The sequence below is a fragment of the Diabrotica virgifera genome, chromosome 10, assembly GCF_917563875.1.
Source record: "Diabrotica virgifera virgifera chromosome 10, PGI_DIABVI_V3a".
NCBI lineage: Eukaryota > Metazoa > Arthropoda > Insecta > Coleoptera > Chrysomelidae > Diabrotica > Diabrotica virgifera.
The window spans coordinates 12,636,440-12,838,716 of record NC_065452.1 but is presented as its reverse complement, the minus strand read 5'-3'; the positions used below and the strand labels follow the sequence as shown (position 1 = coordinate 12,838,716).

Genomic DNA, 202,277 nt, shown 5'->3' with positions numbered 1-202,277 from the left:
GAAGATATATTTGTTAGTTTACGAGTTATGTTAAATGTTTATCCCAGACATCGAATCTTTAAACAGTCATTGTTGCCCTAGGAGTATTTTCAGAGCTTTTTGGCAAAGTGCAATGAGTTCCTAAAGACTAAAAGTACTAATAAAGTTAAAAAAAGGATATATTTGTTTTTTAAATGTTGTTAAACAAGTCGCTAAAAAATGGTGAGTTTTTTCCTCATAAACAATTAGAATATCTTTGTTATTTTTTCTGATAAATAATTATAATTGACTGTATCAAAAAGCTGGTAAAAAACACACGTTAAAAAAGAAAAACCAACTTTCTAGGACCAATGATAGTCAAGTTATACTTTTTTTTTTGAAATATCACAACTCTATTGTTTATAAATATTAAGAGTTGAAATTTTTACAGAATGATAATAAATATCTATATTTTATATTTTAATTGATAAGTACGGAATATCTTTTATTTAAAACGAGTAATAACCGTTTCAAGTGAAGTTACACACGCTTACTGAGCTGGGACCGTGTGATGGGGAAGATTGTCGGAGTCCAGTTTCGCGCGTCGAGATGTTGCTATAAATAGTTCAAATTGGAGCGCTTGAAAATTTTTACAATATCTCATCTTCCAGAGAACGTAGAGCCTTCATTTTTTTTTAATTAGAGTAACTAGACGAAAGAATAGCAACTAGCTCATTTTCATTTACCGGAAAATTCTGGAAAATGCAATTTTTTATTCAACATGCATTTACAACGTTAACACATAATTTCATAAATATTGTCATGAAATATTATAAACTTGTGAATAAATATTAAAATAAAATTATAGTATATACCTATTTATATACAGGGTGGTTCATTTTATTCGCCTCGGTGTCTATATGGAAAACGACTTGATTTAAAAAAAAATTTCTTCATAAAAAATATACCGGGCCATTAACACTGCAATCTAAAAATAATGTGAATTATACAGGGTGCTTCAAAAAAGAGTGGTGTATCAAAGATATATTTTTTTATGGAACACCCTACACCTGATGATTTTTTTAAATTGCCCTTAAAAAATAGCTAGACTATACCTAAGCAGTTACAGGGTGTTTTGATTTATTTCAATTTTTAGAAAAATGTAAACATTTAGAAAAAAAATAAATATTTACAAATCTAAGAATCAATGACAATTTTTTTCTTGGATCTTCATAATAGACTCTTCAGCATATTTAAACAGATGTTTATTGTAACAAAATTTATAATTACTTAATCATACATTTTTAGATTTAAAAATTAATTAAAAACAAAAACGTTCTCAAATTTAAAAAAACATGTATAGATTATAATTATTCATCTTCATTAATTCTACACAGTTTTTGTACAGGTTCATTAATTTCTTCCACATTATCCATAATTTCTTGAAATAAATCAATTGTACTGAGCTTTGCATAAATTGCAAAGATGACACTGGCGAAAAAAGATGCTACAACCTTTTGACAGTTATAGATGATGAAAGTGGAAGTTGAAGAAAATTTGTTTCAAAAAATTAGGGATAATGTTGAAGAAATAAGAAATTAATGAACCTGTACATAAACTGTGTAGAATTAACGAAGATCAATAATTATAATCTATAGACACTTTTTTTTTCAATTTGAGAAGGTTTTCGTTTTCAATTAGTTTTTAAATCTAAAAAAGAATTTGTCACCGACTCTTAGATTTGTAAATATTTATTTTTTTTCTAAAATTTTATATTTTTGTAAAAATTTAAATGAATCAAAATACCGTGTACTTAGATATAGTCTAGCTTATTTTTCAAGGGCAATTTAAAAATTTCATCAGTTGTAGGATGTTCCATAAAAAATATATCTTTGATATACCACTCTTTCTTGTAACACCCTGTATAATTCACATTATTTTTAGATTGTAGTATTAATTGCCCTGTATATGTCTATGAGGAAATTTTTTTAAATCAAGTAGTTTTCCGTACAGACACCGAGGCGAATAAAATGAACCACCCTGTATAAATAGATATATACTATAATTATATTTTAATATTTATTTACAAATTTATAATATTTTATGAAAATATTTATCAAAATATATTAGTGTTAACATTGTAAATGGATGTTGAATAAAAAAGTCCATTTTCCAGAATTTTCCGGTAAATGAAAATTAGCTAGTTGTTATTCTTTCGTCGAGTTAGCCGAATTTAAAAAAAAAATGAAGGCTCTACGTTCTCTGGAAGCTGAGATATTATAAAATTTTTCAAGCGCTCAAAATTGAACTTTCTATCGCAAAATCTCGACGCGCGGAACTGGACTCCGACAATCTTCCCCATCACATGGTCCCAGCTCAGTCAGCGTGAGTAACTTCACTTTAAAGGGTTATTACTCGTTTTAAATAGAAGATATTCCGTACTTATCAATTGAAATATAAAATATAGATATTTATTATCATTCTTTTCAACTCTTATTTATAAACAATCGAGATGTGATTTTTCAAAAAAAAGTATAACTTGGCTATTATTGGTCCCAAAGAGTTGTTTTTTCTTTTTTAATGTGTGTTTTTTACCAGCTTTTTGATACAACCAATTATAATTATTTATCAGAAAAAATAACAAAGATATTCTAATTGTTTATAAGGAAAAAACTCACCATTTTTTATCGACCTGTTCAACAACAATTAAGAAACAAATATATTCTTTTTTTAACTTTATTAGTACTTTTAGTCTTTAGGAACTCATTGCACTTTGCCAAAAAGCTCTGAAAATACTCGTAGGGCAACAATTATTGTTTAAACATTCGATGTCTGGGATAAACATTTAACACAACTCGTAAACTGACAAACAGATCTTCTTGAAATTTTGTTCACTGATAAAGGCACTTAATTGCCTCATGATCAAGGTATAATAAATTCCTTACGACCTATGTGGTAAAAGTTATTAACATTTACAAAATAGTGCAAAAAACGTGGTTTTTTGCAGTTATCTCGGTTAATTCTTTATGGATTTTACTTGTAAAAATTCAAAATAATCGCTTTTTTATGATACACAACTTTCATAAAACAACTTTTGCTGTAAATATGATACTAAAAATGCTATAGGCAAAAAACAATATTTTCTGACTTTGGCCTTTGTTTATAAAAAAATGAGGTCGATTTACGAGTACCTCTGTATGTATTTTTAATTAACTATGTCCCCCATACGATTTAGCTCCTTCAAATACCTGCATTGATTTTTCCCGTTTTTATTTTTCGGCCCTGGACTATTACTTGTATTATACAAATTGGTTATACAGGGTGTAACAAAAATACAGGTCATAAATTAAATCACATTCTGGGACCAAAAATAGTTCGAATGAACCTAACTTATCTTAGTACAAATATGCACATAAAAAAAGTTATAGCCCTGGTGAGGCAGTGGACTGTCAAATGGATGGTTCCCTTGAACAACTTCGTCGACGGAAGGATGGGTGCACTGGTAGGGTGTATTATTACCAAAATCCGGATGCAAACACTATTTATTTTAAGCACAAACTTGGTTACATTTTTAGCGGTTACAAGTACATACAATTTTCTAATGGATATTATTAAGGTCTACATTCCCATATCACGCCTGCGCGCGACGCTACCATGCAGATCCCTACACAGGTCGATAATAATGATTTCTGCAATCAATCAAGTAGCAGCTCGCTGCGTACACACACATTTCTACCTTTTTATACGGGATGGCGCAAACATGGCCCCCACGTTGATATGTCGTACATTTTTCAGAAAAAATAAAACTAGACAAAGCGTAACTAACAATGTGCGCATATCAATAAAATACAAAAAACTTGGGCATTATACAGCAAAATTGTCACATTAGCCAAAAATTAGAAAAAATTAAATTAGATTTATACCCCTGAATAAAAATCAAAATTAACATTAAATTATCATTAAAAGTACATTCAGAGACGCTTGTAAGTATTAGTCCTTTATAAGCGCCTCACTTGGAAACGCTTTACACCTTATTATCGCCAAGAGGCAAAACACTTAACTTCACCACAGGTCTTTTGAATAAGGTGCCACTGGAGTCCTTGACGGTGGCAGCACGAATTATGCCGTCCCTTCCAGGATGGACAGCTTTAATACGGCCTAGATGCCATAATCGGGACGGTACGTTGTCTTCATGGATCAAGACTAAATCATCGACGGCCACAGGTTGGCCTTTGGATGTTCGCCATTTAGGACGAACTTGTAGCTGAGTCAGGTAATGTTTGCTCCAGGTTGACCACAATTCATGTTGCAGCCTTTGAACTCGGCGCCAACGAATGGTGATCGATTCCTTTGGCTCATTATAGCTTGTACAAGGTACTGACCTTAACTCAGTGAATGCAAGAAAATGACCCGGGGTCAAATACTGTAGGTCATTAGGATCAGAGGAGAGGGAGCACAAAGGTCGGGAGTTTAGGATAGCTTCAGCATCTATTAATATATTTGTTAATTCCATAAATGTCAAATTGGCAGTACCAGTTTTTCTGTTAAGAATATTTTTAAAGCCCTTTACGGCGGCTTCCCAAATTCCGCCGAAATGGGGGGCTCGGGGAGGAATGAACTGCCAGTCTATACGAAGTCGTGATACTTCCGACCTTAAAAGCGTTAAAGTATCTAATAGGAATCGGTAGGCTTCATTCAAAATGCGGCGAGCACCTACAAAATTAGTCGCATTATCAGTGAATATACACGAGGGCAACCCACGTCGAGAGGAAAACCTTCCGAGGGCCGCTAAAAACGAGTCCGAGGACAAACTGTCCACCACTTCACAGTGTACAGCCTTCGTACTTAAGCAAACGAAGACACAGCCATAAACTTTATAAATTCGCTTAGATTTAGGATAATCCTTTACATTAAAGGGACCAAAGAAGTCGATACCAATATTAGTAAAGGGTTTGGTGAGACTGACACGTTCAAGCGGCAATTGTCCCATTATAGGATATGTGAAACGAGGACGAAAACGGATACAGGAGATACAGTTTCTTAATACGTTCCGAGTAGAACTACGCCCGTTCAATATCCAAAAACGGTTTCTCACTAGAGCTAAGGTGGTTTGAGCACCGACATGACCATTCAAAGTATGAACACTGCGAATAATCAGCTCAGAAAAATGACCTTTCGGTAACAATATAGGATGTTTTTGGAATTCGGTCAGATTAGACAAAGCAAGACGACCTCCTACGCGTAAAATACCCGCAGAGTCGACAAACGGATTCAGGGATAATAAAGATGAACTCTTTGATAGATCTCGGGATTTCATTAAGTCATCCATTTCGGATTGGAATGCACAACCTTGAACTAACTTAACTAAGGTAAGTTCAGCACTTCTTAGTTCTGGGACAGAGAGTATACCGAATAGGGGAGGTTTAACACGACAGTTGTGAGAAAATTTTAAGCACCAGGCAGTTACTCGTATGAGTTTCTCTAGGTTTGAAATTCTCTCGATGAAAGAAGAATCTATTGACTTGGTAGCCACGGTTAGAACCCGCAGTTCAGGTAATTCCTGCGGAATCTGGACGGGATTATCGGGGAATTCATCGGGACCGTTCCACCAAATTTCGGAATCCTGTAACATCGAAACCGAGCATCCACGAGAGATTAGATCTGCTGGATTCAACCGACCGGGAACAAAAAACCAATCATCTGGGTTGGATAAATCAATAATATGGCTTACTCTATGAGCAACGAAAGTTTTCCAACGACTTGGACAAGAGCGAATCCAAGAAAGTGTGACTGATGAGTCCGAAAAATAACGTTTTCTCGATATTTTTAAGGGTAAGGCGTTAGAGACTACATTCATGAGGTCAGCTAGCAGTACTGCCGCGCAGAGCTCTAACCGGGGGACGGAGATAGTTTTAAGTGGGGCTACGCGCGATTTGCCGCATATAAGGCTATGAGTGACGTCGTCACCGATACAGGAAACAAGATAAATGCAGCAACCGTAAGCCTTTTCACTGGCGTCACAGTACCCCCTTAAATCATAGGTACTGGAGCAACAAGATATGCATCGAGGGATCGTGATTTCACTTACTGAAGACCAATCTAGACTTAGATCTGACCATTCGGATAATAAATCTTCAGGCAATACCTCATCCCATGAGTAATTAGATTTCCAAAGTTTCTGCATGAATAACTTGGCACGAACAATGACTGGGCCGATTAACCCAAGAGGGTCAAACAGTCGGGATATTTCGGCCAACATGCATCGCTTTGTACGAGCAGATCTGGAATTTATGTCACAATGGTATTTTAGATGATCACCACGATTCGACCAATATACCCCCAAGACTTTCGGTAATTCATTTTCCGACGCATCCAACATTTTTTCGGTAGCTAGATCGCTGGAGGGTATGGCTTCACCAAATTTGGTGGAATTGGTACACCATTTACTCAATTCTAAACCAGCTGTGGAGAATAAACTTACCAAACGGTTACACAAAGAGATTAATTCCTCTTCGGAATCAGAGCCGGTTAAAGCATCATCCATATAGAAATCATTACAGACTAATCTAGCTAGATCAGCGTCAGAATGAAGAACAGATTCACCCAAGACCTTTAAGCACCTTGTGGCAAGAAATGAAGCGGGCTTGGTACCATAAGTTACGGTATTCAATCGATATACTGAGATTGGTTGGTCAGTATTAAATCGATATAAAATATTTTGGAAAACTCGGTCGCCTTCTCTTATTAAAAATTGTCGATACATTTTGCGAATGTCTACGGTCACAGCCCACTTGTAGCAACGAAAACGTAATAATAATACAAATAGATTATCTTGGATTACAGGACCTTTCAACAATATGTCGTTTAAACTGACACCATTGGAGGTTTTAAACGAAGCATCAAAAACAACTCGGATTTTGGATTCAATACCGTCTTTCAAGACAGCATGATGTGGAATATAATAACCAGAATCACTCGCACACGAAATGTCATATAAAAGGGACATGTGACCAAGTTTTAAATATTCCAGGATAAATTCGTCATAGTGCAACTTAAGACTCGGATTACGCTCTAATTTGTTTTCGAGATTCAGAAATCTCTTCTTACAACCAGTAAGAGAATCTCCTAACCTTTCGGGGGATTCGACAAAGGGCAGCGCAACTACAAACCGACCGGAATCATCGCGATGAGTATGTGAGGAAAAATGACTTTCAGCAATCTTGTCTTCAACGGCTAAGATAGGGCTTGCGTTAACGAAATGTTCTATTTCCCAAAATCTGGATATGGATTTCTCTACTTGAGATAAATTTAGTAAGTGACACTTAGAATGGGATTGGGAAATTTCAGTGTTCACAGCACCATTAATTAACCAGCCAAAAACACTGTTTTGAAGTAATAAATTTGGGTCGATAACGAGTCTATCTTGTTTGAGGCATCTCCAAAATAACTGAGCACCTATCAATAAGTCAATTTCATTGGATAAATTATATTGAGGATCTGCTAGCCTTATTTCAGCGGGAATATTGAATACACTGCGATCCACTGGTTTAGCAGGAATACAATCTGTGATGTGATCTAATATATAACAATTCAAGGAGGCAGAGAAATTTTCAGAAAAGGATGAAACTTCAACGCTGATGATTTGGGCAGCAGTAACAGCTTTACCTCCAACACCCTGTATGGACAGCTTCGCAGGATGGCGACATAAGTTTAAGCGATTTGCTAATCTGGAAGTGACCACGTTTACCTGTGAACCGGAATCCAAGAGACCGCGCGCAGCGTGAATTTGACCGGTGTGGTCCCTTAGCCCGACTATGCAAGTGGTGAGGAGTATATTTTGATTTGGTACACCAAGACTGGATAAAACATTACTTACGGGGGTTGGTGTAGTACTATTCACATCATTATTGGCCGTATTGGAATTAACCGTGTTCGAATTAACCGGCGGAGTTCTGTCTACGTGCAGTACCGTGTTATGTCGACCACTGCATATAGTACATTTTGACTTTCTGCAGTTTTTACTAAAATGTCCTGCATTAAAACAATTTAGGCAAACACGCTTGCTTATAATTAAAGCAACTCTTTCTTTTGGATTTAATTTCAACAAATCAGGACATAAACGCGTGAAATGAGGAGACATGCATACGGCACATTTAATTTTCCCACTGGGAGGATCGGAATTTATACATGCTAAAGACTTGCAATTTTTAGTACTATTGTCACGAGTGTGGGTTGGAGTGGTCTCAAGGAGCTGACATTTTTTCACTAAAAAGGATCTCAACTGTTCAAAGGTAGGAAACTCATTACCCTTCAAGGTGGCGTCCCATTCATTCTGCATTGAACGAGGAAATTTTTCATGGATAATTTGGATAATAAAATCATCACAATGCTCTACTGGGCGCTTTAAATTTTTAAGAGATCTATGGCTTTGAACTAAAGTATCTAACAAATATCTGATGGCGTCATATGACTCCTTTTGGATAGGTGGGATATGACATATTGCCTTTACGTGACCGTACACTGTGACCCTGGCATTGTCAAAACGTTCAATCAAAGACTGCATCGCAATCTTGTAACTACCAGGAGTAACGTCTAAACCACGAACTACGTCTAGCGCGACATCGGAAAGGGAGGATAGCAAATATTGCAACTTGTCAATCTCGGACAAACTACCACGACAATCTACTAGTGTGTCAAATCTGGATTTAAAGGAAGCCCACTCGGTTATTTTTCCCGAAAATTTAGGCAAGGATAGAACTGGCAATCCAATTCCGGAACCCGTATACCCCGTCTCGCGGGAGGATGAAGAATACCCATCTTTAATTTTAAGAATTTTATTGTCTAGTTCGGCATGACTTTCAAAGTAAGGAGCGTATTCCTTATCAAATTCTTCAACATAATTACTCTCAATTGCCAGAAAAAATGAATTTAAAGCTCGTTCGGCATTTTTAATTGAATTTAAAATTATATGCACATTCTGTGGATCTTTCTCAATGGTATTACTTAAAATAGTGAAAAACCTTCTGGCAGAACCTCTTTTATTATTTAATTCGGATAAATTAACATTACTTTGTTCTGCTTCAGCCATAATTGCAAATAAATCAAAAAATAATACTGCAATACTACGAAACTTTTATTAAAAATTAAATTATTAAAAAAGGAATTTTTGGTGGAATCAACTCGAGCTTAAACAAGAATTTCTATGCATTTATCAAAATTGTTGTTGGAATATTAAAATTGCTGTAATAAATTTTTGGTGGAATGAACTAGGACAAAATCTGGTATTAAAATGGCGGGAATAAAATAAATAAATTGGAAAAAAGGTTGGTTGGGTATTAAATACGGTTACAGTGGATATCAACAAGCAAAGGATATTATGGATATGGTAATAAAACACTCGGATCATTTAATAACATTAGCTGAGACAAGTACTCACCTATTTACAAACGTGAATTCCACAATGGCGAAAGCTTGCCGGCGATGCGTTCAAAAGATACGGCTTCGAATGACCAAATGGTGAGGCAGTGGACTGTCAAATGGATGGTTCCCTTGAACAACTTCGTCGACGGAAGGATGGGTGCACTGGTAGGGTGTATTATTACCAAAATCCGGATGCAAACACTATTTATTTTAAGCACAAACTTGGTTACATTTTTAGCGGTTACAAGTACATACAATTTTCTAATGGATATTATTAAGGTCTACATTCCCATATCACGCCTGCGCGCGACGCTACCATGCAGATCCCTACACAGGTCGATAATAATGATTTCTGCAATCAATCAAGTAGCAGCTCGCTGCGTACACACACATTTCTACCTTTTTATACGGGATGGCGCAAACAAGCCCTTTGGAGTGACAAAATGAAAATCGATTTTTTCAAATATATCGAAAACTATTAGAGATTTTTTATTGAAAATGGACATGTGGCATTCTTATGGCAGGAATATCTTAAAGAAAAATTATAATAAAATTTGTGCACCCCATAAAAATTTTATGGGGGTTTTGTTCCCTTAAACCCCCCCAAACTTTTGTGTACATTTCAATTAAATTATTTTTGTGGTGCCATTAGTTAAATTCAATATTTTTAAAACTTTTTTGGCTCTTAGTATTTTTTCGATAAGACAGTTTTTATCGACTTGCGGCTTCTTTTTTAATATGTTTACATAAAAATTTTATGGGATTTTGTTCCTTTAAATCGCCCAAATGGTTGTGTACGTTCCAATTAAACTATTACTGCGATACCATTAGTTAAACACGGTGTTTTAAAAACTTTTGCTTGTTTGTAACTTTTCGAGAAGGCACCTTTTATCGAGATGTGGCTTCTATTTATGATTCAAAATACATATACCTAAAAATGTAAATCATAAATAAATTTTCCTATTACTACAAAGTCTCCATAATCGTACCTAATCTCAGTGGCGGCTGGTCAGAGGAGGCATGGGAGGCTTAGCCTCCCCATATTTTTTTTACACATGCCACCTAAACTGTTTTGTTTACTTTTAGTCCAGAAAGCCATCGCGCATCCGCTAGGAAAAATATTCTGATTCGGATTTTTTGCACAATCTTACTCAAAAAGGACTCCTTTTAACAAATTTGCATGTTGCCAGGACCAAAAGGTGGTCAAAAATTTTTTATACGTTTTTTTTTTGTTTTTTTCCTAAAATAATTTTTTTTTGCATGGAAAAAAGTTTTTTTAGGTTTTTCGGATCATTCCAAACAGAAAAGGTCTTTAGTGACTTTTCTCTAAAAATGATAGTTTTTGAAATATAAGCGATTAAAAATTGAAAAATTGTGAAATCGGCCATTTTTAACCCTCAAAAACTATGTAGAAAACTGAAAATTTGAATGTTGCCAAAGTAGGTAGATATTCTTTAAACATCGATTGATGAAATCTCGAAGAGTTTTTTGCAATACAGTATTCAAAACTCCTTTGTTTTTTAATTGCTAATCAAGCGTGCGCGACTCTATTTTCCACCGACCGACAGTATGGTGCAAATGAAAGGAATAAATTCGTTATTTCGTAAACCGGCGACTTTAAGGAAAATCCCGAAACAGGTCGATTTTTATTTTTAAGTTATGATATTGTGGCATATATGGTATACTAGTGACGTCATCCTTCTGGACGTGATGACGTAATCGATGATTTTTTAAATGAGAATAGGGGTCGTGTGCTAGCTCATTTGAAAGGTTCTTCAATTCTCTATTCAGTAATATAAACATTTACATAATTATTTATACAGGGTGTCCAAAAATTTCTTATTAAATTAAATTATTTGACAAAAAAAGAAGTAGAAGGACACCCTGTATACATAATTATGTAAATGTTTACATTACTGAATAGAGAATTGAAGAACATTTCAAATGAGCTACCACACGACCCCTATTCTCATTTAAAAAAATCATCGATTATGTCATCAGGCCCAGAAGGATTACGTCACTTGTATACCATATATGCGACAATATCATGACTTAAAAATAAAAATCGACCTGTTTCGGGATTTTTCCTTAAAGTCGCCGGTTTACGAAATAACGAATTTATTCCTTTAATTTGCACCATACTGTCGGTGGAAAATAGTGTCGCGCACGCTTGATTAGCAATTAAAAAACAAAGGAGTTTTGAATATTGTATTGCAAAAAACTCTTCGGGATTTCATCAATCGATGTTTAAAGAATATCTACCTACCTTAGCAACATTCAAATTTTCAGTGTTTCACATAGGTTTTGAGGGTTAAAATGGCCGATTTCGCAATTTTTCAATTTTTAATCGCTTATATGTCAAAAACTATTATTTTTAGAGAAAAGTCACTAAAGACCTTTTCTGTTTGGAATGATCCAAAAAACCTAAAAAAAACTTTTTTCCATGCAAAAAAAATTATTTTAGGAAAAAAACAAAAAAAAACGTATAAAAAAGTTTTGACCACCTTTTGGTTCTGGCAACATGCAAATTTGTTAAAAGGAGTCCTTTTTGAGTAAGATTGTGCAAAAAATCCGAATCAGAATATTTTTACTAGCGGATGCGCAGTGGCTTTCTGGATTGTTTGCTATTTTGCTTCGCGTTAGAGATATCGGAAAAAGTTATTTGAACAAGTTGTTCCAAATAATGTTCTAACCCCATATACCAAATTTCATCACAAAATTCGCACTTTTAGTTTTTTCATTATTTGTAGTCAAGATCCTAAAATTGGAGCGGAGGCTGCTGGCCGGAAAGTTTCACTTGCTAATACTTCGCGCAGCCCAGCAGCATTTAAGGAGACCAGGGCCTGGATTCCGTGCACTGTAGATATCTACAGTCGCCTTCTATCGATGTCAATTGTCATGAAAATATTTGAATTTTTAGCTTTAATTCCCACATAACAATGATGTTCGTATCATGTTCTAAGCATATACTACCAACATTCGTCAGAGTATATTCTTTTTAGTATATGCGTAGTACAAGCATAGCATGTACCTTAAAAAACATTCTAAATTTCATGTTCTTTGCACATACTTTAAAGTATATTCTCGTACCGAATATACTGAGTACATTCGTGTACGTAGTAACTCGGAATATTCGTAAAAGTTTATTCTTAGAATGTACCTTTACCGAATATTCTTAGCACATACTTATAAGTACATTCTTAACACATACTTATAAGTAGATACTATTCTCAGAATATACTTTTACCGAATATTCTTAGCACATACTTATAAGTACATACTTAACACATACTTATAAGTAGATACTTTTAAAATATCTTAAAAATAATATATATGTATGTATAGGAAGAATAATGTTAGCCTATAGATTATCAACTTCGTTAAGAATAATTAATGAAATTTAAAAATTTATGTATGTAGGTACTATTAATTAAACTACCGAATTCATTATTTAAAATTGTTTTAATTGTATGGTAAAAATGTTTAAGAATTAATTGTATTAACGAAAAAGGAGAAATTGTCGTTTCGCTTTCATAACTGAAATGCATTTACTATTTTGATTAAGTTTATTGAGTATTCTTATGAAGAATTTTATTTTTACATGGAATTGACATTCAGGTAAGCTGTGTGGCTGAGCCAAAACCCACAACCGGCACAAACAAAGCGGAAACGACCGCTGCATACCTGCATAGGGGTTAGCGGGTAGGGGGTTGGGAACAAAGGAAAAATACAAAATATGAAAATAGTTACTGAATAGGCATTTGGCATTTGTGTCTACACTTAACACTAACAATGTCTATGCTGTGTTGTGAGGAAGACCAAGTATTTCAACCAGGAATAGGAACATGCATAATTAAACGTTTTATTTTGTTTGCGGTCAACTTACAAATAAAAAATTCATTTTGGTACTTCAATATTACTTAAATAGTAAGTATGTATATAGGTACATATAAGCAACATATAAATTTTAGTTATTTACATACATATGTTACATAATATTTATTTGGGTACGATAGGTATATGAATATGAATATATAAATTTATATATTCAGCATTTTTATTTTTATATGCACATAATAACTAAATATATATACCTACTTACCTATATAATATTGATATAACTAACTAAAATTTATATAATATTTTATATTTACTTTTTAAGTAATATTGTAGAATGTACTAACTACATTCTCATATGTAATATGTAAATTTAGTAGAAAGTAGAACCTAGGATGAGATTCGGTGATGCTGAAAACATGCTTCTGAGCAATATAGCACTTCCTTGTAATATTCTTCCCATATACTAAAAAGTACATTCTTCCTATATACTAAAAGATGTGAGGTAGTACATTCTAAGTATATAAATAGAAGGTTTATAGCACCTTCTTAGAATATCCTAAAAAGTATATTCTTGGTATATACTGAGAAGAAGTGCGGTAGTACATTCTAAGTATATACATAGAACGTTTAAGTACTGTAATGTAGTATATACTCAGTATGTGCTCTGCACATTCGCAATGGTAATTACGCATATTCTTAGTATATACTTTTTCTGAAAAGTATGTTCTATGAATCTACTAAGAACATGAAATTGTTATGTGGGAATTGAATTATTTTCTAGTTTTGCTAGGTTATACTCTAATTGATGTTGAAGTGACACTTAGTAAAACAAGAAAATATTTGATTTAAAACTAAAAATTCAAATATTTTCATGACAATTGCCATCGACAGAAAGCGACTGTAGATATCTACAGTGCACGGAATCTAGGCCCCGGTCTCTTTAGCGCTGCATTATCGCTTAACGCACACGCTGCCCGGAGATTAAGCAAGGGCGGCTAATCGGCCAGCAGCCTCCGCTCCGATTTTAGGATCCTGACTACAAATAATGAAAAAACTAAAAGTGCGAATTTTGTGATGAAATTTGGTATGTAGGGTTAGAATAATATTTGAAACAACTTGTTCAAATAACTTTTTCCGATATCTGTAATGCAAAGCAAAATTTCGACAAAAAACGACACAAACTTTGGTAATACACTTTTACAATTAGACTAACTGTTTTTAAAATTATATGATATTATGAAATTATGAATTATGATGTAAATATATTATAAAATGTAAATAAAAAATGGTCAAAAAAATGGGGCATTAAATTAGATTTTTTTTGCGGATTTTTTTTGCTAGTGCAAATTTGTCTAGATATTATACAGTTAGGTATAGCCTCCCCTGTTGTAAAAATCACGAGCCGCCACTGCTTAACCATATACAAATATGTGGTGGATTTGACAAATATTCAAAATATCTTGATAAAAATTGACTTTTGACTGACAAAACATTTGTGTTGAACTAATGGTACTACAATAATAATTAAATTGGAACCTATTTCCAATTTTACGTGGAATTGGAAGTTTGGAGGGTTTAAAGGAACAAAACCCCCATGAAATTTTTATGGGGTGTGTAAATTTCGCTATAATTTTTTTTAAAGATACTGCTGCCATAAGAATGCCACATGTCCATTTTCAATAAAAAATCTCATATAGTTTTCGATATATTGGAAAAAATCGATTTTCATTTTGTAACTTCAAAGGGCTGTAACTTTTTTTATGTGCATATTTGTACTAAGGTAAGTTAGGTTCAGTCAAACTATGTTTGGTCCCAGAACATGTGATTAAATTTATGACCTGTTTTTTCGTTACTGTATATTATCATTAAAATATGGTCATATTGTCTTTCAACCAATTATGGGATATATCAGATTTCTATTAACGTCCTGAGGCTCTAAACTTTGTTGCAAACACACGCTAAACACAGTTGCTCGAAATGACATTATTAAAATTAATCACACAAACGATTAATCCAAAGAAATCAAAGTTCGAATAGAGAAAGCAAGAACAAATTTCAATAAAATGAGAAAGGTACTTTGTGCAAGAGAACTGAAATTAGACTTGAGAGTTAGGCTGGCAAGGTGTTATATTTTCTCGACTCTGCTTTACGGGATAGAAGAATGGACACTTAACGCATCGACTACTAAAAAGTTGGAAGCATTTGAACCGTGGGTGTATAGAAGAATCCTGAAGATATCGTGGACCGAGCATATAACAAACAACGAAGTCATGAGAAGAGTCAACAAAAGACTGGAAATATTGGAAACCATCAAGACACGAAAGCTGCAGTACCTGGGGCATGTTATGCGTAATGAGAGATACAACATACTTCAGTTGATTATACAGGGTGTTTCATTGGGAAACGGAAATACTTTAATGGTGAAGAGAGGTCACCGAGCCGGTTCTAGATATAGTGCATTTTTTGCCCTACTGACTTTTATAACCGAGTTACAGGGTGTTTTATCGATTTTGCCCATTTCTTTCCTAAGTCATAACTTTAGAACCACCCTGTATATTTTTTTGATATTTGGTACACATATGTCTCATTCAAAACCCAAACGACCGACTTACTAACCATAAGAAAAATCCAGGTCCGGATTAACAAAAAGTTATAAAGTAATTGTGACCTTAAAACAACACCCTGTGTATATTGAAATTTTGAAAATCTGTTTGCATATTTGAAAAGAGCACAAAAAAGTAAGTTTAATGGCGCTCTTCAATTTTTCGGTCAGACAATTTTATGACTTTAATTTTGAAATTATATTGAATTTTTTAAGAACTTTGTCATTAAAAAGCAGATATTATTAACTTTTAGTTATAAATTATTAAAGTTAATGAATAAATACTCATTTTAAAAATAATCAATACTCATTTACCACATTGGAACGACCCAATTACTAATGACAAGAAAAATCCAGGTCAATATTTAAATTTAGTTTATTGTCACAACACCACCTGAAAAAACTATCAAGATTCTCTTGTATTAGAAGACAGTCATTTACATCTTTAACTACCCTAAATATCTTTAAATCTTCAGCATACAGTAATATTTTACAATCGGAAAAACAGTTTAAAACATCGTTGACAAAACAATTAAAAAGCATTGGAGAGAGATGACTTCCTTGAGGAACTCCTGATAAGAGATGTTTGCGATCCTGGTATATGCTCAGGAGATAAAAGATAGGGCTTGCTCAGGCAAGACCATCTCCCTCTGCTTTGACAGTCAAGCAGCGCTAAGGGCTTTGGAAACACCCCAAGTCAGCTCTAAGCTGGTTCTTGGGTACAGGAGTGCACTGGCTGATGTTGCGCTGACCAATGGGTTAACTTGGAATGGATACCGGGACACATAGGTGTGGAAGAGAACGAACCGGCTGACGTAGTGGCAAGACGGGGCTCGTACACTCTGCCTGTGATACCCAAACTTGTGATTGGGGCGCCCTTCAGTACTGATCAGAGAAGTCTCTAGGAGCTTCTTTTGCAGATGCTCTAGGACTCCTGCGCCAGCTGTGGAGGTATGAAACAGGCTAAGGCTCCACATGGTGGGGCCATCCAAAAGTCTTAGAACCCAACTTCTTCTAGACTGTAGAAGATGCTATCTGGTGGTCAATATGCCTATCGGACAATGTAGACTCAGGCGACACCTTCTTCTACTTGGATTGGCGGATGGCCCACGGTGCTGTCTATGTGATGAAGAGAAGGAAACTTCCTAACATGTCGTCTGGAAGTGCTCGGGCCCGGCCTATCAGATTTGGCAGATCATGGGTTCGGCCTTTATGCAACCAAACCAAGTGAGGGAGTTACCACTAAAGACTCTGGTAGCATTTCTACGAGACAATAAGATTGCTAAAGGATTAGACGTTTGGAACGGCAGAAGCAGCTAAAATTTGCAGCCCTTGCTGATTCTAGCAGTTATGGGAGCCCGGAGCAACCTAGGCCCCATAGAAATGCCAAAGACCAGGTGCTTATGGACCTTGTCCGTATGATAGGGATAATGATTGTATATACAATAGACCCGCTGTAGGAAGTCTAAATGTCTCATTTACATTGGCCACAAGTGGGAGCCCTGATGTACCATAACCATAACCAAATTCTTTCAGCCAAACAGCGAGAAATGGAGCAATATGTTAACAGATTTGTTCTAGAGACGTGAAATATATATCGGCTTAATAATATATTTAAAACAAAATTAATAAAAACGTTTAAAATAACCAGAATTTCCAAAAAACAATAGACATAGATGAAGAAACCTGCAAACAAAAGAATCGACATCATCCCAATTCGTAATAGACAAGCCATCCCAAATATATGTACAGAGTGTACAGCAACTTTCAGTAAAATAGCCCCTGTAAGTACACCACATACATAACGTGTTTATGAAAAATGTCCCCCAAACGAACGAGAATTTGTTTATTTTTAATCATTGTAAATTTGTGAAACTTTTTAATGCTGTATTCTGTTTTTATTGCAATAATTTATACCGCATAAATTTTCGCTAATGCGCAGAAAAAATATAGATAAAAATAAAAGAAAAACTATAGAACCTGAAAATAGCTTAGAAAACTCCAACTGAAATTGATAAAAATATTTTTAATAAACTGTATAGCAACTCATTATTTTAATAATAAAACCTATTTTTGATCTTATAATAAAAAATTACACAGTATAATCTTCCAATAATATTCAGTACATCAAAGAATCTAATTTAATAACAACATTTTATACCATTTACAGTAAATAAGATGCAAAAGTATTGATACAAGATGTATTTAAATTAGATGCAGTGAGAAACCAGTTTTTCTCTCTTTACTTTTAACATATCCATAATGGATCATTGACCTTAAATTAAAATTTTTGGCCTACTTTTGATAATATGAATTGCTAAAAAATGACTCTGTGATTCTGTGAAATGTCATTTGTGTTCTAAGGTTGACATACTCGAACGCAACTATTTTCATGTCATGTGATCTCTAAGGTCTTTGTCCGATTGGCGTAGGATTGAAAGACATTAGTCTTCCATTTCTTTTTATTTGCGAGTTGAAGTTAAATCTCTGATGTGATTGGTAGTGTAAGTCAGAAATGTTCCAGGTCGAAAGTTCATTTTGATTTCAATTTCAAACTAAACAGAATTAACCGTCTTATAATCAGAAAGGTTTTGTCTTTACAAGTTGGTGGACGTAAAAATTCAAGGCGGTTAAACGTTATAATTTGCATAAAAATATAGTGATTCAAGTTTCAAGTATTGTTATACTAATATAGTTCCTTGGCGTTGGCGTGTGTTACATTTTAGTCCACTCTCCCTTTTGTAGAAGAAATCTAGACGGTTGTGAGTCATCCGGCATTCAGACAATAGCTAAAGGCCACATTGAGATTTTTTTAAAAATCGACAAGAACATATATTAAGGTAAGGAAAACTATTTACTATATAGAATAAGCTATCACTTATGTTATATTTTGTTATAGAATGACTTCCACAAGTTTTAATATTGGTTTAGCTGAAGCTAAAAATTCGAGCCGGGTTCTTAAACCACCAGGTGGTGGACACACCGATATTTTTGGCATTACTGGAGGCAGTGAAATAACTACACCAAGCAAAAAGAAAAATGTACCTCCAACGACAATCAGTAGCTGCTTTTTCCAGGAGGATGAAAAACCCAGAGCTATAGATCAACTTGATAATCTAGACAATGAATCTAATGGCCAGACAAATGGCAATGGAAATATAATTGATGAAAATACAGCACCTGCCCAGGAAATTAAAGAAGATGAAAAGAAAAATGAAGCAGAGCCTCCAAGAAGAGTAAGAGTTCCTCCAGGTGGCTTTTCTTCTGGTTTGTGGTAAATTTTCTCAGTATGTATCATATATTGTATTCTTCTATTTTTAAACGTTTTAACTAGGATATAGATATTAACAGAGGCAGTTTATACCTATTCATCTTCAATGCTTGGGGACTATCTTATTCCAGATTATTCAAATTAAGTACACTTTTTCATAAATTTTTAATGAGTATGCTATGATAATTATATATTACAGTGGAACCTCAATTATCCGTCAGGGCACCGGACCAAGGGTATGACGGATAATCGAAAAGACAGTTAACAGAACATTAAAAAAATTGAAAATTGATAGTACAACTCTCAAATTGTATTTACATGCTTTGTTTTATAAGATAAGAGGAATTTTTGTTCATACAAACGAATCAATTTGGTTTAAAATATTCTGAAATCTTTGTTTGTTTTACTGATGCTTCACATTTTTCTTAATCCGTGTAAGATCATGCAATCTACTTTATTGGCTTCTTGTCAAGAATACCACTCGATGAATTGTTGCATGTGCAATGCAGCTTCTTTACCCAAATCTTGGTCAGTTCAATCAGTTGCAATAACATCAACATCGTCACCATTAAATTCCGAGTCTATGTCAGCTTGTGAATCTGTTTCGTCCGCCTCTTTTGCCATTTCAATTATTTCATCATCTGTCAGCCATCGTCCTTGTCACAAATTAACGATTTGTTTATGTCCTCTTAGTCAACAAAAAAAACCAGTTGATTCAGCCCTAACTTCATTTGTTAGCTCAATGCTCAAACAAAATGAATTGATGACCCAATTTTTGCTTATGTAGTCAATACAATTTACGTACAGACCCTGACGGTTAACAGAGGTGACTGTTAATAGAGAGACGGATAATCGAGGTTCCACTGTATATGGTATATATATGGATGAGTACTGAACCTATAGTGGAATGTGAAAGCAAATATGTGGATACAAAGATACCGAATTAAATAAATGTAAGTATTTATCCATTTATGTAGGATATTAAATTAAGACTGTTTTTCGCCAAATGTATGTTTTGTGATAAAGTCAACTGAATTTTGAATCTGTTCACAAGCTTAACAATGCTCTGAACCAAATATTTCAATTTAATGATAATTATAAAATTTTTAACAGCAATTTTTCATTATGTATTCTTGTAATAATTTTCTGTTTTGAATATTAAAAAATATTTTTGTAATAGGAACTGTGCCATTGTTTAACAAACCTGAACATAAAAAAAATACCTTTGAAATGAATTGACCTATACTAAAATTACAATAAAGATGCACTAGAAATAAACAAACCAAGACACATTGAATGTTACAAGGAGCACTCTCGAATCATGATTTACAATGTATAAACTTTGTAAATCATGATTTGGGAGTGCTCCTTGTAACATTCAACGTGTCTTGGGTTGTTTATTTCTAGTGCATTTTTTTTATAATTTTAGTATGGGCTATTCCACGAATATACGACTATCTTGGATTATCGCCACAACGAATATTTTAGTGTGCAACATAAGAAGTGCGAAAGTAAATGGCTCTACTAATTGTTCCAATAAACAACAATGTATTTTGCAATTTACTTTCATTCTTTATAATTTACACAGTAAAATATTCGTTGTCGAGATAATCCACAACAGTCGTATGTTCGTGGAATAGGGTATATAAATCTTTATCTTTAATATCTAATTTATTATCAAAATACAAAATATTTAGTATCAAAATACAAAATATTTAATAATACATTTAAAAATACAAATTGATTATGCTGTTTTGTTAAAATTATCAACATTAGACATGTTAATTACAGGTAAAACATAATGCAGTGGTTATATAACTCATAATTGTGTGGTGGCAGACAACTCAATTTTTGAGAAACATTTTTATTTATGAAACCTCCAGTGGACAGCAGCCATATGGAAATACAATGTAATTTTATTTCGCCTGTCCGCTGCAGGGTTAAAAACACCTAAAACAATAATCTACTGCTGAAATAGATGACAGTTCAAAATGTTAAATGTCTAGTTTCATATATGAAATAGTGATCTTTTTCACACTCACGATTTTAGCTTTAATTGAATGGGTCCGCCGAATAACATTGTAAGTATCCCATTGTTCGTTTTTGAGAAGTTGAAGAAAAAGTTTTAAAATTGTGATAATGGTGAGTTTATACATTTTAAGGGTGAGTACAACCTTTAAATGTATAAGTTTGCCATTGTTATAATTTTAACACTTTTTTTCTATTTCTTAAAAACAAGTGATTAGGCACTTACATTATTCAGTGGACCCGTCAAATTAATTTTAACTATAAAACTGAAAAGTTGACTTGTCTGCTTGTGTCCCCTAACCACACAGTTATCTATGTGATCTGTTTTTATTAAATAGTTAATTTTCCCGTAAATTTACTTGAAAATATCACCAAATCATTGACTCAGTAAACATACAAACATCTGCCAGACAGATTAAATGAATATTATGACAGGTCTTTATAAAAAAAAATACAATGTACTTGTAGACAACTCGATATACTGATGTGTATGCAAGTTACAGCGTTACTGTAACAGATACAGGTAAACCTAGTTTTGTATAAGCTTATACATTATGCTGGTACAACACTTCGCTATGTGCTATTTGTTACGTGGCTACTCTGTATGCACCCAAATATTTGTCTTTTGAAGTGTGTAAAAACTGACAACTGGATGGATAGGCATATTTGCCATGTATGCTTATGTGCTATGTGTGCACATAAAGCGAATTTTGATGAATGAACCCTCCACACTTAGTCCTATGTGGCTGAATAAGGTGCATAACAAATAACACACAGTGAAGTGTGTTGCGGCAACATTAGATAAACCACATTCAAAAGTGACCTCATGCTGTTGAATACTTCTGTACCTTGGCATTTTGTTAGCCCAGAGTTATACTGTTGTATGTTCTAGTTTTGAGAAAAGGGAAAAACAAAAAAGATTTTAGTTTTATTAATCATTTTTTGTTTTTTCCCTTGGCATTTTGTTGATATTCATTAAAATGAAATAAATTTTTGTTTTTCGCTTTTTTCAAAACATACAACAATATAACTGAGCTAACGAAATGCCAAGGGAAGGAAGTTTTTAACAGCATGAGGTCACCTTTCAATGTGGTTTGTCTAATGTGTAAGCTTTCCTTTGTCATTGGGTTGTATGGATAAAAGTTTATGAGGACAAGCCAAATATAGTTTCAATTGATTTCTACAACTGGGTAATTCTATTCAGGGTCAGAATAACTGGTAAAACAGGTGAATTATAAAAATAACAGGAATTATAAATTAGTGATGAAGACAGAATTTTTATTTGATTTTAAACTTACATTTTCACAATGGTATCAAAATGTTCTCAAATAAGAGCTGCTCTGTATTTAAATCAGTGTAAACAAAAATTTTGTTAGTCATGGCAACCCTTTTTGCGGAAAACTGAAAAGAACTATAAATCCACAAACTATAACCAAAAAATGATATATTTCAGCTCATTTCACCAAAAATGTAAAAGAACGATTTCAGACGTTTTGGTTTACACTGATTCATCTGTTCTGCAAATGTTTCACGGTACTGTTTAACATTTAATATAGTTTATTGTTAGCAAGTAGTAAATAGAAAGCAAAACAAGGAAGCAATAAGCACATATGGATTTTTTCACAAAAGACTCATACTCCTTGTTGTATTTTCTATGGCCTTTGTATTCCACTATTTATTCCACATTTTGTGTTAGCAAAGACAACTGCCTCTGAAAAGTAATTTGTTTTTGATACATGACTATTTTTGTGTTTTTTAGTTTTTTTTTGTAAGTTATCCTTGCATTAAATTTGTTTATTTAAGTAAACAATTTAAAATTTTGTAAATTTTTCAATGTGCTTTGTCATTAATACTCTAAGCATTTGTTATTTTTCTAAAAGGCTGATAATTTTATAATAAAAATAATTAAATATTTTTGTGTTTTTTCTAATTTTTTATTCCCAATTTTTTTCAGGTTTATACTGTCTTATTTATCAATTTACTATTTTAATTGGGAATAAGCTATAATTTTACTTTGAAATTAAGTTTTTTTGACATTTCGATTCCACTTCGTAAATCGTTACCAATATACAGGGTGTAACAAAAATACAGGTCATAAATTAAATCACATATTCTGGGAACAAAAATAGTTCGAATGAACCTAACTTACCTTAGTACTAATATGCACATTAAAAAAGTTACAGCCCTTTGAAGTTACAAAATAAAAATCGATTTTTTCAAATATATCGAAAACTATTGGAGATTTTTTAACAAAAATGGACATGTGGCAATCTTATATCAGGAACATCTTAAAGAAAAATTATAGTGAAATTTGTGCACTCCACAAAAATTTTGTGTACGTTCCAGTTAAATTATTATTGTGGTACCATTAGTTAAATTCAATATTTTTAAAACTTTTTTGGCTCCTAGTATTTTTTCGATCAGGCAGTTTTTATCGAGTTGCGGCTTCTTTTTTAATATGTTTACATAAAAATTTTTTGGGGGTTTTGTTCCTTTAAACCCCCCAAATGTTTGTTATTACTGCGATACCATTAGCTAAACACAGTGTTTTTAAAACTTTTTTGCCTCTTTGTATTTTTACGATAAGGCACCTTTTATCGAGATGTGGCTTCTTTTGTAATATGGTTCAAAATATACCTAAAAATGTAAATCATAAATAAATTTTCATATTATTACTAAGTCTTCATGATCGTACTTAACCATATACAAATATGTGGTGGATTTGACAAATATTCAAAATATCTCGATAAAAACTTGACTTTTCGAAAAAGTACTAATAGGCAAAAAAGTTTTTAAAACATTGTGTTTAACTAATGGTACTACAATAATAATTATATTGGAACGTACACAAAAGTTTGGGGGGGTTAAAAGGAGCAAAACCCCCATAAATCTTTTATGGGGTATCTAAAATTCACTATAATTTTTTCTTAAGATACTACTGCCATAAGAATGCCACATGTCCATTTTCAATAAAATATCATAAATAGTTTTCGATATATTGGAAAAAATCTATTTTTATTTTGTAACTTCAAAGGGCTGTAACTTTTTTTATGTGCACATTTGTACTAAGGTGAGTTAGGTTCAATCGAACTATTTTTGGTCCCAGAATATGTGATTAAATTTATGACCTGTATTTTTGTTACACCCTGTATAAAACAACTTGATTTCAAAGTAAAATTTTAGCTTATTCCTAATAGTAAATTGCATTAAGATGCCATAAGGAAATAGCTTCAGAATATTATTTTTCAAATTATGTGTCCTATAACACAAATATTACTTACAGTCTATTTACAAGGATCTTTTTGTTGGGTACTGGTTTTACTACATTTAGTTTTTGTAGAAAATATTTTTCTACATTTTCCTCTATTTGATTAATTACTCTGTGCCAATAGCAAATTTTTTCCACATTCAATAATTATTGGTCTGAAGCTATTTCCTTGTGGCATCTTATGTAATTTACTGTTTTATTTGGGAATAGGTAAAGCTACAATTCGACTTCTGAAGTGGAAGTTGAAACGTCAATAAATTAATTTTAATCTAAAAGTGTGGCTTTATTCCAAATAAAACAGTAAAATTCATTAATATCTTTTCTATTTTTAAAGTTTAAATATGGCTAATTTATTCCCTTCATAGTCTGATGATCTCAGCATATTTGACCAATAATTCCTTTGATAAATTTCAGTCATAACTCAGTGATAATATTTCCCTAATCTTATCTCAATATAACCATAACACCATGCAATTATAAAAATAAACCTTGCACTTCTGAATCATCTTCAAGGAACATTGCTCTCAAAACTTTTCATTATCAATAGTTCAAGGCCAGGCTTTAGAATCGTGTAAATTTATTCTTATTAGCTAGGTCACCTTTATAAAACTGGTACATACATAAATATCAACAAACGAATAAGTTCATTACCATATATGTCATTTATACAGGGTGTTTCAAAAAAAGCTAACACCGTCACTAGGATAGGAAGAAACTGAAAAATAATTGGGGTTTGCTTAGTAAAAAATTTTTGCAGCGCCATGCGTTTTCAAAATATAGGGCGTTGAAGAAGAAAACATTTACACATTTTTTCCGATTTGGTGGGTTTTAAGAGGTAGTTATTGTCCATTTTTGACATACAATTAAATTTTTTTTATATTTATCATAGGCGCGTATACGGGTAATGGTCTGAATTTTGAAGGAAAAAAAAAATAGTACGCCACTGAGATATTTCAAATTAAAAATAATTTTTGAATTACTCGTTCAATTTGTGACAAAAAATCTATTTTCCTTTTTTCATACGACGCACCGTTTTTATGTAAAAAATAAAACATCTTAATTCTTACAAAGTTTTCGAAATAAATTTCTATCCATTCATTACAGAAACTTAATTCAAATACTTTGGAAGCGTTCAGATATTTTATTTTTTGCATGAAAGCAGCGCTTTTTATGAATAAAAGGAAAGACAGATTTTTTTGTCACAAATTGAACGAGGAATTGAAAAATAATTTTAGACCAGGCTGTATCGTCGTCCCCGTTAGGTAAATTATTCCGATTCTTTTTTTTTGCACAAACTTACTCAAAAAGAGGTCCTTATAACAAATCCACAGGGTGCCGCGGTCGGAAAATTGTAACAATTTTTTTAAACAAATTCAAAAAATCAGTATTTTCACTTTGGACAATTTTTTTTAGATTCTTTGAGTCATTCTGAGCGAAAAAGGTCTTGTGATTTTTCTCTATGCACGTATTAGGCGGCCGTCAATGGTGAGTGTGAAAGAGATGCACCATTCCGGCAGCCCAGTGGTGCATCTTACTCGCACTGACATGGACGGCCGCCTCAATACGCTCTTAGGGCTCATTGATAATTATTAAAAATAACAGCTTAGTGTCTAATAAATTAATGACACAAATTTCTTCAGGATCATGTAGGGGGGTCTTTAAACTTTGATTTAGTCAGTTTCTGACTTTCATAATAATTATTTTTAACCAAGTTATTAACACATTGCGTGCCACGTCGCTCATATATGAGAGACACAGATATTTTGCCAGGGTCCACGTCGCTCATTTTTGATATACACGTGTGACTGACTTTCATTGCCGTGGATATCAGTGGCCCCCGAGAATATTATCCCGATTAAGGCGTGGCACGCAATGTGTTAAGCCTTGAAAATGGTTATTTTCTCGTTTTTCAAATTTTAAATCACATATAACTCGACAACAATCAATTTTAGAGAAAAATCACAAAGAGACCTTTTTTGCTCAGAATGACTCAAAGAATCTAAAAAAATGTGCCAAGTGAAAAAATTAATTTTTTGAATTTGTTTAAAAAAACTGTTTAAACAATTTTCCGACCGTGGCACCTCCTAATACCCTGTGGATTTGTTATAAGGACCTCTTTTTGAGTACGTTTGTGCTAAAAAAGCGAATCAGAATAATTTACCTAACGGGGACGATCTATTTTCAATTTGAAATAATATCTCTGTGGTATACTATTTTTTTTTTCTTTAAAAAATTCAGACCATTAATATCCCTATGCGCGCCAATGATGAATATAAAGTTATCTATTAATTGTATGTCAGAAAAATGCACAATAACTAGATAACTACCTCTTAAAACCCATCAAATTTCATTACAATGTTGCCAATAGTTTCGCCAAAATCGTAAAAATGTGTAATTTTTTTTCTTCGACGCCCGATTATTAAATTTCATGTCAATCCAAGCGGTTCTTTAAAATTCGGAGGTTTTGCAATATTCGGCTGTGGGTGAATGTACTATGAATATTACTTCTAAAAGTTAAATTTTTTGCTTTATCTTAAGCATTTACCTACCTACCTTTCGTCAAAAAGATTAATAAAAAAAGTGATCCAAAATAACTTGAGGGGCGCCAAAATCTTTTTTTCACACAGGCGCCTGTAACTCTTACGGAGGCCCTGGATGTCCACGTCCACCTCTTGCAGCAACGACAGCTGCTAATCTTTTTAGCATCGAATAAAAAAGATGTGTTATCCTTACCTGGGGAATAGCCCGATATTTCTTTACCAAAGCCATAGCCACCTTTACTTTACAAGCCATGAAGAGAAAAAGGCAACGTCGCAATTGATGACGTCCGTAGTCCGACTTTCGGACTACCGCTTTCGAAACTACGATTTTAAAGTACAAATTCTGGTAAAATTTATAGTATTTTTTGAGTCGAATAAGAAAATATTATTAATTAGAAGTTTGTACAAAATAATATTAAAAGTAATTCCTTGTAAGTAACGTTTATTATACAAAAAAAAGCAATAACAAGAATATAAACGGGATTCATTTTTTTCGAATCCTTAGAAAACTAATAAGTATTTTTGAAGAATTTAAACGCAGAATGAAAGATTACGTTAGGACCGAGGGCTGAAAGTCCCTGAAAACTTCTATGTTTATTTTAATAAGTTACAGGGGTGAAAAATTAAGAAAATTTAATGTGATTTTTAGTTTCAAATATGTCATTAAAAAAACATTTTATTCATTCTAAGGGACTTTCTGCCCTCGGCAATAAAGTAATATTTCATTCTGCGTTTAAATTTTTCAAAAATCCTTATTAGTTTTCTCAGGATTCGAAAAAAATGATTACATTTAAAATACAAGCGTCAAAATTTTACATTTTGTTCCTTTCCACTAAGTTTGTCGCACTTATTTAGAAACACCCTGAATTAATAAAGAACAAATCTAGTTGTTAAAGAGAAGCGAATTAATCAAAAAAACAGAATGTTAAGAAATCCGGAGTCTATATAGTTGGGTTTTAATTTCAGTATTTTATAAATGCCCGGTACACCATAAAAATTTAACTGGTTAGCAACAATATTATTACAGCGGTATTGTAAAAGAATTAGGCTATAACATATTAAAAAATCACTTAAATCTGCCAACAGATTTAGGAAATATAAGACATTAAAAATGACAAAATTTTTAAGTGGACGGATTTCTATATGCACGCAAGTTTATATAAAAATATATTATATTGAACTAAAATCATCTTAATAACATACTTTTAAATGTTCTTTATAATTTGGAGCACGAAATATTGTAAAATATTTCAGTTTCTCTGTAAATACAGTGAAAATTATTTAAAAACAAATGAGAACTGTCAGAATTAATCGGTCTACCAATAGATGTTGCCAAATTTCAACTTCATGGCTTGTTAAGTAAAGGTGGCTATGCCAAAGCCATAACTGTACCAAATTTTCTGGAGGCCTAGGATGACGGCGAATAGCTTTTTTAATTCATCTCATAATTGCTCAATAGGATTGACATGTGGGCCATTCTAATCTTATCAATCCAACTCTATTTTATGAGTCAATCAGTGTTTTTATTTACAAAAAATGGTACAGCTCTTACAAGAAAAGAGATATTCGGATAATTCAAAAAACAAAATTTTAGTGATGCCTCCGGGATAATATGACAGGACTATGAAACAAAATGAGCTATTCCATTTTTCCACAGAATTTTTTAAAGTTAGGAGAAAATACAACACTTCCATTCACCCCTGTGTATAATACCATGCAAGCAAAACTTTTTTGTTACCGGAATAATACTAAACGATACCAATACATGTGTACCTATAAAAACTGGTGCAAGAATCTTGAAAATCGGAGTACCAATAATAATAAAGTTATAAATTGTCAAACTTAATCAAAAATTTTGTGTGGCGGAATTTTGTGCCGGTGAGTGTATTATCTACTCTATAGGTACAATAGAAAAATAAAAAATAGCTGTTAATGATAATTGTAGTAGCGATATTTTCCGAGACTTTGCTGTTGACAATTCATTAATTATATCGCTAAAATTTATACCATCAAAAATTTATTATTCAATTGTTAATATTGCTAGCCCAGGCAATTTTTCTTGAAGCATTGATCTTGAAGCATGCAGATACAGGCAACATGAAAAGAATTCTTAGTGAAAAGCATACGTTTGAAAAGGTGGAGATTCAATTGATTTCAAATATATATTGTAAAATATTTAAGGGGTCTTAGTACTTACTTTTCAACGCTTCTCATTTGTTTCGAGCTTCTGTCATATGTCGCATAATCCGTGTGTAATATTAATATACGACATATGATAGAGGCACGAAACAAATGAGAAGCGTTGAAAAGCCCCTATTTCAAAACAAATGATTGAAGTCTATATCCTTATTATCCTGCTCTGTCAGTTGTTCTTGAAGAACAAAACAACGTTTTAAAAGATCGCTGTCGCTTAATTAAATATGTTTCGTGTGTATTTATACCTAATCCTATTTGATTTCTTAACTTTTGTTTTAAAATTAATTTTTGAAGTTATAGTTCTTTAGGCGCCATTGAGAGTAAAATTTCATAATACTGCGCGCATGCGCACACAGACAGTATGGCGTTTAGTTGCTAAATCTTTTTAGTTATGTACAGTCCGTCTAATTTACTTACCGTTGCACGTCATTATCTACGCCAGAGATCTAAGTTGACATTGTTGCCAAAGTATAAAAAAATCCTGAATCCATTTTAAATCAGATAGATCACATTAATTATTGTAAACGTGGATTATACAACAAAACAAATTAATATTCAATGTAAATAAATAAAAACTTAAGAAATAGAGAACAAGAATTAAGTTATAATCATTTAAGATGTGCAGTGCAAGCGTTTTTGCACTGCATTGTTAATAATTATTAAAAAACGGCTCCGAACTCTTGGAAGAAGCCGATAGGTTTCTTTGTAGATTATGTCTACAATAACAACTAAAAAAGTTGTCAGATACCTCGATTATTCCAAGTCGTGATAAAATTAGGTGAACTTTATATTTTTATAGTAGAGGATCTTTTTATAGTAAATAAAATAATAAAAACAGTAAATATAATAGAACAAATACTTATAGTAAAGAATATAAACAAATATGAAGTGTCATCACCGCAACTGTCAAATAAATGTTACCAATTTATTCTAAAATGTCACCTTCGTTCGATTACAGTTACAGTGTGTTCCGAACAAATTACGTGCTTCATAAAAACGCTTTATAATCCATTTATACAAATTAAATGAAACATATTATTGTGTATTTCTTTAGGTTACCGTTAACAGAAATCTTCAAATATTATTTCTAGGCGTATATAATAAAATATGTCTAGTGGCTGTAATTCCAGTGTACTCAGCAAAATAATTCTAAAAAAGAACACACCTACCGCCAAATATTTCGTGTTGGTATCATGCGACGTCACAGGCTATGACGCGGATGACGTGTAACGGTTAGTAAATTAGACGAAGTATATAAATATATCAGTGCAAGAAAAGGTGTGAAAAGAATATATTAGTGTTTTTAGTAAATATATTTATTATAATTTTTGTGTCTTTGGATTTGTCTTCCTCAGGAGTAAGATGAGTATTATTAAAACATTTTATTGTATATTTATTATACTTCACCTTGTCTGTTTGTTACCGTGCATTGTCATTAGGTACGTCCGAACCGATACAGACACAGTCCTCGTAGCGTATTTGGTATAGCATTCGGCCAGAGATCGAGAGGTCTTGAGTTCGAATCCGAAACAATTCTATACTTTTTTTTATATTGTTGAAAGCGGTAAGCACAAAATTAGTTTGGTGTTTAAAAAAAAATTAAAACAAACTGTTTAAAGTATATTAATTTCGTTGAAATCATATAATAGAAGTATAACTTCTTACGTGCGTACAAAATACACACACATTCTTTTTTTTTTTATTTTTGACGCTGAATTTTGGCTCCCCCAAAGGATGGCGCCCGTGTGCATTGCACACTTTGCACATATTGTAGCGGGGGCCCTGGATACTCCATACTTTATTAAATAATAAACAATTTTGCGATTTAACCTAATAAAGATATCTGAAAACAGCGTCATGGTCAGAGACAAATATTAATATATTTATTGCATATTTTATCGTGAAAATAAATATTGATACAAGGGTATGGTATTTATTTTATATTCATATCAAGTCCATTGTTCTGTGCAAAAGTTGTATCTACCTTTTATCATAGATTAATAAATTAATGTTGAAAAAACCCGTACAATAGTATTCCATCATTTCTAGAGAATTGTTAGTTTATCACTATCTGTAGTGCGGTGGCTGAATTGGTAAGCGCTTTTCAAATTCCTAGAAATCAAAAATTATTTATATACATACTTAGTATTTTAAGTGAATCTTGACAAGTGAGTTCATTTAGTCCAGACTGTATCGCCGACCCCGTTAGGTCAATTATTCCAATTCGATTTTTTTGCACAAACTTACTCAAAAAGGGGTCCTTATAACACATCCACAGGGTGCCGGGCGGTACCGTGGTCCAAAAATTGTTTAAACAATTTTTTTAAAACAAATGCACAAAATAATTTTTCCCTTCGAACAAATGTTTTTAGATCATTTGGGTCATTCTAAGCAAAAAAAGTCTCTTATGATTTTTCTCTAAAATTGATTGTTGTCGAGCTATACGCGACTTAAAATTTGAAAAACGCGAAAATGGCCATTTTCAAGGCTTAATAACTCGGTTAAAAATTATCATTATGAAAGTCAGGAAGTAACCAAATCAAAGTTTAAAGTCCCGCCTATACAAGATCCTGAATAAATTTGTGTCATTATTTTATTACTAAGTTATTTTTAATTATAGTCGGTTCGCTAAACTCAGACACAACTGGCTAGAGATTTTAGTCGGTAATTTTTTTGTTTTTGCCAATTTTGCAAAAATTGGCACAATTACTAACTATTTAGTAATTATTAACTAATTAGTTTTTATTTTTTTTCCAAATTACTTACTAAAATCGCTAGCCAGTTGTGTCTGAGTTTAGCGAACGGACTATATAAACAATGATCGCTAAGCATTCCGGCCGTCCAACGGTGCATCTCACTTGCACTCACATTCACGGCCGCCTCAATACGCGCTTAGCGCTCATTGTTAATAATTAAAAATGACAGCTTAGTAATAAAATAATGACAAAAATTTCTTCAGGGTCTTGTAGGGGGGCTTTAAACTTTGAGTTGGCGACTTCATGACTTTCATAATAATAATTTTTAACCGAGTTATTAAGCCTTGAAAATTGTCATTTTCGCATTTTTCAAATTTTAAATCGCGCAGAACTCGACAACAATCAATTTTAGAGAAACATCACAAGAGACCTTTATTGTTTTGAATAACCCAAATGATCTAAAAAAAAATTGTTCGAGGTGAAAAAATTGTTTTTGTGAATTTGTTTAAAAAAAAATTGTTTAAACAATTTTTCGACCACGGTACCGCCTGGCACCCTGTGGATTTGTTATAAGGACCTCTTTTTGAGTAAGTTTGTGCAAACAAATCGAATCGTAATAATTTACCTTACGGGGGCGACGACACAGCCCGGACTAATTTTGATGTACCACAGATGCCGAATAATGCCATAAACAAAACAGTGCACAATTATCTGAAGTATTTTAAAATTAGAGATTATCTTAAAGTGCCTTCTTATCTATATGTATACTATGTTAGTTATGGGTAGAGACAGTTTCTGTATTTCCTGTTTTGTTTCAAAACATTGAGTGTATTGACCCAAGAGGTTTAGTCATTTAAAATCATTGTTTTGTTTATGAACCTTAATCAAGGCCAGAGACAAACCGCACAATAAGAATAATTTTTCTAATCGAGGTTTTTTTCTGTCTGTATTATTCAGACTCTTTAACGGTTCGTTCACTAGTAAGTCAGTCAATTATTCAAAATTTATAGTACGATTCATACTCCAGGGAAATACGCAAGAAATAGACCATGCTAGGACACTGAAATATCCAGATAACTGGCAACTTTTTTAGTTATTTTAGACCTATAGGATGAAAACCTATCTGTTTCCTGCCTAGAGTTCGCGTCTGTTTTTTAATTATTAACAATTTAGTGCAAAAATCGCGATTTTTTCGATTTTTTGCACCCCATTAAAAGGCTAAATATTTGACATAAAATTACAAAATTTAATTTTTTAGAACATGGAAAAACCTCCAAAATGCCGATTTTTGAAAGTTAGTCAATTTGTTGCTTCGCAAACTGCAAAATAAGTGAAAATCGTTATTTGTTAATAACTTTTACTAAATTTAACTTAGAATTTTAAGATTTCACCCGAAGTTGGGTATTGGGGTACATAACAAACCCTCAAATTTTGAGACCGATCCATTAATTAGTTTAAAAGTTATTCTATTTGTTTATCCCAGAGACCTTTGTTTTCCAATATCATAAGTCAGAAAATAATGAAGATAGAGCAATTCTGCGTATGTCAAACGAAAGTAGAAGAGTGATATGTACTACCAAAATGTATTAAAAAACGATAAAGAAATTAAAACTTTAAAAAGAATAAACCCTGTAGTTGGCTGTATACCTTCGATAAGACGACATAGAATGAAGTAAACACTTCTGTTGTACACACACCCAAACTTATATGGAATCATCTGATATTTCTTACTATTCCGTGCGAATTTAAAAAAAAAAGAATGTGTGTACTTTTGTACGCACGTAAGAAGTTATACTTCTATTATATGATTTCAACGAAATCAATATACTTTAAACAGTTTCTCTACTACTTTCCAAAAATTTTTATTAAAACAATACCAAAAATTAAAAAATAAAAGAATAAAACACACACAAACACATTGAAAAACGCCACAAATGATTTCTGAACAATAATTGTTGCCAAAAATTTTAATTAAATACGTATTTTCTGAAAAAAATTATATAATAATATACTACAATCATAAAATCTTAAAAAATAAAAAAATAACAACTTGCTTGGGGCTTGAACCCACTTCACGTCTATCGCGCCGTACGAGAGTCGATTGATTTCCCACTAGACCACCTTAGCGTATACGTCATGTGGGAATATACACAAACTAAACGTTTACACCATAAACTTTTTGACATTTTGTTTATAATCAAATTATTAGTTTGATTTTTGTCGAATTAAAATACAATAAAATATAGAGTAAGAAAACGATATATTAGATGAAGATTTGTAGAAAGTTTGTTCGTAATCAGATTATGTAAATTAAAGCATTGCCTACGAATAGGTAACTACATTATTTTTTTAACATTTTTCAAATAGATAGGTATGAAGATAATTTTTTATTGGAATACAACTGAAACATTTAGAATTACGTACCTGCGGCTTTTCAAAACTATTTAAAAAGTCACTATAATTATAAATTTGATTTTATTTCTGTCCTCACAACAATAAAAACTAATAGGTATATACAATTTTTGTTTTCCGATAACCTCCATATTGAACAATTATTGACAGATCATTTTAACGCCCAATCAGAACCCGTATAACGACTAATACCATACTGTCGGTGTGCGCATGCGCTCGGATCAATATAAATTCACCCTCAATCTCAATCGCGCCTAAAGAAGTATAACTTCAAAAACGAACACATGAAATTAAACAATATTTATTTTAAATGTTGTTCTGAAGCTATTTTCTTGTGGCATTTTTACAATTTTAACTATTTAGAATGGGAAATAAGCCACAATATTATTAAAAAATGATATTTATTAACGTTTCGACGCCCAAATCGGGTGCCGTTGTCAAAATACAAAATACTATTAATATAAATAAAAATGTTGTTGCTTAGTAAAAAAATTCTTCTAATAATTTATTTAATTTGACTCATTTATATCGGCAATTCAGATACATATGATACATTTTAAAGTAGAAGACTTTAAAATGATATTGCCAATATTTATGAGTTGCGTTCCTGGGACGACTTTACTGAAAGATAGTTCATTCGATTACATGAAATCAACCCCAACTCAAGAATATCCGTCACAAAAAAATCATAGCATGTGATCTGTCTTTAAAAAGACAACCACATGCAACGGTGACATTAAAATTCTCGCGTTAGAGATCTCATGATAAATCACGAGGGAAAACCAGGAAAAACCTCGTGATACTATCCGGACATCGTAAGTATTTGGTCTTACATTTAATTTACTCTCAAAATTAATACCAAATTCTGACTTAACTATAATTTTGTTTAAATTATAAATAATATCAATAATACATGGGTATATAAGTAATACTAAAATATAAAATATGTACTAACTCGACTATTGACTTACTAATTGTGGTATTTTCTTTCTATTGACTTCCTCTTTCAGTATGGGTATCCACATCCTACTGCATTCCACCGAGGAATTTGCGACACAATTGGTTTCGTTTAGCATAATTAGAGCCGCTTCTTTGATTTTTCTCTTTTTACTATTTGTTTCTTTCAGGACTATACTTGAATCTCTCCACTGAACTCTATGTTCATTATCCCATGCGTGTTGACATATTTGAGATCTATCAAATTCTCTATTTTTAATATAAGATTGATGTTCACTTATTCTAACGTTTAATGGTCTTGATGTTTCACCTATATAAAACTGTTCGCATTCACAAGGTATTTTATAAATACAATTATTTGTCCTTTCCTGTTCATTGTTAGGTTTAGTTTTAGATAGAATAGATCTCAATGTGTTGGTTGTTTTGAATGTTGTTGAAATGTTGAATTTATTTCCTATTATTTTAAGTTTCTCGGATAGTCCTTTTATGTATGGTATTGATATTTTCCTCGTATTATTTCTTGTGAATGTTGTAGGATCCCGTTCTATGTTGTTCTGTTCCATTCGATCCAATCTTGACAATTCCTTATTTATAAACGATAAAGGATAATCATTTTTTAATAAAACAGATGTTAAGAATTGTTTTTCTTCTAAAAAGGAATTTTCGTTAGAACAAGTAATTTTGGCTCTATCATATAAGGATTTTATGATTCCCTTTTTAACGTTGATGTTGTGATTTGATTTGTAATTGAGATATCTGTTGGTATGTGTTGGTTTTCTATACACTTGAGTCTCATATCCAGTATCCTTCTTTAAGACTAAAACATCGAGGAAAGGCAGGGTGTTATTATATTCCTTTTCCATTGTAAATTTTATTGTCTCTTCTTGATCGTTTATAATATTCAGGAATGTATCCAACAATTCTGATCTATGAGGCCATATTGAAAACACATCATCTACATATCTCCACCATACAGTGGGTTTTAAATTTTGTTTAGAAATGATATTAGTTTCGAAATCCTCCATAAATATATTAGCCAATAATGGAGATAAAGAGGAGCCCATTGCTAGACCAAAATTTTGTTTATAAAATTCATTATTTAGTTGAAAATAGGTATTATTAGTACATAATGTCAATAACTCCATTATAGCTGATACATTTAGTTTTGTCCTAGTTGTCAATGTATCATCATTCTCTAATTTCGTTTTGATTATGTTTAAAGTTTTATCTAATGGCACATTTGTAAATAAACTGTTTATGTCAAAACTTACTAAAATATTATTTGGATTAAACTCAATAGTTGATAATTTGTTTACAAAATGTTTTGTATTTTTTATAAATGTGTCATCATTATTAGCAAATGGTTTTATAATGTTTAATAAAAATTTTGATAGTTCACTACAAGGAGAACTGATGGTACTACAAATGGGTCTAAGTGGTATGTTCGCTTTATGAATTTTCGGTACTCCATAAAAATGTGGTGACTTACTGTAATGAGGTGTAATTAATTTTCTTTGATAGTATGTTAGATCATTTTTAAATTTGAATAAAGTTCTATAGATTTTGTTTTCCAGTGTTTTCGTTGGATCCTTCGTTAATTTGGTATAAGGTCCATTTGTAATTAGATCTGTAATTTTGTCCTCGTATTGTATTTTATCCATTATTACAGTTGCATTTCCTTTATCCGCTGGTAGGATCGTTATGGAGTCATCATTTTTTAAAGTTTTTAAAGCTTTAATTTCCTCTTTACTGATGTTCTGTTCAATTTGATTTGTCTTTTCCAATTCAAGTTTACATAGTACCCTATACTGTTCTTTTTCATGAGTTGGTAAACACTGTGATATTTTTTCCACTGAACTAATTATGTCTAATTTTGGAATAGATGGATGAGTAACAGCATAGTTTAAACCCTTTGACAATACCAAATTCTCCGTTGCATTTAACTGTCTATTTGATAGATTGACAACTGTCGCTAATATGTCATTATTTCTATTTAGGTTATCAAAAGTATGTGTACTATTTTGTTCTAAAAGAATATTAAATTTATTTAAATGTATATTTCTTTGTTTCTGATATGAATTTTGATAAATTATGTGTAAACTAAAAATAATTCGATCAAAATCAGAATTTGATATCATTCCGAAAAGCAAATCTTTAATACTTACGATGTCTTGTTCAATAAAAAATAAATTTGACCTGTGAAATTGTAACCTTTCCCGGATCATTGATAAATGATAATAAATCATCATAAAGTCTTCTACTTTAAAATGTATCATATGTATCTGAATTGCCGATATAAATGAGTCAAATTAAATAAATTATTAGAATAATTTTTTTACTAAGCAACAACATTTTTGTTTATATTAATAGTATTTTGTATTTTGACAACGGCACCCGATTTGGGCGTCGAAACGTTAATAAAAATCATTTTTTAATAATATTGTGGCTTATTTCCCATTCTAAATAGTTAAAATTTATTTTAAAGCAATTTAATAACAAATACATAACAATTAAATAGAACAATAAAGTATTTAACAAACAAATTGAAAGTAGTTGTTTTAAAATCAATATAGCATACAAAATTTCAATGTAAAACAAATAATGTTTAACTTGTTTTTATTTATTTTTTTTGTATTTTGTGGTAGTCAGTGTTATCACCTCTAGTCCTTATGCAAGCTTCAGTTTGCGTGGGCACGCTCCTAATCAAATTATCATCATTTTGTTGTGGTAGGTTGCTCCATCATTTAAAAGCAGCTTGTATTAGCCGTGCGGTGTTTTGTGGATTATCCCGTCGAGCTCTAATTTTTCTTTTAAGCATATCCCACAAATACTCTATAGGATTAAGCTCGGGTGAGCAAGCAGGCCACTCCAAACAAGGGATACCTTCTGCTTCAATGATGTCTGTATTCACTCTAATGGTATGTAGAGGTCCATTATCATGCAATAAAATTAAAATTTCTCCTGTTGCACCTCTCCAGAGCCTGACTACAGGTTATCAACATACCTGTGAGCAGTTAAAGTTGATTGGATGAAAATTAAAGAAGTTTTTTTTACGGATCACAATTCCTCTCCAGAACATTACACTTCCCCTTGTATATTTGTAAACAGATCTGACAGTTTTCGTTCTTGCTTGTCTTCCTCGACCTCTAAGTACACGATTTCGTGGGTCATCTGATTTTCCATCTGATTACATTAAATCCTGACTGTTTTTGAAAATAGCACATTTTGTCAATTCCCAATGTTCCAGTTTTGGTGGTGAAGACACCAATTTAGGCCATCAATCTTGTGCTGCCTGGATAACTCGGGGACCCATAACTGTCTCCTGCTGTATACTTCTTGGTACGAGCTCTTCTTCTTATCGTTTCAACTGAAACAGTTACACCTGTAGCTTCCAAAATCTGCCTTTGGAGCTGCAGGTGAGAAATGGTTGGGTGTCTTCCAGATGATTGGACAACTAAATGGTCGTGGAGATCCGTTATTACTTTTGGCGACTTTTCCTTGCCTTATTTTTGAGATTTCCTAGTTCCTCTTACCTAGCATATGTGTTGGACAGAACGCCCTGTATTACGCCTAGCTCTGCAGCTATGTCCATCTGAGAACATTACTTTCTCCACAAGACCAATAATCTTTGCTCGTTGTAAGTTCTATAACCCCACATCAGTCATATTTTCGTTTTGGACGCAAAAATTAGTTTATTTATTTTCGTTCAATTTGCAACTCAAGCAAATAACCTATACCGTACCGAGCTGTACTATCCGATTGTCTTATATATTTGTTTATTTTCAATAAAAACCTTTATTCTTCGCAACAATAACAAGTTTTTTCAAAAGAAATAAATATTACTTTGAAATACATGGTGATTCCATATAAGTTTGGGTGTGTATATGTAGGTATATGAATTTATTTAAAAAAATCCTTAAAACTTACCAACAAGGTAGTGGGAAATTACAAAGCACAAAACGTTTTCGGTCAAAACTGACCATCATCAGTGTGAACGTCCAGTTTACAAGTATTTGAAACTAGCCACTTCATTAGGTGTAAAAACCTCTAAATTACATTATTGATATATTTGACATTGCAAAGTAGTCGACATTAAGTCGATGTTTTAAAATTAATGGAATACCATGTGGATGTACTTCATCCTTGCTCGAAATTGCACATAGTGCTCAAGTGAGAGGTTAACCTACATGGTTAGTACATCCCAGTGGCGGCTCGTGATTTTTACAATAGGGGAGGCTATACCTAACTGTAAAATATCTAGACAAATTTGCACTAGCAAAAAAATGCGCCAAAAATGTAATTTAAGGCTCCATTTTTTGACCATTTTTTATTTACATTTCATAATATCATCCTAATTCATAATTTCATGATATCATATCATTTTAAAAATAGTTAGTCTAATTGTAAAAGTTTAATACCAAAGTTTGTGTCGTTTATTTGTTAACAATTCCATCTATTTGTAAATAGATACCTATGCATATCAAAATAAATACAGATTTAAAGTTTTGCAGTCCATACATAATGAAGCTTCAAATTTTTTAAGATACTCAACTGAATTTTTTTAATTCTAAACGCGGCCTACTGCGAATTCAAAAACACGATAAATTACCGATATTTTGCTTTGAGTTAGAGATATCGGAAAAAGTTATTTGAGCAAGTTGTTCCAAATATTATTATAACCCCACATACCAAATTTCATAACAAAATTCGCACTTTTAGATTTTTCATTATTTTTAGTCAGGACCCTAAAATTCGTTGTCCCGAGACGCACGCAACCACTCAACGGAGCCGAGAAGCTACTCAGCCTCCCTTGGTATATCTCCGGGCAGCGTGTGATGGCGCCGTAGATGCCACTGTTAGGAGACCGGGTCTCCTTAAACGCCTGTTGCGCTGCACGGAGCATTAGCAACGGAGACTGCTGGGCTTCTCGGCTCCGTCCATGCATCTCGGGATAACCCAGGGTCCTGCCTACAATAATATTTAATAATACTGAGACGCGATCATGCGTTCTAATGCTAATGCTCCGGACGTATGGATAATTAGCGATAATATGGAATTTACACGTTGTATAATAGTGAGAGTGCTTATTGTTTTCGCGATTCATGATAAACAAAACAGTGTAGAGTGTGTAAAAAATTTATGGGGAGGCTGAGCCTCCCTTGCCTCCTCTGACGAGCCGCCATTGGTACATCCACATGGTATTCCATTAAACTTAAAACATCGCCTTAATGTCGACTACTTTACAATGCCAAATATATTAATAATGTAACTTAGAGGTTTTTACACCTAATGAAGTAGCTAGTTTCAAATACTTGTGCACTGGACGTTCACACTGATGATGGTCAGTTTTGACCGAAAACGTTTTGTGCATTATAATTTTCCACTACCTTGTGGATAAATTTTTTTAATAAATTTATATACCTACATGCAACAGAAGTGTTTACTTCATTCTGCGTTGATAAAGAAGTTATTTAATATGGTCAGAAATCCTAATGCCAAATTTTTGAAATTTTGTAGTTTATAAACATTTAGAATAACTTTAAAAATATTGTCCGTAGAAAAAATATTTTTACATATTCGAAATGCTGGTATTTTACACGAATTTTTAAAAATGTAGATCAAATGGTGACTAGTCTTGGTAAGTGAAGGGGGAGCTGGGAGACGACAAATGCACGAGTTCAAAAACTAAATAAGCAATTACTACAACTACATACATACTATCATTTTCTATATCTCGGGATCTACTAAATGGATTTCGATCTTTCTTTTTTTAATTTGTATGCACTTTTTGTGCACATTAAAAATATGCAATTTGCCTAGACATTTGTTAAGGTATACTTTAATAAATAAATTTTATTTAATAAATAATTATTTATTAAAAATCATTTATTTATTAGAGTGTATCTACTTTTAACTTTTTCTATTATTTATTTATGATAGTATGATTAAAAAAATATATTTTTGGAAAAAAATTATTTTTTCAATAATTGTTTAAACAAATTAGACTCTTTCTTAATTAATAAATTTATAAACAAATTGCATATTTGTAAGGTACGTAGAAATTACATACAAATTAAAAAAAGAAATATCAAAATCCATTGAGTAGATCCGGAGATATAGAAAATTTTATTATGTAGTTTGAAATTGCTTTACCGGTATTTGAAGCAATGGATTTGAACCGATGGATTTGTAGGTTCCCCATAGTAACCATTTGAACTACATTTTTGAGAATGCCTAGGGGGTCCTGTGAAGATACAATATTTGTACAAATTTAAAAAAATATATATAAATCCCATTATTTAAAATGGCATAAATGAGGTTCCTTAATTGTTATAAACAAATTAGCTGGAAAAAATCCATGGCTAACTTTGGCCCAAATTGACCTAGGCCACATTTTTTATTTGAAAATTCGTGTTAAAGACAGCTTTTCGAATGTATAAAACGATTTTTTCTACGGACAATATTTTTAGTTATTCTAAATGTTTCTAAACTACAAAATTTCAATAATTTGGCATTAGGATTTTTAACTGCAATAAATAATTTTTTATCCTTTTTTTAATACATATTGATAGTACAAGTCTCTTAGTTTAATTTGGCACTAGTAGACTTACCCTATCTTTATTATTTTCTGTGGAATGTTATTGCAAAAAAGGTCTCTGGGATAAACAAATAAAATAACTTTAAAATAATTAATGGATCGGTCTCAAATTTTGAGGGTTTGTTAAGTACCCCAATACCCAACTTTGGGTGAAACACTAAAGCTTTAAAGGAGTTTTAGTAAAAGTTATTAAAAAATGTCGATTTTCACTTATTTTGCAATTTGCAAAGCAACAAATTGGCTTTTTAACTTTAAAAAATCGGAATTTTGAAGATTTTTTAATGTTCTAAAGTTTAGAATCTAAACAATCAAAGTACCCCGCACAAACCTTATGGAAATTAGGTTCCAGTGGATTTCGTTCATACTTTGGGAAAATACCCTTTGAAGCATCCTGATAAAAAGTTCTCATGGGCACAACTCAATCGTATGAAAGATTTTCAACATGTAGAAGTTTGGATCAAGGAAAAGTACTAGTAGTCTAGGATTTTTTCCTGGCTATCCAATGGCGACCTTTACTTTGACCTTGACCTTCAACGGACGTCATCTTCTAGAGTTTCGAGGGTTTTCGGCATTTAATTGATATAAAATGATTACTCATGGGTTTTTGAGGTCGCTAAACACGAATAAGCCACCAGAACCGACTCCCGGAGCACCTGCTTTCCAAGGTCACTGAAAGGGGCTCCTGGAATTTCGAGGATCTTTGGTACTACATTAATTCAGACGGATTAGTTATGGGTTTTTGGGAGTTGCTGAATACGAACACGTGATCAGCACAGACACAGGACCACCTGGTGCCTAAGACAGGTTATCTTCTGGAGTTTCGGAGGAATCAAATGGAGTAATCAAATGGATTACTCTTAGGTTTTTAACTCCAGAAGATAACCTGTCTTAGGCACCAAGTGCTCCTGTGTCTGTGCTGATCACGTATTCGTGTTCAGCACAGGGACCCGGACCGAAATGAAATAAAAGGTTCCGGTCCGGTTCTGGTTCTAGTAAAATTCAAAATTTTAGGTCCGGTCCGGTTCCGGTTTTGTTAAAATATTTCGATTCGGTTCTGACAAATTTTTTCGGTCCAAACGGTTTTTTTCGGTTCCTACAAATTTTTCAATTTCACAGTCTGATAAAGAAGTAAATATATGGTCTAATTTCTCTAAGTACTTACAAATTTTTTATGCAAGATATATAGTAGGGGAGGAAAGTATACTAAATTTGCAGTTACTCGAGCGTTATGGGGACCTATATGGGTTGTGAAAATTGGGTCCTAAAATCAGAAAAAGTTAAGTAAAGTTTTCAATTTAAGTGGGGACTTTCCATTTTTTAATTTAATTTTCCATTTCCAACAATCGTTTTTTTAGATTATAGCGCCATCTATCCATAATTCGAAAAAATATCTTCAATAAAAGTTACTTATTTTTACGTAAGGCATCCAAATCTGCAATAAAAAACTGGGGGCTTCTATTTAAGATTTTTAAAGTAACCCCCCACCCCACCTCCTTGGGGGTCGTGTTTGGTGTCATTTTATGGATTTTTCAAAAATATTGAATACGTGTATTTTGCACTTTTTCGACCTGATGTTCATTTGGCGAAATATCTCGGGGTTCCTATTTAAAATTTACCCCCACTCATCTCCGTGTGGGGTCGTGTTTGGTATTATTCGATAGATTTTTGAAAAATATACTGTTCTGCATGTACTTGACTTACCTTATCTTAATCTGACAATTTCGAGTTTTTCTAAGGGTAGATCTTTTTTTCGGACCCCTTAACGAACTCCCCTGTATTAAGATCTAATATATGGTAAGGGTACATTTACAGAGTACAAAGTTTCTCCCCATGTGATTTTCTGACGCCCTCGAGTAACTGAAAAAATCCCCGCTTGGGCTTCCAATACCAATGGCTCAATTCATTTCATCACAACCAACTCCAAAGATTTTTCACCGATTATCAATAATTATTAGTGACCACTGATCAGGTGCAGAAGTTAACAATGGATAGAATAATTTTATTATTTTAGAATTTGCTAAAAAGGCATGAATTTAGTTAAATAAAATATTTGACAATATTCTGAAATACAAAAATTTTTATTTTCCTCAACAACTTCAGAAACATTTGTTGACCAGAATTAAAAGAAGAAATTATTATTACATAGTTTTTTATGGATTTTGAGTTGATTTTAAAAATAATGAAACATCTTGAAATGTATTTTTTATTTATTATCAAAAGTAGAAAACACTGCAAAATTGTTTGCATTAACTTTAACAAAAACAAAAATAACAATATTATAAACAACAAAACCGAAAAAAACCGTTAAAACCGTTTGAAAAATTAAGTGTTAAGGTTCGGTTCCAAAAATTATATTTAATATCAAATAAGGCTTCAGTTTCGGTTCTGGTCCACTAAAAAATATCGGTTTCGGTTCGGTTTTCTGTTTTAAGCGGTACGGTCCGGGTCCCTGGTTCAGCAACCTCAAATATCTATAACTAATCCATTTACATTAATGTAGTACCAAAGTCCCTCGAAACTCTAGGAGTGCCTTTCATTGACCTTGGAAACAAGGTGCTCCGGCAGTCGGTTCTGGTGGCATATTCGTGTTTAGCGACCTCAAAAAACCCTCTAGTAATTCATTTGCATCAATTAAATGCCCAAAACCATCAAAACTCTAGAAGATGACGTCCCTTGCAGTGGCCCTGGGCCACTACGTCCTCCGGAGGTCAATTCTGATGGCATATTCGTGTTTAGAGATCCCAATTTACATCAATTTAATGCCGAAAACCCTCGAAACTCTAAAAGATGGCGTCCGTTGAAGGTCACGATCAAAGTAATGGTCGCCATTGGATAGTCAGGAAAAAATCCTAGACTACTAGTACTTTTCTTTGATCCAAACTTCTACATGTTGCCAGATAACCAGTAATTCAGCGAATTGGAATACCCAGTAAATCTTATAATTTTCCGAGTTTGTGACTCTATATCTTGAAAATCCTCCATACGATCGAGTTGTGCCCATGAGAACTTTTCATCACAATGCTTCAAAGAGTATTTTCCCAAAGTATGAACGAAATCCACTGGGACCTAATTTCCATAAGGTTTGTGCGGGGTACTTTTATAATTTTGTCAAATACATATTTACGTTTTTAATATGGCGCAAAAGATCGAAAAAATCGCGTTTTTTGCACCAAATTGTTAATAAACAAAAAACGACTCCGAAATCTAGGCAGGAAACGGATAGGTTTTCTTCCTATAGGTCTTCAATAACTAAAAAAGTTGTCAGATACCTGGATATTTTAGTGTCCTGAGAAAATCTTTATTTCTCTGAACTATCATACTATATATGAGCGAATACATGTACACGCATCAAAATGGTCTAGGGGACAAAGTAACCAAATAATAATTTAAGAGCAATTTGTCAGTTTATTTGGAAAATTCTGAAATTCAACAAATCTGGACACTGCTTAATGATAAATTGTGAACAACACAACAACCGGTCGTTGTAGATATATACAGAGGGTTTAAAAAATAAAAATAAAAATAATTAAACAAAAATTCTCAACTAAAATCTAAAAATAAAGCTCTTGTTAGTAGAGTGTACGACCACCTCTTTTATTAATGACAGCTCGACATCGATTGGCATACTTCTTACCAAAGCGCCTAGCCGGGTAAGATAATGAAAAGTGCCCCCAACTCGATTCGAATTCCATATAGGTCACCGTTTAGCATATATAGTAAAACTAACTTTCTGAAATTTTTAGCCCCCTAGGTGGTCATGTGACCCACCTAGAGCCTAATTAGGGTTTTTATGTTTTTATTTTTTATCTCAGCCGCATCGAGAACTAGCGAAAAACTTTAAATAAAAAAGTTGTAAGCTTTAAAAAGTTCTGTCCGAAAAAAAATTGTTTTTAATTTTTGGCGGGAAATTTAAATTTTAGAACGATTTCAAAATTTTAAATGAGTATAAAAAAATAACTAAGACATTCGTTTTCACGAAAAAAATATATAACGTGTATTTTTGCATAATGTTTCACCCTGAATTTTTTCAAATTTTTAAAATTGGTGAAACGCACCTTTAAAAATAAAAAACCGCATTTTTTCGTTTTTTTTTTCGTTTTTTGATACAATTTTATACATATTTTTCAAAAAAGCTAACACCGTCACTGGAGTAGGTAAAAAACTGAAAAATAATTGGGGTTTGCTTAATAAAAATTTTTTGTAACGCCATCCATTTTCAAGATACAGGGCGTTGAAGAAAACAAAATTTTACACATTTTTTACGATTTTGCCGAAACTACTGGCAACATTGTAATAAAATTTGGCGAGCTTTAAGAGGTAGTTGTGCATTTTTTGACATACAATTAGGAATTTTATATTTATCATTGGCGCGCATAGGGGTAATGGTCTAAACTGTTTAAAGAAAAAAGATAGTACTCCACTGACATATTTCAAATTAACAATCGTTTTTGAATTCCTCGTTCAATTTGTGATAAAAAATCTATCTTCCTATTTTTTCATACGAGGCGCCGTTTTGCTGCAAAAAATAAAATATCTTAACGCTTCCAAAGTATTCGAATTAGTTTCTATAATGGATGTATTACAAGTTTATGTAGATGTAGAAACTACTAATAGTAGTATTTTATTTCATAGAAGTTCGAATACTTTGTAATGGTTAAGATGTTTTATTTTTTGAATAAAAATGGCGCGTCATATGAAAAAATAGGAAGATAGATTTTTTGTCACAAATTGAACGAGGAATTCAAAAATGATTGTTAATTTGAAATATGTCAGTGGCGTACTATCTTTTTTCTTTAAAAAGTTCAGACCATTACCCCTATGCGCGCCAATGATAAATATAAAATTCTTAATTGTATGTCAAAAAATGCACAACTACCTCTTAAAACTCGCCAAATTTTATTACAATGTTGCCAGTAGTTTCGGCAAAATCGTAAAAAATGTGTAAAATTTTGTTTTCTTCAACGCCCTGTATCTTGAAAATGGATGGCGTTACAAAAAATTTTTATTAAGCAAACCCCAATTATTTTTCAGTTTTTTACCTACTCCAGTGAAGGTGTTACCTTTTTTGAAAAATATGCATAAAATTTTATCAAAAAACGAAAAAAAAAAACGAAAAAATGCGGTTTTTTATTTTTAAAGGTGCGTTTCACCAATTTTAAAAATTTGAAAAATTCAGGGTGAAACATTATGCAAAAATACACGTTATATATTTTTCGCGAAAACGAATGTCAGTTATTTTTTTATATTCATTTAAAATTTTGAAATCTTTCTAAAATTTAAATTTCCCGCCAATAATTAAAAACAAAATTTTTTTCGGACAGAACTTTTTAAAGCTTACAACTTGTTTATTGAAAGTTTTTCGCTAGTTCTCGATGCGGCTGAGATAAAAAATAAAAACATAAAAACCCTAATTAGGCTCTAGGTGGGTCACATGACCACCTAGGGGGCTAAAAATTTCAGAAAGTTAGTTTCACTATATATGCTAAACAGTGACCTATATGGAATTCGAATCGAATTGGGGGCAACTTTTCATCATCTTACGCGGCTAGGCCCTTTTAATATCGTCTTGCTCAATTGGTTGTCATTGCTCTTGTATAGAGTTTAGAAACTCTTCCCTTGTCTGGAACACTAATCTTTGCTTTTTTACACATCTTTTTAGCATATTTCAAATGTGCTCGATGAGATTCAAGTCGGGAGATTGAGTAGCTCAGGGCAATACTGAACATTGTTGCAGTATGCGGACATGCATCAGCACAAAATTTTCTTCGATTATTGCACCATATGGACGAACAATACGTTCAAGAATATGATCTCGATATTCATTTCCTGTTAAAAATCCTTCCATATGAACGAGATCAGTTCGAAAAACTACTAAAACTCCAGCCCAAACCATCAAAGTTCCTTATCTGTCAACTTCTTGAAGGGTTTGCAAGCGAGATGGGTTGTTAGGTGTTCTGAGTGAATCGGGTCGTAAATCAAACTTAAATTCATCGGTGAAAAGAATGTTTGCCCATTCTCGTTATTATCTACAGACATTACAGTGTTTGGGGTTCTTGGTTTTTGGTAGCGGAACATAGGTCGATAGTAGCCATTCTGTAGGTATCTCACTGTACTGCAGGCTGCAGGAAAGGTTTTTTCTTTTCCTTGGATTTTTCTTTCACCTATTTAGAGCACCACGGAGCCACGGAGTTTTTCTCTTTGGGAGAGACTTTATTTTATTTATCTTTTTTCACCCAGAGCTCCTTTACCTGGGCCTAAGATGTTTGCTTTAATTTTTGTGTGACATAAAAAACATCATTTTCTTCTTCTTATTTCAGGCGCAGGGCCTGTTTTACCACTAGGCCCGTGAGACCCCTGCCTCGGGCCCGCATTTTAATGGGGCCCGAAAAGATCACTAAAAGAATATTTTTATTGAAAAAACAAAATTCAAAATTATTTCATTTTACGAACGGGAAATGATAAATGGTAACAAATTAGGTTAGAGTTATATTTATAAACCATAAACCGTTCTTATCATAAAACTGTAATAAGAGTAGGTAGGTTGCCTTGTCGGTATAAATAACAATAAGCAAGATTTGGACACCATTCCGAAGGATTAACAAGAGGTTGGAATAGCAAGAGGTATCGGCACGTATTGTCGTAATATTTAGTCGAAATGCAATTTTAAGTTTAATATTCAGTTTGATGTTTATTGCCGTTTTCTGAAAAGATAAGGATAATTGCATTAGTCGTTTTATTAAATTTCTTTTAACACTTATTTTTTTAACTAAGTAATCGTTTCATTATTATCATGAGTTACAGGCACAAAAAGATGGCAATATTATCATATTTTACACCCCACAATAGTACACAAAAAGGAAATTCGCCCTCCCATCCTGTTCTTCTTCTTTTTCTACGACACTACAGCCCAAATTGAGCCTTGGTCTCCTTTATTTTTTGCCTTCACCCTTGTTTATCTGTCACTGCTCTTCTACATACACGGACTCCTAAAAATGCTTGTGCATCGCTGCTTACTGTGTCTTCCCAGCGCTTTCTTGGCTTTCCAACCGGTCTCTTTCCCTACATCCTAGCATCCAGTGCTCTTTTTGGTAGCCTATCCTCTCCCATTCTTATCACATGTCCAGCCCATTGCAATCTTTGCATTCTAATTAAGTCTGACAGTGGTGTTTCGTGTTTCCTTATAAAGTTAATAAAGCTCGTTGTTGTATCGAATTCTGAAGATTCCGTTTTCCCTCACAGGTCCTTTCTCCTCAGTACTTTCCTTTCGAATGTGTCGAGTTTGTTTTTGGATGTTTCTTTCAGGACCCATGCTTCACTTCCATAGCATGCTATTGGTCGTATTAAAGTTTGATAGATTCTCATCTTTGTATTTCGGTGGACACTTTTAGACCGAAATATATGGGCAAGGGCAATATAAGCTCTGTTTCCCTGTGTTATTCTTTTCCGTATTTCCCCTTCTTCTCTTTTTCTGACCCGTCGGCATTAATTTTTACTCCCAGGTATGTAAACTTACCAACCGTTTCAGCTCATCTTCATGTAGGTATAATGTTTTGTGGGACTATATTTCTTCTCGTCCACGATTTCTCGTCTGTATCATTATTTTTGTTTTCTCTGTGTTAATTTCCAGACCTAGCCTTTTCGTTTGCGTTTTTAACTCCGCGTATGTTTCCTGTGCTCATGTTGATGTTCTACTCAAAATATTAATATCATTGGCACAAGCGGCCAGTTGAACGGTTCTGTTGGTCAGTAGGTTTCCTCGTCCAGTTTGCATTTGCCCAACAACCGCATACTCCAGTGCCAGGTTAAATAAGGTTGGGACCAGCCTATCACCCTGCTTCAATCCCTGCGAGATTTTGAAAAAGTCTGTCCGGTAGTTTTGTACTCGTACACATGCCTGAGTTTCATCCGTTGTGGCTTTAATGAGTCTAATTAGCTTGTGTGGTATGCCAATTCAGCCAATATATAGTATAGTCCTATAATCTGTTCTTTTTGACTGAGTCGTATGCCTGCTTGAAGTTTACAAACACGTTGTGAACATCAATGTCGTGTTCTTATGATTTGCTCAAGACCTGCTGGACTGTAAATATTTAATTCATTGTCGGTCTTTCCCATCTGAAGCCCGTCTGATACTCTCCAATAATATTTTCTGCTGGTGGTTAGAGCCGCTGGTTTATAATATAGGGGAGAGTTGGATAAAACGGGATACCTAGCCTAGAGACCCAACTAGTGCTGCTATCAATCGGATAACGACGAAAACTTGTTCTCAGTCGTCATTTTAACATTCTCAGTTAGTTTTGCCTCGATGCCATTATTTGATGAAAAGTTATTGTGTTTAGAATTGTTTGACTCTATTTTTTTTGGTACTTTGTACTTTTAAGTGCGTTGTTTTCTACATTATATTGCCTACATATCTGAACATATAATTCCGGTGACTATTACATTTAATTAAGCACTCATTAACAAATATTCTCATGTGTAGTCTTTTTGTAGTCATTTTACTTTCACGTTTAGGCAGGAGCCATTTTTGTTTTGAAAAATGTCTGAGTTGGACAAAACGGGACACTTATAAGTTGGATAAAATGGGATACAGTTTTTTATGTCCCGTTTTATCCATCTATTTATTTGTTGGTCTATTAATTTTTTAAATATCGATAAAGCGTGTTCTCATACTGCAAAAAAGAACAACATATTTTTATGTGACTTTTGTTCTGATATACGTACCTAGTCCTAAATAAAAGGTCTTATTCCCCATTTTGCAATAAAACACAAAAAAGGCTTATTTTTAAGTTTCTGACTACTGAAGATATTGTTTTTTCAAAGGTAAATTTTGCTTTGCAGTCGTATATCTACTTAAATATACTTTTTAGATACTTTTATGCAAAAAATTAAATATTGTGAAGCTATCCCGTTTTATCCAACCGTGGTATGCTAAAACGGGATGTGCAGGACTTTATATTTTTTTTTACTATTTTGCAGTCATTAAAAATAGCTAAAAATATGTTTTTTGTGTGCTTTAATAAATTTTATACCTATAAAAAATAATAATATGATACTTTCTTTAACATTTTTTCCGTAATATAAATAAACATATAATAAGAATTTTATATTCAACATTGGCGTGCATACGGGTATAAATATACATCCCGTATAAAGATACATCCCGTATGCACGCCAATGGTGAATATAAAATTCTGAATTGTATGTCAAAAAATACGCAATAACTTCCTCTGAAAACCTACCAAATTCTTTTGCATATCTCATCCTGATTTAGAGCCACGAATAAACTGTCAGTTTTTAAGAAAAAATTCAACATCCAGTATCTCGGAAACGAAGCACTTCTAGACAAATCTTTATAAAGCAAACAGTCATTATTTTTTCATGCAGAATTACCCCATAAAGTTTGTCGCACTTATTTAGAAACACCCTGTATTGATGAAGAACATGGCAAGTTGTTAAAATACCTAACTTTTTTATTATCCAACACATGCAAATGAATCAAAAAAGAAAATATTAAGAAAGTCTAAGGCTACAATTGAGTTTTAATTTCAATATTTTATCTAGGCTATAATATACCACAGAGCGTTCCGAACTTTAAGGAAAAAACACAGTATGATTGTTACACCCGGTATAAAATGACATTTATTTGTCTAGCAACAATATTAACACTGAGATTCTTAAATAATAAAGCTATAAGATACTAAAAAAATCACTCAAATCGGACAACAGGTTTAGGAAATTCTAGGCATCAAACGTGTATAATTCATCTAGTGACCTAAATTTTTTGCCCGCCAGTGTAGTTACATACTTACCCAAAGACTCCTGATCCAGCACCATGGGCAGTTTTAGATCCATCAGTGAACCATATTAATTCCCCATTCTATTATTTTTTATGATTGTTAAAAAAACAAAAGAAAATCAATTGTACGTCTTCAAGGACTTTTCATCAGCTATCCTTCATATACCTTAGAACTTACTGCAAAAACCTGTATACTATTTTTTCAGCTGTATTTTTCTTTACTGGCAAAATGGTTTTGAATATAATTCCTTGTAAATGTCTACGTATGTAATACTTACTTACTTTCCGTGTCCGGAACACCAACAACTTTAAATTCTGTATTTCCAATGGTTGGTCACACAGATGGCCCTGTCATTTGCTATAATTAATTTTTCTTCTGTGCAGGTCTCTCTCATCTCTGTGTATGATAGTAGATGCCGGCTGGTCTGAACCGCGCCACAGTCGCAGGTATCGTCCTCCTGGTATCCCCATTTTTTCAGGTTACTAGCACAACGTGAAACGCCGGTTCTTAGTCTGTTTAGCGCTTTCCAAGTCGGATACGGTAAATGGCTACTAAATTTCCTCTGAGGGAGGAAAATGTGTCGCGGTAGCTGACGCTTGCCATAGGCAGTAGAACCACTCTCCGAAAAATTGGAAGTAAAATCTTTAGTCGCGCATGGCGGCCACGCAATGTTTCCAGTCGCTTTTGCCCCACTCTCGCATTGCTACTTGCATAGAAACGTACGGGTTTTAACAGGGAAAACCCGCATCCACCACTGGTGAATTATCAATTGCGTACTGCCGGTATTACTTCTTGAGATCAAAGTGCCGACATGGAAGAGGTTTTACTGTCCCTCTTTATACTGTGTCATAGGTGTATTCGGCGCGTCTCTGGCGCTTCGGGGATGGATCTTGATGTTTTCAGGAAGCTTTTCCGAGATCTTAGTCTGCTTGGCTGAGTTTGGTGGTCATATAAGGGGTGTCTTCGGTCCGTCTCCTGCTTTTTTCGTTCTACCTCTGACGTGACCTTCCTCCTGATAGGTGGTGGAGCAATCCAAGCTATGGGGTATACCTCTTCGATAGGTGTAGGTTTTGGGCAACCCGATATTATAAGAACCGTTTCATTTAGAGCCACGTCGACGTTCTTTGCGTGAGCAGAGTTTGCCCATACTGGTGCTCCAAACTCCGCGGCCGAAAAACATAATGCTAAGGCAGAAGTGCGGGGAGTGTGTGGTTGAGCTCCCCATTTTGTATTAGTTAGCTTGCGGATGATATTCTTTCTGGCGCTTACTTTCTTCTTGACATCTTGACAGTGGTATCGGTAAGACAGAGTTCTATCCAGACGGACGCCAAGGTATTTTGGCGTTTCGTTGTGTTCCAGCATCTGACAATGCCATTCCACCTCCAGCGGCCTTCGGGCATGCTTGTTTCTAAGGTGGAAAGAACATACCTGGGTTTTTGTGGGATTGGGTTTCAGATAGTTTTTATCGTAGTATAGAACTAAGTCTCCCAGGGCATCTGTCAGTTTCACTTCGACTTCATTGAAAGTTCTTCTTTGTGCTGCCACAGCTATATCATCAGCGTAAATAAATTGCCTTGTTTGTTGGTGTATGGGTTGGTCGTTGGTGTATACGTTGTATAGAATCGGCGCGAGGACACTTCCCTGTGGTAGCCCGTATTTTTGGTCTCTCCACCGACTGTTCTTGGACTGGAGCGTTACGTAGAAGCAGGCACGTAGCTAGGAAATGTGCTTGAGGGGGTCCAAACACAACTCCAATTTTGGCGCTCTCTGAACTAACTAAAATAAGACTGCTCTTGTTTCGATTCACAACGAAATGATTATTTATTATATTTATTATTTCTACTCCTATTCTGAGTATTGGGAACTAATCTTGGTTAGAATTTTGCCGTGCTGGACAGGCGGGTAGTGAGATGCAACTTGATAGATCCTCTAGATAGATGCAACTCTTTACTTCGGCGATTCGTTGGCTTGCAAATTTTAGAAGCCACGAATGGTGTAATCAGGAGATAAGTTCTGATAAAGTTTTATTTTTAATATTGTTAATATTAAAAGTAAAACTTTCGTTCGTCTTTAGCAGATGCCACGACAGCATCCATATTTTCATAATCTTTCGTTTGTGGGTAGAGGCTGACAGCCAGAATTTTAGTGGTTCAGAGAGAATCAAATATATGCTCTCTGAAGAGACTCTAACAAGGGTCGAAACTAGTTAAAGCACTTTTGGCGGTCTCTGAAATAACTAAAATAAGACTGCTCTTGTTTATATTCACAACGAAATGATTATTTATTACAACTCAAATTTTTTGTTAGATTAGACGGTAAAATTTTTCAAATTTCACCTAATTTGATTATTGTATCTTTAATATCATTTTAGCGTCTCTGATGATGTTAGTCATCACATATAACAGGGTTAAAGTGGAGATTTGCGGGTCACAATGCGAGACATGAAGATAAAAAATGGAATGCTACAATATAAGAGAAGAATATAAGGAAGAAGAGGAAGAGGAAGACCTCAGCTGCGATGAAAGGACGATATTGTATGAGCTACAGGAACTCACTGGAAAAGTGCAACCAAAGACAGATTATATGGAACGATTTGGGGAAGACCTATGTCCAAAGCTGGATAGAAATGGACTAAAGAAGAAGAAGATGATGATGATGTTAGAGACTACGATAACGAAATATAGGATTCCATAGAAAAGGGTACATCTGGTCTTCTATTCAGTTGTCGACCCAGTAATTTTTGGTTATTTGATAAAAAATGTACTTACTTGGCTTTAACTTAACATTCCAAGGAACGGACCAAAGAGCCAATAAAATGAGTCTTTCGTCGTTTCTCATATTGTTTCCGGGTGAAGTTTTAACTCGATTCATTTTTGAGAACGAAAGTTTTACACTGGCTGTTGTGACAGGGATCGTTGCCAAAATTGTAAGGAATTTGTAAATTTTTGGAAAAAATCTTTATTGTAATGTTCATTACGCGGAGAATTTCGGTATTTGGTTCCAAAGATGATATTGTATTACAGTTATACAATAACATATATTCAGCTTTTATTGCTGTAAGAGAAGGGTCGTGGGAGTAATAGGCAGACAAATTTTCTAGCAATTTTGTTTTTTCTGTGGAGGCAAATCCAGGTAAAATAATTTAAAATGTTGATAGAATACTTTTCCTTGTGGTAAATCTGATTTGTAAACTGGATATATGTCGAAACGTACACTGAATAAAAACAAATAATCGTAGTAAAAAATAATAATAATTTCGTTTACTTTTTCAAAAATAATAATAACTTGGGGATAAATTTGCTGCTTTGGTCCAAAGCCGAAACAGTTTTGGGAGGGGTTCGGACCCCATGGACCCCCCTTTGGCTACGTTCCTGCGTAGAAGCGTCTATTCTGGAGGAGACATTTCACTAACCTTGTTAGTCGGAAATCCTTTGTAGTTTCGTAGAGTTTTGCGAGTAGCCGTTGATGGTTAACTATGGCATAGGCGGCAGTTAGGTCTATGAACGCTACTTCTGTTATTTCTTTCCGTTTAAAACCATCTTCATTATGTTGGGTGATATTAAGAATTTGACTGCAGCAGCACTTTCCGGGTCTGAATCCTGTTTGTTCTGGAATAATTTTACTCTCCACATATTCAGCGTTCCGGTTCAGTATCATTCTTTCAAATGCCTTGAAAAGGTGGCACAAAAGAGAGACAGGTCTAAAAATAAAACTACGTATTTAATAAAATCGCCCCATTTGTAATACCAAGTATTTTTTTAGACGGCAATTATTGGGCTTGTTTGTACATAATTACATTCAAAAATAGAAATATGGTCACCACACATGATAATTCCATATAAAAGGTGCGTTTATTGTACAAAGTTTGCGGTTTAGGTATACTAAAAATGAGAATATTTTTGAGATAAGTTGTGGCTAAATATATACAGGGTGGGGCATTAGTGCGAGGAAGTCCAATAATTACTCGTTTGTCGTAAGAGATAGCAAAAAAAAATTATTTAGCTAAAAGCTGGGACACAGATAGGACCGTAATTTAAAAATATTTTTAAATATACAGGGCCACCCGTATTGACAGGATGACACAAACTTATATTTTTTTTAATGGAACACCTTGCATATTTTTACACTTTTGGATTCTCCTCGATGTCTTCTTTCTTAAAATATAGGGATTTGTAATATTATACGAGGTAGCTTAAAAGATAATTATGTACGTTTTTCTTTGTTAATTTCGTATTAACATTTACACTCTGTAGAATTGTAGTGATTACATCAGAATTTCTATTTATACTACGGTCAACTCACACATCCGAAGTTACAAAAATTACCATCAAGCTGAAAATTGGCAGGATTGTACAAAATAACATCATAAATGAAATCTAAAAAGTCCTCATAAATCCGACCCGAGCTAAAAAATTTACGCGGGGTCAAAGGTCACCAAATATAGTTTTTAGCGATTTTCAGCAAAACGGTAAATTTTATCATAAAATTAGTTCTAACAAAAAATGTAGATTGGGTAAGTATCTACAGCGTGTCTACTTGAGTTGGAAACATATGGGAAACTTTTTTATTATTAATTTTACGAAAAAAAGTTATTCTTTATAAAAAGTTCTGCATGCCCCAAAACCTAAGATTCAATTATCAGATATCAAATTTTCTCAATATTATACGAGGTATGTCAAAAAATATGAATTTCGGCTAAGGGTAAAGTACCTTTATTTCTCTCAATATCGAAAATTCTTATTATGAAAAGTTGTTTGGAAATAAAAACCAAGCTCAAATATGTAATTACATGCTTCTAATTGGAAAAAATATTTTCCAAATTTTTCTCAAATTTATTGATACTAACTTCGTTTTTATTCATTACACATACGATAACTCTTTTATTATTACTTTTACGAAAAAAAGGTATTCTTTATAAAAATCTCTGTATGTCCTATGACCGAAGATTCAACCAACAGATATGACATTTTATTAATTTTATACGAGTTATGTCAAAAAATATGAATTTCAATCAAGAGTAAAGTACCTTTATTTTTCACAATATTGAAAACGGTTATTAAAAAAGTTGTTTAGAATTAAAAACTATGTGTCAATATGCAATTACATCCTTCTAATTGAAATACTGTGAAATATAAAGGTGCTATAATATTGAGCGAATTTCATATTTTTTGACACACCTCGTATAAAATTAATAAAAGTTGATATGTCATGGTTGTGTCTTAGATTTTAGACCATGCAAAGTTTTTTATGAAGAATAACTTTTTTTCGTAAAATGAATAATAAACGAGTTATGATATTTGTAATAATTAAAAACGATGTTGGGTATCCATAAATTTGAGAAAAATATTTTTTTTTCAATAAGAAGCATGTAATTGCATATTTCATCTTAGTTTTTAATTCCAAACAACTTTTTATCATAAGAATTTTCGATATTGAGAGAAATAAAGGTACTTTACCCTTAGCCGAAATTCATATTTTTTGACATACCTCGTATAATATTGAGAAAATTTGATATCTGATAATTGAATCTTAGGTTTTGGGGCATGCAGAACTTTTTATAAAGAATAACTTTTTTTCGTAAAATTAATAATAAAAAAGTTTCCCATATGTTTCCAACTCAAGTAGACACGCTGTATAAAAAATGTCATATTACTTTTTTCCTAAGACACCGTTTTTGAGATACAACGATTCAAAAAGTTGTAATCGTCATAATACGCGTACACGTTTCCACACCAACTTTGAGGTAGTGTAATTAGCGTGGATTCTCCAGTAGGCCTATTCCACGGATATGTTAGGATTCTGTTTAATTTGAAGCTATTGAATAATTGATATTGGCAAGGGTTAAAAATGATAAAAGTTATAAAAAACTGTATAAATTAAAAAAAGGGAAATTTATCCAACTGGTTCATAATTTTCTAATACTTCTGCTTCTTCTCCTTGTTCTTTTTCTTCTTCTTCACCTTCTAGTTCTTTTTCTTCTTCTTGTTCTTCTTCTTTTTCTTGTTCATCCTGGGTGCAAGTAAATTGCCCCAATAATGACACATCGCGTGGATCCTCGATAGAATCAAATGAATCCTCAATTGTGGGTGATTCAATATTGAAGCACGACTAGTTTTGACAATTAGTGCATAGTGCATGCTACCGAACAAAACAGTCCAACTTTTTTGCAACCACATTTAGCGCTACATCCCTTTTTACAGTTTAGTTCTAGCAGCCGTACAGTTAACATCGTTTAATAGCTTTAATTACTATTTTCGCTAATTTTAATTTTAATATTTTTTCTCAAAAGCGAAACAACTTAGTCATTCGAAATGCACATTCAAATACAAAAATGTTAAGAGTGACATGGCTTTACTCTGTCACCATCTGTTTTCTCACCCACATAAATTAGTTACCATATCAGACCATTATGTCAACAACTCACTTAATGCATCTAAATTGTTTAAAAGGAACACAAACATATTATAGTTTGTGGTTTTTTTCTTCAGTAACAACTCGGCAGGCATACGTATCGGGTCACACCCCTTGGCCGTCGCTAACATCGACCCTTTCGTCCGAGACCAAAGCGAAACAGATTTTTTGTTACTCCAACAAATAAAATATTTACCGTCGTTTTGTGTACAGTTATTACATTCATTTCAATTAAATTCAGGCAACTCACCCACCGGAATAGTCGCTTGTGAATTTAAACAATATAAGTTAAAAGTTGAACAGTTTTTACTATAAATACAACTGTAAGTAGAAAAACTTAATTTTCAAACAAGAAATACGATTTACATTTCAACGACCTACTTGATCGAAACTTGAATATTGCCTTAGACAAAAAAAGTTAAGCAATTAGTGGTACCTATAATAGTACGGTTAATATTATTATAATGGATTTAAATTGTCAGGTATGCCGAAAAATTATAACACCGACAGATTGTAGCAAACTGGAATGTTCTGGATGCAAAACAACATGGCACGGTGTTTGTGCTCAACCCCAACCCTTAAATTTCTCACCTGCAACCTTTTTGATATGGAAGTGTCAAAATTGTACCACAGAAGCAGATGCTAGCACAATGCACTTCAATGCAATTATGACTCAGTTTGCTAATTTGAGTAACGCTATTGCTACATGTAACACTCAAATGTCTGACTTACATAATTTAGTAAATGCTCAGTCGATAAAAATTGACGCTTGCATCTCGGAAATAGCAGTTCTAAGACGAGAAAACGAACAACTAAAAATTAAAATCCAGAAAATAGAATCTAGTCCTCCCGAAAATATCCTTATAGAGCTGGCTGATAGAAAACAAAGGGAAAAATGTTTTGCTAATGGGTGTTCCAGAAAATAATACAGAATCCGATGAAGTTAATGCACAACAAATATTAAAGCAGGTAGCTCCTAACTTACAAATAGCTTCGCATCGCTGGCTTGGCTATCCTCGCCAAGATATGAAACCAAGGCCGCTGAAAATCACTATGATGTCCAGTGAAGATGTCCTTTTTGTTCTTAAAAATAAATCTAGACTAAATCAAAACTCAAACTCCAACATTATATAAAACAAGATTTGACACCCTTCCAGTCAAAATATATGGCTGAATTACGAACAGAGCTGCAAAGTCGTATAGATAATGGGGAAAAAAACTTAATGATTAGATACATAAACAAAATACCTAGAATTACTACAAGAGGAACAACCAAACGTGGTAGAGAGGAACTGGAATCACCTCAAAATATATGGCTGAATTACGAACAGAGCTGCAAAGTCGTATAGATAATGGGGAAAAAAACTTAATGATTAGATACATAAACAAAATACCTAGAATTACTACAAGAGGAACAACCAAACGTGGTAGAGAGGAACTGGAATCACCTAGACGTGAAATGGGACTAAAGACTTCAAAGCCTGCTGTATATGGCATAAACTCATCTGCACCTAAATAACAGCCATTCATCGCATTTCAGTTCTCCATTTCAGTTAGTGATAGCGCTTAATTTTTGTTAAATTTATTATTACTTATGTACTAGACTAGATGTTATAACCTACACTAACTAAACTCATTGTTATAAAACTGTAGTTTTTAAAAACAATAAATGTCTATCTATCTATCTATCTATCTATCTATCTATCTATCTATCTATCTATCTATCTATCTATCTATCTATCTATCTATCTATCTATCTATCTATCTATCTATCTATCTATCTATCTATCTATCTATCTATCTATCTATCTATCTATCTATCTATCTATCTATCTATCTATCTATCTATCTATCTATCTATCTATCTATCTATCTATCTATCTATCTATCTATCTATCTATCTATCTATCTATCTATCTATCTATCTATCTATCTATCTATCTATCTATCTATCTATCTATCTATCTATCTATCTATCTATCTATCTATCTATCTATCTATCTATCTATCTATCTATCTATCTATCTATCTATCTATCTATCTATCTATCTATCTATCTATCTATCTATCTATCTATCTATCTATCTATCTATCTATCTATCTATCTATCTATCTATCTATCTATCTATCTATCTATCTATCTATCTATCTATCTATCTATCTATCTATCTATCTATCTATCTATCTATCTATCTATCTATCTATCTATCTATCTATCTATCTATCTATCTATCTATCTATCTATCTATCTATCTATCTATCTATCTATCTATCTATCTATCTATCTATCTATCTATCTATCTATCTATCTATCTATCTATCTATCTATCTATCTATCTATCTATCTATCTATCTATCTATCTATCTATCTATCTATCTATCTATCTATCTATCTATCTATCTATCTATCTATCTATCTATCTATCTATCTATCTATCTATCTATCTATCTATCTATCTATCTATCTATCTATCTATCTATCTATCTATCTATCTATCTATCTATCTATCTATCTATCTATCTATCTATCTATCTATCTATCTATCTATCTATCTATCTATCTATCTATCTATCTATCTATCTATCTATCTATCTATCTATCTATCTATCTATCTATCTATCTATCTATCTATCTATCTATCTATCTATCTATCTATCTATCTATCTATCTATCTATCTATCTATCTATCTATCTATCTATCTATCTATCTATCTATCTATCTATCTATCTATCTATCTATCTATCTATCTATCTATCTATCTATCTATCTATCTATCTATCTATCTATCTATCTATCTATCTATCTATCTATCTATCTATCTATCTATCTATCTATCTATCTATCTATCTATCTATCTATCTATCTATCTATCTATCTATCTATCTATCTATCTATCTATCTATCTATCTATCTATCTATCTATCTATCTATCTATCTATCTATCTATCTATCTATCTATCTATCTATCTATCTATCTATCTATCTATCTATCTATCTATCTATCTATCTATCTATCTATCTATCTATCTATCTATCTATCTATCTATCTATCTATCTATCTATCTATCTATCTATCTATCTATCTATCTATCTATCTATCTATCTATCTATCTATCTATCTATCTATCTATCTATCTATCTATCTATCTATCTATCTATCTATCTATCTATCTATCTATCTATCTATCTATCTATCTATCTATCTATCTATCTATCTATCTATCTATCTATCTATCTATCTATCTATCTATCTATCTATCTATCTATCTATCTATCTATCTATCTATCTATCTATCTATCTATCTATCTATCTATCTATCTATCTATCTATCTATCTATCTATCTATCTATCTATCTATCTATCTATCTATCTATCTATCTATCTATCTATCTATCTATCTATCTATCTATCTATCTATCTATCTATCTATCTATCTATCTATCTATCTATCTATCTATCTATCTATCTATCTATCTATCTATCTATCTATCTATCTATCTATCTATCTATCTATCTATCTATCTATCTATCTATCTATCTATCTATCTATCTATCTATCTATCTATCTATCTATCTATCTATCTATCTATCTATCTATCTATCTATCTATCTATCTATCTATCTATCTATCTATCTATCTATCTATCTATCTATCTATCTATCTATCTATCTATCTATCTATCTATCTATCTATCTATCTATCTATCTATCTATCTATCTATCTATCTATCTATCTATCTATCTATCTATCTATCTATCTATCTATCTATCTATCTATCTATCTATCTATCTATCTATCTATCTATCTATCTATCTATCTATCTATCTATCTATCTATCTATCTATCTATCTATCTATCTATCTATCTATCTATCTATCTATCTATCTATCTATCTATCTATCTATCTATCTATCTATCTATCTATCTATCTATCTATCTATCTATCTATCTATCTATCTATCTATCTATCTATCTATCTATCTATCTATCTATCTATCTATCTATCTATCTATCTATCTATCTATCTATCTATCTATCTATCTATCTATCTATCTATCTATCTATCTATCTATCTATCTATCTATCTATCTATCTATCTATCTATCTATCTATCTATCTATCTATCTATCTATCTATCTATCTATCTATCTATCTATCTATCTATCTATCTATCTATCTATCTATCTATCTATCTATCTATCTATCTATCTATCTATCTATCTATCTATCTATCTATCTATCTATCTATCTATCTATCTATCTATCTATCTATCTATCTATCTATCTATCTATCTATCTATCTATCTATCTATCTATCTATCTATCTATCTATCTATCTATCTATCTATCTATCTATCTATCTATCTATCTATCTATCTATCTATCTATCTATCTATCTATCTATCTATCTATCTATCTATCTATCTATCTATCTATCTATCTATCTATCTATCTATCTATCTATCTATCTATCTATCTATCTATCTATCTATCTATCTATCTATCTATCTATCTATCTATCTATCTATCTATCTATCTATCTATCTATCTATCTATCTATCTATCTATCTATCTATCTATCTATCTATCTATCTATCTATCTATCTATCTATCTATCTATCTATCTATCTATCTATCTATCTATCTATCTATCTATCTATCTATCTATCTATCTATCTATCTATCTATCTATCTATCTATCTATCTATCTATCTATCTATCTATCTATCTATCTATCTATCTATCTATCTATCTATCTATCTATCTATCTATCTATCTATCTATCTATCTATCTATCTATCTATCTATCTATCTATCTATCTATCTATCTATCTATCTATCTATCTATCTATCTATCTATCTATCTATCTATCTATCTATCTATCTATCTATCTATCTATCTATCTATCTATCTATCTATCTATCTATCTATCTATCTATCTATCTATCTATCTATCTATCTATCTATCTATCTATCTATCTATCTATCTATCTATCTATCTATCTATCTATCTATCTATCTATCTATCTATCTATCTATCTATCTATCTATCTATCTATCTATCTATCTATCTATCTATCTATCTATCTATCTATCTATCTATCTATCTATCTATCTATCTATCTATCTATCTATCTATCTATCTATCTATCTATCTATCTATCTATCTATCTATCTATCTATCTATCTATCTATCTATCTATCTATCTATCTATCTATCTATCTATCTATCTATCTATCTATCTATCTATCTATCTATCTATCTATCTATCTATCTATCTATCTATCTATCTATCTATCTATCTATCTATCTATCTATCTATCTATCTATCTATCTATCTATCTATCTATCTATCTATCTATCTATCTATCTATCTATCTATCTATCTATCTATCTATCTATCTATCTATCTATCTATCTATCTATCTATCTATCTATCTATCTATCTATCTATCTATCTATCTATCTATCTATCTATCTATCTATCTATCTATCTATCTATCTATCTATCTATCTATCTATCTATCTATCTATCTATCTATCTATCTATCTATCTATCTATCTATCTATCTATCTATCTATCTATCTATCTATCTATCTATCTATCTATCTATCTATCTATCTATCTATCTATCTATCTATCTATCTATCTATCTATCTATCTATCTATCTATCTATCTATCTATCTATCTATCTATCTATCTATCTATCTATCTATCTATCTATCTATCTATCTATCTATCTATCTATCTATCTATCTATCTATCTATCTATCTATCTATCTATCTATCTATCTATCTATCTATCTATCTATCTATCTATCTATCTATCTATCTATCTATCTATCTATCTATCTATCTATCTATCTATCTATCTATCTATCTATCTATCTATCTATCTATCTATCTATCTATCTATCTATCTATCTATCTATCTATCTATCTATCTATCTATCTATCTATCTATCTATCTATCTATCTATCTATCTATCTATCTATCTATCTATCTATCTATCTATCTATCTATCTATCTATCTATCTATCTATCTATCTATCTATCTATCTATCTATCTATCTATCTATCTATCTATCTATCTATCTATCTATCTATCTATCTATCTATCTATCTATCTATCTATCTATCTATCTATCTATCTATCTATCTATCTATCTATCTATCTATCTATCTATCTATCTATCTATCTATCTATCTATCTATCTATCTATCTATCTATCTATCTATCTATCTATCTATCTATCTATCTATCTATCTATCTATCTATCTATCTATCTATCTATCTATCTATCTATCTATCTATCTATCTATCTATCTATCTATCTATCTATCTATCTATCTATCTATCTATCTATCTATCTATCTATCTATCTATCTATCTATCTATCTATCTATCTATCTATCTATCTATCTATCTATCTATCTATCTATCTATCTATCTATCTATCTATCTATCTATCTATCTATCTATCTATCTATCTATCTATCTATCTATCTATCTATCTATCTATCTATCTATCTATCTATCTATCTATCTATCTATCTATCTATCTATCTATCTATCTATCTATCTATCTATCTATCTATCTATCTATCTATCTATCTATCTATCTATCTATCTATCTATCTATCTATCTATCTATCTATCTATCTATCTATCTATCTATCTATCTATCTATCTATCTATCTATCTATCTATCTATCTATCTATCTATCTATCTATCTATCTATCTATCTATCTATCTATCTATCTATCTATCTATCTATCTATCTATCTATCTATCTATCTATCTATCTATCTATCTATCTATCTATCTATCTATCTATCTATCTATCTATCTATCTATCTATCTATCTATCTATCTATCTATCTATCTATCTATCTATCTATCTATCTATCTATCTATCTATCTATCTATCTATCTATCTATCTATCTATCTATCTATCTATCTATCTATCTATCTATCTATCTATCTATCTATCTATCTATCTATCTATCTATCTATCTATCTATCTATCTATCTATCTATCTATCTATCTATCTATCTATCTATCTATCTATCTATCTATCTATCTATCTATCTATCTATCTATCTATCTATCTATCTATCTATCTATCTATCTATCTATCTATCTATCTATCTATCTATCTATCTATCTATCTATCTATCTATCTATCTATCTATCTATCTATCTATCTATCTATCTATCTATCTATCTATCTATCTATCTATCTATCTATCTATCTATCTATCTATCTATCTATCTATCTATCTATCTATCTATCTATCTATCTATCTATCTATCTATCTATCTATCTATCTATCTATCTATCTATCTATCTATCTATCTATCTATCTATCTATCTATCTATCTATCTATCTATCTATCTATCTATCTATCTATCTATCTATCTATCTATCTATCTATCTATCTATCTATCTATCTATCTATCTATCTATCTATCTATCTATCTATCTATCTATCTATCTATCTATCTATCTATCTATCTATCTATCTATCTATCTATCTATCTATCTATCTATCTATCTATCTATCTATCTATCTATCTATCTATCTATCTATCTATCTATCTATCTATCTATCTATCTATCTATCTATCTATCTATCTATCTATCTATCTATCTATCTATCTATCTATCTATCTATCTATCTATCTATCTATCTATCTATCTATCTATCTATCTATCTATCTATCTATCTATCTATCTATCTATCTATCTATCTATCTATCTATCTATCTATCTATCTATCTATCTATCTATCTATCTATCTATCTATCTATCTATCTATCTATCTATCTATCTATCTATCTATCTATCTATCTATCTATCTATCTATCTATCTATCTATCTATCTATCTATCTATCTATCTATCTATCTATCTATCTATCTATCTATCTATCTATCTATCTATCTATCTATCTATCTATCTATCTATCTATCTATCTATCTATCTATCTATCTATCTATCTATCTATCTATCTATCTATCTATCTATCTATCTATCTATCTATCTATCTATCTATCTATCTATCTATCTATCTATCTATCTATCTATCTATCTATCTATCTATCTATCTATCTATCTATCTATCTATCTATCTATCTATCTATCTATCTATCTATCTATCTATCTATCTATCTATCTATCTATCTATCTATCTATCTATCTATCTATCTATCTATCTATCTATCTATCTATCTATCTATCTATCTATCTATCTATCTATCTATCTATCTATCTATCTATCTATCTATCTATCTATCTATCTATCTATCTATCTATCTATCTATCTATCTATCTATCTATCTATCTATCTATCTATCTATCTATCTATCTATCTATCTATCTATCTATCTATCTATCTATCTATCTATCTATCTATCTATCTATCTATCTATCTATCTATCTATCTATCTATCTATCTATCTATCTATCTATCTATCTATCTATCTATCTATCTATCTATCTATCTATCTATCTATCTATCTATCTATCTATCTATCTATCTATCTATCTATCTATCTATCTATCTATCTATCTATCTATCTATCTATCTATCTATCTATCTATCTATCTATCTATCTATCTATCTATCTATCTATCTATCTATCTATCTATCTATCTATCTATCTATCTATCTATCTATCTATCTATCTATCTATCTATCTATCTATCTATCTATCTATCTATCTATCTATCTATCTATCTATCTATCTATCTATCTATCTATCTATCTATCTATCTATCTATCTATCTATCTATCTATCTATCTATCTATCTATCTATCTATCTATCTATCTATCTATCTATCTATCTATCTATCTATCTATCTATCTATCTATCTATCTATCTATCTATCTATCTATCTATCTATCTATCTATCTATCTATCTATCTATCTATCTATCTATCTATCTATCTATCTATCTATCTATCTATCTATCTATCTATCTATCTATCTATCTATCTATCTATCTATCTATCTATCTATCTATCTATCTATCTATCTATCTATCTATCTATCTATCTATCTATCTATCTATCTATCTATCTATCTATCTATCTATCTATCTATCTATCTATCTATCTATCTATCTATCTATCTATCTATCTATCTACATCCCTTTTTACAGTTGCAAAAAATTGTGTTCATGAGTTTTTCCGGCGCAGGTGGGAGTAAAGTTTGAATTTTTTCTAATGAACTGTTGACTAATTTCTATCCCCAGTCTTTTGGATCTAGCTGATAACTAAGCCACACTTGAACTTGGTAATATACCCGAAAAAGATGTTGATGAGCAGCCGCTGAGGTTGGAGGAAGACAAGATAACTGCATTTGTTTTTTATTTCGAGTATTTTTAAAGAAACATACATATTGAAACTTATCTAAGCACGTAGTTTTTTTTAGGCGCTCCATACATAGAGAGAAGAAAGAAATTTCCATTGGAAATAACTTCTTGTGGAGTTGAATCAGTTTTTTTAAACTTCAGCACATTCAAGTAAATCTTGTTTTTTCAAACATTTTAAAAACAGTCGTTTTACCCCTCCTGAAAAATACCGATGTCGTATCACAGCCAGTTATTACGTGTAAAAATAGTATATGATTTTGACACTGCAAAAGTAGATAAACTTTTCGATGAATATATTTCCGATTGGTGTTGAGCTTCTCCAGGTTTTAAAATAAAGATAGTTTCTTCGATTGGAGTTCGAGCAGTGAGTAATACGAGCAAGTCTACATCTTCACTTACAACAATAGATATATTTGTTAAATTGAATTGCTCTAGGGCTGTTTCAATTATCATTACGTCATCTACCTGAAGGAATTCTCCACCCAGGAAGATTACGGTGTAATTTTCATAATAGTACACAAACTAAATTTGCATAATGTTTATTGTATATTGGAATGTTTATTAGTACTTAGCAATAAACATTTTGCCTAGAAAGTTGGCTTTCATTATTATGTTCAAAACCTTCTGAGAAAAGAATAGGTAGGATCATTAGATTAGCCGACGTACCGATAGAACGTGTCTATTCCGACAAAACCCATTTTTACAAATTGAATAAGACGCATAAGTAAGAAGAATTATTATAAGTTAATATTTTGTCATATCACTTTTCTAATTTTGTTGGGAATAAGCCGTAAAATTGAAACAATTCTTATTATTTTCGCGTTACATTCATTTTGTAAAGATTTTTTTGTTGGCACTGTAATATAATACAGCTTATACATTGTATCCCTCGGTAGACCGCAAGCTGTGTAGTAGAAACATTATCATATTTATAATATCTTATATTATTATGTGTAATATAAGTAAAGTTGACCGAATAATATGTTTACTTGTATTACAGCTTCGGTGATGTATATACGTGGTGTACATTTATTATGACGATTACAACTCTTTCAACCCTTTGAATCGTTGTATCTCAAAAACGGTGGCTCTTACGAAAAAAGTATTAATATATTCTTTATAGATAATTTTATTATCTAGTCTACATTTTTTGTTAGAACTAATTTTATGATAAAACTTACCGTTTCGCTGAAAATCGCTAAAAACCATATTTGGTGACCTTTGACCCCTCGTAAATTTTTTAGCTCGGGTCGGATTTATGAGGACTTTTTAGATTTCATTTATGATGGTACAGTAGAGCGTCGATTATCCGAACTAATTGGGGGACATGGGCGTTCGGAAAACCGATTTGTTCGGATAATCGAACTATATTGAGATTGTCATACATATTTATCCACAAGTGAATAAAAACCATATTTATATAACTGTATATTTGTTTATACCTTTATATTGACAAATAGCAATTAAACAAAAAAGTGCATTCTTTGCAACAACATATTTTTGGATACACAATTGAAGAAAATTGAAGATATTTTAAACGTTAATTACTAACGCTTGCTCAGGAGTCGGGAGTTCGGATAACCGGTCGTTCGGTTGATCGACGTTCGGATAATCGACGCTCTACTGTATTTTGAACAATCCTGCCAATTTTCAGCTTGATGGTAATTATTGTAACCTCACTCCTATTTTTGAGTCTAACCAGACCGATCCAAACGATTTTTAATATAGTCTACTACTATTGTTAAAAATAATTAATATGTAGGTATGTATAACGAAATGTTTGATTTTAGTATACAGGGTTGGTCGAAACTCGGAATGAGTATGTTCTGAGTTTTCTTAAGGGGCTGTCCATTAATCACGTGATTCTTTAAAGGTGGAGAGAGATCCATAAAAATCACGAAATATCGCAAGGGAGAGGGCGATGTGGTAACATATCACGTGTATTTATTTTTTCGACAAACGCGTACAAAACCGAATCAAACGCGAAATCACCAGGTGGTGAAGTTTGACGATCGCGCGATTATCACATTCGTCCAGTGGCCATATATTCCAAAGCCCAATAGCATGATGGCAAGACGTTTGCTCCATTTCTTCTGCGTCGGTCTCTTGAAATTACTCCAACGTATGAAGGTGTCGGCAAATTTATTTATGACCTGTAGTATTGCCCTAGCCTGCAGAAGGATCGTCAGATACTTTTGGAAAGAACATGCCAGCGGTGTGCATTCTACTTCTGTACAATAAAGCTAAGGCATATTTGAATTCTTGTCACAAGCAACTGAAGGTGAGCAATAATACGAGTAGTTTAGAGATGCACAGCACAGTGTTCGTACTTTCCGCATTCTCACGCGGTGAGGATGCGGAAGTGCGCGAAAATGATGACGCCGAGTGGCTTGATGAAACCGATGTTGAACTTCATCAAAGCACTGTACCAACAACTACTGACTTGCAAGATGCTTATCCAGTTATTGGTGTTAAAGAAAGTCTTGCTAATCCGTGGTCTTCGGATACACTGTATACTGTATATAATGTTCATATATTAGTACAAAAAAGCGTTTCGCATTTATTTCATTATTTTAATGTCCGTCAAAAACAATCTGCAACCTTTCTCTCTACCCCTAAGCGTTATTATTGTAGTCTTAATTTTCTATAATAAAATTAGATGATATTTATCTGCATTTTTTATATATACTCACGGACAAAAATATTGCATATTTTATCTTCAATCTTTATTATTTGTTTATTTTTTAAATTTGAAATGTTAAGTATTTTTTTATTTATTTATTTATCTATTTATTTTATTTATTTATTTATTTATTTGATGTATTTTAATTTATTAGAGATAAATAAATGGTTAAAAATAGCCTTTATAACCGAATATGCAATAATGTAACAAACCTGGCATAGTATGGAAATAGTGCTTTGGCGACTTGACAATTGTTGTTTTGAGAAATGTCAGAATATGTCAGTTGGACAGTTTTATTTTTCGATTCTGCAGTTTTCTTGCTGATATGCCACAGTTAAGCGAGTTAGTGTGTGCTAGAATTGTTACTTTAAGAAATGAAATGAGGGTTACAGACAAGAAGATATTGAGTGGATAGCAAATATCCATCAGTTGACTGTTTCTCGTATAGTAAAGCAATACAATGAGACTGGGGAATACAAACGGCGGCCTGGTCAAGGACGAAAAAGATGTACAACGCCAAGAGATGGCCAATATTTAAGACTTAAATCTTTGCGAAATCGTACACTCCCAGCTCCTTATCTCAAAAATGAATTACTGATCACAAGACAAGTTAATGTAAGTGTCAAAACTGTGACTCGAGGACTTAAAGAGGTGGGTTTGAATCCAAAACGGCCTGCCAGAGTTCCACTTCTTCTACCATGACATAAAACTCAAAGGTTGCACTTTGCAAGAGCCCACGTTAACTGGAACGAACATCAATGGAGAAGAGTTCTTTTCACAGATGAAACGAGGATACAATTATGGAAGCCAGATGGACGTGATCGATTGTACAGAAGGTCTGGGGAACGTTTCGCAAAATGTAATCTTGTACAAAATGTCAGTTTTGGTGGCGGTTCCATAATGCTATGGGGTGGTATTAGTTGGGTGAGTCGTACGGAGCTTATTGAGGTGAATATTAGAATGAATGCTGACTGGTACATACGGCACATCCTTGAAGAGCATGTTTTTCCGTATGCTGGCTTCATTGGGTATTATAACTTTGTGCTAATGCATTATAATGCCCGTGCACATACCGCAGGAACAGTCATACAATATCTTGAAGATGTTGGGGTTGAGGCTCTAGACTGGCCACCAATGAGCCCTGATGCAAATCCCAAAGAACATATATGGGGCATCCTAAAAAGACGTATATGAGCAAGAAATCCAGCTCCAAACTCAATTGCAGAATTAAGAAATGCTGCACAAGAAGAATGGAATAGACTTCCGCAAGAGACCATCAAAGATATTCTGCGGAGCATGCCTAGAAGGATGCAGGCAATCATTAGAGCTAGAGGAGGAAATCCTAGGTACTAAATTGTTACAATGTTGCCGTAAAAATTGTTCTACTGTCGTTATTTTTTTAAACGTTATAAGCAAAATCAGACTATTTCATTAATTTCTCTACAAATTAGTTGTGACTCTGCAATGTGCAAGTTTATTGACAATAAATATACGTAGGACAGTCCAGTTCAACTTATTTGGCAATAAAAAGTACAAAATTTTTTATAAGGAAAAAGATATACTTCAAAAATAAAATATGCAATATTAAAAAAAAAATTAAGATTTGTTTAGATACTAAAAATACACGTGATATAGGGGTAGGGGTAGTCTTAAACCTCACCATGTATCACCAACAAGGAGGGGGGTTAAAATGGAAATCAAAACATCACGTGATTAATGGACGGCCCCTAAATGGAACACCCTGTATTTTAGTATTGTAATGGAATAATATTTTATGGTACTTTTTTTTTATTTCTTAAGCATTTGTATCTATACTAAATTTACAATAAAGATACAGTAGAAATAAACAAACCAAGATACGTTAAATGCTACTAGGAGCACTCCCGAACCATAATTTACAATGTATAAACTTTGGAAATGAGGATTTGGGATTTATAATAACCCGGTCCATATAGACATTTCAAATAACAAAAATTGCCGGAGAGCCAAATTTTGGGGGAGAGCTAGGGTATACCATAACAAATAAAGTTTAAAAAGTCCCCCATCGATCCCATGTGTGCGTCAAAAGTTATTCGGGGTCAAAGGTCAAAATTTGAGATTTTTTGGATTTTTTTCGAAAACGATAAGTTTTATCAAAAAAAAAACCTTAAACCAAAGTTGTAGATCTTTAAATTTTCTACAAAAATAGTCCCTACTATTTTTTTCCTAAGAGTTGCCATTCCTGAGATATCGCGATTCAAAGAGTCACATTATACATGATATTCACACGTTTACACACCACCTGTGAGTTAGTGTACTCGGTGCATTTTTTTACCGTGGTTTCCCCTGTATGCGTACTCCACTAACTGTTTTGACAATTTTAGGATAATTTAAGGAAACAATACCGGTCAAGTTCTAGATATTACCTTATTATTGATATTGATTATTGATATTGCTATTGATTATTAGGTTAACTATTGTTTTGATTTCTTTAGATATTTTAATCAGATTCATATTCTTGAAAGTCTACTTCAACAGCTTTTACAACTTTTTCGGCTTTAAAAAGAATAAAAATATATTTAACGTCTTTGGGCCAAAAAAATCTAGACGCATATCACTATTGTAGGTATTATAGAAAATGAAAACCTGGAGCAACTGAATTGTGATAGTATTATGCTAATGCTATTATGCGATTGCTAATGCCTAGTCAAAAAAAAAGTGATCTAATTTTTGTCTTATGTATTTTTTAGAATATGTTTTTTTGTTTGTCATGTGTTGTTTGGAACTTTCTGTTTTATATTTTTAAATATATTTTTTGGAATATTTTTCACGTTTGCTATTTTTCATGTTTGTTTAAAAAATATATTGTATGGATTTTACAATAAACATTTACAGTTAATGCATGTGCTTTCTTGTTAAAAAACTGACAACGAATAGCAATTAAGGGGGCCCCTAAATATGCAGTGCCCGTGCCCAGGGCCAAAAGTTAGGTTAAACCGGCACTGTATATATCCTTATATTGAAGTAATTATTTTTTTTATTTTGTACTAATTAATTTCTATTAAAGTAAAGAGTATTTGAGTATTTCATAGAGTACTTTTAAAATATATCATTAATGGCCTGATCTATTTTTGGAAAAAGAAAATACCCACAATTAACATTAACTGACTAAAATTAAACAGTTAGTAGCATAAAGAAGGAGTTCTTGATGAAACAAACCTTTTTATGATTCATTTAAAGTGAACGACTTAATTTATTTCAATATTTATTTAGAGAAATACTAAAAACATCATGCTTAGAATTGGGATGACTAATTACAAGACGGGAATAAGAATAATGACTGATTTGTTTCTGGCTCCACATGAAAGACGATAAAGCTTCTTACATTAATCATTGTGGTACAAAAATACAGACTTTAAAAGGAAATTTAGTCATTCGATTAAAATGTACTTATACGAAGTTCCGTACATTAAGTATGAGTGTATATATGTAGAATGTACATAAATAGACAGTTAACTGATAACGAGAGAATCTAAGCAAGGCGTATCACAGTGCACCAGTTATTTATCTATAGATAAATTATTTATAAATGTTTAACTCTCTTTTTGTGGAATGCAAATGCAAAATTCCATTAAAGTTTCCACTGTTAACTTTTTAGTCTCAAGCCTCTTTTGAGCAATGATATGGATATGAATGATAAAACAGATTCCATCCATTTATTTTAATATATCCCAGTCTATCTATCTTTGAAAAAATCATTGAGTTCACGTAAAAATCTTATACAGTTATACAGAATGTTTGGTTTAAAGCAGCGATTCTCAATCTTTTTGAGTAATGTACCATCTAAAGTTTCTTTTATTATATTTCTATATTTTTAGATTGTATAATCAAGACTTACTATGTACTACTATTTTAAGTTTTTGTGTGTTTTTTGTACCACCGCAAATAATGATATGTACCACCAGTGGTACATGTACCACAGATTGAGAGCCGCTGGTTTAAAGAATCACGAATAACTCACAAATTAAAGCACTTATACTAAATTTACAATCAAGATGCAGTAGAGATAAACAAACCAAGACACGTTAAATGCTACTAAGAGCACTCCCGAACCATAGTTTACAATTTATATATGTACATTATAATCCGGTCAACTTAGACATCAAAATGCTTGGCAAATAACAAAAATTGCCGGAGAGCCAAATTTTGGTGGGGAGCTAGGGTATACCATAACAAATAAAGTTTAAAAAGTCCCCATCGATTCCATGTGTGCGTCAAAAGTTATTCGGGGTCAAATGTCAAAATTTGAGATTTTTTGGATTTTTTTCGAAAACGGTAAGTTTTATCAAAAAAAAAAACCTCAAACCAAAGTTGTAGATCTTAACATTCTCTACAAAAATTGTTCTTACAATTTTTTTCCTAAGATTTACCATTCCTGAGATATCGCGATTTTAAAAGTTACTTTATACATTATATGCACATATAAGCCACGTATATACATATGTGGCCCTTAAGACAAGTATAAATGCCTATTTGTGTCTCTTTTATATAGTATATTATACTATTCTGAAAATATTTCTTCAAAAGGTAATCAGTCCCAAACTGAATTTCCTCTATCCACGTGGCCTTGAAAAACATTTGGCTATACCATTGTTTAAAAAAGAACAGATTTCTATTATAGGCAATGGCTACAGTATTGTCCGTAAGTCTGGTTCACATGGTATGAAAACACATGGGGCATTTCTCGAGGAAGAAGTACGAAAGAAAGTGTGATAAGTAAATGGGTTTACGGAATGCATGCAATGAATACTGTGTGTGAGGGGTTGCAAGTTCTTGCTAATGTTCGAATGGACACAACAGATCAGCATGTAGATGCAAGTGACTCGCGGCTCATAAAAAATGCTAAAGATATTAAAAAACTTCTAGACTGGTTTTCATCACATGATCCTTTTCCTAAAAATAATAAAATCATATCTATTGCTTCTGGAGTTGTTGGTGATGATAACATTAATTGCCATAAAGCTCGTGAAATTGGGATTGCTTCAATGGCTAAAATGACAGGTGAAACATTTAGTAATATAAAATTAAAACGCTCTGAAAAAGTACTCCCTCTTTTAGCTGCGAGTAGCACCGTGAAAGTTCACGAAGAGCTATAGATCCTGTATTATTATTTCAACGCATGAGTATCACTGAAGCTTTTGAGGATGAGATTGAAAAATTTTTTGAGTATGAATTAGCTCCTTACCCCTTATCACTTTTCGATGCAGCTGGAATGCGTAAAACAACAAAGTCAGCAATTTATGATTGCTTTGAATCAGTCAATACTGAGATTGATCGTAGAAACGCTACTTACATTATTGATGGAGGGTACCTACTACATCACGTTGTGTGGGATCGAGAAGAAACCTTTAGCGTTATTTTTGATAAATATGTTCAGTATCTACGCAGACATTACGGGCTTACAGTGACTGGTATTTGACGGCTACAATGACTCGACACAGAATATTAAAGCTGCAGAACAACGTCGTCGAACTACAAAAACATCATCGGGTTCCGAGATTATCTTTGATGAAAATATAACAGTTCCAGCGAATCAACAACAATTTTTCGCCAACATTAATAATAAATCTCGTTTCATTTCCATGTTAACTGACAAATTAACAGCTGCGAATATTGAAGTGAAACAAGCTAAAAATGACGCAGATGTCCTTATAATTGAGACAGCAATTGAAAATTTTAAGGCAACAAACACAACAATTGTAGTTGGTGAAGATGTTGATTTGTTGGTACTGATTACTGCAAGGACTCCAGTAGATAAAGTTATTTATTTTCTGAAACCTGGAAGGGCTCAACAGCGAACAGAGATATATTCTTCGAATAGTTTATCGGCTTATCCCAAATGCCAAAAGTACATTTTATTTTTACATGCGATAACCGGCTGCGACACTACGTCCGCAATGTACAGAAGGGGCAAAACGTCAGTACAGTAGAACGTCGATAATCCGGACGTCAAAAATCCGGACCGTCAATAATCCGGATTTGTATCTAGCAAAAATATCTGATTCTTTTAAAATAAATTAAGAACTTCGCTGCGAAAAACGAACCTCTACCGCAGTTCAAAAATATTTTACACATTTTTTTAAAAGCCGAAATAGTGTCTGATGTTTTTACTGTACACATGGTGCTATTATAAATTAATTACAATACAGTGTTTAAACATAAAAAATGTTTTGATTAATTTCACCTCTAGACACTTTACAGTAAAAGAGAAAACATAAAATTTTAAAACGTTTGTTGTACTTTAAAGTGTATACTGGCCTTTTTTGAGGTAATTTCGATAATCCGGATAATTTGATAATCCGGATGTGGTCCGGTCCCAATTAATACATTAATACGGTCCCATACAGTGCCGGATTAACCATTAGGCAAAGTAGGCAGTTGCCTAGGGGCCTCGACCCCAAAGGGGGCCTCGCAGCCCTCGCAGGGCCCAAAACGAAAACTATAAAATTGTTAATAAAAATATAAAAATTTGCCAAATTTTTACCTTTACCCAACTGACAATATAACAATATAAAATTTAATCTAAACAGTATGTTTCTACGAGTTGTGTCTGTTTTGAGTAATACCTACTAAAATATTTTTATACGTGTTGAAAAACATTTCAGGTAACCTAGTAAATACAAGATTTTAGCAATATAAGTAGACCTACAATGGGGTAAAGGTTATATCAACCATAATAAATTTATTTGAATTTGGACATTTGTCACGTACATTCTTTGAAGTTTTAGTGCTGATTCACATTATAGCTCAGGTCACGGTACGCTCACGCTCAGCTCAAGGTTCGGTCAACTATTCTTACACGCATTTTAATCATGCTATCCGCACTAAACACGACGGTCAAGTTCCATCCCTTTTTTTGGACCGCGTGGTTTCTCCGAGAGAATATTTTGATCGTGGCTTGAGCTGACCGTGAGCGGAGCGTGACTTGAGCTATAATGTGAATCAGCTATTATAGCTGATTCACATTATAGCTCAAGTCACGCTCCGCTCACGGTCAGCTCAAGCCACGATCAAAATATTCTCTCGGAGAAACCACGCGGTCCAAAAAAAGGGATGGAACTTGACCGTCGTGTTTAGTGCGGATAGCATGATTAAAATGCGTGTAAGAATAGTTGACCGAACCTTGAGCTGAGCGTGAGCGTACCGTGACCTGAGCTATAATGTGAATCAGCACATATATATATTGTATATACTAAAACTTAATATTATTGGCGTTGGGTGGTTTTATTTAAACATCGATGGTTGTTTCAATCTAATATTTATATCGAATTCATCTTTTCTTAGTTTGGTTTTGTTCTTTGGAAGAGAATAATTGTTATCGTGTAGTTAGGTGCAATAGTTGATTTGATAAATTTGCACATCAGATTGATTAATATTTTATTCTAATAACTCTTCATTTTAAAGCAGTGCCAGGGCACTTTTAAGTGATCACCAGACACCTTAATTTTTGACTTAGTGTATTTATCTGTTGTGCTTGGTATAATATTGGAATTTAAGCATTTGTTTTGATCTCTACAATATTTAAACCAGGTAAATTATTTTCAATAAAATGTATATAGTCCAGGGTAGTACCTACATATAGTTACAATTAATAGTATATAGTTAATATATAGTATCATAGTTACAATTTGTTCTTATAGGTATTACCTGTCGAAAAACGCTTTAGTACCTACCTTGGATGTTGAAGTGTCACGAACAGGGTATATTTTTGTCTTTTTACCCTGACCTAATATACAATCCCTGTAACGCTAATTACACACGCCGCTTTTGGACATTCGATTTTTATATCGACCTTGCAAATTCATATAGTGAACCACATGTGAGAAGAGGACATTGCACATACGCCGAACGGTGATCAACGGTCGTGCGTGTGTGTAATATCCCATTCTCACATGTGGTTCACTATAGGAATTAGGAAGGCCGATATAAAATCGACTGTCCAAAATCGGCGTATGTGTGTAATTAGCGTAAGTCAGGCTATAACGGTTGTGCGTTACTTCGTCAGAGGAATCAGTGGCGGCACTAAGATCCCGCAGGCCCCCCGTAAAGTTGTTCACCAGGCCCCTCCATAATAATACTGCACGATCACCATCATAACTGGTTGTAGGCTTAAATGATGCCCGAAATAAAATAAAAATAATATACGTTATTCTTTAAGGAAAGGTCAAACATCTATTGAGATATCTGAGACAATTATTTCATAAGACGTCACAATATTATCTAATTAAAGAAAATTCAATCAAAATAATTTATCGCCAATCTCAAAATTAAATGCATTGTTATCCAGTTAACAAAAGATGTATACACTCAATGGATTTAACCAATTTTCGCTATAAAAATGGAAAAAATTTTAGTAGGCCGTAATAGCAATAGCAATATTTTTTTCCTGTTATACATCAGCAGTCACTGAAGGTAAAAAATAACCATTACCTCCGATTTCGTTGAACCTCTGTCGATTTTCATTCAAATTGGTGAGGAATTAGAGGATAGAGGATACGCCAAGAAAATTATATTATTAAAAATAACATTTGTTATATAAAGTTAACAATTAAAATATTTGTCCTTTAATAACTCAAAAAGTATTGATTTATTTTGATCACTTGATATAACATATTTTTTGCTAAAAATTTATCCCTCGGTCCATTTATGAGGTTATTTTTAATAAAATAATTTTCACCCCTTTAAAAAGGGTGGCAACCGCCTCTGTTTATATGATCAGATCAATCTGTAAGTTTCATATATTCAACGTGCTTATTTTTTAAACAAATTGGTTTTAAAGTAGAATTTTTAATTTCGAAAAAATGCTTTTTTTCAAAATAACTTAAAAATTATTAGATATACCAAAAATCTCAAACCATAAAAAAAGTAACTTTTTCTTAAGGGGCCTCATAGCTTTGGTTGCCTAGGGGCCTCAAGATTCTTAATCCGGCACTGTATGCATAACTCATTAAACCAATTTTTATCGATCGCCATCGAAGAAGAAGAGTCGCCGTATTCAAGCACTTTTTGATTTCACTGTGCGATTTCCCTTCAAAAAACAAGAATCGAATCTCCGACAGATATTGCTTTTTTTGACACGCGGTCAAAACAAAACTACATACCATACAAGTCCGATTTGGCTGATTTTGACATTGGCCGTCTACAAGAATGTATTATACCAGTGTTTTTCAATCTTTTTGATTTTGCGACCCCTTTACAGGTTGAAATATTCTGGCGACCCCCTGGTGTCATAAAAAGCCAAAGGAATAATTTATTTAAAAACTACATACGTTAGGTAATAATTTTTTCTTATTTTGGTACATTTATCTATTATTCACGCGGGCCAAAAATTAAAGAACAGCCAACATTTTGCTTTCAGCAGTTTGACAAATCTACAAGTGTTTCCGACTGTGCACAGTTGCAGTATTTGTGCGCTTTGACGCAGATGACAATATCATGGAAGAAATCTTATTTTGCAAAGCACTTCCTACAAACACTACTGGCCAGTGTTTGTACGACATGTTTTTAGAAAGCACTTATACCTACAATATTGATTGGGATAAATATATCGCTATTTGTAGCGATGGCGTTAAAGCTATAAGTAGCAAAAATAGCGGATTCATTGCAAAATAAAATCGATAATGCCAAACATATCCTGGACACACTATTTTCTTCATCGACAGGCTCTAAGGTAGTACCTTCTGATATAAATAACGTGCTTAAGGAGGTAATAAAAATTCTAAATTCTATCAAAGGTGCTTTTCAAACCCAGCTATTCAGAATCGTTTGTGATATGGGCTCGCTTCATCAAAATCTCCTTTATCACACAGAGGTCAGTTGGCTATCAAAAAGAAAGGTGTTGACAATAGTTCTGGAATTGAGAGCTGAATTGTTAATGTTCTTCCAAGATGCAAAATCTAAATATGCTTACGGTTTTTCTGACCCTATGGGCTCTTGAAATGGCATTTTGGCAGATCTTTTTAGCCACCTTAACGATTTGAACAAGAACCTTCAAGGAAGAGAAGAGAATATTTTAACAGATAAAGTAAAAGCTTTTCACGCAAAACTTCGTTTGTGGTCAACCTCGCTGCAAAACAAAAGGTTTGACTATTTTCCATGTGTTCAGAAGATTGATGAAGATAATGCAACATACCAAAGTTTTGCAGCATCGGCTTACATTCCTTGCATTATACAGAGCTTGCATAATTTACAAGAGCAACTTTTGACATACTTTCTAGAGTACCTGACAATTGACAATAGCCGTAGATGGATTCTAAACCCTTGGTTGGACACATAAATACATCTGACTGATGTCAACAAAAAATGAAAGAATGTCTTTTAGATTTAGCTGCTGAAGGCATGCTTAAAATGGAATTTTATTCGCAAACTGTCGACATATTTTGGATAAAAATAAAACACCAATATCCAGAACTGGCAAGGGAAGCTCTTAAATTATTAGTGCAATTCGCCACTTTTGTGTGAACTGACATTTTCTTCAATGGTAGACATTAAAACTAAAAAGATAATTGAAAAACAAACAAGCACATCCTTCCCACTAAAATTGTGTTTTAAGAACATCAACTTTTTCTTTATCGAACGCTGTTAACATAAACATATCGTCAGTCTCTCTATCTGTCTTTCCCAGCACCATGTATTTCGTTTTTGAAGATATTCTTCTTTAGGCGCGATTCAATTGAGGGTAAAATTGTACATAAATCTGCGCGTCTGCGCACACAGACAGTATGTAGTTCCTTGCTAATCTTTCAAGATAGGTATTTATGTATCTGTATCCGTGCAAATAAGTCATTAAAAGAATATATTAGTGTTTTTAGTAAATTATTATTTATTATAATTCTTGTGTTTTTGGATTTGTGTTTCTCTGTAGTAAAATAATTATTTTACACTACATAACATTTTTACACTACTTGTCGCCGTGTTGTGTAATTATATCCGAAACTTACATGTCAATTAGAAGGACCTCGCTGGTGTAGTTGGTAGGGCGTTAGCTCCGTGATTGGAATGACGCGGGTTCAAATCTTGGGCGATTCATATTTTTTTTTATTTTTGGTTGTTTTAATAAAAATTTTTTGAAAGTGGTAGATAAGAAAGTTAGTTTAATTTTTAAATAAAATACAAATAACCTGTTAAGTATATTTACTTCGTTGAAATTACCTATATAATAGAAGAATATCTTCTTACGTGCGTACAAAGTACACACACATTCTTTTTTTTTTCATTTATTTCAGGGCCGAATTTTTTTGCTTCTCTCACTAATCTTCTCATGATTCTCTTTAATTAAACGCTTTTCTTTACTTCAATAATTTGCATCAAATCTTTAGACGTTAATTTGATTGACTTTTCTTCAATGCAAATGAATGAAAATTTGCAGACATATGCATTCGCGGGAACAATACACGAATAGTCAATAAATTTTTTTTTATGTTTATTAATTGTTTAAATAAAAAAAACGATTTTAATGGAAAATGCTTAAATTCTCTTGTTTTTTACAATGTAGAAACTTGAAACTTTTACGGATTGTAGCTAATGATATGAACTATACATAATTTCACTTTTTACGTTTGTTTACGTTATGCTTCATAAATAAACAATAAAGTTTCAAATTTTGAACGCTCATACAGTACGTAAATCGTTCAGCTGGACATAGGAAATATCCATTGAGAGAATTGTGGCAACTGCCCTAACCTGTGTTAGTTGAAGCTTCTGTTAGAGTACGAGTTTTTGGTGCAATAGAGCTGTTAGAGCGAATATAATGACATAATGAGTGAGTTTTGAAGCAAGGTTGTCCATAAATAAATCAAAAACAAAGTTTATGATTGATTCTACTGTAAATAGAATTCTTTTTAGAAATTATTTCTAAAATATTTTTTATTTAAAAACTAATTTCAAAACTAAACAGTTTTCCATTCCCGTAGGCCAAAGATATTTAGCTACTACTTTGTCATATTTTGACGTTTATTTATGTGTCGAAATTTTTGAGGTTAATGCCCCTTAATGCTAACAACCATATTGTCATCAAGAGAGAGCTCAGTTGCCACAATTATCTCAATATAATAGAATGTAGGTATTTATGTATCTAAATATATACAATGTATGTTCCCTATGTCCAGCTGAACGATTTACGTACTGTATATTTGTTTATATATAAATCGGCGTTTATTCGTGTCAAATTTCAATACGATACGAAACAAAACTTCAACCAAAACTCGAATTCAAAAAATTCGTGATTTTATCGTAGTCTTAGAAAAACCACCGGTAGAGACGTTTTGTGCTACAATTAACATTAGAATTCGTTTTGTCGTATTAATTAATTAAACGCTTTTCTTTAGTTCAATCGTTTGGGTCAAATCTTTGGACGTTAATTTGACTGCCTTTTCTTCAATGCAAATGACTAAAAATTTGCAGACATAGTCATTCGCGGGAACAATACACGAAAAGTCAATAACAATTTTTTTGTTTATTAATTGTTGAAATAAAAAAACGATTTTAACGGAAAATGCTTAAATTCTCTTGTTTTTTACAATGAAGAAACTTGAAACTTTTACAGATTGTAGCTAATTATATGAACTATGCATAATTTCACTTTTTACGTTTGTTTACGTTATGCTTCATAAATAAACAATAAAGTTTCAAATTTTGAACGCTCATATATTTGTTTATATATAAATCGGCGTTTATTCGTGTCAAATTTCAATACGATACGAAACAAAACTACAACCAAAACTCGAATTAAAAAAATTCGTGATTTTATCGTAGTCTTAGAAAAACCACCGGTAGAGACGTTTTGTGCTACAATTAACATTAGAATTCGTTTTGTCGTATTAATTAATTAAACGCTTTTCTTTAGTTCAATCGTTTGGGTCAAATCTTTGGACGTTAATTTGACTGCCTTTTCTTCAACGCAAATGACTAAAAATTTGCAGACATAGTCATTCGCGGGAACAATACACGAAAAGTCAATAAAAATTTTTTTTGTTTATTAATTGTTGAAATAAAAAAACGATTTTAACGGAAAATGCTTAAATTCTCTTGTTTTTTACAATGAATAAACTTGAAACTTTTACAGATTGTAGCTAATTATATGAACTATGCATAATTTCACTTTTACGTTAATTTTTTACGTTATGCTTCATAAATAAACAATAAAGTTTAAATTTTTTTGCCGATTCCGACTACTTTTCATGTTTGTACATCATAATATGTTTTATACATATTTTAATAAACATGACGATATATTTTAATGTTTGAAAAATGTAAGACTAAAAAGTAAAAAAATAAAAAAAATATGAAAAAAATATTTTTAAGAAACGCTTTTCTTTAGTTACGAGTGACTAAAATTAAACATATTATGAAAAAAATCAACTAAAAAGCAAAAAATAAAAAATAATTGAAAAAATCTAACACATTGGTTAAAGAAAAGCGTGGTGCGAAAACCGTTTTATTCGATAAAGACGCGCCACGCTTTTCTTTGACGAATGTGTTAGATTGTTTCAATTTTTTTTTTATTTTTTGCTTTTTAGTTGGTTTTTTTATAATATGTTTAATTTTAGTCACTCGTAACTAAAGAAAAGCGTTTCTTAAAAATATTTTTTTCATATTTTTTATTCGTTTTCGCTAGCAGGTTACGGTAGATCGTTTCTTGCGTTTCTATTCTGCTGTTTTTACAATTATTTCCTCCACCAAATTAAATAACGCTATCTCTAGAGGGTCACCTTGTCTAGGTCCTTTTTAACTATAAACTATCTCGATTTGTGACTGTTCCACACTATTTTGTTGATTGTCTTATTTAAGGTCATTCTTATTAGCTTGATTAGTTTTCTGGCATTTCTGGTTGTCTTAGTGCTTTGTACATTATTTCTCTACCAATTTTATCATAAGTCTGATTAAAATTTATGAATAGCGCATACAAAACCATTTTATATTCGTAACAAGTTGTTTGGATTTCTTTTATGTTAAATATTTGTTTTCTCGTCGATCTGTTATTTCTAAAGCCTGCTTGGTATTCTCCTGTTTCTCTACGCATAATTTAATCTTTCTCTCACAATCCTAGCAAATATCTTATAGCACACGTCCAGTAGAGCAATACCCCTGCAATTTTGCACCATGGTTGCATCCCCTTTTTTTATGTAATGGGTTATCCAGGCTCTGGTCCACTCTTCAGGCTCTCTTTTCTTCTTTCCATATAAGTTCTATCAGTTCCTACACCTTTTCTTGTAGTTTTCTTCCACTTGCCTTCGGCAGGTCTGCACTTATTTCACTTTGACCTGGACCTTTATTGGTTTTCAGTTTGCTTACAACTCTTTGCACTTCGTCTTTGGTTGATTTGGCTATTTTGATGTCTGTTTCCTGTGCTCTGTCTTCGTTCTCTCCCTAATCTTCTTTATCACTGTTTAATATATTTTGAAATACATTTTCCATTCTTTAATTTTCGGCTTTTTCGGCAACTTTTTTCGGCTCACTTACTAGCTCTCTTTCTTTTGTCTTTATGTAGCTTGGTTTCCTTTGGTACCCTTTTCCTACTTTCTTTACCTCGGGATAAAATGAACTTACATATTTCATTATTTTTAAAATTGTCTTATATCTCTTGCAACTTTTTTTCATTATTCTCTCTTTTTCTTCCTGTAACTTTTCTTTAACTGATTCCGTCCCTGGTTATACTCTACACTGTTTTTATCGTTAATAACTGTTTTTATCGTATTATACTCTCCACTAGTATAAACAATAGTTAAGAAATTTATTTCAATTACTAATCTAATTTTTTTAACACAAGCATCTATTGTCTTTGGCTAAACAATCAATATATATATGCGACCCTATATCTTCGTCAACACGAAAGTGCATGTTGACGAGCTTAATACGGCACTGCTAATATGTAGAAAAGTATCCTCAATGCCATGATCATCAAATAGACTTTTTCGTATTGAGACACCACGTACGTACGTAGCAAAGCAATTGAAGATATCAATATAAAATTGTTTTTTAATAATACACAATTACAACATTCTTTAAACAGTTGGAAAAAATCAAAACAAACGACCGGACAAAGGTCCTAGTGTAGTGAATACATAATGAGGACTTGGGTGCTCACCATGTGGTTGGGGTAAGGACTCAAGAATAGTAATAATTAATACTGTTATTTTTACATTAGAAACAAAATATTTTTAATTTTTTCACCTCTTTGATAAAATTCAAAACAGCACGTTTTTTCATAAATGAATATATCAACAATGTTGAAATGAACTAGTTGTAATACTTAACTACAATATACAAGTTAAAATGATATATATATATATATATATATATATATATATATATATATATATATATATATATATATATATATAATATATACAGGGTGTCCCAAAAGTAGTGGAACGGTCGAATATTTCAAGAACTAAACATCGGATCGAAAAACTGAAAAATACGTGTTCAATCATTTTCAAAAATCTATCCAATGACAGCAAACACCAACCCCCACTACACCCCCTGGAGGTGGGGTGGGGATAACTTTAAGATCTCAAATGGAAACCCCTAGTTTTTCTTGCAGATTTGGATTCGTTACGTAGTCCATGTGGTAAGACCGCTCCCGTCTAAAAAAATTTCTGATTCGGTTTCTCTGTGGATTCCTATTCAAAAATGTCCCCTTTAAACATGATACAATAACAGAAGATATGACATGGAGCAGGTAGGCGGGGCCAACGTATCTACGTCACTCTGTGAGTAGATCAGCATTATATTCAGTGTTGTCGTATAGTAAACACTGTTTATTTTTGTGTTTAGGGTGAATTTTACTTATAATTTGTTACACTTTTATCAAAAATATTATATTCATAGTTAGATTTGAATAGTCCTTAGGAGGTGTGATCATAAATATAATTAATGAATAAGAGAACTTAAGTAATAAAAAAATATAACTGATGGGCTTCATGACTATCGCAGCTTTAACTTTTTAACACATTACAATTTTATTGTTACCTTTATTTCATCGTCAGTACATGTATTATACAGGGTGTATAATACATGTATTATATATAGGGTGGAAGGCATTTATGGAATAAAATTATTTCTGCCCTTGTTTTAAAAAATTTTAAAAGACGCTGAAACCCGTTCATTTTTATATATAAATGTAGGCTTTTTAAACCTAAATTTAAATTTAAACAGGGTGATTCACGCAAGCCTGGTATAGTTCATAAGCTTTATTTTTAATGGAACACACTATATATTTTTATATTATTAAAAGCTACTTAACGGCCTGATTTCAACGACCCATATCATGTATGGTGTATTATGAATAATACAGGCTGAAATTTTGAAATTACAGTGTATGGAAACCACTTGTGGAATAAAATTGTTTGTGTCCTTATTTTAGAAAATTATAAAAAACGCTAGGATACGTCAACTTTTAAATTTAGATATGCTCTCTTTAAACTATAATTAAAATATACGGGGTGATCCACACAAGTCTATCATAGTCCATGATCTTTAATTGTAATGAAACACCCTGTATATTTTTATGTTTTTCGAATTTGCTAAATAACTTCATCACAAAAAAGTGTATTGTATAGGGCCTATTATGAATAATACAAGATGTAATTTTAAAATTATATAGGTTAAATTTTCGTTAAGATATTAAATAGGTACTTACATAAAATTTTGAAATTATCTAATAATTCATCATATTTTAAATAATAGTAAAGTATGTATATAATAATGGTATTTTAGTAAAATAAAGACATATATTTTCTAAACTAAGTATAAATAATATATTTTTTTTATTTTGTATCTTTAATGGCTTGACGAAATTTATGAATAATTTAAAAATTTCACCTTTTCAAAATTTTACCTTGTATTATTTATAATGGACCCGAATAATACATTTTTTTTAGATGAAGTTATAAAGTAGCTTCTAAGCACATAACAATATACAGGGTGGTCCATTAAAACTAAAGATCATAGACTATGCTGTACTTGCGTAAATCACCCTGTAAATTTAAATCTATGTTTGTAAAGCGCCCATTTAAATTTAAAAGTTGACCTGTTCCGGCATTTTTTATAATTTTTAAAATAAGGACACAAACAATTGTATTCCATCAGTGGATTCCATAGTTAATAATTTCAAAATTTCATTCTGTATTGTTCATAATTCACCCTACATGATATAGTTAGTTATAATCAGGTTGTTAAGCAGCTTTTAAAAATATAAAATATACAGGGTGTTCTATTAAAAATAAAGCTTATGGACTCTGTTTGACTTTTATGAATCACCCTGTAAATTTAAATTTGCGTTTAAAAAGTGCAGGTATTTATCTAAAAATCGACAAGTATCAACGTTTTTTATAATTTTTCGACAGAAATCATTTTATTCTACAAGTGCCTTCCACACTGTATAATTAGACGTATGTTGCCTAATAATAAAAAAATCATGTTTCTGATTGATTTTTATTATTAGAATATGTTCTCAATAATTATATTTAATCGTACTAAAGAAAACAGCACTTCTAGAAAGTTTCACAACTGATATTAAAAGCTCAAATCTCCAAATCATAATGGCAATGCTTTCGAAATTTAAAGGATCTACTCACAACGTGACGTCATGCGCGACCTGAACGAAATTAGGAACGCTCCATATCATATCTTGGGTTATTGTATCATGCCCTTTAAACAAATCTGAAGGGTGCCGGGCGGAATTTTTGGGCAAAAATTGTTTAAACAATTTTTTTAAACAAATACAAAAGATCATGTTTTTTGCCCTGGAACATATATTTTTAGATTTTTTGGGTCAATCTAAACAAGAAAGGTATCTTGTAATTTTTCTCAGAAATTGGTAGTTTTGGAGTTATAGGCGATTTAAAATCTGAAAAATGCGAAAATACGCATTTTCAGGGCTTAAAAACTCATATTTAAATTAGTATTTTTGAGGTTCCTAGATACTTAGATTGAAGATTGAACATTCAGCTTCAAGATTCTGAAGAGTGATCGCGTCTAACTTTAATTTATACCGTTGTTTTTTAATTGTTAAATATGCGTATTTATCCGATTTTTTTTGCCGGTGCGGCGCGCTCCATTTCAAAAATCTCCTATTTTCATCCGAAAAATATTTTTTCTAGATTCTTTGGGACATTCTAAATAAAATAAGTTTCTTGACATTTTTCTCAAAAGTTAATAGTTTTTAAGTTATAAGCGATTGAAAATCCGAAAAATGACAAAAAACGCATTTTCGGATTTTAAATCGCTTATAACTTTAAAACTATTAACTTTTGAGAAAAATGTCAAGAAACTTATTTTATTTAGAATGTCCCAAAGAATCTAGAAAAAATATTTTTCGGAGGAAACTAGGATATTTTTGAAACGGAGCGCACCGCACCGGCAAAAAAATCGGATAAACACGCATATTTAACAATTAAAAAATAACGGTATAAATTAAAGTTAGACGCTATCACTCTTCAGAATCTGGAAGCTGAATATTTAGTCTTCAATTTAAGTATCTGGCAACCTCAAAAATACTAATTTGAATATGAGTTTTTAAGTCTCGAATATGCGTATTTTCGCATTTTTCAGATTTTAAATCGCCTATAACTCGAAAACCATCAATTTTTGAGAAAATCTACAAGATACCTTTCTTGTTCAGAATAACCGACAAAACTCAAAAATATATGTTTCGGAGCAAAAAAACGTGATCTTTTGTATGTGTTTAAAAAAATTGTTTAAACAATTTCTGCCCAAAAATTCCGCCCGGCACCCTTCAGATTTGTTTAAAGGGGACATTTTTGAATAGGAATCCACAAAGAAACCGAATCAGAAATTTTTCCAGACGGGAGCGGTCTCACCACATGGACTAACGTAAAAGTAAGCAACTTTTATTCAAGACATTTTTTTGAACTGTGGATAGATGGCGGTATAATTGGGAAAAACGATTTATCCTGATACCATAGGTAAATTATAGAAACGGTCTAATATCTCGAGAAATACAGTTCCAAGTGAGAAACCAAAAAACAGGTTTTTAATATTTTTCGAAAACCTATCGATAAACACCAAAAATGACCCTCCAACCCACCCCCTGGTGACGGGGTGGGGGGTAAATTTAAAATCTTAAATAGCAACCCCCACTTTTTATTGCAGATTCGAATTTGTCATGAAAAACTAAGCAACATTTATTCTAAAAAATGTTTTGAATAAATGTTGCTTAATTCTTCATGACGAATCCGAGTCTGTACTAAAAAGTGGGGGTTGCTATTTAAGATTTTAAAGTTACCCATCACCCCACCTCCAGGGGGTGTGTTGGAGGGTCATGTTTAGTGTTATTCGATAGGTTTTCGAAAAGTATTAAACACCTTTTTTTTGGTTTCTCATTTGAAAGTGTATTTCTCGAGATATTAGACCGTTTCTATAATTTACCTATGGTATCAGGATAAATCGTTTTTCTCAATTATAGCGCCATCTATCCACAGTTCGAAAAAATTTCTTGAATAAAAGTTGCTTACTTTTACGTAACGAATCCAAATCTGCAAGAAAAACTAGGGGTTTCCATTTGAGATTTTAAAGTTACCCTCCACCCCAACTCCAGGGGGTATAGTGGGGGTTGGTGTTTGGTGTCATTGGATAGATTTTTGAAAATCATTGAACACGTATTTTTCAGTTTTTCGATCCGATGTTTAGTTCTTGAAATATTCGACCGTTCCACTACTTTTGGGACACCCTGTATATATATTATATATATATATATATATATATATATATATATATATATATATATATATATATATATATATATATATATATTTTTGTTTGTCACTTTGTAGTTTTGCCCTGTTTCTTCTTGCCTAACCTAACCTAAATATGTATGGTTTAATTCTTGGAATGATAATAAAATTCTGTCAATATGTCGTCTTCTGCATCAGATTTTCTATATTAGTCTTTTCTAAAACTTCTCAATTATTTATGTCCATTATTTTTTGTAATTGCAAAAATAAGTTTTGCATTTGCGACAACTAAACTGATAGTTCTAAAAATTCAGACTAATGGAGGTTTATGATGTAAACATTCTGTGTTGTCAGCTGAATTGATAATAGTTATTAAAAAACTGGGACGGTGGTTTTAACATAATATGTAGATATGTACACAATTCCGTAGCCAATTTGCATAAAATTGTATTCGTGAGTGTAAGTTATATAATTAATTTTCAGACGGATAATATAGTTAATATATCACATATATTAGTCCATGTTGTGAGACCGCTCTTCTTCTTCTTCTTTTTATGCAATCCACTAATATGGATCTTCGATCTTCGCGATCACCTTTGACCATTTTTCTCTATCCCTGGCAACGTGTATTAGGTCTCCTATGTTTCTTAGCCCTGTTCTTTGTTTGACATTACGGAGCATGACATTCTCTCCCTGCCCACTCATCTTCTTTCTTCTATATTTCCTTCAATTAAGGTTTGTAGAAATTGGTATCTTTCATTTCTAATTACGTGCCACAGGTATGCCGTTTTTCTCCTCTTTTTAATTGTGCATAGCAGTTGTCGTTCTGTAACAATTCTTCTCAGGATTTCTTCATTTGTTATTCGTGCGGTCCAGGGAACTTCAAGGATTCGTCAATAAATCCAAATCTCAAATGCCTCTAGTTTATTCATTGAATTTATTTTTATAGTCCATCCTTCCATGCCATATAGGAGCACCGACCATATATAGCATTTCGTCAATCTTAGTCTTAGTCAGAGCTCGTAAAGGCGTTTCTGAATTTTATGAATGGGCTTCTGGCCCTTTCTATCCGACATTTAATTTCCTTCACATAGCCAGGTTCCCAGGTACTTAAATTTTCTTACGCGCTCTACATCTTGATTGTTATATTGTTAGTCTTTCATTTTGATGCTGACATAATTGACGGTTGATTTTAAGGAACTTCGTCTTTTTTATGTTAATGCTAAGTCGCATGTTCTTGCTGTTTTCCAATTTTGTTAAGAAGGTTGTGGAGGTCTTATATATTGTCCGCTATTAAGACCAAGTCATCCGCATTTTGTATATTATTGACCCAGGTACCATTTACTTTGATGTCGCTTTTGCATTCTTCAAGAGCTTTCTGGAAGATACTTTATGAATATAAATTGAACAGTAGTGGGGAGAGAATGCATCCCTGTCTTACACCTCTGAGAATTTTTTGAGCTTGAGTTGTTCCGTTATCCACCTTGACGAGAGCTGTTTGCTTCTATTAAAGAGCTTCTATGCAACGAAGGTATTTTTGGTCTATATCGAGTTGTTTTAGTATATGTACGAGTTTATGATGTTCGAACGCTTTTTCATAATCTACAAAGCACATCATTACATCTTTCCTTTAATCGTAGCAGTTCTGGGCTAGGACCTGGGTTACAACTAGTGCTTTCCTCGTATCCAGGCCTTTTCTAAATCCAAATTGTGAACAACCTTATTGCATTTTGTGGAGATTCTGTAGTGAAGAACTTTGAGGAATAATTTTAAGGAATGGCTCATCAGACTTATCAGTCGGTGGTTTTTACACTTTGTTGAGTTGATATTTTTTGGCAAAGGAATAAAGGTAGGTACAAGCCATACCAAGCCAAATGTGGCGCCACAGAGTAGCGCTGCAGAGTGGTTCGTCTGTTTCTGCGCTTAGTCTTTGAGCTACGTTGACGTAAAGTTGTCTTGCGTTATCACGTACTGCATGCCAGTGTTTATGTTTCTATAGTTCAGTGACAGTATATAAAGGTTCCACAGTAAAATCACTCTTCTGTCGGCGCTTTGATCTCAGGAAGTAATACCGGCAGTACGCAATTGGTAATTCACCAGTGGTGGATGCGGGTTTTCCCTGTTAAAAGCCTTACGTTTCTATGCGAATAGAAATGCGAGAGTGGGGCAAAAGCGACTGCCAACATTGCGCGCTCGCCATGCGCGACTACAGATTTTACTTCCAATTTTTCGGAGAGTGGTTCTACTGTCCCTCTTTATACTGTGGTTCAGTCCAGTGTATTGTTTCGCTTTTCGGCCCGGCGCAAATTGAACCTAACCGAGACACAACCTGCGCCGGCGGGACGGGTGACCCGTGTATTTATTTTTCTAGCGGACCGCATATTGAACACAACCTAACCCAAGCATTGGCTGTCGGTGTTGGAAATAGAGACTGGCAAAATCAGTGCGGACGTGTAACGGTTACTTTTGATACCGGTTCTCAGCGCTACTGAGCACAAATACTGATTACAAAATACTGATGTATGTCATCCTTGTACTGAATTGAAACCTTATTTTTCTAATGTGTAATGTGTTATTGTAAAGGCATAACTTTGATTATTAATTTCGTATCGCCGTTTATTTCGTCTACTAGTAATAAAGTTATCATAATTTAATGACAAAGGCAAAGCAGTTTTCACTTGGGGTTTTGACTATGCTAATATTTTTATTTATCACAATCAATTGTACTTATGTACCATCCGTATTCATTTCATTTTCTATTTTTTCCCATACGTCGTGTTTCCACGGGTATATCCCGAACGAGTTCAATTATTAGCTTCGATACGTCCATCTCGCAAGCAAAAACAAGTAAAAATAAACATCTGGCGGTGAGTCACGCGTCCCACGACCCAAGAAAACTGCACGCCGATGACAAACGTTCCCAAGCGAGACCTGCGAACGCATGCACTGATCGTAAGATGGGTTCAATTTGCGGTCTCTCGCTTATAAGCGTGCTTCACAAAACTGTCCACGCAGTTCGCCGGTGCAGTTTGTGTCTTGCTTAGGATCAATTTGCACCGGGGTTTAGTATGGCAGCGCAGCAAGTTCATCCAGTTGTTCTACCTTGTAGTGCAAAGCACCATTTTACTATTTTTGAGTTACTAATACATAAGTTTTTCTGTAATTCAGTTTAAATAGGATTTTGTAAGAACCTTTTGTAAGAAAAATGATAATAGACGAAACGAAATTCGAACTACCTGGTATAATCATACAAATGAACTGTATAATGATGATAGACCCGAAGAACTGGAGACTTTAGATGAAGGTGAAGGACCAGAAATACTGAAATCAGAAATACTACATGCTATAAAATTAGCAAAAAACAAGAAAGCTGTTGGTCCCGACAACATACCTACAGAAATGTTAAAGCTCATAAATGAGGAAAACATTGGAGTACTAGTCAAACTTTTCAATGATGTTTATTCGACTGGTGATATCCCTGAAGATTGGTTAAAGTCCGAATTCATAACCCTACCAAAAAAACAACGTCCAAAAAACTGTAGCGATTATAGAATGATAAGCCTTATGAGCCACACTTTGAAAATCTTTCTACGTATCATTCACAGTAGAATCAGAGATAAATGTGAAGAAGACCAGGATGAAACACAATTTGGCTTCAGAAATGGACTGGGAACCCGGGACGCACTCTTTGCACTAAATGTGTTATTGCAGAAATGCCGAGATCAAAGGAAAGATGTATTTGCTGTATTTATTGACTATGAGAAGGCCTTTGATCGAGTACAACATCACAAATGAATTAAAATATTAAAGGATAAAGGAGTTGATAGTAAAGATGTACGAATCATAGAAAAATTATAGGTACTGGCGTCAAACATCGACAGCTTGCATAAATGGAAAATCAACAGAAATATGCAAAATACAAAGAGGTGTCAGACAGGGTTGTATACTGTCCCCACTGTTATTCAATTTATATTCAGATAGAATATTTAAGGAAGCGCTGCATAATTTGGAATGGGGTGTGAAAGTTAATGGAATTCTGATAAATACAATCAGATATGCAGACGATACAGTTATTTTAAGTGATGATATAAATGGATTACAACACCTTTTAAATGCCATTGACACAGTGGGAAGAGAGTTTGGCCTAAATATAAACTGTTCAAAAACAAAATACATGGTATTTAGCCCTTTGGCCCATGAAGATTCACGGTTATATGTTGATGGTCATATAATTCAAAGAGTACCCAGTTTTAAATATCTTGGTTGCCATATTACTGAACAACTAGATCCAGATAAAGAGATAAAATGTAGAATCGAGATAGCCCGCACGACATTTTTAAAAATGAGGTCATTCTTCTGTAATGATACCTTGCAACTTCAACTTCGAAAGCGCATGATTAAATGCTATATTTGGTCAGTCCTCTTGTATGGTGTCGAAGCATGGACATTAAAAATATCCACCATTAACCGTTTGGAGGCCTTTGAAATGTGGCTGACAGACGTATACTGAAATACCATGGACGGCTATGCTGACAAATGTGGCAGTCCTTAAGAGAGCAAATGCTACCCGCGAGCTGTTTGATAATATCAAATATAGAAAGATGGCCTATTTTGGACACGTAGTAAGGGGAGACCGGTATAATATTCTTCAACTTATTATGATGGGTAAAATCGAAGGACGCAGAGGAATTGGTAGAAAGCAGGCCTCTTGGTTGAAGAATATCCGGGAGTGGACAGGAATAAAGAAAGCAGAACACCTATTTAGAATTGCTCGAGACAGAGACAGTTTCGCCATGTTAATCGCCAACGTCAAGGGGACTTGATAGGGCACGTTAAGAAGAAGAAGAACCTCCACCATTTTTGGATAATGCATGCGATCATAATTTTTTTGAAAAAAAATAAAGTTAAATTTATTTGGAGCAGTGTTTTATTTCACAGCAGTGTGAAGAATCATTCCGTAGTTGGTGTAAAAAAACCAATACAGTTTATAAAACAAATTCATATTGAAAACAAAGAAGAATAGGCAACGGTATCACATACCATATGCCAGAGTCTACGTCCTGAAACATCCACGTCAGTAGGGAAGGGTTAAAGGGGACATTTTTGAAAGAAAACCGCAAATAAACCGAATCAGAAATTTTTGCATACGCGAGCGGCCTCACAACTTCGACTATAAGTGTTTAAACAACATAGAGCTACCGTTTTCGATATAAGGAAAACAATATCGATATTCAATCACCATTCTAACGATGTAATTAATCGCACGGAAGTAGAAGACCTTGATACTGAATATGGAAATCATTTTTCCTTTATTGGATGTATCAATAACACTTGCTGGTATATACTGTTCTTGGCATTTTATTACTGAGGAAAGTGATTCATCTCTTTTTGGTAGCTCTTATAAACAAATCCCATTCAAATTAACTGTCGATTTCGATTTTCAAGGTATTTTAATTTGGTTTTCTAAATATAGACCAGGGCGCATCTGTAAAAATATTAGTACATTTGGACGTTGAGAGGTGACTCAATTTTTTTTGCAGAAATTGCTTGAAAATAAATCAAATAATAATATTTGAGTTATCCTCCCTCTCAAAAAGGTCCGGAACATTGTTTAAATAATCAAAATGTCAATAAATTAAGGAAAAATTCGATTTTTTTCTTGGTTTTTTGATTATAACTTTAAAAGTATTCATTTTCGAGAAAAGTTGTACTGACATAAAAGTTGCGTAATTAAATTTCCTACAATATAGAATTGGTTAAAAATTTAAAAAATAGTCACCCTTTTTGCAAAATAGCAATAATTGTGAAAAAAACATACAAAAACAAGTATTCGCATTTTACGTTTTTCAACCATTTATGCTACACTTAGTACCTTCATATTTCACCCTGAAAAACTTTATGATACAGTAAAACAATGCTGTAAATGTCATTAAGATCGGTTCAATAGATTTTGCAAAATAAATTTAGCAATCCAGCTTTCGTAAAAAAAAATCATTTTTTCAAAATGTTACAGGACTGAATGAAAATAAAGCAGATAGCAAGTTGAAAATTTTTTTACGTATAGAAGTGTACTGTACCTTTCATTTGCAATTTTGCAAAATTAAAATCGATTAAGATCACGGCGTCAGGAATTTTTTTAAATAAACATTAATTATTGGTGCTACGCGCAGGACACAGGATAGTTTGCTCTGATTGGGCATTCCATTGACCTTTGATAATGATTGATATATTTTAATTTTTATTACATTTCGATATAAATAAATAAATTTGTTTATTGCCAAATAAAAACACATACTCTATCCTTTGAAATAACACTTTTATTAGCAAAAACTTTCTTGGTTCATATATTTTATATATAACAGCGCTAACAGGCCTTATAGGCCTACGGCTTCTAAATTCTGGATAATATTTCTCCATTCTGTTCGGTCCTCTGCACTCTTTCTCCAGTCCTTCACCCCGATTTCTTCCAAATCCCTCTCTGCAGCCTCTAACCATCTCTTCCTTGGTCGACCTCGTCTCCTTTTTCCCAATGCTCTGTCATTCAATATTCGTTTGACGTTTCTAGTTTCTGGCATTCGAGTAATATGTCCCAGCCATCTAACTCTTTGGGCTCGTATTTTTGTCGTTATTTTTGGTCTCCCATACATCCTCATTACTTCTTCATTTGTTCGTCTCCTCCAGGTTTTCTCCGCTATCTGTATACCTCCAAAAATTTTTCTCAGGATCTTCCTTTCCCATATCTGTATCTTCTTCTCCTCTTGTTGATTCATTACCCACGTTTCGCTCGCATACAACACTGTGGGCCGTATTATCGTTTCATACATTCTGATTTTCGCGTTTATTGATACATTTTTTGCTTTTAATATCGTGTTTAAGGCACCCACAACTCGACTTCCCTTCAATAATCTTTTATCTATTTCTTTTTCTTCCCTTCCAGTACTGGTTACAGTCACTCCCAGGTATTCGAATTCTGCTACTTCCTTAAATTTATATTCATCTCCTTCTCCTTTCATTTTTATATAGTTATCCTCTTTATTTATATCTCCTTTCATTACCATGTATTGTGTTTTTCCTTGGTTGATTCTTAATCCATACCTTTTTGCTTCCGCTTCGAACTTTTGGAATATTTTTTGGAGATGTTCCTTTGTTCTTGTTAGGATGACTAGATCATCAGCGTAAGCTATAAACTGCTGTCTGTTGTTAAATATGGTACCGCTTGTATTAATTTTTATCCTTCTTACTATGTGTTCTAGTACCAAGTTAAATAAGTCTGTAGATAGAGGGTCACCCTGTTTCAGTCCTTTATTCACTGTGAATTGTTTTGAAAAATTTCCTTCCAGTGTTATCCTGTTTTTTGTATTGTTGAGCGTCATTCTCACTAATTTAACCAGCTTTCCTGAAATACCCAAGGATCTCATTGCTTCATATAGCATATCTCGGTCTACTGAGTCGTAAGCCTGTTTAAAGTCAATGAACAACATGTGTAGTCCCAAATTTTGTTCGTAGCTGTTGTTCTGTATTAGTTTTAATAAACATATTTGATCTGTTGTTGATCTTCCTGGTCTAAAACCTCCTTGGTATTCTCCAATGATCTTATTTACCTCCTTTTGCAATCTATTTCGGATGATTTTTGCAAGTATTTTATAGGCCACTTCTAATAGCGATATTCCTCTATAATTTTCGCAACTTGTTTCATCACCTTTTTTGTAGATTGGACAGATGAGTGCATTGTTCCATTGTTGCGGCATTTCCTCTTTTTGCCAGACTGTTAATATTAGTCGGAAAATTTTTTCTTGCAGCTTTTCTCCTCCTACTTTAAAAATCTCTGCCGGAATTCCGCTTTCTCCTGCGCTTTTGTTATTTTTTTGCTTCAATATTGCTTCTTTTACTTCTTGTAGTGTAGGTTCTTCTTCACGTTGTTGTTCTGTGTTATCCTGTTCATGTTGTTTTATTTCCTGGGGTTCTGCTTGTTTATTTTCATTTAATAGTTCTTCAAAATACTCCGCCCATCTGTTCAATTTTTCTGTTGTTTCTCCTAAAAGCACACCGTCTTTACCTCTACAATAACTTGTTTTACTCTTTGCAGTTCCTCGAGATTTTTTTACTTCTTGGTAGAAATTTCTTATTTCCTTGTTTACGTATGATTCTTCTATTGTTTTCAACTGTTTGTCAAGATGTTCTCTTTTCTTTTTTCTGCAGATTTGTTTTACTTCTCTTCTTGCCATTTTATATTTTTCTGTAGTATCCTGTGTATTATTTTTGTCTTTTTCTATTTTTGCTTTATTTCTACGTATCAATGCTATTTTACAATCCTCGTCAAACCAGTCTCTTCGTTTCTCTGCTTGTGCTTTTCCTAGACATAGTTCCGTTGCTTCTGTCATCGCTATCTGTATATTCCTCCATTCTTCATCAATATCTTCTGCGGTGGGGTAACGAAGTCTTTTATTTATCTCTGCCACAAATTTGTTTGCCGTTTTTTCTTCTTTAAGTAATTCTATCTTGTATGTTAATCTTTCTTTTGCTGTTCTTGGGTTTCTTGGCAGCTCTTGTTTAAGTTTGGCTATCGTTAGAATATGATCGCTATTGGTATCTGCCCCTCTGTAGCTTCTGGAATCGGTAATTGCTCTGATATGTTTACTTTCTATTAATACGTGGTCTATCTGGTTTTTTGTCCTTCCATCTGGAGATATCCAAGTTATCTTATGAATATCCTTATGGTCAAATCTTGTGCTTACAATTTTCATTTTATTTTCTGTTGCAAATTCAATTAATTTTTTCCCATTTTCATTTGATTCCTTATGCAAACTTTTTCCACCCGTTATACTTCTGTAAATCTCTTCTCTTCCTATTTTGGCATTCATATCTCCTACGATTATCTTTATGTCATATTTCTGAATTTTATCCATCAAATTACTTAGCTTCTCATAGAACTCTGTCTTGGTTTCTAGGTCTTTTTCTTCAGTGGGGGCATGTGCATTAATGATGCTAATTTTTCTGTACTTTCCTCTTATTCTTAAATAACATATTCTATCTGATATTGCTTGGAAGTCTATAACTAATTTACTTATTTTTTCTGTCACCATAAATCCAACTCCAAAATATCTGTTTGTCCCGCCACTCTTAAAAAAGGTTCTTTTTCCTATTTTGACTATTTCAGTTCCCAACTGTTTTGTTTCTTGTAAGGCCAGGATGTCTACTTTGTAATTCTCCATAATATTATCTAAATTTTTTAAGGCACCCTCTTCGTACGTACTTCATATATTTTAACTTAAATAATAAAAGTTTATTATTTTTAAACATATGCAATTGTTTAAACAATATTTCACAAGCAATAATAAAATTAGTTTCATTTTTGTGGAATTAAAATATTAAAATACAACAAAATATAGAGTAAGAAAATAATATATTAGATAAAGATTGGAAGAAATTTTGAACACCAATTTTGAATCGAACACCGCTGTCCTGAGCGTAGCACCAAAAATTATTGTTTATTTCAAAAATTTTCTGACGCCGTGGTAATTAATCGATTTTAATTTTGAAAATTGCAAATGAAAGGTACAGTACACTTCTATAAGCAAAAAAAATTTCAACTTGCTATCTGCTTTATTTTCAGTCCTGTAACATTTTGAAAAAATGATTTTTTTTTGCCAAAGCTGGATTGCAAAATTTATTTTGCAAAATCTATTGAACCGATCTTAATCAAATTTACAGTATTGTTTTACTGTATCACAAAGTTTTTCTGAGTGAAATATAAAGGTCCTAAGTGCAGCATAAATGGTTGAAAAACGTAAAATGCAAATACTTGTTTTTGTATGTTTTTTTCGCAATTATTGCTATTTTGCAACTAGGGTGACTATTTTTTAAATTTTTAACTAATTCTATATTGTAGGAAATTTAATTACGCAACTTTTATGTCAGTACAACTTTTCTTGGAAATGAATACTTTTAAAGTTATAATCAAAAAACGAAGAAAAAAATCGAATTTTTCCTTAAATTTTTGACATTTTGATTATTTAAACAATGTTCCTGACCTTTTTGAGAGGGAGGATAACTCAAATATTATTATTTGAGTTATTTTCAAGCAATTTCTGCAAAAAAATTTGAGTCACCTGTCAACGTCCATCTCAAAACAGATGCGCCCTGGACTAATATTAATTTAATTAAAAAAATATTATTTCATCTATTTATATAATCTATATATCTCTACTTCTTCTATCTTCTTATACTTTATTGTATTAACGTGTTAAGGAACAGCTGTCAGATGAAATTTATACTAGACCTGAGGTAAGACAGGGATGTGTATTGTCGCCTATTCTTTTTAATATCTCCTCAAAAGAGATCCTAAAAAATCTCTTGATGACGAAACACAGCTGAAATAAAAGTAAATTGAGTTCCCTGTCATCTTATCCGAAAATATTGAAAATCTTCAGATACTGGTGGCCAGAATAGTGGTGTAGGCAACGGCGTAACCAGGATGTTCCTAAGGTGGGGGTTACAACTTCAAAATGGCTTGATTTGTCAACAACACATAATGGTGTTAAACGTATAGAGCTCAAAGTAGATCCCAATGGGGGCATAGGCGTAACTAGGGGGTGGTTTTGGGGGTTATAACCCCCCTTTTGGATGTACTTTGAACTCTATACACTTAACACCATTATTATTCCGTACCCCCCAGAGACCTTCAAGTAGATGTAACCCCTCCCTTAGGATCATCCTGGTTACACCTCTGAATGGGGGGTGTTATAACCCCAAAATCCCCCCTGGTTACGCCTATGGGTGTAGGGACAAGAACATAGTCTAACAATGAACATCAATAAGACAAAATTTATAAGAATATCTAAAACTCAAATAAATAACGAGAATCTTCTCATAAATGGAACAATGTCGAAGGAGTAGACCAATATACATATTTGGAACAATGAACAACTCCACAAATGATTACTTTCAGGAAATTAAAATCAGAATAAAAAAGGCTATATGCCAAGTGGTCCAGTATAAATTAAGTTGCTTGCTTGACTTTTTTTAATATTTTTTATTTTTCTACCTTATAAAATTCTGTCTATAGAGAGTACAAAATCGCATCATTGTATTAAAAAAAAAATATTTTGCCGAAGACGACCATTTTTGTTAAAGCGTATCGATAATTTTCACGGAAAACATGGCTTCGCTCTCTAGCCAATATTTCACTGAGGTTTGTCCTAGAACAATAAATCAAAAAACAAACTTTTTAGAAAAGTATGCTCTAAAAAAATGCCTATAGCATTATTTAATTTCAAACTACCTTTAAGGCCTTAAATGAACCTCAAAGTTTGAAAAGGTAAACTGATAAAATGCCATTTCAGCATTTTTTTAACAGCATAAGGCAAGCAGATAATGGATTGTAATTTTTTTCTGGAAAAGACATAGGTAGATACTTTAAATAAAAAAAGTTTGAGCTTTGAGACTTGAGTAAGTTTTTTCAAAAAAAATCTCAAAAATGTAATTTTTTGAAAAATCTCAAAGTTTGACCCCTTATACTGTCGTCCTAAGAAAGAAGGCAGTATCTCCACAAATGTAAGTTTCGAGATAATGCAGATTTTAATAAACGGGGCTGAGCCACCATGAAAAAATATATATGGATTTCAGAATTATTTAACTGCGTTGTAGTTCTTTTTCATATCATTGGATAAGCGGTTAAAATGGCGGTTACTGCTTTTAAACAAGGTATGTTATTACTAGGGAGCGGATTTATATGCGATCAATTTTGATGAAATATGCGCATACAGGGTGGGGCATTAGTGTGACAAAGTCCAATTACTCGTTTGTCGTAAGAGATAAGAAAAAAAGTTATTTAGGTAAAAATTGGGGCACACATAGTACCATATTTTAAAAATATTTTCAAATATACAGGGGCGTCCGTATTGACAGGGTGACACAAACTTTTGTTTTTTTTAAATGGAACACCCTGTATATTTTTATATTTTTGAATTATCCTCGATGTTTCCTTTCTTAAAATATATGGTTTTGTAATATTACACGAGGTAGTTTAAAAGTTAATTACGTTTTTTTGTTAATTTCGTAGCAAAATCTACACCCTGTAGAATTGTAGTGATTTGACATCAAATTTTCTATTTACATTCAAACGATTTTTAGTATAGTCTACTACTGTGAATCATTAATAATATAGCGAAATGTTTAAGTTTAGTATACAGGGTGGGTCGAAACTCGGAATGAGTATTTTCTGAGTTTTCTTAAATCGAACACCCTGTATTTTAGTATTGTAATGAAATTATATTTTATGGTACTTTTTTATTTCTTAAGCATTCCCTATACCTAAGTGCTTTAATTTGTAAGTTATTCGTCATTCTTTAAGAAAACATTAATTGCAACAAAAATTACGTAAAATTTCATTAAGTAGCCGTGAAAATATCCAATCAAAAGTAATTTTTCAAAAAAAAAATACATAATAATCTAGCCTGATCCTTAATTTATTAATATTGGTTGAGATATCCAAATACATTCGTAGTTACGGTTGTTGGTGCTTAAAATATGAATCAAACATACAAAATTGTGCCTAGTTGGCTATGTCACAAAATTTGCTTAAACATTTGACATTATACTATTTATATAGTTCCAGTTGATTTGATACCATTACTAATATTAATTTTTCTAATGAGGAACGGATTAAAATGTCTTTTTGCTAGGAGAGTATAACAAAAATGAGCTACTTGCAATAAAAATTTATCATCAGCAATTTCCTGATAGACGACAACCAAAAAGAGAAACTTTTGAAAGTATACTAAAACGGTTTCAACAGACTAGATACTTAGATTGTAAGAACGATTGTACTAATATGCAGATCCTCAGTGACATTAAGGATTACATTTAATTGCTGTTTTCTTCACTTACAATAGTTTTTATTCTAGCAGATTTATCATAATCTAAGTGATCAGTCCGTTGAAACCGTTCTAGTATATTTTTAAACGTTTCTCTTCTTAGTTGTCGTCTATCAGGGAATTTCTGATGAAAAATTCTTATTGCTAGTAGCATATTTTTGTTATATTCCACTATCACCAAAATCTTATTATTCAGTTTCTCATAAGAAAAATACATATTAGTAATGGTAGCAAAGCAACTGGATCTATAAAAATAGTATAATGTCAAATTTTTAAGGAAATTTAGTGTCATAGCCGACTAGGTAGAATATTGTATGTTTTTATTAATATTTTGCGCACCAACAACCTTAACTACGAATTTATTTGGATATTTCATCCAATAGTAATAAATTAAGGATCAGACTAGATTATGATGTATTTTCTTTTCTAAAAATTATTTTTGATTAAATATTTTCACGGCCACCTAATAAAATTTCACGTAATTTTTCTTACAATTAATATTTGGCTTAAAGAATCACCAATAACTTACAAATTAAAGCACTTAGGTATAGGGAATGCTTAAGAAATAAAAAAGTACCATAAAATATCATTTCGTTACAATACTTAAATACAGGGTGTTCCATTTAAGAAAACTCAGAAAATACTCATTCCGAGTTTCGAACCACCCTGTATACTAAAATTACACATTTCGCTATACTGTTAATGTTTAACAATAGTAGACTATATTAAAAATCGTTTGAACATAAAATAAAAATTTGATGTCAAATCACTAAAATTCTACAGGGTGTAGATTTTGCTACGAAATTAACAAAAAAACGTAATTAACTTTTAAACTACTTCGTATAATATTACAAAACCATATATTTTAAGAAATGAAACATCGAGGAGAATCCAAAAATGTAAAAATATATAGGGTGTTCTATTAAAAAAAAACATAAGTTTGTGTCACCCTGTCAATACGGACGACCCGGTATATTTGAAAATATTTTTAAATTATGGTACTATGTGTGCCCCAACTTTTACCTAAATAACTTTTTTTCGTATCTCTTACGACAAACGAGTAATTGGACTTTGTCACACTAATGCCCCACCCTGTATATATGCAGTAAAAAATTACGAAATGTGCACAAAATATGCACAAAAATTACAAAAAATGCGCATTTGGAGAAACCACAAATTTTCTGTTCTATCTATTCTAGGGGGTTCTTTTATAGGGGGTGGGCGGCAATCTTATTTATTATCTTTCAAATAAAATCATTATTTTTTATATATGCAATTTATTCACATTTTTTACAAAAACTGATACCAATAGTTACCTATTTAAAATAAAACAACAATATCACTATCTTCGATTATAATTCAATACAAAGTGTTTTTTCAAATTTTTTACGAGGAAACTTTTTCTTTGATCAGATAAAATATTTTTATAACTTGAAAAACTCTTTTCAACATTAACAGAAGTAATTGGGGCGTATTTAAAATAACTTGTTAAAGCCGAAAATTCTGCACCAAAATCAATTTCAAAATTTCCTAACTAAGCATTTTTATGGGAAATAAGCCACAATTTCACTAAAAAAATGAATTTATTAACGTTTCGAAGCCCAAATCGGGTTTCGTGGTCAAAATACAAAATACCTACAAAATATATTTTGACAACGAAACCCGATTTGGGCTTCGAAACGTTAATAAATTCATTTTTTTAGTAAAATTGTGGCTTATTTCCCATAAAAAATACTTAATTATAAAAATGCCACAAGGAAATAGCTTCAGAACAACATTCAAAATTTCTATTAAAAATTTCGCATATGTCCTCCAATGTTTTAAAGCCGTTTAAAGACGGGATCTGATCTAAAGCATGAATATTTCAATTTCCGTTAGAAAATCGTAAAACTATGGTTAAAGGTGTAAATTCTCTTAACAATAGGGGATTTCAAAGAATCACCAGAATTATAGGTACCTACTAAATTGGGATACAAATTGTACTAAATATAATAAAAGTAAATAAAATTCGGATTTCCCGGTAAACCGTCACTTTAACATCCTACAATCATTTCATAACGGCGTACTATAAGCACTATAAGTAAATACTTTGTGTAAAGATCCGGTATTTTCCAAGAAAAAATGAAAAGGCAGTGAATGAGCCGTCTCTCTTCAGGTAGTTCCCATTAATAGATGCGACAGCCTGTGCGGGGAAATATTATGTGTAGAATTAAAAAATTAAATTTTTTTTTGACTTAAATGTTTTTAAATAGGCTCAAAATATGCATGATTCTTTAGAAATATGCAAAATTTATTAAAGTTCTCAAATATGCGAAATATGCATGCAATATGCATTTAGCATAAAATCCGCTCCCTAGTTATTACACACTTGCTTAAAAGTAGTAAAAGTAGTCAAGCAGTTGCTAGATTAAAAAGCAGTATCTCCATTTTTTTCTGTAGGAGATACTGCTTTTTAGGCTTGTATAAGATACTTACTGCCTTTTAACTAAGTAATGCCTAACAACAAGTTGAGTTACTGCAATTTTAATAGTCTACCAGTCCCAGGAATGAACGCAATGAATGCTTTCTAACTTTGTTAAGTATATTAATAATTGTATAATAACCCATATAAAAGAGCAAACTTGAAAATTGTAAAAATTGGAGATACTGCCTTCTTGCTTAGGACGGCAGTATATCTCTCATGGGCACGGATGAAAAATTTTGAAATTTGGCCGAATGTTAGCCCCTAGCAAGTAGAATAACGAGTAAAAATTTGGAGTTGTAGACTTACGTCATATAGGAGTTACAGGCCTGAAAAAATGGTCAAAAATCAAAATGGTCAAAATTTGAGCGTTTGCGGGCAGAGTAATTAAAATTCAAATAAACTGTCTAATGAAATAAAAATTAATCTATTTTCACCAGATTTCACAATGAATACAAAGGACACCACACATCTTATGGAAAATATAATGTCACTCAAGTGAAATAAAATTTACATGAATAGATGTGTCCTGAAATTTCAATAATTTGATACCATTGCGCCAACTCTGAATTTTGCTTAATTAGTCCGTTAATTGTAATTAAAGTTTATCGAAATTGCATTTTGAAGTCCATAAAACTAGCAATCATAAATAATATTAGTCTAGAGACTATTGAATACAGTCTATTCACCACAAGTTTAAGCCGATTAGAAGCGGTACAACTAACCAAATTATACCTACTTTATTATCAATAATAATAGGAAAAGATAAGAGTAAGCCTCTGCCTTAATCCCTCAAGAAAGATTTATGGAGTAAGCGAATCACAAGATCTTTTTCTCTCTTTGACACACGTACATTCCTATTTGATTTTAGATTTATTTTTATCAACTTACGCTCTTGTTAATCAAAATACAGAGTTGGCGCAATGGTATCAAATTATTGAAATATCAGGACGCAGCTATTCATGTAAATTTTATTTCAGTTGAGTGACATTATATTTTCCATAAGATGTGTGCGGTGTCCTTTATACAGGGTGGGCCAAAGAAGAGAGTTTGCCTCGATATTTGGCAGTTATTAGTTTTTGAGGGAATGCCGAAACAGGTCGATTTTTATTTTTAAATTACAATTTTTTTATATATATTTCATACTATATGTACAGGGTGTTTCATTAATAATTGTCCATATAGTAACTGCAGAAACCTTAGCACGAAATACGAAGATTTAACCTAAAACACTTAAATAAAATGTGGTTCCTTACTGAGTTACAGGGTGTTTTATCTAAAAATTTAAAAACTATTTTTGCTCAGCATTTTAAAACTATTCGACGTATGCTTTTCATGCTTGGCAGAAAGTTCGACTACTATACACCCTACTAAATTATGATAAACAAACGTTTCTAGCTACTACCAGAGGCGTACGACAGGGGATAGTGAATGGTTGACCCTTCTCAAATTCTACGCCACTGGAGGAATTACTATTTTAGTGCCATTTTTAGATTATCCAATACTTTCTACGTAAATAATATACTCTTTGTTGATAACGATAAAGTCATTAGTTTTCAAGATATTTGAAGTTAAATATGAAACGACACAGTTATTTTGATTAATTTATGAAATGATTCATATGATTAAAATTTAAAAATTATTTGTACCCAGTACTTTAAAACTATTTGGCGTATGCTTATCATACTTGGCAGAAAGTGTAGGTACTGTACACCCTACTAAACTAAGGTAAATAAACGTTTCTAGCTACTACCAGAGGCGTACGACAGGGGATAGTGGCTGGTTGACCTCTCCCAAATTCTACGCCACTGAAGAAATTGCTATTTTAGTGTAATTTTTTGATTTTGCAATACTTTTTATGTAAATAATATACTCTTCATTCGTAACGATAAAATGAATAGTTTTCGAGACATTTGAAATTAAAAATGAAGCAACACAATACATTAATCAAAATAACCGTGTCGTTTCATTTTTAACTTCAAAAATCTCGAAAACTAACGACTTTATCGTTACGAATAAAGAGTATATTATTTTCATAGAAAGTATTGGAGTATCCTAAAATTGAACTAAAATAGCAATTTCGCCAGTGGCGTAGTATTTGGAAAGGGTCAACCATTCACTTTCCCCCGTCGTACGTCTCTGGTAATAGCCAGAAACATTTGTTTAACATAATTTAGTAGTTTGTATAGTACGTATACTACCTGCCAAGTATGAAAAGGATACGTCGAATGGTTTTAAAATGCTGAGCAAAAATAGTTTTTAAATTTTTAGATAAAACACCCTGTAACTCAGCAAGGAACCACATTTTATTTAAGTGTTTTAGGTTAAATCTTCGTATTTTATGCTAAGGTTTCTCCAGTTACTATATGGACAATTATTAATGAAACACCCTGTATAATATAGTGAAATCATCCATCTGGGCGTGATGACGTAATCGATGATTTTTTTAAATGGGAATAAGGGTCGTATGTTATCTCATTTGAAAGAGTGTTCAATTCTCTGTTCAATAATATATACAATAATATCATTATTTGTACAGGGTGGCCAAAAAAATAATTTTTGAATTAAATTAATTGACAAACAGAAGAATGTATGTAATTTATTTAACTCAAAATACATTTTATTGCTGTCAGAAAATAGAAAAAAATATATTATTTGGCAAATTAACATTGCTTTTTTGCTTAAATTAAATGTTCAAACTGTCAAGATGTAGGTGGGAGGTTCTTTGTGATTTAATTTAACCGAAAAGATATGTTTATTTGTGAAATAAACATCTTTTCTATTTTCTGACAGCAGTAGGTACAATGTATTTTTAGTTAAATAAATTACAACATTCTTCTTTTTGCGTCAATTAATTTAATTGAAATTTTTTTTTAGTCACTCTGTATAAATTATGATAATAATGTTTATATTACTGAATAGAGAATTGAACACGCTTTCAAATGATATACCATACGACCCCTATTCCCATTAAAAAAAACATCGATTACGTCATCACGCTCTGATGGATGACGTCACGAAGAATGAAATATATGCCAAAAAATTGCAATATAAAAATAAACCTATTTCGGTATTTACTTAAAATCTAATAGGTAACTATTGCCAAATATCGAGATAGACTCTTTTCTTTGGCCCACCCTGTATACATTTGTATTGACTGTGAAAATAGATTAATTTTTATTTCATTAGACAGTTTATTTCAATTTTATTGACCCTGCCCGCAAACGCACATATTTTGACCACTTTGATTTTTGGTCATTTTTTCAGGCCTGTAACTCCTATATGACGTAAGTCTACAACTCCAAATTTTTACTTCTTATTCTACTTACTAGGGGCTAACATTCAGCCAAATTTCAAATTTTTTCATCCGTGTCCATCAGAGATATATGGGGTCAAACTTTGAGATTTTGCAAACAATTACATTTTTGAGATTTTTTTTTCTCAGCTCTCAAAGGTCAAACTTTTTTTTATTTAAAGGATGTACACTTCGCGTCAAAAAAAACTGGTACAACTCTTATAACCGAAAATCGTGTTTTTCAAGTTGTGTAAGTTGATCTTGTCACAAGTGTCATTCCAATTTCTAGGCCAACATTGCCAGTTCAACGAAAATATTATATCAAACTAGGTAAAAACGGGGTTGTGCGACAGACCGCATTTTTGAAATACTAAAAACTAAAACAATTGTAATTTTCCGTCATCTCAATTAAGTATCCATACATTGATTCGTGTTTTATTACCTATAATTTATGAAAATATTACAATTCAAAAATAATGATAGATAATAAATCCTGACATGACTTTAAATTATTATGTTTAATGTCAAATCGAGAGGTGTGATTGGTTTCTCGTAAATTATAGGACAAAACTGCATTAAGTTGTGTAGAATAAATAAAACACACTACTGGAAAAATTAAAAATTTAATTTGAAATTAATACAAAATGAATAACTTTTACAGTGAACAAGTGTGTAATTTAAATATTATAATATGTATTACAATTCGAAATATACATTTTAAACTTTATTTTTTTGTATATAGATTTAGTGCAATTCCGTTATCTGTTATGGCAACAACGAAGTGATTCACGAACAATAATTGTCAGTCTGAATACAGGTTTACATTGGGAAAAAAAAGTGTACCAGTTTTATATGACGCGAAGTGTACGTATATCTTTTCCAGAAAAAAATTACAATCCATTATCGGCTTGCCTTTACCTTTTCAAACTTTGAGGTTCATTTAAGGCCTTAAGGGTAGTTTGAAATTAAATAATGCTATAGGACTTTTTTTAGAACATACTTTTCTAAAAAGTTTGGGGTTTTTGACAGGGCCGTCTTAACCCGGGGGTGCAAGGGGTGCGAGACACCCGGGCGCCAAGTCCAAGGGGCGCAAGCTGAAAACTTGCTAGGCTCAAACTTGCGCTTAAAAACTTACAAGTGCACCTTCGATATTTTTTACAAAGGCTATTAATGCTTACTACACCTACGATATGAAAATGAAATATGAAACCCATTTAGATTATTCCGACAATAATTTCAAAAAGGTGACGCGTATACTATTTTGACCAATATTGAATGTCGACTGACAATGAATCACCATCTTGTAGGATTTAAAATGTTGAGGGAACATAATTATAATTGTTCTTTCATGGAAAGTGTATTGTTTTGGAGAAACTCCGAAGAAAACTTAAAAAACAACACAATGTTTAAATTTACAAAAAAACTAGCGCTTGGAAATAGACCTGATATGGATGGTGAAGATCTATTCGATGAGTTAGAATTGTTACCAATATTTTTTAAAAATATAGACACAACTCCACTCGATATTTTAAGTTATATGTATTCTAAAATAATTTACTCTCCGTTTTCCTAAATATTTCTACATGTCTAAGGATATATTTAACACTTCCAGATAAATAGCTGAAGGAGAAAGGTCCTTTGTCTAAACTTAAATTGATCAAAAATAATTGGCTTTAATAAGTACCTATAGAAAAGTAAAAATAGATATCACCGAAGCAATAAAAACTTTTGCCAACTTAAAAGCTAGAAAAGTTGACTTTGATATACTTTAAAAAATATGGTATAGTTTACAAGATTGATCTTTTTTTAATACTGAAACCATGTTTTTTAATATACAAGGTGGGCCAAAGAAAACAGTCCACCTCGATATTTGGCAGTAGTTATTAGATTTTAAGGAAACGCAGAAATATTTCTATTTTTATTTTTACATTGCAATTTTTTGGCACATATTTCATACTGGTGACGTCATCCATCTGAGCGTGATGACGTAATCGATCATTTTTTATAAATGGGAATAGGGGTCGTACGTTGCTCATTTGAAAGGGTTTTTAATTCCCTATTCATTAATATAAACATTAATATGGGGTGGCCAAAAAAATAATTTTTGAATTAAATTAATTGACGCAAAAAGAAGAATGTATGTAACGTATTTAACTCAAAATACATTGTACTGCTGTCAGAAAATAGAAAAAAATATTTATTTCACAAATAAACATTTATTTTTGCTTAAATGAAATCACAAACAGCTTCCCACCTACCTTTTGGCAGTTTGAACATTAAATTTAAGCGAAAAGCAATGTTTATTTGCAAAATAAACATGCTGTTATATTTTCTGACATACTCCATGTGGTGAGACCGCTCCGTCTGAAAAAATTTCTGATTCGGTTTCTTTGTGAATTCCTATTCAAAAATGTCCCCTTTAAACAAATCTGAAGGGCGCCGGGCGGAATTTTTGGGCAGAAATTGTTTAAACAATTTTTTTAAACAAATACAAAACATCTTCTTTTTTTGCTCTGGTGCATATTTTTTTTAGATTTTTTTGGGTCATTTTAAATAAGAAAGATATCTTGTGATTTTTCTCAAACATTGATAGTTTTCAAGTTACAGGCGATTTAAAATCTGAAAAATGCGAAAATACGCATTTTCAAGGCTTCAAAACACATATTTAGATTAGTATTTTTGAGGTCTCCAGACACTTAAATTGAAGTTTAAACATTCAGTTTCAAGATTCTGAAGAGTGATCGGGTCTAACCTTAATTTAGACAGTTGTTTTTTAATTGTTAAATATGCGTGTCCATCCGATTTTTTTGCCGATGCAGCGCGCTGTATTTCAACAATCTCCTATTTTTCCTCAAAATTATTTTTTTTAGATACTATGGGACATTCTAAATAAAATAAGTTTCCTGTCATTTTTCTCAAAAGTTAATAGTTTTAAAGTTATATGCGATTTAAAATCCAAAAATGCGAATTTTTGGATTTTTCGGATTTTAAATCGCTTATAACTTTAAAACTATAACTTTTGAGAAAAATGACAAGAAACCTATTTTATTTAGAATGTGTCAAATAATCTAAAAATATATTTTTCAGAGGAAAATAGGATATATTTAAAATAGAGTGCGCCGCACCGGCAAAAAAATCGGATGAACACGCATAATTAACAATTAAATAACAATTTTGTAAATTGAAGTTAGACCCTATCACTCTTCAGAATCTTAAAAATGAATGTTTAAACTACAATTTAAGTAGGTACTTGGCAACCTCAAAAATACTGATTTAAATATGAGTTTTTAAGCCTCAAAAATACGCATTTTCGCATTTTTCAGATTTTAAATCGCTTATAACTCGAAAACTATGAATTTTTTGAGAAAAATGACAAGATACCTTTCTTGTTTGGAATGACCCAAAAAACCTAAAAAAATATTTTCTGGTTCAAAAAAGATGATCTTTTATATTTGTTTAAAAACATTGTTTAAACAATTTCTGCAGAAAAATTTCGGCCGGCACCCTTCAGATTTGTTTAAAGATAACATTTTTGAATAGGAATCCGCAAAGAAACCGAATCAGAAATTTTTTCAGACGGGAGCGGTCTCACCAAATGGACTAACAGCAATAGAATGTATTTTAAGTTAAATAAATTACATAGATTCTTCTTTTTCAGCCAGTTAATTTAATTCAAAAACTATTTTTTTGTCCAAGCCTGTATAAATAAAGATATTAATTTTTATGTTTATATTGCTGAATAGAGAATTGAACATCCTTTCAAATGAGCTACCACACACGACCCATATTCCCATTTAAAAAAATCGTCGATTACGTCATCATGCCCAGATGGATGACGTCACTAGTATGAAATGTATATAAAAAAATTGTAATTTAAAAATAAAAATTAACCTGTTTCGGTTTTTCTTTAAAATCTAATAACTACTGCCAAATATGGATAAATATCCAAATATACAGGACTGTTTTCTTTGGCCCACCCTGTATAAATAAAGAAAACAAACATAATAAGTTTAACTTTAGCGTACCTATAACCTATATAATCTTCTGACAAAAGGGGGCGCAAAGATGAGTCTTGCACCCGGCGCCGTGTATGGTTAAGACGGCCCTGGTTTTTGATTTATTGTTCTAGGACAAACCTCAGTGAAAATATTGGCTATAGAGCGAAGCCATGTTTTCCGTGAAAATGATCGATACGCTTTAACAAAAATGGCCGTCATCGGCAAAATACATTTTTTAAAAATAAAATAAATACAATTTTGTACTTTCTATAGACTGAAGTTTAAAAGGTAGAAAAATAAAAAATATTAAAAATAGTCAAGACACCTTTGGACCACTTGGCTTTGATTGACCCTATAACCGTTGATTGATAAGTAGGGAAAGATACGAAAGCCTATGCATTATTTTGTTGTCTTTAACTTTAACCCTCAAACCACACGGACCACGCTGCAGCGCTACGCTGTGGATCCACAAAAGTAGTTTACCGTGGGTTCTTATGCGAGCGACTGTGGCCGGCTACACTCGCTCGTGTGGGGTGCGCCGGCCACTCTACATAAGAGCCCACGGTAAATCATCGTCAGCCACTCTGTGGATCCACAGAGTAGCGCTGCAGCGTGGTCCGTGTGGTTTGGCTCTAAAACCTGCCCGTATAGTGGCGCGCCTAGCTTAAATTTGTTGGAACTAGCCTTAGAGGGAAGTGTAAAATTCTCCCTACTCAAGGAACTAGCCAAGAACACGCGGTTATTTTACGTGGCCCGTATTCAAAATTTTAACGCAGCAGTCACTATCATATTAATCTCTATTCATTTTTTTTTTGTTTTTGTTTCTGCAAAAATGTTGAAAATATAAATTGACTATAGAGTTTCTTTCACTAGTCTTGACCTCACAAGTAAATACTTTTCGAGTTGTTTGCGAGTGAATATATTCATTTCTCAAAAATAGTACGTTTTTAGACGGATTTTCGCAAATAACTTAAAAAGGAAGTATTTCATTATAGTGCTCCGTAAATTTATCCCTCTATATACTGGGGTCTGCCCTATCACTTTTCATAAATAACGCTATCATCTTAGTGGTACTCCATTCTTCTGGAATACTTCCTGTATTTATTATTTTACTTATCAGGATATTCAATTCTTTGTGAAGTCTCTCTCCTCCGTATTTTAAAAGTTCATTAGCTATTCCATCTTTCCCTGGTGCTTTTCGATTTTTCATCTGTTTTAAGGCGTTCTTCCTCTTTAATTTCTGTTTGCTCATCCGATTCTAATCCTGGTTTTCCAGTTCTTCATGATTGATACAGGTTTTCTAGGTAAGTTGTCCATGTATTTGTATCAATATGTTTTACTTCTATAAATTCCTTCATCTCTGCTGTTTGACCTCTTATCATTTTCCACATTTCCTTTTGCATCCCGTATAAGTCGTTGCATCTCTTTTGAAAATGCTTACCAATGTTCTGTTTTCTTCCTTCTTACTATTGAGTTTAACTCATTTCAAACTCTTTTATATTCTTCATATGTTTGTCTCGTTCTTTTGAATTTGTATTCTAGCTAGATTTTCTTTTTTTCTTGGCTTTTCATTTTTATTTCTTCACAGATCCATGGTGTTCTCCTTTTCTTTCATATATGTTTATTTATCTTACGTTCTTCAAGTGCGTCCATTGCTGCCATTTTGATATTATCTCTAATCTTCCTCCAACTTTCTTCTATGTCTTCTCTGGTATAGATCTCGTGTTGACACTTGTAGCTGTTCTACCTTTATTCTTGTCTCACATTCAATAGGGTCTTTTTTCCTGTTTTTTTTGTAGATGCATTCTGATTTTTCCAAGTACTAGGTTGTGATCACTTCCGATATTAGCTGCACTTAAACATCTTATGTCCAGTACTTGAGAATGATGGATGTTTCTGTTTGTCAATATATAATCAATATCGGATATGTGTGCTCTTGTATTTTTGAATGTATATTTTTGTCGATCTTTGTGTCTGAAGAACGTATTGTTTATTCGAAATTCGTTCTGAGAGCAAAAGTTAATAAGTAGTTCCTATATCTCTCATAAACAATGGGATGTCGACTTCCAAACTCTTATGACTGTTCACTGAAATTTGGGTTTCAACCTGAGATACAATACGCTAAAGTGTTACGTTTGGCTTGTTCTCTTGTATGGAATGAAAGCATGGATAATAAAGGCCAGCTCCACTAACAAACTTAAAGTCTTTGAAATGAGGTGCCTGCACCGAATGCTTAAAATATCATGGACATACTTAGGGACATATTGCGAGGAGAACGATATACTTGTCGGCAACTGGAACTCGAAGGAAACATAGAGGGTAAGAGAGGTCTAGAAAAAGATGTCATGGCTGAGTAATATTCGCCAAATGATATTAATGAAATTACTCTTAATAGAATAATGTAATCGTGACTATCTAATATCTCACCTGACTTACAATGCACGGTGGACGCCTACACAGAAATACACGGCACCTTTAAGAAGTAAAGTTAATAATAAATAATTCAATAATTATACTTAGTCACTATTTTCCCCCTAACTCGGAAAATATCGACCGCATGAAAAAACTTGGAAGAAATTGTAGGAAATCGCGATTGCAACAATTTAAAAGTCCTTACCACTTTTCTCTCGAAGAGTTTAAAGTGGCCGAGTGGGTTACTAAGTCAATTTCATTTAAGTAAATACGGTTGTAATATCTCCAAACAAAATATTCAATCATCAGAAGAGACTGTAGTTAACGAAAATAACTACCTAATTTTTTATCGAGATTATGAGGCAAATAAGAAATGTACAATATCTAAAATCACCCAGGGAGTATTTTTCTCGTTAAATAAATTTTTTATTAAATAAATTATATTATATATATATTATACAGTACGTAAATAGTTCGGCTGGACATAGGGATTATACATTGAGAGAATTGTGGCAACTGCGGTAACCTGTGTTAGTTGAAGCTTCTGTTCGAGTACGAGTTTTTGGTGCAATAGAGCTGTTAGAACGAATAGAATGAGTGAATTTTGAAGCAAGGCTGTCCATAAATAAATCGAAAACAAAGTTTATTATTAATGAGTTAATAACTTTACTTTAATTTTTAAAATATTTATTTTTAAAAACTAATTTCAAAACTAAACAATTTTCCCATTCCCTTAGGCCAAAAATATTTAGCTACTACATTGTAATATTTTGACGTTTATTTGTGTCAGAGTTGTCAATTTTGAGGTTAATGCCCCTTAACGCTAACAACCATATTGTCATCGAGAGAGCTTAGTTGCCACAATTGTCTCAATATAATACAATGTATGTATTTATGAATCTAAATATGTACAAAGTATGTTCCCTATGTCCAGCTGAACGATTTACGTACTGTATAAAATTATTAAATAAACTTTAGAATATTCAATTATTTGTTTCAAGAATTCAAATTAAAAGACAAATTACAACTACAATTATTCTTGCTAATTTAAAAACGAGTTTAGAAAGTAATACACACTCCAATAATTATTTTAAAGATTGCCATTGTTATCGTTGAATGAGAACTCAAATTTAAATGCATCAAAAGAAATAAATAATTTTTATTATAATCCGATCGATCCCAAATTCCGATAACCAAAGCTACCTGAATACGTCTTATCGTTGTCTCAAATAAATTCAATCTCGTACCTAGAAAGCTGCTAACGCCATCTATTTCTAAAACCACTGGTGTCGAACATAAACGCTTATTTGGTTTCGTATCTTCCAGTATATTTATCAGTCAACGCTATAACTATAGTGAATTTTAACAAAATAAGAGAAGTTCTCTGTACAAGAGATTTGAAGTTAGAGCTAAGAGTTAGGTTGGATTTGAATCTTGGACCATCAATGAAAAAACTGGAATCATTGGAGTTATGGGCGTATAGAAGAGTTCTGAAAATATCATGGACAGAACACGTCACAAACAAAGAGGTTGTGAAAAAGATGAATAAAAAAATGGAAATCTTAAATACAATCAAAACAAGAAAATTGGAATATCTCCGACATATTGCACGTGGAGAGAGATACAACTTACTCCAACTAATTATGCAGGGGAAGATTCAAGGAAAAATAAGCATAGGGAGACGTAAAATATCATGGCTACGCAACCTGAGAGAATGGTACGAATGTACAGCGATAGGATGTATGATCGAAGCGAAGATCGGTGGGATATGCGCATTTTATCAATGAAATTCGATATTTTTAAGATATTCCAGAAGCCGCTACAGATAAAATGTTTTAACAACCCATTAATCATTCCGAATTAGTGGGTGGATATTAGTACAGTTAAAATAATTAAGACTATAATGATTTAATGAGTGAAATTTCAAATTTTTTCTACTTTAATGACAAAAAAAGCAAGCTCATTAGCAGAACCCAATTAAAAATTATTTTGCACATCATATTTGAAACATTATTTGGTTGAAAAATCTCATTTTTGTTGGCAAAAAAATATATTAATTTGTCTGGATTAAATTACAGTTCTGTTTATCTTAAGAGAGATATGTTACTATCAACATTAACACAGTGTTGCCAAACTGAATTTTGTTATTTTGAGTGTACATTTTCCCAGCTATCTCCGAGGGTACAATACATAAAATGAACTTTTTAGAGCAACCGTCTCTAAAGTCCGAATAGCTATGATGATTGCCGCCCTCCGTCATGGAGATGGCACTTAACGAAGAATATACTTTATTGACTATGAGAAAGCTTTTGATAAATTAAAACACGACAAATTGGCGGAATTTACAAAGGATTGTAAATTTGATATGCAACAGAAAACAGCAAATATGGGCACATATTTGCAGAACATTGGACCAAACATGCAAATTTTTAAACGCTTTTCTTTAGTTCAATAGTTTGCGTTAAATCTTTAGACGTTAATTTGACTGCCTTTTCTTCAATGCAAATGAATGAAAATTTGCAGACATGCATCCGCTGGAACAATACACGAATAGTCAATAAAAAGAATTTTTTATGTTTATTAATTGTTTAAATAAGAAAAAACGATTTTAATGGAAAATGCTTAAATTCTCTTGTTTTTTACAATGTAGAAACATGAAACTTTTACGGATTGTAGCTAATGATATTAACTATACATAATTTCACTTTTTACGTTAACTGTTTATTAATTGTTTAAATAAAAAAACGATTTTAACGGAAAATGTTTAAATTCTCTTGTTTTTTACAATAAAGTAACTTGAAAATTTTACGGATTGTAGCTAATTATATGAACTATACATAGTTTCACTTTTTACGTTAATTGTTTACGCTATGCTTCATAAATAAACAATAAAGTTTCAAAGGGCCTAGCCGGGTAAGATGGTGAAAAGTGCCCCCAACTCGATTTAAATTCCATATAGGCCACTTTTTAGCACATATAGAGGAACTCACTTTCTGAAATTTTTAGCCCCCTAGGTGGTCACGTGACCCCCTAGAGCCTAATTAGGCTTTTTATGTTTTTATTTTTTCTCTCAACCGCATCAAGAGCTAGCCAAAAACTTTATTTAAAAAAGTTGTAAGTTTCAAAAAGATCTATATGAAAAATTTTTTTTTATTTTTTGGCGGGAAATTCGAATTTTTAGAACAATTTTAAACTTTTAAATAACTCTGAAAAAAAAACTAAGACGCTCGTTTTTACGAAAATCAATTATAATGTATATTTCTGCACAATCTTTCACTCTGAATTTTTTCAGATTTTTAAAATTGGTGAAACGTACCTTTAAAAATAAAAAACCGCATTTTTTCGGTTTTTTTTCGTTTTTTGATACAATGGACCGTGATAGTGTGACGTCAAAACGTCAAAATTTTTCCAAACACGTTGTGTCTAGGTATACGCTAACGTGTACGCAAATAAAAAAGTTAGGTAGAATTAAACGTCATAACAAATATTTTTCTATCAAACAAATACTAAACATATCAAAATATACAGTCACTGCCCACGCTAAATAGTCACTATCTTGATGAAGTTTAACTTTTTTATTTGCGTACATTTTAGCGTGTACCTAGACGCAACGTGTTTGGAAAACTTTTTTTGACGTTTTGACGTCACGACTATCACGGTCCATTTTATACATATTTTTCAAAAAACGTAACACCGTCACTAGAATAGGTAAAAAACTAAAAAATCATTGGGGTCTGCTTAATAAAATTTTTTTGTAACGCGATCCATTTTCAAGATACAGGGCGTTGAAGAAAACAAAATTTTACACATTTTTTACGATTTTGCGGAAACTACTGGCAACATTGTAATAAAACTTGGCAATTTTTAAGAGGTAGTTATTGTGTATGTTTTGACATACAATTAAGGATTTGATATTCATCATTGGCGCGCATATTGGTAATGGTCTGAAATTTTCAAAGAAAAAAAGATAGTACGCCACTGACATATTTAAAATTAACGACCATTTTTGAATTCCTCGTTTAATTTGCAATAAAAAATCTATCTTTTCATTTTTTCATACGACGCGCCGTTTTGCTGCAAAAAATAAAATATCTTAACGCTTCCAAAGTATTCGAATTAATTTTTATAATGGATGTACGAGTTTATGTAGATGTAGAAACTACTAGAATACTTAGTGTGACCAACTCCAATTCAGTCGAATCCGGGACAAGGCTGAAAAAAATACCTGAAATCCGGGACTTTTCAGTGAAAAATTTTTTTTTCAGAAGACGATAATTATTAAAATACAGAAACGAAAAAAAAAATCCACCGTCCACCGATATAAAATGCATGCATTTTCGATCTGGTTTAGAATTAAACTCTAGAAATTGTCGACTTTTTTTCGTCCCACCAATTCAATTTGATGTGAATTGGAAGAATAACGTATTCAAAATTTCAAAATAGAATTTTACCAGAACGTTGAAAATTCGGATGGCCCGGAAGCCTTGTCCGGGACGCCGGGACACGACATCGTAATTCGGGCCATGTCCCGGATTTTTCGGGCTAGTTGGTCACACTAAGAATACTAGAAGTTCGAATACTTTGTAAGGGTTAAGATCTTTTATTTTTTGAATAAAAATGGCACGTCGTGTGAAAAAAAAGGAAGATAGATTTTTTGTCACAAATTGAACGAGGAATTCAAAAACGAATGTTAATTTGAAATATGTCAGTGGCGTACTATCTTTATTCTTTAAAAAGTTCAGACCATTACCCCTATGCGCGCCAATGATGAATATCAAATCCTTAATTGTATGTCAAAACATGCACAATAACTACCTCTTAAAACCCGCCAAGTTTTATTACAATGTTGCCAGTAGTTTCAGCAAAATCGTAAAAAATGTGTAAAATTTTGTTTTCTTCAACGCCCTGTATCTTGAAAACGAATGGCGTTACAAAAAATTTTTATTAAGCAAACCCCAATTATTTTTCAGTTTTTTACCTAATCTAGTGACGGTGTTACCTTTTTTGAAAAATATGTATAAAATTGTATCAAAAAATGAAAAAAAAAACCGAAAAAATGAGGTTTTTTATTTTTAAAGGTACGTTTCACCAATTCTGAAAATCTAAAAAAATTCATAGTGAAAGATTGTGCAAAAATACACATTATAATTGATTTTCGTAAAAACGAATGTCTTAGTTTTTTTTTCAGAGTTATTTAAAAGTTTAAAATTGTTCTAAAAATTCGAATTTCCCGCCAAAAAATAAAAAAAAAATTTTTCATATAAATCTTTTTGAAACTTACAACTTTTTTAAATAAAGTTTTTGGCTAGCTCTTGATGCGGCTGAGAGAAAAAATAAAAACATAAAAAGCCTAATTAGGCTCTAGGGGGTCACGTGACCACCTAGGGGGCTAAAAATTTCAGAAAGTGAGTTCCTCCATATGTGCTAAAAAGTGGCCTATATGGAATTTAATTCGAGTTGGGGGCACTTTTCACCATCTTACCCGGCTAGGCCCTTTTTTGCCGATTCCTACTACTTATCATGTTTGTACATCATATGTTTTATACATACTTATTTTAAAAGTGTAAGACTAAAAAGTAAAAAATAAAAAAAAATATGAAAAAAAAATTGTAAGAAACGCTTTTTTTTAGTTACGAGTGACTAAAATTAAAAATATTATAAAAAAATCAACCAAAAAGCAAAAAATAAAAAAAATTGAAAAAATCTAACACGTTCGTTAAAGAAAAGCGTGATGCGAAAACCGTTTATTCGATGAAGACGAATAAAATGATACGTTGAATAGTTTTAAAATGCTGAGCAAAAATAGTTTTTAAATTTTTAGATAAAACACCCTGTAACTCAGTAAGGAACTACATTTTATTTAAGCGTTTTAGGTTAAATCTTCATATTTTGTGCTAAGGTTTCTCCAGTTACTACAGGGTGTAACGAAAATACAGGTCATAAATTAAATCACATATTCTGAGACCAAAAATAGTTCCAATGAACCTAACTTACCTTAGTACAAATATCCACATAAAAAAAGTTACAGCTCTTTGAAGTTACAAAATGAAAATCTATTTTTTCAAATATATCGAAAACTATTAGAGATTTTTTATTGAAAATGGGCATGTGGTATTCGTATGGCAGGAACATATTAAATAAGAATTATAGTGAAATTTGTGCACCCCATAAAAATTTTATGGGGGTTTTGTTCCCTTATACCCCCCCAAACTTTTGTGTACGTTCCAATTAAATTATTATTGTGGTACCATTAGTTAAATTCAATATTTCTAAAACTTTTTTGCCTCTTAGTATTTTTTCGATAAGGCAGGATTTATCGAGTTGTGGCTTCTTTTTTAATATGTTTGCATAAAAATTTTATGGGGGTTTTGTTCCTTTAGACTCCCCAAATATTTGTATATGTTCCAATTAAACTATTACGGCGGTACCATTAGTTAAACACAGTGTTTTTAAAACTTTTTTGCCTCTTTGTATTTTTTCGATAAGGTGCCTTTTATCGAGATGTGGTTTCTTTTTAATATGGTTCAAAATATACCTGAAAATGTAAATCATAAATAAATTTTCCTATTATTACCAAGTCTCCATAATCGTACTTACCCATATACAAATATGTGGTGGATTTGACAAATATTCAAAATATCTCGATAAAAACTGACTTCTCGAAAAAGTACTAAGAGGCAAAAAAGTTTTTAAAATAATGTGTTTAACTACCGGTACTGCAATAATAATTAAATTGGAACGTACACAAAAGTTTGGGGGGGCTTTAAAGGAATAAAACCCTCATAAAATTTTTATGGGGTGTCCAAATTTCACTCTAATTTTTTCTTAAGATACTACTACCATAAGAATACCACATGTCTATTTTCAATAAAAGATCTCCAATAGTTTTTGATATATTGGAAAAAATCGATTTTCATTTTGTAACTTCAAAGGGCTGTAACTTTTTTATGTGCACATTTGTACTAAGGTAAGTTAGGTTCAATCGAACTATTTTTGGTCTTAGAATATGTGATTAAATTTATGACCTGTATTTTTGTTACACCCTGTATATGGACAATTATTAATGAAACACCCTGTATACCTAGGTCACACTATCAAACTAGCCAAACAGCATCAAACGGCAGAAATAACTAGAAGAATCCGAATGACTTGGGCAGCCGTAGGAAGACTCAGTGATGTGTTGAAAAACAAAAAGGTACCAATAAATCTAAAGAAAAAGGTATTCAACAGATGTATTCTACCAGTTATGACCTATGGAATGGAGACGATGATACTTACAGAGATATCAGCCAGGGTCCCCGCTACCATATGTGCAAAGTGTGCAATGCACACGGGCGCCATTATTTATGGGCGCCAAAACCCAGAATAAAAAAATGCCAAAAAATTTGCAAACAGAAATTAATTTTAAACTAAAACAAAATAGAAAAGGAAAAATTCTCTTTTAAGAATTTATAGAAGACAATTTATAATCCGAGCTTTTTAAGATTTAAAAAGCAAACATACCGATAAATAGCGGACATTTGAGAATCTACAATTTGCATTCATTATCTATCCGCTTATCTAGATAAAATTCCCGAAGAATTTTGCTTCCTTAGTACTCAAAATGTAAGTAAAATAAAATATGAAATATGAGAATGACAGCTGTAGATTTAATTCGATTCGGGGGCCACCATATTATTTATGTATGGTGCTTATGAAACTGTGCTAAAAAAATCCAAAACATTCGGAAAAGTAAAACCTATATTTTTTTACTCTTTGTGATTTTTGGTATCATTAATAATGTTAGTTATTTTGAAAAAAGACATTTTTTTTTCAAAATAAGGAACAAAAATTTTTACTGTCAATCCAATTTTTTGTTTTAAAATTTTTTGTTTCAAAATTTTTTTGTTCAAAATATAAATTTTTTAACCGATGAAACTTACAGATCATATAAACAATTATGTATTGTTTAAGTAAAGTAGCTCGTGAAGCGATACCGAATAATTTCATTTGGGATGCTAATGGGGGGCTGATTTTCACGATTTCTTTAGCAAAAAAAAGAACCAACTATATTTTGAGCGTAACTTGCTATGACTTGACCAATGCAAGAAACTTTTGGGAAGAAAAGTTTTGAGGAATTTTTCCCGAAAAGTGCTTAATTTTTTGGTTATTTCACGTTGAAATATTCGATTTGGAATTAGACGAATAAGAACCTGCTTTTCATTAGCTATAGGCCTACATATTTTACTTCATTTTTTTCACGTTTTTGTAAGCTATATTGCTAGAAATATTTTTCGATATAATACTTACTTTTTGAGTTATTTGTAAACAACCGCCTAAAAACGTGTTTTTTGTTGAAAAATGAACATATTCACTCGAAAGTAACTCGAAAAGTATTGACTTAATGAAAAAACTCTATAGAAGAAAAGTTGCTTAGAATTAGTCAGTTTATCCACTTCGGAATTACCTTTGACGTATATTTTTTCACCCCCGAGAAGGGGTGCTGCTCACTTCCCGGAGCAAAAGCACACATTGGCGCAATATCACTTTTTTTCGTTAACATGTTAGCTATATGCCGAATTCCATGTCAATCCAAGGGGTTCTTTTAAATCCGGAGCAAAAACCGTGACTAAATGGACTAATTTAGTCTACAAATAAACATGACTTCTAAAGTTCAGTTTTTCGCTTTATTTCAAGCACCTACCTACTTACCTTAAAAAAAATTAAAAAAAAAACATAATCCAAAATTCCTTAAGGGGCGCCAAAATCCTTTTTTGCATACAGGCGCCAGTAGCCATTGCGGGGGGCCTGATATCAGCCAATAGATTGAGAGCGACTCAGAGGGCGATCGAATGAGCTATGTTAGGAATATCTCTGAGGGAACATATACGACATGAGTCATGCGAAGTAGGACGAAGGTGAAGATGCAATTGGAAGAATTGCGCAAATGAAATGGAACTGGGTAGGACATGTGGTACTACAAAACATCGAAAGGTGGACGAGAAACATTGTACATTGGAGACCACGAGATCACAGTAGTAGTAGAGGAAGACCACAAAAACGATGGCTAGATGACATCAAAGCAAACATGGGGAGAAACTGGCACCAAATAGCAAAAAACAGAGAAGAATGGAGAACTCATGGGGAGGCCTTTGTCCAGGAGTGGATGCAAACAGGCTGAAGAAGAAGAAGAAGAAGATTTCTTGAAAATACTCCGCATACTTCCCATAACAAATACTGCTTCTAACCAAGTGCCCCAATATGAAATATGAAATTTATAATAAATTTTATATTTTAAAAGTACAAAACGGACCTTACATCTGAAATTATTCTGAAATCGATCAAATTATTTAAATAACGAATTTTAATAAAAGGTATTAGGAAATATTGAAACGAATTTGGCTGTCGACAATATTACGTACATCTTATTTAATAACGGTACAGAATATCAAAGAGCCAACGAATCGAGGAGTCAGACAAAAGCAATTTTAATTTTAAGCCACAACAACTACTGGCTTGCGGCAGGTTACAGGATACTTAGCCTTGGGTGTGTTTTTTTAATTAGGTATACGTTCAGGTGAATTAACTCATGAATCATATGAGCTAAAATAAGACCGATACAAAACGGTTGTTAAACATACTTTGATTTTATACAGGTCAAAGGAACTTACTGTATCTCTATTGTTATATTAAGTGCTCCTTCGTCTATAGAAATGAATAGTCGATATATATACATATATGGGTACGTAGGTATATACACATATGTCCAAAAGTTTGGAATATTGAAATATTTCGTCTTTTTATTGATTTTTATATATAAACTTTTCTGAATAGTTAAACATCATTTTGTTTCAATTCTTAAGAATACTAAATAAATCTCAAAACCAGATAAACGATATGCAAAAAAAAATATTTATTCTCTTGGAGTGAAAAACTTAAAAAGAACAACTTACATTTAAAAATAAATTAAGTAAAGAAAAAAATAATTTTTAATAAAACTAATAATAATTAGTATTTCCTCCATTGGCCTGTATGCATGCCTGTAGGCGATATGGCATGCTGCCGATTAACTGGTCGAGCTTGGCTTGCGGAATTCTCTCCCATTCTTCACGAGCAGCATCTTTTAGTTCGCGAAGTGTAATAGGGGGATTGTTTCGCTTTTTGATGCGTGTCTTGAGAATGTTCCAAGCATGTTCAATAACGTTCATATCGGGGGAATTCGAGAGAAAACTGTAATGTAGATATTCCTTCTTCTTCCAGAAAATTTTGTACTGCTGCTGTTCGATGAGGAGGTGCGTTGTCATGCATAAACACAAATTCATCACCTACTGCCCCTCGGAATAGACGTACGACAGGATTTAAAACTTCCTCGATGTACACAACACCAGTGACATTTCTCTCCAGAACCAGCAGTGGCGTCCGTGATCACTCATAATACCACCACAAACCATAATACTGCCACCTTCAAACGGGACACGCGGTTAGGCTGTTTCTAGTCGGTCTTGTCGTCCTGGGGCCCTCCACACCAGTGTTCTTCGCGAGTCAGATACCAAGCCAATTTTTGACTCATCAGAGAACATCACGTTATTCCAGTTAGGACCATATTGCACCATTTCTCTAGCCCATTGCAACCTTACTATTTTGTGTTGGTAGGTTAGTTTAGGAACATGTAAGGGCCTTCTACGATACAAATTTACCGCATTTAGTCGGCGTGTTATTGTTTGCCGTGAAATATTCAGTCCTTGCAGCCTAGAAATTTCTCTGGATATACCACTCGTGGATTCCAGACGATTTCTTCGAGCTATCAATGTTACCTGCCGATCTTGTGCTGCTGTTGTACATCGACTCCTACCACTTCTGGGACGATCCTTGACGTCATTTGTCTCTTGGAATTTTTTTTTAATTTTAGATACAGCACTCTGAGTAACGTCAACAATATTCGCGATATCACTTTGACTGAAGCCCTATTGTAGCAAAGCAATTACTCTAGATCTGTGAAAGTGAGATATCACGTTTCTAGGCATTTTTAAACGGCTCAATTCAAATTTAAACACAGACTGAAACAATGTGTAAATACGCTAATCAGTTGAATGTGACCAAAATGAGCAAAATGATACAAAAACGATTCGAAGTTTTTATCATTTTCATGTAAAAACGCTCTAAAATAATTATCAACAACAGTTTTGAAACCACCATAGGCGTAGATATATTATTTGTACGTATTCCAAACTTTTGGACATGTGTGTATACGATGGGTTCCCCACTGTCACCAGTAATAGCGAACTTGTTTATGAAGGAAATAGAACAGCGGGCAATAGAAACAGCTGAATACAAACCGAAACTGTGGCTTAGATACGTGGATGACACTTTTATCATCTGGACCCACGGAGAAGAAAAACTAAAGGCTTTCTTAGAACACATCAACAATATCCACCATAAAATTCAGTTTACCATGGAACTGGAAGAAAACGATCAAATTCCATTCTTAGATGTGTTAATAATAAAGAAACAAGACGGACACATAGGCCATACAGTGTATCGGAAACCGACACATACCGACAGATATCTAAATGCTGCTTCACACCACCATCCTGCACAACTGCATTCAGTCATCAAAACCTTGATTACAAGATCCGAAAGACTGACAGACCAAGAACATCAAAATGAAGAAATGCATAACGTGAAAACAGCGTTAAGAAAAAACGGCTTCTCAACATACAACATCGAAAAAGCTCAAAATGCTCGAAGAAGAGATAAGGACCCTACAGAAGACGATAAACCGATCGGCAAAACCATTCTGCCATATGTGAAGGGTACTACAGAGAAAATAGGGAGAGTGCTGAGAAAACACAACATAGAAACGATATTTAATACGGACAGAAAGATCTCAACTATTTTACCAACACCAAAAACCAAAATATCGTTAGAAAGTCAAGGTGTATACGAGATTCCGTGTGGGGATTGTGGAAAGTCGTACATTGGACAGACCAACCGAAGAATCCAGGTAAGACGAGAAGAACACCGAAATGCTATCGAACGGGGAGAAACTACGTCATCCCTGGCTCAACATGTCGCAAATACAGGACACACAATAAACCTGAACCAAACAACGATGTTAGCTAACATCGAAGTAAAAAGAAAACGGGAAATCAGAGAATCGATAGAAATTGAAAGAAATCCCAACGGCTTAAACCAAAGAGATGATGCGCAACGGCTTCCTACAACATGGAAAACGGTACTGAAGTAAAAGACCAAAATAAATCAGGCCGCAACATCCACGCGTAACATCCCTCCGACGACTGCAACCTACACCGGACCAATAACAAGAGCCCGAGTTCGCGCAGGGCAAACAGCAGCATCAGGATCAACTACATAAATGACGGTATCGTGAGTAAGAATTCAGTTTACTTCAATCAGCAGCGAGAAGCGGAACCACTTGACTTGACAATGGCAAGTGAGATCTTGCCGAAACGTCGTCAAAGTAATGGTTTGTCTCAAAACCAAAATTATTCAACGCGGAGTCAAACCCGGAAAACAACAGAAAGCATATATATATATATATATATATATATATATATATATATATATATATATATATATATATATATATATATATATATATATATATATATATAATGATGTTGGATAATCGAGTACAAATATAAAAATAAATAAGCAAAATCATTGGCTAATACTCGTAAAGTGAATGTGAATTTGAGTTGGAAATATATATTTGTACTCGATTATCCAACATCATTTTATTTAATAATGTTATGGCTTTTCATTTCCTCAGGTAGCCTTACCTCCTTGGCAATGTTAGTTGTAGCCTTGCGACTGTGGGTCTTCTAACAATCTGACCAAAAATGGTAACCTTGTTCCTGTAGTAATCCTTTTACAAGTTAACAAACAACTTTTTTAACTTGCTACACTATACTGACGAGGCCCAAATAGGCCGAAACACCAGTGTATTGCACCGAAATGTATGGAATGATGACCCTTCATCATATATTTCCAACTAAATTCACATTCACTTTACGAGTATTAGCCAATGATTTTACATATTTATATATATATATATATATATATATATATATATATTTATATGTAGTCGATATGTTCAGAGCCTATTTTACTTCAAATCAGGCTCGAGACACTACACACTTTTTGGGCCCCTAAATATAATTTAACGATAATAATAATAATACTGCACCAGAAATTTAAATTTTTATGAACAATAAATAAAACTTAATATGTATTAATATTAATAAATAGGTACGTATTTAAACAATCAAACATTGTTTAATTATAATCCTTATTGTTATCATTTATCATTTCCTGTTCGTAAAATGAAATAATTTTGAAAATCTATTTAGATATTGTAATAAAAATTTTTTTGGTGATATTTCCGGGTCCCATTAAATTACGGGCCCGAGGCAGGTGCCTCACGCGCCAAGTGGTAAAATAGGCCCGAGGATGTTATTTAATGCGAGTTCACAGTAAAGGTATAGATAAGGAAAAAATTATTGGCAAAGCTCGCAACGTAGAATAAAGAATACATAGAAATATATAAAAAGATGTAATGCAACCGCAGACACGTGTTTCTGATTAGTTAGTCGTCATCAGTACGGTATAGCCAAGTTAGAAAAAGGAGCAATTTAACTTGGGAAAGGATCACTACAAATGCCCAATTGTGGCAAAAATGTTAGAAGACCCCGTTGGATTCAGGGCTACAACTAACACAGCCACAACAAGGAGCTACAACTACCTAAGGAAAGGAACGCCAGAATGTTTAAAACATAAAAAGGATGTTAATTAATGCGAGTTCACAGTAAAAGTATAGATAAGAAAAAACTTATTGGGCACTTGCTCCTGTAGTGATCTTTTCCCAAGTTAAATTGCTTCTTTTTCTAAGTTGGTTATACCGTACTGACGACGACTAACTAGTCAGAAACACGTGTCTGCGTTTGCATTACATCTTTTTATATATTTCTGTGTATTCTTTATTCTACGTTGCGAGTTTTACCAATAATTTTTGAAGTTATACTTCTTTAGGCGCGATTGAGATTGAGGGTGAATTTATATTGATCTGCGCGCATGCGCACACCGACAATTTGGTATTAGTCTTTATACGGGCTCTGATTGGGCGTTGAAATGATCTGTCAATAATTGTTCAATATGGAGGTTATCGGTAAACAAAAATGTTGTATAATATATTAGTTTTTATTGTTGTGAGGACAGAAATAAAATCAAATTTATAATTATAGTGACTTTTTAAATAGTTTTGAAAAGCCACAGGTACGTAATTCTAAATGTTTCACTTGTATTCCATTAAAAAATTATCTTCATACCTATTGGGAAAATGTAAAAAAAATAATGTTCTTACCTAGTACTTGCTATCCTATACCCGTAGTAGGCAATGCTTTAATTTACATAATCTGATTACGAACAAACTTTCTACAAATGTTCATCTAATGTATCGTTTTCTTACTCTATATATTGTTGTATTTTAATTCGACAAAAATCAAACTAATAAAAATTCATATAAACAAAATGTCAAAAAGTTGTTCAGTTTGTGTATATTCCCACATGACGTATACGCGAAGGTGGTGCAGTTTGAAATCGCTTCGACTCTCGTACGGCGGGATACACGGGAAGTAGGTTCAAGCCCAATGCAAGTTATATCATTTTTTTTATAGATTTTATGATTGTAAGTATATTATTATATAATTTTTTTCAGAAAATACGTATTTAATTAAAATTTTTGGCAACAATAATTATTGTTGAGAAATCATTTGTGGCATTTTTCAATGTGTTTGTGTGTGTGTTTTATTCTTTTATTTTTTTAATTTTTGGTATTGTTTTAATAAAAATTTTTGGAAAGTAGTAGAGAAACTGTTTAAAGTATATTGATTTCGTTGAAATCATATAATAGAAGTATAACTTCTTACGTGCATACAAAGTACACACATTCTTTTTTTCCTTATCTATACCTTTACAGTGAACTCGCATTAATTAACATCCTGTTTATGTTTTAAACATCCTGGCGTTCCTTTCCTAAGGTAGCTGTAGCTCCTTGGTGTGACTGTGTTATTTGTAGCCCTGAATTCAACGAGGTTCAGGCTCTAAGTATTAGCTGGCTCGTATGCGGCTTTGAAGTACACGAATATGTGGTGGGTGTCGACGCCGAACTCTAGGGTTTTTTCAAGGATCTGCCTCACTGTAAATATTTGGTCCGTTGGTGTTTTATTAGGATGGACAGAATACGGTGGACAACACTTTATATTCCATGTTGAGTAGAGTGATGCCTCCATAGTTATCACACACCATCATGTCTCACTTTTCGTGTGGAGGACACAGTACACCCAACTTCCAGTCTGTGGGTGTTTCTTTCTGTGCCAGATTGCAGTTATCATTTTATGCATCTGTTTCAAGAAGATGTCGCCGCCGTTTTTGAAAAGTTCGGCAGGGAGATTATTCGAACCGGGGGCTTTATTATTTTTCAGTGTTAAGATGGCTTCTCTAATTTCTTATTTGGTAGGGACTGGCTGCCGATCATCTTCATTTATTTGAAACATGGGACCCTCCATCCCGCCATCTTCATGATCGCCACTAAGCAGTTCTTCAAAATGTTTCCCCCATCTGTTTAGTATCTGTTCCTTGTTACTAATTATAAAACCGTCCCTACTTTTACAGACTATTATTCTGGGTTTGAATTATTTTCTGCAGCTGTTTATCTGTTGGTAGAATTTTCGTGAGTCTTTTCCATTGTGGTAGTGGTAGTTAGTGAGAGAATGTAGGTAACTGCAGGAAAATCAGAAGAAATACAGGAAACAGATAAAGATAAAGATAAACATAAAGATACAAAACTAACTGAAATTTATAAAAATACGAAATATGATTAAGTACCTCTTCTTGGAAATAAATATCAAATAAGCACTGGATTGAAAGTAGTGAAAAAGCCACGGGAAGGACTATGTCCAACAGTGTGTAGATCTTTAGATCGATGTTTATATAAATAGAATAAATATTATAAAAATCATTACGAGTGTATAAAAATATCGATGACAATGTCAAACCAAATCAGGAAAATTATTATTAATCATATTGTTATAAACTAGATTATAATCCTAATCTTAAATTACAACGGATTAATTTCAAGATAAAATAACAAATACGAAGGTAGAACATATCATGTGATATTAATTACGTCAATAGTAATTCTAAAATACAAACAAAACAAATAATATCAACATATGGTCTACCACACGTTTACATTATTAGCCCTCTAACCTTAGGGGAAATGGTTAGATAGGGTAAATAAAATATCAATATATTTGCCAATTAGTAAAAATGTTACCCCTCATCAAGTGAAGTATATAGTATATTTTTTGAAATGGAAAAGACTGACATGTTTTGTACACGCTTACGACAAACGAATGAATGGAAAGAGCGATCTCATTGAATTCCAAACAATACAAATTTATTTCTTTAAAAGTAAAAAAATATCAAAAAACATCTAAAAGACAACAGCATTAACCCTTAAACGCCCAAGGGTGGGTAAAAAATGTTTTATTTATTGTTAAAAAGACGACTCTTTATCGAATGTTAATTTGGTTCTACCGATATTTTTGAAAATAAAAGTAATACATATTTTGAGTTAAATATGGGTGGGCACAAAATGTCCACCCTTAGTAAAACTTATTATAGTCGGTTCGCTAAACTCAGACACAACTGCCTAGTGATTTTAGTACGTAATTTTGCCAATTTGATAAAATTGGCAAAAAAAATAATTACTAAATAGTTAATAATTACTAAATAGTTCGTAATCTGAAACAAAAAAAAAAAAATATACCGACTAAAATCTCTAGCCAGTTGTGTCTGAGTTTAGCGAAACGACTATACTAAAGGTTTCTATATAATTCTGCGTTGGCACGAATTTGTTTAGAGTCGTAAACATTATTTACATTATTAGACATTGCTTCGTTGAACGCATTTTCCTTATAATTTACACTTAACCATTCATAATGGAATATAAAAAAAAACGTAAGTAATAGAAGGGTTATTTTCCTCCAGGAGCTAGGCATCGCATTAATAAAGGCTCTTGTCCAACGAATGGTTGAGAATCTGAAGAGGTTGCATATTCTTCTTGAAAATGGTTATTCATTTAGATGATTTACATGTTTACTCCGATCGGAGTACGAAGGGAACCATTCTCGTTGGAACTTTACCGCGCTGAGCAGATGGGACGTGAATTATAAATTGTAAAATTCCCTCATCTTCCTTAGTCTCAGCATCCGTTATGGCTTGCAAATTGTAGAAGCCTCGGAGGTGTTACCAGAGAAGGTTCCCATTGTTTTCAGTCTGGTAGGATGTGGAAAAACATTTTTGGTGTTGTTTTATGTGCTATTAGATTGAAAACGTACTCTTTTGCTAGCAGTTGCCGCCAGGGCATCCCTGCCATTTCGTTCGTTGCAATCCGTGACTGCACGCCGGGGTTTGTCCTAGTTGGGTCAGAGAGAGCAGCATATGTGCTTCCTGATGAGAGACTAATAAGTTTCGAAACCGGTAGAGGTGCTTGCTGCACTGAGTGGACTAGAATATGATGCGGCTGTATTTTCGTTTTGCAACGAAATTGAAAATGGTTATTCATTTTTGATCTACATGCTTACTCTGATTGGAGTACGAAGGGAACCATTCTCGGTAGAACTTTACTGCGCTGTGAAGATGGGACTTGAATTATAAATTATAAAATTCCCTCATCTTCCTTAGTCTCAGCATCCGTTATGACTTGCAAATTGTAGAAGCCTCGGAGGTGTTACCAGAGAAGGTTCCCATTGTTTTCAGTCTGGTAGCATGTGGAATAACATTTTTTGGAGTTGTTTTATGTGCTATTAGATTGAAAACTTAGTCTTTTGCTAGCAGTTGCCGCCAAGGCATCCCTGCCATTTCGTTTGTTGCAATCCGTGACTGCACGCCGGGGTTTGTCCTAGTTGGGTCAGAGAGAGCAGCATATGTGCCTCCTGATGAAAGACTAATAAGTTTCGAAACCGGTAGAGGTGCTTGCTGCACCCTCTGATTGAACTGGAATAATAATGCGGCTGTAGTTTCGTGTTGCAACGAAATTGAAAATGGTTATTCATTTTTCATTAATTCAGTTTTATTCATGTTTATCTCCATACCCACTTTTTTACCTTCTTTAGCAAATTTCTCACTTTTTTTCTGCATGCTCTGTCTCTTTGCTGGAAGTAGGCATACATCATCTGCGTATTTAAGATCTTCTAATAATCGTTCAAAGGTACTCCAGTGTATCCCAGTTTTACCGTTGCTGCTTTTTCTCATGTATTAAACATAAGAAAATCACTTCTTTTCTTCCACCCGGTATAAGCTCAAAAAAGAAGTTTGAGTAAACCTTTGTCCAACAGTGTAATACCAAAGAAAAATCTAAAATAATAAAAAAATAGCGGAATCCGTTAATCTGTTTACGAGAAAATTCAACTGTGAAAATGGGTATAATTTTTTGCGGTTAAGTTTATATTAGAACTATTAATAAAATTAATAAACGTATTTAATGCCCACTAAGGTTATAAGCAAAGTTACCTTCCCTAACAGACTAACAGATATGTCTTTTGCCGAGGGAACGAGTTTAAAATTTTATTGTAAAAACGGGTGGTGCATGCTAAAATGTAATTACCTTCAACTTGTTGGTAGGTGGTTGGAACTAGTTAATTATTAATTTAAAGGAGTGCCCCTGTATTATAGTGTATACCTACATTGTACCTTGCGTGTATCGTGGATTTATGGCAACACCTACCTATTCTAAAAGTATTCATTCATTATGCAGAAAGAGAATTAGTTTAGAAACTTGTTTTCGGCTTGAATTAAGAAGAGTAGCTCAAAGGCGCCAGTCACTAAATAAAAAATATATTTTTAATATTTAATAGAAAATACTGAAAATATTCAAAATTAATTATGGTATAAGGGCAGATACTAAGAAAATTAATATTATAATCCATATTTCAAAAATAACAGTGCATATTTTTTGAAAATCTTTGCATAATTATTCGCATATTTGCGCAAATTTTGCATATTTTTTAATGTCAATTAAAATAGTATAATATACATGGTGTATCATTAAGAATGTCCAATCTCTGACTTGTTGATTCTAGAACTCAAAATATTAAGATTTAACCCAAATCACTTAAATAAAATATGGCTCCTTACCGAGTTACAGAGTTTTATTTAAATATTTAAAAACTATTTTTACCCAGTACATACTTTAAAATTATTTGACGTATCCTTATCATACTTTGCAGAAAGTGTGGCTACTATACACCCTATTAAATTGTGATAAATAAACGTTTCTAGCTACTACCAGAGGCGTATGACAGGGGATAGTGAATGGTTAACCCTTCCCAAATTCTACGCTACTGGAGGAATTACTATTTTAGCGCAATTTTTCGATTCTCCAATACTTTCTATGTAAATAATATACTCTTGATTGCTAACGATAAAGTCATTAGTTTTCGAAATATTTGAAGTCAAATATGAAACGGCACAGTTATTTTGATTAATATATTATATTGTGTCGCTTCATTTTGAACTTCAAATATCTCAAAAACTAATGATTTTATCGTTACGAATGAAAAGTATATTATTTACATAAAAAGTATTGGAAAATCTAAAAGTTATACTAAAGTACCTATTCCTTCAGTGGCGTAGAATTTGTGAAGGGTCAACCAGTCAATTTCCCATTTTCTTACTCCTCTTGTTGTAGTCAAAAAGGATTATTTAACATAAAACCGGGTGTCCACTTATATTTTCCCCAATTTTAACTGCCTATAACTTCTAAACGGCTCAAGATACAAATATGCAGTTTTCGCTGAAATGTTTTATTTTAGTAAAAGTTTTGTCTCAATGGATTGAATATTTTATATCGCTTTCAAATACGAAAAAAAAAATGGCGGATTTTTGAAAAAAACGTTGTTGACTTTTTTTTAATGGAACACCCAGTATATTTTTCTGTAAATTGAAAGAAAGATCACTCACCTATCCAGCGATATAAAGTTTTTCAAAATCGGTTGTCAAATCACTGAGTAATTAATTTTTAAAATGAGAGGTGCAACGTGGATATCACATACCTAAATAACATAACTAAGCAAATTGATATTATGTTATGCGATTTCCACATTGCATGTCTAACTTTAAAAACTAATTGCTCAGTCATTTGACAACCGATTTTAAAAATTTTTATATCGCTCGATAGGTAAATGACCGTTTCTTCAAATTTTTAGATAAAAGTACCATTTCTTATATCGCTTTTAAATAAAAAATGGCGGATTTTTGAAAAAAAACTTTGTTCACTCTTTTTATTAAAGCACCCAGTACATTTTTTGGTAACTTGAAAAAACGGTCATTTACCTATCCAGCCATATAAAAATTTTTAAAATCGGTTGTCAAATGACTGAGAAATTAATTTTTAAAATGAGAGATGCAATGTGGAAATCACATAACAATATCATTTTGCTTAGTTATTATGTTATTTAGGTATGTGATATCCACGTTGCACCTCTCATTTTAAAAATTAATTACTCATTGATTTGACAACCGATTTTGAAAAACTATATATCGCTGGATAGGTGAATGACCTTTCTTTCAATTTACAGAAAAATATACTGGGTGTTCCATTAAAAAAAAGTCAACAATGTTTTTTTCAAAAATCCGCCATTTTTTTTCGTATTTCAAAGCGATATAAAAAAATTCAATCCATTCAGACAAAACTTTTACTGAAATAAAACATTTTAGCGAAAACCGCATATTTCTATCTTGAGCCGTTTAGAAGTTATAGGCAATTAAAATGGGGGAAAATATAAGTGGACACCCGGTATAGTAGGATGTACACAGGGCCGCCGCTAAAGTGTTGGCCGCCCGTGTGCAACTTAATATTTGCCGCCTCCCTTCCAACATTACAGAAATCTATGTAGATATTAGTATTTAAAGAAATGTGCAGACTTAAATAGTAATACTTAAAAATTTAGACTAATATCCATGATCCAACGTCGATTATATGTACTAATATCCTAATTTTAACGTCCGTTTAATTAAAATAAACCGTGAATACCTAGATGACACAAACACATAAAAAAACTAAAACCGAACTTTTCGAGCTTTCGTTTTGGAAAACTTTTTGACAATGTCTTTAATATCCAATGTCGCACACACTTCATGTTCGATGGATAACATTGCTAAACCAGAAAGTCTATCTTGCTTCATTTAGGATCGCAAATAGTTTTTAATTTTAAGTTTTGAAAACGATCCCTCACCCTTAGCTACAGATAGTTAGGCCAGACAAGCGACAATTTTATGTAAATTATTATTTTTGAGGTTGCCAAGTGCCTAAATTGAAGTTTAAACATTCAATTTCAAGATTCTGAAGAGTAATCGGGGCTTATGTCAATTTAGACCGTTGTTTTTAATTGTTATAATTATGCACGTCTACTCGACATTTAAGGCGCCGCGCCGTCGTCTCGCGTCGCACTATATATGGTGCGTCCCTGTCGCACTTATATCTACATATTATACGTACTTATAAGCGAAAAATTCCCAACAAATACTTGACATTTATTAAAAATTTGTAATTTATTTACATAGTTTTTTTAATAATGTATTTATTTATTCATTTAATTAGTGCCAATTTGCTAATGAAATGCGCCAATCACATAGTGCGACAGAGATGCTCCTTATAGTACTATTCCATAATTAGGCACCAATGACTGTCCATATTTGGATTTGTACATTAGTTCAAACTAGTATCAACATTTTTTCAAGTCGTAATGTTTTATTTACAGAAGGTCATAAAATATCAAGATAAAGGTATTATTGATACCTATACGCAATGGCATAACAAGTCTGTATTCATGCATAATAACCAATAATACTCATTGAATATATTTACCTTTAAAATTTTCTGCGAGACGATAAAATAAAACGCGCCTGTCAGACACGTATCGTTGGCGCATCTGACACAGAGGTGTGAATACGATAATAAAGAGAGCGACGGAAATAGAGGATGGTCTTGTAGTGCGCATCCAATTTATATTTTCGGAGAAATCAAGGAATTCCATATTAGGGCACTATTCCATATTTGGATACTTTCCTCTAATAGAGCAAAAAAGGTGAACTTTTAAATTTGTTTAAAAAAACTGTTGAAACAATTTTTGCCCAAAAATTTTGCCCGATACCCTTTAGATTTGTTTCAAAGGGACATTTTTGAACAGGATTTCGGAAAGAAACTAAATCAGAAATTTGTTCATACGGGAGCGGTCTCACAATGTGGACTAATTTGAATTATAATTTTATAGTTCACAAGTCTGCAACGGTAAACACTACGATCCAGTATTATAAGTTGCCTACATTTGGCGCAACTCGATCATTCATAATACTCCGGTAATATATTTCCGGTGCTTAGCATACAAGAGAGAAGAGAGTAAGATAATCTTCGCAAATAATATTGAGTGATTTTAAATTCATTCCTGAAAAGTAATAATTATCTAGAAAATTATTTATAAAATTCTAAATTTAGGCAACTCAACTCTCATTTCACTACAAAAATGTAGGACTCATCCAAGATGTCAAGATGAATTGCCAAGTGTCAACCATGTGTCAACCAAACTCTTCATGAATAAATCTGGATAACCAAAAATTAATATCTTTATTTTTCTCTTTATATTTCTTTCAGTTCAATTCATGAATACATTTTTCAAAAATAGGGAACTCTTCTCTATATATTAAGTCAATATTGCATGTGTTAAAATTTTAGGAATATATTTCTGTTGATTTTCTCCAGAAGAATGTCTTTTAAATACCCAGAACCTGCAAGAGATGAATCAATCAAAGACACCTATTTTGGAACTGAGGTAATTTACTTATATACTAATTATAAGTTCAAATGTTATTTGTAAATCTATTTTATTATTTTTGTACAATATTGTATTGTTATACCTTGGTACCAACATAAACAAACAGCCAATGGGACCACTCTATTGAAATAAAACAGCACCTAGGAAAAGCAAGATGAGCGTTCCTAATGATTAAGTCTCTTTTCAGAAGTCACGATTTCCACTTTTGTACTAAAATGTCTATCATTTGATGATTTTTTTTCATCTATTTTCTACATTATTATACAAGTAGAAGCTTCGACACTTTCTGAAGCTTCTTTAAGAAGATTCAAGGCCTTTGATATGTGGTGTTACAGGCGCATTTAAAGAGTTTCATGGGTAGATCGTGTGACTAATGTTATTGACCTACATAGAATGGGCAAGGAATACGAGATTATAACACAATCAAAGAGCGCAACACCTGATTGCCAACACCTGGAACATATAGGCACTGTAAGAAGAAGAAGTATTGTTGTTATAAATATCGTGGGCGTACTGGGAAAATCCACTAACTCCATTTTTTTCAATTTTGACATTTTACTACCAATAACTCCACAAGCATCAATATTTTAACAGAAAAACCCTACATCTCCAAATTCGTCATTCACAGTGCTTAAATCGGCACATTCAGTGACAAAGAAAATCAACTAACTCCACCTTTTTCAAAGTTTTCATGAACAAAATAATGCTTTTCCAAATATTTTTATGTACATGTATGTGCACAACACCTGTGCTTAACATCCTTCAAAATCATATCCAGGTACCAAAAGTTGAACAGCCAGTATATCCGATTTTTAAGAGGTAATCCATAAGGTACAATAATGTGTAAATGCGTTTTTCTGAAAACTTTACTTTTGTGAGTTAGTGGATTTTCCCAGTACCCCTACGATATATTCTACAGATATCTGCCTATGCTGTTGTAAAGTGTTGTTTATGCTGTTGTAAAGTATTGTTGGTGTTGTTTGTTAGTATATCAACTGAGGCTATGCAGGCAACAAGGGCGAACTCAACTTGGGCAAATCAACTTTAGACGATTTTTTTTTCTTTTTACCATTCTTTTCTATGTTACTGCCTTCACATGACAAAGTGATTAATTAATTCATAATCATAATTATTATTGTCTTCAAATTATTGAATTAAATAATCAAGTTTGTTGAGTTTGCCCTCACTCAACAACTTAAAAATTGTGTTTTTCTTGACACGATTTTCGAGTTCACCCTTATTGCACCTGCACGCATAGCTTCAATTTCTTTTAGTAATACCTTCATATGTTCTAAGGTTACCGATCCATATCGTTGGTTAGAAGATCCAGATTCTGAGGAAACTCAAGCTTATGTTAATTCCCAAAATGCCATCACTCAGCCTTATCTGGAAAGCTGCCCACACAAACTTCAAATTAAGAAAAAGATTACACAATTGTGGAATTATCCTAAGATGTCAACCCCATTTAGACATGGAACAAAGTATTACCAATTCCGAAACACAGGTATATAAATATCACACATCCCATTCTAAACAGTAGCAACTCAAAATATTACCTAATTGAAAATAAAATGGAATTTTTTGAGTTAACCCATTAACGCCCAAGTTTTTTTTTATTTAAAAATCTTTACTTTTAGGGTTAATTTGATGAAAATGTTAATAATTTAATCCAAAAAACAAGTTTTTCAGTTTCCTGTCTTTTTTTAAAAAAATTATATGGTGTTACCATATGGTAACGCTGGGCGCTTAAGGAATTTTTAGGATCGTTGACACCAAATTTTTTAATTTTTTTTTAAAAAATTTATTTGAGAATATTTTCATCGTCTGGTGTGGTATTGTATAAAACAATTAACACACAAACCAACATTGCATTTTTTACACATTGTTCATCCAGATGTTGTACATCTGTCTCCAGCACATCGCCTTCTACTGCTTGATGTAACAAATGGTCGAAGCGATCAAAACGAAGATCTGGCAAGTTCTGTCTATGTAGACTAGGTCTTCCTGTATATTAAGGGACGACTTCCATATCTTGCGAGAAGAACTTGGGCCAATTCTCTCCTAAACGATAGCAAGGATATATTTTTTGTATTTTTTTATATAAATGCCATGAATTATGGACTGCAACATCCAACAACCATGTTACAATTTGCCAGTACATTTTTTTACTGCAAATTGCTACTCGGTAGGTTGAAACACCTTGATCCATCCAGTCGGTACCCATCATATTTTGTTGTATACAGCAATATAGTGAGGCCGATTTACTTAAATGTGGCCTTTTTCTTCATGAGAAAATCTTTTTACTGTGCCCAATGATGAACCACCACAACTCGTAGATGCTATTGTAACAACAGAGTTATCTTTCCATCGCACCAGTAACACTATCGCTTCTGCTAACAAAAATCCACGACTGAAAAAAAATAAGAATATGACTCTGTAAGCGCCCACCGCAACCATATGGTAACGGCGTACTTTGACTATTCCTACTGAATTCGCTACATTTAATTGTTGATAAAATACAACAATTTATAATAAGTTGGGGTATAATAAACTTAGTTTTTTTTTTAAATATGCAAATATAGTTACTAGAAGACTATCAAAAATTGCTTACGCAAAAAGGATGTCCATCTTTTTCTATAAATTTAAACCACACTGTCATATGATTATCCCTCAACGGTTGAGAAAAGGCTAAAATACGAATCCGTTACGTTTTATGGGTGCCTGAAGTATTCCTAGAAACGATAGTTCTCAAAATATGTGGCTGACTAATTCCATGGGCATACCACAGAATTTTTAAAAATCATGTGTTTTACGTTATCACATGGTAACGCTGGGCGCTAATGGGTTAATACACTTTTGTGAGAAAGAAAAGAAATACCATTTTCCACGAAATTTAAAAAAAATGTTAAGATTTACTTTTAAAAAATCCTATTATTCTATAAATGAATGTGTTATTTTATATATTTTATGTTTTGTGAGCTTTGTTACACTGTGAATATTGTACTATACAAATTAATGTTGTTTTTTATACTGAATTTTGTAATGACGTATCCTATACATTTTTAATGTCTTAAAGCAGTGGTTCCCAACCTTTTCCTATGATCGCCCCCTTAGACAGGTTTCACCAGTTGTGAATACTATAATTGCCCCCACCCCCAATTAAATTGAAACAAATAATTAATCAGTACAATATTTGTTTATTTTTACATTTCATAAAATGATAAGTGGTTAGTAATAATTGTTAATTTCTCCCTCTCCCTTGGGCCTGGTATCCCTCACATAATATCTTTTTTGTCTGGCTCAATGTTTTTTTTTTCTTCCGGAAGCCGTCCGTGCATGCACCCCGGTGGCACTGCAGCTTTTCAGCTTATTGTGCTTCCTGGCTCAATGTTGGTTAATAGGAACCTCAAATCGCCTCTTTCTATTATGTCGACCCTATTTCTTTGTTTGTTTTTCAATATACATACAGAACTAAAACCTTTCTCCACTAGATATGTTGTGGGGAATGCTAATAATAGTAATTTGATTGCATTCCACAAGATTGGATACACTTATTTTATCCGCTGCCAAAATCTTTCATACTCACACTCCCGAAACAGACTTTCAGAAGGACATGGCGTTGACTTCCAATCTGAAAGGATCGATAAATCAAGTTGGCATTTTCAGACTAGTCAAATCTTGGAATCGGGACTGCAGATCTTCTTTCAATGTTTGAAGATCCTCAGAATCGCCACAAGAAGATTTCAAGTTGGGGAATTTGGTCAGATCTCTTCTCTGTATATTTTCTTCAAAAATAGATAGTTTTTCAATGAATGTTCCAACTACTCCCTTCGCTTTGGCCATATTTATGTTCTTCCCTTGTAGTTGCAGGTTCGTTTCATTTAATTTTTCAAAAATATCTGATAAGTAAGCCATGCTATTTCGCTTCTCATGTAGTGCTGTACTCAGTGTGGGGTCAGTAGTATTAAGAAATTCAATAACAGTATCCATGAGTGAAGAACCGCTGTAAGCAATTCCCTTTAGAAAGCTAGCGGACTTCACTATGGATGACTTCTTCATAGCTGTAGAATTAAATTGTATCATGATTCATAGCCCTCTGTTCCTATTAGACGAGATGTTTGTGTTATGATTACCTGCATGGGTATATCCTGGATGGATATCCGATCGAAAGTATTGTATTTTTTTTCTCAATTACCCATTTCTTGTTTCCCGGATGCTAATCCCCCTCTTCGCTCTATTGCCCCCCGGTTGGGAATCACTGTCTTACAGGACCAATAAAGTATGACTATGACTATGACTTTTGAACGGGATGTGCAGTGAGTTATTTCAACTGAAAAATATCTCTAACTTGTTGATTCTTTTTAGGGCTTCAAGATCAAGGTATTATATATACAATGGATAAATTAGATGATGAAGGGAAGATATTTTTAAATCCAAATACATTTTCTGAAGATGGTACAGTTGCATTGTCAGGAACATCATTCTCTGAAGATGGCAAAACGTTTGCTTATGGTTTAAGTTCTAGTGGATCTGACTGGGTTGAAATTAAATTTAGGAACGTAGAAACGGGTAGGTAATGTGAACTAAGTACTATTATAGAAATATAAATACTAAATTGTGGTAATACTTTTTAGGTACGGATCATGATGAAATCCTCAAGAAAGTGAAATATTCTCCAATGGCTTGGATGCATGATAATATAGGTTTCTTTTATGGGGTAATGAGGCAAAATATAATTGAATTAACAATATTTTATACAGTAAAACCCCGATTATTTGTCCACGGATTATCAGATTTTCGGTACTGATTTTCCATTACAAAAATTGTGTTTTTGAGGTTTTATCAAAATAGCATCACAGTAAATTACTCGGCTGAAACTCTATACTCTGTGAGAGATGCAATAGTTAGCAACAGTGCTTGGTGAATCCCTGGAAATCATTCGCTTTTCTTCTGCTGCGTGTGAAAGTGTGTTATTTAGTTGCACGTTAGACGGAGTCACTACCTTGCTATATTTTTAACACGTGTTGTCAAAATGGCAGTACTACTGTTAAGCTGTAACCCTTATTTAGGTTAGTGGCAAGCTCAGCCGGGCGTAGGTCATGTGCTTGCCAAAATAAACCACTTTTCCAAGGATATAAGGAAGATTATTCAATAAAATTCAAAAATAACTTCTCGTATTCGTTTATTAACCGAAAATAAATCTGTACGAATGTATTGCTGTTTTAAAGGAATACTAAAGTAATTAATTAATGAAATTTAATAGTCAAAGGAACTAATTGTTCAGTAGTACTTACTTTCGCTGATATTGGACTTCAAGAGGGCTACTTATCTGAGTTGGTTCCGGCGAGGGATCTCCGCTGCCGTCCTCAGATCTTCGAGGGACTTCGGCTCCTGGTAGCCTCTGTTGGTTGGAGTTGTGTCCAGATTCAGGCCCTTATTGCGATATTGTCGGCACCGGGGCGGCTGGATGTCTTATTGTTACAGTCACAGCATAAGATTGTTGTTAGGAGGCTCTCCCCAGCGACCCAATCAATGGCAGCTATGTATGCATTTGATCCCGCTTGGCGGCGCTAGTGTAGTTAGAGGTCAACGTTTTGACAATTCGTGACGTTTGTATATGGTGTTTTTGATTACGATTTAACAAATAATAAATTATGGCCGAAAAATACGGTTCTTGGGCTGTTTGTGGTAAGCTTCTTGGGATGTTTGTTACTGGAAGAAAGGAAGCCCTTATTGAATGATAAACTATATTAATCATCGTCTCAATGTTTTATTTCTAAAGCTCAGAGGGTATAGATCTGAGGGTATTTATTTGGTCTTATACACACTAGACTCACTCCCCCACGAGTCTAGTGTGTATATGATATCTGCCTTACTTTTTTATCAATTTAAAATTCCTAAATAAGTATGCCCAGAATTAATGTTTGTGTTTATCTCATTTAAAAATGTGATATTTTCAAAATATGGCCGCCATGACAGTTGCGCATTTGGGGTAAATTTGGTTTAAGCATGGGTTGAGCGCAGTTGATTCTGCAATATTGCCTTATTTAAAAAAAATATAATAATTCCTTATAGAAATATAGAATGTGTTAATTTAATTAAGTATAATTATTTGGGTGTTTGTCTAGGTGAAAGGCGACCTTAAATTTAAGGTGAAATTAGAAAAAATTAAGGTTAGGTTTGATCAGGTTATGTTTTAGTCATTAAAGAATATTTGAATGGTACTAGGTCACTTTAATTTTCAGTTATTAACTTGTTTATATTATTTTTTTCTGCTTCTGTTCTGCTCTACGGAATGGAAGCGTGGACATTAACTGTTGCATCTATGAATCGGCTCGAAGCTTTCGAAATGTGGCGTTATAGGCGCATCTTACGTATATCCTAGGTTGACCGAATTACTAATGTGGAAGTCCTGCGTAGAATGGGGAAAGAGTGTGAAATTCTCATAACCATCAAAACAAAAAAATTAGAATATCTAGGACATGTAATGAGAAATCAAGAACGTTACGGCCTTCTCCAACTGATTCTCCAAGGGAAGGTATGTAAATGGTAAAAGTGGACCGGGAAGAAGACGCATTTCCTGGCTTCAAAATTTACGAAAGTGGTATAACACCACTACCACTGAACTGTTCTGCGCTGCGGTAAACAAAGTTAAGATAGCCATGATGATCGCCAACATCCGAAACGAATAGGCACTTTAGGAAGAAGATATTATTTTTGATTAAAATAGGTTTCATCAAGTTATGTTTTAGTCATTTTAAAGCATATTTTAAAGGTAATATGTCACTTAAATTTTCAGTTAATAACTTGTTTATATTATTTTCGATGACGCTAAGTTAGGTTTGGTCAGGTTATGTTTTAGTCACTAAAAAATATTGAGAACTTGTAGAACAAATATATTTTTTTATATTTCCACTTTATAAAAAGCGATTGTAGATGTGGCAACAGTGTGAATGTATATTAAATTGCATATCTTATTCCGTGCGTTTTTAATAAATTTTGATCTGAATTTTATAGTAAACTTTTCTATTTTTTACAGTCGAATATAGGGGCAATACGTAATCTGTTTCAACAAATTTGTTATTGCAGATACGTGCATTTATTGTCAGCATATAAGCATTGATTAATAAATATAGGAGGAAGATACGAAACCCTGTGCATTATTTTGTTTCCTTTAAAATCTGCCTGTATAGTGGCGCGCCTAGCGTATATTTGTTGAAGCTAGCCAAGAACAAGCACTTATTCTACGTGGTCCGTATTCAAAATTTTAATGCACAGTCGCTATCATATTAATCTGTATTAATACCTGTATTAATTTTTTTCTGCAAAAACGTTGAAAATATAAATTGACTATAGAGTTTTTTTCACTAGTCTTGACATCACAAGTAAATACTTTTCGAGTTATTTGCGCGTGGATATATTCATGTTCCAAAAAAAGTATGTTTCATGAGGAAATGAGTAAGTATTTCGCCAAAAAAAAAATATTCATAGCAAAAATACAGCTTATAAAAAAATGAAAAAAATGTTTTATATATGACATATGAAGTAGACCCAGTAAGAGCAGAGTTGTAGCTAATAAAAAGTAGGTTCTTATTCGTCAAATTCCAAATTGAATATTTCTACGTGAAATAACCAAAAAATTAAGCACTTTTCGGGGAAAACTCATCATAACTGTTTTAAAGTGTTTAAAAACAGCTTTATTTTTTTAAGTTTCTAGTATCAGAAGTAAACAAGTTGCGCACAAAATAAAGTTGATCCGCTTTTTTATAAAGAAAATCTTAAAAATCACCTCTTAATTAGCATCCCAGATGAAATTAATCAGTAGCGCTTCATAAGTTACTTTACGTATATGTATGCTTATATAGTAAGTTTCATCGGTTCAAAGTGCTTATTTTTGAAAGGCTGTAGTTAAAAGGGATTCAATGGGTCACTAGTCACGAGTATATGCAAATTTGGAACAGCCATATCTTAACCAATTTTTGTGTTACAGAAAAACAAAATATTCAGAAAAGCAAAACCTTTACACTTTGGGATATTTCGTATCACTGATAATTATAATGTTATTTTGAAAAAAAGGCATTTTTCTTTCAAAACAAAAAAAATTACTGTAAAACTAAATTTACGATAAAACTTACAGATCATGACAAGGCGAAAACGGCGGGTCCGCTGGGAAAAATATTCCCATGAGATTATTTGGCATAATCACATTCGTGAGACATCCCAGAATAAGGTTCAAGAAGTCGCCCACGTGAAAAGTGGTTCAATTTTTTTCTTAGCAATTTTTTTATTCAAATTGCAAAAATCAATATTTTTGGCTCATACATTTTTTTTGTAGGTTTTTTGGACCATTCTGGATAAAAAAGGTCTCTTATTATTTTTCTCTAAAGTTGATCGTTTTCGAGTTATAAGAAATTTAAAATTGAAAAAAACGAAAAATAACTTGGTTAAAAGTTATTATTATGAAAGTCAGAAACTGACTAAATCAAAGTTTAATGCCCCCCCCCCCCTACAAGATCCTGAAGAAATTTTTGTCATTATTTTATTACTAAGCTGTTATTTTTAAGTAATAATAATGACCGCCATGCACGAGGTAGGCGGCCGTAAATGTGAGTGCAAGTAAGATGCACAATTGGACTGCCGGAGTGGCATCTCTCTCGCACTCAGCATTTACGGCCGGCAACCACGTGCATGGCGCTCAATATTATTACTTAAAAATAACAGCTTAGTAATAAAATAATGACAAAAAATCCTTCAGGATCTTGTAGGGGGGGCATTAAACTTTGATTTAGTCACTTTCTGACTTTCATAATAATAACTTTTAACCAAGTTATTAAGCCTTGAAAATCGCCATTTTTCGTTTTTTTCAATTTTAAATTGCTTATAACTCGAAAACGATCAACTTTAGAGAAAAATTATAACAGACCTTTTTTATACAGAATGGTCCAAAAAACCTACAAAAAAATTGTCCGGGCCAAAAATATAGATTTTTGCAATTTGATTAAAAAAATTGTTAAAAAAAATTTGGCCCACTTTTCACGTGGGCGACTTCTTGAACCTTACTCTTGTTAGAATAATGTAGGTAATCCTGAGAATCTAATATCTCACCTGACAATACAATCCACGGTGGACGCCTACGCAGAAATACAAGGCACCTTTAAGAAGTAAAGTTAATAATAAATAATTCAATAAGTATACTTAGTCACGATTTTCCCCCTAACTCGGAAAATATCGACCGCATGAAAAAACTTGGAAGAAATTGTAGGAAATCGCAACAACTTAAGTCCTTACCATTTTTTCGAAGAGTTTAAAGTGGCCGAGGGGTTTACTTAGTCAATTTTATATTAAGTAAATGCCGTTGCAATATCTCCAAACAAAATATACCATCATCAGAAGAGACTGTAATTAACGAAAATACTTACCTAATTTTTTATCGAGATTATGAGGCAAATAAGATAAATGTACAATATCTAAAATTACCCAGTGACTTAAATCAAATTAAAAGACAAATTACAACTACAATTATTCTTGTTAATTTAAAAACGAGTTTAGAAAGTAATACATAGGTACACTCCAATAATTATTTTAAAGATTGCCATTGTTATCGTTGAATGAGAACTCAAATTTAAATACATCAAAAGAAATAAATAATTTTTATTATAATCCGATCGACCCGACCGACCCCAAATTCCGATAACCAAAGCTACCTGAATACGTCTCATCGTTGTCTCAGGTAAATTCAATCTCGTACCTAGAAAGCTGCTAACGCCATCTATTTCTAAAACCACTGGTGTCGTACATAAACGCTCGTTTAGTTTCGTATCTTCTCCCCTATATTTATTAATCAATGATATAAGGTAAACGTACCTATTATCGGCACCTTTAGCACGTTAAGCGCAATGGAGCTTCATTTTAATTAGTTTAGTAATCAAATTACCTGAACAACGTGTATTCAGATTATTGTTTTGGCTAATAAAATATATCACAATTACACACAGAATATTTACTTAATCTTAAAACAAACTGATACTATTTAAAAAATTAATAAAATGAAAAGTGTCTTAAGTCCCCATTATCGGTATTCTAAATTAAATGCATGCTCTAATTTTCGGCATATAAAAGATCCTTTTTTCGGCATGAATTAGATACCTAAAATTTGAATAATTATACAGTATGTCCCTGTAAGTTGTATCCATATGGAAAACTTTTTTATTATTAATTTTACAGAAAAAAGTTATTCTTTATAAAAAGCTCTGCATGGTCCAAAACCTAAGATTTAACCATCAAATATCAATTTTTTTGAATATTATACGAGGTATGTCAAAAAGTTTGAATTTCACTCAAGAGTAAAGTAGCTTTATTTTTCACAATATTGAAAATTGTTATTATGAAAAGTTGTTTGGAATTAAAAACTATATTCTAATATGCAATTACATCCTTCTAATTGAAAAAAAAATTTTTTTTGAAAAATTATGGATAACTAACATTATTTTCAGTTATTTAAATTCTGATAACTCTTTTATGATTAATTTTACGAAAAAATAAATGATTCTTAATAAAAAGTTCTGGATAGTCTAAAACCTAAAATACAACTATCTTATATGAAGTTTTATCAGTTTTATACGAGGTATGTCAAAAAAGATAAATTTAGATCAAAAGTAAAGTACCTTTATAGTTCAGAATATTTCAATTAAAGGATGTAATTACATAATGAAACATAGTTTTTAATTCTAAATAACTTTTCATAATAACAATTTTTGCTATTGTGAAAAATAAACGTATTTTACTCTTGAGCGAAATTCATATTTTTTGACATACCTCGTATAAAATTGATAAAATTTAACATAAGATGGTTGTATTTAAGGTTTTAGACCAGGCAGAACTTTTTATTAAGAATCACTTTTTTTCGTAAAATTAATATTAAAAGAGTTATCTGAATTAAAATAACTGAAAATAATGTTATCCAAAATTTTTCAAAAAAAAATTTTTCAATTAGAAGGATGTAATTGCATACTAGAATATAGTTTTTAATTCCAAACAACTTTTCATAATAGCAATTTTCAATATTGTGAAAAATAATGCTACTTTACTCTTGAGTGAAATTCAAACTTTTTGACATACCTCGTATAATATTCAAAAAATTTGATATTTGATGGTTAAATTTTAAGTTTTGGACCAAGCAGATATTTTTATGAAGAATAACTTTTTTTCGTAAAATTAATAATAAAAAAGTTTTCCATATGGATACAACTTACAAATACATACTGTATAAGGTAGGTACCTAAATATCTAGTTTGATACTATTGAAGTAAATAAATGATTGTATGTAAATACATTAAAATTCAAATAAAATAACATATTTCTCAAAAGCTAAATATATCTAAAATCTTTAATGTTTCGGTGAAAACTTAATTAATAAACAAACTTTATTTAAGTAATCTTTGACACAAGCATTTCAGTTCTTCTCTTACATCTTCGGTTAGACCAGTTTCTTTTCTTGTTGTTTAGCAGCTGTTCTTGTTTTTTTCTGTTCTTCTATTTTCTTATAATAGATATTGTTGCCACTGAGATTGTTTGTATTTTCTAAAAAGGTCCCTATTTCAATAAACAATTGACGAATTCGATTTTCTGTTAGAGTGTTTCTAACACAAGCGAGGTGTTGGGAAATTCTTGTAGCCAGTTCGAGATGCCTTTTTAAAAATAATTCGTACCTTTTTCGTCCAGGCCTACTTTCTTTAAGCAATAGCTGAACACTATCCAACAACTGAGTTTTTGTTGCAGGAAATCAACAGGCTGCAATTCGAAATAGTCATGCTACCAATAGGTGTTCTTCTTCTTCTGTTAGTGTGGTCCCTGGTCCAGATTTCTTCTCTAAAGAAGTTCTACCCTTTATTTTATCCTTTAAAGTTGATCTGGCTACCTTATACAACTTGCTAGCTGTTTTAAATGGCATTCCTGACTAAACAGCTACATAACAGCTTTGTTTATATCTCATGAAGAATAATGAATTCTCTTTTTCTTTTCCATTGCTAATTTCTGAATTTTAGTCTAAAACAAAGAATTTCCAATTATCGGCACGTATACGCATGTATTATCGGCAGTGTTATACTCGGTCAAATTATGATTATTTCTAGTAGATATATGGGATGCCGAAAATTGGTACAAAGAATCATCGTTTTTTATTGCATATAATGACCAAACGTTTGTCATTATAAGTTAAAAGGTGACGCTAAAATCAACTTATACAGTGTGTTTCATTGGGAAAGTAACATACGTTAACTGTAGAAAGAGGACACTTAGGCGGTCTCAAAAATACCATACTTAATGGGTCTTACTTCATTAATAACAAAGATACTGGTTTTATCTATTTTACCATTTTCTTATTAGGTTCATAACTTTTTAACCACACTGTATATTTATTTTATATTTGGCACGCAAATATTATTTAAGGTGTACAATCAGTGGCGTAACAAACTCCGTCGGCCCCCCCCGAAAAATTGGAAATGGTTCCCCCTTTAAAAAATTACTAAATGCGACGTGTGTAACAAATACCTATATGTGTTACAACCCAGTATATGTGGCGATACCGTGTAATTTTCAGTGTCACCACCGAATTGGTCAACTCAAGATTTTTCGAGTTATTTATGAGTAAATATGTTTATTGTTCAACAAAAAAAAACACGTTTTTAGGCGATTTTTCGCAAAGAGTAAAAGTTCAAAGAGTAAATATTCGATTAAAAAGAATATTGTTAGCAACAATGTATCTAGCTTATAAAAAATGAAACAAAAATGAAGTCTATCGCCTCAGTAAAAGAAAAGTTGTAGCTCATGAAAAGTTTTTCTTATTCGTCAAATTCCAAATCGAATATTTCAATGTGAAATAACCAAAAAATGAAATACTTTTCGGGGCAACTCATTAGAATTTTTTAATTTGTTTAAAAGAAGCTTTATTTTTTACAAAAACTTCTAGTGTCAAAATTAATCCAGTTACGCTTAAAATACAGTTAATTCCATTTTTTTGGTAAAAAAAATTGTGAAAATCTCCTTCTATGTAGCACCCCAAATGAAACTAGTCATTATCGGCTTACAAATTACTTAACTTTTTTTATGACCTGTAAGTTTCACCGGTTCAACGTTCTTATTTTTAAAAGGGTTCTAGTTGAAAGGGCTTGAACGAGTCGCTAATCACGAGTATATGCAAATTTAAACAGCCATATCTTAACCAATTTTTGTCTTTCAGAAAAACAAAATAAGGCCAAAATATTTATAAAAGCAAGACCTACATTTCCTTACCCTTTGAGATTTTTCGTAACACTAATACTTTTAAGTTATTTTGAAAAAGAGGCATTTTTCCAAAATAAAAAAACCTTTTTTTACTCTGAAACCAAATTTTTTCAAAAATAAGAACTTCGAACCGGTTAAACTTACAGATCATATAAACAATAAATATTTAAAGTAAATGGTAAAACGAAAACGCTAATGATAAATTTTATTTGGGGTGCGAAATAAGGGCAGATTTTCACGATTTTTTTTTACCAAAAAAGGGGCGTACTTTATTTTGAGCGTAACTCATATAATTTTGGTGCTAGAAACTTTTATAAAAAATAAAAATAAAAATAAAAATAAAGCTTTTTTAAACATTTAAAAAAAGGTTTACTGAGTTTTTCCCGAAAATTGCTTCATTTTTTGGTTAGTTCAGGTTAAAATATTCGATTTGGAATTGGACGAATAAGAATAATTTTTCATGAGCTTCAACTGTGCTTTTACTGTCGATAGACTTCATGAATAAGTACACCGTTTTTTGTATCTTATAAGCTACATTTTTGCTACAAATATTTTTTCGATATCCAATATTTAATTCGATAAATACTTATTTTTGTGTTAATTGCGAAAAACCCGTCTGAAAACGTTGTTTTTTTGATGAAAAATAAACATTTTCACTCGCAAATTACTTGAAAAGCATTAACATAGATAAAAAACTCTAGAACAAAAGTTGCTTATAATTATTCAATTTATACATTTCCGGACTTATTTTAAACGTATGGTTTTCACCCCAAGGAGGGGTGTCACCTCCCGAAGTAGAAGCAACCAACGGCATAAATCCAACTTTGAAGTGTAGTGTAACTAGAACCTAAATCCAAATTGTCAAGCAAATACGTCCGTCGTGACGCTGATAATTTCACTCAAAACCGTCATTTACTGAGCTATTGGTGTATTCATGCATTATTTATGACAACTTATATTTTTCATCTTTATTGATATAGAATAAAATAGAACAAAAATTACTAAATGATTACATTAGTATTATTCTATGAGATGAACAACTTTCTTCGTGCACTATCTACTATCGGCGAATATATTTACAATTTTATTAATTCGGATGGAAAACTTCATTTTCAAATACTGCACTGCTTAAAAAACGTATGTATGCAATTAATATAACAACACATTTTTACGTATTTGACAACAAGATGGGACCATTGACATATTTGGGCCCCCGTAAGCTTCATGCTGCGGGGGCCTCTGTTACGCCTCTGGATAATTGTACCGAAATACTAAACGTAGGTAAAGATTAAAGAGAAAACACATTTCTAGATTTAGAAATATTGTTCTAAAATTATTCAAATTGCCAATTCTCAAATCTTTCAAAAGTCACGTACATTATAGTTTATTGTCGTCACTCATAAAAGTTCGTGAGACCGGAAAGGATTAAGTTTCTAGATATGAGATGATTCATTTGCCGAATACGCTTATTTAGAAATTTACGTTTTTAAATTTAAACACACAAAGTAAAATCATATATGTACCTATAACAGATTTTCACATAATATCAGACGACAAAATGGGGCCCCCCCGCAAGCTTCACGCTGCGGGGGCCTCTGTTACGCCCCTGTGTACAATCAATTAATTTACTTAAAATTGTAAAAAATCCAGGTCCAGATTAAAAAATATTGGAAAACTGTTCCGACCCAAAAACAACACTCTGTACATTAAATTTTTTTAAAATGGATTTTGTATTTTAAAAGATGATGAAAAACTAAATTTATTGGTATACTTTGAATTTTTGGCAAAATAATTTTTCTGGTAAAATTTTGAATTTGAATTCTGAAATTATGCGAATTGCGAGAGCTCGAAGTAGAAAAAAAAATTGAAATAAGACTTAAAACTTGTTAAACACACTGTATATTTATTTTATATTTAACACAGAATATTATTTAAGGTGCCCAATAAATTAATATATTTACAATTATAAAAAATCCAGGGCCGGATTAAAAAATATTGGAAAAATATTCCGACCCAAAAAACACCCTGTACATTAATTTTTTTTAAATGGATTTTGCACTTAAAAAGAGGACAAAAAAGCTAAATTTAGTGGTATACTTTGAATGTTCGGCAAAATGATTTTTCTGGTAAAATTTTGAATTTGAATTCTGAAATTATGTGAATTGCGAGAGCTCAAATTAAAAAAATTAAACTGTAACTTAATTTTAATTAATACCATTATTTAATCTAAACTGGTTAAATGTTAACATTTTAGTGTTTTTTTATTATGGCGACAAATAATTCATAACAAATATTCACCTTTAATTAATGAATAAATATAATAGTGTCCACAAAAAATACATAACTTTAATCAACAAACTATCTTACAAATTAAAAATTTTTTTTCCAAAAAATAACATCAAAATTATAGTAATTGTTCAAAATGGCCACCACCTGGTCGAAGACAAAGTCTTGCTCTTTTTGTTATTTGTCTGACTGACTTCCTAATATCGTCAGGGTTATTCTTCATTTATTGGAAGGCGTTCGAATCCGCTCAAGAAGTTTTTCTCTACTATTTATTTCCTCTTTAGAAACTTTGGAAATTAGATATCCAAAAGTTATTTTTCAGCAATCTTTTTCTCTTTTTTTAATATTTAAGATAGTTCGTTGATTAAAGTTATGTATTTTTTGTGGACTCTGTATCTATTATTTATTTATTAATTAAAGGTGAATATTTGTTATCAATTATTTGTCGCCATAATAAAAAAAATACTAAAATGTTAACATTTTAACAATTTACATTAAATAATGCTATTAATTAAAATTAAGTCATATTTTACTTTTTTTTACTTGGAGCTCTTGCAAGTCACATAATTTCAGAATTCAAATTCAAAATTTTGCCGGAAAAATCATTTTGCCGAAAATTCAAAGTATACTACTAAATTTAGTTTTTCATCCTCTTTTCAATAAAAAATCTATTTTAAAAAAACCCAATGTACAGGGTGTTGTTTTTGGGTCGGAACATATTTCCAATATTTTTTAATCCGGCCCTGGATTTTTTTATAATTTTAAATAAATGAAATGATTGGACACCTTAAAGAATATTCAGTGATTAATATAAAATAAAAATAAAGTATGATTAGCAAGTTGTAAGTCGTATTTCAATTTTTTTCTACTTCGAGCTTTCGCAATTCACATAATTTCAGAATTCAAATTCAAATTTGACCAGAAAAACCATTTTGCCAAAAATTCAAAGTATTCCACTAAATTTAGTTTTTCATCCTCTTTTCAAATACAAAATATATTTAAAAAACATTCAATATACAGGGTGTTGTTTTTGGGTCGGAATATTTTTCCAATATTTTTTAATCCAGACCTGGATTTTTTGCAATTTTAAATAAATTAATTGATTGTACACCTTAAATAATATTTGCGTGCCAAATATAAAATAAATATACAGTGTGGTTAAAAAGTTTTGAACCAAATAAGAAAATGGCAAAATAGATAAAACACCCAGTATCTTTGTTATTAATGAATTAAGACCCATTCAGTATGGTATTTTTGAGACCGCCTAAGTGTCCTCTTTCTACAGTTAACGTATGTTACTTTCCCAATGAAACACCCTGTATATAGTATAATGCATATAACCAATTATCGGCACTCCAGCCGATGATGGGATCATCTGCTAATATTTACGTACCTATTATCGGCACCCTCAAAATACTGTAAAAAGCTATAGAAAAACAGTTTTTGACCAAAAAAATAATCAAAATCAACTAGTTCTGAACATATAAAACTTAATAAAACGGTTATTCGAAATTTTAATCAGGAATTATAGCATTCTATAGTTTACCTGTTTCTTAACACATACAAGAAGAAACACTTCCCATAAGAGCTTGGCGCCAACAGGCCAATATATTTTTAAATGTGATTACAGTTTCCGTCTGACAATTGACATATTTTTCATACGCGTGGATAAAGGTTCTTATAAATTAGTGAAATACTTTCGTTCAACAATCACGCGCAAGAATTCTTATTTTTTTCGATTATGTAGAATTACTGCCGATAATTGGGGCAGTGTCGAAAATAGGAGCGTTTATCTTATTTATCCCTTCTTATTGCTACAATCCACTTTTTTCTCATCAGAATATCTTTGGGAAATATGTGTCCTGATGTTCTCGATTAGCAAAAATGCACAGCACAACATTGAGAGATTTTATGCTCTTAAGTTTAATTCACACATCCAAACAAATATGCAATATTTACTTAGAAATAGATTGATTTGAAGTGTTGACGTAAGTTGAGGTGACCTCCAACTACACGAGCGCCACCTACGTTGAGCTTTCCAGATTAGCTGCCATTGGGAAAGACTTCTTGTTATTTTATACTCTCATTGGTTTTAAACTTTTGAAGTTTTATTTGGAAAAGAACAAATTACACGAAGGCAACTTTTTAAGTGGTTAACGTATGGAAGAAAAACTTATACTGACGAATATATTGATGCTCGCTAATTACAGTAGGTAAATAGTTCTTTAAATAATAATTTTAGAAAATTATAATTTGAAGTACTTTTAAATAATAGGACAGGAGCTAGAACAATAATTGAAGTGTATTTGAATAGCGAATGGGAGCTTAATTTGAAAGGGAAGACTACATAATGGAATGTAAACTAAAACGAAAAGGCTTGGAACGAAAATTAACTCAAATGGCAAAGAAACAAACTGAAGAGAAAAGCTATATATGAGAAGTGAAATCAAAGAAAAGCAATAGAAGAAATAGTATAAAAATAATGTGGAACATTGTAATGTTACAAAACAAATAAATATTTTACTGATTGAACAAAAACTGGTGACTTCATTATCACGAATCTGTAAAGTTGGCAAGCAAACAATACTCCATATCAATAAATACAAATGGAATCTACAAAATTTTATCTCAGTTTGTCTCTTTTAAAAACATATCTGCAGGGAAATCATTGAAAGGATCAACTTTTTAACAACTCGCTGAAGCACTTTTCAACCAAGTGGTTTCTGCAGAAAAGATCAGAGGACGCAACAATCCCTGGGCCAATGTGTACTAAGCAAGCAGAGATTTTTCAGGAATGCTTCAAAATCAAAGAATCTTTCAAATTGATTCATCTGAAACGAGAATCAAGACGAAGAAAATGATGGGACGGTAAAAATCATAAGAGTAACCAATCAGGAAGCTGAGGAAGCTGCCAATATTCTACTAGACTTGAACAACGAAAACCTTCAGACCTTGTCGATGTTTTGAACTTCGAACAAAAAATAAAATTTTGAATTATTAATGCTTCAATTATCTGTCCCACGTCCTTACAATATCTGGGACACGTAATGAGACGACCGCGATATGAAATGCTAAGACTGAAAATACAGGGAAAGATAAGAGGCGGAATGAGTATAGGAAGAAGGAGAGTGTCATGGTTAAAGAATTTAATTGACTGGTTTAGATGCAGTTCTATAGAACTCTTTAGAGCAGCGGTGGATAGAGTAAAGATAGTGATGATGATATCCAACCTCCGATTAGGAGACGGCACTTGAAGAAGAAGAAGACGTCCACTCCCATGGAGCATGGATAATCGGGGTTCTACTGTATTATATATTTTATACTTATAATATCTGTTTTAGGGATACTTACACCAAACTGGTAAGACTGATGGTTCTGAAACCAAATCTAGTGAATACCAAAAACTTTATTATCATAGGTTAGGAACTGATCAGTCTAAGGATGTTATGGCTGTGGAATTTGATGATCATCAACTTAGAATGTAAGTTATTGACACATTATTGGCAAATAATTAAAAAGAAAATTGCTCGAATACACTAAATTTAGTTTCATGAGTATTTTGTGGCATTGATAATCATATTGTATAGTGTGTTTTGCCAATAAGTCTGTTGTGTTCCATTTGATTGATTATGTATAGAGTATCTAATAAGAATTTGGACAGTTTACCACTACTTCACACTAAATCCAAAATATTTCAAATAAGCCAAATGGGAATTCAGTATTTTCCCCTAGTTAAGTAGTTGAAATCTACATAAAGGTATATAGAAATATTTTTATTACTGGGTTTTTCGGTCGGATAAATGAAACACTATTCTTGCTTAAACGTTTCGGCTATTTGCCATTTTCAATAAGTACTTTAATGATTATAACATTACACTTTTAACAATATATTTTCACATACACGTTCTATATTTTAATATTCACACAAATGTATGCTTCATTCTCGAGATGTTAACGGAGAATGAAAGAATTAGCCCTGTCAGGCTAGGCTGGCACCATATGTTAGACACTTCAAAACGTTCTTAGGTCGTAAATCAAGATTACGTATATTATAAAGGAGATCGAATTACACATAGGAAAAATTAGATTAACATTCACTATTTAGAGAAAAGAAAGAATATTTTGTAAGAATGATGTTAGTTTGCGAACTCAAAATATGAATACTGAAATGATATGTATTTTTTGTATTATTATAGAATTTAGACTTGGACGATAAAAAGGGGGCTATATGTAAGTAGTAATATTTATAATAGAAGTATTTGACTCGTGAGAATAGTATCGGAGAATTTTGAAAATAAGCTGGATTGATATTGATATGAAACCAAGACAATCATGTAAAAAGGAAACGAACAAACAAAATGAGATATTAAACATAATTAACATAAGGACCTGAGGTATCTGATCGACGTGAAAAATGAGATATGTATGCGTTGTTGTAGATAATTATACAGGGACAGATAACGGACAGAAGAAACATATAAATATGTCGATGAGATATATCCTGGCTAAACAAAATGGAACACTGGTACAATTGTAAGCTTTATTGAGTTGCTTATAGATAGTAATATCAGAAAATAAATGTGAAATTAGCCATGTTGACGGCCACCTTTTTGATAAAGACAGCACTTGAAAAAATAAATAAATAAAAAAATACTAAGAAAGATCGTATTTAAAATATCTGCCAATGGTGTGTTAACAAAATGTAATCAATTTATCAAATTATAATATATATTGGAGAGATCTTTAATATCAGTCTTATTATTGATGCAATTTTGATCTTTCTTTATGTGAATCATCTCCAATATACATCTTTTATTATAATTATGTTCTTTTTCCAAAATCTGTACATTCTCAAAATCAAAGCTATGGTTATTTTCCACAGAATGTTTGGCTAAAGCTGTGGTGTTTATTTTGTTAGTTTGTACACTATGTTTGTGCGCAACTACCCTTCTATGTAGGTATTGGTGTGTTTGCCCAATGTATGTTGAATTGCAGTCTTTACAATTTACTTTATAAACAACATCCGACTGCTGATCTTTAGTAACCTTGGGTTTAAATTTTGAAAAGTATATTCTGGATGTTTTGGATGACATGTCCAACATTTATGTCATATTTTGCAAACATTTTCGACATTTGTTCGGAAAATCCATTAATCGATCATCATCCCATCCTACACAACACAAATTAGCAGCCTACCATAGCATGATACATAGACTGACAGAAATTCCCATGACAAAAAATAACTTCGAGATAGAACTAAACATCATTAAACAAATAGCAGTAAACAACGGCTATAACGAACAAACAGTTAACAAAATTTTAAACCAAAAACTCCATAAGAAAGCCCTGAAATTAGTGTATCCACCACCATAGAAAGAACCCAGTATCTTCTGCTCTCTCACATATACTGGCAAGATAACAACAAAAATAGCCAGATACATAAAAAAGAAAGGAATAACACCAGCTTTCAGAACTAGCAACAACTTAAGCAAATATATTAAGAACAATAAAAGCCGAAAGAGAAAGCAACTACAGAGTGGTGTGTACAAACTAACTTGTGGTGACTGTCCGAAAACTTACATCGGTCAAACTGACAGAACTTTTGACAAACGGATAGCAGAACACAAAAGGGCTTTCAACAATAGAAAAACAGATACTTCTACATACGCACTTCACCTTCTAGATCATAATCATTCTTTCAATGAAGAGTTTCAAATTCTGCATATTCAAAATAAAGGCCTTAAGCTATCTTTTTTAGAATCTATGGAAATTAATAAACTGAAAAATACAGATATAATTCTGAATGACCAACTCGAGACAAACAGCTCCCCACTCCTCAACCTCTTCAGTTAAAGACTTAAAAAGGCAAACACATTGTAAACTATATCACTTGAGAAAGGCACTCTGCCGAAACAGCTGTAGTCACATAGTTGTAATAAATTTTGTGGAAGTATAGAAAACAAACGTTTTCAGTGTTTTATTGTTAGATAAAATGAACTTCCATCAAGTAACGGTCGAATCCATCAATTATTTAAAAAGAAAAATTACAATTTCCAAACGAAGATTTATTATAATAATAAATTATAAATTTTAAACTGTATTTAATTAATACTCATCAATTTAAATTCCTTATACCTAAACAAATTACACAGAAATCAGTTAAAAAATTAATGCACTGCCATAATTTGTTTGAATTTAAACTATTTTAAATAAATTATTACAAAATAATGTCACATTTGACGTTAATTTATGCAGTCACGGATTTCCACCAGACCTACTTCATTCGACGTATATTGCTGAGGTTGCTAAATCCTTATTGGTTAATTGATAATTATAAAATGTTTATTAAGAATAAAATTATAAAATAAAACAGTTGTAACATCCATAATTTAATTTCTATTCGATAATTAAGTATAATAATTGTCTTACAGGTTGTATATTTGTCTAAATTTTAACCAAAGGTGTAAACAGAATATATAACATTACTCAGAATGAGGTAGTCATTTGTAAGATACCAAATGTAAAGTTCAAAAATAATGTGTTAAAGTAGAGAATTTTGCAGATTTTTCGGACATGAGTTAAATGGGTTTTTTTGGAATGCACTACCAAATCTAATATCTTAAAAAAACCATTTCATCTAAACATGTTAATTATATTTATGATTTTATTGTGGAATGTAATGGTACTGTGCAGAAAAGAACTTTCCGGCACAGAAACGTCACTTTTCTGCACACTAATGTCATCAATCTTATACTGTGAGAAAATATCAACTTTGTTAACATAAAACTGTGAAGAAAAGTGCATTTTGAATAGTGGTTGTAGAAAAAATAATATTAATTGTTAAGTAATATAATATGTTTCCTTTGTTTTAGGGGTGCTCATGTGAGTCACTGTGGAGACTACTTAATTGTAACCCCAATTAAAGGGTGCAAAAATAATTTATTATATTTCTCAAAGTTTAATAGTACTAGAACAATTACAGGCAAACTAGACCTTACTCCTATAGTCACATCATTCGAAGCCGACTATGAGGTATGATTTTATTGAGTGATTATATCTAATAAAAATTTTGAACTTTTTTTTTCTTTTGTAGTATGTGACCAATGTGGACACCAAATTCTATTTCCGTACAAACAAAAACGCACCAAACTATAGGATAATAGTTATAGATCTTGAAAATCCAGCTGAAGATAACTGGACGGACCTGATTCCTGAACACACAAAGGATGTGTTAGATTGGGCTCATATTGTTAACAATAATATGCTGGTAGTTTGCTATCTCAGGGATGTAAAGGTAAGATAAATATTCACTTACAATTGGATTGTCTCTAGGATACTTTCTTTTAGTTTATTACTAATCAGAACTGTAGATAGGGAATCCACATTAAATTTAATGTTACCGCAAAAGAAATATTCCACAGTTTATAATAATACTAATTCAACGAGCATGTAATGGCCATTACAAGCGAGGAGAACACTCGTTACACTTACATACAAAAGTAGTTTTTAATTGTTTCGAAAATGTTGTATGTTGTGGTTGTGTTTTTTTTGTAAAATTTATTACTAATAAACTATTTTTCTTTCTTTATTTGCTACATTGTTACATTTATTACCAGATTGATAATCAGTAATCACAGCGGCGGCACGTGGCCTAAAAAGTGGTGAAGATGAGGAAAGTCTGCCGGACCCAAAAGAAATTTCGGACATCTTGGATATTAAAGCACCCTATGTAACGCACAGCTGAATGTGGCTGAATTTTTATGTTTGTGCGTCACAGTGTTGCCATGCTGTTTTCTATATATTTCTTTCATAATTTCAATCAATGTTAAATGTACCTACATAGACCAGAGAAATTAGCAATTAAATGGCCTCTTTCGTGACATCCGTTGATACAGCTATCTAAGAACTGCTTTGGGTAAATTTAGTTACAACAATATCCAATATAAAAATTATGCAAAAGATTTACCGTACTTTTTAACTTATAAACAATATATAAGTAATTAAAAATCGCTGTTTGATTTTAAATAAAAAAGGTGGAGACCGATAAATTATATGAAATAGTGACACAATTTTTCTGAAGAAGCATAGAAAATTCTTTAAAATGATAGTTTGCAAAGTTATTTTTGTTAATCTGTTGCTTAGTTATTGGGAAAATAGCTCCAAAAGTCGATTATTTGAAAATGATTAATAACTTTTCTGAAAATAAACAAAAAACTTTAATTTTGCGTCAGAGTAGGAACAATGTTACAAGCATTTTGGTATTAAAATTTCAAGAAGGTCCACTTAATAGTTATTGCAAAATTGCATTTGTTTTTCCCAAAAAGCTTTTATCTACAACGTCATTATGCGTAAGCTGTTAGGTTTACATAAATTCTAAAGACAACAAATTAAAGAAAAAAGATCATTTTATTAAACTGAATCATTAAGTGGTATAAAAATGTATTCTAAACATTGTAAAATATTTTTGAAAAAGTGGTATGATTTTAAGCTTATAAACAATTAGAATAACTCAGACGCATTAACATGTAGGAAGTTAGTATTTTTTATTTGACATGTTGGAATTTTTATACAAATTAAAACAAAAAATATAATGCCCTAAGGCCCTTAAGACCCGAGTTAACCATTTTTTTTCAAAAATTCACCGTGGCTTTGTTTATAAACATTAGGAAACTTAAAAAGTAACATTTAAAAGAATAGAAGTTCAAGTATAAACAAAAAGAAAATCAAAACGATTCTTCTAAAAGTGAGCTGTCCATGATGCGCCAAAAATGGAAGGTTTAAAAGCAAAGCGATTGTTTGATTTTACTGTCGAAAAATGAATTCACAACTACACATTTACAAAAGTCGCAATAACTCCGGTTCTAACCAACGAAAATTGATGTTCCTTTTTTTATTTGGGGTGCCTCGGTGCATAGATTATAAAAATATGATCAGCTAATTTGTGATTTGTTTATTTAAGCCAGTATTTTGTTTAAACCATTTAAAATAAATATTTTTTTGCCAAATTTTACATTTTTATTATTATTATTAGTATAAAAGTTAATGAAATGATGGGCTACATAAATATTTATGTATTACGATTATAAATAATATTATTTAACAATAAATTTTACAAAAAAATATTAATTTTTATTTAAAATCAAAATGTTTGCATTGTTAATTTTTCTTGAGGTATGCTTAGGTATATTTTTTGTGACAATTACTTTTCTTGACTAAACCCTACAAGGCTACAAATATTATAAACTTCGTATAATTATAAAATATGTTAAAATAAAATTAAGTCTGTCAATTTTAATGGGTTTATTATAATATATAGGTATAAATTGATAAAATTTGATATTTGATAGTTGCATCTTAGGTTTCAGACCATGCAGAAATTTTTATGAATTTTACCTGTGTTTTATGATTACTGAATAATAATGATATGAATACTTATGAATTTAGAAAACTCATGAACCACGAAGTAAGAGAACTTCTGAAAGGAGAAGACATCGTCAGATTTATCAAGGCACAGAGACTCAGATGGATGGGACATTAGAAAGGAGGCATCCAGAAGCCGTTATTAAGAAAATTTCCAAATGGAGACCTGTATCAGGCAGACCACGAGGAAGACCCAAAACTAGATGAGAGAACCAGATAGTGGAGAACCTTAAGAAGATGGGAGTCAGAGAATGGGTAACCAGAAGCAAAAACAGGAACGAATGGAGGAAAAGTGTAGAAGATGCCAAGTTACACAACCAATTGTAAAACCAAAATGTTGATGCGGATTGATTCACTGCGACAAATGAATTGGAAGAGTTGAAAGACTGCGGCAAACACTCCGCTAGGAGTGTATGTAGATGCCATGATGATGATGATTATTTATGATTACTTAATGAAAAAATAATGAAAAAATGGCTTTCGGTTTCAGATTTTTAATTCCAAACAACTTTTCATAATAACAGTTTTTGATATTGTGAAATACTGTAAAGCGGGATTTATAATTTGTGACATGACTGCTATAAAATTGATAATAAAAAAATGTGGTTCCAGGTTACGTAGATACTATGTATAATGTATATTATTTATTTTTAGCACATAAGCAAAACGCTCGGACAGGCCGATTTTTAAAATAATCATAGTATATTATAGCATCAATGTTTCGAACTGTACGCGATCCCCGATCCCTCTTCAAGTGGCAGACCTAACTTTGATTTTTGTAAGTAGAAAAGTGCATCATGTGGCATATCATTTAAAAGCTTTTCAAATATTGATTACAAAAATGTAAAGCAGTTAATTCCTTTTGAGAGCGTAGGCGCAAACTTTCGTTCGAATTATATTTAAATCCATTAATTTTTTTCGAATCCTGAGAAAACTAATGAGTATTTTTGAAAAATAATTTAAACGCAGAATGAAAGACTACAATATTACCGAGGACCAAAAGTCCCTTGTAATAAACAAAAAGTTTCTTTTGAATGATATTTTTAAAATTAAAAATCACACTAAATTTTCTCTTTTTTCACCCCTGCAACTCTTTAAAATAAACAAAGCAGTTCTCAGGGAACTTTGACCCTCGATAATACTGTAATCTTTTATTCTGCGTTTCAATTTTTCAAAAAAAAAACGTATTACTTTTCTCAGGATTCGAAAAAAGATGAATACATTCAAAAAAAAATTTCACAGAAATTTTGAGCCTACGCTCTCAAAAATAATTAAAGTATTAAACATTTTTGTAATCAGTATTTCAAACGCTTTTAAATGAGATGTCAAATGATGTTCTTTCCCATTTAAAAAAAATCAAAGTTATGACTGTCACCTAAAGAGGGATCGCGCAAAGTTCGAAACATTAATGCTATAATATACTATGAAATTTTAAAAATCGACCTGTCCAAGCGTTTTGCTTATGTGCTAAAAATAAATACGTTAATAAGGGGGGCAACAATTATTCCAGTGCACTGTATGTATTGTACATATACAGTACATTCATAAAAGGTGGAAACGGTCTATTATCTCATGACTTTATTATTTTCAGAGTTAAAGCTCTGACATGTCGATTTTTATTTTTAAATTATGATTTTTTGACGTATAGTACATAATGGTGACGTCATCGATGATTTTTTTAAATGGGAATAGGGGCCGTGTGGTAGCTCATTTGAAAGGTAATTTAATTGTCTATTTAGTAATATAAACATTAACATCATTATTTATACAGGGTGGCCAAAAAATAATCTAGGAATAAAAATAATTGACGCAAAAAGAAGAATGTATGTAATTTATTTATCTCAAAAAATGTTGATTTCATAAATAAACATTGCTTTTCGCTTAAATTAAATGTCAAACAGCCACACACCTGCCTCTTGGCAGTTTGAACATTTAATTTAAGCGAAAAGAAATGTTTTTTGTTAAATAAAAAACAGCGCGATGTTTTTTTATTTAATTTATTTTATGTTATTCGATTTGACGCAATTTTATTTATTGTATTAAATTTTACTTAATTTTATTTAATTTGATTTAATTTTACGTAATTTTCTTTAATTTTATTTTATTTTATTATGTTTCCACTTTCCGCATGAGTTAGGAATAATATTTTTTCTAGGGCTGTACGTTTGGAAAAAAGCCACAAAAAATAGAGATATATCAATTTTTGTTTGATTTTGTTTGACAAGGTTGTCAAAACCACACTTTCAATATAATGGGTTATCACAACGACGATATTGGTTTCCATGACGACGATTTAATACCATGGTAATTGTGTACTGATCTGACTTATAAATATTATGTCAAAATAATTGTATTTCATAGAATTATCGCGCTAATTTCATTAAAACATGAACACAATAAGATAAATTTTAAATAAATTAGTAAATAATATCTAAATATTAGTTTATTGCATGTATTATAATACATATACTATAATGCCATATTACAAGGTATTTTACTTTCCCGCACGCCGTGCGGTAAACTTTCGGAAACGAAATGCGTGCGTGAAAGTGGCTCTTTTAGCATGGCCGTAGAAAAATTAATTTTTTTGATTTTTTTGTAATATTAATTGTTAACCACTTAATGCACACATTAATTTCGAGGTGACTGTCAAAAAATGATTTATTTTTTTCATTTTATGATTCGGTTATGCATTATAAGGTAATTAAAAAAACAATTATAAGGGGCGTAGTAAGTGTATTTTTCATAACAAGGGCGTATTAAAAAAAATTAAAAATTTTTAGTATTTTTAATTTAGTAAATTTAATATATAAATTTTAAGTATTTTTATATTAGAAAATTTAATATTGATGTACAATTAAAAGCAAAGATTTATAGGGGCGTAGAATTATAGTAAAGGCATAAATAAAAAAAAGTTTTATTTGAAGTCTGATGATAAAGTTGTAAAAAGTTCAAAAATATTTTGTGGACCGCTCTGTAATACTGTAAACACTGCAATTGTAGCTAATACAATAAAGATCTACTACCTGACAGTAACGAAAATAAAATAAACTCTAAATATTGCAAACACAATACAAGAAACATTTACCAGCTGACAGAAACGAAAATAATTTAATAAATTCGTTATAAACCAAATACGGCCTTAAAACATTTCAACGAACTTACAGTTACCATTAAAAATAACATAATAAATTCGTTATAAACCAAAAACAGCCATACAATATTAGAATAGCGCTGTACTACTGTAGCCCGTGTGAGACACGTGCAAGTACCAAAATTTTCGGCAAGCTGCTCCGTGGCACATTATAATGCATTAAATGGTTAAAAGATATTATTTATAACTGTAATAGATAAATGTTAGGTTATTTTTTACTTGATTAACTTTCAATACTACTAATAATAAGAGAGATGCTTAATTTGCCAAAAAAAATATTTATTTTAAATGGTTTAAACAAAATACTGGCTTAAATAAACAAATAACAAATTAGCTGATCATATTTTTATAATCTATGCACCGAGGCACCCCAAATTAAAAAAAAGAACATCAATTTTCGTTGATTAGAACCGGAGTTATTGCGACTTTTGTAAATGTGTAGTTGTGAATTCATTTTTCGACAGTGAAATCAAACAATCGCTTTGCTTTTAAACCTTGCATTTTTGGCGCATCATGAACGGCTCACTTTTAGAAGAATCGTTTTGATTTTCTCTTTGTTTATACTTGAACTTCTATTCTTTTAAATGTTACTTTTTAAGTTTCCTAATGTTTATAAACAAAGCCACGGTGAATTTTTGAAAAAAAAATGGTTAACTCGGGTCTTAAGGTCTTTAGGGCATTATTTTTTTTGTTTTAATTTGTGTAAAAATTCCAACATGTCAAATAAAAAATATTAACTTTCTATATGTTAATGCGTCTGAGTTATTCTAATTGTTTATACCTTAAAATCATACCATTTTTTCAAAAATATTTTACAATGTTTAGCATACATTTTTTAACCACTAGATGATTCAGTTTAATAAAATGATCTTTTTTCTTTAATTTCGTGCCTTTATAATTTATGTAAACCTAACAGTTGACGCATAATGACGTTGTAGATAAAAGCTTTTTGGGAAAAACAAATGCAATTTTGCAATAACTATTAAGTGAACCTTTTTGAAATTTTAATAACAAAATGCTTGTAACATTGTTCCTACTCTGACGCAAAATTAAAGTTTTTTGTTTATTTTCAGAAAAGTTATTAATCATTTTCAAATAATCGACTTTTGGAGCTATTTTCCAAATAACTAAGCAACAAATTAACCAATATAACTTTGCAAACTCTCATTTTAAAGAATTTTCTATGCTTCTTCAGAAAAATTGTGTCACTATTTCATATAATTTACCGATCTCCACCTTTTGTATTTAAAATTAAACAGCGATTTTCAATTGTTTATATATTGTTTATAAGTTAAAAAGTACGGTAAATCTTTTGCATAATTTTTATATTGGATATTGTTGTAACTAAATTTACCCAAAGCAGTTCTTAGATAGCTGTATCAACGGATGTCACGGGAAAATCCTTAGTTCTCTGGCCTAACAAGAATAATAGAATAATAACGTTTACTTCTCCGTCATTATACTAGGTATAATGACAAATGAGGTGTCAAATTAAAGCTTATTATCCAAGGATAGTACTAAATGTGAGAAATTAGACCTAGGTTGTCTGACACCTCATTTGTCGACAAGACGGACGGATGGACAGACGGACGTGGACAATTCAATGTTTTCACATTTTTTCAAAATTGGTGAAAACAACAACATAATAAACTTTACTTAATTGGTGTTTCAAAACTACTTACTTTTAACACATTACACAATATTACAAGGTTTCTAGCAAGTTAAACGTCACAATGATTTAAAATAATCAAGTAAAAACCTATATATACATAACATATTAGAACATACCTAAAATACACAAAAATGATACATTTCACACACAAATATAATATCACAAAAAATTGTAACGTGATAGTATGAAAAAATAAAGGATACGGCAACGGTGTTACATGTGACGGTCGGATCCAATGCCAATATCTACACAGACATATTAGGGTGCGCTAATATCCAAGATGTCCGAAATTTCGGTATACTTATACCCATGACGCGCCCAAATCTCATTAAAAAATCTTTAAAAAATGTTTAGGGTTTAGGGCCCTAACAACTTGAAAACTTTTTATGGCACTTATATTAGAGACGAGGATGAAGAGATACTTAAGCAAAAAAGCAGTATGTATTAGATAGATTAATAAAAGTGACTTAATTAATTTTTATAAATCAAGTCGAGTCTTCGATCGTTTATGGAAGCAAATCTATCAATGATAACCTCGTAGAAAGGATGCTTGTGCATAAGTTTATTTAATAGTTATCTATAAGTGGGATAACAGTCAAACTAAAAGTTTTTAGCCTTTTTAAGCACGAAAAACTTCTTTCTACAGATACGGTATTCGATGGAATTGTCAGAATTAAACAAAACAAATTATAGTCTTCTGTGACAATGTCTTTAATTGGTTGTAATTTTATAACCAATTCTTGCAAATTACCATTTTTTAAATTTCCGTCAGCATAAAAAAGGCAGAGCTCTCTTTTAGGTCTTCGAATTTTAGTAAATTTTTTGTCAAAAACTCAAAATAAATTTTGAAAAACGTCGGAAGGAATGATCAAACTGTATGACCCGAACTTTGTTGTATCTGCTAAGCTTACGAATTTTAATTCATCACAATCCTGAAAATCTACATCCATTTCCATTAAAATATGATCATATATTAAATAAAAAAAATGAATGCTCTATATTGGATAGAATTTGCATTCGTGCTCATACCATCATCACACCTAGATCTTTTCAAAGTATTAATGACGGTCATTGTGCTTGCTTTGTCAAAAATAGAATTAAAAAATTATTCGCTTCTTTTATCACGTATTAATTGACGAGTCCTTTTTATCTAGTTTAAACAAAAATGAATATCTAGGGACGTTTTTTTTTTGAAGAACGTCATGTAAAATATCTGTTATAATATGAAAAATGTCGCTAAAAACTGTTGCTAAAAATGTAAACTCAAAATCATTTAAATCTCCTAAAAAGCCTTTAGCCAGCTGAACTGATTTGCGGTCTTCCATCTTCCGAAAAAAACGAATACTGCTTATCATAGCACGCATCCAACTGATCCAACTAAAACTTTACTATCCTCCGTTTCACGGTCACCTTTCAGTACATACTCTTACGAAGAACAGTGTTGCCAAGAGATATATTTTAATCAATTGATATTCTGTTCTAAGACGTAAATATCAGCGTTAATATCGTATAAATATCTTTCATAGTATCTATCTATGAATTAGTTAAAAATAATAAAACCCACAGATCTTCAAATCAAGATGTTTTGGACTTCTGGAATATTCTATTTAGACGGACTTTAAGTTCGTTTACTTAAAACCGGCAACACTGAGCTGCAAGGTTCCATAACCTTTTCTATGGGGATATGCTGCTCGCACTGCAAAGTGACTGCGAAACGCAGATTAGGTGAATACGGCTGATTTATTTTTAAATTCATCTGCACTTGCTAATCTGGGTACTACCAGTGCCGATATGATGACGTCACGTTGCCATGACAACCGTTGATGCTTGTGCAGCTGAGAAACGAAATTTCATCCACGTCTTCATCTAACTTTGCTCGAATCATAGAAGTCAAATGACACAGGTCAGGACCTGACCGTCAAGGGCCTACAGTTTTAATTTTTGGATTACATATTGAAATTCTTTTTTAATTTTTGGATTAATTAAAAAAGAGTAGGTTTATAATTAATTTCAGTATTTATATATAATAATGCTACTTATATTTTTTTATTTTTTTGTCTCAGTTTAATTATATTTTTGGTGAAGCTCGCCTTCACCTACTTCACGTGGCCGGCCGCCGTTGAGTAATCATAAGTTGTCAGTTTTAGACAATTCAGTCATATCTTACTTAAAATTTGGAGAAAGATTTAGACCCGTAATTAATAATTTGCTCTGAAAAATGAAAATATCTCGAAAATTAATAATTTTAGACAAAGGGAATGTTATATAAAAATTAAAGTACGGTAACGGTACTTTTCGATAGTGATATAAAATACAGGGTGTTCCATTTAAAATTACCGAGAAAATGATGTACTTGCGTTTTGACTCACCCTGTATTCAATATAAATAAAATTAGCAATATCAATCATTTATGAAAATTTTGACAATAAATAAAAAAATATGGCATCAATAATCCATTGCTTTTGTGCTTATTTTTATTTATACAGTGACTTGAACTTAATGCGATTTTCATATAAAATTGGTTATAAGTTTGTAAATACCACGTATAACATAACAAACCTTTATATTTTTGTAATGGAGAAGTTAAGAAAATTTCGAATATAAAATAGGGTGTTCCATTTAAAAAAACAAGTTTGGTCTGCCACTACGTTATCGAACACCCTGTAACATTCTAATTAATTTTGAAATGTGAAGCTCAAAGTTGGCTACAATTTTTGTTATTAACTTTTATTGCTATCTATTACTATAACGGATCTACGGACCTTTACCCCACTAATCAATCACCCTGTAGATAGATAGATTTGTGCATATGTAGTCACATGCTTCTTACTTATGTGCTCAGTTTTTGTGTATCTTATATGTTTTATACTTGAACAAACCTTTTAACAATGATTTTTCTTTTCAGAATGCCATGAGCATTTACGATTTAAAGACTGGTAAAAAGATCCACGATTTCCAACTTGATGTTGGAAGTGTTTCTGCAATTACAGCTAAACGTTACCATAAAGAAATGTTTTACAGTTTTTGCTCCTTCTTAACACCTAACATTATTTACAAAGTTACATTTGAAGATGAGAAGATCAAGGAAAAAGTAAGGTTTTATTTTGTTAAAAAGTCTGAACAAACTTGTTACATAACAATTTTTTTAGATGTGGCATGAGACGAAGGTGGGAGATTTTAACTCTTCATTATATGAAACGCAGCAAGTATTTTATAAAAGTAAAGATGGTACAGAGATTCCCATGTTTATAGTAAATAAAAAAGTAAGTAATGACATTTTATTTTTAAAGGACCCCGCAACACTCCTTATGGAAAAGTGGTCCCGGTCAAATTTAACGAAACTTTGGTCAATGATAGTCCTCAGTGAGTAGATTAAAAAAGTCCATGCCCCCTAGGTCTGAAAAACTATTATTCTCGAGCTACAGCCTTCTTAAGTTCTTAAATTCAGGTACTCGGTTTACGTTAAGTGCACTAATTCACGATCAAGTGAATGAAAATATCTATTACTGAAAGAAGAGAGACTCATTTTCTTCATACATATTTGCGTGCTGGATATGAATTCGTGGTTAAAAATAGATGCATCGTATTTTAATCTTCAGAAAACCTCCGAAAAGTCCTTAGAAAACTGAAGAAGTGCGGTAGAAAATGTGCTGCTAGAGTGACATAACAATTATCATGTGTTTTCAAGAATGCTTCACACTTATCCAATACCAGCATAGCTACAGTTCCACCTTCTCTTTAGAAAACTACTGAACAGTGGCGGATTTAGGGGGTAATAGAGGAATTCCCCCCGTAACACGGTCCAGAATTAAAGAAAAAAATGTTGAAACATAAAAAATATATTAGCTGACATGAAACTTACTACTGACAGACAAATTCAACCCAATTAACTCGACAGTTAGGAAAATAAATTGAACTTATTGCACATTTTATTATCTATGTCTTGTAGTTTGGGGTTATATATTTTATATATTTAGGAATTGGTGTTTTATTGGAAGTCGCCCCCTCTCCCAAGGCAAATTGAGGAACAACCACAATAAGTGCTGCTAGAGCAGAACAAGGCATCTCACGTTTTCACGCATGCAGAATCGAGTGCCTCTAAAAGTCATTAGATATGCCGACGAAGCAGTAGTTTTTGCAAATAGCTTAGGTGATTTTCAAAGAATAACCTCTAGCATATCAGATATGAGTAGAGAAAATGGACTTGATCTCAATACAAAAAGAAAAAACAAAGTACAAACATGGTAGTAGGTAAACGCGAAATATTAATTACAATCGCCTATGGAAAAATCGGGTTTATGTCATCTTCGACTATCTGTATCTGTACGTTAAGATTTTGCTGATTTCGGTTAGATGCATCATATGTCGTGCACAACTAACGACCTATCAGGATACTTCACTAGCAATGGCGGAACATTTGCCTTGGGGGAGGGGGGCGACTTCTAATAAAACACCAACCCCAAAATATGTATACAGGGTGAGTCACCACTAACGGGACGGAAGATTACAGCGAAATGGTAAAAGATTTGAAAAAAATTTTAAATTAATAGTTTGTAAGTTGATAAAAGCTACATTTTAAAATTATTTTGAAATATACAGGGTGTCCCAATAAATGGCGGCGTATCAAAATTATATTTTTTCTTATGGAATACCCTGTATTTTATTGCATTTTTTAATTGTCCGCAAAAAATAAGATATAGTTTCATAAGGCTTCCCTATACCTATGTACAGAGTGTTCTGAGTTATGTAGACTTTTCTTAAAATGTAAAGTTTGAAAAGAAGGCTTATTCTCAAGTTATTTAAGAAATTATAAAAATATTACTTTTACATCTAAATTGTTGGATATTGGTTGAATGTATTCCATGATTAATCATTACACATTTGTCTACAGGGTGTTCAAAATTTACAGTTTCATTATTGAAGTATTCAATGTGCCATATGATGCTTATTTTAAATGGAACACTATGTATATTAATAAATAATTATACTTATCAAATTTACCTCTTTCGAATGGTGTATGGATGTCCTATACCTAGGTCACATCGTTTTTGCGTAATTTACAATTATTTAGATTCTTAATCTGTAAATCGATTTTAAAACAAAAGATGAAGTTAATTAATGTCATTGTATGACATTGTCATTTTATGACAATACGGTCTGGTAATTATCTTATAATTACTGCATTCCATGATTGATTATTACACATTTATTTACAGGGTGTTCAAAATTTACAGTTTCATTATTGGATTATTCAATGTAGCATAATATGATGGTTATTTTATTAGAACACCATGTATATTAATCACTGAATATACTAAACACAGGTTCCTCTTTCGAATGGTATATAGATGTTCTATAACTAGGAGTCATAGTTTTTGCGTTATTTACAATTTTCTTAAGCGGTACATCGATTTTAAAAATATTTATAGTCACTCTCAATCTTTAAACCCATCATCTTGGCATAGTTTTGTTATAGTGTAGTTGTAAATAAAAATATGTAGCGTTTTTCAAAAGCGTTTGAAATTCTTAATTTCATAAAAATATCATCTAAAGTAGTAGGGTAGGAAGTGTAGCATTTACAATATTTTTAATATAACCCCATTTAAAAAAATTCATCTTGGTCAATCCTGGTGAGCTAGGTGGCCAAATATATGGACCGAATATATCTATCCATTTTGCTCGCACGCTAAGTGGAAGGTTTTAAGATGGATCCAAAAAACTTAATTTAAGAAATTTAAAAAAGTTGCTCCATTCAGATTTTCGTCAAAAAATATGGGTCACGAATCTCGATCAAGTACTCGCTCAGAATACTGCCCCAAACATTAACACTTCATCGATGTTGGCGATCAACAGTAAAATGTTTGTTTACTGTATCATAATAAAATCAAAGCTATGTCTATTAACTAGCTAGACGATTATTATGAAAAGTAGGTAGATTCGTCTGTACACAATACATTCTTAAAAGAAATCAGGATCTTCTCCAAATTCTAAAGTCTATAAACGAAAAGTTAAACGTTCCTGTTCTGTCTAATGCTGGTGTAGTTGAGTTTTATACAGATGATAGCAGTTTTTCTTATGTATTCTACATACACTCGTTTGACTGATTTCCAATTGACTCGAAAAATACTAGTATTTGGGTTTTCCGTAACAGAAAGCAGGACATCAAGTTCGTTGACGTCATCAAAAATAAATGGTTTATTTTTATTTAACTTTTCGTACCTATGCAACATCACCAGTAGCACGGAATCTATCGAGAAATCTCTCAAAAACGTCCTTTTTTGGGTCTCTTCTATCAGGATACTTTTAAGCGTAAACTTTAGAAGCTAAGAGACAATTTTAAAAATATTCCCCAATGCAAAGTAGCATGTCTACTCTTTCATAGATAGCGTGATTATTCATTTTTAGAAACAATTAAATTTGAATGTAACCGGCTCTCCCAAAGCCATTTTTAGGTAAAAAAATTTGTATCATACACGGTTGTTTATAATTTTGATAATTACCAGACCGTACTGTCATAAACTGACAATGTCATACAATGACATTAATTAACTACATCTTTTGTTTTAAAATTGATTTACAGATTAAGAATTTAAATAATTGGAAATTACGCAAAAACTATGACACCTAGGTATAGGACATCCATATACCATTCGAAAGAGGTAAATTTGTTTAGTATAATTATTTATTAATATATATGGTGTTCCATTTAAAATAAGCATCATATGACACATTGAATACTTCAATAATGAAACTGTAAATTTTGAACACCCTGTAGACCAATGTGTAATAATTAATCATGGAATACATTCAACCAATATCCAACTATTTAGATGTAAAAGTAATCTTTTTAGTATTTCTTAAATAACTTAAGAACAAGCCTTCTTTTAAAACTTTACATTTTAAGAAAAGTCAACATAACTCAGAACACTCTGTACATAGGTATAGGGAAGCCTTATGAAACTATACCTTATTTTTTGCGGACAATTAAAAAATGCAATAAAATACAGGGTGTTCCATAAGAAAAAATATAACTTTGATACGCCGCCATTTATTGTGACACCCTGTATATTTCAAAATAATTTTAAAATGTAGCTTTTATCAACTTACAAACTATTAATTTAAAATTTTTTTCAAATCTTTTACCATTTCGCTGTAATCTTCCGTCCCGTTAGTGGTGACTCACCCTGTATAAAACAGATAACCCAAACTACATAAAAGACATAGATAATAACATGTGCAATAAATTCCCTTTATTTTCCTAACTGTCGAGTTAATTGGGTTGAATGTGTCTGTAGTAAGTTGCATGTAAGCTAACATATTTCAACGTGTAATAATCATGTTACAAATTTTTTCTTTAATTCTGGACCGTGTTACGGGGGAATTCCCCTATTCCCCCCTAAATCCGCCACTGTTCAGTAGTTTTCTAAAGATAAGGTGGAACTGCAGCTGTGCTGGAATTGGATAAGTGTGAAGCATTCATGAAAACATAATTGTTATGTCATTCTGGCAGCACATTTTCGATCGCACTTTTTCACTTTTCTGAGGAATTTTCGAAGGTTTTCTGAAGATTAAAATACAATGCATCTATTTTTGACCACGAATTGCAACATGCAAATATGCATGAAGATATTTTCATTCACTTGACCGTGAATTAGAGCACTTAACGTAAACCGAGTACCTGAATTTAAGAACTGAATTTAAGAATAATAGTTTTTCTGACCTAGGTGCTATGGACTTTTTTAATCTACTCACTAAGGACTATCATTGACCAAAGTTTCGTTAAATTTGACTGGGACCACTTTTCCATAAGGTGTGTTGCGGGGTCGTTTGAAAATACGAAATATCTGTAACGTGATACAAAAATAAGAGTGTTTTATTTAAAGAAAAGAGAAAAATTTAAAGAGCCGTCATACCAGATAGAAACAATCTAAAATTAGGTTAATTGCAATAAAACTAGGACATATTAAAGCTCTTTGTAAATTAACGATTACTTTTTCTTATTGTACCGGGTGTCCCAATAAGAATGGTTCTCGGCCATATCTCAGGAACCGTTTATAGTACAGCTTTGAGAAAAAAACATTTATAACAAAAGTTGCTTCGGGAAAAGCCTGGAAATTAGTTTCATAATTGTGGGTCCACCGCTAGAGGGCGTAATTGAATATCAAAAATTAAAAAATCAAAATTTTACAAAATTTACCTAATGAAAGGGCACTGGAAATCCAATCATCGTATTCTTCATAAAATTCTCCGCATATTTAATTTCACAAGTTTAAGTCTACCTTCGCAAATAAGAGGTGGGGGTAAGTGGGATCCTTATGAAAAAATGGCTGTAAGGCCGGTTCTGCTAAATCGAATTTTGCATACTGGGTCTTGTTGAAAACAGCTCTTTTTCGTCAATGTAAGAGACTTATTTTCGAAATAGCCTAATAAGGAGTATGCCAGCTAGTAGGCGTTATTTAATTATTTTCGGAAATCTAGTTTTCTTTGGAGAATATTAATTACAAGTAGGGGAGAGTTGGATAAAACGGGATAGTCGGATAAAACGGGATACCTGGCCTAGAGACCCAACTAGTGCTGCTATCAATCGGACAACGACGAAAACTTCTTCTCAGTCGTCATTTTAACATTCTCAGTTCGTTTTACCTCGATGCCACTATTTGATGAAAATTTGTTGTGTTTAGAATTGTTTGACTCTATTTTTTTCATACTTTGTACTTTTAAGTGCGTTATTTTCTACATTATATTGCCTACATATCTAAACATATAATTCCGGTGACTATTACATTTGATTAAGTATTCATTAACGAATATTCTCATGTGTAGTCTATCTAATTTTACTTTCACGTTTAGGCAGGAGCCATTTTTGTTTTGAAAAATGTGTGAGTTAGACAAAACGGGACACTTATAAGTTGGATAAAATGGGATACAGTTTTTTATGTCCCGTTTTATCCACCTATTTATTTGTTGGCCTATAAATTTTTTAAATAGCGATAAAGCTCGTTCTCATACTGCAGAATAGAACAACATATTTTTATGTGACTTTTGTTCTGATATACGTACCTAGTCCTAAATAAAAGGCCTTATTTCCCATTTTGCAATAAAACATAAATAACGCCTATTTTTAAGTTTTTGACTACTAAAGATATTGTTTTTTTAAAGGTAAATTTTGCTTTGCAGTCTTATATCTACTTAAATATACTTTTTAGATAATTTTATGCAAAAAATTAAATATTGTGAACCTATCCCGTTTTATTCAACCGTGGTATGCTAAAACGGGATGTGCAGGACTTTAATAAATATATTTTTTTACTATTTTCTAGTCATTAAAAATAGCTAAAAATAGGTTTTTTGTGTGCTTCAATAAATGTTATACGTATAAAAAATAATAATATGATAATTTCTTTAACATTTTTTCCGTAATAAAAATAAACAAGAATGGTATCTCGTTTTGTCCAACTCTCCCCTATGCATTTTTAATCATGTATTACAAAATTAGACCAAATTAGCAACATAATACCGAAAACCGCATGTCGATACCTTTCTTCTATCTCGAGATATCTTAAGAAACGTGTAAATTTTAAACAACTGTTAATGTCACTGGTAAACGAAGTTAAGGAAAAGTAGTGTGCTATGGAAAAAACAAAGAAACATATAATTAATTAATTAAAACAACAAAAAGACAAACAACACTATAAAATATAACAAACAAATAAAAGCAACTACTTACTTAGTGACGACCTAAATGTTCAAATTGTTGCCCATCATTATTTTCGATGCAAGCATTTACTCTTTCAAGAGTAGATTGGACAGCATTCTCAATTTCTGCTTTTGCAATGCTTTGAATGGCGTTTGGTATTCTCTAGATTCTAGATAATGTTTTCTCAAGTAGTGGGCCTAGCGGCAAAAACAAGGTCTTTAATCTGTCCCCATAATTAAAATCTAAAGCAGTTAAATCTGTTGCTATTTAATCTACTCTTGAAAGAGTAAATGCTTGCATCGAAAATGATGGGCAACAATTTGAACATTTAGGCAGTCACCAAGACTAAGTAAGTAGTTGCCTTTATTTCTTTGTTATATTTTATAGTGTTGTTTGTCTTATTGTTGATTTAATTAATTATATACGTTTACATGTGGAAAATGTTTTTTTTTCCATAGCACACTACTTTTCCTTAACCTCGTTTACCTGTGACAGTAACAGTTATGTTTAAAATTTACACAGTTCTTAAGATATCTCGAGATAGAAAAAGGTAACGACATGTGGATTTCGGTATTATGTTGCTAATTTGGTCTAATTTTGTAATACAAAATTAAAAGTGCATACTTGAATTTATTATTTTCCAAAGAAACTAGATTTCTGAAAATAATTAAATAACGCCTCCTAGCTTGCATATTACTTATTAGGCTATTTCGAAAATAAGACACTTACATCGACGAAAAAGAGCTGTTTTCAACAAGACCAAGTATGCAAAATTTAGCAGAACCAGACTTGCAGCCATTTTTCCATAAGAAGGTTCCCACTCACCCCCACCTCTTATTTGCAAAGGCAGACTTAAACTTGTGAAATCAAATAGGCGCAGAATTTTATGAATACGATGATCGGATTTCCAGTGCACTTTCATTAGGTAAACTTTGTAAAATTTTGATTTTTTAATTTTTGATATTCAATTACGCCCCCTAGTGGTGGACCTACAATTATGAAAATAATTTCCAGGCTTTTCCCAAGGCAACTTTTGTTATAAATATTTTTTTCTCAGAGCTGTACTATAAACTCTTCCTGAGATATGGCCTAGAGCCATTCTTATTGGGACACCAATATTACATGGACGCGCTTACGCGCCCATGGCACTAATCTATAGTCATATTTGGACGCGTGTACGCGTCACCGGAGCAGAAAGGGTTAAGGATCAGTTGCAGTATTATATATCACTTTCCCCTCACTATATATGTCCGCAAGACGTTTTGCGGTGTTTAACAGTCTTTAGCAGTTCTCTAACCAAGAGATAAGAGCGCGCATCGGAAAAGCTAGATCTACCGTCAACCGAATGGGGTCAAAACCTCACTCTTGGCATAAAAGTAAGAATGCTGCTGTGCGACGTCTTCTCTGTTCTTGTTTATGGTGTTGAATCGTGAATCTTGAACGAAGGAAGCTATGTGCAGAAAATTGGAAGCATTTCCTATCTTTTTTCCTGCTTTTCCATCTGGAAATACGATAAAGATTACCAGGATGATCGCCAACATTCGTCACGGATAGGCATATCAAGAAGAAGAAGAAGAAGAAGAATCAGTTCTCCATCTTTGTTGACTCTCCTTAGTACTTCTTCGTTAGTTTTTCTTGCTGTCCAGGGTATCTTCAGCATCCGTCTATGAATCCACATTTCCAATGATTCAATTCTGTTCATGGTCGATACTTTTAGTGTCCACACTTCTGCACCATACAAAAGTACAGACCAAATATAGCACTTAACCATTCTTTGTCTTTGTCTTAGTTCTAAAGTGAGACGATTATTGCAAAGAAATGACTTCATTTTCATAAAAGTAGTTGTAGTCATTGCATTCTGCGTTTTATACACCCTATATGAGGAAAAGGACAAAACTGAGAGAATTCATGTTGTAGGCTGTATTTTGTTTGGTATCTAATTATTTTCTTATTTTAGGGTTTAGTTAAAGATGGTTCAAAACCATGTCTGCTGTATGGCTATGGAGGTTTTAATGTTAACCTTACTCCTGCATTTGGGGTAACCCGTTTAGTATTTATAAATAACTTTGATGGAATTTTTGCTCTGGCCAATATTAGAGGAGGGGGGTAAGTGAATCATTAACTAAACCAGTGAACTGCTATACTGCCCTGCTTAGTAAAAACGTCCGATCTACAATTTTCGTTTTTTCGTGATAAGGTTATATTCCACTACTATCAGACATTTATCATCTTATTACTTAGGCAGAAAGTCCTTTTTACCACCTCAAATCGTATAAAATCATAAATTTGTTATCCTGCAACTGGTGAAATTAGTGTTGACCTATTAGCACGTATACTAAATATAATAGGGCAAGGGAAATTACCGTAAGTCATAATGAATACCCAATCGCTTCTCATACAGACATTTAAAAAATAATTGGATTTGGTAATTGTTGTTGATTTATTGAAATATAAAATACGTAATAGTTTTGCCGCTTAAATAACCTTATCTAGTGAGAAAACGCAGTTAGTAAAATTGATGCTACTATAGTATGCGCTCTGCTATCACGTTTCTACTATAGCTTGCGGTCTACCGAGGGATGCGGTATATAAGCTGTATTCTACCGGGTGTCCACTTATATTTTCCCCCATTTTAACTGCCTATAACTTCTAAACGGCTCAAGATAAAAATATGCGGTTTTCACTGAAATGTTTTATTTTAGTAAAAGTTTTGTCTGAATGGATTGAATTTTTTATATCGCTTTCAAATACGAAATAAAATATGGCGGATTTTTGAAAAAAACGTTGTTGACTTTTTTTAACGGAACACCCAGTATATTCTTTTGTAAATTGAAAGAAAGGTCATTCACTTATCTAGCGATATAAAGTTTTTCAAAATCGGTTGTCAAATCACTGAGTAAATAATTTTTAAAATGAGAGGTGCAACGTGGATATCACGTACCTAAATAACATAACTAACCAAGTTATGTGATCTCCACATTGCATCTCTCATTTTAAAAATTAATTGCTCAGTCATTTGACAACCGATTTTAAAAATTTTTATATCGCTGGATAGATAAATGACCGTTTTTTTCAAGTTTTTAGGTAAGTGACCATTTTTTATATCGCTTTTAAATAAAAAATGGCGGATTTTTGAAAAAAATCGTTGTTGACTTTTTTTATTAAAACACCCAGTATTTTTTTTTGTATCTTGAAAAAGCGGTCATTTACATATCCAGCGATATGTAAATGACTGAGCAATTAATTTTTAAAATGAGAGACGCAATGTGGAAATCACATAACATAATAGCATTTTGCTCAGTTATGTTATTTAGGTATGTGATATCCACGTTGCACCCCTCATTTTAAAAATTAATTACTCAGTGATTTGACAACCGATTTTGAAAAATTTTATATCGCTGGATAGGTGAATGACCTTTCTTTCAATTTACAAAGAAACATACTGGGTGTTCCATTAAAAAAAAGTCAACAACGTTTTTTTTTAAAAATCCGCCATTTTTTTTCGTATTTGAAAGCGATATAAAAAATTCAATCCATTCAGACAAAACTTTTACTAAAATAAAACATTTCAGCGAAAACCGCATATTTCTATCTTGAGCCGTTTAAAAGTTATAGGCAGTTAAAATGGGGGAAAATATAAGTGGACACCCGGTATTACAATGTAGACAAAAAATCTTACATATTAAAACAATTAATGCTTGATAATAATAATGTAATTTGTTATATCAATTTGCTATTTTAGTTGGGAATTAGCCAACTGTGTGGCAGGGGCGCCCGCCTGCAGTGCATCCCTTGCAGGCCCGTTATCGCCCGCCCTGGCTATGAGCACTCCGAATGATAATTTACAATGTATATACATTGTAAATCCCAAATCATGATTTCCAAAGTTTATACATTGTAAATTATGATTCGGGAGTGCTCCTAGTAGCATTTAACGTGTTTTGGTTTGCTTGTTTCTACTGCATCTTGATTGTAAATTTAGTATAAGTACTAGTATACCTACTACTACTATTTTGGAATATACAATATAAACTTTATCCAAATTTAGTTTCTTTACTATTATGCAAATAATACCGTAATCTTTCATTTATTTATTTATTTATTTACGGCATCCATTTACAAAAGTTTTACAAGCTACACCTTAACAACAATAAATGATTTAAATAATAAACACATCAGAATAATACAAACATAAAAGAATTATACAGAACTACATACAACAAACTTATTATAAGATATTTTCCCAGGGTGTATGCAAATATCAAGCCCTCTTTTCATATAAAATGGCCTGGTAGATTAACTTTCATTTCGTTTTACATTTATTTTGCTCCACATGTTTATTACTTGTTGTGAATAAATATTTTTTTCTACAAGAGTTTTCTTGCTTTACATTATTTTGTTCAAATCCTTCAGGTATTCTAATTATCATTCATACTTATTTTGCACCAAATGTTTATTACTTGCAAATAAATATTTTTTTCTACAAGAATTTTATTGAATTTAATTATTTTGTGCAAATCCTTCAGGTAGATCACACCTTCGAGGTAGACCGCATACTATTAGTATCATGGTAAAATTTTTAGTATCATTCATATTTAAACTTAAAAAGTCCTATCTGAAAAATTAAGAATTCTAAATAACCTATACATTATTAATACTTAGTTAAAATAATTGATGGATTGATAACAACACAAAATACCGGGTTTCTTGTGCGTGAAAAACAACGTGTTCCCGAAATACATAAAGTTAAAAACCAACAACCGCAGTACCGCTGCCCTCGCAGGTATACATCAGGGGCAAACCAGATGGCTGAAATGGGATAGGAGCACCCAGTATAGAAAACGAGATATTATAGCTGTTTATCTTAAGGTATGTCATTCAGAATTACATTATAGATTAGATAATATAGAATTTGATATCCTAGATTCTAACGTAAGAACTGAAGTAGATAATATAATAGACAAAAAATTTAATACACAGTGTAAAAAACTAAATAATTTAATTTACAATAGTAAAAAAATCGATACTCATTATACAAAAAATTTTTCAAATCATAGTTTTTTTTAATAGATTTATAAACTTAACAGATACTAAATTCAATAATAGTGAGATAGAACTTTTAGAGAAAGGATTCAAACACAACTTGCCTCAACATAATAATAAAAAAAAATTAGAATATTTAGGTGTAGAATGTGAAGTAGCGTTAAACAAAACTGCCAAGAACATAGAAAAAAGCATCATTGCAAAATCTATTACCGATGTATGTAGTGAAACTAATAATTCCTGTTACAAAGAAAACCAAATAGCCGTTTCAGTTAAAAATAAATCAATAAAACATGACATAATATTTACAAAAGCAGACAAAGGTAACACTACTATTGCTATCGATAAAAGTAATAACAAAACAATAGAATTTTTTAATAACCAAAATAGTATAACACTAAACAAAGACCCCACAGAAAAATACCGAAAACAAATTAAACTAGCCATTGAAAATTCAAAATCAATACTAAATCCAACAGAACAGAAATACCTTAATATTATGAACCCACAACCTCCTAAATTATACTCTTCTATTAAACTACACAAACCTGACCACCCAATAAGGCCTGCAGTTTCTTTTTATACAGCTCCGTCATATAAACTTTCAAAAATACTGACAGATATTATTACACAATACACTAAATTTTCACCTAAATTCACCGTAAAAAAAACTAGTTAATAAAATACAACATTTTCAATTACCCAACAACTCCAGACTAATTTCATTTGACGTAAAAAATCTTTTTCCTAGTTTTCCTCCTACAGAAACTTTTGTTTTAGTTAAAAATCTTTTAGACCATAATAGTACAAATCCGATCATTACATCTGAAATTTTACACCTCCTTGAAATTTGCATAAATCAAGACTATTTTGAATTCAATAATCAAATATACACAAACAACAGTGAATGACTTATTATGGGTAATCCTCTAAGCCCATTGCTATCAGATATATTTATGAACCAACTTGAAACAACAATTTCTAAACATCCCGTATTTAAACAGTTCTTATATTGGTGGAGATACGTGGATGATATACTAGTATGCTTTACAGGAACTAACAGACAACTTGACCAATTTCTATCATACATTAATTCACTTCATAGGAATATTGAGTTTACAATAGAAACAGAACAGAATAATTCCATAAACTTTCTAGATGTAACGATTACCAGACTACACAACAAACATGAGTTCTCCGTATATCATAAACCTACCCATTCTGACACAACCATACACAATTCATCATCCCATCCTACACAACACAAATTAGCAGCCTACCATAACATGATACATAGACTGACAGAAATTCCCATGACAAAAAATAACTTCGAGATAGAACTAAACATCATTAAACAAATAGCAGTAAACAATGACTATAACGAACAAACAGTTAACAAAATTTTAAACCAAAAACTCCATAAGAAAGCCCTAAAATTAGTGTATCTACCACCACAGAAAGAACCCAGTACCTTCTGCTCTCTCACATATACTGGCAAGATAACAACAAAAATAGCCAGATACATAAAAAAGAAAGGAATAACACCAGCTTTCAGAACTAACAACAATTTAAGCAAATATATTAAGAACAATAAAAGCCGAAAGAGAAAGCAACTACAGAGGGGTGTGTACAAACTAACTTGTGGTGACTGTCCGAAAACTTACATCGGTCAAACTGGCAGAACTTTTGACAAACGGATAGCAGAACACAAAAGGGCTTTCAACAATAGAAAAACAGACACTTCTACATACGCACTTCACCTTCTAGATCATAATCATTCTTTCAATGAAGAGTTTCAAATTCTGCATATTCAAAATAAAAACCTTAAGCTATCTTTTTTAGAATCTATGAAAATTAATAAATTGAACAATACAGATATAATTCTGAATGACCAACTCGAGACAAACAGCTCCCCACTCCTCAACCTCTTCAGTTAAAGACTTAAAAAGGCAAACGCATTGTAAACTATATCACTTGAGAAAGGCACACTGCCGAAACAGCTGTAGTCACTTAGTTGTAATAAATCTTGTGGAAGTATAGAAAACAAACGTTTTCAGTGTTTTATTGTTAAAACTAGACTTAGTTAAAAAGTCCTGTCTATCAAATGTCAAACTTGGGATTGTTTTAGTGACTGCCTGTAAATGAAAAAAAAAAATCTAATTAACTACTAATGTGCAAAAAAGCAAAAGTCGTCTTTTTAAAATGAGGATGGCGCAGTATTAACTACAAATATTGCTTTTTGTCAAAAGTCTAATATTGTCAGTTAGGAATTACTTAGCAGGGCAGTATAACTTTAATATATTTTTTAGTGAATATGGTGACACCTGGCACAATGGTGGCCGTTTTGGAAACAAACAAAACTGCTTTGACGATTTCCAGTATGCTGCGAAATATCTAGTCGAGCAAAATTACACCACAGTAAATAAACTGACGATTCAAGGAGGTTCTAATGGTGGGCTTTTAGTGGCAGCTTGCATTAACCAAGCTCCCCAGTTGTTCGGAGCAGCCATTTGCCAAGTGGGTGTGCTGGATATGTTACGTTATCACAAATTTACCATTGGTTATGCCTGGAAGTCTGATTATGGGAGCTCTGAAGAAGAAGATCAGTTTAAATATTTGTATAAGTATTCCCCATTGCATAACATTCATATACCACAGGGTAAGTAGTTTATTTCTTCTGTTTACAGTGTACATACACTTACTTTTTTTACTTTTACGATCCAGAATGGCTAAATGACAGAAAAAACGAGAATAAAAAAGTGAATATCGGCAAGCACGTGACAAATTCAAAACCGAAGTCATAAACGCCAAAAATCAAAAATGGGAAGACAAATGTCAGGAGTTGGACACATACATCGGAGGGAGAAAATCTAGAGAAGCCTGGAGATTTATAAAGAAAGTAAGAACCAAAATAGAAGAAACTGTGATAAACCCTATAACAACAACGAAATGGGAAGAACATTACAAATCACTATTGGTAGAAAACAGACCAGAATACAGGACCACATCACACAATGTAGTCGAGGTCACAGGACAGCCAATTCATATAAACGAAGAACAGACCAAAAAAAGCAATATCCTTATTAAAAAACGGTCGCGCCCCAGGGCCGGAAGGAATACCTGCAGAACTACTTAAAAATGGTACTGACAAATTAGCTAAAATAATAACAACATTAATGAATAGATTTTTAAATGGAGAACCGGTACCACAGACATGGAAAGAAGGATGGATAACATCTATACATAAGAAAGGTAGTAAACAAGATCCAAATAACTACAGAGGTATTACCGTAACTAGTACACTAAGTCGATTGTACGGAAGAATTCTAAAAGATCTAATACGTGAAGCGTACCATCAGAGGAACAAAGCGTCTTTAGGGCAGGTAGATCCACAATAGACAACATTTTCTCTATAACTCAAGTAATAGAAAAAAGGATGTCAAGAGACCAAGAGTTGAATTTACTCATGGTAGATCTAACGAAGGCATATGACACGGTCCCCATTAATAGACTTTGGGAAGTACTAGAAAAGACCAGCATAAATGTATCTATTATACAGGCACTCAAAGAACTATATAGAAACTCGACATCCAAAATTAAAAGCGGAAATAAAATATCAAAAGGTTTCCTGGCCACTAAAGGTCTAAGGCAAGGATGCTGTATATCGCCAGTATTATTCAATATACAGGGTGTTTGGTAAAGAATGGGCCATAGCTTAACCTCAGGTTCCTGAGGTTAAAATAGGCCGATTTAAGCTAACTTACCTTAGTACAAAGTTTATAATAACCGAGATACAGGGTGTCAAAGTTAAACCTTTTTTTTTATTTATTATTGAATATTTCCTGACAGGTATGACATAACAACATGAAATTTGGTATGTGGGGGTTTTTTGGGTCGAGAAAACTAAATTCCCTACCAAAAATTATGCATTGCCCAGAGGGCGCCACATACGCCTTTCAGCACTCATTTATTACGTTTAATTTTTTTTATCCCTCACTCTGTATAATTATGACATTAAGATTTTTATTCTCCTATTAGTTTTACTTAAAAAAGGTATACTTCTTTCATCTCCCTAAACTCAACCGTTTTCGAGATAAACGCATTTTAAATCTGCGATACACCATCATTTTTAGCATAATATCATTGTAGTTACACCCCAAAAATAACTTAAAACCATAAAATTATCCAAAAATGTATCGCAAATTTCTTCAAATGGAATTTGCGATGCAATGACATAAATTTGAGAACTGGCACAATTATTATGGTTTTAAGTTATTTTTCGGGTGTAACTACAATGATATTATGTTAAAAATGATGGTGTATCGCAGATTTAAAATGCGTTTATCTCGAAAACGGTTGAGTTTAGGGAGATGAAAGAAGTATACCTTTTTTAAGTAAACGTAATAGGAGAATAAAAATTTTAATGTAAAAATTATACAGAGTGAGGGATAAAAAAATTGAACGTAATAAATGAGTGCTGAAAGGCGTATGTGGCGCTCTCTGGGCAATACATAATTTTTGGTAGGGAATTTGGTTTTCTCGACCCAAAAAACCCCCACATACCAAATTTCATGTTGTTATGTCATACCTGTCAGGAAATATTCAATAATAAATAAAAAAAAAAGTTTAATTTTGACACCCTGTATCTCGGTTATTATAAACTTTGTACTAAGTTAAGTTAACTTAAATCGGCCTATTTTAATCTCAGGAACCTGAGGTTAAGCTATGGCCCATTCTTTACCAAACACCCTGTATATACAGGGTGGTTCATCTTATTCGCCTCGGTGTCTGTACGGAAAACCACTTGATATTTTAAAAAAATTTCTTCACAGTAATATACAGGGCCATTAATACTACAATCTAAAAATAATGTGAATTATACAGGGTGCTCCAAAAAAGAGTGGTATATCAAAGTTATATTTTTTCTTATGGAATGCCCTATATCTGATGGCATTACTGAATTGACCTTAAAAAATAAGCTATACTTTTATAAGAGTTCCCTATACCTAAATACAGGGTGTTTTGATTTATTTCGATTTTTATGAAAATGTAAGGTTTTAGAAAAAAATAAATATCTACGAATCTAGGAATCAGTAACAAATTCCTTCTTGGATCTTAATAATAGACTATTTAGCATACTTAAACAGATGCTTACTGCAACAAAATTTCTTACAGGGTGGTCAAAATATGAGATTTTTCTATTAACAAATTCAAGCTGTAATAACTTACTTAATTTAAATGGAACACCCTGTATCTTACTAGTTTATCGCGTAGAAAATATACTTATCTTTCAATTTGTATTAGGGTTTCCTACACCTATCTTTTTACAGGGTGGTCAAAATATTAGATTTTTCTATTAACAAATTCAAGCTGCAATAACTTATTTATTTTAAATAGAACACCCTGTATCTTACTAGCCTATCGCGTAGACAATTTATTTAGCTTTCAATTCTTATTAGGGTTTCCTATACCTATCTCCCTTCATTTGTTAAATATTTAAAGATTTCCTAATTTGCAAGCTTTAAAAATTAGAATTAAGTAAATATGTCGTGGTTACATATTATGTACAACACATCACCAACACCGGCAATATACTTAGACATGATACTGTCAATAATAAAATTTTCATTGTTATCATGTAATCACACACAGTGTTTTATTATTTTAGTTGATTTTGGCCTACATGTGACATTAAATAATATGTTTATATTAAACTGCATACCCTATATTAGATGCCGTATTCTGGAAGATACTTAAATTATATTTCATTCCGTATAAGTATTTTCCATATCTTAAACCAATGGTTATTAAATAAATTTAAGAACACCACTTTTTGTTTGAATCTTTGAATCGCAATTACAGACAATTAAATGCAATGGCTACTATGACGAAAACGAGCCTATTGTACAAAAATATGTAAAAATGGGTATTTACAGAATAACATGGGAATTAATATTTACAGAATAACATGTGTATTGAGAATGTTTACATGGAATTGAAGAGATTTTAAATATCTTCCATTATAAAGAATAGAATATCGAGTATGTCATTTAAAATAAGAACACTCTGTGTGATTAAATGATAAAAATATGAATTTTATTAACGAAAGTATCTTGACTAAGATATTTAAGTATATTGCCGGCGTTGGTGATGTGTTGTACATAACCACGACATAGGTACTTAATTCTAATTTTTAAAGCTTACAAATTAGGAAATCTTTAAATATTTCAAAAATGAAGGGAGATAGGCATATGTAACCCTAATAAGAATTGAAAGCAAAGTAAATTTTATACGCGATAGATTAGTAAGATACAGGGTGTTCCATTTAAAATAAGTAAGTTATTACAGCTTGAATTTGTTAATAGAACAATCTAATATTTTGACCACCCTGTAAAAGATAGGTATAGGAAACCCTAATATAAATTGAAAGCTAAGTAAATTTTCTACGCGATAGACTAGTAAGATACAGGGTGTTCTATTTAAAATAAGTAAGTTATTACAGCTTGAATTTGTTAATAGAACAATCTCATATTTTGACCACCCTGTAAGAAATTTTATCGCAGCAAGCATCTGTTTAAGTATGCTAAATAGTCTATTATTAAGATCCAAGAAGGAATTTGTTACTGATTCTTAGATTCGTAGATATTTATTTTTTTCTAAAACCTTACAATTTCATAAAAATCGAAATAAATCAAAACACCCTGTATTTAGGTATAGGGAACCCTTATAAAAGTATAGCTTATTTTTTAAGGTCACTTCAGTAATGTCATCAGATATAGTGCATTCCATAAGAAAAAATATAACTTTGATGTACCACTCTTTTTTGGAGCACCCTGTATAATTCACATTATTTTTAGGTTGTAGTATTAAAGGCCCTGTATATTTCTGTGAAGAAATTTTTTTTAAAATATCAAGTGGTTTTCCGTACAGAGATCGAGGCGAATAAGGTGAACCACCCTGTATATTGATGAAGCCCTTAGACAATGGAAGAAGAAGTGCAATGGAATGGGACTACCGATAGGAGATGCGATACTGTACACGCTGCACTATGCAGATGACCAAATTGTAATTGCACAGGACAAGGAAGATCTGGAATATATGGCAAGGAAACTAATAGAGGAATATAGAAAATGGGGCCTGGAGGTGAATACCAAAAAAACACAATATCTATGCGTAGGACGGGAAGAAACGGAGAACCTGAACCTGGAACAGGAGACAATTACAAGCTGCAATGAATACATATATCTGGGAATAAAACTAACTAGTACAGGACGAAACGAAGAAAATATTAAGGAAATGATGGTAAAGGGAAAACAGGTGATAGGAGCCCTGAATTCGGTAGTGTGGCAAAAAAATATAAGAACAAAAAATAAAAAACGAATTTACAACACAATATTAAAACCAGTGTTAACTTATGGAGCTGAAGTCTGGCAATTAACCAACAAGTACAAAGATAAATTACTAGCCACTGAGATGGATTTTTGGAGAAGGTCAGCAAGAAGATCTAGACTAGATCACATAAGAAACGACGACATTAGACAACAAATGGAACGGAATTACGGACACGTAAGACGAATGGACGAAAGGAGAATCCCAAAAAAGTGTTAGAATAGACCCCCACAGAAAAACGAAAATGAGGAAGACCAGCAACTACATGGATAAAGGGCATCTCCAAGGCGATGTCAAAGAAATCTAAGAGAGGAAGACTGCCACAATAGAAAGGAGTGGCGATTAGGAACGGAAAGGCGTAGAACGCTATAAAACCGATATAATGTATATGATTCTGAATGTGACTACAGTTTTTCGATCCAGTATTGGGCTACGTCTACACCCTTTGTATTTGCGAGCCATAAATCATCGATTGTGCACTGTGATGGGCAAAGCCTGCATACTCTTAGGTGCTCCACATTCTGTATTTCCCCACATTCACAAAGTGCGTCGTCATCTCTTTTTATACTCCATTTAATGAGGTTATGTTCATTCCATTATAGGCGAAGCAGTAAAGCACTAAAATCGGCCTTACCTCTGAAAAAAAAAACGACAAGACGGATCTTAATAATTCTTTTTGCATTCGATTCGTGAATGCGCCAGAAAACTTTGTGACCCCGAACCATGATATAATATTGAAAAACTGCAAACAAAAAATGCATTAAAGTGCATCTCAAATAGACAATTAAAAAAATTCAGAACTCGTCATTTATCGGCGGAAATGAGTTCAATTTTGTTACTCGGAGGTTTTTGGGGTTGCTGAAAACGAATATGACGTCGTAAGTGATCTCCGGAGTACCTGGTGCCTAGGGTACCTACTGTTTACCTCGTCATTAAAATTCATTAATAGAGAGCGGAATATATGCAAAGTGCATATATAGATGCATATATTGCATATTTTCAGACAACAAACACAACATTGCATATTTAAGCTAAACAGGATTTATTTTGCATATTTTAAAAATAAATTATATAAAAGTTTAAAATTTTCCTCTCTTAGTTGGAATTTTATAACTTCGATATGAACGAGCTCGTTATTTATCTATCTATCGCTCATTATTATCTATCTGGACTTTCCCATTACTACCTGAATTTAACAATTATGGGTGTTCCCAGAAAAATATTATTTTATTAGCGTAGCAAGTCGTAGGTACCTACCTGCTTTTAAGGGTCTAATATTTATTTTGTCAGTTTCCGGCCAACATTTGTTTAAAGTAAACGTTGTATCGTATTTAGTGTTTTTGAAGTGATTGGTATATATTAAATTTTAATATGTCTACCATTCAAAAAAGTGCTTGGATAAAGAGTTTTCCCGAGTTAAAGCTAAGTGGAGACAAAGTATTTTGCAAGGCCTGTTCCAAAATCGTAAGTTACATTCATTTTCACATTTCATTTTTTACCAGATCTAATAAAGTCATTAGAACAAAGAAATTTACAATTAAGTGCTTTGGTTAATCTTGTTAACACTTTTTCTGCTCATTGTCAAAAAATTCCCGGAAATACAGGGATTACAATTAGAAATAAATTAAAAAATGTTTTAGAAAAAAATGAGGGCTTCGATTGTTTGAGGAAAGTTGTACGTATTTTTGAAGGCAATTTTTCTGAAGATCTTACGACTTGGCAAATTAGTTTACTGCCTAAATTAAAATATTGTCCTATAACATCAGTAGATGTAGAACGAACTTTTTCTGTATCCAAACACGTTTTTAGTGATAGAAGGCAAAAGTTGCTAGTTGAAAATTTTGAAAAATATTTGATTAGAAATACTATAATTTAGATTCTTAATTTAATTATAATATCAGTTTTTGTGTGCCATTTCATTTGTTTTTATGTGAAAAATAAATATGTATTAAACATAAATGTAGGTTGAATTTTTTAAACATAAATGTTTATATTTAATATATTGTTTTATTTTTGAGTATTTTTAATATGCATTTGCATATTTAGACAAATTTAGAAAAAATACCTGCATATTTGTAGTAAAAGTAATGCATATATATGCGCATATTTTGGTAATGTTGTGTTGCATATATTCCGCTCTCTGTTCATTAAAAAATTAGTCAAAAATCATTACTCGGGGGGTTTTTAGGGTCACTAACGACGAATATGACATCGAAAGTGATCTACGGAGTACCTGGTGCCCAGGGTACCTACTGTTTACCTCGTCTTGTGGAGTTTTCGGCAAAAAATGTATTAAAAAATTAGTCAAAAATCATTATTTGGGGGGTTTTTGGGGTCCCTAACGACGAATATGACATCGGAAGTTATCTACGGAATACCTGGGACTCAGGGTATCTACTGTTTACCTCGTTTTCTGGAGTTTTCGTCAAATTCATTTAAAAATTAGTCAAAATTTATTACTCGGGGGGTTTTTGGGGTCTCTGGCGACGAATATGACATTGGAAGTGATCTCCGGAATACCTTATGCCCAGGGTACCTACTGTTTACCTCGTCTTCCAGAGTTTTCGGCAAATTCATTAAAAAATTAGTCAAAAATCATTAGTCACGCGATAAACAGTAGGTACTCTGGGCACCAGGTACTCCGGAGATCACTTCCGATGTCATATTTGTCGTCAGCGACTCCAAAAACCCCCGGAATAATGTTTTTTGACTAATTTTTTAATGAATTTGCCGAAAGCTCCCGAAGACGAGGTAAACAGTAGGTATCCTGGGCACCAGGTATTCCTGAGATCAATTTCGATGTCATATTCGTCGTTAGCGACCCCAAAAACCCCCCGAGTAATGATTTTTGACTAATGTTTTAATACATTTTTGCCGAAAACTCCACAAGACGAGGTAAACAGTAGGTACCCTGGTCACCAGGTACTCCGTAGACCACTTCCGATGTCATATTCATCGTTAGTGAAATGATTTTTGACTAATTTTTTATGAATTTTAATGACGAGGTAAACAGTCGGTAACCTGGGCACCAGGTACTCCGGAGATCTCTTATGACGTCATATTCGTTTTCAGCTAACCAAAAACCCTAGAGTAACAAAATTGAACTCATTTCCGCCGATAATTGACGAGTTCTGAATTTTTTTTTCGTCTGTTTGAGATACACTTTAAGAATGCATTTTTTGTATGCAGTTTTTCAATATTATACATATGTATAATGGCTTGGGGTCACAAAGTTTCCTGGCGCATTCACGAGTCGAATGCAAAAATAATTATTAAGATCCATCTTGTCGTTTTTTTATCGGAGGTTCAGTGCTTTATTGCTTCGACTATTAGGTGGTTCTGGGTGTAGGGGAAACAGTTCGGGTGGTTCGATGCTGACATTTCTCATAAACCTTAAAAATTTGCCTGTACATATTGCGAGACGGTCTATGGTGTTCTGGTGATGCGAATCCAGCTGTCCGGTACATTAGGGATTGAGGAGTAGATTTCATACAGCCGCTAGGTATTCTACATGTTTCATTTAATGCAGTGGTGACTTGTTGGGCGTGTCTAGATCTACCCCACACGAGGCAGGTGTATTACCCGTTGAGAACCATAAGGCCTCAGCTGTAGAAGACTATAAGACCTGTGGGTTTGCACCCCACTCGCTCCCTACAAATTTCCGGGGAAGGTCTTTTCTCGTAGTAACCGAGAAAAGAAATGACCGAAGAGAAAGAAATGACCGAGGAGACCGTCTTATTAACTTCTGTCAAGAACACAAAATGATACTTAGTACCACCCTATTTAAGCTTCCTGCCCGCAGAATCTATACGTGGAAATCACCAGCAGATACTTCAGAGAACATCGTAAGAAATAAAATAAATTTTATCGCTATACCAATAAGATAAGAAACGCAATCAAATCTGCAAAAACATCCCCTGGAGCCGATGTGTCAACAGACCATAATCCAGCTCGAAGTTGTATGCAAGCGTATCAAGAAAAAAGCTTTAAGTGAGAGAATAGACATTAAGAAACTGTCTAATCCTAATATTAGAGGAAAAGTGCAAGAATCCCTACACAAAGAATTAAACAGGATAAATGAGAATATATCTGAAGTAAGTAAAAAATGGGATGAAATTGAGCAGGCTATACAGACAACATGTGCGCAGCTATTGAAACAAGAAAAAGTGAAGAAAAAGGAATGGATGACTGAGAATATCCTTGACATGATGGAAGAGCGATGGAAGTACAAAAACAAAATCGAACCAAAGTATCGAGAAATACACAAAAAGAATGTGTGTGTACTTTGTACGCACGTAAGAAGTTATACTTCTATTACATATTATGTGATTTTAACGAAATTGATATAATGTACTTTAAACAGTTTATTTATATTTTATTTAAATATTAAACTAATTTTAATACTTACTACTTTTCAAAAATTTTTATTAAGACAATACCAAATATTTAAAAAAATAAAAGAATAAAACGCACACAAACACATTGAAAAATGCCACAAAGAAAAAATGATTTCTGAACGATAATAATTGTTGGCAAAAATTTTAAATACGCATTTTCTGAAAAAAAAAATTATATAACAAATATACTTACAATCATAAAAGGCATAAAAAATAAAAAAATAAAAACTTGCATCGGGATTCGAACCCGCGAATTTGGGGACGCTTTGATTCGTAATCGAAGCCTAGACTCACTCATCCAATTACACATTATTTGTCATGTGGAAAAATAGGGCAACTGAACTGAATAGGGTTTTACTGTTTGACAGTTATTCTGAATTTAATCAAATTTTGTAGTTTGATTTTTGTGGAAGAAAATATTAAAATATAACAAAACAATAAGAAAACAATATATTAGATGAAGATTGGTAGAACTTTTGTTGGTAATCAAATTAAGCATGCAAATCAAAGCATTACATACCGACTAGATAAATAAATCTACGCCAAAAAATCATAATTTAAAAATAAAAATCGGACCTAATTTCGGATATCTCTCTAAAATCCCCATTCTTGAGAAAATAAATTTATTCCAACCTAATCCAAATGTATAATTACAATATGATTATAATAAAAACTACTTACCAAATTAGAATGAGTTTTCCTTGTCCAAAATAGTCCAACAGTCCAAAAATATATATGAAAACTATTTAAAAAGGCAGTATAACTATTAACTAACTTTTGTTTGTTGTTTCTTTTCCCACAAATTTCAAAACGCAACAACCATAAATAATCAAACCACAGCTGTGCCACAGCCGACATATTTAATAATTTTTGACATGTCACCTGAACATCCAATCAGAACAAAGTTATAATGCGACTGCGCCCAGATTGAAGGTTTTAATCATATTAAAATTCACCCTCATATCGCGCCTAAAGCAGTATAACTTCAAAAAAATAAAAACAAAAATCAGAGAAGCTAAAGAGGAATGGCTGTCGGAAAAATTCAAAGAAATTGAACAATTTGAAAAGAAATACGATTAAGAAAACATGCACAAGAAGATAAAAGAAATGACAAATAAAAGAAAATACAACAGCTCAGCAACGCATATCTATACTTGACACCAACGGAATTTTGATCTCAGAACCAACAAAGATTCTAGAAACATGGAAGCAATATGTTGAAAACCTCTTTGCTTCAGACCGCCCTAGTAATTACTCAATTGAAATCACCGAAAACAGTCCTTCCATTCTCAATTCAGAGGTAGAAAAAGCAATATGGTCCCTCAAAAATAACAAATCTCCAGGACCTGACAATATTCATGCTGAAGTGCTAAAACTCTTATGCGAAACGGACAATTCATTCCTAGAAACTCTAACCACTCGTTTTAATAATATATACGGCAGCGGCGGAATTCCGGAAAATTGGTTACAATCAACCTTCGTGGCCATTCCTAAAAAACCAAGCACTAAATTGTATGACCAACATAGTGAACATAGACTGATAAGCCTAATTAATCATATCACCAAAGTCTTCACCAAAATCATATATAACAGAATCTACAACAAGTGTGAAGCGGAAATCAACGAGTCACAATTTGGTTTTAGGAACGCTTTGGGCACAAGGGAGGCAGTTTTTTATCTGCAAGTATTAGTACAGAGGTGTAGAGATATGAACAAGGATGTCTATTACTCGAACTTGAAAGCCTTTGACAATGTGAGACATGACCAACTAATTAAAATTCTACAAAACATAGGAATTGATGATAAGGACATCCGAATTGTGAGAAGTCTCTACTGGCATCAGACAGCCAGAGTAAAAGTCGGCAATGCGTCCACAGCGAGCATTGATATCAGAAAAGGTGTGCGACAGGGACTCCCCTCTCCTTTTTAATATTTACTCCGAACAAATTAAAAAAAAGCACTGGATGAAGCAAACGAAGGCATAAAAATCAATGGAGAATTGACAAATAACATCCGATATGCGGACGATACAGTCGTACTTGCCAGTAGTATCGACGAACTTCAGTATCTTATGGACAGTGTACAAAGAGCGAGTGAAGAAAGAGGACTTAACCTCGACATAAATAAAACAAAATAGATGCTGGTCAGCAAAACTCAAAAACCTGCCAGACAATTGAAAATAAAAACCAATTAATTGAACACGTTGACTCGTATATATACCTTGGAACAGTCGTCAACTCGAAATGGGATCAAACAACTGAAATACGATTTAGAATTGAAAAGGCCAGAGCAACATTTAACAACATGAGAAATATATTCACCCATTCCGACATATCTCTCCCACTAAAAATACGGCTGCTAAAGTGCTATGTATTTCCAGTCTTGCTGTATGGCGCAGAGGCATGGACGCTGACGGAAACATTAATGAGAAAGCTGGAGGCATTCGAAATGTGGGTGTATCGACGTATCCTCAAAATATCCTTGATGACTCACACCACCAACGTACAGGTACTGCGCCGAATGGGAAAACAAAAAGAAATCTCTTTCACAATTAAGAAACGGAAACTTGAATACCTCGGTCATATTATGAGACATGATAAATATCATATACTCCAACTGATAGTACAGGGTAAAATAGATAGCAAACGCGGGCCCGGAAGAAGAAGACACTCATGGCTTTAAAACTTACGCCAATGGTTTGGACTAACATCGATCGAGTTATTCAGAAACACCGCAAACAAAATTAAAATTGCTAAATTAAAATTGTCCGCAATGGACAAGGCACATGAAGAAGAAGAAGAACCTTTTGTCTTGTACTCAGACAGTGGAATTTATATTTTAGTGATCGGTCTAGTATGATTCCAAGATCTTTGGGCCTCTCAGTATGTTCTGTTGCCCCTCGCAAGATATATTCAGTTTTACATGCGCCAAATGGTTGTTGAGATTCTCCAAATGAATTTTTTAAAACTTAATTTTCCCTTATTCTGTTAAATAGAATGTATATTTGTAATTATTTTTCTAGACTCATCTCAGCAATATCCAGCAACTCTTTTGATGACTGCTGATCATGATGACAGAGTTGTGCCGTTACATTCACTGAAATTCATCGCAGAATTGCAGCATCAAGCTGGTAAATCATCGTTTCAAACAAACCCGTTGATGATCCGTATAGAGACAAAAGCTGGACATGGAGCAGGAAAACCTACTTCCAAAGTTGTGAGTATATAAATCCAATATTGAACATATTACGTAGTTTTCATCACTGCCATTTTCTTATCTTGTTGTATTTTTTCTTTTAAATTAATTTTTTTGTAAAGACTTTTAAAAACTACACTCCTGGTTAATAAAATTGTGGTTTAAATGAGGAGGAAATAAAGATTGATAATATAAATCGTTTATTTAAAATACTAAAAAAGTAATAATAGAAAAATAAAGAATAAATAAAATTTTAATTGCCCACAGTTGGCTGTTATTTAGGTTTAGTGTCGGCTATTGCCTCCCCTATATATCTGCGAATGATTTCAGTACGCCTATTTCAGTACTTTATTTCAGTACTTTATTTCACGTTTAGAATAGAACATTGGGCTTATGGAGATCAGTGTTGCCAAAACTCTCACGCACGTGTTGCTACTAGACTGTCGATATATGATTCATTCAAATCAGAGCCGTATTCAGCACTGTGTAGATGTAGTTAACTTTATTTCACTAATAAACAGATACGTATAGTTGAATACAAAATAATGCATTATAAACACTTGTTTCTTTAATAGACAGATTATAGATATGTAATTATGATGGTCTGATAAAAATGTTAAATTTTACTATTGTTTAACATTACAGGTGTATGAAAGCTTTTACCCCAGGCTGTGGGTGAAAAATAGGTCGATTTCAGGATATAATTCAGGAATTTTTGAAACCTATCAGGTGTTGTAAAGGACGATGCCAGGAATAACTTCTACTAAAATGTAACCAAAAATATTTTGCGCTTTTTGTATATTGCGATTTTCATTTGTTAAATTTGCAATTTTTTAAGAATTTTAATTTTGCAGCTTATGATATTCATTTTAGAGAAAAACTTTTTAATAGAAAGTTGTAGTAAATTAAAAAACCTACAATTTGAGCTAGGGTAAGTTTAATTTCGTTTATTGGTTATTGTAAAACAGCCTGCGAAAGGTCCAAAATGGCCGTTTTTTTACAATTGCATTATTTATTGTACAAATCATTTTTTTATATTTTTTAAAGCTTTAAAATGAAGATCTTTCAATTACAAACATAAAAAAAGTTGTAAAGCCAGATTAACGAATTTGTTGCTTAGATATTATAAATTGTTTATCCCAAGAGGTCAAATGTCGAAGGCTTTAACTTTTAAAAAAAAAATCGTAGAGAGTTGGTGAAACATCCAATCTCCTTCTAAAGAGTTATATTTTCATATACTGATGCGCCCATCTCAAAACAGATCCGCCCATCTCAAAACAGATGCGCCCTGGACTATTAAGCAGAAAATAATTTGATGAAGTACATAATATAATAACATCGTAAAGAATTGTATGGCTTCTCACCAATGCAATGAATTGTTCATACATTTCGTATATAACCACACAAAATTGTACCAGAAACAAACAACTGCTTCTGCCAACTATCACACGGATATGTCAAATTATTTTAAAGTATTCTTTTTTTTTTAATAATTTATTCTTTATTTAAAACTTTAAGAACTATGTGTGCCCGGTACTATAAAACTATTTGACATATCCTTATGGTACTTGGCAGAAAGTGTCGGTACTGTAGACCCTACTAAATTATGTTAAATGATCGTTTGTGGTTAATACCAGAGGCGTACGACTGGGGAAGTGATTGGTTGACCCTTCCCAAATTCTACTGCACTGATGAAACTGCTATTTTAGCATAATTTTTAGATTCTCCAATACTTTCTATGCAAATAATATACTCTTCATTCATAACGATAAAGTCATTAGTTTTCGAGATATTTGAAGATAAAAATGAAGAAGCACACTTATTTTGATTAATCAATTATGCTCTTTCGTTTTTAGCTTCAAATATCTCGACAACTAATGGCTTTATCGTTACGAATGAAGAGTATGTTATTTACATATAAAGTATTGGAGAATCAAAAAATTGCACTAAAATAGAAATTCCACCAGTGGCGTAGAATTTGGGAAGGGTCAACCATTCACGTTCCCCCGTCGTACGCCTCTGGTAATAGCCAGAAACGTCTGTTTAACATAATTTAGTAGGGTGTACAGTACTAGCACCACTTACCAAATTTCGTGTTGTCGCATGCCTGTCAGGAAATATTCAAAAATAAATAAAATAAAAGTTTAACTTTGACACCCTGTATTTCGGTTATTATCAACTTTTGTACCAAGGTAAGTCAGCTTAAATCGACCTATTTTAACCTCAGGAATCTAAGGTTAACCTATGGCCCATTCTTTACCAAATACCCTGTATAATTTGATATTAAAATAAATCATTTTTATTAGTTAAAAACTGAATCAGAGAGGTCTAGAAGCCTAGAAAATAAATAAAAAAATTAAAAACAAAAGTTTTTCTATATTTAATATATTATAAATACAAATACATAAATATATAAATAAATATTCGTCTGATTTTGAAGTAGATATGACAGAGGTTGAGACTCTACTGTAGGAGCTATAATCAACTTTAAAACCCCTGGGTACAATTGACCAGCTTTTTTGTTTAGAATTTCTCTGAGGCTGTTTATCAGTGGATCAGATGTTATGATCAACCATTGAAAGTACATCTGTAGTCGTGGCAATACGTGAACAGTCTCTGGTGTATTGCTACCGGAACTTGCGGCAATCTTTGTTGCTTGCTTCTTGAGCTTCTTTTGAAAGCGGTCCAAGTGGAACTAATGCTGATTTGATTACTTCCATACTATGTATAAGTATTTTATGTACAGTGGCTTTCAGTACCATGAAATGGCTCTTATGGCTAAGAAAAAGTTCTCTGCATTCAAGACAGAAATTTTCAAATCTCAAAAAAAATGTTGTGCTCGAGTGTTTTGGTTATCATAAGTCTTATGTGCAGTTAAGTGGAAAAGGTGCAGATATTACATATAGCAAATTTAGCCCTTGTACAAAAGGGTCCAAGTCAATGCCATCATTTGCCAGTTTTTCAAGTTGCCATCATTTGCCAAGTTTCAAAACGAAGGAAATTCATTCGTTCATCATACAAAGTTTTTTTAATATTGTTTGGTTATCAGATACATTTATTAAATTGGAAAAAATGAGCACAAATATTATCCATCTTCAACGATTAATCTGTATAAATTAAGGAAAACTTAAATTTCGTGTGAAAAAATGATAAACGGAACTCAACTGATTTATTCTATTACAATAAAAATACGTATCTGGACGCTATTACTAAAAAAAAAGAATGGTGTGGAAGTGTGTGCAGGTTATAATAAGTATTATTATTAATGGGAAATGTGCAGCTATGATATATTGAAAATTTAGCCCGGGTACAAAAGGATACAAGTAATTGCCACCCTTCCAAAGTTTCAAAACGAAGAAAATTTCCTTCGTTCTTGTTTATTTTTATTACGGAAAATACAGTAAAGAAATCATCACTTTAATTTTTGATGTAGCTATAACATTTATGGAAGCACACAAAAAACATACTTTTAGCTTTTTTTAATGACTAGAAAATAGTAAAAAAAATATTTATTAAAGCCCTGCATATCCCGTTTTAGTATACTAGGGTTGGATAAAACGGTATAGGTTTACAATATTTAATTTTTTATATAAAATTTACTAAAAAAATAATTAAGTAGACAAATAACTGCAAAGGAAATTTTACTCTTAAAAGAACAATATCTTCAGTAATCAGAAACTTAAAAATAGGCGTTTTTTATATTTTATGGCAAAATGGGAAATAAGACCTTTTATTTAGGACTAGGTACGTATATCAGAACAAAAGTCACATAAAAATATGTCGTCCTCTTCTGCGGCATGAGAACACACTTCGTATCGCTATTTAAAAAATCAATAGGCCAACAAATAAATACGTGGATAAAACGGGACATAAAAAACTCTATCCCATTTTATCCAACTTATAAGTGTCCCACATTGTCCAACTCAGACACTTTTCCAAACAAAAATGGCTGCTGCCTAAACGTGAAAGTAAAATTAGATATAATACACATGAGACTATTCGTTAATACATGCTTAATTAAATGTAACAGTCGCCGGAATTATATTTTTATATATGAAGGCAGTATAATGTAGAAAACAGCCTACTTAAGCGTACAAAGTACCAAAAAAATAGGGTAAAAAATTCTAAACACAACAACTTTTCATCAACTAGTGGCATCGGGGTAAACGAACTGAGAATGACGTAATGACAATTGATAACAAGTTTTCGTCGTTGTCCGATTGATAGCAGCACTAGTTGGGTTCTAGGCTAGGTATCCCATTTTATCCCACTATCCCGTTTTATCCAACTCTCCCCTATCATTGTTTGCCAAATGTCAAAATTTTGTTTCCACGGCGATCATTTAAGAACATTAAAAGCGGTTTCATTGTTATGAATGAACGTTTTTTATTATTAATGGTTACTTTCTCCCCTTTAAGACCACTATACGCTGAGAAATTAAAAAAAAACATACAAAATGCAAGTATCAGGATTTTTTTGACCAGGAGTGCATATAAAGGTTAAAGCTGTACAAATAATTTTTTTTATGTTTCAGATCGATGAAGTGGCTGATTATCTTGCATTTATCTCGAAGAGTTTGTCGCTGAAATTTATTGAATAAAATCAAACACCATCATGTTTTTAAAATTTTAAATTTGTACCTTTTTTGTTGCCATGTGTATCTAAAGTCTTTGTATTTTATATATTTTTTCATTATATTTATAATTATGTAACATGATTGATAATACACACAAATGAATAAATTTTGTATGAAAGTATTGTGTTATGATTTTTGAGAACGCCATAGTAGCACCATTCTACCATTTGCGAAAGCTAAACTAACTGTAGAAAGCAAGAAGAAAGATGGACCTGGTCCAATCATTCACGGCATTAGGGCTACACGCTACACGGTAATACGGCTAAAACTAAGTATATGAAGATGAAAAACAATAAATAATCAATTAATCAAGTCGGAAAATTGTTTCACTTCGCACAAATTTTTTTTAGATTCTTTGGGTC

General features: G+C 32.1%; 2 protein-coding genes across 4 annotated transcripts; both read left to right on the top strand.

Annotated features, from left to right (window-relative positions):
- The first annotated feature begins 18,304 nt into the window (after nucleotides 1–18,304).
- Nucleotides 18,305–23,033, top strand: LOC114329550 (uncharacterized). The gene is made up of 2 exons (XM_028278696.2): nucleotides 18,305–18,660; nucleotides 18,720–23,033. Exon 2 carries the CDS (start codon nucleotides 18,721–18,723, stop codon nucleotides 19,096–19,098), a length of 378 nt encoding a protein of 125 aa, XP_028134497.1. The 5' UTR covers nucleotides 18,305–18,660; nucleotide 18,720; the 3' UTR covers nucleotides 19,099–23,033.
- Nucleotides 23,034–31,089: 8,056 nt separating this feature from the next.
- LOC114329551 (prolyl endopeptidase) lies at nucleotides 31,090–202,034 on the top strand. Of its 3 annotated transcripts, none has more exons than XM_050641308.1 (14): nucleotides 31,090–31,216; nucleotides 137,646–137,742; nucleotides 139,042–139,249; nucleotides 142,111–142,314; nucleotides 142,380–142,462; nucleotides 156,654–156,793; nucleotides 160,185–160,344; nucleotides 160,406–160,606; nucleotides 170,464–170,649; nucleotides 170,708–170,821; nucleotides 179,213–179,361; nucleotides 184,608–184,957; nucleotides 197,107–197,300; nucleotides 201,814–202,034. In XM_050641308.1, exons 2-14 carry the CDS (start codon nucleotides 137,677–137,679, stop codon nucleotides 201,877–201,879), a joined length of 2,121 nt encoding a protein of 706 aa, XP_050497265.1. In that variant the 5' UTR covers nucleotides 31,090–31,216; nucleotides 137,646–137,676; the 3' UTR covers nucleotides 201,880–202,034. The 3 variants fall into 3 exon arrangements, with proteins under 3 accessions (XP_050497265.1, XP_050497263.1, XP_050497264.1); XM_050641306.1 differs by lacking the exon at nucleotides 31,090–31,216 and adding an exon at nucleotides 85,085–85,209; XM_050641307.1 differs by lacking the exon at nucleotides 31,090–31,216 and adding an exon at nucleotides 137,474–137,596 and having other exon boundaries at nucleotides 137,647–137,742.
- Nucleotides 202,035–202,277: the final 243 nt, after the last annotated feature.

What these genes read in the sequence shown, in the direction of transcription:
- LOC114329550 (XM_028278696.2), top strand. Translation starts at nt 18,721, where the DNA reads ATGACTTCCACAAGTTTTAATATTGGTTTAGCTGAAGCTAAAAATTCG.
- LOC114329551 (XM_050641306.1), top strand. Translation starts at nt 85,178, where the DNA reads ATGAGGACTTGGGTGCTCACCATGTGGTTGGG. An exon ending in GTGCTCACCATGTGGTTGGG is followed by an intron (nt 85,210 to 137,645) that starts GTAAGGACTCAA and finishes TTAAAATTTTAG; the next exon opens with GAATATATTTCTGTTGATTT. An exon ending in GCTATCTCAGGGATGTAAAG is followed by an intron (nt 160,607 to 170,463) that starts GTAAGATAAATA and finishes TTTTCTTTTCAG; the next exon opens with AATGCCATGAGCATTTACGA.